This window comes from Ornithodoros turicata, chromosome 8 (genome assembly GCF_037126465.1).
Source record: "Ornithodoros turicata isolate Travis chromosome 8, ASM3712646v1, whole genome shotgun sequence".
NCBI classification, from domain to species: domain Eukaryota; kingdom Metazoa; phylum Arthropoda; class Arachnida; order Ixodida; family Argasidae; genus Ornithodoros; species Ornithodoros turicata.
The window spans coordinates 35,380,121-35,625,661 of NC_088208.1; the positions used below are offsets into that span (position 1 = coordinate 35,380,121).

The 245,541-nt window shown below is 45.3% G+C and overlaps 18 protein-coding genes and 2 long non-coding RNA genes across 27 annotated transcripts; 10 read left to right on the plus strand and 10 right to left on the minus strand.

Moving 5' to 3' along the window:
* Positions 1-29,216: 29,216 nt before the first annotated feature.
* On the minus strand, positions 29,217-111,398 carry LOC135367123 (hemicentin-2-like). Its single transcript, XM_064600238.1, has 12 exons — positions 111,201-111,398; positions 69,069-69,298; positions 67,503-67,677; positions 57,718-57,828; positions 52,489-52,692; positions 51,456-51,752; positions 50,075-50,362; positions 49,294-49,581; positions 47,240-47,368; positions 40,353-40,635; positions 36,211-36,321; positions 29,217-29,476 (listed from the first exon to the last, which is right to left on the minus strand). Exons 1-10 carry the CDS (start codon positions 111,268-111,270, stop codon positions 40,505-40,507), a joined length of 1,923 nt encoding a protein of 640 aa, XP_064456308.1. The 5' UTR covers positions 111,271-111,398; the 3' UTR covers positions 29,217-29,476; positions 36,211-36,321; positions 40,353-40,504.
* A 13,590-nt stretch (positions 111,399-124,988) lies between these two features.
* On the plus strand, positions 124,989-129,335 carry LOC135367125 (uncharacterized). Of its 3 annotated transcripts, XM_064600240.1 has the most exons (6): positions 124,989-125,126; positions 125,692-125,760; positions 126,532-126,553; positions 126,684-126,760; positions 127,142-127,176; positions 127,273-129,335. In XM_064600240.1, exons 2-6 carry the CDS (start codon positions 125,697-125,699, stop codon positions 127,396-127,398), a joined length of 324 nt encoding a protein of 107 aa, XP_064456310.1. In that variant the 5' UTR covers positions 124,989-125,126; positions 125,692-125,696; the 3' UTR covers positions 127,399-129,335. The 3 variants fall into 3 exon arrangements, 1 of the variants encoding a protein (XP_064456310.1); XR_010414371.1 differs by lacking the exon at positions 126,684-126,760 and having other exon boundaries at positions 124,994-125,126; XR_010414372.1 differs by lacking the exons at positions 126,532-126,553; positions 126,684-126,760 and having other exon boundaries at positions 124,991-125,126.
* Positions 129,252-130,711, minus strand: LOC135367124 (uncharacterized). The gene is made up of 5 exons (XM_064600239.1): positions 130,489-130,711; positions 130,248-130,307; positions 130,117-130,135; positions 129,854-129,882; positions 129,252-129,697 (listed from the first exon to the last, which is right to left on the minus strand). The coding sequence occupies exons 1-5, from the start codon at positions 130,694-130,696 to the stop codon at positions 129,324-129,326; spliced, it is 690 nt and encodes a 229-aa protein (XP_064456309.1). The 5' UTR covers positions 130,697-130,711; the 3' UTR covers positions 129,252-129,323.
* A 4,680-nt stretch (positions 130,712-135,391) lies between these two features.
* On the plus strand, positions 135,392-136,714 carry LOC135366199 (uncharacterized). The gene is made up of 5 exons (XM_064598865.1): positions 135,392-135,620; positions 135,770-135,823; positions 135,969-135,981; positions 136,063-136,085; positions 136,341-136,714. The coding sequence occupies exons 2-5, from the start codon at positions 135,775-135,777 to the stop codon at positions 136,643-136,645; spliced, it is 390 nt and encodes a 129-aa protein (XP_064454935.1). The 5' UTR covers positions 135,392-135,620; positions 135,770-135,774; the 3' UTR covers positions 136,646-136,714.
* A 1,120-nt stretch (positions 136,715-137,834) lies between these two features.
* On the minus strand, positions 137,835-147,345 carry LOC135366200 (glutamate receptor U1-like). Its single transcript, XM_064598866.1, has 12 exons — positions 147,274-147,345; positions 146,368-146,496; positions 145,618-145,802; positions 145,274-145,429; positions 143,984-144,142; positions 142,863-142,981; positions 142,648-142,735; positions 142,349-142,507; positions 141,792-141,927; positions 141,383-141,612; positions 139,697-139,956; positions 137,835-138,895 (listed from the first exon to the last, which is right to left on the minus strand). The coding sequence occupies exons 1-12, from the start codon at positions 147,305-147,307 to the stop codon at positions 138,550-138,552; spliced, it is 2,001 nt and encodes a 666-aa protein (XP_064454936.1). The 5' UTR covers positions 147,308-147,345; the 3' UTR covers positions 137,835-138,549.
* Positions 147,346-150,708: 3,363 nt separating this feature from the next.
* Positions 150,709-151,974, plus strand: LOC135367126 (uncharacterized). The gene is made up of 2 exons (XR_010414373.1): positions 150,709-151,059; positions 151,275-151,974. It is a non-coding gene; the product is annotated as an uncharacterized LOC135367126 (long non-coding RNA).
* Positions 151,975-156,850: 4,876 nt separating this feature from the next.
* LOC135367127 (uncharacterized) lies at positions 156,851-158,095 on the plus strand. Of its 2 annotated transcripts, none has more exons than XM_064600242.1 (3): positions 156,851-156,983; positions 157,081-157,109; positions 157,732-158,095. In XM_064600242.1, the coding sequence occupies exons 1-3, from the start codon at positions 156,907-156,909 to the stop codon at positions 158,031-158,033; spliced, it is 408 nt and encodes a 135-aa protein (XP_064456312.1). In that variant the 5' UTR covers positions 156,851-156,906; the 3' UTR covers positions 158,034-158,095. The 2 variants fall into 2 exon arrangements, with proteins under 2 accessions (XP_064456312.1, XP_064456311.1); XM_064600241.1 differs by having other exon boundaries at positions 156,853-156,983; positions 157,729-158,095.
* A 4,966-nt stretch (positions 158,096-163,061) lies between these two features.
* LOC135367129 (uncharacterized) lies at positions 163,062-164,274 on the plus strand. The gene is made up of 3 exons (XM_064600243.1): positions 163,062-163,202; positions 163,297-163,325; positions 163,907-164,274. The coding sequence occupies exons 1-3, from the start codon at positions 163,126-163,128 to the stop codon at positions 164,209-164,211; spliced, it is 411 nt and encodes a 136-aa protein (XP_064456313.1). The 5' UTR covers positions 163,062-163,125; the 3' UTR covers positions 164,212-164,274.
* A 731-nt stretch (positions 164,275-165,005) lies between these two features.
* On the plus strand, positions 165,006-166,244 carry LOC135367130 (uncharacterized). Of its 2 annotated transcripts, none has more exons than XM_064600245.1 (3): positions 165,006-165,191; positions 165,260-165,288; positions 165,917-166,244. In XM_064600245.1, exons 1-3 carry the CDS (start codon positions 165,115-165,117, stop codon positions 166,168-166,170), a joined length of 360 nt encoding a protein of 119 aa, XP_064456315.1. In that variant the 5' UTR covers positions 165,006-165,114; the 3' UTR covers positions 166,171-166,244. The 2 variants fall into 2 exon arrangements, with proteins under 2 accessions (XP_064456315.1, XP_064456314.1); XM_064600244.1 differs by having other exon boundaries at positions 165,012-165,191; positions 165,914-166,244.
* A 4,193-nt stretch (positions 166,245-170,437) lies between these two features.
* LOC135366201 (uncharacterized) lies at positions 170,438-171,694 on the plus strand. 2 transcript variants are annotated; one of them, XM_064598869.1, is made up of 3 exons: positions 170,438-170,586; positions 170,672-170,700; positions 171,332-171,694. In XM_064598869.1, the coding sequence occupies exons 1-3, from the start codon at positions 170,510-170,512 to the stop codon at positions 171,631-171,633; spliced, it is 408 nt and encodes a 135-aa protein (XP_064454939.1). In that variant the 5' UTR covers positions 170,438-170,509; the 3' UTR covers positions 171,634-171,694. The 2 variants fall into 2 exon arrangements, with proteins under 2 accessions (XP_064454939.1, XP_064454938.1); XM_064598868.1 differs by having other exon boundaries at positions 170,441-170,586; positions 171,329-171,694.
* Positions 171,695-172,409: 715 nt separating this feature from the next.
* LOC135366202 (uncharacterized) lies at positions 172,410-175,066 on the minus strand. The gene is made up of 3 exons (XR_010414111.1): positions 174,929-175,066; positions 173,594-173,620; positions 172,410-173,187 (listed from the first exon to the last, which is right to left on the minus strand). It is a non-coding gene; the product is annotated as an uncharacterized LOC135366202 (long non-coding RNA).
* Positions 175,067-176,203: 1,137 nt separating this feature from the next.
* LOC135367131 (sodium-dependent low-affinity dicarboxylate transporter 1-like) lies at positions 176,204-185,173 on the plus strand. The gene is made up of 18 exons (XM_064600246.1): positions 176,204-176,235; positions 176,621-176,835; positions 176,886-177,026; positions 177,086-177,190; positions 177,279-177,396; positions 177,447-177,596; positions 178,564-178,887; positions 179,288-179,642; positions 179,787-179,853; positions 181,086-181,202; positions 181,532-181,666; positions 182,044-182,124; positions 182,618-182,731; positions 183,968-184,154; positions 184,331-184,489; positions 184,565-184,702; positions 184,770-184,877; positions 184,998-185,173. Exons 4-18 carry the CDS (start codon positions 177,141-177,143, stop codon positions 185,079-185,081), a joined length of 2,187 nt encoding a protein of 728 aa, XP_064456316.1. The 5' UTR covers positions 176,204-176,235; positions 176,621-176,835; positions 176,886-177,026; positions 177,086-177,140; the 3' UTR covers positions 185,082-185,173.
* LOC135367132 (mite group 2 allergen-like Ixo r 2) lies at positions 184,953-187,115 on the minus strand. Its single transcript, XM_064600247.1, has 4 exons — positions 186,973-187,115; positions 186,139-186,237; positions 185,845-186,020; positions 184,953-185,318 (listed from the first exon to the last, which is right to left on the minus strand). The coding sequence occupies exons 1-4, from the start codon at positions 187,052-187,054 to the stop codon at positions 185,232-185,234; spliced, it is 444 nt and encodes a 147-aa protein (XP_064456317.1). The 5' UTR covers positions 187,055-187,115; the 3' UTR covers positions 184,953-185,231.
* Positions 187,116-188,192: 1,077 nt separating this feature from the next.
* Positions 188,193-196,363, plus strand: LOC135367133 (solute carrier family 13 member 2-like). Of its 2 annotated transcripts, XM_064600248.1 has the most exons (16): positions 188,193-188,332; positions 188,401-188,513; positions 188,675-188,824; positions 189,518-189,847; positions 190,798-190,986; positions 192,043-192,413; positions 193,015-193,235; positions 193,322-193,373; positions 193,474-193,593; positions 193,659-193,769; positions 193,840-193,929; positions 193,988-194,071; positions 194,159-194,336; positions 194,406-194,573; positions 194,972-195,106; positions 195,827-196,363. In XM_064600248.1, the coding sequence occupies exons 1-16, from the start codon at positions 188,278-188,280 to the stop codon at positions 196,016-196,018; spliced, it is 2,559 nt and encodes an 852-aa protein (XP_064456318.1). In that variant the 5' UTR covers positions 188,193-188,277; the 3' UTR covers positions 196,019-196,363. The 2 variants fall into 2 exon arrangements, with proteins under 2 accessions (XP_064456318.1, XP_064456319.1); XM_064600249.1 differs by lacking the exon at positions 189,518-189,847.
* A 1,323-nt stretch (positions 196,364-197,686) lies between these two features.
* On the minus strand, positions 197,687-201,224 carry LOC135367134 (uncharacterized). Its single transcript, XM_064600250.1, has 4 exons — positions 200,982-201,224; positions 200,718-200,778; positions 199,596-199,765; positions 197,687-198,023 (listed from the first exon to the last, which is right to left on the minus strand). The coding sequence occupies exons 1-4, from the start codon at positions 201,207-201,209 to the stop codon at positions 197,763-197,765; spliced, it is 720 nt and encodes a 239-aa protein (XP_064456320.1). The 5' UTR covers positions 201,210-201,224; the 3' UTR covers positions 197,687-197,762.
* A 2,340-nt stretch (positions 201,225-203,564) lies between these two features.
* On the minus strand, positions 203,565-207,636 carry LOC135367136 (uncharacterized). The gene is made up of 4 exons (XM_064600252.1): positions 207,526-207,636; positions 207,197-207,257; positions 205,742-205,911; positions 203,565-203,955 (listed from the first exon to the last, which is right to left on the minus strand). Exons 1-4 carry the CDS (start codon positions 207,556-207,558, stop codon positions 203,638-203,640), a joined length of 582 nt encoding a protein of 193 aa, XP_064456322.1. The 5' UTR covers positions 207,559-207,636; the 3' UTR covers positions 203,565-203,637.
* A 1,685-nt stretch (positions 207,637-209,321) lies between these two features.
* On the minus strand, positions 209,322-214,063 carry LOC135367135 (uncharacterized). Its single transcript, XM_064600251.1, has 4 exons — positions 213,821-214,063; positions 213,539-213,599; positions 210,876-211,045; positions 209,322-209,676 (listed from the first exon to the last, which is right to left on the minus strand). Exons 1-4 carry the CDS (start codon positions 214,046-214,048, stop codon positions 209,515-209,517), a joined length of 621 nt encoding a protein of 206 aa, XP_064456321.1. The 5' UTR covers positions 214,049-214,063; the 3' UTR covers positions 209,322-209,514.
* Positions 214,064-218,800: 4,737 nt separating this feature from the next.
* On the minus strand, positions 218,801-222,209 carry LOC135366203 (uncharacterized). The gene is made up of 6 exons (XM_064598870.1): positions 222,078-222,209; positions 221,901-222,007; positions 221,182-221,194; positions 220,504-220,526; positions 220,255-220,391; positions 218,801-219,182 (listed from the first exon to the last, which is right to left on the minus strand). The coding sequence occupies exons 2-6, from the start codon at positions 221,959-221,961 to the stop codon at positions 218,997-218,999; spliced, it is 420 nt and encodes a 139-aa protein (XP_064454940.1). The 5' UTR covers positions 221,962-222,007; positions 222,078-222,209; the 3' UTR covers positions 218,801-218,996.
* A 6,799-nt stretch (positions 222,210-229,008) lies between these two features.
* LOC135366204 (uncharacterized) lies at positions 229,009-232,307 on the plus strand. 2 transcript variants are annotated; one of them, XM_064598871.1, is made up of 6 exons: positions 229,009-229,083; positions 229,154-229,261; positions 229,967-229,979; positions 230,646-230,668; positions 230,781-230,917; positions 231,915-232,307. In XM_064598871.1, exons 2-6 carry the CDS (start codon positions 229,198-229,200, stop codon positions 232,098-232,100), a joined length of 423 nt encoding a protein of 140 aa, XP_064454941.1. In that variant the 5' UTR covers positions 229,009-229,083; positions 229,154-229,197; the 3' UTR covers positions 232,101-232,307. The 2 variants fall into 2 exon arrangements, with proteins under 2 accessions (XP_064454941.1, XP_064454942.1); XM_064598872.1 differs by having other exon boundaries at positions 229,040-229,087.
* A 3,843-nt stretch (positions 232,308-236,150) lies between these two features.
* On the minus strand, positions 236,151-240,344 carry LOC135366205 (uncharacterized). Its single transcript, XM_064598873.1, has 4 exons — positions 240,239-240,344; positions 239,564-239,637; positions 238,907-239,055; positions 236,151-236,773 (listed from the first exon to the last, which is right to left on the minus strand). Exons 2-4 carry the CDS (start codon positions 239,622-239,624, stop codon positions 236,441-236,443), a joined length of 543 nt encoding a protein of 180 aa, XP_064454943.1. The 5' UTR covers positions 239,625-239,637; positions 240,239-240,344; the 3' UTR covers positions 236,151-236,440.
* Between the last annotated feature and the right edge of the window lie 5,197 nt (positions 240,345-245,541).

The following is a 245,541-nucleotide window of genomic DNA, read 5'->3' on the forward strand; positions in this document are numbered from 1 at the left end:
TTTCTTTCCTTCTTTTTGTTTCTTTTCACTAGAATATTCCGTCTGGATGTCGCTCGTGTGGCTATGTGTCACAGGGGTCGTAATCGTAATTTCTACTCCCCATGTTCAACGATCCTTCAAGTGTCATGCGGTGCCTGTGTTTACCCCTGGTGATTCCCAACAGATGAACTCCATCTCCCACTGGTCTCTACCTTCTTTCCTTCCACACAGCTTTCGGAACTTTACGGAGCAATGAGTTCCTTCCACTGGTTTCGCGAACTATACCAGTCAGTCTATAAACTTTCCTACGCGGTACACCTTCCCCATACCTATAGTTTCCGAGTGTAAATCTCCTCAAGCATTTTGCACACCTTGTATTTTCTCTGGCACAACTACACGTGCCGCGTACCGCGGCAAGTCATTTGTAAGACTTGTTTGCGGACCGTCCATAGCGTTTGAGACCTGGCTTTCCGTTGAGCATAAAAGCATCGTTAGTGGAAGAAGCACTTTTGTTGTCACATGCACACACACATCACCCTGATTTACGATGAAGAAATACGCGTCTTTTCTCGAGCGTGCCAGCATAAAACTATGCGACAGTAATGATTCTCACTAAAGCCAAACAAGCCTGTAAAAGTAGGCTGGATCGAGAAAATATAAAATAAGAAGAGACGGCGTCTAATGTTGTGGCCATTCATCATTTCCGGCAGAATAAACCCGCCGCTAACTACTCTTTTCCTTGCTGGTCGGAACGCTTCGCTGACGACAGCACGCGGAACAGGGTCAGGGGTTGCTGACCCATTACTTCGCTCGAGTTGACTTTAAAACAAGCAAGAAACGTAGCGCGTTTTGAAAAGGAAACAAAGAGCAAACGCGGAAGGTGTAGCTTTGTTGAAAGATGGGCAAGTCGACGTCGTACGTTTATAAATGACAGGCACGTCAGAAGCTGCGTGAACCTCCGAGAAAAATTGCGTTTGACAAGGACTGTTCTGACGAAGGACGGGACCTGTGCTTTCGGCAGTAGTTTCGAAAATGGCCCAGTGTTCTTTGTCGTGCTGTATCTCTCTTCGCCGTCAACCAGTGAGGCTATCAGGGTGGCTCGAATGGAACAGTTTCCCAGACGGTTCGTTCCTAGTCACGTCTCAGCCTAGCGGCTCTTCGGCGGACCAATATTGTAGCGCGCCATGACAAACTCACCTGTGTAGCACCTAATCGCAAAACTGACCTCTGTGCTGCGTTAAGGCTCGTTCCGTTCCCACTGCAGGGCGGGAGTCCGGAACGGCGCCCGCAACGGCAGAAAGATCACTTGGAGGACGCCGGAGGCCCGTTCTCTTGCGCCGTCGCTCCTCGCGCGACTGACGACGGCGGATGGTGGCAACCAACCAACCAACCAACCAATCAAAGCGAAGAACAAGATGAGGGTCCGTGACGCGTGAAGACAAATGATTGCCTCGTAGGGCGCGTGGAAGTCTCGCTTCCCTCGCCCTCGCCGGTTTATATCGAGTACGGCGAACCTCGCCGTTCTCCATTCGCCGCTCCCCGCTCCGAGAGCGCATGCGCGGCAGTGGGAACGTAGCTTTCGGGGTCTTTCACACGTCCGTTTTTGTCGTCCGTTTCGTTCAAAAATGTAGGCTATCGAGCCCCGTAGGCTCCAATGGGTCCGTTTTGCCTCCGTTAAAAACTTCTGATGAGAAAAACATGCTTTAGCCGGGCTGTCGTTTTTGGAGAGGCGAGGTCCATCTGCAAATCCGATGCATAAAACGCCATCTATCAGAGCAGAGAGAATGTTCCGCAGCACCTTCAAAGCCACAGGCGCCGCACGCATGCGCAGAGGAAATTATGAAAGAGGTCCATTCTTCACATTCTCAGCCTTATTTAATAAAAGTAATCTTGTAATTTAGCAATACGTAATAAACTTAGTTAAATTTAATAGAAATAAACTTTACGGTACTTCGTGAAACAAGCCTGTCATCTCAGCCGAATATTTCGATGAATGTGCGGCAATTTCGATGTAAGTCATAAAAAGGATTGTAGGGTAAGATGAGACAAGATGAGACACGGGGCAAGATGCGACATTTTTTGCCCGACGCCGCCTGTCGCAGAGGCGTGTTGCTCTATGTGCTTGAAACTTTACTCATAGGTGGCTCTGCATGTCCGCCTTATTGCACGTGAGAATTGTGCAGATTCGTGTTTGCATTGAAGAGAGATGGATTTTAAAAAAATTGGTTACTTCTGCCTGGAATGTAAATACCCACAAAAAGGGCGCAATTTTCTGTAGTCCTTTTTCTTGTCAGATATGCAGGCGTATTCTGTCAATGTAAGTCCACATCATATTTCTTTATTCATTCGTCTAGATATATATGCAAAATATGGACACTCTTAGTTATCCGGTGTTTACCTGAAAACTTAATGCATCCGATGATATGCATGAGGCTAGACGCGGCAACTTAATGTACTTTAAATGTAATTTGGAAACTGATATGTCAACTCTTAGGTGGCTTTATGCTTGTTCATCAGTGATTCCTTTATTATTATTTTTGTTGCATATTGCGTAGAATTTTCCAGCCAAATTTTCGTGTTTCCTAAGGTATTTCCAGCAAAGCGAAATGGCACTCAAAAGTGAGCGACCATCTACACATCAGACGGGCGGTGCCTTGTTTGCAAAGGACGGTGGAGCAAAATAGCACCGGGTTCTGTCTGAGTTTAAAGCACATCATGTGGGCCGTGTAGGTGCTTGGATTGCAAAAACTAATTTGTATAGATGAACATAGCAGGAGCAAGCAAGCTCGCTGGTGTGGAATTGATGTTAACATTGCCTTGAGTTTGAGGGAAAACACAGGACGAGACGAACAGATAGACTCTGATTTGCTGGTTCGTGAGTCTATCTGTTCGTCTCGTCCTGTGTTCGTCCTGTATTTTCCCTCAAACTCAGGGCAATGTTAACAGTAATTTGTATAGTTCATTACCAAGGCGTGTCTCATCTTGCCCCACGCGATGGATTCAACATCGCGTGAATTCAAAAATGCAGATTGTCTCATCTTGCCCCCAACCCTCGGGGCAAGACGAGACAATCTGCATTTTTGAATTTCTTGTTCTGTGTTTATTTTAGAACCGGCCACGTGCGAAGCTATAGACCTCTGAGAATGTGTCAATCGCTAGCTTTTTTTTTTGTTTTTGAAAACACGAAAAATATAAATTTCATATTCAATTGCAAATTTCTCTCTCATCTTTCCCCACATTCCCCTAAAAAAAACCCTCTTTAGTGCTATCTCAAAATTATCAAGTTCGACAGCACCCTCCTATCTTAATGGAAAAATGACGACGTTAATCACCAACTTTTATTTTGATAATGATGATTGGGGTGTGTCATTGCCACACCATTAATCGATTAACTTAATGGTGTCCCATTTTAGCATAAGCTAGTCGACATAAACTTTGCAACGGTGTGATTTTTGTATCACTATCGTGTGCCCTTTAGTGGACTGCACCCGCGTCTTGAGACGCATTGTCTAGATATTACTCTTTAACTGGCCCATCAACACGAGCAAACAGAATCCATAAGTCCATCCTATCACAGAATAAAAACAGAGAAATATGCTTAATGAACGTGTTGAAATTCGATGACGCAGTGGCCCGTTTTAATGTTCCGTTGCAGAAACCAATCGAACGTGCTGAAATGCCTGCTCTCCTGGCAGAGACATCCCAGAAGAGTGTTCTGATATGGATATCCATACACAAAAAGAAGTTATGACGGAAGAATTCAATGGCCACTGTCGGACTCTACATCCCCGCACACGCATTTTCCGCAAGCTGGGAATAAGTTCTTAAAACATTACACGAAAGAGATGCAAGAAATGCAATTTTCCTTTTTTTTTTATTTCCCGCTAAATGTCTATGAGATTCGCTCTGTTACAGAAACTGACAGGTCCGTTTGTTTCAAATGCCGCATGCTTTGATTCTTAATATTTATTTCAGTTCTTGCCTCACTGTGCCGGCTCACATATGCATGTTCAAGAACTCACATTATAGCTATGTTCAACTGCTCTCTTGATTCTCTTATTAGCATGGGTACAACACATGTAGCTGTTGTGTTCAGTTTGCCTGACCTTCCTTTCTCTCTTCTTTGTTTCTTTCTTCCTTTTTCTTTTTTTCTTTCACTCTATTAAACATATCCCCCCCTGACCTTTTTCTTTTTAGTTGTACGTTATTGCACGAGAATCACGAATGATCTTTATATTCGTCTCAGTGGTTGCGGGTCAGTCGACGGAGGAGTAAACAGTCGAGCCCTACTCGAAAACCATACAGGTATGTTTCGACCAGCACGCTGAATTTCAAGGCGCAAGGGCTAGCTGCACGAGTTATTTTCTTGTTTCATACTATGGAGTTTTCGTAGGTTGTAAGGGTGCGTCCTCACTATGCCGATCGGCGTAGTGAGCCGTAGACAAAGCACTGTGAGGACGCACTATAAGATGTCTACAAAAACTAATGCGATAAAGGAAGCTGTCACATCAAAGATGAGCCACGTGAAGTCAGCCAGACTTCAAGGGAAGAAGATTGCCAGGGTCGTGCTGGAAGAACTGCGAGGTGGTTTCTTCGAAACCTGCCAACGTCTGTGCTGTCTGAGGTTTTCCATCGGTTTTCCTATATATACGCTTTCCAGGCTTCTTCTCGTTGTGCTCTCTCCACCTGTGCATGTCTGTACTCCGCTCATAGCCGCAGTTGCTCCGCGGCGGTAACACAGAATAAGGAAATAAGGCGATAGGATCCGATCTGGTTTGCATTCGACCCTACACCTTCCGATATACTAAAAGTCGCTTTCCTTTGTGACGCCTTTTTAAATTTTGTTTTATTTCAACGATTCATTTGCAAATGACAGGAAATGGTGGTTAGGAACAAAAGGAATAAACCCCTACATACAACCCTTTTTTCCTCATTTGTTTTCCACGAGCTCCAACATGCCCCCCATTGCTTGAATAACAAAACATAGCTGACTCCTGACGTCTACGCGTTTCCGATAAAACGGATCGTGCCACCGCAAAAGTATGATTGTCAGACACGAATTACTCGAACGCTCTAGTGTTTTCTCTTCTCCATCCCTGAGATGTACTGGTCCGTAACTCACGAGGTTATCGGCCGACCCCGGTAGGCACTGTAGTAAACCACTAGATCAATGGAGTGATAGGATTTTGCTGTCACCGCCAACAAGTAATGGTGCAGCCGGGCCGTAAAATGCAATTTCAGCTTCGTTATTGGTTCTTCGATTGCTGAGCACGCAGGCCTCGTCCGAAAACACCACGAACATAAACAATTCGCGCCCAAGTGTCCAACACGTCTACAATCGAAATTTACTGCGGGGATTGGGTTAGAGGAAGTTGTTGTGGCCAACTTACTCCTCTATCTCTACGCTATTTTATTATTGTGCTTTCTAGTCGGCCACCATAAAATTCGGAATGATGACTAATGCTAGAGATGTTGTTTTCAGTCAAGTGGCTGTAAATCTGACCGTTGTACACAGAGTGTTCATTCCGCAGGGCTCGGGGTTAACGCTGTGTATATGTGTATAGGTGTGTATATGTACCAAGTGATGCTTTGGCTGCCAGTATAAGGGTCTTGATGGATGAAAGCATATGGAAGTGATACCGCAATCTGCATTATCAGTGGTGAGGACAATCTGGATGTCTCCACATTACATCCTGTGTGATGCTAAAAAGATGACGCTGGTGGACAGAACTAACGCCACCTCGATACAGACAGCCTAAACCCTTACCCTTCTTCTCCTTTTCATTCCGTTCACTCTGGCACATAGAATAGCGAATACTTATTTTGTCTCGGCTAATTTCTCGTTGTTTACGTAATTATCATGGCTTGGACTTTTTAAGTGGGTAGCCCCGATGGAATGTATATATCTACTGTGTACTCTGAGTTTACTTCTTCTGAATGGCAGAAACTGCCGACTAGCGCAAGAGCTGCTGAACATGGTGGAGAACGCACTGGGACAAGGACGATACACACGGAAGCGTTCAACTAGTAACTGATTTTATTTGGACAAACAACTCTAGTCAGGAAAGTCCTGGGCGACAAAGGCGACCTCTGGCGGTGACAGGTTGACTGACCTCTGACTCACGTTGTTGGAGCAACGATGTATGAACGTCGATTCTACAATCTGGCGTCCAAGCTTTGAAGGGTGGCTGTGTAGAACAGAGGCAGTGTGGTATAAAGAGGAGTGCATGTAGGGCAGGAACGTAGGTGGTCTTTTAGCCTTAATGGCAATCATCTGACTGAGCTCGAATTTTGCCCCGTGTTGGAGGAGCCAAACATTTATATATTGTGACGTTCGGCCAATATATTGTTCCCCGCAGCGGTTCCCCAAAAGCGTTCTTCTTTCAGTGGGTGGGGCCTTGCCCTCTCCTGAGGAGAGGAAGCGGGTAGTGAGCATTCCCTACTCCCACGGATTTGCTACAGGGTTAAAAAAGTTGCGGCCTCCTTTCCTGTTGAAAAAGTTTTTCGCTCTGCCTTTAAACTGGCTGGAATAATCCCTGCGGTATACAGACCAAGGTCCAATCAAAAATGCAAAGTTCATCACCGAAGCAGGTTTGTTCCATGCAAAAGGGGCGTCATATACTCCCTCCTGTTATCGCCTGTAGGGAGTAATATATTGGCGAAACGTCACAATGTCGAAATGTTCGGCTACTCCAACACGTGGCAAAAATTCGACCTCAGTCAGATGATATGCCTTTAAGGCCAAAGGATCACAACAAAACCGTCCTCTTCTTCTTCTTGGTTCTGCTTGCATCCGGGACCTTATGAAGACGGCTTTTCTTGCAAACGCGTCAGCCGTTATTTCTCCTTATGTTGTGGTTCTGCTGAAGGGGTTTCTTGCGGACACACACACACACCCACACACATAGAGAGAGAGAGAGAGAGAGAGAAAGGGTGGACCCTGCGGCTGTATGGGACACACGGCCTTCGTTCCTGCATTTGATTTCTTTCTGGTTTCGGGAAACAAAGCGTGTGCCGTCATCTTGATTACACTTCGGGATGAAGCAATTGGGAAGTGACAGGAAGGCGTGCCGCCTCCGAAGAGAACCGTAAGAAGAAGAAAAAAAAAAAGAAGCCAGAGCTGCTACCACCGCTTCAAAAGCACCGCTTTCACTGGGGATTACGGCGTGCTCTTTTGAGGACTGATGAAGAGGGGTATAAGGGGTATCTGACAGGTTGTTTCCGACACAGATCTCAAACCCGACGGTTCTTCCAAAATTGCTCTCGTTACATTAAGCACCGCACGTATTTCTTCTTCTTCTTCTTTCTTTCTTTCTTCTTTTATTTTATCTTTTTTTTTTTGTGAACTGCTGGTCGATTGACATTCGTACGTATCACTGTGTCGAAAATATTGTGTTGTCGGCATGGATCTGATCTCACGAAAAAATAGCGTCGGTGTCGGTGTCTGTAAATTGGCGCGTGGACTGTGTAACAGTTGGAACCTTGTCTTGAACGTAACGTGAAGTTGACGCTTTTCTTCTTCTTCTTCTTCCTCTGTTCTTTTTCTTTCCTATCGGTTACTTGGGGTCTGTTCAGAGAGTAGGATGCATTTCATGGACCGTCATTCTGTCATGCGTTATTCTATTGTAAAGCGATAGGGCCCACCGACGTCAACAGCCGTGTAGGTCCGTCAATAACTGCGTTATGGGACCACGTGAGAGTGACCATGTGACGAATCAATTTCAAAAGTGATAAAAACCGGGCTGTTCGGCAGTTCATGTTAAAAGCGATAACATACCCCAGTGCAGAGGACACAAAGAAGAGGCGATCACGAATAGCACTGTTCTCATGTTGTCTTCATTATCGTCTTGTCTTTGTGTCCCCCTGCACTGGGGTATGTTATCGCTTTTAACAGAATAAATTTTCCGCCAGCGATGGCACTACAAAGCTATCCCAAAGACGCAGCCCAAAGTGCCAATGCAAATGCGTGTCATTTGGCGCATTATATGCCTTAGTAGCTGATGCGCCAATAAAACCCGAATCAAATCAAACGAAAGTGCCAATGCTGAAGGACGCCGCCAATTTTTGTTGTTGTTGCAAAAATACCACAAAATAGAACTGCAATAAAAAATAAAGTTTTATCACGTTACAAAAATAACATCATAAAATAGAACCCACCATGGCAAGTGAATAGACGAAATATAGATTGCCGCCAAGGTTGCGCTCACGGAGGAAGCAGTAGAAGTGAAGTCTCACGGTAAGGACACGATCTGACCTTATCCACGAGCTTTTGTGCAGAAACCGCATTTCACCATGTATAATGAACTTCCTTTAACAGAACCAGAATCAGTTTGCGTAAACGTCGTGTTGTAAACACGCACACTGTTGAGCTTTACTCTCAACCACAGATCAACTCAAACCTTTCAACTCTTCAAGCTCCTTTCAAAACGCGTTGTTTGCTAGTGTCTGCTTCCATCGTGCTCTGTGCCGCTGCTACACGTTCTCCTTGTGTCCTAACTAATACAGGAATCGTTTGTGGGGAGCAGCCAGGTAATGCTCCAGTGAATACAACAGGCAGCCAAGGATGGTCCCTGGAGAGACGCTCAGAACAGATCGGAGTCGTTTTGGTTGCTACGATGACAGCATTATGAGGTTGCAGACAGGATGCGTTGTCATGACGACCGACGAGCGAGACACCCGCTTTACTCGACCATTTTGTTACTGCTTCGTAGAGTTACACACCTATTAGAGGGGACAGACGAAATTATGTTCTCCGGTAACGGAAGGAGCCCTTCACGGGTGATGGAAACAGAAGCGGAAATGCCGTTGAGGACAGAAGGTGGGAGTCTTAGGAAACTGCGAGGGGGCGCCCTCTGATTCCTTTTGCGCGTCGCTACCTGCGTAGCAATAGCTGATTGGCTGGTGGCGATACGGAGAAGGAATAGGAGTGTGCTTATGGTTTCCTAAAACTCAAGTCACAAACCATTAAAAGGCTTTCAATAAAATTTAAGAGCATTGCAAAAAAAATAGTTTCGCCAAACATTTTCCAGCAACGATTACCCTATAAGGCTATCACATTTAAGGCGCTGTGCACAATGCTGACATATGAAGCTTTTTTTCTTCCGTCATTATTATCACCGTCATCACTTCAACCATCCCTCCCTCACTATGGACTCTTCCTCCTCTACGCAACGGCAGGAACGTTAAATACCATCCACGTTTAGCAGGGAAAGCCAGCAGCCGTAACCATTACGTGCATACCGGAACCGGAAGCACATTATATTTCCCCCAAAACAACCTTCTCTCAGGCACGGTCCTATCATCACACTCAAACCTCCCCAATCGCAAGTTTCGATATGCAGCTTGACCCGCGGACCTCGGAAAACAGTGCGAACAAGCGGGTAACGCAGTAGAGAGGAGGTACTTGGAGCGAAGCAATCATTGAGGCGTTGCATTCCGTCGAGCCGCGTTCCGTGCCAGTTGCCTCTTCTTGGTCGTCCCCGTGAGAATCCTGGCGGCGGAAACGTACTTTTTTGGAGCGCGTATTTATTTGGAGCGCGCTTCGCTGTCGCGGGTAACTCTCGGGGGAATGTGGGCTCTCTCGGCCTCAAGAATGCCCGCAACGCGGGTCAACGTGTTTACGCCTCGCACGGTAAAGCGTTTTGCGGAATGTCCCCTGAACGGCGATGGCCCACGTGGTTTGCATGTCCGGCAGCCCCCCGTGTCTTATGGACGTTTGTTTTAGTAGAGATGCGCGCAGTTTTGTGCTTTCGTTTGCGGGGCTGTGCGTGGGCCGTGCAGATAAATTAAGCAGGAAGTTCATGCGTATGTATATTGCTAGTACGGGAAAAATACGTCAACATTCGTTCTGATGAATGATGGCAGTTGAATGAAAGGCACCGCCACTGGGATTCGAACTCACGCGCTCTGATTGCCGGTTAGAGGTGCTACCAATTACACCGTGCTAGCTACCTTTTCTTTTTCTTTTTTTACCCAAAGGAAAAGCTTTATTTACAATTTTACAATATTTACACTGGGCACGGACACAAAGCGCAGTAGAGTGACATTTCACAGCTTGGAGTGTTCGAACACCATGTCTCCGTTTATCTTGTCTTCAGGTCAGCTTGGGGACTTTGCAGTACCTCTTTGCAGATAACTATGGGTTCATGCGCGGTCGCCTGGTAGTGGACTCTACTGGTGCACAGTCCATGGCTAATTTGATTTCCCTCCAATGCTTGTCGTCCTCGTGTCTTAGTTCGACGATATACTAAGGGCTACCCTACCTACTCTATGTTACCTACCCTACCCTGCCCTACCCTACCCTTTCCTATGTTACCTACCCCGTCTTCAACGTGCCAAGCCACGTTGAAGTGCATGTCCCCGTGTTTCCTAGTGTGACTTGACACGTTCAAGAGATGATGGCTACCATGGTGTAGTATTGGTAGCATCTCTGACAGGCAATCGGAGGGTGTCGGTTCGAATCCCACCACTGGTGCCTTTTACACAACTGACATCATTCATAATGTAAAAAACCCCGAGACTAGGGAACACGAAGGGACAGACACAAACACGAAGTCTCACGTGTTTGTGTCTGTCCCTTCGTGTTCCCTAGTCTCGGGGTTTTTTACATTATGCATCATCTTCACCAGCTCGCTTGCTTCCTAGCCATTTTTTCATTGACATCATTCGTTTCAAGTGTCGTGTTCGTCCTTCAGTGTTAACTGCCTAAACCACTACTACGTTGCCACGTATAGGCAATGACGCCATACTCTTTCTGCACCAGCTCCCGTAGCTGGGAAGATCGCCTTCCACGCCGATACTGGGAGGAGACACGGGTTCGAGTCCCGGCCCCGGATGTGCTGTTCGAGGTTTTCCGAAGGCTTTCCAGACGAATGTGGGCACAGTTCCCCCTGAGGTCGGCCCAGGACGCATATACTAACCACCCTGTCCCCCACTCGTTCCTGCTGTCCTCTCTCCATCTGTCCACGTCTGTACGCCGCTCATAGCCACAGTTGCTTCGCGGCACTAACACGGAATAAAAAAATTAAAAAAAATAACTCTGTCTGCGACTGTTCTACAGTTGTCCTGGATACCCCGCGTGCCACGGAAACTCCGCATTCAAATATCGCCTCACCCGCACAATTACCTCCCCGCCGAAATAAACCGGCTCCCCAAGCGCGAGCCACCCCTCTCTTTCATACGAAACTCTCGTGTGTCGGTGACAGCTTCAATTTTGTCGGGGAACAAAAAAATAAAAAAGAAAGCGCTGTAGATGAAGCCGACTTGAAAGCTCACACCGTCACATAAAATGCCCGTGAGACCAAAATATGCATCCTTCGTTCTTGACGGGGCATGCGTAAGGTTAGGATATGACAGCAACACTCTGTCGAGAAAGGAGGAAAAAAATTGTGATGTTATCGTCTGAGGAGAACGGAGAAGCAGCAACGGTTCTTCCGTCCCACGCAAGACGACATTGACGCGCCGTCGCCAAGATGACGAGGTGCATCCTATATGTGCCACTACCTATGGGAAGGGTGTTGTGTAGATATATTGAACTTCCTACGTTGACGAATACGTATATCCCTCTCCCTGTGATAAGGTAATACACTGCGTGACAGCGCGGTCTTGTTATCACGACAGCAGTGACTCTCGGATAATATACAGTATCGCGGTGCAACGCTGTAAAAGGTCAGGTTCTCTTTGAGATATTCAGGCTGACGTTACGCGGCAGATCTCGTGACGAATGGCTTAAATTTCGAGAACGCCGCGCACACAAACGACATACGCAAACGCGCGCGTGAAGAAAGAACACCAGTATGGTTCAAGAGAGACTTGCCTTTGGACGTTTGTAACTCTTTCGAAATATCGTGCAATAGAAAAGATAGTATTACTGTACGGAGCACGGGACAATCAATCTTTGATTTGTACGAAGGAAGGCATAACAGACATAGTCTGGGACGAACATCATCGCCGTCACGACAACACTGAACTATCCACAGTGTCCTCGTGAAGAAATCTGTTCCTCCACAATTAAGAACAATCGTGCTCTGCACACGCGCTTAGTTGTTGTTTTCATCATGACGTTTGCTGAAAGTCATGTGTAAATTATGGAAACAAGCAAGCACCGTGTGTGAGAGAGAGTGTAGAAACTGTTTTGCATAATCGGTTTAAGTGGCCAATAAGTCTTATTCGTAACTACGACTACGTTACAATCGTTTAACCCTCCATGACGTCATCAGTACCGTCGCCAGTGTGAACGAACTATCATCGCTGTGTCATCACTATCATCCTTGTAAGAGATAGGTATGCCCAAAGCCAAAGGCACTAAGGGCCCCAAAGCCATAAATTGGGCACTCCAGTCCTGCGCGTCTTGCGTGTCGCCCAATTCCGCTACAGACCGCAATACGGGCTTGAGTTATATAGCAGAAGACGTCTCATTTAATCCCCATTAACATGCATCGCCTTGATTAGCATCGTACCAATTCGCTCTGTGGCATTAGAGTTCGTTATCTACGTTATATAACCACGCTAACGATCTACCGGCGGAATAAATGTCATTCAGTTTTGTCTCCCAGCGATTCCCATCTGAGCAGCACTTGTCCCTGGACTCATTGATATTCTTCGCGTTCCATGCATAACGAACAAGCTGTGGCCTGTCCTGCTGAAGAACGTCCCTATATATGGCCATTCCTTCGTGGTTTTCAGTGTCTTATTTTTGTGAACCACTGCAGTATACCGATGTGTGCGCTAAGATTCACGTGTCGATGTAAATTGCATTCTAATCGATCCAACAAAAGCCGGCTTCGCCAAAAACTCGAGGGAAGAGGGGCGGTGCTCTCCCAGCGCCTGTACGTCTTTAGAAGCGAAAAACAGGCGACTTATCAAGTAGGGGCTAGAATCGATTAGTTCAGTGATTGATGACGCGCTGATAATCTCCTTTCGAGACGTTGGCTGTGGTTGAGTTTGGTCTCTGCCTGAAGTATGTACAGTGCTCGCCATCATAATACACAAGATCGATACGTAGGAAGTGTTTGCGCGTCAACGCGCGGGTTGAGGGGCTGGGGCTTAAAAGGGTTTATTCGGGAAGTTTGCGATGGCTGAGGTTGAGTGATTGCGAAGGAACGAGTATGGAAGATTCTCTCTTGAAAGGCTGCATCTTCTGTCCTATTATTCCTCTTCGCTTTTAGAAGCTCGAGGGGTCGAGTGTTATTTCTCCGGGTGCGCCACCTCTTCTTTTGTTCTTCGAAGACCGCCAGTTTTTCAATCGTCCGTTTGAGCGTTGAAGCTATTGTAAACTTATACGGTTTAGATGGGTTTATCGGAGGAAATATGAGGATCAGGATAGCTGGTATAAGGCATAGTACTTGTATTGAAGACGATTTTATATTATTTTATTATTTTGTTACTTCAAGTGGGCGTGTGGTGCGATAACAACAACAACATAGATGAATGGATGACGATGATGATGTGGGATGTTTCCCTGCGTTGAGTGTGGTGCGAGAAACGTGCTATAGTTATTTATTTTGTGGCAGCAGTTCTACGCACTACAGATAGAAAAAGCGATAAGATAGACAAAGGACTGGATTGGACTGGATTGGATGGGTGAAAGTAAACGACATTTTAACGACATTTACGCTATTTAATCGATGGCCAAGGATGCGGGGCTTCATTTGACTTCCTTTTAGGGATGTCCTCGGGCGATACCGTGTCGTGTCTTCGCGAATTTCATGTAATATGTTGCTATTTGGGATGTTATTTGGGAGGCCAAATGGGGTCGTGATGGCGGTTTTTGGTATATCCTCCTCTGCCATGTCATACTGACTCCACTGACTATCCCTATTTAGCATCGTTCATCACCTCATCATCAGGACACATCACATCCTGCCCCATTGTGCCTTGGGGTAGTGGGCCGCACCTTAAGTGGCGAATTTCCCCATTCATTGTCATTAACTTATTTGTTGTTTGGGATGTTTATGCACTAAACAATTCAGTATATCCGTGCAGAGGTACAGTACTCATGAGAAAGAGCCCGCATGTTCGAACTTCGTGGTCTCGAACTGGCGTACCTACCATTCATGCGTGTTTTCTCAACGCGACATTGAACTCATCATGACAACACTCGCTCCGATTCCCCGATTATTCAACAGTAGGCGCTGCACAAGGTCGTACAAAATACACTAAAAAAGTATCTTCCCTCCTCCTTGCGAAACACGACTTGGAAAGTAAAACCGCCGTCGCAGCGCGACGAACAATGCCGACAATTTGTCAACGTCTGACTTTCGTAGGCGACGCTGGGATTCACATCCATCATCATCATCCTGCACTTGGCGAATATATTCATGGCTTCTTTCAGAAACACCTGGTGTCCTATGCCATTTTGTGGGAAACGCATTCGGAGAAGCGAAGAGAAACTTGCACGGCAGCGCGGGAGTATTGTTGGGGGAAGTTTTTGGGCTCGGCTACAGTGACAAGAGTAGTGACATGGAATGCGAAATAGCTATAGGTTATGAGCCGTGAAATGTGTATCGGAGTTCGCCAAGTGTTCGCACGTTTCTTGTTTTTGTTAATGTATTTTGAACTCGTCTTGAAAACTGTGCTGGAAACTTATTTAAGTTGCATAAAAAATATGGCAGTATAGTAGTAGTCGTGTAATAATAGTAGTAACTGTAGGAGTAATAATAGTAATTTTAAAACAGAAACCAGTCGGATCAAATTTAAAGCCAGTAGTTATGTAACCGAAGCGTACACACATACAGCACATACGCGGACACACAACAAATACACGTAAGATATGTGTGTGGATCGTCGTATATGAAACTGCACTCATTTTGTTTCATGGCCCCTTTTCTGGAGGTTGTTTCGGTATTACAAATGCGGCTCCGGAACCGTTTAAATTTAAAATTCGCGTATATAGAATTCATTCCGTATTCAATTTAGAATTCGAACAAACATGTAATTATCGAAAAAATCCGAATATTCGCCCAGACCTAGCTGATAAGCGATAACAGTAAAAAGTATTCCAAGTTTGGCGTGTAAAGAAAGGTTTAGGAAGTAAATTTGTGTCGCCAGCGACAACAGCGGCTGTGCCCGTGAACAACATCAAGCCGAGCGAAATCTCGCTCACAACACAGCAGACTTGGTGCAGTAAAGGCAACCGAACAGCAGAGGAATGCCGACTCTTTGCTCGCGCCCCAAATGCTGTCTGCGTGCCTCGCGGGGCGCCATGTGTTACGCCAGCGTTGCGTTGAGGCTTTGAAGATACCTTGTCGGGGAAGAAATTAACCGTCAGCGTCTGGAGCTCTCCGCAGCATCTGTTGGGAATGAACGAGCCCCCTTCTTTCTTCATTCTTTTGGCCTCGTGCGCCGATATTTGTCTTTTTCGCTTTTTTAGCGTCGACATATTGATCTTAACTTTGGGCAAGGACTCGGAATTGCAGCCTGGCAGCGACATATATTACACGACGTCCATTATTAGCGTCCATTATTCCGTTATGATGGATATATTCGATGTTAAATATTAATGGCGGTAATGGTAGAAGAAAGATGTAATGGAAGAGAGATGTTGGGTTTCCTCATGTTTGTTCTGTCCCTGGCACTGATGTTACTGGAACTCACCTTACATCACGAACTAACGTGATGGAAAAATAATGGACGGCTAACTTCAAGTTTAATGGATGCTCGATCTTGGTTAAAACTTAATCGGCGTAGGTGAAACCAGGCCCTAATGTTGTCGGAACATGAATATAGAATTAGTTCATACTTAGAACCCTTAGATTGAGGGTAAAGGAGACACGCGCGAACACGATCCTAAACACAGCTGAAATTTCTTACAACACAGACAGTTTTGCTCGTGTATGTCTTTCTACGGACAGAAATGATTGATTACCAATATAAGATCCAATTACAGTCAATTCATACTCCACATGTTATTCCCGAACATGAACGAGCTGCGCAAAAAGTGATGTATTGAGAGCTTGAGATATTCAGTGGTGTATCACTTCCACAGCGTCGGCTATGGAAGTATGAAAACAAAACTGACTTCTCCTCGTTATGGAATATACATATTTCTCCCTGTTCCTCGCAAGGTGACACCAATTGCGCTTAAACTGACTGCCTCATGATCAGCCCGACTGTGTCGTAAGAGCGCCTTCGTGTACTTATTTCTTAGCTCGTACTAAGGAGTGATCATTCTTTTAACGTGTAAATTCAGAGACAATGAGTATTGGTCTTGTGCTCTTTTGTCTAGCGTCGTGATGCAATTGCCAATCCCATTAGCTCAGTGTTACAATCCACCCAAGATAGAGGATGCGAGGATAAAGGATTTGAAACCCTTGAGATCAATTAACATGTCAATGGTCTCCCTTTTATCCTATCTCGAAGCCGCGTCTATTGTTTGGTGACTATTTTAGCTACAGTGATCGCGTCTTGTAGTGAGCTGAAAGGTTTTACGACTGCCTTTAGAAGGCACGTTTGTTGCAATGGTGTACACAGTTGCAGAGACATGGGCAGACTTGTGACCGTTGCTCGAAAAAAGTAATTGATTAGCGTTACCAATTACTCGACTCCAAATGTAATTGAGAAGCAAGAAGAAAAGTAACGCGTTACTCCGGTCGTTACTTTGTATTCACGCAAATTATACCCATCTTTGTGTGCCTTTGTCCTTTGTTTCAGATACGGGTTTCAGCAGCGGAACAGCTGAAATAACACTTAAAAACAAAAACGTGTTGGACAAGTAGATCTGTACCTCTCATGTATTTATCGCCCGGGAAGACGTTGATCCGATTCTGGAAGAGCATGGCGTGGAACTTCCCTATGACTCACTAAACCTCCAAAGCTAGGTACCACCACACTGGTGTAGGAAGAGACTAGGGACCCTGAAGTTCCAGGACGTCCTTACAATGACCTCCGCTTGCAATAGTAGAACGGCCCAACAAAGGCTAACTGCACGAGAGGCTTGACTCGGGGCAGAGCATCTGACAGATAAGTTCATCTCGCCGGGAAAAGTAATCGATTACTCGAAAAAGTAATCCATTACAAGTAACGCAATTACTAGTAACGTGTTACGGACAAGTCTGGATATGGGTGTCGGGTCGGATAGGTTTGTTCCCAAAGAAGGGTATGCAAGTGTATTTTTGTTATGGTAAATACCTGAAAAGAGCCGAGCCAGCGAACATTTCAAGCTTTTCGAAGTAAATCATATGACAACGCGAACTGTAGAAACATATACTGGTGAAGTAATTTCTGTGCCTTTTGTTTTCAAACACGCAGTCGAGTAATTAATGACATGTTTGTAGCTAGCAGAAAGTATCCAGGGTATAGAGTCGACGTCCAAGAGGTAGTAGCACAACGATTTACACAAAGTGAAGCTTTCTTGGTTTATTGCATGAAAGCTAGTGTCATGCAATAAACCAAGAAAGCTTCACTGTGTGTACCTTGTTATGTTTATAGCTATTTAGAAACGACTGGCTCGTTGCGATGATATCGGGCGCGTCCGAATTGTTGCGTAGGCTAGTTTTTAACGGATGTGGCAATATATTATGGAGAATTCGAAAGTCTGTCTGTCGCGCGTGATCGGCGCTTTGTGCAGCTGTCTTCCGCATGGTCAGCTTCTGCATTCGTTAGGACTTGAAAGGAAAGTCACTGTCGAGATGCACCGGATAGCGCTATGAAATTGCTTTCACGTTAGAGCCTGCGTTCCACGATGTAGGAACCAACTTCGTCTTCTGAATACACAATTTAAATATCCGCTGGATATACATACTGACTTTGGTATAAGCGAACTTTGAGAGAATGTGTCGATTGCACTTTCGGACACGGACAACTGTTTCTGATATTGTAAAATATCAAGACAACGCCGCATACGGCTCTCACAGAGAAATACGATTAGATTGGAAGATTTTTCAACCTCTTTACTCAACGTACATGAAGCTTTTTTGTAACGAGATTTCGAGGTGTTAAATTGCAGACGCTAAATCATCTCCAAAAACACGTCTTCTTTCGTAAGCTCAAAACCTAGAACAGCTGGAATGAAAGAAAGTGATTCCGCCCAAAAAGGAACGGATGAGGAACACGAAAGAGGAAAGAAGGGAAAAAATGACATCTTCTTTCCGGAAACCCTTCCTACTTTCTTAATGAACCCGAGAAAGATTAACTTCCGCAAGAGGCCGTTCCTCTCCTAGAGTGCAGCAGAACAAAACGTCGTCGATCCGGCCACTAATTACTTCATCTATCCCTGTCCGTTTCCTCGCGAGTTTTACCCCTTCCTGATTGGTTGATTCCCCCACTTCCCGAGTGAAAGGAAGGGACACATCCCTTCCACCCGCCGAGCAGGTGAGGCAATGAGCTAGCAGGGCTCTGAGAAGAACCGAAACTTCCTCTGCGCAGCGTACACAGCCAGCAGTGGTTGCAATTTCGACTGCGTCGTTGACCGCGAAGTATTGAGACAGAGTGAGGTAGCTCAGACAAGGTTGTAACGATAAAAATGATTAAAAGGACTACCAGGTACACAAAACACAAGAGTAAAACCGGGACTAGTGTACCCAAAAGGGGAAAAAGTGGGAAAACTATACTTGAGGAGCTTGACGTTTCGAACGGACGCTCTTCATCAGAAAAAGGGGAAACAGAAAACTAGTGTCGGAGGATGTTAAACATACTGCCCAGCCCGCTAGGTGGCTGCATGTGAACGTGTTAACTAGGGCAGCATGTGCAACACGCATGTCGACAGTTGATTAGAAGCCTAAAGCCAGTTTCTCGTTTAGGCCCGTTGGATGGGTAGTGTTCAGATAATGTATCGGGCGACTCTCTTCCCGTTTTCGCGCGTTTGTGGAATGGAAACCGGACAGGAGAACAACAACGCGAATGTTATCAATCGTGTGGCCGAGACTCGAGAAATTTTTAGAAACCAAGGTTAGCTGGTGGTTGCTGATACCTTCAGAAATTTGTAAATGGACGACTCAACGACGTTCCCAGAACCTTTCATGAACCTTTCGTTCGGTTTCACCTATATAGAGAATGTTGGGACAGGTGGAACAGAAGACAGCGTAGACTACGTTAGCGGTTTTGCATGTGTAACGACCAGACGTATTAACGTACCTGCCATTGGAATTATGGAGGCGGTGGTGGTTCGGGTCCACATGAGTGCACGTGAGGCAACAGGGTCCCTGGCAAGGGAAAGTTCCATTTTGTGTCTTGACGGTTTTCAGGCGGCTATGGACAAGGATAGACCTCAAGTTGGGGGGCCGTCTATAGGAAATGATAGTATTCGAAGAATTGCGGATTGCGTTACGTCGATACGTGTTGGTCTGAAGAGTTCAGTTCACTGGAGAGCGCGCTTATACACTCAAGAGAGTTTGGAGACTTTATAGGGTCCACCAATGTCGACAGCCGCTTATGTCCGTCCGTCCGTAACAGTTGTGGAGAGGGCGAAGATGAGAAAGGGAAGAGAAGAAGGAAGAAGGTAACGAATGACAACCGAAATGAGTGCGTGTGCCAGGAGGTCAGGATTGGAAGATGTCCTTAAGAGGCTATCGTGTTCTGACCTTCGCCTTCGCCGTAGGACTGTCCTCTTTTAAAGCTTTCTTTTTTTCTCGTAAGAGTGAAACTTGTCGCCTAAGTGTTTGAGCAGGCAGACCTCACTCCTTTTCTCATTGATCGACATCAGATCGACCGTCTCTACCCGCGTTTGGCACAATGTCCAAAGATGTATCGTTTTTTTTATTTATACTATGCAGCTGCCTTGGGCGAGACGGTTATTGAATTGCTCGTAGAGTATGAAAATTTCGAGCGAAGAAGTTAGGGGAAGGCAAGCGTGATTGTGCAATAAACTTGCAGGTAACATTTCCTTCGTGTCTTTTCCTCATATACACGAGGAAATGTTTCGTATCATGAAAATTTTGTTCATCAACTCGATAGGTGGGGACATTTCTTTGTATATTCTTCGACAGAATTAAAATGATCTCAAGAGAGCTCCATCAGAAGGACAGGCTCGTTCTTGCAGCAGAGTTCACGGTGAGAGTTGCTACAGACGTGTGAAGAAAAAAATGTATTTGTGATGAAGCATGTTCCAGTCTTAATGTAATATCACATTATTTGTGAAAATTTACGAAAATAATCAAACCGAGGATATGGACTTGCGTAAGAGAGGTCACGTCTCGGTATTCCGTAGAATCTTCTGGCTTCTGAATCTCCTTACTGGATAACTTTCTGTACTTACACACATTTCGTTTTTCTTTTTCCTTTGAGCTCCTACATGGACTGCCGCTACTCTGAACACTTATTTGATTCGTCTTATCAAGCGGCATGTTAGCTTTTGGATTCCTTATGTATCTGGATCTCACTACAGAATGACTGCATGCTTCCGAATAACTCGCTCGAAAAGGTTACACACTTCCGGTGATGGCCTTCCTTAACTTTCTCTGCAGTGGTACCCACTGCAGTGCGGCAAGTTAATACGTCTAAGCGCGAAGTAAACGCAAAGCAAAATGGCGTTTTCAATCTCGAAAGGCGATGTTCGAATGATTGGGGGACTGCGTTAAGTAGATTGGGAAAGTTTCACGTACGTCTGAGCATCAGCAGAAAGAGTTACATCTGCTGTCACCGTTTGATTGCGAGTACACTGGTTTTGTTCGGAGAAGGTGTTTTTGATGCTGATGACATAGCAAGTTCTGTCACTTGTGCAAAGAGAGAAACAAAGTCAAGGGGACGTTATCCGCGTGATACGTGTCATCTATCTGTTCCGGACGGGAGGAAGAGCTCATTTATTTGCCGTACAGTCGACGATAGAGTAAAGAGCATGACGTTCTTTTCCCAGAAAGAAGGAGAAAGATAGAGAAGGACAGCTTCGCTGATTGCTCCAACGCTTCCCAAACGCTTTCCCATACATGTCACTCCCACACATTGGTGAAAAGGCTGCTTATAATATCCGCTACATGCATGTACATAGACATTAGAATGGCTGGTTAGTTGGTGTTGCTTACATACAGAGCTGAGCTGCGGAACCACACTAGGTATACAAACAACAACAACAATATCTCCATGATGACGCTGACCTGAGATGCTTCATAGACGCATGAAGGGTGTTTTGAGTACGAAAGAAGTGACCGTGTGATAAAACAGATATCCAACTTCAACTGGTACTCATGATACCTTCACAACGTTAAAGGGTCCGTCGGAGGCTTCCACACGAGTGAAGCCTTATTTAGAGCACTTGAGCATTGCCAGCCCGTCGTCAAAGAGACTCTTTGCTGACGGAGGCGTCTTCGGTTTATCGCCGTAAATACAGGATGTTCGACCATTATCGTCTGCTGCTCATGTTTAACTAAATTTAAACCCAGTGGTTATCCATAAGGGCGTGAGAAATGTGTGGCAACATAATGCTGTCGACAACGCCAAACAAACCTATTTCCACCTACACGAAGTGGTAGAGCCTAGACACCGTGCTGTCCTTACTTACAGCTCCCTCCAAGGACGTGCCAAAAATATCCCAAAGTAAAGCATAACCTATTTGTATTACCTATTTGTATTGTCATCATCTGGACGACCTTCACGCGCTCTAACGCAAATTCGATTACTGCTTTTATTGATCAAAATACTAGCATTTACTTTCTTTCATCAAGTTGCTGTGATAATACCATTTGTGGCCACAGTATTCTCAGCCCAATTTCGGTGACAGTACCTAAAGAGACTCCGCACTTGATTGCGAAACGCCCCCTGCATTTGGACCGCCATCTAGGGGTACGAGGACGATACTCTAAGCTGGCCGTAGGCTGTTATCGATTGCTTTATGGGCTGTCACACCAGACAGCGCTCTGAATCAAGTTCTTTCTCAGTTGCTCACACCGTTTTACGGCCGTTGATGGCGGTGGTGGAAGTGCTTGCCGTAGGTTCGAACCTGCTTGCGACCTCATAGAATATAATAGAAGTAGAAAGAAGAAAAAAAAAGGAAGCGTAGGTCGCTCTGGTGCGACCAGCTGTTCCATGACGCTTGATGTGTGAAAGCAGTGAGTGATTTAAAAGATAACTTCAGCACATATGTGCTTGAGGTAGTTCACCAGGACACAAAGCGCAGGTTGTTGGAGCTGCTTAGGGCAGCTCCCCAGTACCTTCTCAACACTAAAAGGTCGGTTGTCAAGTTTAGCAAGGGCGTTCTTCAGCGTTTGCCGCAACACGTTGGATCAAGGCGATCCAACGACACCTATCTTATGAAGGAATGCTGCTGCGAACGGGACGTTGAGTCACAGGCAATCGATGACGGACTATATAACGGCCTTTGCATCTTGGATGGGAGACAGATGTGTGAAGTTATGGTCGACTCGCACGAGGAACGAATGATTCGTGACGTCGCCTGTCCACATGGTCTTAGAGAGGCGATTACGTAGGGAGGCGAGCAAGTACTTTGCGTCAGACTGCGTGATGTAGGTTTTACGAGTAGTTCTGTTATGGTCACCAATTCGAGCAGCAATTCTCATTTCCACTGATACCGTAGTGCCCTGGGATCCATTGGATGATGATGATGTGACTTTGCGTTTCTGCAGAGTTGTATGCTGCGGTAAAAGTGTAGACGACCGGCTCTAGTGAGGATTTTGTCGAACCTCACATTGCTTTGAGACCAGATTTTGAATCAGACAAAAAAATAACCCATGAAGTCGGGTTTTCTCTGACGCTATGTGTTGGAGAGCTTCCGCGACGGCGACCTCATCGAGAACCACGTAAAACAAAGTCATTTAGCGTTTGTTAACGATACAATCGTAGACGCAGTGGAATCATTAGTTCTGAACGATCTAACGAGCACTAGCTATACGAGGCGCGAATCGCTTTACCTATACTCGCTTTTTGGTGAAAGGTCACCGTAGTAGAACTGGTGAAATGGAGTGGCCAGCCTCACACTTGTGAAACAAAATCTCTATTTTATTTTTCTTAAAATCATATCAAACCGACCCATCTCACCGGGAAGAAATTATTTTCATACATGATATTGTCAAACTTGCTGCCGTTAAGGAAACTGCACGCACCCTTGAAGAACCAGAAACATGAAAAAAGTAAAACCGGAAAATCTCAGCTCTAACGAAAGCACAACGTAAGACCTTCTGGCTTTCCTTAGGCATCTCTTATAGCCGAAGCAAGCTCCACCTAGGCAGAAACACACAGTCGCTATACTGATTGGCACCCGGGAACTGATTGGCTTCTTTACGAAGTACTTCAATTTCATCTAACAGAAGCCTTTCTATCTCGGTCAATTATTTACAGTCAAACGGGGATACCATTCTCCACATTGCGACTTATCCGGTGATCGTTACTAAGCCCGTCTCGAACATAGTCCTTGTACGTACGCGTAGTACATAGCGGTCCAAGTAAGATAGCATGATTGAAGTACGTGTGGCTGTGTCTCTCTGGAAACCAGATGGACACACAGATGAGGCAAAACAATAATGTGCATTAATATTTTGTCATGTGCTCAATACGTACTCCTTCCAGACAGGGAAGGGCACGTAATAGAGCCCCAATACATTTTGCAGTTTTGTAACCTCCCCTGTCAGCGATACGATTGAAGCCGTCATTATAAAAACACGACAGAGGGCTCCGTACTTTGTCGTTTTCTGTTCCCTCATTTCCATCATTACTTCTGCATAACCTTCACCTCTCATGTCAATAGAACGACGACGGCAACGGTAGACCTAACAGCGTTCGATAACGTGCAGTTTTGTTGTCTATATTTTCTTCCATTTAGATGTACAGTAATGCGAGACAGCCACGCATTCCGCAGGTACGTTCATACTGCTGTAACGTTGCCAATGTTGTCAGGCAGGAAATACATGATGTGATGTACTAAACGACCCCACGTGTACTCCGGGAATTTGTGTTGTCCCTGGCAACCTGCGGCATGCTTTGAGTTCACAAACGGACTCCTGCACAAAGCAAATGACGTTCGGGAATGCTGTAGGAATGCATTGCCGCCAAGCATTCAGACGCTCCTATTTCCCGGCTTCAAATTGCTTATTGACAGAGGGATTTGTCTGACACGCACTGTTGTGTTTCGGGGAACATCATCGACAGACATTACGTGGATATGCACTTATATAGCGTGGTTATTATGGGCGCAAAGCACGACTCTCGGGGCGTAGTTAGAGATCAGCTGCAATAACAATAAGCAGCGAAACGTTACCGAGAGATAAAATTGCATAAGCAACGCGTTGACGAGCACGATAATGCATTTTAAGCAGCGAGACATGTTGGACCAGTTGGTAACTATCCGTCATAAAGAAAAACACGTGCAGACAGTGCGGAGACGAAGGGACATAAGGTGTAGTTGTAAGTCCGCGCTCGTTCTGTCTGCTTCTCCCTTCCTCATCCTGTCTGCACGTGTTTTTCTTTATGATGAGAATGCATTTGCTTGGGCTTTATACGCTGGCTTGCGATGACTGTGACTCGCTGCTGAAGTGGTGCATCTCATGGAAAGACGCACACAAATGACCAAAAATGCGCAAACGACAGATGGTAGATTTCCTGCACTGAGGTGTACTTTCATCGCGTTTGAAAGACATGCCACGTTATGTGAGAAAAGAGTAAAGCAAAGAGGAACAATTCCAAAGCAGTTGTTCCTAGTACGGAAGTGATGGGGTATTGTAGCCAATGAGTGACGGTAACATCTGGCGAAGATGTTTTAAGAGCCGAAGTTCCTGTTCTGACGTCTCGTTTCTGCTGCAGTTGGTTTCTGAGCTTTATATTACGTAACGTGGCAAAAAACATGAAAGAAAAAGAAAAAAATAGAGAGAGAGAGACATTCTACTGCATTTTTAAGTGCTTCTCGGAGTGTCTTCCAGATACATGAAACACGCATGAAGTAGACGTAGCACACATGTAGACAGGTGAATGTTTATGAGGCAGGATAGACCTGGGGAAAGGGTGAGATCAAGTATACCGTCGGTGACGGACCCGATGCCCCTGCTATCTGCCTAGCTCGATAGGTTCATGAATAAGACAGTTGGAAAACACACAGACATTTTAGTGAACACTACTGAACATGAATGATACATACAATAAAACCAATAAAAGCCTACCTAACAATTTGGGCGTTGTAGTGGCGAATCAGCTTTTTGTATTGATGACTGATTAGTCACACCATTAATGAGCCCACCTTCCTTAACGTTTTACCCTACCATTCCCTATATCCTTAATTTGCTGATTCGCTTTATTTTCCCCAACAAGCGTCAAGAACTGAGGCCAGTTCATAAACTTGAGTGTAACGCTGCATCGTGCGCTTCAGACGAGCGCCAATACTCCTGTGCGCTACAATTACCCCCCCCCCCCCTCCTCCAATTTCCGATAGATCCCTCCCCGTGTTGCGGCGAATCAGCTAACACAAGGGATGCCAGCACCCGGATGCGTTGACGCTTTGATACATGAAGAACCCGCATGAGCGCGTGGCGCACGCTTATACACTGTAGCGGCGCCACTGTCCGCTTATGACAATGGCGATGAGGCTGAATAAACAGCTTGGCGCTCGCATGTTCAATATAATGGTTCCGAAAGGCGGCGTTGAAACTCAGGAAAGATAGCAGAACGCGATTCGTGTTTCCAGTGTCTCAACGACGATTGTCCTTTTTCTTCCGCCGTAACGTTGGAAAATGAATGGTCCGTCTGCTATCTTTCGAAACGACAAACGGGACTTCATATTGCCCCTCATCTCGCATGGCACCGTTACAGATCGGCATGGATGTCCCACCATTTTGTAATCGGCCCATCGTTCAGTCTGCGAAAGAGCAGGAAATGATTATGGCTTCCGGGTTTGCCACCGCTGACCGTTTTTTTTCTCTTCTTTTTCCTATTCAAGAAATGTGTCCTTTTTTTTTTTTTTTTTCACGTCCGACGTTCGAATTTGTAGAATACCCTAAATTGCACCTTAGCCTTCACCAAATGGGCCTCTGGAACTGTTGCGACGAATGTCAGTTCCATGTTTTGCGGCAAACGTAATAGGATATAACGTGGTGAATTAGATGCTGAGGGCTTTTAAGGACCTTGCAGTTCAGCGGGAACGCTGACTGACTGAAAGTTCTTTCTGGTCCATTACGTGGTTTGTTGGACGTTCTACAAGGCGGAATAATCTACCGCAACACCTCTTTTTGTGTCTTACTTTTCACGGAGACGTGGCGTACTGAGAGCTCCTTATCCTACTGCTGGACACGACAGGTCACAAGGCCGCAAATAAACACGTGGTGAACAAACTTCTTGAGATGTCGCCATGTGTGTCGCCCCTGAGTCACATTGCCGCCAAAATAACAGTTGGCCTGGGTGTGCTTGCAGGAACCTTGAGGAAATTCCTCAATGCCGTCCTCATTAGCTTTCTCAGTTCTCTAGGAAAGAACAGCGTTCGGGAGAACAGATGTGTACCGGAAGTACTACTGAGGACACCACTCTGGAATATCCTCAACATTCGTGCAAGAGGACCCAGTTCGCTGCGCAGTGCTCAGTCCGAGACATTCTTATGCCCCTGTAAGAAATTTAGGTGGTTCTGGTGCTGGTGAAAGTCTCGCCCTTGTCGGCCTCACTTAGGTGGGCAGCGTCACGACTAACGCCCTGGTGGGGAATGTGCGTCCTGGGCCGACTTCTAAGGGAACTGTGTGTGTGGTGTGAAGAAATTTACAATTGCGCGGTAACTTCAATCATCCGCTAATTGCAAACAGAGTTTCCTCTACGCATTACTGAGTCAGCTGAATCCATGTCGATGACTTTGAGGGAAATAGAAGACAGGCACGGAGCCAACACCCTGCAGAATGGGCATAACATCTTTTACGCATACCGTAGAACGCGACCAAATATTGCCCGGAGCTACACACAGAGGTCGCCGTCTCCCCCCCCCAAAAAAAGTGTCAGTGTAAGTGTCTGTTGGCGATTGCCGACATGCTGACAGAAATGTGTGCTCTGTGCTTTAACCTGGTACGTATTGAGCATCGCGTGCAGGTAATGGAGCAAGGGCATAAAGTGCGTTCCCCTTCCGGGCAAGGCTCCGGCAAAGATGCTAAAGGAATGAAAGCAAGCGGGAAATATTGCCTGACGCCATCCATCGTGTTCCACAGGGTTTCTAAAATGCGTCCAGATAAGTGACATATGCACCAAAGATTGCATAGGCCAGCGTGAGTGCCACGCGTGAGGGCAGCGTGCATTTTTAGTGAGTTTTAGTCTAACCTACGTTGTCGCTTTGCGTGCGTAGGGATAGCGCGGTGCTTCTGCGCAACGCGCAGAGCTCTGCTTGTGTCTTGCGCATGCGCAGAACGATCAAGCTATACCTTACGTACGCAAAGGAGATAGGGGACGATGCACTAAAACTAACTCACTATTGATTCCATCGATTTTTCATTCCCCTTGAAATAAGCATGTCATCGTAGTGACGTTACTACGTATATAAAGGTATTTGAAATTAATGACCTCACTGCTCTGGTTCACTTCATTCCTTTTTTAGGGTTCATACACTGCAAAATACCAGTTCTGATTTCTTCTACCGCAGTAACATCCTAAGGACTCTGAACTAAACAAGCCATCACTCGCCGAAAGGAAAGGGCTGTGTGGATTAGGCGCAACTTGCGGGTCTCATTTCGATTTAGAACCGTTGCGCGCAGTATGTGTAATGGAAGGTTGGAGTGGTCCCAACCATAGCCACCAGCTGCTCTTCACGCATCGAAGCCTTCAACTGAAGAAATTATTTAGGAAATAACTGCGCCTTGAATTGCTAGCGATATCAACACTTTCGCTTTATCCACTGTGTAGATAAATATTCATGTTATCATGTAGTGTCATAGACGTGAGTAAACTAAGAGGGCAATGTAACGGCATCTGTGCGCGAATTAAGCGGATGAAAATCCGGCTGGTTAATAATCTAGGGGAGCCACCTGGCCGTCGAATGACTAACTTGGGTAGCGCCGACACATATTGATTAGTTCTGCTTTGCAACGCCAGTCGCCGCTGTGGCACTTCATTTTCAGGTTGAGCGTGGGAAGTTTGAACCATGTTCGGCAAAAACGTGGAAGATTGCGGGAGTTCTTAAGTCATTATGAAAAAAAACAAAAACACACACGATATTCTCTTTCAGTCCTTGTATTTCTAGGCGCCCTACCCTGCTTATTATGCTCCGCAGTCCATGCTTACGGGCTCTTATTATGTGTTGACTTGTGCAATCCAGAGGCATAGGTAGCACTATGCCAGATCGTACACTGATGATATCGAGGGACTCGACGCCGGTTTCGTATACATCGTCAACAAGAAAAGTACAAGAGGAGCAATTTGAATGCGTCATTTACTGGAGTAATGATATAGTTTTGTTAGGAGGAATTTGTGACAAGCTGGAAGATGCCCAGTAGCTCCAGCACAGACCTGTGTATCTTATTCGAGACCTACACTGTATCCATTACCGCACGGTGAACCTATAAGTTGGGCTTCATATAAATGCTTGAAGAGAGAAGGGGACTCGATTCGAGCTACAAGATTACCCATGACAAATAGCAAAAAAGAAACCCGCATGCATTGACGGCAGCATGGAGAGGCTATGCCGCCGAAGATGTGTTGCTGCCTTAGACTTGCGGGAACTGCCCCAAGTCCCAATTGGGTGGAAGATCCAGAGACCCATGGCGTTAGGAACGCTGAAGAAGCTGCAACATAGTCCTGGCACGAGTGTCGCCATGTGGGCACCGAGCTAAAGCGACGAGCAAAAGCACATAAACATGCCTTCATACTGTGGTATGTCTCAGTTTCTTGGATTAGGCGGGCTGCGACAGGTGGAGTCTTTGACCCACGTGGGATTAAAGGCAACTCTCACGAACATTTCCTATAGGCAAGTGTCAAATGCAAATCGTTTCCTGTGATTCCATGTCATTCAGGTACACATACAGACGTAAAAAAAATTACCACAACGTGTTCGCTAAAAATACCACTCCCTAATAACTATAAAGTAACACTGACTGAACTAAATATATCACTACCTTTCTCAGTGTAACATTAATGCAAAACGTGCATAACTATGTCGTACTTTGCGACACCAACATGATTAACGTAAATCGTGTTGATGTTTGCTATCACTTAAACTTCATGTCTCGTTTTGTTTTCCTTAGCTTCTTCTCAAGCAGAATGATCAAACGCTTACCTGAACACCGTCCTTGTCTCTTTTCTTGTGCTGACAAAAAGCTTCTCAAAGCTGTTCAAAGCTTGTCTTTTTCCAAACAAAGCTGATGTTTCCGTTTCGCACGGGAAAGAAACATTGAACGTGTTTCATAAGCCTTTCTTTATTTATCGAGAGAAACTCCTTTTGATTTGTCAGTCCGTGAGACACAGATGATGCACAGTAAAGAAGCACACAGATTGGAGAAGATTCCAGAAGATAATTGAAAGCTGTCACGCATAAGCTCACACACTGAAATGTTTCTGCTGCGCAGAAACAGAATACTGAGGGGGCGATCATTCGATCTCAACTTGAGTGTGTCACACAGAGACGCTGCACGTTGAAGCTTCGTTTTCTTCTCGTTAATTGACATCACTGAAATGGAACAAGAGTGGTTATTTGTGTTGTTCTGAATATATTCAATACACTCGTGCATAGTCATACTTTAATATTCGGGATGTACCAATCGAATCCGCGAATCCTAGGCAAGGATTCGTGATTCGGGAATCCGAATCCCAGTGCCCAATACGGCGAGTCGAATCTTTCGAATCCACCAACCGCGTTTGTTTGTTTCTTTTTAAATTTGGCGCCTGTGGAGTCCGCCGAAAGCCTGATTGGCCGGCGGATGTTTTGCTGTATGTTTGTTTACATTGCGGTACGTCGAGACTGGGAGGTACCCGGGTTCGAATCCCGGTGCCGGCTGTGCTGTCTGGGGTTTTTCCTGGGTTTTCCTCAGAAGCTTTCAGACATATGTCGGCACAGTTCCCCTAGAAGTCGGCCCAGGACGCACATTTCCCCAGGGCGTCAGTCGTGACGTTGCCCACATACGTGAGGCCGACAACGGCAAGCCCTTTCAACATCACCACCACCACCACCGTTTACATTGCGTTCCGGCAGGAACTCTTACATTACACGTTTAAAAGTAGCACGGTTTTTGCTTTTGATTGTTTTTTTTTTTTTAGTTTTACGGAAACAATTCAGACTCGAGAATTTATGTCTTTCCTGTAGTCGATGAACAACGTGTGAAATAAATTGCATTTAAGAAGTATCTGGGTATGTTTTCTCCTGAAAGTGAACTATTATTCAGTTTTTTTTTTTTTTTTTCATTAAACAAATATATCATATTCTGCTTCAGAATACTTTTCATTAGAAGTGTTTTTCCCATGGCTTTTTCAACACTTTTTTTTAAAGTAAGAATTCGTAGGAACCGTGGATTCGCAGAACCGTCCTTGGATTCGGATTCGGATTCGGAAAATCCAGGATTCGTCCCATCTCTGTTTAATATACTCGTATAGTGTTGACACGATCTCGTTTTGAAAATTTTATCAATCCCATGATTTGGCTGTGGACTAAAAGTGGATAGGAATTGGCCGCAGCCCAAACCTTGGTTACCATTTCTCAGAATGGCACTACTTGTCGGGACGTATAGAGTGATACGGCATTGCGGTCATCGCAGCCATGCAGCCATCGCAGCCAATAGGAAAAACCCTGGGGAGGGGCTTAAAGTGCTGGTCTTAGGTTGAGTACGCCTGTGAGCTGAGTCACGTTTGACGCTGCTTCAATGACGAAGTATTATTTAGAGATGTTTTCCGGAAGAAGGCGAATTCTTGCCGCTAACCACAGAAAAAATATCATCACGCGTAGACTCACTTCAGAAACCGTAAAAATAAATATTATGACGACTTATGCTTTTATATATTATGCTTATATATATATATGTATATGCTTATATATATATATATATATATATTATGCTTATGATGACTTACGGACACCTGGACTGAGCTGGATTAATAATAACACAGTCGCAATTTGGTAATGCGGTTGCTGCACGTCTTGTGTTCCGGACGAGTGACTCGACCCCCCATGTTGCCGTCAAAACAATGCTCATGTCCTCCAACAACATTGCTGCTCTATTGTGCGATTCTTCTAGAAATCATGTCTTACAGGGGTTGCGTGAGGCCTTAAATTTTATGCGCATAATAATTGAGTTTATAACGCAACCAACTAGTACCTGGGTACTAGTATTTTGCGGTACTAGTAGGAGTAGTACTAGTACTTGGGTACTAGTACCTGGGTACCTCCACTTTTTCATTGCGCGAATGTATGAGAGACCCCTATGCGCGACGTATTTATTTGTATTTTATTCTTTGTTGCGCTGCAACAAAAGCAGCGGCGAAGCCGAGGCAAAAGGCAAACTAGTTGCCTGACGAGGCTTTGAACAGCTCAATTATTGAAGTACTTTTCGGTGTCACCTATTAAGGGCAAATAAATGTTGGAAGGAATTCCTAGGAAAAACATGTGTCACTGCGCCATTATTTTTTGTTCGTCGACTGTAACGAGAAAAACTGTGTCCATGGTCATGAATAAAAATTGCCTCGGACAATGCGCCCTCACGAATAAAAAATGAGCAGCAAGAGAACTGAGATAGAGCACGCCCTTGCTTTGGGCGGGATACTCATCTGCATGTGTCCCGCTGTGTCGACTATTTTGTATGTTCTCGCGCCAGGCAATGCACCCGTTGTAGCGCTAGACATCTACACCACGTGACAGCTTGAACAATATTACTGAGCATTGCACTCATTGAGGAGTCGGTGACATTCACAACAAAAGTGTTTTCAGGTTTCTTGTTCTACTACTATCTATATTTCGCTTTCATCTCAGCAACGTCGGCAGACACAGTAATGTTTCCGCTTAAACGGGCACTAAAATGCAAAAACAACTTGCTCTCAAATGAAAGTCTGTGTTTCAATTAGCATAATTCAAACAAAATTAGTTCACACAACGCTACCGTTTAGAAGAAAAACGCAATGAAAACAGAGCCGTCTTTGGCGTCATCCAAAGAGACACCGTACCTGACGTGGGTTTGTGAATTTGGAACGGGTCCGACAGTAGTGTTCTATGCGCGGCATGATACCCATTGCTGAATTTTTCAATACCGATTCAAGAATTGTCGCCCACAACAGTTCTCGCGAATGTTCCACTGACAACGTTTATCTTAACGTCCTTCGGGTAGCGATGTGAATCCGCTTCGCAACGCGCACTATGTTTTTCATCGGGATTGCTCCATGGCTTGGCACGCGCGTGCACGCGCAGCATGGTCTAAAAATACTGTTGCACGAGCTGAAGTGGGGTTCAATGCTTAGCGCCGAAGAAAGAAAGAGTTCGCTACAATTTTGATTGTAGCTCCGTAACGGAATTATGATAACAAGTACGAAATTAACATAGCGTGGAACGTAATTTGAAGTGAACTTGTTTGTGCATTTTAGTGCCCCTTTAATGTATCTACATTTTATCCACGCGGATTTGACAACATCCGATTTTCCTCCGCAAATCAAGGAGGGGGGGAGGGGCGGTATGTTTATTTAAAAAAAAAGTATGAAGGACCTATATCTTTACCTATGACGTTTTTTAAACAACTATACTTAGACTCAGGTGGTGGTGATGACGTCCTATTTCCGAGCGATCTGCCTGCCGGTATACGTCCGGGGCCGGCTTCAAAGGGAACTGCCGACATTTGTCTCAAAGCTTCTGAGGAAAACCGAGGAAAAACACCCAGACAGCACTGCCGGCGCCCGCGTTCAAACCCAGTACACCTCCAGTCTTAGCGTGGCATACCATCATCGTAGCCACTAAGGCACGGGAGCTGGCACTTAGCCACTATAGGCATGGCGCTTACCTTCAGTGTCTAAACAACAAGTATCCCAAATATCACCGTTGCTGCAGCTGGTACTTAGCGCCAGCTTGCTAGTAACGAGACAGTTGGCCAAACTTTCTGGCAAAACAAGAGCGGGACGTTAGAGTGACGCGTCTTTATTGTGCTCCAAATGATATGCGCCACAGCGTTTGTGTCTTTTCAAAGCCATCAGTGTCTGCAAATGACTAATTCTACGAAAGCTGCGTTTCCTAAGAGCTTTGTTAGAGCACTTGCTTCCTCGACTTTGCCCGAGTTCCGCCTTAATTGCCCCGAGAAGCAATTTAGCCAGCCTTAATGCAGGCGTGGAAATTGTAGTCAACATTGTCGCGCACCGTTTTGAGATGGAAACTGTACGACGAATTTGGAGTGTGGCTGTTATTTGTAAGACTATACGGTGAGGAGGCTACATGTATACTAGTGCAGCGATATGGGCTTCTTGTTGATGGTTCCTGCTTGGTTCTTCTGTGGCTAACTTGCAACCCTGCTGCATAGTTTTCCGGAGCATTCAGCTCCGCACTCCTAGAAAAAAAGGAGTAGAATGGGGAGTAATCGCAGCTTCTAGTCCCCTAGACTGCAATTACTCCCCATTTTAGTCCCCTAAGCCTTACATTTACTCCCCGGGAATGCAAATGGTCTTCCGAATGCAACAGTCTATGTAAATATATGCTCTTGGTCAATTTGATGGCCTAAGCTGTATATCTCAGCCAACTTAGCAATTTTTCCGCCCACACAGAGTAAGACACAGCTAGCGCTTCTTTGTTCGAAAATTGTACCGTATGTATGTCGCAAGATTTTATATATCACTCGATATACCACGGTTGACGGTTTAATTGAAAGTATTTTCATGCATGCACACGAATTGTGTACCTGGGACTCATAGAACAGAGCGTGTGAAATGCAGTGTTCGCTCTGTGACATTCATTTACTCCCGTGCATTTACTCCCGGAAGGGACTATTTTTTGTGGCGATACATTTAGTCCCCAAAAGGAGTAAAATTACTCCTTTTTTTTCTTAGAGTGCGCAGTTCGGGAATGAGTAGTTTTGGCGCATTTAAAAGTGGCAGTTCTTTTCTCTCTCTCTCTCTCATGGAATTCGATTCTTTCCCATTACGTGTTAGCGCCGCGAAACAACCGTGGCTCTAAAAACGTGGACCAAAAGGGACAGCATGAAGGAGTGGAGGACAGTGGTGTTAGTATGCGTCCTGGGCCGACTTCACGGGGAACTCTGCTGATATGTGTCTGGAAAGTGTGCCAGAAAACTCTAGGAAGACGTCAGACGGCACAGCCGGTGCCGGGATTCGAACCCACCACCTGCCAGTGCAGGACCCCGGATGCTTGTGTACACGCGGCTAGGCCGCTGCTTCCAATAAAGAAGAGCTCTGGACAGATTAGTTTAGACATACACGTTAGAATGCTTCAGAGTGGGAGAACTTAATGTTTTGTTCATTGACTCATTGATGAGTTAGACATATTAGAGAGAAATAGATCAGGTCACCCGATCAATTCTGCTTCTCTCGGGAAAAATAAAGGATAAACAAATAAAAAGAACACGGACGAGTCAAGTCGATTTTTTGTCCTGTGTAGTGTAATGTGGTAGAAGACGATGGCACTATATGGCCACGTGTTATCATTCAATTTATCGCTTAATTTAACACTATGCAAACGGGCCTCTTTTGCGTCAGAAATTGCCATTTCATAAAATGTTAACGGTGCATGCGCAAGGCGGTCGCGTATCCTATCGGGAGTTTGGCGAAACAATTTGGTTGTCATTCGTCGTCAGCCATTACGTATCCACGCGGTATCCGGATGCACATTTTTTTTTTTTTTTTGCGGTGAGAGGCAACATTTTGTGAACCTATGGAGTGAAAGACTTTCTGATAAAGATATGGTAGTAGCAGGTTCGTTCAGCAGTTGCGAAGCAAAGTACAGCAAGGGGAAGAAGTTTGGCTTGTTTCGGTTTCCGTGCAAACGATTGAACCCACAGCAAAAGAAGTCCAGTATTTGCTCGCTGCTCGGGCACAGAACACCGGGGATAACCTTGTTCCATCCTGTGATCACAGATGGGTACCCCCCAGGTACGGCGTTACATCCCGGAAGCTCCATGAACTGCATGTTATGTCCAATTAACCCTTTATGACCAACGGAGGCAGCACGCACATGGTTTTAGTGCACTCCATGATTTACAACCATTTTACTTCGCCAGTTAACCGCGCGGTGGCGCTAGCTCTTTCTAAAAAAGCCACAGGGGTGACACAAACCCGCCATTGTTGTAACTACCATCAAGCGGGTGCTTTTGGAAAAACTGCCATCTTGTCTTGGTCGCACGTCATAGAAAACGTCATTTTGAGGTCATGCGACTTTGTTTACATGTCGTTTTGCCGCGTCCCGACATATTTTCGTCGTCATAACCCCGTATTTTGCCAGCGTAAACTATGCGGTGCTTCTTCCGCAACATGGTAGCCCATTTCTCCTCAGCTTAAGTACATCGCATCGGCTCAGTGAGTCGCTTTCGCGCGGTCGTCACCACATCTTTGGAAGTCCTCAACTGTACGAGGCCTTATGCGTAAAACTGCTCGTTTTAGTGCGAGATTATCGGATAAAAATAATAACCGTCATCGAAAGACATCCAAAACGTCGCGCAGAAACAACAACCGCATTGTTTACAAGCGGTTTGGCCGCCGATCACGGGCGCCGCCATCTTTAAGGTCACGTGCGCCTTGACCTTTGCTGTGACGTGCGACCAGGACCTGTCCAGGATGCATTGCGTTCGCCCAGCAGGCTTTCGTACACGGAGCAATACATCGGATGCCACCCCTGTGGAAAAAGCGGATTAGTGCTTTAAAGTGTACTTTGATTGATTTGATTTGATTTGATTTCATTTCATTTTATGTCCGATTTTTATTTTTAAAATTCTTATTCTCTTACACTATAAAAAATTGTCACCATTATCATCGCCGTCAAATTCACCATCACCATTATTATCATGAGGCAAGTTACGACTGCGCACAATGACGCGAGGCTCACCACAGCAGGGAAAGTTACGACCAAGAACACCGGGGCAACCTTTCGGAGAGAGTTGCCGCGAACAAGGAGCTTTACACAATTTCTTTATCCCTCATAATCCCCCATTCGCTTTCGCCGTATGTCATTAATTTGTAGGAAGCAATCTATTCTCCGATTCGAATTCATTAGGAAAGGGGTTGCCGGTTCCCTTTTAGTAGACGGTTTAGGTTTCCACTTCGCGTGCTAGCCGAAATCTACAATGAGAAATGTGCGTGCTACTCGATCCGGGGTAATAACTGTGAGACTCGCAAACTGAATTACAGAGACGTATAAGCGGATTTTGCAAACACCGGCGAACATATTTGCAGCTTGCATGGTGCTGTGTCCTCGCAACTTACGAGAGAACTTACGTAGAGGGTTCCTCCGGCGTCCAATCAGCGATCGTCTCGTAACAATATTAAAAAGGCGCATTCATTTCTGTCGGCATTCTTGAGCTTTAGTTCTTGCAAGGCACTTTGTTCCTGAAACAGAGAGATTCATTGCACAGATCAGTGCTTGAAGAATGGTGCGGAAATACACAGGCATGCTTTTCTCACAGCAATATAATGTTTTCATGCCGCAGTGTTTTATGCTAATGAAATTCTGCTTTAAAGACCAGGAAAAACTATAGGGAACGCATTCCACCACTCAAAAACGTCCTATTTCGTGGGCAACATCATTATTATTATCAATTAACTAATAATGATGACCCGAATAATGTATTTAAAAACCTTTAGAAAAAGAAAATTATTAATGGACAAGAGAAATTAACAGAGTCACAAAGTCATCAAGGTCATCACATTCCAAACAAACTGTAGCAACAATGCGTAGCAAGGTGTAACAACGTTTGAAGTAGCAGTTCTTATCCTGTTCTTGAGTTTAATAAATTTTCCTTTTACAACTGTATTATGCGCGCGAACAATATAGGCAATACAGGCGCGAACAATAGACCATTTTACAAAAGCAAGCGCCACCTGTGGCACGCAGCGCCTTAGAGCGCCTTAGAGCATTACGAGACGATCAGAGGCGGAAGTATAAGAAGAACAATATTCCCGGTGTGCGCAGCAGCGTCAGTCGGGGTAAACCATAACCGAAGCAGACGACAGAGCAGTGTCTCTCAAAGTTCCCATGGTGCCTTGCGCCGCGCACTTGGTGGGGCGCGCGTATTTTTCAAATCGTCTATTGGTGGTGGTGGTGCTGCTGCTGAAAGAACTCGCCTTTGCCGGCCTCACACAGGTGGGCAACGTCACGACTAACGCTACGTGCAACGTCAAAGCTTACAGACAAACCTTACGTGCAAAATCACGGCACTATTATTATTATTATTGTATCGGCGCGACCAATGCTGCTTCAGTGCCGTACACACGTTCCACTTCTTCCTCCTGCTGCGCTTGCATCGTTAAGCGAATACGAACTCCAAGCGGATCCGACAACAGGAAACATTTAACTAGAAACGTTTCCTTAATGTTCAAATTCTCACAGCGTAAAACGATGTCGGAAAAAGCAATTTGAAAACGCTATGCGTTCACGATAGGAAAACAGCAAGAAAGTTAACGAGAAGGCATTAAGAAGAGAGACCCGTTCGACTCCAAAACAGATGCCGAAGTCTATGAACGGGAAAACGAACAGAGCAGCAGGAGATTGTTCTCCCGTTAAAAGAGAAAAAAAAAAAAAAAAGAAAGAAAATGAAAGCTGCAAGGAGAATAGGATAGTTGTGCGTATACGTGGCCAGAAGAGGGAATGCATGCAGCCTGCCTTGCTGGCACTAAACGGCCCGATGAAAAATGGCGGACTATGCCGTTCTACCGAGCAATTTGGGACTCGGAATGGAGCCAATCGCCGGGAGGGGATTCTTGAAAAATGCGCTCGTGCCCCAGCTTGTCACTCGTTTTATTTTCAGAGACGCGATCCTATATCCTAGAAGACGATGTTGAGCTCCCGCGAGAACAGATAGATTTGGTACAAGAAGTGGATACTCTGTCAGGCTGGCATGATGGGGGGGGGGGGGGTCGTTTTCGTTAAGTTAAGGATAGTACGCGAAACGTGGCGGTGCATGCGATTCAAAGGACGTAGTGTGTGCAGTTCCGAGAAACCGTAATAGACCCGGGAGGAACCAGATAAAAAAAAAATGCTTTGGCGAATTGATGGTGCGCGTGGGGTGTTGAAAGAGTTCAGTTTGAGTTACGTTAGGTTGCGTGATGCAGTGCGCCCAGGTACAACGAAAATACATAAAAATAAGAGTGTAATGTAGTTGCACAGCTGCCATAATGACTCCAATTACAATTTATGCAACTTAATTTCGAAGACGTTGAAGACATTCTTCAATTTCTCAAAGGGAGGATGATTTTCTTTTCAGTTCGATTTCCTTTGCTTTCAACTTTCCCGTCGATTACTGTTGCTGGGGGAGCTAATCTCACAAAGTTATTGTCAACAAATAAAACATTTTAGAATAAAAACATTTTGTTAAGGTTGAAGTTAAACATTGAATTAATATCGGACTAACCCTTTTGTTAACCCTATACCACGTATTCTAACGTTTTCTCTCGCTCAATTCTCGCTAATGTTTCGCTGATATTCTAGCCTTGGAATGCAAATTACACGCGAGGCACACATGCGATGGAATCGTGGAGGAAACAAAAATTATGCGAAAAAGTATTCACCGGGAGAAACTGTTCCACGCGTTTTATTTTCTCCGTCTGCGTTGCGTTTGCAGCAACTCTCGCGCCCTTGTACTTTAGGCAGCATAGGAAAGAGGCAAATATACTTAGTCAAAGCAAGACTAATGATGCAATAACGGAGACGTTCGAATTCCGCCGCATTTGTCGTACAAACAGCGCCAGCAAAGCTTGGAAATGTGTGCTCCAAGTGGAGGAGGCAGCATGCACGTTCCGTGCGCTGCTCTACAGACTAATGAGGGGAAACGGGACTTGAGTGTATTGCTCAGGCTTTTTCTTGCACGACGTTGTTGCCAGGTGCTATTGCGCCGTTACCAGCTAAACGCCGTTCTCAGCTGATGCTAGGCAAACACGACATCTGTTCGCTTTGTTTAGCGTAAATTTCCGCTCCACGTGGTCTTAGACTTGGTGCACTTGCAAAAAAAATAAGAAGAAAAAAAAGAACACTCGTAATTTGGCTTTTAGGGGGACAGGATCAGGGGTAGAAAAATGATTGTAGAAAAGGGAGATGGCGATTTAATCAATGACCTAATTAGCGACCACGAACAAGTATAATGAATGGGCATAGAAACACGCAGACCCGTATTAACAATTTAACAACTTTATTTCGAGAGTACTATTGAGGAGTTTCATTGCCAGGGGCTCTATGCCCCATCGGTGGTGTAATAGTGAAATGTGTAATAGTGCAATGTGAAACAGTGTGCATGTTCTATCAGTTCTTCTACGAAATGCGTCAGTTGCTTAGCGATATCAAGGCCGTATCTTGGTCAACGGCGAAAGAAATATCAATTCCCGGTTGGTACCTTATAGTATTCATTGCACGCAAGTCGACACCTGTCTTGCTGACCTTTCTTTTCTGTTTGCTTTTTTTTTTCGTAATAAAGATATCCCCCCCCCCCCCCCATTGCATGCGCAATCTAGTTGTATTGGACTGGGTATAAGAGGTGTTGGATAGCAACTATCGTAAACTGCTCCACCATTAGAATTCTAATATAAATTTACTGTTGCCACGTGAAGAGCTATTCGGCGGTCACCAGGTGGTATTGGTGCAAGCTGCGTACATCTCCGCAAATATGTCGGCACAGTTCCTCTAGAAGTCGGCCCAGGACGCACTTTCCCCCCAGGGGGTGAGTCGTGAGGTTGCTCACCTCTGTGAGGCCGACAACGGCGAGCCCTTTCACCATCACCATCACCACCACCATCCACAAAGCTGCATCATCCAGAAGCAACGTTTGAAAACGTACTGCTTCGAAACGTACCTCCAGCGGAACCTAAGCTAGCAGCCAAGGGCAAAGAGCCTTTGGAAAGCCAAAGGCATATTGAGCTCAGCTATATCCACTAGAGCCGTGTTCAACTTAAGAAGGAAAAAAAATGTAGTTCATCAACTACATACGCCGTTGGAGATAAGTAGACGCAATAGCGCGCCAGTGGTACGGGAGTGGCAAGGAGGACTACGTAGTGTCATGCGACCGGTCTTAACAGCCAATACAGAAGCAGAGTGAGCAATGAAAGATGAAACTACAGCTGGCTAACCTTTTCAGCGACTTTCATCTTTCATCCTTGATTTCTTAGGCAATTTGAGGCTTTGTTTGTATCTGCCCCTTCTATGTTGTTCCAGCCTCAGAACATCAGTTTCTCTCAGAGTGAGCAAAATGAATTAGAAGCGTGCGTGCTGTGTGTCCAGCCATCCTATCTGCAGCGCAGTAATATTTTGGGAGCCGACGGACTAGATTTCTTTTCCTTCTTAAGCTGAACACTACTATAGCTCTATATCTGCCTTTATGCCAAAGCGCGCCCAGGTCCAATTTTATGTTTCGCGTATAAAATGACCAACGTACCGTAGTAAAACCGAAGCAACAAAGCAGAATGTCCCGCGGCGTGTCCTCCCTGGAGCCCGGGATGAGGGCACCCCACCGGGAGTCTTCTGGAGGGGCGTCGCCATCAGGCACTTGAAGTCACCGCGGGAGATGTCTCTCCGCCGAAGGTCATGCTATGTCGTCGTCTCTCGACTGATCCAGTAGTCATCCGCTTTGTTCGTACTCAGTCCTCCATTACTCTGCGAACTCTTCCCACCTTTGGAGCCCGAAGTCTTGCCACTTTTTTGGCGTGCTCCTGCAACGGCTACACACACTGCACGTCTTAGAATAACGTTACGTACTTTCCAGTTACGACGTTTTTCTTTTGTCGATTTGCGCAAACCCTGCTGTGAACATCAATGGTTCTTTACAAATATGTCTAAGGCGCCATTCTTCCTGAATTTCTTCCCATTCGGCGCGTCAAACTGTCAAACGTCGGTGGCAGCCATATTGTGACCCATTGTTTGCATCATAAAAAGATACCACACCCAAATCTCGGACGAAGTAGAACTTGTCCGGATGCGCTCCGTGATAGGCAAGTGAGCGATGGGCAAGACACGTAAAGAGCACAACACGAAGGCTGAAAATATTTCTGTCAATCCAACTTTGTCCGGATACGTTGTGCTCCGAAGTTGGCTTATAGAGCACGGTAGTGTGCTAGAAATGGAATCCAAGTTCAACCTGGGCCACAGCTGCCGCTAGCCATGACTAGCCAGAACGTCTCGCGATTGGTTTTTATACGTTCCACCTAGAGTCACTGAATAGCTTCGCTCAGGGTATTGCGTTCCTTTTTCCCGGCACTATGCCGACAGCCGTCTGGCAACATTGATATCGCCGCTCTCCCATTGGACAAAATCTGCAACTCGGCGGCGTTTTGTTGACACGCCAGTGGAAGCACACACTCTTACAAATGAACGTCACCGCATAGCACGCTCCTAGCCAACTATCACACCTAGTGACATCGTTCTCGCCCCTGATTTGTTGAACACTGAAGTACCCCTTTTTTGTACCAATTATTACCAATTATGTACGGCATAAGCGATGCACAAAAAGGCGTACGCCTCCCGTTTTCAACAAATAGTGGAGAGACCTACGTCATTCGAGTTGAGGGCTGGCTAGGAGTGCGCTATGCGGTGAAGTTAATTTTTTTTCAGACTGCAGTTTGTTTCCAGCAAAACGACCGTGTGCCGCGGCAAACATATTTTAAATCGCGTTGACCGTAACAGACCATAGTAACAGCACGTGCGATTTTTTACAGCGTCTTGATGCATTGTCGTCATGGAAGACGCAAAAGCGCGGTCGAATAAAGAAGAAAGAACGAAGGTCTACAGACCGGATCCGTCATTAACGTAGCAGACGAACTTAACGGAGCCAATATGGCGTTCCCACACGGCGTCCCCTGGCGTAGAACTTGCGGTTGACCATCAGTTGCAGTACTGTAAAGCTATTCAGTGACTCTAGTTCTACCGCAAGAGTAAAAAGCGCGCCAGTCAACTCAACGTTGTCTAAAATCCTTCTACCCATTCAATTTAGGAAGCTTTGTTTCCCATGAAAACTGCGAAAGCGCCGCCCGGCTCCGCCTGGCAACTCTGGGTCACATTTTCACGGATTCAGTCATTTGACCGTTGTTCGCGATAAGTTCATGAGTCGCCTACTTCTTTAGAAGTTATTGCTGTATGGTGTGGTCATTTATCGATTTTGAGTCCCATACTCAAGGCGACACTTACGTTTCAAAATAAGGATGATTACGTCTAATCATCGACAAGTTTGCAGACGCCCGGCGCACCCAAAGAGCGCAGTAGCGGCACGCAACTGGGTCGTTAATCGGACGTTCGATTCCGCAACAGACTTATTTCCATTAATTTTTTCTCCGTCGGTCGTTACACTGAATCCGCTTCCTGTACGCTATGACGCGTGTGAGCGGCTATGTTGCGAAATAATAATTTTCAAACTATATAGGGTGATGCAACATTGTGGGATCTTGTGGGACTGTTCGGCACCTCTGGAAATCGAAACTAAGGAGAATCATAGAAAACCAATTACCTCCTCACTGTACAACCGTAGGAAGGCTTTGGCCAGAAGAGTCCTTATACGTATTTCCCTCATGACTTCATCGAGGGAACTATAAAGTCACAAATCTTCGGGAAATCAACGTCGAGTTAACAGCACACCGGGAATAGTGAGTTTTAGTGCACCGTACGTTATTGCCTTCGCGCACGTAAGGGATTGCGTAGTGGTTCTGCGCAATGCGCAAAGCTCTGTTTATGTATTGCGCGTGCGCAGAACTACCAAAGCTATCTCTTACGCGCGCAAAGGCGATAGCGTAGCCCAACAACGCCGAATATCCTGTGGATGTACGAAAAATGTCCAGACGGATTCGTACGTTCGATGGATATAACTCGGATATCCATGGGACGCGCGAATCTGTTAACGCATTATTCATACATCCAGAGGATATTAGGTGTTTTTCGGGTACGTTAGAATAAAAATCAGTGTGGTGGTCCTGCGCAATGCGCGAGGCTCTACGATGCACAAAAACTCTCTTATATCAATAAAAAAACTTGTAGCGCCAGCCTCCGTCGTTCTCTACAGAATTATACATTCTTAAAAATGAACTTCACCACATAGCACGCTCCTATAGTCAACCATCATCCCAAATGACAACGTTTTCGCCCCTGATTTGTTAAAAACGAAGAGGCGGAGCCTATTCTGTGCCGTGCATAATGGCACAAAATAGGCTCCGCCTCCCGTTTTCAACAAATTAGAGGGCGAGAACGTTGTCATTCGGGATGATGGTTGCTTCGGAGCGTGCTATGTGGTGAAGTTCATTTTTAACAGTGTAGGTTTATCTCTTAAGGTTATATATGCGTCAACGAAGCTCGAGTCGAAGTCTAGCCATAGTCCAGGGGTGGGGATAATAGCAATAATAATTGGTATCATTCGGAATCTGTAACATTTTAGAATCTGAAGTGTTAATGCATTTTATATATCTCCATGGCAAGTGCGTTCAATGAGTTCTCCTGGACTTCTTGGATTGGATTGGAAAAAGAAAGAAAAATGTGGAGAGGTTAGTCCCGACCCAGTCAGAACTGGCTACTCCAAAACGCGTTTGTGGGTGAAAAAAGGCTATAAAAAAAGAGAAGAACAAACAAACAAAAACAGGAATGGGGTAGAATGGGTGTAGCAGGATAAAGCATAAAGGAAAACGGGGGCAAGGAAAGGGGGAGACGTTCGGCACCATTTTTATTTTGTTTAGGCATAATTTTTATTTTGTTATACGATGTATATTGTTTCCCAGATTATGCAAAAATGTACTTCCACGTTAAAAATGCATTTTTACTCTTATTAGAAACTGTTTAGAAAAACTCATATTCTTCACATTACCGTTGCATTTTCGTCTGTTGTACACACATAGTATCACTAGAGGATTTTAGTTGCAGCGTACGCAAGGAAATTGCGTGCTCGCACTGCACGCACGCTAAACGCAAAGCCACATTCGGCAAATGCGGAGTCTCCACCTGCTCTTTCCTCGGGTACGCAAAGCGATTGCATGATGCAGTGCTAGAACGGTCTGCCTCATGTTGCCCTAGTTCTTAGAACATGAGGCATATCCCGATGGTATGGAACGCATTTCGATTTCGTCTAGCAGCCTGTTCACTACTCCCCAACAACATTAAACAACAGCTATTGTCTTTGCGCATTATATTGTTTACGGCATCCGCAACGGTTTTATCGTGTTCCCCGCAACTTTCACTAGACACCTATATGCGGTTGACTCGCATTAGCGTAATTATTATATGCGCGAGCGTTATGCTCAGAGCTCGCATTAAAATTACGTGAATCGACCGCCGACGCAGATGGCGCAATAAGCGTCGGTAAATTGGGCATCCGACTTACGATTTCTAATGGCGTCTAGGGAGGACCGCGAGATATGGCAAAGCAGGAGGCTGTCGTTACTCAGAACGACTTTACGCTTGAAGAAAAAAAAAAGAAAAAAGAAAATAGACAGTCCCGTAATGACAGAAAGGCCTTATCATCATTAGAACGGCTTTCGTTTGTCGTGTGGCTTTTATTTAGTTTTACTTTATTTTTTTTATTTTTTATATAGCGGTGGTAGATATGGAGGGGCTGTCAGTGATCAATGATTTGGCAACTTGCACAGTCGTGCTTCGTTACTATATAGAACTGATGACTCGATGATGACTATGGTGATATGACTTTCTCTGATCGGAAACACGTAATAATGGGATAATATACACAGAAAAGAACCTAACGCGAAAAAAAAAGGAAAGAAAAAAACTATGCTCGTGTTCGTCCTAAGAAGAGCACGAGATGTCGTTCGTTACCCTTACCAGAGTTACTCCGCCGGAGTGACACATTGCTACCCCAAGCGTGCTGGAGTAGCAGGCACAACGTAGAGTTCGGCCAATCACCCCATACTTTTCTTTTTCAAAAAGACCAACCAGCTGGTGAGCATTCGATGAAAGTAACATTTCCTTGAGTTTGAGGAACGAAAAAAAAAAGATACAGAAAACAGACAGTAGTTCGTTTGTGTAGTGTCTGTTTTCTGTATTTTCTTCGTTCCTCAGACTCAAGGAAATCTTACCTTCATCCAACCAACCACTTATCGTGCACTTGTGTGCAGCGAGCTATTACGTCAATAGAATCAAGCGTAGGGCGGGGATTAAAGGTGCCGTTTTTATAGGTCTAACACGACCATATATGCTCTGACGCGCATTAGGTTTCTGATATCGATTCATCTCGTCCCACGCGGCGATGTGTTGAACTAATACCAGTCGAGCTAGGTGAAACGTTTTCGGTTCGATATCTAATCCATCTAACATCTCCATTTTTTCTTTTATCAATCAATCAATCAATCGATCGATCGATCGATCGATATCTCAACTTAAGTAAATGTTCGCGACAAACAGGCTTCCATGTGACATCACAGTACAACCTGCGACCGCTTCCTTAACTCCTTTCAAAACTGCACCCTCGTGAGCCCGCGCGTATCGTATTCTCAAAAGGAAGAAAGATGGCGACTCGTGCGTTTATTACAGCATTCGATTAGGAGGCAATTAACGTAGCTCCCGTGCACTGAGGTATAAAGATCCCTTCGCAAAACAACTACGACGGCATCATTCAACCTGTTTTCTTTCCTTATTTATTTTACATTACATGAAAATCGTAACCTTCGCGCTGCGTCAGCAACTTCTTCCTTGCACGACGTTGCGCGAAGTTTTATGCTAATATACTGGGGCTTTTTCGTACGGTCTCCAAAATAAGTAATTAGCCCTTTGGGAGTGGAAATCAAATTGGGCCGCTGATGAACGATCGGTCTTTGTAAAAGTAAGCGTCGGGGAAAAAAGCGTCCCTAGGGGTCGCACCTAAGAGAGGCCAGTTACAAGAAAGATGATCCAACTGAATTTTTCATTGTTCTCCCGCAGTCAGCAAGTATACGACGATGTTGATTCTTAAGCTGCTCTGCGCCCCGACGGTACTCTCTTGGTTCCCAAGGAATGCTTGCGCAAGCGAGGAATGATGTTTTGGGATCCTGGGTTCACATAATTGTCTTAATTAATTTATGCGGAGCGTGTTGTTGTTGTTTTTTCGTCGTGCTGCGAGCAACGCACTCTGTTTGTTTAGTGGCAGCATGCGTAAACACGGGGAAATTATAATTTTTGTGTTCGGGTAATAATGATGCTAGCGCATGAATAACACATTGTCGGAGCAACAAAATGTATTCCGAGCAGCAGTCTGCGTCTACATTTTCCATTTTCTTTTCTTTCTTTTTTTTAAATATGCGATTAAGGCTAAGCGGATAGCTCAGTCATATTGTTTTGGCCTTTAGCGCGCTTTTTCACTGTTTTTTTTTATGTTGTTGTTGTTGTTAACGTGGTACGAGAAAAACTCGGCGGCCAATAGTTTTTCAACGGTCTCAAAACAGAACTGAAATTCACCGCATAAAAAAATTATTCAGAGAAGCAACTGTCATTCAGAACGATATTGTTCTTTTTCCTGTTGATTTCTGCAAAATAGGAACTGTACACCTTTTTCTATAAATTTTGATCCACGGGTTTTCCTCAGACGCTTTAAAGGGAGACTTCTCAAGGATTCGAAAAACAAAAATTTGGTGAGTGTCATATCGAACACGAACCATCTCCTTGATACTGATTATAACAGTCGCGTTCATTTTGTTTGAGTAATTAATTCGTAAATGATGACAATAGCAAACCGAAACCGAAATGCGAAGAGCAGAAACCAGAGCTTTATACTACGACGGCTCCTCCTGAGGAGGATACCATGACGTCACCCAGCATTGTCGTCTGCTTCGAAACCTGCATTCTCCCTTGCCGGATGCCGGATGATGTGAGCAGTGTGTTGCCTTCAGTGCCCTCTCGCATCACAGAATAAATTCGTTTGAATAAAATCTGCGCCGTTCTGGAATGAGATATTTCGTACACGTGCTCCTGACATCCCAAAGGTTACGGATATACACACACTTTGTGGTGATTTTCTTGCTGACTCCCACTTTAAGACAAAAGTCGGCACCGTTTCCCATGAAATCGGCCCAGGAAGCACGATTCCCCCCCCCCCCCTACCATAGCAGTAACTTTTTCCGCCTGAGCGTGGCCGACTACGACAAGCAGCTCGATCACCACCACCACATTTGATACGTGCTAATTGATACAAAAATGCCTACACTTTCCATTTGGACTAACCTCTCCATATTTTTCTTTCTTTCTTATACAATCCAATCCAATCCAGTCCAATCCAGGAAATCGGAAACGAGAGGGATATCACTCTGAATGAACAGTGTTGTTTCTGAGCGTAGTTCAGACAGTGTTAGTGCCCTAAACATGACGTACCTTCTTCTTCGTGGCGTTTATTCCTCATTCGAATAGCGATGAAGATGCAGAGGGGTAGGAGGAAGAGTACAGTGACTGCCGAGATCAGCATCGTCAGTATGGTCTCGTCGGAAAATTTTAGCCTCGTTCCTGTAAAACATAAGAAACAAATTACTGTACCGTCACGCTGACGGTTTCCATCTTCGAAAATATTTTGAGAGAGGTTGGTATAGTTTTTGCACAGACGCCAGGCGAATTTTTGGTCGCCGCTGTTAACGTTATAAATCGTTTAACGGCGTGTCGGACGCTTACCCCTCACCCCGCATGCTGTGAATACGGTCAAGTAATATCTTGGAGGTACAGACCGCGACAAAAGTTCACGGAACACGCGAGCGGCGTACTTTTTTCATCAGCCCGATACCCTAGCGGCGATCGGAAGCGGGCTCGTTCACTCATTCAGAGGGGTGGGCGAGTGCGCTGGTTCCGACACACAACGGTAGTTTCGATATCGCTTCAAATGTGCTCGCAAACTGGTTTGGATTGTTGTCGCTACGGGCGACACTCCTCCGTCCACCAGAACGTGTGTACAGCTCACTTTCGCCTGCCGCCACCGCCAGGGGGTCGCGCCGAAGAAAAAAATCGTCGCTCGCGTGTTCCGTAAACTTTTGTCGGCACTGGGGCAGCAATGTATTTCTACAATTATGGGTCCTTGAGTTGTTGTGTTCTCCCATCCTTAAATTCATCAACGTCATTTTGTCATTTAAATTTATCAATTTAAATGTCAATTTGTCTCCAGACCACATGCATTTCTCTGGACTGATCTCTCAACTTTGCTACATTACCTTCTATTAGTATACAACTACAAGTGGTATGGAGTATAAACTGCATGCATGTCGATCGACCCTACCTCTCCATATCTTTCTTTTCCCAATTCCCTTTTCCCCGCGGCGTTTAAGGTTAGTGTTATATATATATAGCTCCAGCCATCTCACTGTGATTCCGCTGTTTGATTTGACCACTGTCTTGCTGGGTCATGCGTGACGACACGAAACTTTCCATATCACAAGCTACAAAGCATTCCTTGCGAGTCCTTGCGCATCCAAGTGGATAGCAACCGTGCCTTCCTACTTGACCAAGGTCGAAATCTAAGCCGAGCACGGCAGTAATTTGGTGGCATAGTTGAAATTCCTCACGCTGTCCACCATAACGGCTGCGCGCTCAGATTTCTGAGTTCTGGCTGAAGAGCCCACGTGTGGGCAAAATTATTCGGTAGCCCGATTACTGTGGTTGCCTGCATCTAGAAACTGACAAGATGCCTGTGGGAAAGTTCAGACTTGACAACAGGAGATTCGCATACCCTTTCCCATGACGCCCACTTCGTAATGTTCTAATGCGAAAACGGTGAAACGAATAAATAATCGACAAAGAAACTTCGAAATAACGTATTATAGCAGACTTGTAGACATTGTCTGTGTTGAAGACTTGATGCTCAGCTGTTGCTTGAGAACGCACCAAATAAACAACATTAGAAGGACATAACAAGAAAGACAATGTTGTACAACTTACGCGACCATTGTGTAATGGAATTGTGTAATTGAATTAGGCAAGGAACTGACGGAGAAGAAATAGACATTTTAGCAATAGACAGTAAATGAACTGAAAACTCCGAAATTATACCTTTAAAGTGAATATATTAGTCGCAGATAAAACGTGCATTTCCATACGTTTCTCGGAGCCTCATATCATATATGTACCGGCATTTTCGAAAACGCGTACAATGGCGCGCAGACTTGCCTTAAACAGCGGAGCGCGTGTCATCGAGCGCTGATAGACAGCTGGAAACGAGATGGGAATGATCCACAATCCCCTTGAAGGGAGGGTCGGCACGCACAACGGATGCGTTCGCCGCACCGCACCGTTTATCTGACGCATCCGTTGTGCTTACCGACCCTCCCTTCAGAGGGATAGTGGATCATCCCAATCTCGTTTCCAGCTGTCTATCAGCGCCCAATAACACGCGCTCCGCTGTTTAAGGCAAGCCTGCGAGCCACTGTATCAGTGTCAAAATCTGGTACCTTGTGGGACAATGAGGAACTTGCAGGGCATCTCCTGTCTTCCGACTTCGTTCTTAGCCCAGCACAGGAGCGTTCCATACTCATCGTTGCTCAGGGCAGAGTACCGGGCCGTGCTCAGCGTTCCATTGGAAAACACATTTTCCACTTGGTGACTTTGCCCCGTTGAGTTGAATTGCCATAGAAAGTTCACCAGTGGAGGATACGCATCCACTTCGCAAGTCACGTCCACCTCTTGAGCACGAGCAGCCGTGTAGACCACGCGTTGGTTTGGTCGGCATATTGGAGCATCTGTATTATAAGTCATTGTTTGCCTATTTTGCGTCGTGACCATCGTCGTTAGTCCGCCAACAAAACCTCAGATAGAAAGTGGCATCAAAACGTATATGTAAGTTTACCTTGGCCGGATGTAGAATCGACCCTAAACTCTCGGAAGAAAAGAAAAAAAAATAAGGTACTTTTGGGGAGTAGATGCATTGCCATAACCATTACTCCATTTAGGGAGTAAATGCATGAGACTGTTAGGAATACGGGGACTGATTGCAGGAGTCTATTTGCAGTCCTAGGGACTAAATTTCAGATCATGCGACTAAACCAGAAACTAGAAGCTTACACCCAAGAATTACACTCTAATTTATTCCTGCACTTTCTTATAGTGTAGTCAACCGCGTACTATGCGGTGCGTTCCAAAGCAGGGCTTGACACCTCCAGCGAGTGTGCAGATCCCTTTAGAGGAAAAAACAAAACAAAGACCATATGACGTACACGATCTCCTGACACTTACGTTTCACTTGGATGAATACAACGTCACTATATCCGGTTCCTTCCGTATTTGTGGCGGAGCAAGAGAAATTTCCAGTGTGCATGGTACTGATGTTACGAATGAGTAGCGTGTTCCTATGGTTTGTATGCACCAACTCGGAGGGTCTGAGCTCTGCGTCGTTGAAAGTCCATTTGACATCTTCCACTGGCGGGTTCCCATCAATGATGCACAGCAGCGTGACGTCCATCCGTTCCCGGACGTTTGAGGGCGACTGCGGTTGAGCTAGTTTGAGCTGCACTAGGGGCATATCTGCACGAACAATTTACGTAAATCAAACGTACATCCGAGAGTGCCTACTGGCAAGCCACTGGGAAATCTCCTGTACGAATTGACTCGTTTATACAATACATAACACGGTGCTCTTTTTGTACAACATGTCTTGGCGATCGACGCTACAGTATACAATCCGCGCTTGATTGATCATAGTCAGGAAAATTAAAAGTATTCGAAAGTAGTAGAGCTGCAATGTTAAAACAAACTAAATTATTTATTCGGTAGCCGGAGCCCTTACTACTCTTGCGTCACAATTTTTGTCCCAATTGCGCTCATAGTTTTGTTTAGAAAATTAAAATTGAAAATTGATTACGGGCAACACTGTATCGAAGTGCACTGTACCCGTCAAGTACGGCGGCCAAACTGCATTGCATGCGCATAACACTGTGTCTAAAACAAAAGAAGTCGGCTACGTGTCGTCTTCATAGCTGTCAGGAGCAGCAAGCAAGTCGCGAACATAGATCAATGTTGCTTGACCAATCGGGGATCATTTTCCGCCAGACGTCGTCCCTAGCCTTTTACAGGGATTTTATTGGCGAATTAAAAATATTTAGCGTCCCCTGTCACATCTATAACTCGCAGTGCTGGGTTTACAAGCAACAAGCTGTTAAACTACGCCTCCAACATAACTTGTCTGATTGATTGATTGATTTGTAAAAGAAAAAAAAAGAGTCTGTCTTCTGCTTTACGGTATAGCTTTAACTGTCCTCCTAGAAAATTAGAAAACTCACTGTAAAAATGAACGTGTGAAACTGTGTGACTCGTTAAAAATATATTGTAACAATGTTTTGACCGTGTAAATTAAATAAACACTAAAAAATAAAGACAAGGGAACAATTAAGACAAACACAACATTCACCATCACCAACAACAACGCCCACGCATATGTCACCGAAGCCAAGTTTACACCAGCTGGCTCACATAATCTTTTTATGCACGTCGTCGTTCACGCTGTCCCTATATTTAGTAATGCATGAATTCCGATTACAGCGAGACACGTGACAACCTTTCCAACAAAGTCTACCCCAAATTAACGTTCGCGAACACATAAAAGCAAATTACCACTTACAATGCACACTGAGTTCCCAATGGTCCTCTTTAGCCGAGTTACTGAGCCTCGGGTTCCTCGCATGGCATACCAGGTTTTGTCCATTGTCGACTCGTTGAGGCGCAAACGCCATGACGCTGGTCGTCAGGTTTTCGTCTTGCGATACATGCATGAAGGTCTGGTTCAGCTGCACGCTGTTCTTCCACCAAGTGATCTCGGGTGGAGGTCTAGAACCCCACACTTCACATAGGATCTCAGCAGTGAGTCCAGAAGAGATGGGTGCTTCGCTTTTACGTATCTGGACTATAAGCGGTGATACTGCGAAATATAAGAAGAGCATAGAGAGTTTTAGTATATCATATGGTATCGCTTGGCGTATACCTTATAAGGCAGCATGGCGCACACGCATTGGTACCGTGCACAAGGACGCCTTGCGAGCGTCATCATTAACAGTACCTCGACACGTTCGAGATTATACGGCGCCGTCGCAAAAACAGTTCAGTTCATAGGGTTTATTCACATGACGTCATCCGCATGAGAGCGCCACTGTCGCTAGCAGATTTGCCGCCATAATTTAGGCCACCGGGTTTTCACCGTCCAGGCCTTCATCCACATCGCATTCACCGTACATTTGGTGGTGCTGTTGTTTTTAAGTGCTGAGAGAGGTCAGCCAATTTTTGGCTTGCTACTCCTAAGAAAAAGAGGTCACCCGGAAATTTGGTGTTTCAAAGTTATTGTACTGTGTGAATATTGTTTGTACCATAATCCAAGTAATTTCCACGTTTTCAACGTTAACAGTCCTCTAAACAGCACGTGGCAGAGAACGAAAACGAAACCGGAACCGAACTTCGAGGGACCTACATCATGGCGGCGATTTCGCCTTTCCGAAGCTAGTGCTCTCTGGAGGGGTGACGTCAGTGAACAAACTCTATTGCGTTCAGAATATCTTAATAGGTCAACAAAGTGTACATAATCTTCTATCATTGACTTTACAACTTTCATGGCCCGAGTTTCGCGGGAAATTTCACAGTATACGTATGTGCGCGAAACTCACAGTTTAGTTCTAGAGTGACCGACACTTCCATAGGTGCCGAGATGTTGTTTGAAGAGAAGCAGCTGTACGTGGCCATGAGGTCTGATCTCTGTAGTGAAGGTATCACCAGTTTGGATTGTTTGCCGTCACCTGACACAGAAATGGAAGTCTTGACAGGATAATATTCCCCGTTCCGCTTCCACGTTAGCATCGGTGACGGCTTGCCTGGTTGGAGAGCAAAAAACAAGTTTCAATGGTAAACGCTTGATATGTGCGTAGATAGTCAACAGGTTTCATGAATAGCCGTCGCCAGAGTGTGCAGCCTGTATACGCAACTGATGGCAACTGACGATCTCTTCGGGGCTGTATCAGAATGCGACTGTCTGCGGAACTGTGGGGGTCATTACAAAGGATTTCCCCAGCAGCTCGGCAAATTTCCTTGTCACCCTATAGCCAGCTGAGAGAAGTGTCACCTACCTTTCCCAACTGAACTGTCTCATTTCCGGGTCATAATAAGTCGCGGAGCACAAAGCAAGCGAGAAAAAATAAAAATAAAGATAACGATACAGTGAGACAGAGAAGTGGGAAAGGAAGAGCAACTGCTCATGAGGAGGAGTGGGGGGGGGGGCGCAGTGATTAGGGTTCCTATTATGAGTACAGAAATCAGAGGAATAGTCGCATAATTGGAATTGTGAAATAACGTAGTCGTTGCGGAATACAAACATTGGCGAGACCATGAATAAAATTGTGAAATTGGTCTGAACTCCGAGACAAGGAAAGCATAGACGACCACAAATACATTCCATTGTGATTGTCTGTGTTTTTCTCGTCTAGGGGTTCACTCAAATTTCATCATGTACTACCAGTTAGCCTGCATTTTGACTCTTATTCACATATTACAATTGCTGCTGAACAAGGAGAAACAAGACGGAGAATTTGAAAAAGAGCTCTTTCGTAGCGCTCACCTACTGTAAGTATGGGGGGAAGGGGATATGAATATTTATTAAAGGAAAGGTGGAAACTATGGTGGACTTTCTAGTCCGCCATACTATTCTGTTCTGTTTATTCCACCATTAGACATAAGGATACATGCATCGTGCAGCCAAAATGTGGCTAAAAGCCACTTGAACCGAACTATAACTGACCATGACTGACTTTTTTTTTTACAAACAAACAAACAAACTGACCATGCCGAGCAATCTATGCCGAACTATACTATAACCGAACAATCATACAGGCTAACCTTTCCCTCCTCTTTTATTTTTCTTTGCTAATAAACATATACCCCCCCCTCCAATGCATAAATGAAATGGCAAGTTCATTGGCACTTATTGGCAATGGCACTTATTGCACAGCTGGCCTCGGTGGTTCAGTAGTTAGCGTGTTCGCCTCGTGATCCCAAAGTTGTGGGATGGCACCCCGCCGGCGAAGCACCCATCAGAAAAACTCTCCTTTCTAATATGAGTTATTAAGCAGCAAGAGATCTTACACGTCAGGAACGTCAGTCTTGGAAGGAACTGGGGAACTTGTAGCCGACAGCCTCGAGCAAAAAGCAACTGTCTTACCTAATTAGCACCCAGGGCTCCCAAAATGAAAAGAAAAAAATGTTCTTTTTGTTTAACTTCTAATGCACCAACGCAACGAATGACGACGACAAAACGTTTGCCTTTACAACACGCGCGCAAAGAGAAATAACATTTGTGCGGTTACTACGGCGCATGCTTAGCATCCCAAAAAGCATATTATACAAGGAACTACTAGTATTTCGAATTTTAATATAACAAACTGTACAACCGTAAGGGCTTCATCATGACAAGTTATTAAAACGAACTCTACGTGTCTTATGCTGCATTTCTTTGAAATACCACACAAAATGAACCTGCGAGCATGGAGCCACCTGGGTTCTCAAGCAAACACAATGTCGTTCTAAATAAATAAGAGAAGGGAAAAAGGAACGACCTCATTCGAGTTGGGAACACCGGAGTGAATTCTTTCGTTAATGCATTCGCGCGATGCTCGAAACGTTCCGCCGCGATAATTATAAAAAGGTGCCTTTAATTACTCGCCGGAGGTTCTGCCGAAATTAAGTTCCTAGCTCAATAACCTGTTTCCCAAATATTTCATGCTGTCCCGCTTACGCTGAAATGAAGATAAAAACTGGAGCGTCGCTTTGTTGTTGTCTATAGCTTTGACTTCTCCATGGTGCGAAAAAAGGAGTGAGAAGGAAATGGCAAAGTGGAGGTGATGAAGAGTAATGGTGATGACGTAATAATACTTTTTCACGATTGCGTTGCTCATGCATTTTTTATCCTTGCTTACAATTTTTGTTTTACTTTGTGGTACATTATGACGTCGACCTACGTGCTGAACACTGTAACGCCGGAGGCCTTCACGATTTGAAAGGAAATGAACAACTTAAGTAGTAACGTACGAGTTACAAAGAAAAAGTGGAAGGGAGAAATGTAGTAAAATAAAAAGATGTACTAATTTTACGGATGTTGTAGAAGAGGCTCAGTGTCGTACGACGAATTAACTTATGCTGCTCTTGACCATATTGCACAGTAACAGAACATTGTTCAGAAAATGAACAATAACAGATACGTCGTATTATTTTACTTTTACGAGCAGTTTGAGTTAGGAAGAGTTATAGTTAGAAAAAAAAAATATTGGGATGGTGGCTCCTACAAGACACGGGAGCCCGCTACTCCAAAACACTTGAAAATAAATTGAACAATTAAAATAAAAATGGGTACGTCTAAAAAGTTAGAGGCACAGCAATGTCGACAAGGAATGTCTTTCAAGCAGCTGTCGCACGATGTCTTAGATCCCTCGACCATTCTCCGAGGAGCTTTACTAAGTCTAGAGGACGGAGGTACAGTCTTTCCAAGGCGGCTCTAAGGTCATTACGTTGGACGCTGTATCTGGAGTAGTTAATTAATATGTCTTCATTTATAACCAGTTTATATAGCGGTTCATTTATAACGAGTTTATATAGCTGTTCATTTATAACATCTGCAACACATTTGCAGCACTGCACTAAGGACAACGTAGGCTGCAACATATCAATGGGACAGAGATACTGGATAGCATTTTCCTGTGTCTGCTTTGACACAAACGCTGCCTTGTCTCTATTAGTTCAGAGATGTACAGCTTGCAACATACTTGTCTGGAACCGACAGCTTGCGTTCATCCTATCTGAAATCTACATGTGTTGCGAGAATGTTTCTTCCGACTAACAGACACGTACGGCATGCTACCTGGCACGTGTTTATTAGTCGAAACAAGCAATCTTGCAACGCCTGGAAACTCCAGGTCGGATAAATCGCAAGCTGTCGATTCCAGACAAGTATGTCGCAGGCTGTACATGCCACCACAGCCGTATCATCTGTCGTGATGGGAGATCCCTCTCGTGATCACCATGATCATGATGAAGTGACGTATCCTTCAACGCATCTCCTTTTTTCAGCCTTGCCATCTGGCAGGAACCTAACACTATCAGTCAGTCAATGAGGTAAAAAAGAAAAAAAAAAAGAAGAAGAGAGAAAGAAAAAGAAGCGATGATACACCGGAAAACATTAATCCGCACCCGGAAATCTAGAAAGCGCATTTTACATGTTTCGAATACGACTGCAATCACCATCGTCTGCGTGTGTAATTTCAGAACTGCAGATTTGATGCATATTACCCTCCGCAGGATAGGTTAATTAGCTGTAGGATTCCATAAATCCTTTCTTGCGCACTGTCGCAAACTGGAGGTATCATCTCATTTCTGTTCTTTTCTTTTTTTTTTCCTGCTTCTTCTACTTCTTCCACTCCAGCGTATGTTTCGCTGACTCCCTGTAATTTATAACAAGTCCGATGGTCATTAAAATGGATGAATTCGTAATAAGGTGATAGCCTCGAGGCTGGGACGACGTGAACAGGGTGGGATGGTAATTAAATGGAATATGCTGCCGTAGTATTACGGACGTGGCTGAAGAAGTGCGGTAATGAAATATTTTAACAAGGCACAGTGCGTCGCGCAGGGAAAGCGTGTGCGTGTGTGTGTGTGGGGGGGGGGGGGGCTTACGCAGCAGGTTTATAAGGCGACTTCTTCCTTGCCTTTTTCTTTACTGTGACAACTATGCAGATGTCGGACGATGCCGGTAAATTTGACCTGCTGACTACCAGCAAGAAGTCACGACAGTTAAAGGGCAGTACAATGACTATAGGTAGCTGTTTTTCAATTAGTTACATTCTTTAGGACTGTTATGGCACGTAATTAACTCATGAGTTCAAATAACAGTACAAGGAGTGTGGTTAATATAGCTGAAATTTTTATCGTTTCAGTCCAATTCAATGTCGCTGAATTATAGGCTGTCTTTACGTTGCCTCCGAGTAAGATAACCGCTGTTCTCACTAGTTATTCCTAACTGTGGGACGCTTTGTTTCATTTAATAATTCGCAGGAAAAAATTCCTCTATTCATTTCGAATCCTACTGTTCATTTCCGATTTGACGATACCTGTAATACGAACTGTCTTGTTGTCTCATGTATGTGTCCGTGTCTCTTGTTAGCGTTCTCGTCATGTAAAGAAATATCAAGTTCCTCTTTTAAATGATCTATGCGCTCCGTTTCAACCTCAAAACTGCTTCACACGCGTTGGGTGAAGAGAAGCGGTCTCACTAAAGTGCATCAGTATGATCCTTAGTTTCATATTCGTTGAGCCAGAGTAATTGTAAATTACACGCGTACTAACTTTCTGTATAATATAAGTACATTTGGAATCATGTAATTGTGACGTAACGACATTGCAAATTATCTCGTACAGCCAGAGCTTATTGCCGGAGATTCAGAGCGTCGTCAAGGTATGTCCCGGCCTTACATCTCAAGGGAACGCTTTCTGCGACGCGCGAGGCTAATATTCCACCTGCCAGCCACAAATCTTCCATTTCTCCAAACTGACTCGGTCCCTTCTTGCAAATGTAAAGCGATCTATTATTCGAGTTCCATAGGGAGCACGCCGCTTTCGCCCGCGCTGTTTGAACAAGCGTTCACTTCACCCGGGCTTCCTTACAAAGTCATTAAGAGAACCGTAACTAAGTGAATTCTGTAGAAAGCGAGTCGTCCATAGGATCACCAGGAGCTGCACTCGAGGATCGCGGATCGTCCACATGGGACGTCCTGCTCATTTGGGCGAAGCTTGCGGAAGGAGATGGCTGTACGATTGGGCATGACAGGTGGGTAATTAGAACGACGCGGCTCGCTTACCTCCTTTCACCTGGCAGAGTAGGCTTAGCCGATTGCCTTCGTCGTACGGACCAATGGTTCCCCGGAGGCGGCGTCCGGCTTCGTCCGTGATCACAGGAGGTTCCGGCGGCACTGCGTAGGCGACAAAGCACCGTTGGTTTTTGGAAAAATGTTTGACCCGGTAAATAGTCGGTAGTAGTCGGCGTTCTGTGAGTTGAATACGAAGGGCCACGTGGGACGAAAGGGTCCTAAATGCAGGGTATTTGTTTTTAAAAATCCCGGCAACAGAACTTCTTTAAAAGAAAAAAAAAATCTATGAGAGCAGCATTGGTGCCGTTGCTGCAGGTATGGTATACGGACAGCCAGACATCCTCTCGAAAAGAATATGCAACTACTGGATGACTAATTACCTAAAATTTATTAATCACCTCTTTAATTAGGGCTTACGAGCAAAAGTGAGATGACAGAATGGGAGACAATCCTTGTTGAAAGGTCTTCGATTTTTAGAAAGTCCTGAAATGAGCAGGTACGTAGAAATATCCATCACTTAATTAAATTAATCACTTAAACGAGCCGAAACTGAAACCGAGCGGATCTGGAGCGCAGGGAGGAGCAGCGCTCGTTCCACGTCAGAGGACCACGTTCTTTGGGGCGATGGAGATGATTCATGTAGGCTCTGACCCGTTGGCCATGTCGACCGTTTTGCGACCCAGATAAGCCTCCCATGAAGAAGGTCATATATGCGCGCCTGAAGCAATGGAGATTTCAACGCATATTCCAACTTGACTTTTAAACCGGAAAGCTGAAATGAAAGCCTCGAAGCTAAAATGAATTTGAAGTAATTATTCATCTCGTAGTTACATATTCTCTACGTGAGAATGTCCACCTGGCCGCATAAGTCAACTGCAAAAACGGCATCCATGTTGTTCTCATAGCTCAAAAAAAAAAAAAAAAAAAATCATGGTGCAGATAGAAAGAAACTGCACTGTACATTTGAAAGTTTTGGGAGTGCGGAGGAACGCATTCGTTGCTGCAACTTGGCTCCGTTTAGAGAAGTCTCAACCCTAACTTTGTGGGAGCTCAGATATTCGCACAGCTCACTTTCCGCGCACAGTAGTGGTCCTCCAAGTTGAGAGAGAGAGAGAGAGAAATACATGATGACGATGATATGGGGATGACTTCCGCTCATTGAGCAGAATGCTACCCCATTGCTCCAAGTTGAGCATTCACTATTGATACCAAATTGTAGCGTTCTCGTGTGGACTTGTGTGGACCGTGCACAATAGGGATTATTTCGGAGTCGGAGGCGAATGGCGTGATAAGGACGGCGAGCGTGGCAACATCTAGAATCGGGAAAATTGTTAATGGGAGTTGCTCCCCGACTGGTATGGCCTCTTAAGGGCCCTTCGGGCATTACATGACGGAGGGGTAAAAATTAACTTTTCATACACAATTCATACAACAACACGATAAAAACGAAATGCAAGATAATACACATTGAACAGTACAATAAATGATGGTTCAAAATAATAGATGTATGACAGATGCTCTGAAATCTTTGTCGCGTGTGCGGACGACATTTTCAGGAAGGTTATTCCACTCTGATATTGTACGAGGGAAAAATGATACAGAAAAAGTTGATGAGGGCGTGTAATCTTTAGTAGGTGATCTAAGCGGGGAGAGATGTGAGATGCAGGGTGTAGCAAACGGGGAAGATGTGACGTGCTGTAATACAGTTTGTGCGGGAGACATAGTCTGGATACATTTCGTCTTGCCGACAAATTCTGTAGTCCTAGCCGGTTCTTGAGCCCAGATACACTAGTATGAGGTGAATAATCAGAACAAATGAACCTGGTATAAAAAGAGCACATTCGTTGGAGCACGTTCTAAACAACATTTAGTCCCCGACCGAAATTCCTGACATTGAAATTCTTCATTTTACCATGTTCACCTGTACCAACGGAGCGATTCTTTTGCATTTATCCTTTCGCAACACCTCCACGCTGAAGCCGCGAACACAATTCTGTCAACAAAACCCGTATCCCAAGTCCCAGCTCAGGTCCTCTCGACAAATATACTATCAGTTAGCCTTCGCATAATATGCAAATGCGCCCCCAACATTACCAGCAACACAATATTAGCAGGCTGCACTTAAACCGTGTCTCCCGGCGATTGCGCGGCGAGGGTAGATGCTAATGTATCTCTGGGGCCAGTGTTGCCCAATGCCTGCCAGCCTACCCATGAGACCCCTATCAATTAAGCGGCACACTTTACGAAGCGAAGACTATAGCGGAGCCCTGTTTATAGGGGCCGGCAAGTAATGGATGTGCATGCGGTGTATAAACACATTTTGCGGTGCGAAGAAACAGTCATTAGCAGGGCTGAGCGAGCCTGTGAGTAACACGTTGAAGAAGATGGATCTGGGGTAGACGGCGCTGCGTTCGCTGGAGGATGAGAGGGGAGTTGATAAATATGGGATTACGGGCAGTGTGTGCTAGAGCGGATGGAGCTGTCGTTGCGTAGGGTAAAAGAAAGGTGTGCAGTGAAGGTTATGGAACATACGTGTGTGCAGTATTGAGAGTGTTTGCGAGGCATTCCACCTGTTCGGAGGCGTAGGTTTAGCAGGAGGATCTTTTGCGAAATTTCGTGGTGTGTGTACCTGGTACCTTACAGGTGCGCGGCTGCTCCTGACGGTTTTAGTTGAGCGTAGTATATATTTATTGGTGTGCGACTCGAAATTGTTGCTACTGTGGAAGAGACAACTTGATGAGACGACGCTGTCGTGTTGATAACCAAGAGCAGGTCCGATCATAAGGATAAGGCGTCATCAACTACTCTCTGACGCAGATTCTTTTTGGATTAACTTCAGTGCTAGTGTGGCGACATCTACCACCTGAAGTGAAGTTTCAACCCAATGAGTTGTGTTACAGACCATAGTGTGATTAATATCGATTTAATTTATTTGTCTGATGAAGGGCATTCTCTGGATATGCTTACTTTTTATTTGAATTCGCTCCCTGATTAACACCAGTCCCTTGTAATCTCAAGTAGCCTAAGCACAAGAGCCCTATAGTGATTTGTAAAGCCTTTAAAGGTTTAAAAGTTTTTAAAATTTCTACAGCATTATTACTTACTTTCTATTGACTGACTGTTGGCGACTTTACGCTACGGGACTAGGGACAGTGAACAATGAAGACAGACACATGTAACTGTCAGAAAGTAGTGTAAAGTCGCCAACAGTCAGTCATGTACGAACCGGCCGCATACTTTTCGCTATTACTTTCTATTCTTCCCAAACGCATCATCATCATCCATTCATCTATGTTGTTGTTGTTGTTCCCAAACGCAAGTATGATGCATTAATGCGCAGCACACACCACAACGCACGTGAAGGTGCTCGGCGACAGAATTATAGCGATTTTAACCGATACTCGTCAAAGGTTACAGGTCATCTGTCCAACACTTTACGTGCGGAATTTCCGAGACTCGACGAATAACCCTTGTTCGCTCGCGATCTGTGAGACTATTACTATGGTTGTACATAAAGGACTACAGGAGATGTGCGGCTTCAACCAAGCATTATTCGAACATTCCGACATTCCAACCAGTCGCGGAAGTACAAAGTATTTCCTTCGCGTTCCTTCAGAAGCGTTGTACGTGTGTCTTAAATTTTCCTTTCAGACCATTACTTGCACCTTCGTAGCACAGAACGACATTTTGGCTCTTACGACATAATTAAATTACGCCGGAAACGAAAGGAAAAAGGCATTGGAAGAATTACTTTCTCGAGATTCCTGCTTCAGTATTCATGAAATTGCTTCCTCAAAGGAAACCGGACACGAATTTTTCTTTGTCAGACAAAATGGACAAAGGGACTCAGGGTAGAAATGGAGTTCAAATCGTAGCAAACGAAACATTTTCATGTTTGCCTTACTGCTTGCACTATTCAACCTCGTGAAGCCCGTTGTAGCAGTGCATAGAGATATCAACTGCAGCAACACATCGAATGATATCTGTTATGGCGGACAAATAAATAAATTCTTGACTAACGTGATGAAGAATACCAAGGAATGTACGCTGTTCGGAAGATCATGTGTTTACAATTTCCTCTATCACTGTGAAAGTTTTCCTGTACTACGAAGACAAGAAATATCCTAGCAATAGTAAGTTGTTAACGATTATGTGTGCCGCGCTCGCTACTTAAAAGCTTCGAAATAACATGATAATGTTTTGCTAAATGTTGATTCAATATTTTTACTCAAACGTAAAGAAAATCAGCCATCATTATCCCTCGTGAAGTCATTATTATGACTTATTTTGTTCAATTTTCACTTCGTTATGCGCACTGCAAAGCAAGAAATAATTTCAAACATAATTATCTTCCCACGAGTCTTTCTTTAAAGTACCTTTATAGAATCGGTGTTCGAATTCCTGACTAGTACGCTTCCACCTAGTCATATATTTGTTCTATATTTTCATCATCTCTGTGCATACGTGCGTAACACCACCACCACCAACAAATAAGTTTGTTTGTTTGTTTTTGTTTTTGCTTTGCTTTGCTTTGCTTTGTTTTGTTTTGTTTTGTTTGTTTGTTTGTTTGTTTGTTTGTTTGTTTGTTTGTTTGTTTGTTTGTTTGTTTGTTTGTTTGTTTGTTTGTTTGTTTGTTTGTTTGTTTGTTTGTTTGTTTGTTTGTTTGTTTGTTTGTTTGTTTGTTTGTTTGTTTGTTTGTTTGTTTGTTTGTTTGTTTGTTTGTTTGTTTGTTTGTTTGTTTGTTTGTTTGTTTGTTTGTTTGTTTGTTTGTTTGTTTGTTTGTTTGTTTGTTTGTTTGTTTGTTTGTAAGAAAAAAAGTTAACTACACAAATAAGTGATGACGACGTTGTGGGATGTTTCGCTGCTGAGGTGGCACCCTATCCCATTGCTTGAGGGGGAGACGACGGTGAATGATGATGATGATGATGAATATTCACAGTTCACGCAGGACCCCTGTTGCTTCTAAAGAGGTGATGAGGGCTGCTTGAAGAGCGCGTATGTACTGTACAATGTATATACAATACAATGTATGTACAATACAATGTGTTACGTGAAAGCAGCGTGAACATCATGCGCAGTTCTAATGGCACGACGATGCCATCCTTTCGTCGTTTGAATAAATATTTCATATGCATTTCGAATGCAGAGCAAGTTCTAACCCGACAAAACCTTCACAAAAAAGAAAAAAAGATACAGGACTGCTTGAGTATCCTGCATAGGTAATGAAGCACAAGGAACGCACTCTTAATGAGGTACAGTCTGCGTCTGCGAATCGGCGTCCCAGCGGTGTCTCATGCACGGTACCGGCCGTGGTCAGGACATTAATTCATACCATTTGCGGAACCTGACTTCCCAAAGTTCTACACACACCATCAATTATTGGTACGATGAGGCTCTTCGCGCCAAGATGACGAAGTGTTTTAGGGTTAAAGGATGAGTGAGAAGAATGATTTCGGAAATGAAACTGTGTGCCTGTAACAGCTCCTTGGCATGCGTAAGCCGGAAGAGTAGTATAGACGTACGGCACTGAAAAAAAATCGTGTATGTGCTATAGTTCAATGACCAATGTGTCCAAAAATATTTTAAAGTTTGACATGGTTATTCTTCTTTTTGTAAGTTTCGTGCTAGCGCCGCGAAGCAACTGTGGCTATGAGCGGTGTACAGACCTGGACAGATGGAGAGAGGACACCAGGAAGAAGGTGGGGGGGGGGCAGGGGTGTTACCGTGCGGAACTGTGCCGACAGTTTGTCTCGAAAGTGGTTATTCTGCTGTGCCCGCTTCTACCACAAATAACACTTCGACTTCTTCGACAAAAGCTTCATTTACTTCGACGAGGCAGTGCAGTCCCTTTAAATGCCACAGTTGAACGTGAGACAATGAAGACTAATTTGACTTACGTTGCATTACCAGTGTGAACAAATTACAAAGTTTGCAATGAAAGCCATCTGTTGATTCGCGATCGATTGATTAGATGCCCCAGTCCGCGTACGTAGCTAGATGGGAGGGTTCGTGGCCAGTTTGCGCTTCTTTGACTTGCTAGAAAAGTAGTAGCGTTCCCGCTTCGGGGGTACAGTGTGTTGGGCTTCTAAGACGAATGTAATAAAATACTTCAAGTTTCGTTAATTCGTTCGTTAGCTTGTTAGTTAGCTAGTTACTAATTTGGTTAGTTCATTAATGGCGTTTTTAATTCTTCAAAGTCAAAGAGCTCAAAGAATGGACGGTTGAATAGATATGGAGATGGTGGATTCAGAAATGTGCAGCCGACTACTTTAGAGCACTTAAGTGCTCTAGCTACTTAAGCTAGCTCACTTTAGTAGCTCACTAGCACTTAAGTGCTCTAGCTAGAACACTTAAGTGCTAGCACAAAGCTAGCTCACTTTCACTAACATGCACTCAGAACAAGAAATAAGAAATTTAATATATTTATATACCAAAAACGCCCATGTGCAAATGATTAAGATATATGGTTAAGATGGCTGGGTTGTACGGCATCTGCGTCTGACGTGGAAGACAGCACTGTCGGTACGCTGCATACTGAAATTCCGTTTAGGCTATTTATGCTTTCTCGCCATCGTATGTCTGTTGAACTGATCAATACAACAACAACAATAAATGAATGAACGATGATGACATGGGTTGCTTCCCCGCGGTGGTCGCATGACCCTACTCAATCTCACGTAGTTTATATGAGACGATGAATTGAATGGGAGCACAAAGATCAACCCAACGGTAGCGAAAGCTACATGAAACATGAACAAACGCAGCAAAGACACCAAGGTAGACAGCGTTAGTCAGCGACTGATTTATTGGGACAAACAGAGAACACAAGCGATCTAGCAGATCTCTAGCTACAAAGGTTACATCGGCTGGGAAAATGCGCACTGCTGTTTGATTCATATTAGTGCTTGTCGTCCACACGGTAGTGAAAGCCGTCCGTATCTCTTTTGAGTTTCTTTAACACGTTTCAAGTAAATGGACCTGCTTACACGTCTGAATCAAAATACCTGCACGTGTCCCTTATTAATTCACATTTATTCAGCATGGAAGTGGAGCGTCCGTTCAGCTTGTGGCGTACAACACAGTAGTGCGAGCCATTATTCTTCGTTACCATAAATAATAAACAGTTCGTCGGTGATAAAATACATCCACATGGTGCTCCAAGCTGGTTTAACTGGAGTAAATTATGCAGATATGTTTGCAAACAGCAGTGGAATGACCACCGTGCAAGCAAGTCTTCAGAATAAAGTAATAGGCAATTTATTGTTACGAAAATACGCGGACAGCGTGTTACACGTTGGTTTCACTTGGAGACATTATGTATTACGTTTGGAAAGTTACAGAAATGGCGAAACGCAAAAGGAGAATGGGGCGTGCCATCTGGAACATGCTGACTAGCGTGACGGGGTTTAGTTCTGCTCAGAGCGGCACTAGTTGAGCACAGTCTTTACCATAGGAATCATATCAGCACTCTCCAAAGGCGTTATGCTGACTCTGCGTCCTAACGCCTGGCGAACATTCCGCATTCTTGGTGTCAGTGACTTTTACATATACAGACACGAGTCTTCCATCCTCCACTGTAGGTAATAAAGGAAGAAAAGCAAAATCAATTACACCCAAAGTATACGTAAAAAAAAAAAAAGATTCCTCCAATTCAAAAAGGAAAAATAAAAGTCACGCGTAAAAGCCACCAAAAACAGAAAGAAAGACAATTGAACCCTTCGGCGTTCGCTGTAAGCGCGGAATCCGGGATATTCTAGTTCATTGTGTGCCATAAGAAGAAGAAGAAGAAAAAAAAAACAGAAAATACAAATACGGTAGAAGATCAGCAGACACAAACAGGCCCTCTGAAAGGATCGGGAGGATATCGAAGCACAACTTTATCGGTCCACTCCAACCTCTAGGCTGATCAGTGTTGGGGCTCCTAAGCCAGTTTTCACCCAGATCTGGATTGAGTCTCTAGTGTTTCCTTCGGTATTTTCTTTTTCTTTCTTTTTTGCTGCGTAATAAACATCCCCGCATTGATCTCGCATGCGAGAGCAATAGAGCCACACCGCACGAACGCCATCGAACCGAGAAGCTTTAAGAAAATTCTCGACCTCCTCTATCTTGACGGTGCACAATAGTCGGCAAGTAATGCTGTTTGCGCTCTGGGTGTCGATCTGGGAACGGAAGAAGCAAGTTGGCAATCTATCTGTGTGATCTCGAAGTCAATGGTGCGTCGCAGAAATACGAGGACTGCTTCAGCGTACACTTTATCCCATCGTTTTTCCCGTCGCATGCTCGCATTGGATTCGGAAGGCAGATGTTGGGATCAGTGGGACGGGGTGTAGCATTACGGGAGTTTTCGGCAGCAACTATGGCAACGTTTCCACGCGCGCGCCATGTGGAAGGTGTTAACAGGGTGAGCGCTTCTCCTGTCCGTCCGAAAGGGGTCACTTGGCAAGCAGTCCGCAAGTTGTACCAGCCTGGTTAAATGGTTGACGCACCTTGACGGAGTGTTCGAGTATGTTGGAGTACCACCGTTTTCTAGCTCTTCTTCATGTTATTTTTCTTTTTCTTTTTTTGTTCTCCGACGACTGCCCTTCAAAAGCGATGGCTTTACAGGGCTTGCCACCGCGTACGCCTGCTAGTAACTTTATAGGGCCACGTGACACCACGTCATCGCTGAAATTGTGCAATCACCGCCATAACAATGCAAAAGGTTAGCACAAAACATTGAAAGATTTTCAAAAAATGAATAGTAGTTCAAAAACGTTTCGCAAAAAATTTTCTGTCAACGATGGCACTGTAAAACTCCCGCATGTAAACTCTTTTGACGTAATACAATTTAAATGTGTCATTACACCACTAAATTTCTTCTCAGAACGTCTTACTTCTTTCTTTGCAAGAAAAAGAAGTAAGGAGAAATTGAACTCGTCGCCCGACGTGTTCTACTACTCCTAACATAATCACCCCCCCCCCCCCTCCCGCAAGAAAACCCTACTACCGTGACCACAACTCAAGTGATAAACGTCTGAGAACGTCTCTTTTTCCATAGCATGAAAGGTTCAGTTAGTAATCATCCAGCCATTCCAAAATTGCATCTTGTTTCAAAGATACGTACAGAAACATACGACGGTATATCTAGCTCAGCCCAAAGTACGCTTGCTAGCAGGGGTTTTATGACAACTCTGATGTGTGGAGAGACCATAAGAGACAACATTCAAAAATCTCCAACTGGGGAGTAAAGCAGTCACGGATGTCAGTGAAGCAGTGACTGTACTAAAAAAAAAAAAGGAACCAAGTTAAAGTTAGTCAGCCTGCAGAAATAGTAAGTGAGATACAGTTACTGTTTTTGAAATGTGCTTCGATACAGCTACAGTTACCACGGTAAAGTAAATACATTACTCTATACCGTGTTTGCCATGTTTACCGTGTTTTACAATGTTTTAAAAGTGTCTAATGCAACGCCACAGACAACGCTATAACAGTAGCAGTTTAAGAAAGGAGCATACAATTTCATGGGAAGGAGGTTGCATGGTGAAGGATGAATAAAAACAGACGGATTGCTGTTATCGTTACGGCTCCGAAAATTATGCTTGTGGTTATGAATATGATAGGTGCATCTGCTGTATGTAGCGTGCAATTCATGGTTGGAAAAATGGCAGTGCATTGCAAGTCTCGACAAAACAACAATAGGAATTAACGCGTGGAAAATGTTGCTCTACCTAGTTACAATTGAATTTTACAATTTGTCACCTTCGCGAACTGATGCAAAAAACAAGAAAATACCTTACCTACAACTTGAAGAATCACCGAAGCGTTTCTTATGGCACCATCGCGGAATGTCACTGAGCACAAGTATTCGCCAGTATCCTCGTACCGAAGGCCTGTCACTTTAAGCGAAAATGGGTAGCCCACTAAGTGGAAGTACGCCCTGCCTTGCCACTCCAAACGAGCCCAGCGAACCACCTGCAATTCAATAAAGTTACAACATAAGCTCAAGACTTATACAGGGGGAGCAAAGTAGCCGAAGCTGTTTGGCTGCACGTAGAACATGTGTTTACAAGTCCCAAACGTCGCCTCACCGCGTGTGGCGACGTTTGGGACTTGTAAACATAACAACAAATAAGTTAATGATAATGAATGGGGAAATTGTAAACATAAGCTCAAGACTGTTATCCAAGGTTCCCATGTGATAACATCTCACGTGGTAGCGCAAATAGGAAGAGTAGGGATGAAAATGTATTATTTTACTAATGCCCACGTAAGGCTACAACGGGTTGGTGGACTGAACTGGAATAGGTTATATTGCAAAAAAGAAAAAAAAACACAAGAAATTTAACACGTCACCAACGAGTTCTGCTACTCGTTAGTAACTGATATATATATAATATAAAGTAGTTATAAATAGTAACTTATATCTGATAAAGTCAGTTTCAAACACTTTAGTCAAACACTAATCCCCTCTCCCATCACCACTCGAAACAAAAAAAAAAGCTTTGCAACTGCCTGATACTATATTGTACACTCTAATCTTTGTGATAAGGTGTGACACAATATTATGTTATATTATATATTACAATATTATATATATATATGTTATCGTATATAATATTATACTAAACAAAAATAATATATAGAACTTAACATCACTTACAAACGCAGGCGCACCAAGACACACTAATCCATCTGTTGTGCATCACTGGCGTCTTTCTCTATTCAATCTGTTCTCTCTCTCTCTCTCTCTCCTGTTTTTTTTTTGTTTTTTTGTTTTTTCGCATTGGCTTTATGTCTCAACGAAAACACTGTGCTGAAAGATGGCTACAACGCGCAGCCCTGTGAAAGAGTACGGAGTACGGAGTCTCTCTCTCTAGCCATTTTGCACGGTTATATCAACGTCGCCCTGTACTGTCGAGATACTTGGATGGTATCGCAACACGAGGGACACGGATGAGCTTCATACTATGCTTTTCGCTATCTGAGAAGGCGCAAACACATTGAGAGAAGAACCATCCTTTAAATGGGAAGTGCTTAAGATACCCCAGCAATGGCCCTGCAGACTCGTTTCAGCGACGTAAGGCGGGTGGAAGTCCATAAAAAAATAAAATAAAACAATGCTAGAGGTCTATAAAGCTCGTCTTGCACTGCCACGACACTGCACGGGATAGTTCCCTGCTTTTGTCGCTCCCAGTTTATTCGGCCTTAATATGTGGACAGTTTTTAAAACGCAAATACTTTTTTTGTGTTCTTGGATTTAGAGGTCAAAAGAGCGGACGACGTCCACGATCTCATCCTGCACTTTTAGTAACCATCCGTTCGTTAGCCATTCGTTATCCGTTCGAAGCTAGCATACCACATACCTGCAGAAGGTTAGCCCTCGCGTTGGGGGCTGTTCGATGGCCATCCTTTGTGCCTCCTCCAAAGTCCAATGTGTATATGGGCTCTCGTGAACTATAGCTTCGACGTCGTCCACCCAAGTGGAACCACTCGACGCGGAGAGCGTCCTGCGTGCTGTTGAACACGGGGCTTCGCGTCTCGCACGGCAGCTCCGTCTGGTGGCCCTCGTTCACCACGATCACCCGGCTGTGCACTGCAATAGAGATAACGTCCCCCGATCAGTGGTCCACCTGGCAGCCCACGATAACAGCTCTATGTTAGAGAACCTGAGGTTAGAGCATGTTTCGATGCGCTTGAACTGCCAACCAGAGGGGAGGCACGTCTGAAGGAATCGCGCGCGGAAGTTCGCGCGCGTTAAAAATGGATTGGTATTTAACGGAGCGCCGTGCGGCGGTGTAGTGACACGGGGCTGATCACATTTCTCTACTTGCAATTTGGAATAGTATAAAGTATATTCCCAAGCAGCACAGCATCTTGGCGCAATATTGGTCCAATATTGACAATAAAGGCACAATATTGGTCCAATCTTGGACCAATCGCGGGCCGGTATCGCCAATATCGGGCCGATATCGGGCCAAGATGTCGTGCTGCTTGGGTGTAAACACTCGCTTGCACTGTCACACATTCACACACTTACGCTGTCATTCTCCTTTTCCCTTTCGCACCCCCCCCCCCCCAGCTCACTCACTCACACTCTCTCTTACACACACACAAGGAACGTGGGGAAAAAAATCTCGGTTGAAAATTCCGACGTTTTTTTTAATTCTGTGTTAGTGCCGCGAAGCAACTGTGGTTATGAGAGGCGTACAGACGTGGACAGATGGAGAGAGGACAGCAGAAAGGAGTGGGGGACAGACAGGAGGTTAGTATGAATCCTGGGCCGACTTCAGGGGGAACTGTGCCGACATTCGTCTGTAAAGTCTGCCGGAAAACCCAGGGAAAACCTCAGACAGCACAACCGGTGCGGGGACTGCGGCGACGGTTAAGGAATCAGCTGAAAGTTAAAGGACACAAAGATAGAATTGTTGCTGTCATCTCTCAGCCGTCTCTACTTTTCTCTATGAGGAGAAGAGGCAATATGCGAACGAGGTTATGTAGAAATGTTGATCATAGAAACTTAGACCTGCTACTCTGCGTTAATGGGATTTTTGCGTGGCAGCAAAATGAGCCATGTACTACAAGCGTCTAGACATTGAAACACTCGTTATCGTCTGCGTGAGTCTAGAAGTCCCATTGAAAATCTCGGTTCCGCAGCGGTCTAGGAACACGGAACATAGAAGTAAAATGCAAGCGAGCTACTGTATACTTGACGCTGGCAACATGTACGTGAGCTATGGGGAAGGACGAAACACAAAAACGAACAGCACGAGAGAGAGCCTTGTCATGTGCTGTTCGTTTTTGTGTTTTGTCTTTTGTCCTTCCCCCAAGCTCAGGGACACGTTGCCAACGTCTGGCAACACTGTTTTCCTTTCCGTTAAAAAAAAAGAAAAAAACTATACTGCTTTTACTTCGATACCATCCTCGAGGATACAAGTACACACAGTTGGTCTAGCAACACTTGAAAGGAGTTTCCAGTATGTAATATGATAGCATCAAAAAGCTTCCTTTCAGAGGTTTACGGAGCAACCGCGGCGGGTACAGCTGCAATACGTCCCAAGGCAAGATCTGTTTCAAACTGTAAAACGAGAGAGGAAAATAAAAGGGCGAGAGATCAATATTGAGCTAAACTGTGATAGGATACGTACAAACCCTCTCGGCTACCTAAGTTTCAAGTGAAGAGAATGACAAGAAGGGAGGTTTCGTGCAACACATCACGGTAACTTAAAACACGACACGCGTAGCATCTTGCCTTCACGACCTGGTAGAAAACTATTGGACTAACAGCGACAGTAGCTTTATCCGCCGGACTAACGCAGTGCGTCTTTGAAAGCCGTGTTGATGGAAGGCGTGGTGCTACATTACTTTGTAGTCCAGCACTGGCCAACTCTCTTGCAGCCTGATGGCAGGTGCTGCGTGTCTTTTTCTCTTGCGATATCCGATAGCTTTTACTGTGGCATTCACAGTTCCTTCTCTTTTTTTTTCTTTTTTTGTCTCTAAGCATGGGCGCGGAGAAGTTTGAAATATAAAACCGAGTGACGCTATTTGTCTGCTTCGAAGAACATCTCTTTTCCATCTCATTAGCGTGATGGACCTCCTTATAAGTTTTTCGCGTTTGGAATGATTTAAGGGAAAAAATATAGACAGGCCTCGGAAAATGATCTGGAAGTGACGTGTCGGCACTTTTGAGGAAATGGCGCTAAGGCGAGTTGAGAAACTTGATGCGTTTTATTTACTCGAGGCTTTCAGCAAAGATGTTTTCTTTTTCTTTTCTTTTTTACGTCATCCCTCTTCTTAAAACTTGTTTTTGACTCTGGGGAACGGAGTGTCTGAGACCCATCCGATGGATGCCTTGTAACTCGTCTTCAAAGTTTTAATGTTTTATTAGTTTATTTGGCACAGTCTGCTTTATTCCTCTTTATCTATTTATTTTATTTATCCATTTATACTTATCCTTCTTTATTAGTCTTAGCGCGGAGGAAGATGCATTTTTTTTCGACTTCCTCGCTGAGTAAGTTGGCATCATTAGGGTGGGAAGCATGTCTCTCAGGAGCTTTAGGACAGGCGTCGTAAAACGTGTTGACAAACCGCAAGTTTCGTATCCCGACGTTCCCTTTCCCAGATTACCGTCTCATGTTGAAACCAGGAACCTTTTTTAGCTTGATTGTGCCTCTACCTTGCATTCTCTCACTCACGCACATGCATTTGCCGCCGCTCCACTGCTTCTCTATTTCCCTAGAGGCCTCTTTATTACGGGACGCTCATATTGCCGTATCTTCAAACTTCGGGCAACAACCACAGCCTTATGGATGCTCTTTGATGATGCTTTATATTCTCTTATTTGCCTTCCAATCTGCCTGTGCCACCTGGGGATTCAGCTCTCACGCTGTTATATGTGTCCCTGTATACGAGACTGGACTTATGGTGGACCAGGAAGCCTTTGTAGCCTACTACACTGTGCTAACGCGGCTTTCTCTCGAGGAAACGGCAGAGATGGAAGCAATTATTGATTGGTTGATTGAGATACGAAAAAAAATATGCAGATGTGCTACTCCAGAACTCGTGAATGGAAAGGAGAATAGAAAATTCGTAGAAAATCCAACCTCAACATGACAAAGAGACATTTAAAAAAGAAGAAAGAGAAAGAAGCACCTATTATGTGACTCCGTTTCAGGTGTACTACGGCCGAAGTGATAACAGATATACGACGAAGTTTTGTCCGAGTTATTGAGAACAGTAAACCTGCTGGAACGAAGCCAACGGATCCAGAAGGCAGGGGATGTCCTCGATAAATAAATAAAGTAAGCATTTACTGATTCTGCTTTTTCTTGTGATAATCATAATCATTACCACAAGCATCAGTAGCGTCTGCACTGTAGTTGTGTCTTTGGACGCCAGCGTGAGGCTAACTACGCCAGCTAGCCGTGAGTTCACTAATGCGGGCTAGTTGGATATGATGCACGTGATTCAAGGCGCAAAAGGAGACTATGGCCCGGTTTCGTCAACGCCGATTAACATTTGAACCGAGATCAACGGCCCTTCAACTTGAATGTAACGCTTCACTCTGACGTCTGTAAAAATGATTTGAGTGCAACCCTAAGGTTTTAGCAACCCTTCATCTCGGTTAAAAGTTAACCAGCGTTGATGAAACCGCGCCTAAGACAACCTGGTGACAAAGACACCTTCTGACGGATCGGGTTTTATTTTGTTCTCAATTCAAATCCTTATAAGTTCTCTGAAGCGACCTATAATTGGCCCAGTTCGTTACGTGTTTCACAAGATGAACTTCTTTATTCGCCAAGTGAAAGCTCGGGATGTGACCTGACGCACATCGGCACCCTCTCCTTGATGCGACTGCATGGTTTCCAACTCCGAATTCCTCTCCGTCCTTCTGAAAGGCCACGTACTGCGCCTTTTGCAACCGTGCCCTGCACTTGCATTCTTTAGTATGTGCACTAACGGGACGCAGGAGATTATTTCAGATGTATTATTTCTGACACAGTTTAGGCGTGTTGGTGGAGCCGATCGTTGTCGCACCGTCATCCTCTCTGACTGGAGTTTACCACACTTGGAAGGTGTTTTGTGCACACTTGATGCGTTCAGTTGGCGCCCCTGAGCCCGAGTGTTTCAGACTCCACTCACTTCGCACGACATAAACGCTCCTCGCGCACCTGAGAGTGTGAGATACCGCGTGCCGCTTTCCGAGCTCCCGTGCGTGGAAGCAGAAGACAAGCACCCGGGTGCTGGAGATTTTCCATGACATACTTCCTGTTGAGCGGCGGCAGGACGATCTTCGAAGTCTGGGCTCGGATGCAGAGTACGGACTGCCTATGTTACCCAATGCTTCGATTTCAGTGAACTGTAGTATTTTTCTAACTGTTATCATGCCTTCTTATTAGTGGACAACTTCTACACGGATATCGGCGGTTACTCCCGTGTAATGCAGTGCTCCAATGCAGACACCTTCACGCCGTGCAGTCATTCACAGTAAACAGCTCCTATGGCGTCTGTCACAAATTCATATCTTTTACATTTCGTTCGCTGTTACTAGGAAATGTCTTCACAACCGCAGTCGTTCTCTTCCAACTTTGCTATAATTTAAAACTAAGCCAACGTGGCTTAGGCAACCAAGCGAGCGAACAGTGTAGCGCTCCAAAGTTTCTTTTCGCTGTTTAGACGCCGCTGCGAGTGTATCATACTCCCGATCTGAGTGAGCCAAAACAGGGGCACCTACTTAACGCACCCACTCTCTGCGAGTTCCACGTACGCGAACTATGTCATTTACGTGACGTGAGCATTGCACGTGCTTCTGTGTTGACACGCAGATTTCTATCCTTGCAAGCGTGGTGGTTCCCAACCCATTTCGGCACCGTCAAGAAGCAATTTAGAAAAATAAAGGTAAAGGAGCGAGATGGGGGCGGATTCTTGTAATAGGACGTTGACGGATATCTTCATTACCTGAGGCGTTACGTTCGCAGAGCACATTTTTAATTACTCGTCGACAGCTACCTTATTATTTCACCATCCCGTTCTTTCTTGATGATGATGATGATTGAAAGAAAGAAAAAAATGGGGAACCGTTCTTTCTTGTTATAGACGAAGCCTGCGGTGTTATGTAGCCGTATTTTATTCCTCGTCCTGTATCTAGGAAAGGGTGATGCGTTCACTCCCTAGATAAACACCCCGTAAGATAGATACAATTTGATTGCGCTTCTTCTTTAAAAAAAAATGCTCCTCACTTGTTAACTGCTCTCGCTGTTGTTTCAGTTCTCGAGTTACACCAAGCCCCTTCCGCAACAGTGCCCGCTCCAGTATAATTATATTCCACATCGCATTTTACCCACCTGCTTTTTGGTGCTGTATTTAAACTTAAAATGTTTCTCTCGCCTTGTTTTTAGTCAGGGCATGCAGCGCGAACGGCGGGAGGAAACTTTAATTAAACTCCCTCGTCTTCTGCAATACTATTTCGCACGGAGCGCCCCCTGCGATGTTTCCAGAAAGCTCTCTGTTCCTTTAATTTGTTTTGTGCCAGCTGCTCGCTTCAGAGCTCAGTCAATTTCCCGGCTTGTCAGTTAGCGAAGAAGCAGAGAGAAGAGAGGCACTGATGTGTTCAAGGAGATGTTTTCGTCCCTTCGTTACTTTTGCGTTCACTTCTTTGGAACACTTCTGTCGACTTCTCTCGCATATTCGAACGGTGTAAACGATATGGCAAAGTCATGAACGATCTCGTTAAGTATTTGTACGGCAAATATTACTTTCCATTTTCGAGGCGCGTTTCTAATGGGTACTGAAAATAATGAGGAAAAATGAGGGTAGAACATGCCGCGTATATGATCAGCTACGCAAGTGTCCCCAAGATGTGCCCCTATCATAGCCAAATCGAGGCGTGACCATACTCTTCTTACATTCATCTTATAAGTTTCTACCCCCAGCTGTGCTGTCTGAGGTTTTTCCTGGGTTTCCTGAAGTCGACCGCACGACGCACACTAGCCCTCTTGTCTCCCACTCCATCCTGTTGTCCTACCTGCACATGTTCACGTCTGTACGCCACTCACAGCTACAGTTGCTTCGCGGCGCTGACACGGAATGAAAAAAAATTGGATACGCGTTGTCAGCGTTCCAGCGTGTCTTAGCCGTGGTTCGCACACTCCACAAGAGTTGCGCTTGTGCACAGGAAAGAAATTAAACTAGCACAGTTCAACGATAATTTCAAGAAGTTTACTCGTGTCCTTTATGTCTCTTCCGCGCATTTTCATTTCGTTGTTTCTCCAAGCTTCTTCTCCAACGGTAGATGAAGAGCCGCTTCAGAAGCACGGATCGAGGTTGATTCTTACAAACTGACACCTGTTCCACTTTGATAAAACCGCACATTTACTAGCTTCTTAATTTTTTTTTTTTTCTTCTTATTCCTCCACTTAGAAGGGTAGAACATCCGGTGAAGTGGTAAGAAAATGTCTAGAGGGAAGAGCCTAAAAACGAGACCCGCCGATGTTTCGAATAGAGACTGAACAGATCCCAGACGAAGAACAGTCTGTGTTCGAAATAGCGGTGACGGTGATGGTGATGGTCATGGTGGTGCGCGTCCTGAGGCTCAGTTTTCCTTAACGTTCATACATCCCGTATTTTCTACGTATCAATTGTATATCTACTGCGTGGCTGGTGCAGCTTCTTGACGCCATTCCCGTAACCATCGGCGTCTTTTATCTTTCTCTCTTGGACCTCGAAACCAAAGTACATAGACAGACTCTGCTCTTGGGTGTGATACTCTCAAAGTGAAATTCGAGACGGTCGATGCAATATTTGAAGCCACATCACCCAGAAAAAAAGAAAGAGACGGGAAGGCAAATATATCCTTCCTTCTGTCATCAGTGACTTTCGATCGTTTCTTCTTCTTCTTCTTCTTTTTTGTCACAAAGCGAAAGCAAGGAAGAACAAACTAAAAAGTCAGCCCTACAGAAACGCGCACATATGCGGTGAAATGGGCGGACCACTTTGCCATCGTACATGCTCGCAGGTGATGTTCTTCGGCTCTATTTTTTTGTTGTATTCCCGATAAATATTTTAGTAGCGGTAGGAAAGTGTATACCACACGTCCGTTGCGATTGCTGTGCGGTGAGCTTTGTGAGATGGAAGTATCTTCCTTTTTTGTGTGTGTGTTGTTGCTCTTGCGTGGTTGTTGCCGGCGTATCGTCACCAGAGTTCGCGCAGAAGCTTTTGAGGAGCTTCGTATATTATTTAGATAATGACTAGGGCTCTGATTTTTCTTGAGTCTCTGCGAAACGAATAGTTGAGAGGCACGTTTCGTGGTGACATTTCGCGTCAGGGGTAATGCTTCGTATAAATATCTTCTCTCTCTATATTTTTTTCAATTCTAGCGTTGGTTGGTTGGCTGGTTTTAAGAAAAAAATAAAATGGAGATTTTGGCTGCACTAGTGTGAGGCCCGCAACTCCACATCACCTGCACCAGTTACTTTGGGCGAAAACTCCTGTAAGGATGATGCCAATGAAGAGGAGGAGGATGGCGATGACTATGATGATGATGGATAGTGGTGGTGGCGAATTCGACAGAAAACAATTGCACACGCACTGAAATGTCACTTGAACTTGGTGGCATGGTACAAGTTGCTTAGACACGCCGTCTTCCGCGAGGGACGTTAAATACGGGGTGTCGTGTGGTGAGCTTTCATCGCACGTTAAAGAACCCTCAGGTGGGCAAAAGCAATCCACAGACCGACCGCTGTGGCGTCGCTCATGATCTCAGTTGTCTCGCGACGTAAACCCCCAATTATTATTATTGAAATGTCACAGAACGCGCAAACACGCAACACTCAAACAGTCGAACAGCAACACCCACAAAACGCACATAGGCTCAAATCTTGTCGTCTGCATCAATGTCCCGGAAAAATTTCACTACGGCGGAGAACGCCCGGTGCCTGACGCTGTAATTCCAGGGCCCAAGTATTTTTGAAACACTGAGCGGGTGGGCGTCCCTGCTTTCCTCCTTTTTTTTTCAATAAACATATCCCAGCTCCGGCTCTAGAAGGCGACGAGCTTCAGTGTATGGTACGCAGGACATCAAAATGTGCTCCAATTGTAGCGTTACATGTTATGTAGTGCATTATTTAGTATGTACTATTTAGTGTGTAGTATTTAGTAGCTTTTGGGCATATAGTGTGCTTTATTAGTAGTGTTTCAGACACTACGGTTAACGCGCATGTTTGCACCAGTTGGAATCCATTGTAACACAGAATAATTAATTCGAATATTTGAAGTACGGAGTCACTGCAGGTGACCAAGAAAGCTCTGCCTACCTCTAAGACGATTAAGTGAACATAAACAATGAGAATATAGTTCGAACGCTATCTCCCGTTTTTTTTTTCTTCCTATAATCAAACTCAAACTGAATAGTTCGAACGTTCTTGTCGTACCGACGTGATAGCAGAACAGCCTTTTGCACACGGGAGTCTGATGGCAAACATGACAAATTTTACCTCCAGCATTTGTATTACAAAAGCCCACGTTGGCCCGTAGGGATCTGTAGACACGCCAGGAACGAACTTCGATTCTCTGCAGTTTTCCATTGCTTCCAGGGCGTGTGGCGCAGCTATTCGTCCCCGGCTTTACGTCCGACATCCGAGTTCGGACAACGAACAGCTTATTGTACAATTGGCGGGCAGACTGGGCTTGAAAGTTTTCTGTTGCGCGAACTTGTTGATGTCACAGTTACGTCATTTCAGCAGGCTTTAAAAGCCCTGGCTTCTCCTAGCTCTTAATAACGAGGCCTTGATGTTGCACATAAGGTTTGTCTGCCTATAGTATGGCGACATGTTGCAAATGCCGCAGGGTAGGACTGCGCATAATTTTGACCACCTGGGGTTCTTTTGACGTGCGCCGGAAATCTCCGACACACGGCACTGTAAGTAATGTACCTCCCTCACACTGCTACAGTCCTCGGCCGGGATCGTACCCGCGATCCCACCACCTCCCAGTCTTCGGCACGACTTTGTCTGCCAACACCAAATATCCTATGGATGTACCCATAATGTCCTAACGAATTCGTACGTCCGATGGAAATCCCTCAGATATCCATCGGACGTACCAGTCTGTTAGGACATTATTCGTACGTCCAGAGGATATTCATTTCATTTCATTCGCTGGATGTACAAATAATGTCCTAACAGACTCGTACGTTCGATGGATATCTCAGGGATATCCATCGGACGTACGAATTCGTTAGGACACCATTCGTACATCCAAGGGATATTCGGTGTTGTTGAGGTAGGTGCACCGTGTACATTAGGTATTCTTATCTAACTATCTCTGTTTACTGATTACTCTGTTTACTGATCCTCAAAGCCGGGACTAAAAAACACTAAAAAAAACTGGCACCAACCTCTACACTGTCTCCACGTAACAAACCTCAAACACCGAGAGAGCCCTCAACCAGCACCGCCACATCAAAGCGCGCGTGCCTGAAATACGATATCCCTCTATCTGCTACGTGGCAGGTTCTTTTCCCTGTGCATTAGCGACTAATCCGCCGTCCCAAGCGAGTAACGCCATCCGAGCTCATAACTCCGACTAACCAACAGTGTCCCCTCCGCGTCGTATTTTCGCAGGGCCCAATATGCAAATGGACCCTCTTCGTGGATACACCATCTGGATAGGTGGTGGGCTATAGAGCGTCCCTTGTTTGACCAGGCGACAGAGTGCGATGAATATGCGGGATCTGCACCTCATACACAAAAGGAGGGGGGTTGTCATAATAAATTGAGGTTTACTTGCTTTCGCTGATCACAGCGGGGTGCTGCGCTCGCTGTGTCCACTTTGTGCTCGTGTACTTTGTTTGCCTTAAAAAACGATCGACCTGAGTGTTTTTTTTTCTGTGTTGTATGAGCCCACATGAATAAAAAGGGGAATAATGGAGAAAGCTTTACTGGAGGGTGATACTAGGAAGAGGCGGAAATTTCTTTTGTGTATTTTGTTATCGGTATTTTTTGAGTGTGCTATACGGCAAAATTGTGTTTGGGTCATACTGTTTGGGTTATACTTTCGTTCCTTCTACATTCGTGTTATGATTTGGGTTATACTTCCGTTCCTTCTACTTTCGCGTTGTAGTTTCGTTCTTTCTACTTTCGTGTTATGCTTTCGTTCCTGGTGGTGGGTTCGAATCCACCGGCTGTGCTGTCGCTGTTTTTTTGCCTGGATTTTCCGGCTGACGTTTCAGACGAATGTCGGCACAGTTCCCCTTGAAGTCGGCTCAGGACGCACACTAACTCTCCCCTGTACCCCACTCCTTCCCGCTGTCCTCTCTTCACCTGTTCACGTCTGTACGCCATTCATAGTCACAGTTGCTTCGCGGCGCTGACAAGGAATAACAAGAGGTACAAGAGATGTTGCTGAATTCGATTGTGATTAACGCTGTGCGACAAAGAGTAACTTCCTGAGCAAACAAAGTGTGCTCCGCAACAATCACACTGATAATATAACGACAAATATATATGACAAAGCAGCATATGATGATAGCAGCCCTAGTGAGTCATGCGAATTGTATGATCTCAATCAAATTACATCGTAATATCCGACGCGTGAGTGTTAGCGAGATAAATACGAAAGTAGAAGGAACGAAAGTATATCTAACAGTATAAGACGAAAGTAGAAGGAACGAAACTATAACACGGAAATAGAAGGAACGAAAGTATAACCCAAGGTATAGCACGAAAGTAGGGGGAACGAAAGTATAACCCAAAGTATAACACGAAAGTAGAAGGAACGAAAGTATAACACGATTCAGTGATTTTGCAGAGTAACCATTCTGAACCTGTAACACGCGAAACTGAAAAACACGGCACAAGCTTCAACGTACCGTGGAACACGAAATGTGGCAGCCACGGAAAAAGCTAGACATGGACGGGAATCGCACACGCACCTCTTAATGGCCGGTAATCAAGGGTTCCGGGTTCGACTCTCGTCTGTCTGATTCTCTCGACGACCCTCACATTTGGAGTGTTCCGTTTTCCTTCCAGAGTACGCAACCGTTAGTCAGTCTCTGTACCACTTTCTATCTTGCGTCTGCATAATGATACGTTTGCCTGTATCCACATCGCACTAATTATCCACCCCGTTATTATTAAACATTATTCTTCGCGGTTATTGCAGCGTGCATGCTTTCAAATACGAAGAACACTGCTTCATTTGAATAAAGTATACGACCGTGTTTATTGTTTTCGCCCACAGGATTATTTGAAACAGTGGCTTTCTGTTCGTTCAACTCTGTGTGATGATATTCGAGCCTATCGCGTCTTTCTATATGCATATGAGACGGGTTATAGACTGGCGCGCGGTTCCAAAACGACCTCTTCCCTTTCAGGCGCGTATCGACCCAACATGGCTTCGTTAATGGATTTTACGAGGCGAAATGTAATCTATTATCTCTTACCAGACATAAACGTAATGAAAACATAGTCAGCTTTCTTTGCGGACACCCCACCAACAAACTGTTATACGTATCAACCCTGGTTCCTATTCCCCGGTGTCCTCTAATAGACATCCATAAAGTATGCAAGATGCGTATCTCTTGGCCTCGGTGTCGCCGTATTCCTAATTCACGTCCCATACATGATTTCGTGCCAGACAAAATACGACCGCATCCCAATGTGTATTCTACAGAATCCTCCGATTGCAAAATATGAGGTACGCGTCGACTAAGGCTTCCCGTCGCGCGATCGTGGCGTTTCTTTCTCGAGCATTCGGTCGTCGTCTCGCACTCACTCCGACCCTTTATACGCGTCTTACATGTCATAAAGTCGGCTGACCCGATAATGCGCGACAACGGTGGACGTATCTGCCGGCAGACTTTCGACGCAGCCTTCTTTATGAGTGTAAACGTCGTAACTTTTCTTCCCCATGGAGTGCCAAGTCGGGCAGAGTATATTGTCGAGCACCCCACTTTTTTGCATATACATTGGGGCCGACTTGAGAGCGATAAAATAGGATGGAGGGCGAAAATTCGCTGTGACAGCGACGGCGTGCTTTGTGGAGATGAGGAGTGCAATGAGCTATACCCGCATGGCGGAAGAGAGTGTCGACAGTGCGTGGAAATATCCATGACCAGGAGGGAGACAAAAAAAAAAGTTGTATACGAGAGACAGCATTTGAAGAAGGCAGACACATTCATCCTCTGTGTGTGTGTGCGCGCGCGTCACACAAAACCTAGCGTAAATGGGTCGGCGTAAAGATTTACAGCGTATCGTAAAGAAAAGGCAAAGAAAGAGAAGCTGGTATTTTAGGGTGCTGAGTTGTGTTAGTAGAGGGGCTTTAGGGTAAGATAAAGCGGCAAATTGGTTCAGCGAGCCGTGAGCAAGAATGGTTTAAGTGTGAGTTCAGTCGTTGAGGGATAGTAAAAACAAGAGAGAGAGAAAGAGAAAGAAATGGATTACGATCTGTTTTATTAATGGTCCTTAGAAGTGGGCGCCTGCGAGGCTGGTTTAATGTGAGATGACGATAATGAGGTTTGAGTGTGCGAAGATGGATGGCGCTTTTGTAGGCTCCGTGTTCGCTGGACTGCGCTTAATCGGCGAGCTCTCTCGAGATTATTGAAGTGTTCCATGTTGTGTGTTCATTATTCGGCTCGAAGTCGTAGCTGCACATAAAAATTACGTGCGCGCGCACGAGAGTGGACTCTGCTGATTCTGTCTACGTTGTCGTATCTGACGAAACGCCCCGCTGGGAAGTTCATTTAGCTGCACGCTAGTGCAGCTGAATTACTTACTAATTACTAATACTTACACTAACTTACTACTACTAATACTTACACAGTATTACTACATGCAATGCATACGGTAATTGATAAATTAATTATACCATTAGACTTAAATAGAGTTAGAAGTGTCTACATGCAACAAGTTAGGGGATACATGACTAAAAATTAAAACAAAAAAACAAATACTTCGAAATTTAGACGAGGCAGGCCTTGGACTCTAGAGGTGTGCATTAGCAACTCTGACTTTGAGACCCGCGCGAGAGTTTCATGGGTGGTTATGCTCCGTCGCAAGTCAATACTAGACCGAACATTATCGATGTGCGCCTCAGCAATGAAACGTATGTCTCGAGCTACGCCGCAGGGCATTTGAATGTTGTGACTTTAACGGGCAATCTTTCTATCCCGATCTTCGGGCGCCCGCACCCTTTCGGTGTCATTGTAACCTCCTCCTCCGCTTTTCTCTCACCCAACTGTCCCAGGCGGGCCTACACCAAGTTGGTGGGTGATTTGAAACTATATGTTCAAAATACGAACCAGTGATACTCGTCAGGGCCGACTACGTTTGCAAGAACAAGTTTTACCGTTCCCCATTCACTGATAACAACCACCTCATTACGTATGCATCAAAACAGACGACACACAAATCAGAGTACACGGTCTCGTAATATTTCCCTCGCATCCAGGGATTCATACTCGACAGCATTAAACCGACGGTATCGTTAATCTACGTCGACGTCCCAACTCATATGCACAAAGCTCTGGTATTCATTATTCTCTGCTCGATAATAATCCCTTTGAAACCAATCCGTCATTATTTTTCTTTTTTTTCATTCTGTTCCATATACCGTGCTTCCTAATATCCAAATATTTCAGTCGTCATTTTTACAATATGATTTTGTCCTTGTTCTGCCTTCTTCGTACCGACGTCGCTCTGTGAACGTGTACTTTGTCGCGAGGCCTGGGACCTGCATCATAAATCAAAGGCAGGTGAAATGTTCTTTAACCCCGGACCCGCTTTTTACCTTCTCATACTTTCTTTTTTTCACTCAACCAAAGTGCGCTGCGGCTCTCGGCGTGCTTCGTACCGCTGTATGTGCGCGTGTGTCTGTGCCAGGCGCTGCGCTTTCGTACCTGCCTTGGCCAACGAAATATTACGCTGCAGAAGAAAAAAAAAAAGAGAAGGTTCTTGGGGAAACTCGAAGAATGCCTGTAGCAGACACCGTCCCGGCGTCCTGTTGAATCACAATGCTTCCTAGAGAAAAGAGTAATAAAAATAAACTCCCTGCTCTGTAATAAATCAGGCGAGTGCGGTGTGAGATTCTCTCGACTTTGTAGCTCTTCCGGCAAATATATAGTACTTTAGGAAGTGCGATGTTTCGCAGACAGAACTTCTTGCGGCCGCCTTTTCCGAAAGTATACGAGAGTCAAGCGCCTGTGTTGTGTCTGGGGAATGCACTGTTTGAGTGAAAGCCCGGGGATTGAGGTTGCGGAAGCATGATGGATGGCATGCTACGCGAGGAGCTCCCAGTTGAGAAGTGGCGTACTAAAAGTACCCGCTGCGTTATAATGAGAGCACTTCTTAAAATGCGGTTTTGAACAGACACGATCCTGCTTCTCGAGAGAGAAGGTAATATCAAGAAGTTTGGAAACGCGAATCGCTAAGCTCGCAAGTGCACGAAGTTCTACTCCGTCCATCTCCGGACAGGTGTTCCACGCGTCTCGCGCGAACCATGTACGCCTTGTCAACGCCTTGTGATTGTGTGACCGCGTGTGTGACTTTTCAGTTTTAGTTTTGTGTTCTTCCTTTCCTTTTCTTGTCTTCTTTGTCTTTTCCTTTTCTCTACTCCTTTTATTTTCTTTCTTCTTTTCCTATCATTTTCTTTCCCCTATTCTCCTTTTTCCTTCTCATTTGCTTTTCTTCTGTTTCTTTTTCTTTTTTCTTCTTCCCCCATTTTCCATTTTTATTTTGGAATAGCAAGCCGACCTCCGTCTGGCTGACCGTTCGTTTCTTTTTTCTTAATAAACACAATCCCCCCCTCCCCCCCGTGTACTACGAGCTCCTGTCTAGCTAAAAACGAATAGAACAGGAGGGAATTGGATAAACGCGGACGAAATGTAAGCCGTCGCTCCAGAAATCACAGGCTTCATAAATCCAAGTTGAGTTCTTTTCTTTTTTTTTTTTTTTCATATACCTAGTTGCGACATGGCCTACTCAACGAAAATGTAATTTGGACAGCCAGTGCTAGCCTTAACGAGTTTTCCAAAATTAATTTTCTGAATTCATAAAATATGTCGGGTGGGTTAAAGTAGTTCTGTCGTAGAGCAAAGCCCCGCGGTCTCTAATAAGCGAAAATGGAATCCGAGCAGCGAGCTCGGGTATGGTGCATTATTAAGAGATGGAAAACCGCTAAATCTCCGTGCGTCCAGTGGAGCTCCATTTCCGCTGCGTTCGCTCCTGTGTATTCACGTGCGCGGACGTAGCAATCAGTTGAGAAAGAAAAGCGACAATGACAATGCATAAAAGAGCAACGGATAAAATTCTGCTTGTATTGCCGCTTACTGTAGCATGGTCCCCATGCAATGCGGAAAGAACACTACTTCGCGCGTAATACCGTCGTTCCTGTCGCAACTGCCACATGTTCGAGACTCTTCCGAGACTCCCTTTCTATTCTCAAAGCTCCCATCGCTCACGATACTGCAGGCGGAAGGGAGAGACACAAACAACGCGATGGCATCTCCAGCGCTTCTGCCTTCATGTACACAACATTATGCCTTTCGACACTCGCCGAACTACCCAATTGGGACCTCTCTAACCTAAATATATCCTCGTCAGTATTGCGGTGCCATAACATCGCAAGACAAAAAAAAAAAAAAAAAAGTGCAAGCTCTCAATAGGGGAATCAGTCACGTGTCTGAAATTCTTTGGCAGATATTCCACGAATGTACGTTCTTCTCTTTTCTTGCCGAATCCCGAGGTGGTGCAGTGATTTATCTCCTTGGAGCAACGATTTGCGGTACCACGCCCGAGGTTTGTTAAGGTCTCTGGCTTTTGCCTCTCTTCCGGGCGCGAAAAAGACCTAAGCCGTCCATTAATCTCGAGACGCAATTAAATAGATTAGTTCGCGGGCGGATGCACTTTTCCATGGGAAGTGATTAAGACGAAACGTTCTCTTCGACCTCGGGATAATTATTATTTGGACGGCTCTTTTCGCTGTCATTACAATACAGCCTTACATGTGTTGTATTGTTCGCACAATGTAAACATGGTATGAACAACTTGTCGTGTGTGGCGGTGAGAATGCAGCGACTTCAAGTGTCGGGTATTGTCTCTTTGGTCAACATTGCCTGTGCTCCATTGATAAAATCGGGAAAGACGAACGTCGCACACCTGTATTTCCACCCTCGGTCGTCGGGCGACGTGTTGTAGTGTACACCAAGACATGCTGAACCAATATTGGTACGTCCGAAAAGCGTGTCTTAATCTTTTTCTTCACCCATGTAATGACATATGGGTCTAGGGTTGATGACAACAAATAAATAATAATCTTACAAATTAATACGCAATGGTGAATGTTTTTTTTTTATTCCGTGCTAGCGCCGCGAAACAACTGTGGCTATGAGCGGCGTACAGATGTGCATAGATGTAGAGAGGACAGCAGGAAAGAGTGGGAGACAGGGGGTTAGCGTGCGTCCTGGGCCGACTTCAGGGGGAACTGTGCCGACATTCGTCTGGAATGTCATCGGAAAACCCAGGGAAAACCTGAGACAGCACAGCCGGTGGTTGGATTCGAACCCACCACCTCTCAGTCTTCGGCACGACCTTGGTTATCACCAACGAGCGGATGCTTCAAGCCGCTGGGCTATGCCGTCGTCACTTTTATCTAATCTAACTCTCCTGTTCAGTTCATTTTACTTTAGTAACATATGGTGCAGTTTATAGTTAGTTACATAGTGCGGTTTTAGTAGAAGAATCGTTTAGGCTAGATAGGCTTAGCTAGGAATAGATAGGCTCCATGTCATAACAAGGACTTGGATACCGTTATACATCCATTACTTCATCGTTTCATATTGCATACTAACCACAGTGCCCCGGCACAGTGATCCACAAATTAAGTGACAAATTTCCTTACTTAAAGTCACTACATCTAATTGTTGTTGTTTCAAGTTATGGAATCCACTTTTCTGCCTTCTTTTTTTTTTTAGTTTAGTGGTGTAACCTCCAGACATCCTTTGAAGTTTAACAGACACTACTCTAGAGTAACCTCACTTTTCAATCGTCGCCAACATTTCTGCAATGACCTTATGTCGTGCCGCTCATTTTTTTTTTTTTTTTCAGTTGAATATTCGGTTTCTCCAGAAATTACGTAGCGTAACAACCACCTTCCAACAGCGTGTCTCTATTCCTTTTTCTTTATTCCCTTCGAAAGTCGCCTCCCATGTTATCACGTTCCCATCAAAACCCACTCTACTGATTCCCTTGTTCTCCCACACCATTCGTTTACTTATTTATTTATTTATCTCATTCCATAACCTCTCTGATCCTTCCCGTTCGCACTTCATCGAGCCTTTCTCGTCCCAACTGAATGGCAACCGCAAGACGCTCCACGGACGAGTGCAGGTAATCAGCACGTGAAGTAGTCCCAAGTCACGCAAAGTGCAGTAAAAGCGGTGCCTCCTTCGGCTTTTCCTTCACAACGACGTTTGCTCTTTGGCTGAAACGCACGTACGTCCCAGAGTGTTCCCGTGGGGGGAGAGAAAAACTCCCATGAATATAGCTTCAAGATGCTGTGTGGCCATAAAGTTTGCACTCCATGCTTTGTATTCCGGCCACGGCCTTCGTGCCTCGCGATTGGTTGGCCGGGCCGGACACAGAGGTTGGTCGGTGGGCTTCGTTTGTTTCTTCGCAGATGAACAAACCGATAAACAAAAAAAAAAAAAAAAGAGAGAACGGTTTGTCGGCTCTTTTTCTCTGGGAGGCAGCAGCTTCTAAGGGTGAAAGTAGGATTTGGGACCGTGTGGCGGTCTGGCGGAGAACGTTTCTTGCTCACCGTTTTCCTTCTGTTTTCCTTTCTTTTTGTTCTTTTTTTTTCGCGAAAGACAAAAACAATCTTTTTTTTAAAACTGAGATTGTACGGATACTGTTGTGCAGTGTGGATGGAGTATTTCGTGCATGTAAACTTTCACTGAGCTGCATGGGTCGTGGAATAAATAGTTTACGAGTTTGCGATTCAGACTCTTAGGAATGTACAGCGCGAAATGTAATGCGCAATAAAGGAGCGTGGGTTTTTTAGGAAGACAACAGACCTCGGCCCGCGTCAGCTATTTCAGAATGGCGTGGACGACGGGAATGACGCTTTTAAAATCATAACCTCCACTAAGTAAGTTGCAGTATGCTTAAAGCCGTGCAGAATTGATCATGTTATGATATGAGGGCTGAAACTAGAAAACACACAACCATTTTATGGTGGAAGCACATAATTTGCGCATTTACGCATCACCGACAATGGGAACAGGTGCAAAAGGTTCTTGGTGTTGCTAACGTCTTTGCTGAACTTGCCCAATCTGTGATTGCAGATAGCTAGAGCACCAGACTCTCACGACGTCGCTCAGTGTAAAGTGACAAAAAATGTACAACGCTATTGAATAACAATGTGCGCAGTCAATCCTGTACGTCCTTTGATAAAATAAAACTCTTTAATGCAAGCGAATGATGCCTGCCGTCAATAAAAGTACAGCATGGGAAACATGAATCGGAAATGTTAATCCGGCACCAATTGATTCAGCAAAACGCTTTCCCTTTTGCCATGCTAATATTTGTTCGTCGAGAAACCGTTTGCTTTAATATGTCGTACGAGTCTGCGTTATCATGTTTACCCAGGTAAATAATCGCTTTTTAAAAAAATGATCCCCGCGAGGCCCTGCAAAGCGTGCTTTGCCTGCACAACCTGTGTGTATGAGGTGAAGCGGACTTCAAGGAAAGAAAACCAATAGAGAGACAACCTCTACGTCACAATCGAACACTCAAATGTAAACTTTTTTTTTCCACTAATGTAAACTCCCAGTTCGGTCATCGTGGAACAGCAAACACTCATGCGCATAAATGCATACATGTTACTTTGGGCTTGTTTGGTTGGGTTGCGTTTCGTTTGGAAGAGGGAAAAGTACGGAAAATGGACAAGAAATGTAACGGATTGGACGCGTTGGCGTAGCAAGTTCGTTACTTTGGAGTGTGCCATTAGGGCACGCACGGATGAGTGCTGTGCGTGTCGTTCTTCTTCTTCTTCTTCTTCTGTTTGTTCCTCAAATGTCCACTCAAAAATTATGAAGAATAGATAATGATTTCCAGTAAAAATGTGGAAAGCAAGAACGAAGTGCAAGTAGATAGAAAAGGAAAGCAACCTGCAAGCAACTGTAAAAAAAAAGAAGAAAGAAGAAGAAGAAGAAACAGACAGCGGCGGTAATATTCTACTGGAGCGATGATCGACGTGCGGTACCTGCTTCCCAGTGACATCCCCATTTAGCACAGACGCATTTTTGTGGCGCAAAGACGTATGGCACGAGTAGCCGCGCAGCCGAGCTTCATAAAAATTTCACTCACCTTAAAATCACAGCAGCAGCAGCGTCAACATCAGCAGCTACGCCAACGTCGAAAAATGCCCCACTCAGCTTAAGTTTCGGGAATAAAGGTTTCAAAACGCACATCTTGCGATCACATAGGCGACGCACGGCACCTCGTTGCACCGACCCCGATCCGTGTAGCCATCGATTCGTCTTCATTTAGCATGCCGTAAAATATTCTGCCTTTTATGCCCTCTTCGACGAAGGTGGGCAGGCATTAAAATATGAAGCTCCCGTCAAGAACCGAAACGGCGCGTGCTATAATATGTATTAAATTATTTATTCAGCGCGAGTCTCGAGCCCGTTTTAAAGAAAAAGTACGGACGCGTTTTGCGACGGTTTTTTTGCGGTTCCTCCAGGGATAGAAGTTGTGGGAAGTCTTTGCCAAATGGGATTGTCATCCATCACGAAAGGGAGATCGGCTTTCGTCCCGTTGGGAGACGGGAGACCTCGATAATTCTTGTCTTCGGGACTTTTTTTTTTTTTTTTGTCTCTGGACATTGTTCCTATCTTGACTCCTCAAATAGCTGAGCTTAGGTCATAAATTCCGATTTATTCCGTGTCCTTTTTTTTCGTTTAAAAGAGGCAATATTTGTGATACATTATGTGGGGTGAAAATCGTGTGCTCACTCCACGATGACCTTTGTCTTTTGGAGTGGAATGTTGAATATTTGAACACATTTCGAAGCACTCAAAAGTAATGATGTCGCTGCTGTTCGACGTTAGATTTGTCGCGCCTACTTTTCGTATTGCTGTGTCAGCCAAGAAAATATCTGCAGTTGAGCTTCTTGTTGATCTTAGTAGTGTGAAAGTCAGTATAGGTAGCCGTGCCAGCTATGGAGGTATTTGAAGCTATTGAACTGAAGTCCCTTTAATAATATCGCGCGTGAGAACAATAGAACAGCGAATGCCCTTCCCCTTCATGGCAAAAATATGAAAAACAAAAGCGGCACGAGACGATTTGATTCAGGCAATGTTTCAGCGGTTTGCGCTAAGAACCCCATGGGAAGCGCGACACTTAATTCCTGGTTGAGAGGTTCATCTTGCTTAAGATGTATAACAGAAATTGAATTCCACAAACTGTTTATTTCTTCACATATACATGTATGTGTCACCGGGTCCGCATTTACTGCTTGCTCCTGAAGAACCTTCATTCAGGAGAGGGGGGGGGGGAGGGGGCATGTTTAATGATGATAAAATAAAGGAAGGTAAAGGTTAGTCATTATGGAGGCTTGCTATTTCCAAAAGCAAATACAAACAAACAAAAAAAGGAAGAAGAAGAAACAGAGCCACGGGAAATTCTAAAGAAATACAGAAGAGGATGGCTCGCGCCTTCACTGGTCATGTAGGAATCATGTAGTCATGTTGGGGAAGACAGTCATGTAGGAGGTATCAGACAGCGCCCAAGAGTTTAGCGTCCAGAAGGAGTCGTATCAGCGCAGACGTGACTTCAGCCTGCTGAGTAGGGACTCATTTATATTTAATGCAAGAGTTTCCTAACTTGTTATTCAGTACCACATAGTGCTTATACCAATTTAAACAACACAGTTGTTATGAAGGGCATGCGAACGGTCAGGAAGTGTCGCTGTGTCAACCTGTGTGCCTTTTGCTCGTCAATTATTACAAAATAATTGTATGTGAGACAAGGGCCATTGACTGTTTGCCCCTTTTACGGTCACTACCCAATCAGCACAACACATTGGCCTAATATTGGACCAATATTGGCAATACTGGCCCACTATTGGTTCAATCTTGGTCCAATATTGGACCGATATTGCCAATATTTGTCGAATATTGGGCTAAGATCTAGTGCTGGGGGGGGGGGGGGCTTGGGTACTTACGGGATCCCCTCATTATACTATAGGAAAAGAAAAGAAGTCCGTTAGCATAATCTACTAATGAGCCATGAATAATGACCTTGTCGCTGTCGAGCTTGTTCTACTTCTTTTTCATTACAAATAAATCAATGCAGTTCGCAAGCTCATCTTTTGTGCCCTTTCCTGCTCTGCGCGCACAACTCGCGACTGAGTTGTACCGTACGAAAGTTATTGAACTCGTCTTTCCAATATAATCTACAAATTGACAGAGGTCTGTAGCGTGAGACACAATGCGCGTGTGGTTCTGTTTTTCGACAACGCATAAAAGTCAATTTGATGGAACAAATAAAAGCACAGAACATGAAACGCATACTTTATTTGTATCCGGCTTTCATTAGGTCGATACTGACTCACGCATCTCTCTGGTGCCATTAACGACAACATCACTAAGACTGTTATGACGTCCAATGTCAATATCAGTATATTACCAATATAACAATATAACACGACGCTTAAATTAGACGTCGTTTAACGAAATAATGAACGGAGTTTCTCCGTCTTCCACGTCTGTGCTACAACATCGGGTAACGTTGAATGAAGGTTGCGTAACTTTGCTATTAATACGTCCAAGCTTATATGCTAAGACTTGCTACGATAACAACCAACAGTGTCTGAACAGGTTCTCGCTCTGTTTACAAAAAATACAACCGTCTTGTTCCTGTTCGCGACACCCCGTGAGAGCAGCCGACACTTTATGAGTGGCACCCAAAAGGTATACTATACCTTCGCGCAAGCACGTATATTACCCCGGCACGTTCCTCCTGACGTTGACATAGCAGACACGACGCTTGCATCTGTCAATCCACCTTCCCTTATACAAACTACGGCGCTGTGTAGTAATAAATCTAGCTTTTAAAAGGACCTCTCGCTGCGTGGGCACTAGCCGTCCGTGGGTGCGTGAAGCACGTCGGCCAGACACACACAGCTCTGGGGAGTCTCCGAACGTTTACCCAATGGGAGGGAGCGTCGTACACGTAGCTGGTGGACAAGCAAAGGGACATTGTTTTACGTCGGTCTTTTAGTAGGGATACTTTGGGTTCAGAGAGAGAGGGAAGTGGCATCTCAATCACTGCTATGAATGCGCCTCGTTAAGTAGAGTAGAGAGGGCAGTCTATAGAGTTTAGCCTGTACGGGTTTCTGTGTGTGTGTGAAACAATGGGATGCAAGAAAGCTTCCCCTTTTTTTTTTCTTTTTGCGATGCGCCGGTGAGAATTCTAGAGTGGTGGGAACGGGGGGAAAATGGTTGAGTAGTTTCAGCGATGACAATGGCTCTGTTGTTTGGGGTATAATCAGTAATGTTGGTGGGTGTTCGGTTGTGTTGTGCGTGGGAGAACTCTTCGCATTCAGCTGGCTGGTGTTAGTTCGAGTTCTTCGGGGTAGTATGGAAGAGGCTATAGAAGTAGAACTATTTCAGGGTGCTGCCCGAGGACACTTCGGATAATAATTGCAAAAAGCAGCTACTAAGCCCTGGCTTCTTCGATGTTCCGACGCCGAGTACCAGTGTCGGAATTATGTACGTGACGAGCGCCGTTTTAGCTGTTAACAACGCAGCGGAATATTCTATCGCTGCGTTGTTAACAGATAAAACGGCACGATGTATAAACAGTGTAGCAGTGATGTATAAACATGTAGCAGATAAACCTGCAAAAGGTATGATTTATATTCCCGTTTTTAGGTTCCCTTGGAATTCCAATCACTTCGCAAGTAGTTTAATGAATGACTCAATCAGCATCATTGTGTACCCTGGTGAACCTCCCGAAAGACATATAGGCGCTTGGGCCATCTCTTGACACCCAAGGCTCCCAGTGTCCCTATATCCAAATCCCAATAACTAGGAAGTGACTTTTTCGGGTTAAATGCCTTTCTCAGATTAGGGGGGTAAAAATCGGGCGCTGTTTTAAAATCTATAATTCGGGGAGAAATCGGGCGATAAGTGTGCCTTCGGGTGTTATCGCGTGTTTTTGTTTCTCCTCTTCTCTATTAAGTCCTTTCCTAATCTCTCTCTCTCTTTTTTTTTTGCGGGATCTCTGAAGGCATAGACAGTATTGAAACACATGGGTGTATTGCTGGGAACGTAAGTGACCCACTCTTACATGTGTTACATGTGGTGACCTTTGTTCGTCTTCAATGGAAACGTCACTTGAGGATTTCATAGTGACTGGAATTCGGGGAGAAATCGGGTTTAACCCGAATAGGTCGGTGGTCAGTTCGGGAGGGGAGGGGGAATAACTGGGCGGAATCGGGTTTAACCCGAAAAAGTCACTCCCTACCAATAACTGAGTCTCAATAATCCTACCACCGGCTGTGCTGTTTGAGGTTTTTCCTGGGTTTTCCGAAGACTTTCCGGACGAATGTTGACACAGTTCCCCGTGAAGTCGGCCCAGGACGCATACCAACCCCCCTGTGTCCCCCCACTCATTCCTGCTGTCCTCTCTCCATCTGTCCACGTCTGTACGCTGCTCATAGCCACGGTTGCTTCGCGGCGCTAACACTGAATAAAAAGATATCAATATACGAAGAATATCCCAATCACAATATATATCTGACTGGTTAGCGTCCTCATATAACACCCATCCAGTGTTCTGCAGTAGCTCGCTGCACCACACTCTAGGAAAAGAAGCTGGAATTTTCTACCAATCTCGGTAGAGCTGTATTGCAACCGCATTTCTATTCAAACCAATTTTTACCTTTTCGGTATAACTGCAGAGTAGAAACAGACTAGAGAGTAGAAACTGTTATTCTACCAGCTTGAGTAGGAAACTTTACCCTTTCTTTCTTTTTTTTTTTTAAGGGCAAACGTGAGAGAGAGGAGCAAGGGAAAGGGACGTGGAGGAGAAGACGCGCGTGGATTGGCCCGAAATGGTACAAGTACTGTCGTTCTACCAGCTTGGGTAGGAAAGTCTACTTTTTTTTTCTTGCAGTGCAGAACGGCTAACGTCTCCATTTTCTCTTCTCTACATCCCACTCTCTCCACCTTCCTTCACATTGTCAACTCTCCGTAACTACATCTCGAACAGTGCGAGCGGCGAGACGATTTACTTTATTTACTATTATTACTATTATTTATTTATTACCAGATTTACTTTCCATTAACGGGCTTAAAAGTTTTTTTATTTTATTTAAATAAACCGCATATTACACTATCGTCTTACCTCAACAATGCCCGCCGAAGTAGTTTGTTGCCTAATAGAGATGCATTTCACCTACGAAGTCCTCCAAAAAGGACTTCCTGTTGCAATACCCTTGGCGTCGCCATCGATCCTTTGTACCTTACACAATCATATGCTCCGCTGGCAGCATCGCGTTGTGCCGCCCCATTTGCCATATAACCCCGGTAATAGAGGCCACCAAGTCGACTCCATTGTCTCAGAAGGCCTTAATAGAACGCAATTTGCACTATCGATTGAGGTTCATGGGACCGAGTAACGGTCGGTGAAAGCGATCCGGGTTCTCGTGGATTGCAACACAGTCTTGGAACATGTCCGTCGATCGTTGCCCCATGGTTGGGTATCAATCACGGCTACGATGGCTGCGCACGAAGCTCACCAATATCGCTGCTTGTCGTGTACAGTTAAAAAAAAGTGGACAATTTAAGCTCTTTCCAGTAATCGTGTTGTTATATTTACTTGCTACGTGTATCCATTGGATTTTTATTAAATGGAATTTGATTTGTGTATGTCGTGGTTGCTTCTTCGAGAGTATGTGTAATGATTTTTTTTTTCCTTTGATAGAGTTCATTCCGCATTCCTGTGAATGTTGCATGAACGCTGTGCGTCGGGCTAGTTTGTCTCCACTAAGTCGAAGACTTGGCAGTGTTAGTGAAAGTAAATAGGCAACGTTGGCTCTTGCACAGACGACCTGCTACTCTATAAGTACGATTAGGCTTTGCAAAATAGAAACATACTTGGGACATAAAGTAACAACAACAACTGTATTTTTAAGATGAGGAATGGCGGGTTTCATCTCCGGGGACAGAAAATAAATAAGTAGTGTACAACACTGCAAATCAGGGGAGAAGCAATAACAAATGGAAACTCAGTATTACTAGTCAGTTTCCTCTTATACGATTTTCTTCTATGTTGCAACAACAATAACAAATACGACGACGATGATGATGATGGATGGAGGGGGATATTCGCCACCTGAGTTGTGGCCTATGTTGCCAGAGGCTCAGATAGAAGGCTGTAATAATGCACATTAGTATTTGGAATTATTCTTAGACCTCTAGTTGGGTATGTATGCTATTTTTTTTTAATCTCGCGTTTGTTCTGATATTAAACGTGATATCCCGTAAAATATCTGGTATACTAGATGGAATTCCTAAGGCAGATCTTAAATATATAGCAGCTATGCGTAATCGTCCGGCAAGATATAGAAAAATATATCGTACTATACTGGAACTGAACTCCTTTTTTTCTTTTTTTTCGTCGGACCGCACAAAACCTTCTACGGCAGCGTAACAGAAGAGACGGAGTAATCCATTCCTGCCCTCCATTTCCTGTGTGGTTACTTCCCCGCAATGCGCGAATGCAAGATATATGGTATGCCTGGTATGCAATAAATTGGCAGCCATGTCAGCTCCAGTTTGTTGTTTTTCTCTTCTTTTGTCGTGTTGCAAGTGTCTTCCTATGGTATTTGCTGTTTTCTACTTGTTTTGACCTGTAGCTGCATTATGTAGTCTGTAGCGGTACAGGCTGGTGGTTGCTTGGTGGAAGAACACAACCTAAAATGTACGTAAAATGCATCAGCAGCCGCATGTAGTAAGACCCCCAACGCTTTGTTATTAGTGCAGCATTCATAAGGTTACGAACCATTTGTAAAACTTGGTTAGTTGTAGAATCGGCATGGAAGATGCGTACCTATTTGGTTTTTGCCCCCGACGTTTACGTACATTGTCCTCAAAAGAAGAAAGGAAAATGCGTGTTTAGACTGACAGAGCAAGTTAAACGCGTTCTACAGTGAGTGAGTGAGTGAATGAGTGTGTGAGTGAGTGTGAGTGAGTGTGTGTGTGTGCGAGAGAGAGAGAGAGAGGGATCCTTTTCAGATTGTTTTTTAAAGCTGTGAGCGCAGCACATGCCATTTTCGCGAGCTGGTTACGCGACCGAATATACTGTGATGCGATGAATATACTGTGGGAAAGAGCATATAGCTTCCGAACTATTACCTAAACGAGAATCACCTAAAAATTTGTTAATTAACTTTATCATTATATATTTTCACGAAAATCCGAGACACCAGAATTGGAGGCAAGCATTACTTGAATGCGCCCTCTTTCTCAACCGTCCTGCAACGAGAGGGCTTCCTGAGATAGAAATCGCCAAACCCTGGTATGCAAATGAGGCGAAACCAGAAATACGCGCTTCTCGAGCGCAGAAACGACATCCCGTCGGCTTATCTGGGCCGGAAAGCGGTCTATGTGGCCAACAGATAAGCATTTATTCTAATCAGCTGGATGGCTACAAAACACGTGGCCCTCGCGACACGAACGCCCCTTTCCCTCTTTTTTGCTGAAGAAATCCGTGACTCATTTCCATACCAGAATTTGGCAATTTGTACCTCAATGTAGTGCGCGTGTCAGGGTATATATAAAAAAGGATGCATTTAAATAATGTCTGGCTCAAATTCTGCTATCTGACATTTCTCCGAAAACATCTAACTAAATTAATTAATTAATTTTTGGTAATTAGCTGTCAAGTAGTTACATGCTCTTCCCCGCAGGACATCCTGGCTGGCCGCAAAACCCACTTGTGAAACCCGCGTCTATGTAGCTCTCATAGCTTTATTTTAAAAATTATGTAAAGGATAAAAAGAAAACGCCCTGCATTTTTAGCTAAAGGTGGGAAGTCAGGTCCTACTGCACAAGACCTAAACCGTAAAAAAACAAAAAAAAAACAAAAAAACACCGAGTGCCGGTAGTAAAGTTTCCGCGGTAATTGCTTTGCTGACTGAGTTTCACCAGACCTAAAAATTGTGCGTACGTTTTTACGGTCATCAACTACACGCGGAGGACAAGCAAATGGCGTTTGGTCAGGGATAGCTATCCCGCAAGAAGAACAGCACTCTGCCACAGCAAGACGATTAAGCGCAAGTGCGTTCTTGATGGGTTAGCGTTCGCACACAGTGAGAGCGCATTAAAATGCACGGACTCTTTCACATACGCGCTGTGTCGCGAAAGGGGATCACGGTGGGTATACTTCTTCAAATCCCTTTCTTCATGGGCACGGCAACCGCTCTTCGGCAAAGGTTTTATGGCCCGCCGATTTGTCACGGGTTTTTGCCAAGCTAAAATAGTTAAAACCCCAGTGCAGCGGGTAATGGTGGAGACAAGGGACGGTACAAGGAGACGAGGACGACGATTGTACCTTGTACCGTCCCTTGTCTTCACAATCACCCGCTGCCCCGGGGTTTTAACTGATTTTGGTATGACATACCAACCTACCCGAGTTTTAACTTTATTTCTTGCCAAGCGTTGAGCTTGTCGGTGCTGCGGCATGTTGCCCTGAGAGGGTCGTTTCCTTTGCCGACTTCACAGGTGACTGTGACGACATTTGCTTTAAAGCGCATGAGGAAAACACTCTGACAGTAGAGCCCATGCGGGGACTTGAACACGTGTCACCTCCATCTATTCCTGTCACGGTAAGAGGCAAAAGTCTATGTTAGAGGTGGTATATATTTAGCGTGGAGATGATGACAGTACTTGAATTTGAACGACGACGAACAAGAAGCAACAGGATTTTTATTTTTATGTTCAATATATTTAATAGGCGACTGGTGACCCCTGAAGGGCAACTCGAAGATGATGCTCCTCTAGAGAGCGACGGTGATGCACTCTTCCTGACATCTTCGCCCCTAACGAAGGTCAAGTCATCTAGACAGCAAGAGAGGATGAAACGAAAGATGGGATAAATATGTATATGGCTTCAGGCGAGCTACACCAGCAGCTTCCTCTGTCTCTGACAGTATGCTGCATGAGACAGAGCGGCTGACAGACTGATTCAGCAATATAATGTTTTAATTCAGAGGTAGTCAGTAGACCCGTTCCACTGAACCATATTCTTCTTCCAGGTCAGGTTCCAGGTTCGTAAAGAATATTCTTCGTCCCACGAGGCTGCTTGACCTCGTTCCTCGTGCTGTTCGACATGACCTTGGCGCTCTGGCTGCCACAATTTATATTAGCCTTTTGAAGTCGCAGTTGCAACACACACACAACACGTCCTTCTCATTCATGGCCGAGTGGGCTAAGGCGTCCTGAGGCTGAAGACTGGGAGGTGGTGGGTTCGAATCCTACCACCGGCTGTCCTATCTGAGGTTTTCCCTGGATTTTCCGAAGACTTTCGAGACGAATGTCGGCGGAGTTCCCCCTGACGTTGGCCCAGGACGCATACTAATCCCTCTGTCCCCCACCCCTTCCTGCTGTCCTCTCTCCGTCTGTCCACATCTGTACGCCGCTCATAGCCACAGTTGCGTCGTGGCGCTAACACGCAATAAAAAAAAAATTACCCTGAGCCTGCGGTGAAGACAGACCCGAGAACATAGAGAAGGGGACAGCACGAAGACTCAAACCAGTAGGGTTACTGACAGGGCTAATTTGAAACAGATGACAGACGCGGTACGGTCAAACAATGACTCACATATTTGGACACTTGGAAATGTATTTATACAGTTTCTTTTAAATTTTTTACGGTTTTACAGTTTTTTTACAGTTTGTGTACCTGTATTTTTTGCGTTGTTAGCATGCTGTCTAAGACGGGAATTTGTGCACCTTTTCGTTTGACCAACATGAGAACCACCACACCACAAGGGAATCTGGTGGTCAACGTTACTGCAACATGTGACGTACGCATTGTGGGTGCGTATCAATACAATTATCGAGAGAATTCAAGGAAATAAACGTGTGTGACACCTTAACATGCGCGTGATACTACGCTAGTAATACGCTAATACGTTAAGACAATAAGATTCGTGACACCTTACAAAAGACAAAAGAAGTGACCTTGATGCCATGGGAAGAGTATAATTGATCCAGAGAATGGGGTTTTGAAAGAATTGAAAAAAAAAAAAAAACTGGCCGATTATTCGGTGGCTCGCATCGAGGTGAATTTCTAACACCATGGATTAAGATGAAGCGGTTCCATAGTGAAAAGTGTGGCATATCATGCTCACAACGCAACGCACCTACCCTAACCACACAGCATACATGCACTGTAATCCACGACGCCATTTGCATCAACGGGGGAGAAAGAAAGAGAAAGAGACACGAAAAGAGAAAGTAGCGGACGTCGCAAAACGAACGAAGATTTCTCGTAAGACGTCACTGGGCCGACAGCAAAGCGTGGGTCGGAAGACCTAACTAAGACAAAACCCTGCTCCCCTAATTGCCGCAGCGAGGCCTAAAGGACCCACGAGGCGATGTAGCACTGCAGTGCTCATTAGTTGGCCTTGTTCCTTCCACACATTCTTGCCCGTTTTCCTAACAAGGGTAAGGGATAAGAAAAACAGGTTTGCTCAACAGGAAATCGCAACGGATAGCGCAGGAGACGACAGAGAAGGAGCGAGCAATTCGCAGCGGAAAACTTTCTTGTTTTCCTTTCACGGGGCTGGCCACGATTTCCTTCTGATGGCAAATCGAATTTCACCGTCCCTATCACGTTTCCCCTACCGGTGGACGTCATGGTGGGTCTTCCGTTTCTGTCGTCCGTCACGATCCGTCTCAATTGTTTTCGTGGTTTCTATCAAGGTCCCGGAAAGATTACTTGTGACGTTTCCGAGAAGAGGGCAGAATAGATTCGAAACTGCGCAAGTTTAAGAGTTTTAATGAGATTGTACTTTTGTCGTTGTTCGTGTCTTGAATGGAACGTGAAGAAGAAGAAGGGGCATTTTTGCTTTTTCACCTCTGTCTATCCATGTCTTTCTTCATGAAACTTCTAAGGGACACTGGTATGCGTTGTACGTTTTTAGTAGAGATTGACTCATATTGTGACTTTTATGCCTTTCACCACCGACGTTATCAAGCGACGAGGGCTTCAGCTCATCACACACACACATACACATACACGTAGGTAAAGCATAAGCAACGTGTAATATATATATATATATATATATATAATACATGTTATTATTTGAGGCGCGGTGTATATTACGAATCAATCGCGGCAGCTAGTCGGCGTCAGAACGTTCTATTAATGAAAAAGGAAAGGTTCTCAAAAACTCACATTTTGAAAACTGTCCCAGGTTGTAGTAAGTAAGCACATTGTAGGAAGTACTCGCGCTACCCTGCGGAAGACATTTGACGACAAAACCCCCTGTCGCCATCCTAATAAAGTTTCAAGCAATAAAAGTATGTCTCTCTGTTCGTGCATATTTATACGTCCTTTATCTTTACCTTGATTCCACCTTTCTGGTTCTTGCAGCAATATAGTTTCCAATCGGCTATTTGGAGCATGAAAGAGGAGGCAGAGATATGCGAGTTATGAAATTTGAACTTCTCTTTGATGAACGTGCGAGATGGGCGAATGCAAGACAGTTTCGCGTTCCTTACCGTGAATCATTTATGGCGCTGGAAGGACATTACAATCGCAGCTTCTCTGCAATCGTAAGCGAGCTTGTCGTGGCGTTATAATAAACAGTACGGAACGAGACTGCGATAAGGATGGTGACACCCGAAATATTAGATTCCTGGGGAGAACCGTTATACTGCGGAATGACTTTTTGTGTGGTCATGAAATAGAGTTTTATTTTCTCCGAGAGATTTTTAAGGGGCTATCGGGCGAATGTGGAAACTTCCTGTCAAGTACGGTCAACATAAGTGATAAAAAAAGATAAAAACGCCGAAACTTCTGTTTATTAGCGTGTATCATTTCACCTAGTAGACTATATTTCATCAGGACACCTGGAATTGCAGTCCACTGCATGAAAGCTTGTCCGTTAATAAACGCAACTTTCAGTGGTTTTGACTTTTTTATCAATTGTTTTTAAGGTACGACTGGCATCTATGCCTGTTCAAATGACTCATTTCTTTACGTGGGACTGTGTTGGTCGATAACGAATTAGGATGTCCCAGGTGGATTTTATGAGGAGCATTTATCACGGTAATATGTCGACAAATACATACGCACATAATGATAATGACTGAATTAGGAAGCCAGTTCGACTTCGTCGCAACTCACATCCCCATTTTGTTTTAAATTTAAGACGTCACCATCACCTGAATTAAGAAGGTCTTGCAGCTTCTTTCTGCTGTTTATTTCTGCGTTCCACCTTATAGGCATGTATATATGTCCAGTTAGGAACGGTATTGGTAGGAACGCCTTTAATTTCTGAAGTGTCATAGGATTGATTGATTGAAAAAAAAATTAATCAACTGTACATGCTTACGGTGTTCACCGATTTCTTCTCGGCGCCATTTTCAACGCCAACATTGAACATTCATTAACAATCCCCCCCCCCCCCCCCCCGTAAATGGATCTTAAATACCTATAGTCCAACGCTAAGTACGGGGCTGTGCGACCTACGCCTCGATAACTTTCTATTAGCATCATTATCAGGATCAGCATTCTCGTTTGTGATGGTAATTGAATTTTGTCCATTCAATCTCTGGGTTGCAAGTATGCAAGTTCATCACAACCAGCTCGCCTGATTTGCTTTCCTTCGAGCATTATCGCGTTAGGCCCATATTTATCCCTCGCCGAATACTCGACAAGCCCAAACTTCGTTCTTCTTGTTCGACAACAATTAAACAGCGCAGATACCCTCCGACAACTACACGGAGAAATCTATGCGAAGGGGAGATAACTCTTTTTTGTTTCTTATTTTTTTGTTTATGTGAATCTCTTTATCGGAGCGGAGCAGAATAAAAAAAAAATCTGAAGCCCATCTTTCCTCCCCGTGCACGCTGTGGTTCGCCTCTTTCTCGTGGGTTTTATCGGTGCGTCTAGTCGATATGTTGCGGCTATGAGAGATACAGATAGAGGAGGAATGAAAAGATGAAAACAAACTGAAGAATAAAATTGGCGCAGAAAAAAATAAGTTTCAGAACTTGGTTATACTCTAACCTATAGAAGCTTGCACCACAAAAGAAGTCTACATCCGTTGCACGTTCCGCCTCAATTTTTCCTTCAAACTGACCTACATAGAGCGTTTATTCTCTCCCTGCATCCCTTCATCTGGCTCCCCAAAACCGCTGCCCGTTTTTCATGAATAACGCGCACGAGCTCGGAATACACATTTCCTTTCCACTCTTCTTGCTTTCTTATTCTTTTCCGAAGGTTCTTACGCTATCTATTTCGCCATTTAACTCGAGAAGAAATGAAAATCTGGTTCGGCGTTCTGCTTCGAATATTGCAAAATTGTTTCACGAGGAACAATAAAAAGCTAATGCCTGTGGCCGGAAATATAGAGCTTGGTACGAGAGAGAAGCAAACAGGAAATCAAAAAGGTTTTGGTACGATTGCCAGTATCCTGAGGTCTTTGTGCCGGTTTGCTTTGGCACAGAACGATGTTTTTTTGAGAATGCGATCCTTGAGTTTTCAGCATGTGACGAGCCCATATTTTTATGCGGAAGATGATGAAATGGTGCCATTTTATCTGCGTAAAAAAGACGAATTTATAAAGAGGACTTTCGAAGGGGGAAGAGTTGCGGAAAAACATCGTATTGCGATAGCGTGATGCGCTGATATTGAGCTGCGCGGATTATCCAGTGCGATAGACGGAACGTTTTGACATGACCAATGTTTCCCTTTGAAGAAGACATGCCTAATGACGGGCGAACACGGATGAAAAGTTCGTCACTGGCTAAATTTGTTGTGGACTCGCAACAAATCTTCTAGCCAATGACGAAGACGATCCTCTGGCTTTTTTATGCGTGAAAACCTGTGGGTAACCGTCGTTGAAGAATTTTTCGTCCGCTTTGTTAGTGTATAAGGAGGGATGAACGACTGGTCTAATGCACATGTCTAATGAATTATGCGCGTTTGTTTTTACCTCATCACCATCACCATGCTCCATGCTAAGTTCCAAAAGCAAATTCTAGGTTTAACGAAAAATGAAGTAGAGTATGAATAGGCCGGAAATGATTTGTGGTGTCGGCGCAAAGGATAGCGAATTATTCCAAATTCGTGCGCCTTCGGAGAGAACGCGTCAGGCGTTAGTTACGTACATTTTGTGGTTGTGCACCCGAAGCCTCGAAGTAGAGCAGGTGTGCTGTTCATATGTGATGATGCGACACTGAGGTTGGGCTACACCGAATTTACTCAGCTTTATTGCAGTTTGTTTTGTGGGCTACAACAATTATTTCGGCTGTTTTTATTCCGCTTATTTCTGCTTATTTTTCTTTATCACATTTCCTTTCTCGATTTATTCCACCTAAACATATCTTAACCACGGTTGGTCACGCCGAGAGAATATCTGTTCTTTTCCTTTTTTTTCACGCAGCATTTGTTTCACACTGTACACTCAATGGTAATGAAATGCGATATTGTTACCCGCAATGTAGCAGTATCGTACGTATTTCTCAAAATGTGATAACGATTCGTGAGGTGAACAAATTCCAGATTAGAGCAAGCGCACTTTCGCGCTACGACGTTTTACTAGTGATTGCCTCTTGCAGATATATGTTGACCTTGACGAAAAAAAAAATAATAGGGAGAGATCGAATTCCTCACATGACAAATTCGAACCTTGCAGATGTTGACGTGGATGAAGAAAAATAATAGGAAGATACGAAGGCAGCAAAATAGGCGATGTCAAGTTGCCGGTGGTGAGTAAATCAAAGAGTGATATTAAATAATAGGAGCAACATATTTATAATAAGGATAGATTGAATTCGTCACACGACAAATTCGGCTACTCCCATAAACAGAGCCCCCCTCCCAAGGGGGAAAAAATAGAAAAGAGAAACCCCATGCTTTCACGATGACTATCGGCCAAAGGCCAAATCACCGATTAATGTAACGCACAATGGATCACACGGTCCTAATAGACTGACTCCAACGCACAGCTCCGAATAAATGTCACAAGCGCTGACAAGGCAGCATCACTCTTGTCAGGTGGCCAAGGACCCTTGCAGAGTTATCACGTGCCTCTGTGCTTACTATATCTTCCTAAGTCTTCACCCTCAGCCTTAGAAATTGACACAGAGGCTCACAATTCCTAGTCGCGTAAACAGAATGAGGCGTTGCACTAAAAGACAAGCGTAATTTTCTTCCAGCGTTTCTCAGCTTTCCAGAAATGTTAGCACCTTGCGTATCATTAAGCATGGCTCTATGCTTGGACTGGCTACAGCAACTCTAGACGGCACCGTCTTCTGATTGTTGCAGAACATTAGCCTGGTGACAAAACACGAAACATTAGTTCAGCCCATGCGAGCAATAATGGAACTGACATCTGCAGCCGCCGCACGGAATAAACTGCTACGGTGCGGACGTATGTAGTTTCCAAAGTCGCACGGGCATACGAAGCTGTCCCTTACGCTTCGCTGTTTCAGAAAAGGTTTGCTCCTGCCTTAACGACAGCTCCAAACACCGGCGATAAAGGGAGGCAGAATATGCTCGAAATGAATGGAGCCATTCTTTAAAAGCGCAAAGCGTGTTGTGATCCTGACATATAATGTATTCAATTTCTTTATTAAACACGGTTCAGCTCCTCAGTGGTGCCTGGGTGGGTACGGGGTGGTACTTGGTAGCGAGAAACATGGGTAAGGAAGGTTGCATTAGCGATACGAGGAACAAATGCAATATGCGGCATGTGGTACCTATTAAAATATTGCCTCGCCATTTGGAGGGTTCTCGAAAGTAAGTAAATATTACAGGTTGAGGCGCATGTGTATGGACACATACACACATTCACACAATATGATTAAAAGCTACTGAATCATGTAAGGTCCCTTTTTCGTTAGGTTCTGTGTCATTGCATTTCTCTTCAGCGATTCCATTATACCAGAGCTGAGCATATCTCAGCAAAGCTTAAGATAAGTTCAAGTAGAGCTTTCCTCGTCGGTGTTGTTACGTTGTTCGCACTCAACATCTTTTTCTTTTCGGCTGTTGTTCCTTCTTTCTTGCCACTCTTTTTTTTTTTCATTTTTTTTTTCATCGTTTGTGCTAACACCCGTATCATGTTGCTCAAATAATAGTTGCTGTCGACACTTGCGCTTTTATTCGTTTAATTTGACGTGTTTTCCTTTAAGACATCCGTTGAACCTTGAAGTGACCACCGCCATCATCTCTTCGGTAAAGCCTTCAATATACATAGCACGCTCGATTCGCCAACCAAAAGTGCGGAACCCACACTGGTAAGCAATAAAGCAAACAATTGCTCGAGTTGCCGTGACGAGATGAGTCGAGACAGCTGCACCAATAAATGGGTATGGCTCGCGCTGGGGCTCTGGCTCGTCTGCGAGGACCATAAATTCGTAAACAGGGCTTTTTACGAGCTCGGACGTCAACGGCAGCACACCGGGATTGTACGTGACTGTGAGCGGCATGTGTAGGTCAAAGGAAAAATGGAAGACGCGCGTCGGCGGACGGGGGCAAGACGGAGAGTGCAATTACACGATCCATCGACCAATGCGCCTAAGGCGTCGGCCTGATAGGCGCGATAATTCCTCGGAGTCGGTTGACTGCTCGTTGCCATCCGAAGATGGGAGCGAGAAGATGAAGGAAAGAACGAGGCGAGGGCCTTTTGATCTCGCTACGCCTGCTTTGTTGGGCTTCTTTCTATACTTTTCTTTTTTTTCAGCGATTTTGTTGGAAAAGCTGAAGGTAGAAAGAGAAGAAAAAGGAATAACGTTTGAAATGTGGTTACGAGTGGGTTTTACCTGACATTCTGTAGCAGGATGCTGGATGATGCATGGTGACGCTTCAGTGTTTATCTTTGTTCTTGTGTGGTGGTACGATTTGGTGCCGGCGGCAACGGCAGAGAAATGTCTGGTAACAGCAGGTGGAGATTGTGTGCTGAGGTTTTGACGCGTAACATCGCAGAAAAAAAAAGAGAAGAAGAAGAAGAAAAGTAAAGGGAAGATGAGAAACACCGTGTTCACTGCGTTAGCATTAAGTGAGCAGTTTTATAAAATTGGCAAAATATGCGGAAGCCAAGAGATTATTTTCCAGGTGGAGTGAATTAACGCTCTCAAAATTCAAAGATGATAAAAATTTATTATTATTATTAATATAAGTCTGTGCCCGTGGAAGCGAACATAGAACACAACATGGTGCTTGTACCTTCTTTTCCACACCTGTTTTCTTTCCGCACACATTCTCAAGGTCCACCAACGTACCTCGCCGCACAGCGAGCAAAATAAAATGAAATGATTCGGGTTCAGCTATAGACTTCGGTGAACGTCTTCTCCGAAGGAGTTCCATGGCTTCTCCATCTGCGTTGCAGGTGCACGTATTTATGTTGTCTCAGAGCAGAGGGTTTTCCTCGTGAGGGGGCTTCTTTCTCGGCTAGCTGAGCGTATACCCTCTCGCTAACCAGAATGATGCGTCATTCTATACACGAATATATATATATATATATATATATATATATATAATGAAAAAATAGCCGGAGCTCTTTGGCTGCACGTATAGCATATGTTTGTAACGCCATCCACTCAAACGTTGCCTGCCTGCGTACTATTGATGAGGCCCAACAAGGACGAAACAGCTGTCCAGTACTGCCATGGCGACGTTTGAGTTACAAATATATATATATATATATATAATATATATATATTTCATTCTCGTGGTCAACCGCCCTCCTAAGCTTCTAATATATATATATATATCACTGGCAACGCTGTGCAGCTCCCCTTGCTGCGTCGGTTTCCAGGAGGAGCAGTGTCGTACTTAGGTTATACCCACCAAACCTCATCAACGGTATATATATATATATATATATATATATATATATGTGTGTGTGTGTGTGTGTGTGTGCGTGCGTGCGTGCGTGCGTGCGTGCGTGTGTGTGTGTGTGAGAGAGAGAGGTGATACCTTACTCAAACTCAAATATTATTTTAATGTGCCCATGAACACCTATAGAAGCTTAGGAAGGCAAAATTAATACAGAGATCAGCGATTGTGGTGCCGCAAACTATCGTAGCTGTTTCGAAACGTACAAAAGCCTTCCATTACTGCATTATTTATTGTCTTCTGCTTCTTAGGACAATGTGATGTGTCTGTTAGAGGCAATGCCGCAGAATGGGCCGACGGTACTACGAATCACAATAATACACCTTTCTGAATAGTGTGTCTTGAGCTCGATTGATTGATTGATTGGTAAAAGAAAAAAGTGGAGATGTTAGCCCTAAAGCTGAAGCTCTTTGTCTGGAGCTCAATTATTATTGGACATATTGACATATATTGTTCGTATTAACAACTGAAAATTACTTGAGCACACATTGTCGTCATTATGCGTTAACCAAGTAAAGACAGCATGCCACATTGAGCGATCGCGCAAACAAACATGGCGCCGACTCGCCACTGCCAACTTCAGTAGCTGAACAATGAAATAAAAAAAATTGCAAAAAAAAAAGAGAGAGAGAGAGACGCGAGACGAGCCAAACCATCGTTAGAGCTGTTGTGTCCGAATTTTACGAGCCACATTTCCTGCATGACGAATAACGCAATGGCGTATCTCCCACCATAATTACTCACGCCTTCATTAAACTTGACGAAACACTGCAGTGCCATCACGGTGTCACCGTCCGACACGCATTATGTGCAATCAGCCACCGCAAAGACCGCTGCGTCGACTGCGTGTCACGCATCTCGCCGGGCAGATATCCAGGACAGCGTAAAAATGAACCGCCGGCGCGACCGTCCTGCAAGTTTTACAAGCCACGCGCCTTTCCACTCGCTAAAGGCGGTGTCGTTAAAACAATCACGGCAGTAAATGTTTACTGCATCGCTCCTCTTGCAGACTTTTCTAAATTAAAGGCTTAACGTCGAGGCTTTTATGATTAATGCCGGGTTCCCTCTAATGAAACACCGTCTCCTTGCAAGTTGAAAACGAAAGGGAAAAACCCTGTTGCACCACGGCGTGATGAACATCAAGACAGCCTCCCTCATGCGAGGGATAAGACTCGCGTGCCGTTCTCAGATGTAGTTCTGCTTCCACTAACGTTCAGATTCCGGGATCTCGGAGTCGTTATGCGTGTGATCATGCCGTATGTGCTCGAGATCTGTAGAACTCTGCTGTCAGCCGTAATGAAGAGTATTTTTGCCGTCGTTTCAACATTTTGTTCTTTCTTGCGCAACAGACGGAGGTATAGCCTTAACTATGACCATTATATAGCAAGAAACTTCCGTGCTCGAAATGCGTGATGGTTCTCGTAATGGGTATAAGCCGCAGGCAGTGTCGTCAAATTGCGCATTTCGGGATGGTTTCATCGCCTGCTGCTGTCATCAGTTGTGATAGCAACGGAAGCGTAGAGCACATTGTGCTTCGTTTTATAGTTGATAGTGCGCGAGCTTTCATCTGGCGGTGGTGCTCGTAGTGGTGACGAAAACGAATAAAAAAAGAAGGACGGCAAAGTTATTCTGCGCTACGGCAGCTTGCTATTCCCAGCAAACAAAGAAAAAGGAGAAAGCAAAGCAAGAAGAAGAAGAAAAACAAACAAACAAAAAAGGAAAACAACCACGAAATTGATCACAGTTCACCCAGAAGGCCACATAATCCGCAGGAACTGAACAGGTGCTTTTGTTACCTGACCATGTTGTGTGGGGCCCAGCAGCGTAGCTAGAGCAATTCATGCAGTATCGGCGAATGGGTAGCCGGCAGACAGACGGGGTAAGCAGGACAGGAGTGACAGACCCAGCGGCACGAGCACGCCTGGCCGCTGAATCGACGAGGGCATTCCCCCGAGATACTAACGTGACACGAAATCCACAGGAACCACACACTGTGTCCTAGAGACGACGGCATGGCGTACAGGCAAAGGATCTCCGTGAAGATGTTGTTGATCGCCTTTGGCGATTACAGGGCCTCAAAGATCGACTTACTCTCCGAAAGAGTAGTTCACGCCCTTGATGTCGACCAAGAAATGTAGCGCAGAGCAGATAATATAGCAAATGCTTCTGCTTCAGTTGATGACAGCGCGGGCAGGAGCTTGAAACCGCGCTCGTATGCCTCCTCAGGAATACGAAAAGCAGATGATGATGCATGGGATGCCGCCGGGGCGTCACTGTGAACCTCCCTTCTATTCGAGTGCAGAGAGGGGAAATGTTGCAGTATAAGTTGGCAAGCCACAACAGCTGGAACATGGCTTTTTTTCGGAAGACCAGGAACGGATGTGGGCATGGGGTGGCAGACATAAGGTCCGCAGCGGCTCCGTATAGGAGACCAAGGTGTGCGATGGTGGGATTTGGCTTTGTAGGCGCAGAACAGCTTGGCCGTACGCAGAAGCGGGGCATCACGAATTTGGTGACATGGGTGCCGTACAACATAGCGTGTGTAAGCTTGGAGGATTACCGTGCCGTAGAGGATAAGCACAAAAGGAACCCGCGCTTCGGCGATAGTAGAGAAGGTTTCCGTGGTCTTCAGGACCCCCAAACAAATGCGCATGCTACGAGCTTGAAGATTAAGCAGCTGCCGTTCCTCGAAGGGGGGAAATACCGTGCAACACAGGCAAGCAGGAGTGTAAAGTGCCCATAATAAGAGAGGTGTGTACTTGGAGGAGTTCCGTGCAGGGAGGACCCCAAGAGCACCCACAGTGACGGCCTAATACGTTAATATAAGAGCCTGTGGTGGCACAGAAGGCAGTAATCTGTCGAGACCATGTTAGTCCCCGATCAATGATGACGCCAAGGCACTTGCACCAGGGAACAAACGGCAACCTTGATCCTGTCAAGAAGAGGGAGGTAGCTGCAGAATGAGCGCCGCGTGAATGCCATGGCCACGGTTTTGGTGGCAATACCGATAGCCCTCGATCAGCGAGATATGACACAGTAGCGCCCAAAGCAGATTGCAGGCGGCGTTGTATGGTATCCCGCCGCGCAGCAGAAGTCCATATGCAAATATCATCCGCATATATGATGATGTAAGTATGGTTAGTCATTTGAAGGGGCAGGTGCACCACGATGACATTGAACAAGAGGGGACTGGAACACTGCCCTGCGGGACGCCGCGGCGCACAGGGTAGTTGGCACTATCGCCCTCTCACGTACGGACAAACAAGGATCTGTCCGAAAGAAAATTGTGTAGCCATTAGAGTGTGATGTGATAGTAATTTCGGCCCTGATGGTGACCTCGTTGCTGACTGCTACTGTACGTTCATTCTGGTAGCGCCGAACAAAAGAGGACGCTTCCGGTGAGTAGTACTTGTCGGCAAGGACAGAACTTTAGTATAAGGCTCTTCTGCGTTCGAGTTCATCGAATGCGAAAGGTGCGACATGAACAAATACTGTCTGTTGAAGGATATCGCTGAACTACTGTAACAGCCCAACGACTCTGGCAATATAGGCAATACAGCAATTGTTATACGACTGTATGAAAGAAAACTGACAAAGTGATTTCGTTCTCTGTTAGTGGACTAGTGAATCTTGGTCACCGATAATAAAGCATCTGCGGAATAAAACGTGGGTTTTAAGAAAGTGTGGCTACTGGCTAGGTTCGCTGGGTTCAAAGGTCAAGACCATATGGAAATAACCTGAAGAATCATAGATATGCCGCGACGCTATGAATTTCACCATGAAGTCACAATGCCTTGCACTGCTGGCAAAGGGATATATATCCCACAACCGGCTACAGCAGAGTTATCAATTTTTTTGTTTTTATTTGTTTAGGAGCAGGAAGCGTATTACTTGCTATTATACATACAACTTATTAGTGCTAAGCTTTGCTAAGCCTTGTACAGTACTTAGTAGGTGTACAGAGCCCGCGTGAGTTTTGCAACACCGGCATTTGCTGCCTTTATTTCACGTACGAACCTTCTGTTCCATCAGAAGCTAGCGGAGTTTAGGAAAGGTTATTGGTGTGCTGTCAACACTGTGACATTCGCGCTGCACAACATTTAGGTGGATTGAATAAATCGGGCTCCCACAATAGGAAAAGTCGCTAAGCTGAATGTAAATATATCCCGGTATTCATTGCTATTTTTGCCGTATTGTGCACCTGCTGCAAAGTGGCTCAGCTTTCTGCGCTGGCGAATGCTGACTATGTTTGCACGCGGGCTTATCGTAATCCTCTTAAAGGGGGTCAGCATTCATTGCTCACTTGCTGGAGAAGAGCCACTCTCCACTTACGTTTCTTCTGTAAAGCGTGCTTCACGGCAAGCGTACTCTTGCAGTGGGAAAGCAAACTTTAAGTCAATCATATTTGTATTATTATAATTTTTTTTAATATAGCTATTTTGTTGTTTGTGAACACGATCCTTGGATCAACTTTGTTTTCGTCGTCATTTTTAGATCAACGTGTAAGAATACTTTTTGTGTTCAAAAGTACCGAATGTTAATGTAGTGCTATAACGCGTTGCACGGAATGTAATTTTTTCGTAGGAATCCGTGGTAATGTCCTTTTAGCGATGCAGGATAAAACTGGAGCTGACGCGGGTCAATGCACAAAACGATCAAGCACAAGGTTTGTACAGCTACTACGGCAAATATCTTGGTAATAGTCTACCGTGTATCACGCGATTCCTGATTTTTATAGGCTGCCTTTGCAACGCCCATACCAACATACTATCTTTCCAGCACTTTAACTGCAACACCTGAACATTATAACCTAGCCATGCAGCAACTGGTAGAAAGCGAAGCAAGACAGATACTTACTATTCTCATACGCAACAACCGTCAGCAGTATCTCCACCACCGACACAGCCACCACGCCTTGCATCTTCATACTTGCTCTTCTTTCTCTACTTCTTGCACAAAATAATCGAGCACTTTCTCGCTAGTAAAAACGCGCGCGCGCCACAGGAAGTCAATTGAGTCGATCTGCAGCCAGAGTTCTCTTCGGGCCCCACGCGGTGTCCGCTCATGGACTGAAAATTGCCGGGCTGCTACCTGGCTGCGCAGGCGTCTCTGAGAGGTGTCGCCACCAGGCGGCGGATTTACGAAACTGCGACGCTGCTTCGCGCTCACCCCGTGGGATCATGGTGGGTGGATCTTGAAATGGATTGGAGGATTAACATCCGTATGCGTAGACTCTCAGAGGGGACTTAGCCCGCTCGGCGAAGTGATTTTCTCCAACCTTTTGCGAACGCCGGCGTGTTGAGCGAATTTCAAGTCGAGAGAAGGGAAGGTTGTGGAGGGTATGAAAAGGGAGGAAGGAAAGAGCTGGGTTAAGATTGATACCAGCAGGGTAGCACGTGCGTAGGGTTTGTTGATTGAGCGAGGAGGTTATGCGTCCCGCGGGGCATGGTTCAAGGGGAAGGGTGGAGAGAGCGGCATGAGGGCTGCTTAGTTTTGGTAGCAGCGTTGCGGCAGGGGGGATTGAAGAAGGACAATAAGATGGAGAGGAAGAGATAGCTGGTGGTCTTAATGAATAGCGCGTTCATTACGAAGCACGTAATTTTTTTTGTTTTCGTTGCGTTCATTATCGGCGATGGTGGTTCGCTTGAGTATCATGCATTGCACGCGACTTAGACTATGTGAAAATAGTCCTGCTGTGTTTGTGATCGAGGCAGCGAAAGAAGAGGTGGTAGCTGGGAGGTGATGTTCATGACAGTGTAGGCATGTAACATGATTTGGCGGTTTGTAGAGAACTCCGTATCATTCTCCTCGCGAATGACAACGTCTGTTTATGAGCACATAGTAAGGAAAAATGTATTTTTCAAACATCGCAAGTATTGTTTTCTTTGTATATTTTAGGTAGAAAATGGGGCTTATAACTTAAGGACTTACCTTTTCATTAGATGCAAAGTCCACCACGGACGTCGTGACACCTGCTCACGTCATATTCTCATAATGATGATAGGAACAACAATAAAAGACACTAATCGCTCACAAAGACGCAGTTTACAAGAGTTGCTTTGTAGCGTTGAGGAAGCAATGCTTCCATGAACCGTGCTAGTCCTCGCATCCTATCTCTTTGGGTATAGGCCTTCGAGTACTCTACCACAGTCTGTACTAAAGCCTGTACTACACCCTGTACCAAACTCTCTACTCGACATCGCTCGAAGTTGGCATGCGTGTCACTATACAGCTACCGTAGTACAGCCCACCGAACAGAGCGTAAAACCACAAACTTCTGGCCAACTGTTTGCTACTGTCCGTCTTGCCACGGACGCTAGGAAATTATTAAATATCTTCCGCATACACTGTTGCGATCATTCTTGAGTTCTTTTGTACGTGAGCTGCACTTTCACGGTGCAGTATCCAATGAAACCGGTCGTGACATTTCATTCTCTTTCTTCCCTCCGGCAGCAAGCTTGTGATTTGATCCCCTTACGGTTGAGAACGCATGTAGCATACTTGAAAGGAGGAGCTCCTATTGAAGGAGGCAGACAGTGATATACTTTCGCTTTTTTCCCGCCCGATAGCGCCTGCGTGACAAATGGCACCGGTTTCTTGTTGAAAGAAAATCACTTCCCCGTTTCATTTTGAGCCTCTCACGTCTGTCCTCTCTGGGTCATGAGCAGCGGTATTCTTTCTCTTGTCACTTGGATTCAAAGATTATTGAGAGTTTAAACTAGATGGAATATTACGCTGCGCTACCACATCGATAGTACGACATAACAGCGGCATAAGCCGGCAGGTAAAAGTGTCCGCCCTCTGGTGGCAGCCAAGGTCGTGATGAAGCCTGGAAGGTGGTGGGTTCGAACCACACCACCGGCTGTGCTCTCTGAGGTTTTACCCGGGTTTTCCGGTAACGTTTCCGGACGAATGTCGACACAGTTCCCCTTCAAGTCGGCCTAGGACGCACACTAACCAACCCACACCCTGTGGCCCACTCCTTCCTGCTGTCCTCTCTCCATCTGTTCACGTCTGTACGCCACTCATAGCCTCAGTTGCTTCGCGGCGCAAAAGTGCAGAATTAAGGAAAAATATTAGTACGACAAAAGCCACATAAGCCACCAGTTCAGCTTTTGGTTTCAAATACATGCTTAAGAAGACCTGTGCCTCAACATTTACTCGAAACAGATGGCTCATGGGAAGCCTAATATCGTTTTGCGCATATTATAAGGCTTGATTTTCGAAAGCCTCATTACAGGGCTGAAAGGATTACGGCGATGACCAATGTCTAGACTGCATCCTGCGTCCTGATGATGCCTTTTGCGAATTTCAGTAGTCAGTTACAAAACATCGAGTGATTATATATGTTGCATGCAAATTCCATTGCGTAGCTGTGTTACGCTCAGGAGCAGATGGTGAACACGATTGATATGAGCGCAAACATATTCCGCTGACAGCTAATCGTCGTAAATCTTACTTGGCTCTTGAATACATATGCGATTATGTGTATAAACACGAATATGTGTGGATGTCTCTCCGATATACCGTCCTTGATATGAATTCCACAAAATTCCGGGTGATTTCCTGCGATACGCAAGGAAAACGATCCGCCTCGACCCGATGCCCTTTCTGTGAAACATGTTTCTGACAATCGTAAAACTTACTTTCTCGTGATATTTTTCTGCGATGCGCCAGGGGAGTCTCTATAGGCATTTGTTTCAATTTATTTCCTGGATTATTTGTTTTATGCTAGAGCCTTAAGTGCAGAAAACACGAGATAAAGCACGTTGTGCTCCGTCCCAGGGCAAACACAAGCCGTGCCTAATCCGATTCTATTCAGCTCTGCTCTGTGTCTGCGCGCATGCGCAGCTCTGTTGTGCAATTCAACAGAAGGAAAGAGAAAAAAAGAAAAAAGAAAAACAACAGCAACTATAGATAGCGGCAAGGTTGGTCTGGAGACGCGTAGTGCTTTGTAGTGCATCCGGAGTTGTTATTGGGTTACAACAGGCACGTCATCGAAATCGAGATCCTTGTAAACAAGGGTAGGGGTAGAACACGGTACAGTTCTCGCCATATAGCAAGTTGTGTGATGACTTCAATTTTCCGGAGTTCTTTGTGATTTGTATTCTTATTTTTATTTTTTATTGTTTCTTTCTTCTTTTTTTTTCTTTTTTGCGTTGCACAACCTCTAGTATTACGACCCAAGAATTGCGTTTCAGAATCTTGCTTTCATATCAAAAAGTGTTTTTTTTTCTTGCAGAAATAAAACAGCAACTCTGCGCCTAGCTCTTTTGTCAAGTGTAGTTTCACGCACAATTATGTGGAAAGTGCGTCACCTTACCTTGGCTTTGTAAGACTTGACAACATATTTGAACTTCGCGCTTTCCTCCTCACCCACCGTTATACCCAGAGAGTGTGCCTCACCTCTCTAACCGCGATTCGCCTCTTCGACCTTCCTAGGAATCCCGCCGCGGCTGTTCACGCTCAAGACGAGTGACAACGAGGACGACACACAACATTCCCACGAAAAACATCGCTTTCATTTACCGTCCGACACTCTAACTTAACACAGAAATGTCTCTTTTCACGTTCATTCCTCCACAAAGCTTTCAGTTACTTTTTCCTTTTTCTAACTTACAGTGAGTTAAGTGAAGCGTCTCAATATAACATTTGGAACCACAATCCTTCCTCGTCAAGACACGGGAAGCCGCGAGGTCTGCCGTGAGACACACTCTTGCAACAGTCCACTATCAAATTCCTTCTAGCTCTCGGAGTATCAGGCATTGGGGCTGAAAAGATCCGAGGCGAACGCGATTATCAGCGCTGATCAATAGACAGGTCTTCTGTACAAGAGATCGCCAGCTTGGATGCGAGGCGACCGGTCGCTCTCTCCCGCTTTACAATCACGAAGGCGGACAGCAATTTCACGGCTCGCTTCAGAAAAGGCTTCTGCAAAGAAACGGTTCTTGACAATGCACCGTGGCAAGACTGGAAATAGAGACAAAGAGCGAAGAGACTCTTTTGGAATGGAAGTGTGTTTTTCTTTTCCTTTGAACTTGCATGGCAGCTTGATGATTGTGCCTTTCAAACGGCCATCTTGTGGCCGCTCGTTTTTTTCTTTTTTTTTGTATCTTAGGCGTTCAATTACTGTTCTGGGGGTTGGTGGATAAAAGAAGCTCCTTTGTGGGTCCGTCGGTAGGTGTCTTCGGCAGTGTCTTTTGTTCCAACAGGGTGGGGTGAGCGTTACGTTTCAGTTACGGAGAAATGGAGAAAAGGAAACTCAGTCTATGGAGAAGGTGGATTGTTTTGACAAGGCTATTATGATACGATACGGGCTTTCGTGCCATAGAAATAAATGTGACGAAGTGCTGGCAGGTCGTTGGGTTTGCGCTTCCCATTTTGTAAGTGTGGTACGTCCTATGTTGCGCGTATCGTATATATCAGTAAGGGCTGTACAGTGCTTTAAATTTTAGCGCAACACTACGATAATTGTCTTTTCTGTATATTTTGTCGGACGTCCTTTATAATTTGTGTTAAGCCAGAAGGGGCAGAGGTTCTGAAACTAGGGAGGTACAGCGTTTTCTATCGCAACAGATTGATTTCCGAGAATGCATGTTCTTGTCCACGAGGGAAAGATCACGTGCAGCTGCATACAACAGGTCTGATCGTTCCCTGAGTGTTGTCGAAGTTTTCGAAGAATGTCCTAAGTCTTCGTCATCTGAGGCACTTAGTCTATCGGTTAGTTGCTGTTGGTATTCGGCAGGACTCATAGTCTACGACTACTACTGGTTCAAAAATTGTGAGGCCAACAACAACGACATGTTGTTTGCTGTCGGCTACTTGTTTTGGTAAGTAAACAAAGAAAAACAAAACAAAAGCTACATATTTGACCAAAATTGTTCCAATTCCCAATTTTTAGACTTAGAACGGATGGGGCGAACGTGAACCTTGCTAGCGGATGTTTTATTTTGTGCAAATAATGAAAGAAAAAATGAAAGAAGGAAAAATGTTTTCGAGAACATCAAGTTGCGATGAACTCCAAATTAAGTTTATTCTTGTGAAACTAGAATGTCTACGTGAACAAAAAGAAAAACAAACCCTTCTGCAAGTTTGTGCTCGTGCTGTCAAGAATTGCCACAAGAGCAGCTTGTACAGCTTTTTTATAACAACAAAACTAGAAAACGAAGGCACAATGTATCGGACGTTGAAATCGGACACTCCCCATTCGGCATTTCAGGAACACATGTTCAACCTCTTTATGTATCCCACGGTAACCGCCAGCCATCACAATAGAAGCTGCTCAAATTCCATCCACCCCTTTGCACTTTCCGCTCCACAACACGCAATGGGAGCTTCAAAAGAGAATCCCCGAACAGTAACCTTCCGTCACTCCCATACCAACCACTCCTTTTAAGATCTAAAAATATCAAACGAAATTATCGCCGTACCCGCAATCCAATTTCCCCCACCTCTCCCAACCTTCAAGAGCATTAGGAAAAAACGGTGCCAGTCGGCAAGCTGTTTTTACAGCGCAAGATTGTCGATGTGACTGGGAAATAGCACGCTTCGAATCTCTCCCACCCCATCAACCTATTAAGCTGCCACTCCATCCGGGTAACCCTCCAGGGACGAGGTGGACGTAACGTCAGCGCGTGCACGTTGAAACCATAACACCGTCGGCACACTTTCTCTTTCACTCTGAAACACGCGAAACCAATTCATTCATCAATCAAAACGCTCGAGCTACCTACTGCAGGTCCGTGAAGTGCAGCCTACTCGAACATCCGTGCGTGAGGACCACGCAGACTCACCCCGCGTAACTCCCTCCCGTTTCAAATCTTCCCCCCTAACTGTTCCATTCAAAACCTACGCTTCCCCACGCCCTGTGTAACGCACAAAGCACTCGGTGCCATCATCCCGGCTTACCGACGGTTTCCCCGCTTGTAAAAACGGGAAGCCTTGTACGAAAAGGGAGCTAGGGATTAAATCCCTAGTGGCTTTTATTTTACTTTTTTTGTGTGCTTCCCTCACCCGACTCCCCAAGCCTCCCGTGGGAGGATAATCTAAATCTGCGTCCACCGAGTTGTATTTTCTAAGGCTCTTTCACGCTTTGAAAAGGAAAAAAAGGGAAGGTATGCTACGTTAGTGAGAAAGAGGATAAGATATCCCTTGCGGTGGCAAGAAGACATAAAACGATTGGTATGAAATTCGAAGTGGGATCCTTTTCTGTCCAGCTTATCGTGCAAGCTAGGAAGATGCGCCTAAAAAAAGAGAGAAAGAAAACAATGTATCTTCCATTCCCTTTTTCCCCCAATACAGGTTGAGCTCGTATAGTCACGTTTCTAAGGATTAAGGCTACGCGGGAGAGAAAACCGGAAATAAAACCGGGGAACAAAGATTTCTGCTATCTCACCTATGTCCTGAGGGGCCGGGGGAAATGCCACGAGGCACTTCAATGGGCATTCATCTTAAGCACCGCAGAGGCGCCAAGCCAAAATCCTTTTAATTGAACCCGATTTATTTCTGACTTCCCCGACTTCCCAACCCAAGAATGCGCCCGGGGATGTTTATTGATGGAACTCCATTTAGGAACGCGGGAAGGGAACTTGCCGGGGGGTGAGATCTTTATCCCTTCTTTGGCGTGACGTTTTCCTTTTCTCGTGGCGGTGTCTAGTCAGACACGGCAGAGGTGGAAATATCCCTCGTACCGAAGGGAGTCATCTATTACCCGGCAATTATGGCTTCAGACAGCGAGGATAACGAATAGCATGAGTTACTCTGGCGGGCATTGTGCTCTTCTCCCCCCCCCCTTCTCATACGCAAAAAGGGTTACATTGATTTTGAAGTGTATTGCTGTGTCTCATGGCTGGACCTATGAGTAATGGCTGTGTCATGCGGGAAATGAAGTGGATCTGCTCTTATGCTGGATGCATGTATTCCTTCGGTGTCAATGTCCTTCTGGACAGGATTACATTTCATGTGCTTGCCCTGCACGGCGTGCGAGGTAGACATCGAGCTGTGGCAGAAACATTTAGAACATTATAGAGTGTCCGAAACGTGGTATTGGGTAACTCTACAATCACTGTGTAAATCGAACACCGTATAGCCAAGCTCTGTTGCCACGGCGTAAATAGCTCGTACTGCTCTGCAGTGTTCAGCGGTTAATAACTGATGGAAGAATTCATTATGTATCGAATTGTTAATATGGAATATATTCTGCGCGATTAACGTCGAAATTGATATCGAAATATTGTTCATGCGAAATATAATCATCGAGATGTTATTCGTTTAAAAAAAATCCATTTAAAGGAAAGCCTACTGCTCGTTGCGGTATATCAGCAGGCTAGGCGAAATCGTAACTGCACATTGTTTCTCATAGAAATCAAAGGGAGGAACTTTAGTCGTAAAGTGAGTCATCCTATATCTGTGAGGCGACATGATGCACGCGGGTATAGGACTGCGGATAATTTCGACCACCTGGGTTGTTTCTGTAGTTCGATAGGGGCCTTTAGTTTATCGTAACGTTTCTCTGCAGATGTTTTGGGCGCTGTGTACGTGCATGGTTGGGTGTGGGCATTCTTAGACGCGGCTGCCGTAATGACAGCGGTAATTACCGGAGTAATGGTAGTCGTATAATGCTGGTTAATATTGCCTTCATCTTGCATATTGAGAAGGTTTTCGGAATGTAGAGTCGTACCGGCGGTTTATGTGGACGAGGAAAACAATTGGAAATGAGGAGGACATATAGTAAAAAAGTTATTGTAGTCTTTCTCTTTTTTTTTTCCTGTTTCTGTCCGTTGTTGCGGCTACCTCTCACAGCAATAAACACGACCAGGTTACTGGGACTCCGGACTTTTGTAAGTTGACGAATGATCATGACCAGAAGGAGTTTGGGGACCACGGCTCCAGAGTGAACGTAACAGAACGATGCCGCGACGCCGCGATGAACGACGCCGCCTTACGGTGGCTGCTTATATTACTCGCAAGGAAAGGTTAGTCATTTTCTGTAATAATGTGGTGGTGCTGGTGAAAGGGCTTGCCGTTGTCGACCTTACAGAGGTGGGCAACGTCACGACTGACGCCCTGGGGGCATGTGCGTCCTGGGCCGACTTCTAAGGGAACTGTGCCTGAGGGAAACCCAGGCAAAGACTCAGAGAGCACAGCCGGCACCGGGAGTCGAACCAGGGTACCTCGCAGTCAGTATGTGCTGTAAGAAAACATGTTCAGCACAAGGTCAGCGTTGTTGATGCTGCGGACTGCCTGTACTTTAAGACGAAGTGAAGACGGGGCTCGATGTAGCTGTGCCGTACATAATGAAAGGTCGCGGCTTCTACGGCACGTGCAGCATGTTGCCTACACTAGGCTCCACTACCAAGTACCCTAGTACTAGTTTCCTTGAGATGGAAAATCGTAGAGGTACTTTGGTTACTAAGTTAAACAGCTGACGCCACGCCTTCTGGAGAGTCTTGGGTCTTTTTGATGCTCATTAATTCTGACAACAAAAAGCTGTCTTCGTTTTTAACAAACCGTTGTTACTATAGCGGTTCCGTGCGGTTCCTAAAACCGCACTCGTTTCTGGCAGCGTTTTCTACGGCGCAGTTTTGAACGGATAGCGAATTCATGGTTGAACCGCAGCGAAAGAGCGACGACTCCAGAGCAGAAGCAACTTCGCAGCCCATTTTTTTAAGTAGGCCTTTCCACTGCGACAGTGATATACTGTTGATATTTCGGAGACGAAAGCATTCGCTATATTCCAGGGAGAAAGACCATATATTTTCGTCAGCGGAGTCATTATTCGAGGCTGAAGCAATGCCAGCATGATGACTATCAGTCATCGCGGACCTGTAGACATAACGACGGAATGATGTGTGCCGACAAGTGTGCTACAAAGAGAGGACCCATAGCAGCGCAGAAGGTGCCGCTAGGAGGCCTGACTTCCGGGTTGTGATACGAGGCTGATTGCATAACAAAGGGGATTCTGTTCTATCAACGCGGAGCAAACAGAAGGGAACGGGGTAGGTGGAGAGGAGGGGTGCCGGACGCTGAACAATAGGAACGCCGTCTGCATGAAGCGTTGTCTGGATGGCAGAAGACGACTAGCAGGATAAAAAAATATGTATTGGGATAGGTGAGAGCAGTCAACTCGTCGTCAGTCAATACTGGAAATGGATCGTGTACAATGTGGCTTTGTTTTGTTCAAATTCCTCTGTGTTCTTCGTTTGGATTCTCAAAACAGAGTTAGGTGAAGTAACATGTAAAACATGCGCGAGAATAAGGTTTTCTTTTGCAATTGGCGTGTTTTGCGCTTTGGACGACACAATTACTCCCAAGTATCTCTTTTTCGTATGAAGTTTACACCTGGCTTTCCCTACATAGACTTCTGTGGAGCACGTCTGATAGCTGATGTTCCAACATATGCGCGGACAGGTGCAGTCATAATAATGTAATGGTGCTGTTCGTCACCATTAGACATGATTTATTCGTCATCATTACAAACATTACCACTCTATGAATGTAGATGGGACACAGAAATATGCGCTCTGCAGACACACCACCATCAATATCAACATAATAAGGCAGACATATTGCTTTTTTTGGTGCTCACGAAAGTGCTTCACGTTGCATTTGTCTTCAACCGTACCAGACGACTTAGTTACCTGAGTACTTCGCATACAAATGAAAGCAGCTGCTGACGATCATGGTGCGGGTGCAACAGCAGACGCCATAAAATTATTTTTGATGACGTATTTTTGATGACGTAATTTTGAACACGTATGTGCTAAGTTTATACAAGTTCCACGCATGACGCCCCACGCTGTAAATTGGTAATTCTTTTTTTTTCACAGGTTTTACTACCGTATTTACGCTTCAAAGCTTAGCTAGCTCAACCCTAGGCTCATTCTTTAGCTAGGTCTGTGCGTGGTAATATTGAACAGTATCAGAAATGATCTTCTGAGCGTGTTTAATGGTGCAACCGTTTGAGGCCTTCTAAACGATAGCACTAAGGGTGATAACTCCTTCTTACAACGTTCTCCCGAGCAGACTATTGAAAAGCGGCAATGAAGCTTCCTAAAATTTAATGCAAGATTTCGCGTGGTGGTCCACGCTTCATCGGGTGGGCATGCTTCATCAGGTCGGATGAATGTGTGGTCCACCACGACAAAGCTTGTATTAAATTTTAGGAATCTTCATTGGCGTTTTTCAATTGTCTGCTCTACTATTTTACCTGACTTTTCCCCCCTCTACCGGAGTATACATCATCTGCTGCTAACGTTCTCCACAGTTAAATTCTGAAATCGAAACATGTTATGTAAGTATATGGGCTTCTTAAAATAGTCGCCGAACGATGTTCATGCGTTTCTACCCGGAAAGCACATACTTTCCTCTTATGAGGCTTAAATAACAAGAGAAGAAAAAATAGATTGCGATCCCCGAACAATTTCATGAATTCTCGGTCACGTCCGGAAACGTGTATGGGTGGTGACTTCAGATACTGAGTCATCCATGGGGGCGAGCCGTGACAAATACTCTGGCCAGAAACTGATTGCAGACCACAAACATTGTCTCTCAAGAAGAAAGGAAAGTTGGAGACTTACCCTGATCCCCCAATTTTTCTGACGAAAGTCAATTACAGGAGCCCTGTAGGTGGCACGCCTATGGCACTGTCCTGTAGGGGCCTCTGCGGGGAGGGGGGGGAGAGAGAGGTGCGGCCCCCACCTGATGTTGTGGCGGTCGCTCAATCCAGACAGCCGCAGGCCCCCCCCCCCCCCCCCTTCTGTGGTGCCCGCGCTACATCTGTCATACCCATTGCCGTGGTGAACATTATATCGGTTCTCTTAATTCATTGTTTGGCGGGGACGTAGGGAGAGCTGGCAGCAGCGACAGACAATGCGAGACTCAGTATCCAATTTCACCTATTAAATTGGCAGTATCCAATGAAAGTTTAAACGGATGGGCGGTTTTGAATCGGTCGTTTGTCTTCTATGTGGGCGCGCAGTTCGCGTTCGTGAATGAAGTTGGAGACGAAAATAAATTGTTTCATGTTCCGCGTGAGTTGTTGATAAAAATATGTAGTTATCATTTCAACGATTGCAAGCCGAACTCACGTCCTTGTTTAGGTAGCGCTTAGGAAACTTCGTCAACTAAAGGGCTAGTTAAAACAACGCTGTAAGAAAACAGCAACAAATCGGGGTGCAATTATAGCTATGGTACCGCAAGAGTGCGATTTCCCTTCATTTTAGTTTCTTGACGCTGAAATTTACTCCCCCGCGCTGCAAACAGTCTCTGAACTTCGCATGGCTAACTTCAGTGCATTTTGTACCGAAATGGACTAATGGTATCAACAGTGAATCTAAGCTCCGTTTTCTTCTGAAGGCTGCGAAGAATGCCGCCTAATTGGAATTATTACGTTATCGGTGCGGGTCCCCACACTAGTGGATAACTACGGGACCCTTATATGTATGTTGTAACCTCTTGTATAATATTGTTTTTGTCAAATAAATCTGAAATCTGAAAATAAACCTGAAATCTGATTGTTTCTAACACTTGGAAAAGTATACGTCGTCGCTCATCATCACTGCGGGTATTGGTTGCTACCTGAAACCATTTATACAAAATGCCGAAAACAACAACAACAACAAGCAAAACACACTTTTATAAGATATCTCGCGGTATACCAGTTTACGAAATCATCATTTTGTCTAAGGTTACAATATGCGTTTTTGTTTTCTGTCGCCGTTGGCAACGTAATACGCTCGTACAACGGTAAGATAACATTATGTTGCCTCTTCTATTCCCGAGGGAGGAATCATAAGAATGGGAAAGTAATATATTCCCTCGTGTCTTTGGAGGTACTACACATACGGGTTTCTCCAATGTGCGCATGCGCGTGGCGACCCTACGCGTGATTAATCATTTCTCTCTCTTACTTCTTCCCGATGCATGTTTTGTCCACACAAAGAACATACACAATCTTCTTCCTTTTCCTCAAGCGCCATTGTAAAAACGAAAGTGCATTCATCAGAGAGAATGTTTGCAGTGGATAATTAGGGTGACCCTCTTCTCCAGACTACATTGTTTGCACGCAGGACTTTTCTTTGTCTATTTCTGAAGTGTGCCTCATTCTTTTTCTACTTTGTCGTAATATTCTAACAGTCGACACCGTTAGAGCCATCGGAGTAGTGTTTTTGTAAAAATGTGCGCGGCTTTGATAAAGTATGCAAAGCAGAGCTGTCCTTTGTTTGTGCGGCCCGGTATTTTTGTGCAAGTGGCGGTGAATTCGCTCTTCTTCACCAAGTTCCTTAGAGAACCCTCATGTAGGAAATACGTTAAAAATGGCTGTAAAGAACAATAGCAACCAACGAGACGCGACAAGGTGCCTAAACTTGGACTCATCTGAGTCGCTTTTATAATTCGTACCACTGTTGTCCAGCTGATTCATGCTTTGTCTCGGTAAGCCCGTGGTAAGGGTACTAACACATGGACGTGAAGGGTGCGTGTACCATTATCAGCTGTGGAAGTTGACAATTTGGTGGAACGGTACGAGTTAGGGTGATCTCAAGTTGTTTTTATTGAAGTACCGGCAAGTACAACTGTGGTTTCCTTGTACAACTGTGGTTTCCTTGTACAACTGTGGCTTCCCGGCAACAATCCGATACATTATAGAAGATTGTAGCCAGTACGTATGCGAGGGAAGGGCATTTAAATGTCAACTTGAACTGCTGGGTCAGAGGCCATTCAACATCTGCAAAGTTCTCGGCTTATGCTGTAACCCTGCACATCAGTACCGTGCACTTGGCGCTTTTCTTTCCTTTCTGAGGGCCACAGGCCTCCTTCAAGAACTGTAGAGATTTCCTTCCCTCGTCGTCCTTTCATGTGCACGTTTTTGGAATGGGGTAGGGTCCTGCACTCAACGCAGGGAAACATCCCACATCATCATCATCCATTCATCTATGCTGTTGTTGTATGGTGATTAAATGCTAGCTCTCTCTGTGGAGCAAGTATTGAGGCACCCTAATTCATACCATTCCATCAAATTGTCATCTTCCACAGCTGATCCACTCCCACACGCAACCTTGACATTCATGTGTTAGTGCACTTACCTAGTATGAATTGTATCAGTGCGCCGTCTTCCGTGAGATACATCAAAATGCAGTTCCCAGAATTTCACGCAGACGCAGGTCCCTGGAGAGCTGCACGATACGTTCACCCGTTCATATAAGCCCTTTATGTGAAATATTGTTTTCGACATATCCAGTTCTTGCCGACAAATTGAGTGTTATGCTACACTCCAAATTGCATGGGGTAATGTCAACATACACGCGAAACCGTCATGCTTTTTTTTAGGTTCTAAAGCTCAGTCGAAGCTCATACGCCAAACTTCGGTATTCTTTTGTACACACATTCCCATTGTGTATATTTGGGGGCTCTTTCTGACTGTCAGTTTCTAGTTGCGCCGATTTGTCTCAATATTACATTTTACCAACTAGTCATTTCAGTACGACTCTGCAAACAGTGTCATTAGCTGCGTTTCGGGCTTCTCTATCGAATCAGGGGGAGGAAGTGATGTACTTATTGTACGATATGGGATACACTGCAAGGCTGAAGTATCCGGACGCTGTAATGTGCGTACATGCCGTGCGTGTTCGAGAACCTACATCCTGCTCAGTAACACAATGGTGGTGTCTCATTTATCCCAAGTGCCGACGTGGGCACTTCTTCTGTGCGGTGTTCTCTCGGGAGGTGCTTCTTTGCTCTTGGACACGTTTTGTACTTGCTGTGTATCAGAAGAGAACATCTAAAGTGAGTACATTTGCTATAGAATAATACACAAAATGTATTGCACCCATGTCTGCACATTTGTATTCATTCTCGGCAGTGGATATGACGTTCATTGTGTATTGAGATAAATAGAACCGCTACCGCAAGAGTAGGGTGTGCAGTAATGGAAAAAGCATTGACATACGTCAGGTTGAAGTGCAAGTGCAGCCGAGCCATTGTAAAACGGCGAAAAAGCTGAGGCAAGGAGCAAAAAGGGAGACGGACACGCAAATTATGTTCTCCAGACCCTGTTGTTTGTGTTCCTATTTGCTCCTTGTCCCAGGTCTTTCGTCGTTTTACAATATGTGAGGTTGCTTATTTCTCTTCCTTTGTAAACATGAGTTCAGGCAGTGCGATAATCAAAACGTATCAACAAGAACGTTGGTTATCAATGGATAATCAACTTCTTGTTAGAAATGTAGCTCTCCCGTTCTCGTGAATTCAGATTTAGGCAATTGATCTTAGATATTGTAGTGCTACGTGTGCATCATTAAATACCTACTTCTCCATATTTCTTACTACTTGGCACATTTATTTTTCATGGAAGGCGGAATGGATTGCATCATATGGGGTATCACGATAGTAATTATCGTGTTCCTTGCCGGAGAATTAGCATGTGAGTAAAAAGTACGACTATCGTTGTATTATCGAGAGCTCCCTGATTTCGTGCACAAAATGTCATGGTGGAGAGTTGACATGGGCCACGGTGGACATAGAGACTCTCTCCGCTGTTGTGTTATGTTTGTTGCCTTGTCTCGGGGTCCCCTGTCCGACGAAGGAACGTATAGCTTGATGCCACACTGAAGCTATCGTCAATCTACTCAAATTGTCTTTACTGAAGCTACAGTCATGCTTCTATTTACAGCCGCGACATGTGCATCTTATTCGGTCGCCTGTTTCCTCTTTCCTGTTTATCTTTACAACGAGCATCGTAGACGCGATTACACGAACCCGACAGAAACGGGTCGAGTTGACTTATCGCACCTCCTCACATCAATCCTCCCTAGCAGATCGGTTGGCACGGCCTGATGGGAGAGGATTTGCTGCGATAAACCGACTCGATCCGCTCCGGTCGAGTTCATGTAAACGCGGCTTAGGTGAGCTTAAAGGAAATTAACAGTCGGGAAAATTTGAATCGTAAGGTTTAGTGAATTGCGTTGAATCAATGACGCTGCTCATATTCACGCAAAACATTTTGTCGCGGCGTGTTTTCTCTCTTTGTTTTCAGTTTTAATGAATTATGCCTGTTGAGGATACAGTCCGAGTGAACACCATTCAGGTGCCGATCCCGCGATACTCTCACAGTTCTGTTTCTCGAGGCACAATGCTTGTGTAAAGGTCCACCTGTTTCCCGTAATTGTGACACAATATTATTTTCTTGTTTCAGGTAAATCCTATTTATTTCCTGCGTGAGTACATGTTTTTCTTAAACGTGTGGAAGGCTAAGGGAACAGTTTCGGGACGGGGGCCGCCTATATTTCGAGCACGGACTGTTCTTCTTCCATAAGGTGTTCCTCATAAAGACTGTTCTTCTTCCAGAAGAACAGTCTCTGCTCGAAACATCGGCGACCCTCATCATGATACTCTTCCGGCTCGCTGGATCTTCCACCTTTCAGGTACTTTCTCAGAAGGTTCAAGGTTGTTCTTCAAGGTTGTTCGCCAAGCTCTTGAGTATTTTAAGATTTTTCTCCGGGACACTGGTCTCCACTCTACCCTATGATGTGCCTGGGTACCTGTGTGCTGTGTGTGTGTTTTTGTGTGCTGTGGTTTTGCCTACCGTTCTGATGTCTTACTGACTCCACTGACTACCGACACTTATTTAGCATCGTTCATCACCTCATCGTCAGGACACATCTCATCCTGCCCATTGTGCCGTGGGGTAGTTTGCAGGTCCTTATGTGGCGAATTTCTCCATTCATTATCATTAATTTATTCGTTGTTGTTGTTGTTGTTCTTGAAACTTTTCTCTGATCCTAGCTGTACAATACCTTCTGCAGGTATGCTCAGTCCACTGACCGGGAGACTGAACAAGGTACATATCCTCACAGTGGTCCAAAGACGATACTTCAAACAAAAAATAATAATGCTTAATGTCTACAAGGGCGTGCTCTCTGCTTTATCCATCTAGAGACCGATGAAGAACGAAGAGGAAACTGGCTTCTACCAGACCATTACTTGTGGGTGCCAAGGACGAGTGAATCAACGAGTTCCCGCCGAGGAAGTGACTGACCACATTGACGGCCGTAGCCATTAGACAATATTGAACGCCGACAAAAATAACGCCGTAAATATGAACATTACATTGTGCACTTTCCGGCTCCGTAACCGGGTTCCACATTTGTGTGGCTCTTGTGGTACCACATCGAGGTCCCTCATGCACTCCAATGGCAGAGTGTCATCAGCATTGTCAGGATGGACGGGACCAAGATTGTGAAATGAAATGCGCGAGTTCTTATCGTGATAAAAGTTTATCTGTGCGTTGGATACAAGTCTGACTACAATAAGACTTGTCGTACGAAGAAGGCAACAGAAATGTTACCAATTTGCAATCAGCGTACGCAAACAGTGAAAATGTAACAGCTGTAATGCTGCCGGTGTAACCGGTATAAATATCTCGTTACTGGGTGATTTTAGCAGGCTGCGACGAGAATCCAAGCCGCAATTTTCACGCTTGATTCATTGATTGATTGAAAAATAATCCCTTAACGCCTTGCATACACATGCTTTCTGTAGTCATTTTATGTTTCAAAGACGTAAGTAGTAGACGACGGGTCTCGTGCTCTCATGTTTGCGCCGTGGGTCGCAGCACGCTCGCGTACCGATGCGTCAGGATCTGACCTTCAAGCGTACCAGACTGTCCGTCTCAACTGCCTCTCAGACCGTCCGTCTCCAAGTCCGTCTGTCTGTCTCTTACCAAGAACCCTCCGACTTCACAAGAATAATATAACGCATTTTAGGTAGTGAAATAGTCAGATAGTTTTCCTGTCTGGAAAGAGTGTGAATGAAAACCGCTCCTGATAAATGTGCCGGGAAAGAAAGCCGAAATCGAAACTGCTTCATGCAGCCATCTGTGGACAACAACAGAAGTTATTCGAGCGCGCGGTTTATTTGAAATATATTGTTCTCAACCGAAATATCTTCTCAGTTTCTGCTCACACTGGGTGCTTACAAACACGGGAAAGCCGAACGAAACCGAAGTGGCGAGTTACAAAAGATAGTCATATCTGTGCAGAGAGTAACTTGTATCTCTCAGCTGCGTATCTCTTTTGCTCAGCGGCTCTCAGCTTATAATGTTCGACCCAATGGTGCTGAGAACGACTTTTTCGGTATCTGGAAAGTGTGCTTTAGCTATAAATGATATATTTAAGACATATTCCTATCCCCTTGCAGTGCAGTAGCAGAGATATCTCTACTTACTTTTGTATTTATTTCAAAAATTGTGTTTGCTTTGTATTGCATAGTATCGTACCGTATTCGTCCATTAACAGCTGCTTTATGTATATGACGTTTTGAATGGAACTAGGGTTACCTCCAAGTGCACAATCTTGCACGAAGGTCACTGACTTTTCAGCGCTTGTTATAGAAGCCTTACACGTGCTTCACACTGTTAATTCACTACAAAAAGCTCATTAAATGATACGGTATTATAGTAAAACCAGTGCCCCACTGGTCACTGAAGTCCTTTAGTGAGGACATCGAGAATCGTTTCATAACTATGAAGTGGTTGCAGTGCTTCTTGGCGTTGTCTTTAGAAAATCAGCCGCTATGCTCTGAAGCGTTGTATTCACACAACAAGGTTGCCGACTTCATTATGCGCTATTATTTTATCTTGTAGCAACTTACAACTTTTAACAGACACGACAGACGTGACATAATGTTTGACAATGGGAAGATGGCAAAGAAGCAAGCGGGCTGGTGAAGTCGATGCATAATGTAAAACCCCGAGGCTAGGGAACACGAAGGGACAGGCACAACACGAAGTCGTGTTTTGTCTGTCCCTTCGTGCTCCCTAGTTTGGGGTTTTTACATTGAGCATACTTTTTTGAACTTCTGAAATAAACAGAAATTCCTTCTATTTCTTTTTAGGCATTGACAAGCAGTTAAGGCTCGACAGAGGGGAACATAATTTATTGTGCCGTTATGTACATAGTGAATATGTGTTGAAATACACAGATATATTCAACCAAGAGATCCGATTGCAACCTTGATTGCGATTTTGCCAGCGACCTTGTAGATCTTCTTGGCCTTCTTGCTTGTGAGCTTCTTCTTTAATTTGTTCCACTTCTTGCCGTATTCCGACTCGCCGTCTGAGCTATCGTCGCTGTCTTGAAGGACGTCGCTTACGGCTTCCAAGGTGACACCCAGGTCTTCTTCGTGTCCCTTCACGACAGCTTGCAACTTAGTGTTGATGTCTTCCAGTTCCTTCTCAACCTGTTCCTTCTTCTCTTCTGTGACGTCATCGCTCTTACTTTCGGCGATGACTGTTAACTGACGCCCTACCAAGCTGATGACTTTTGAGACAGTGTCCTCCAGTTCTTGTGTATCCACCTCATCTGCATGGCAAGAACATGTTTTGTATTTATGATAAATATCTCCAGTGGTATATTCGTGTTAATAACCTAGCTTGAGTGAACTTAGTTCTCGAATCTCATTTGATTTTTTTTAAATAGAACACTCAAAATTTAAAAATAAATAAATAAAAAGCTTACCGTGTGTCTCGACGACGGCTTTGGGCGTCCTACCAATGAAAACAAATTGCTAATTAGATAAAACAGTTCTAACTTCGTCGGATGAAACTACGTTCTCGAGAATGGCGAAAAGTTTTGCGGAAAGAGTTTATGTGGTGCATAGGTTGCGGATAATGTTTATAATATCGGCAGCAGTTAGTCCATTGTCTCGCAACTTAAACCCCCAATTATTATTATTATTATTAGTTAGTCCATTGTAGCAACAAGTAGGTGGATATACTTACGTTGGCACTGTGGCGCCATCTGGGATGATACCATGGAAATAAAAATGGCATTGAGTCACATGGTGACATGACAAATACGACAGTGGAAACACATTAGTGTGTGAAAGCGCCTGAGTGGCTGTGAGACTTACATGCTGACACAGCTAGAGTAAGTGCGAGGATGGTTACTTGAAAGTGCATGGTGACTGCAACTATAAAGAACGGCTCATGAGACAACCGCGGGATCACAAACTTCCATGGGGAGGCACTGTTATATTCAGTACGCTGTATCCTTACAATCTTAATGTGTGAGATCAATTGCCTTCCATAAGTCTAACGAAGCGTAATATGAAGCCCATCATCGTTTATAATGGATGCCAGAGCTGTACCTACCTTGTGGTCCACACTCTGAGATGAACTGTCTGAAATCAGTGACAGGCCCATTATTTATACCCCTTTCGGCATTGCGTTTGTAAGGACGTAGATAGTAGATGGATAGTAGGGGAAATTCTGGAACGTCTACTTGAAACTGACGTGCCAATACGATAACATTATGGACTGGATGGAGAGTTTCGAAAACGCGACTAGCCACTTGCGACATTCCTTTCGAGTTGCTGACGTTACAGTGATAAACTCAGATTGGACCCTGTCCTTTATCGTACTGTTTAATATGTCATGTGCGGTCTAAGGAAACGGTACCATAAAAGACGCTTGCTCGTTGCTGCAAAACAGATAAAGCAATTTACTTATCGTGAACAGGCTCCCGTCCACTTGAACTTCATTGTGTCCTCTCAGAATCGGTACAGATAGGTGGGGAAATACTGATTTCTTATCTGACACCGAATAATGATGACGTCACTCAGACCGCTGAGTGGGGAAGACAATAAGTGGATTGCAATCCGTATCCAAATGACTTCTCGGAACGTGAAACATGAATGCTGATCCGCATACCAGAGAACTTTGCATGGGGAAGTACCGCTCCCAGAAAGCAAAGCTTGGCACGCTCACCTCTCTGTGTGTGCTATTTGACTACAGTCGTTCATATCACTGTCTTGTGGTTACTGAACCCACGGTACACGACGTTGTTCGATAGAATATTTATTTCACTTATTGACCAGATGCGCATCACATGACAGAACGAGATACGTGCTATATGTGCACTAGTCGTAGTCAATTTGACGTGCATTAACTTGTAGAAACCTGATTAAGAGACTTGGACTATGTGTAGCTTAGACCCGCTAGGCGTATATGTCCGTTGCGAAGAGCGACGTGATGGCATGACCACTGTCGCAAAAACTCTTGCTCAGCCCCCCCCCCCCCCCCAAAAAAAAAAAGTTTAATAATAATAATTGGGTGTTTACGTCGCGAGACAACAAGTTTGTTTCTAAGTGTGACCAGGTGAGTCACCATGGAGAGCCCGACGATGCGTCAGCCAGTTCCTCCTATTCTGGGCTACTGCTGTGCAGCGAAATTTCCAAAGCGTAAAATATGTCATTATCATGATTAGCTGTTCGAACCTTCTCCTCATCTGTTGCATCAGCCGACACCGGATGGAAAAGCAGCGACACACGAGTGTCCACAGAGTCTTTGCCGTGACACATCCTCGTAGCACATGGTCACTATTCTCCTCGGCGCCGTAGTTGGTTGTGTTACCAGCGTTACAAGATGGCTCAGGTCAAGAACGTCAGGATACGGAACTAGTTATATTAAAGGCGTAGCTGTATAGGGCCCATAAGCATCGACAGCACCGTAGGTCCGTCCGTCACAGTTGTGGAGAGAGAAGACGAGAACACAATAAGGAGCAAGAACTACAACGGTGGCGTGTGGGGTCAGAAGCGAGTGCGGGCCACCGAAGATGAAGAATGGAAGGTAGCTCTATAACGCTATCGCAACTAAACATTTATGGCAGCGTGCCCTAGGATCCAGCCGATTTTTATTTGTGCTGAATTAATCACGTACGAACATACGTCATATACTGCCATACAGTGAATACAAGGAATGAGACAAAACATTTACAAGAAAAATTTAACTTTAATAAAGCCCGTTTGTGTTGTGGCCGCCTTTATTTCAACTCTATATGGTGAAGTGCGGGCTCTACACGCTCATCTGTGTGTATTTTCTGTGTGTAAGCTTCCTGCCCCCCCCCCTGGCCCTGTCCCCCAATTCTTCCTGCTGTCCTCTTTCCATCTGTCCACTTCTGTACGCTGCTCATAGCCGCAGTTGAATTAAAATTACACGGAATAAAAGAAAAGCTTCCTGGGGTAGCCAGTTCGACTTCGTCGCGGCTTCCACCCACATTTTTTTTTAGTGCTGGGAGAAACGGACCTCCAAAGTCGGAGTTCCTTTTGGATTTAGCACTAAATCAGCTGAACGGTTTCGTGGTACCGTCATTTGATTGCAACTGGTTTACTTCGTTGTAAACTTAGATGTAAACAGTGCCGTGGAATGTGTGTGTGTATGTGTGCTGATAATAAATTTCCCGAGAACAGCTATCCGCACCGGGTCACAGGTTGGCGATGAAATATGCACTAATGCGTTAAACGCTATAGCGTAAACGCTCATTTATGATGAATTTTAACCGCACCGGTACGACCGTTTATGACTCACAAGCAAAAGTCACTTAAGTATTCCGTGGCTGTCCTGTATTCAACGTTTCTGTACTTATACATGTGCACGCATTATTTATTTTTTATCTTTTACTTCCATTGAGCAAATTCGAGACAAAGTCATCGATTGCGAAACTATGGTTATACTACCGTAGTAGGTGGTCTTCCCACTGCTGTATTTCATACTTCGAGTGAGTTCAACTCTTCGTTCCTATATTCAATGCAGGCTCGCTCCATAACCTGACATCACTATCAAGGTTCTCCTATTTTGCTCTTTGTTTGGACCCCTTGCTGCAGCTTGTAAGCCTCTCTTGAATACGCATGTCCTTTCTATAAAGCGACAACGAAACTCCAGGTATGAGATCTCAGCTTCGTTCTCTCTTGGTTTTCTAGGTGATACCACACTGTAAGTAGATATCCATGTTTTCTCTCGCTCTCGGTCTCTATTCTAAGGCACCGGCTTTCATGCGGGCAAACTGGAGTTGTTATCCTTTCAAGGAGCACATCAAAGAGGCCGTTGAATATGGTGAGCCTGTACTCCTGACTCAACGATTCTAACAAGAATTGCATGGAACTGGAAAAAGAAAAAAACATGTTTTGTACAGCGTGCGTAACGGGGATGTTACAATAAAAAAAGGCAGTCACTAAAAAGGTCAGCCAGCTGTAGGAATCGAACCGGCAATCCAGAGGATGTGGGTTCGACTCCTACAGCTGACTAACCTGTTCAGTGACTTCCTTCTTTCATATCGGCTTACTGCAGCGATAGACGCGGACAAGGAGTAAAGGCTGGTTCACACTGTCACGTTTACGCTTGCGGCTACGGGTTACGGGCGCTTACGGTGGGGGTTGCCATGACGACGAAGAGACGGCGCCCGCGAGATCGTTTCCGCAAGGAGTTGAGGCAACTTCGACTTTTCTCCCGCAAGCTCCGTAACCGTAAGCGCACTGGCCAATAGGATGGCAGAAATGTTCGGATGCCGCGCATGCGTTTTGTCTCGCGCGTCTCCTTGCAAAGATGGCGGAAACATTAGATGCTTAGAAGCTCTTATTCTCCAAGTTGAGAAGTTTCCCCGGCTATAGAATAGCAAAAGAAGTGACTACAAGGATGCCACGAATAAAGAAAACTCATGGATGACAATTAGCATAGCCGTGTGTCTGTCAGGTGATATCTTCACTCAATGAATCTGCCCGAAGTAGGGAGTTGTACGTTGCACTGTCGACGATGGCGTTAAGTTAAGAACATTAACAGTTCACGGTTAAGAACATCGTCAAGGAATGTCTGATTGTCTTCTAAAGCAGCCGGCACCGGGGTGCTGGACGCTGGACGCCATGCTACTCTGTGGCTCTATTTCACTTTCCTTCGGAAGGATGGCGCTCTAGGAGGCCGCCCCTCATTGGAGGAACGGAGCGCCGAAACGTAGTAATGTGAACGGTGGAGGAACGCAGCCGGCAACGAGATGGGTGCTACGTAAGCGCAACCCGTAGCCCGTAAGCGCGAACGTGGCAGTGTGCACCAGCCTTTAGAACGTAAACGGGACAACCCACCTGCAGACTCTCAACTAAGTGAAGTTTGTTCAAAGAGGAAGTATTTATAGAAAAAAACTTCGTAAGTCATCATAGCGCATATCAGAAACCAGTACACGTCATCAATTTCACAGACTCACCACGTGGTAGCTTAGAAAGTGTTGCAGTCATACCCCTGACCTTGAGGGTTCAACAAATTTCGTACACCGTCAAGAAATTCATTTTCCTTCTTTCATTTTTCTTAGGCACGTGAAACTTGTGTGCTGTCCTTTCTTCCGTGTTCGAGCCTCAGAACATCAATTTCCCTTGTGTTCAATAGATGTTACCTTAAGCCATAGAGCAGAACCTTAGCTACCGCGCTTTGTAAGTAAAATATTTATTTATTTACTAATGAATGCCAATAAGCTATTTCAAGAACAGGTAGATTCACAGCCTTGAACACTTTGCTCCATCTGTGTCATATCCGATGTATTGTATGTCGATTATGTTGCCTGACAGGTGCCTTGTTCTGCTTCTATGAACAGTTGCCGAAGAAGGAATTGTAAGCAAGAAGTCGCTTGGCGTTGCCTTAGAAAATATTGGCCGAAAACTTGGTGGCGCGAAAACAATTCAACTTCAGAAAACGGAAAAAGACATTGAAGAATCACTGAATGTTGCCAGACTGCAAAGCGATTCACGGATACCACGAGGTTTCCAACTTCGGCCAATCAGCAAAACCATAGGAAACTTCCATCTACTGTAATGATCTGTTGAAGAGGATTTAATCATAAATGTGGGGGGATATAGGAATGACAACTAATTTATATAATTTTGATAGTGATATTTGCGTGTACGACAGCTAATGAAATAATAACTTACTGTGAAATACTAATTTGTTTAAAGTAGAGGTCATCACTTCCCACAACCGCTACCTACCTTCCTGCTTTGCCGTTCCTGGATTGCCTTTTTCTCTTATTTTTCGTTGTTGAGCAGGCCGCTCAAAATGAAATATCACGGTGTTAAACCGCTTGATTTTTGCACGTTTTACTTGAGAGAGCACTGCCTTACTTTCTAACTCTGATATCATTAATGTTTTTACGTTGTTGCACCTACGATTATCTGTAATGCCCCAGCTCACTCCTGGCAGCTCACGTATAGATAAAAACAGCGTCACAGATATAGCAAATAGCGGGTCGCGTCCGTGTTCTTGTGCTTGCCGTTCTAATCTTCAACCAAACCAGATTACATATATCATCCACGCACGTAGGATATTTCGTGGGAAAGTGTCCACATTTTCTCGGCACGAATCCTAAACAAACACACGTGCGCCGAGGAGCCGAACGAATAAAAGCCCGGTGGACCTGAGATCTCGTTGCCTTACACCGTAGAGCATCGTCTCAGAAGTTTGGAAGTCCGGTAAGCAGTGTTCTTGACTGGGTTTATCTGTCCCCATTCTGTTTTTACACACAACCAAAGAAAGAACTTTAGATCGATTGGCGTCTAACTGTTCGAGAAGCTCGCAAACCATCTCCTGGAAATGACGATAATGGTATCTTTATGTGCAGTAACTATGAAGACCACGTTTGCTGTCCTCCTCCTTGGTTTAGCTGCCACAGCATGTAAGCAATGTTTTATGAAATATATTTTACTATTTGCAATTGTGCCAATGGTAGACGCTGCCATGAGATCTGCAATGGTATTTGAATGTTATAGAATGTATTCTAATCTTTATTTCTTTGTTTCATGACCGTTTCGGCTGCACAGACAGTCATGCAATGTAAGTCCATTCTAATATTCGACCTAATTCTCTTAAGGTTCTGTTCAATTTGTCTCTAATTATTATCTCTTAACATTTCAGTGGTCTCGCAACAGAGGCACGTGGTAAGTTATACTCGTATTCCTGCACTTCAGCATAATTTCTAGAACTAGATTTTCATATACATTTTACTCATCTTGTACCGTTACCCCTGAAACTTCATTGTGACTGCAAGTCATTTTAGTTTTGTTTACCTCTATCAGAAATGATCTTTCGTTTAAATGTGTGTACGCTCACTATGCTCCCATGATTTGTTGGGTCTAACTCTGTTTTATTCTTCCCTCCTGTTCTGGTTCACACGTTGCGTTTCTTTATTGCAGAAGACCTCCGAAAGTCACTTGGAGCAGCTTTAGAAAACGTTGGTAGGAGGTTTCAGGACAAGCAACCCATAGAGCTTCCGGCGGAAGAAAAAGAGTTCGAGGACGCTTTATTTGATCAGCTTGTGCACGTGCCACAAACACTGGAAGAAGAGGCGCTGGCACAACTCGTGGGCTCTACGGACACCGAATACGGGTGGCTCAAGAAGAAACTGAAGAAGCTGAAGAAAATCGCTGGCAAGATTACTGGTCACATCTCCAAAGGCCCTCACAAGAACAACGACGGTCGAATTGTCGTCCAGCCATGAGTATTAATCTAAGCTAATACGAATATTGTACATTGTACGAATAAAATACATACTGTGCTTGAAACCATGCGGATTGCGTCGTTTCCCACTCTACTGATTATCGAGTACTACCATGTCCTTCTCTAAAGGGAAGGCAAATTTTACCCCTGTCACTTCTTGAGCAAGTGCTTCAGAAATATTGCGGCGTCGTTCAGGAAACTCAACTGCAGGCTCTCCTTGGCTCGTTGACGTGCGTTGTTGGGCCACAAAAGATACTTTTCTGCTTCGATAAGCGAGGGTTCACTATTGGAGACAACTTTTGTTGGATAATGCTCTTTTGGAAAAAGCGCGTTCGAAAGGAAGACTTCGAAATATTGCAGAGATTTTCGGAAGTGGAAGGCGACAACAAAAAGTACGCACAAAGTAACGGTTTATTTCGTACGTCCGCTTTATTTTCCTACTGTTGGTAGCATATCTGGCATATTCTGCGCATTTCCGTTCGTAGTGGATTCACTTTTGATGCTTTGTACAGCTCCTCTGCATTCTGCTCAAAAAGCTGAGATAATTGATAACAAGCTCTGACGTTTGCATCTTCCTTCGAAGATCATTAATGTGAGTGCACGACTCTCCAAAATGACTAAGAACGTGAATCGGAGACTTTTATTGACTTCCTTGTGTCGCTGCCGCTGCTATCTCTGTGGAAGGTTACGATCGAGGAACAAGCAAGACGCCAGGTTGTAGGAAATGCAAGGAAGTTGAAGAAATAAATGTCGAACTGCAGAAGGGGGAGCATCCGTGTCGAACGAAAGAAACGAAAAAGAAAACGACAACCTCTCGTGAAGGACCTGCCCTGTAGGAATACGGCGATATTTTATCGTCTTTTATTATTTATTATTTATGTTATTTATTACATTACTGTCTTATTTTTCTATTACTTATGTTGTTTTATTACTTTTCTATGTATTTATTATTTATTATAGCGTCGTTATTATGTCGTCTTTTATTATATTATTAAAAAGAACGAAAAATTCTCGTGAAGGACCTGCCCTGTAGAGATAAGACGATATTTTCACGGGTCTATCGATTTTTTTTTTCACATCTTTATTCTTGCATACGGTGGGCGCTGATGTGAATTTACAAGAAAACGTGCGTAGATGTATATACCTGCCCTGTAACCGCCTAGAAATATGGATGCGAACCAGATCACGGTATGTATTGGTCGCGTGCGAAATAATCTAGTGCATATTTACTGAAAATGTGATATTGGATATACTGCAAATTTCAATGCGGATTTTCCACCAGACTGGCCTTTGAATCCTAGGATTTGCGCACTTTGTGAAAATTGAAGTATGACTGTCATTCAGTATTCAAACCTTTTTCCACATCTTTAATGCGTTGTCATTTTGTGCGTTTCCTTCAAGATTCTTCTCCAAAGCATGTCCTTTTCAAAATTATTCCCCACGTGAAAAATGCCGGCAATTCCAAATGGTTTATGGAGCAACCTCCTCTGCGAACCATTTACGTACACCGTTTCAAAGTGGTTTCGAGTACAAATTATTTCAAATTATTTCACTTATAACTGTAAACATTTTCTACCTGGGTGAGTATTTGTATTATGATGTGGCGCGAATCCTAGACTTCATCTTCATCACAAGCGCGTCTACCATAGGGTCTACCATGAGGCGCGTCTACAACTCTATCACGAGGACGTATGTGCCAAGACAGATGGCGCGACCACCAACGTACGTTTGCCCACAGGCGACTGTCCCTGCGAATGTGATGCTAACCCCATATGAGGCTGGACGTTAGAAAAGTCCTTATTCTTATATCAGCGACATTGTAGGGTGGTTTCCCTGTTAATAGTCGTATGTAGCACTCGAGCAGGATACATGTTCCCTTCCAGTATGGTACTTCCAGAGAGAGAATCACCTCCTCGTGTTTTTCCTGGAACGCGAGTTGAGCACAGTTAAGCTGGTGCGCTGCTGCAGAGCATAATAAAGGGGTCTTCTGTGAAGGAAGTTTTCTTTGTAAACGTTGGCCTTCTTGCGAAGCCGAAGCTTTTTGACCTGACATCGGTAGTGCAGCACTTCCGCCGTCAGGGCGATGGCGGCGACTCCCAGGCCTCCGAAGAGAATGACCGCTGCGCTCACCAAATCTGACGGTCTTAGAGGGGAGAAGCCTTCACGTTCCTGCTCCGTCCTCGTGAAGTAATTGAAGGCGTCGTTCTGCAACCACTTTTCAAAGTGGCCCGTCTCGATGAACCTCAGCGCTCTGGAAATTTCGTGGAACGGAATAAGTCATGTTGCAACACAATCATGTTGATAACATCATGTTGATAACTGCAGGAGTTGAGGTACCCTACCCCATTTGACGTGAGTTATTAGTCACGTCTCGATATAACGAAACGCTATACAACGAAATTCGGGGTACAGCGAAATAATTTTGTATTCCCTGCCGCAACTTGATAAAGAAATCGTGTTCCCCGTGGGTTTCGTTATACGGACTTTCGACTGAATCAGATGTGAATAAAAAAAGTGCGGGGCAGACATGACAAGGCGACATGAGTGAGGCGCATACTGTAGATAGACACCCCCGAGTGCAGATAAAAGGCGCTGCGTACAAGGTGTATGAGGAAAATGGTGGCCGGAAACTACAGTTCAGGTATGGCGAGATTTTTATTAGCGGTAACCGCTCCCTGAATTCCTATGTGTCTAAAATGTCTATGCAGTAGAAGCAAATAGGCCACCGAAGGGCAAAATAAATCACACGAAAAAGCAAACACAAAAATTATATATAACCGAGATCACAACGTCTGAATTATCTGGAACAAGCAAAGCCAAGGTAAATCACTTCATGAATATTTGGGGCACATAAGGAATCAGCAGTGTACTGATGACTCTACTATAGCTCGTACAGGAAGCATGTGTCCTGGCTTTACGATAGTTTCGGCACGATACGATACGGCACGATTTACGATAATCGTCGGCAGTAGTAAAAACATTATCTACTGACTTCATTATTACATAACGCTTTCTACCTGACGCGAGCCTATGTGACGTCCTATGTACTCACGTTTTTTCGAATTGTGGCCTGTAGAAGCAGTATCTGTGAAAGGCCATGGAAAAATACGTGTTGATCATATGGCCGTTAGACACCTTAACTGTAGTAGTGTTCAAATCCGCTACTGCAGCTACCAAGCCCATTCTGGTGTCTATGTAGCCGTAGTTTTCGGCAATGGCCTTTTGGAGACCTATAGATTTGCTCGGCACCAGCAAGCCACGATCTTTTTCCATCAGACGACGGATCAGAAGCATCACGCCTGACGTTGACATCTGCACACATAAAGCGACGACTTTGGTATATTTGTTGTGAACGACTACAGCAACGAACCCACACAGAGTTACACGCGCTGAAAGGAGCATCTGTATAGAGACATGTCGACTCTTGAAATATTTGTGCGTGACTCTTAACAAAGGAAACCTTCATTGGTAGCAACAGCAGCAAATATATGGTAGCAATGTCACGGGTTGTTTTACCCTGCCATAATGCCATTAGGGAATACATAATTGACCGAAGAGCTCAGCGTTGGTGTACTGGATTCCCCCAAGATCCTACCTATGCATAGTGAACGTTCTAGCAATCGCATCTAGCTGGCTCTCATGGGTGTGTTGTTCCCCCGTGTATCCTTTGCACGTCATAGGGATACGCTCAGTGGTGTAGCTCGGATAGTTGGTTGCCCACAGCATGGTGTTGCTGTGGCCGAACTTGTGTCGAAAATAAGGAGTAAAGACGACGTTCACCGATAAGCTCAACAGGGTGCGCGCATAAGGATGGTTGATTGCATTTGTGTGCACGTGCTTAAGGGCTTTGTTACACAATATTTTGGGTTCTTTTTTGGGGGTTACTTTACCTTTTAAAACAAAAGACAACAAAAAAAGAATTGATCCTAATACGTGAAGAAGGAAAATGAACGCTGCCGGTTTTGCCGCGCATGTTCCTTCGGCTATGGCCCCGCTGGACAGTTTAGTTTTTTTTCCTCCCTTTCCTCTGAGATACGTTGCGTGGGGCGGGGGATGAGTGATGGGTTCTTACTTCTTTCTTCTTTCTCTCTTTCCTATCATTTATTTTATCCTTCAGCCGATAGTTTTTATTGTAAATAAATATTGTAAATATTGGGGTCCTAAAGTATGGTAGTGTAGTGGCATGACTCCATCGCTATGCTCATCGAACGTGTTGATAAAAGAGAGTGGCACGGGCGGTTAGCTCAGTTGCCGTAGTTGCCGTGCACCTGACCACGCGATTGCTTTGTCTGGTTCCGCCAGCAGAATTCGTTTTATTATCCTGCAACCGGTATGTCTCTCGACGACTCGTCCTCCAACGCCACTTGCGACAACTTGGTTACCCCAACGTCTCTTTGGCAAGTCTGCTCGGCCCAGTTCTGCACAACCAGGGGGCGGTTATGATTACCCTCTTGAACTTTCCTCATGCCTCTCGACCAGCCTCTAAGGCCCCTTTTGTGTGTGCGTGCGTGGTTTTCTGTTTTTTCTTCTTCTTCTTTTTCTCTTTTAAAGGAATAGCAAGTCGGCCTACGCCTGACTAACCTTTCCTCTGTTTCTGTTATCAATAAACATATCCCCCCCCCCCGTCTTCATTCCCACAGTAGCCTTGTCTGATGAAAAAATTGGTTGAAGTTACTCCATCACTTCCGTAATGGTATGTATTAGCGTCCATCTCATGCAAGAAAGACAAGGCTAGTACCAAGAGGAATGTAGCCTGCGCTGTCCCATTGGATGTGCCGGCCGTCATTCTCCTCTCCAGTATGGCTTCTTCCAGTTCTTCCATGGTGTCCACAACCTCCTCGTAGTGGGGCACGCTAAGTACGGAAAGCAGCACGCAGTTGTAAGCATTGGCCAGTACCACCGTTAGGATGAGCCACGACCCACGGAATATTTTGTAGCTGGACGTTTCGTACCAGGAGCGCCAACCGTCTGCACAGAAAAAGGAGGACTGAAGTTTAAGCAGCGCAGCGCAGTTTAAGCAACTTGCAACGGCACATCGTAACATGAAGTATGCAAGCGCATGGACCGCAACCAAATGTGCTACTTACAAACAGTGTTGCATCAAAAGACAATTTTTTTTCCCAGATGGGGTAAGAACAAGACCTCACTCTGGTAGACGAGTGTAGCCAGCAACAGCCAGAAGTTTGGTGTTGGACCGACACGGAAGCGACGCTGAGTCCAGCGCGCTTGAAGACGCAAGACGATTGTTCCCACTGCAAGGGACGCCAGTGCGCTGAACCACACCTAGGAGGATTTTTTTGTAAGACGTTTCTGGCACAAAATGAGTTTGCTTTCAAGCCCGCTTCCTAGCGGAGGCGTTACACTTCTTTTTACACACATTGCCGATACTCCAGAGGTCGCCAGAAAAATTATTTGGTAAAATTGATTCACTCTCTGTAGAACCGTTCGTGATTTATCTGGAGGTTAGGCCTTCGAAGGACCTTAAGATATGACGAACGATTTCGGGAGCTCCTGACAGCGTTGCCACTTGTGGAATAAACGCATTTAGGGTTCCTTCCGACATCAGCCCCGTCCACAGAGGTGACAAAACTATCGTCTCATGGTACAGCTTGACGTCCTCACTGGTGCAGTTCAGTCATCACCACCTGGCTCGTATAATCACTGATATAATCATGAGGGCAGCGGCATGCAACCGATAACTGACCTCGATTCGAAAAGGCCGCAGTATGGCGTGGGCGAAGGGCAGTATCCGTGGCGATTTGGTCACGAACGCAAAGGAGTCCACGATATAAGGAAGTGCAAAGTCGACGTACTTGTCGCGTTCGTAGAAGACGCTCAGGCCACCCAAAGCGACGTCCACCTCCTAAAGTACACAATACTAGAGTGCCTCAATACTCTCTCCTTCAATACACAGAGAGAGCTACTGTTCAGACACCGTACACAAAAGTATACTAGAGCGCTGGTTGTGGTGGTTAGGATGATTAGAAGGAATGAGTTATTTACCTTTCGGTGCACCATACCAATCATGCCACTCCATCTGTTCCGTTCAATGCCACCAAACTTGCCTTCGGGGTTTACTACCAAGGTAAAGCTGTAACGACCATGGTTACTAATAACAAAGTACAAATTTAAGTGAGTCGGGTAAGGCGCGCGTCCCATATATAGTGAGGTGATCCTGCATGAAGTTTGGGAAGAGTTCAATCTGAGGCTATACTCACGTGAAGTTGAAGCGTTGAGCGAGGGCCGTCATGAATGACATTTCGAAGCCGTCGAAGCAGCGTTCGGGGCCCGTGCAGGACTCCTTACGCACATTTCGTATCCTTGAATGCGGGGGATTCTATAATGATCATTATTTTATGTCTACAAGAGCAAAGTAAAAGCCTTTCACCACCTGCAGTTTGTCACCTGTTCACCTGCAGTGTGTTTCAGTTAGCATTGAACACATCCTGGTGGTCCGCAAACAGTACACGAAGGAATGACACACTCTCATGTGTCAGCTAGAAGCAATCGGCATCTCACCGGTCAGTACATCAAAGATGATTGGGCTTTGACACTATCCCGCACTCCGGCATTGGTCTCTTCTATCGCTTATGACATTTCTAAGAGCGACATGCCCACGGGGAGAAACTATAGGCATCGTCCCTGCTACATGTCATCTCAAAGGGCTAAAATGGAATCTCCTCTCGACGGACTGGACAACCGCAACTTTGATCTGGTAAAAGTGCTGGGTCCTTTGCCACCTGACAAGAGGGATGTGACATTTGTTCAGAGCTGTGCGTTGGAGTCAGTCTATTAGGACCGTGTGATTCATTGTGCATAACGTTAACCAGTGATTTGGCCTTGGGCCGAGAGTTATCGCAAAACTGGCGCCGGGTCTTTATTTTTCATTTACTTTTTTCTCTTGGGGGGGGGGGGGAGGGTTCTGTTTATCGAAGTAGCTAAATTTGTCGTGTGACGAATTTAATCTCTTCCTATTAATTTTTTTTCGCCAACATCAACATCAATATGCCATGCGAACTCGTCAAATGTGATCGCCGATGCACTGGGTATAGGGTCCAGGAGCCTTAACGAGGATACAACATCATCATTCTATAACATCATCATTCATACTTTATTTATTGTTGATGTTGTTCACCCGATTACCACTGTAAGAAATCTCCCCCCCCCCCCCCCCTGCAACGTCTAGACGTGTTTGCGAGGGAGTGTATCACGGACTATAATGACTGGACGTTTACCGATGCGTGTCCTGGCGTTATGTGAAGCATCCACTGGGCTGTGATGAGGTCGGGATTCAGCAATAGATGCATTTAAACGAACGAAAACGAGGAAGTTCCCTTACGTGAAGTGTTCCAACCAGCATGTGTGCGCCGTCGAGTGATTCGAGAAGCTGCCATACGCCGTCCCGGTGCGCGCGACCGCACGCACTACAAGCGACGTTGCATTGCCTGGCCATCCAAAGACGTACCCACGAGCCACTACCTCCTCTGTGCTGCGCAACCTGCATCAAACCCACCTTGCATTGTCAGGAAAATATGACGGGGCACTCCGTGCTATTGAAACTGAAAGAAGATGGTTTCTTCGCAGTTAGTGGGACGTCGTAGTTGTGGTTCAGTCAAGGGTGTCCAGAGGGGAGAAGCGAAGGAAGGGTTGCCACTGGTGACGGGGGAGGTAAATGAAAAAAAAAAAAACCTTAATCGTAGGGGTACTACTGCTCGCCACACAGTTGTCTGAAATCTCCAGCCTGTGGCTGCGAGATGCCCTACCGGCAGTGTCGCACACGAAGGAACTACACCAATACAGTCTCCTAGGGGAGGCCGCTGTCCCTCTCTCTCTCTCTCTCACTCTCTCACTAGCAGACGACATCCCAGTATCCGACGGTTATCTCGATTATCTCGCCCGACAGGTGGCGGTTGAGTGCGGCCTCCCTTCAGAGCCGCTATGGACCTCTTTCACAACGGCCTATGCGCATGCGCATGACCTTGAGGTGCCGGAGAGGGTTATCTCTGTCTTCACTAGATGTCGCAGTATGGGGACGACAGAAGTGGGGACCAGTGGGGAGACCGCACGAACGGCGCGAGCTCGTCGGTCCCAGTCCGGACCGGTTTTGGTCCTTTGTGCTACTCATGTGGATTTGCTTTGGCGAGCGTGGTTCGCTGGAGGGCCGCTAGGATACGACGCGTATGTGAAAAAGGTCCATTGGTATGGTTCCTTCGAGCGTGACAACGCCGACACGGGACCGGTCCGCCGCAGGCTGGAGATTTCAGACAACCCTGTCGCAAGCAGTATATCTCAGCCGGCACGGTGTTGTCTCTAGTCATGTCTGTTTTGTCCTCATTTCGAACTCTGCTTAATGGCAGCCGACGCTCTCATCAGTTCGTTCTCCTCCCAACCAATGTTTAACAATGTCAGTTGTCTTTTGACAATGCCGACACAATTCATGCTTCCTACATTACTTGTGCAAAATACAGTGAAGTATAATACTTCTACGCTCGCGTACCAAATTTCATGCACACCTCATCCGGCAGTGCAGCAACCTGCGTCCAGGAGCAACGCCCAACAACTGTGGCGCCGTGCAGAATAACAAGACGATTACTCGGGATAGTATGGTTTTACCGTAAACATCACGTACCAGGTATTTCGTTTGTCTTCTTCCCAATTCCTCGTTGATGAGTAAAGCAGTGCAGCAGCTGAGTTCACCAAATGCGTCTACAGGACGACTGAGAACATCCGAATCGTCCCAGAAGCTCACTTGGCACAGCATGCTTACTTGTGAGTTGAGCGTGTTCTGCGTGTCAAATGCAGGCACCAGTATTTCTTCCTGACATGCTCGCTTGTATTAAAACCTTCAACTTGTTAGGATTCAAACCGAATGTACGTGTTTGGACGTTTAAGCCTATTCATTGGATATATTCTGTGATCGGACATTCTTGAGCATTCCAATCTATTATGCAAAAGAAGGAAACGTGTTTGTACCATGGCTGGAGCGAGAAAGTCCCTCACGTCGTCCAGTCTGTGGAAGAGGAAGAGCAGCTTGGACAGGATGGTCGAGTCAGGGAACATCATCCTCGAGTGTTCTTTTATTCCCTTTCGGCTAAGTGCGTGCAAGGTGCCTTCCACCGTCACACACCCTGAGCTTTGCAATGTCTTCAGCGCAAGTGCTACGCAAAAAATAAAGTAAGAAAGAAAGAAAGAAATGACACATCAATCGTGAAGATTGTTCGTTTGTTCTGTACAGTATTTTGTTATTTCTACTATTGGCAGGTCCCAATCTCTAGCGTCCTAATCCACCCATATTCCTTACATATTCATCCATTCACCTCATTACATGACGGCGATGATGTGCATAGGTCGGCAAATTCACTCATCAATGCCATCATTGGCGTCATTCACCATCACATCATGGGGAAAGACATGCTGTTGAATGATGGCCCATGACGTGATGTGACGTTGAAGTCGAAGTCGAATCATGGGTTTTTCAAGTTGATGGACAATGGTCGGTTCATGTGACCTGATGTGCTCTCAATGGGCTGCCAATCACCGTGTAGTGACGTTGAATGAATTTCTAGAAAATCGCCTACCTATGGCGGTGTCAATAAATTTGCCAAGCCGATTAGAAGCTGTGCACCTCGCGTCCAGTGAGAATACGAATATTTGGATTCGATGAATGTCGTGTGTTCCTGCCTACGACGAGCCCCGACCATTGGACTCTGTAGGATTACGTACCCAGGAATCCGTGTGGCGTCTCAGAAGCCCAGGAGACAGCCACTTCTCCTCCGGTGCAGAAGTCTCTGAGGATGTCCGCCAGACCAGTGTACGTCCTCGCTTTTAATGACACCACACCGGCCATGATCACTGCTTGCGATAACAGGAAAAGCACAACGGGTCATGAGTTCTAACAGACATACAGTTTGAATTTTGCGAGACGCTGTTTGTCGTTCCTTATGAAGTTATGTGCCACTTATATGAGGGAGCGTCACTTGTTGGCAAACGACTTTGCGCGGATTGACAGCCGACCCCTTGACCTCAGACTCATTTTGGGACCATAGGACACACGAAAGCAGATGTCCGTCTTGCGACCCTTCATCAAATTCCTGCAAACTACCGGCCTGATCAACTCTCTCTAAAACCCTGTCAGGGTCGTCAGCATCATCCTCATCACCATCCTCTCGTTTTTCCCCAATATCAATGGGGTAGCGTCCTGCTCAATGAGCGGCAGTCATTCCCACATCATCGTCATCATGTATTTCTCTCTCTCTCTCCTTATGAAGTTACGTAGAGTGGTATTTCGGTTAGTCCATGAAACAGGCTATTTGAAAGCGGTTTTTATTTAAATGTTCTCGTAGAAACTACGTAATTAGGAAAATAATTGAGTGAGTTAAGAAGATATAATTGAATGCCGAAAAACGAAAGATTGTTGACAGACCTTTCCGACCACTTCGTGTCCTTACATGTAACTGGATGCGTATTATTACTATTATTATTATCTGTAGTAGTAGCAATACCATTTCCTCACTCATCATCACTACATGTATCTGCTGACAAATTGTTTGCCAGAATACGGTAGCTCTAAAATTAGCAAGAAGCGAGTGCATCACATGAAGCTTGTAACGAGAAAGTCGCATTACTCACACGTCGTGCAGAGCCACGTGGAAAGCCATCTCATTGTAACTAAGACGTCCTGTCAAAGCCACTGGCTTATCGTGAACAGACCGTACGAGGAGCAGTTGTGAGCCCTTGTGTTCCTCGCTATCAAATGTGAACAAGACTTTCATCTTTGGGACTCATACAGCGTAAGGAGTTCAAAATTTATTTTCGCTATTACGGTTTGAAAGCGCCACGTCTTTAATGCAGCGCTTAAATGTAAAGCACGAGAGAACAGCATGCAATTACCTTGCGCACCTGCATTTCAAGTACAATCTGCAACCAAGGGAAGAGTGCTCCATTAGCATTGATTCGACGCCCTTCTATAATGTCTTCAGGATTCCAGGCGCTCCACAGCTGCAATTTTACAAATCAATCGGAGTACCAAAAGTGAACTTTGCAAGGAAATTGGCCGAATCCTTGGTTACGAAAGTGTTGCAAGAGCCTGACCCACTTTTCCTTGCTTTTTTTTTTCTTTTTCTCTTTCTTTTTTTTTTACACATGTTCACTGACGTTCAAATACTATTGGGTAAATAAGCCATCGATTCTTGATCCAGGCGTTTCTACGAAAGTCCCTGCAACGTTCATAATTCTAGAACCGGCAGAGGTGACCTATACGGCTTACTCTTTGATTTCCACCAAGTAGTCGCTTTTTTGTTTTTGTTTTTGTGTTTTTTTTTCACTCTGTAAAGTTTTCCTAATTTTCAACATCGTCAAATATAGTGCGTGCAGAAGTATAAATGCTGCCACAATTTCTTGTCCAATTACTAACGAATTTGCTCTAATTCTAACCTTTCCCTAATCACATTTTGGGCTTTATTTTAAATTATATTATTAAACAGGAATGCTATTGAACACTGATTTCTTCTTAACAACCCCCAACCCCCCTTTTTTTTTCTTTATCAACCACATCACACCACATCCTCCTCGTTATAACTGCACAATTTCACAAACCGCACGTTTCAATAGTAACTACCTCAACCCTTATTTATACGTTGCGTAGTGATGCTCGTTTTCTTTCCCTTTACTTTTTACGTCGAAATGGGAAACAAAAACGAGAAACACTGTCGAGGAGCCCGCGATGAGGGAATCGCACAGGTAACATGAAAACGGTTAGGAGCAAGTGAGGTTTATTTGAACAAGAACTATAACCAATATATATAACCTATATATAACCCAAGATATCTCTTTGGGTAATGTATATTTGTGTTGCAATTAGTCGTGTAACCTGAAGAAGTGCAGCCCCTTAACACGAAAGTTCTTGTTCAAATAGACCTCAGTTGCTCCTAACCGTTTTCATGTTACGTGTGTGATCCCCTTTACTTTTTCTTAATTCCTTTCATGTTGCTTCCTTTCTTTCTTATTTATTTTTTTTTTTTTTGCGTTTGATGACGACGCGAAAGCTCAGCAACGAAAGTTGTGCGTGCCATGACACTTCGAAGCTTTCGTTCCTCCTAGGGGACGGTGCAGCTTCCGAGTGATGCCAGCTCAAAGTTGGCTGAAATGCAAAACACTGGGGGAAGAAACGGGTAAAATTGTGCGCCTCCATTGTTTTCGCGCACCTGGGATTATGCCAGAACATATTTGCCTCTGAGAGGGAATAAAGACCAGACGTTATCGATCCTGCACTGGGCGTACCGCATGGGTTACACGATGTAAGGGACTCGTGGAACCGATTAAAGCACATACTGCTCCTCACAAGAGTTGCTGCCAGTAAACGCTATATCAGCGTAAAATTAACATTACAAAAATTAGAAGCGCCGTAAAGTTGGAGGCGATGTTTTAAAATGGAAGCGCAGATTGGACACAGACGACTTGTGTCATTCCCCTGTGCCCATATTCAGGCTTTTTCACTATATGGGGCTCTTGTATCAGCTCGCTCGCAGTTATCTGATATTATCGGCCTTGGCGAGGATCGCTTTAGGTCATGCATTTTTTTTTTCCGCACGAATCGTACTAAACTCCTCGCGAAGCAATCCAAGATCACCAGACGCAATCTCCAAAGGTACGGCTTGCACTGCCCACCAACGTTTACGTAATATACAGGTGTGACCTCTGGGGTTGCACCCCGGTTTGCCAACCTACTCATTCGCCGTTATTTTTCGCCACTGCGCCCCTCAGTCCCAGTTCAGGACTCATTGCCCTTCCCTAGGGAAGCGTGGAACGACGCAGACCATTTCGGTATCGTCAGCGATGCATTGTTTGCTGTTGTAGCAGTCGAGCACACTTACCATTTATTTTCATGAGAGGGCGAAGATGTCTGCAGTCAGTTTTCGTTTCCCTTCCTTCCTTCTGCAGTGTCGACGTGATTGCGGTTGGGAGTAATCGACGTAAAGCCTGGATGAGTAGCTAATCTCTAACCAGCAGCCTCTTCATATTGTCATAGCCCCATGACACAGTCAGGATTTTGTTTAATTTCGTGTTAGCGCCGCGAAGCAACTGTGGCTATGAGCGTCGTACAGACGTGAACAGATGGAGAGAGGGCAGCAGCAAGGAGTGGGGGACAGGGGGGTTAGTATGCGTCCTGGGCCGACTTCAGGGAGAACTGTGCTGACATTCGTCTGGAAAGTGTTCGGAAAACCCAGGGAAAACCTCAGACAGCACAGCGGGTGACAGAATTCGAGTGTCACCCCCCCCCCCCCCCCCCAGTCTCGGCGTGGAAAGCGACCATGTTAACCACTGTGCCGCGGGAGCTGGTGGATTTATTTGTTCTCGTTGTTATTTTTTGTATAGCCATGAGGGCAAATAACCTGAATGGAGACTTGACGTAGAACCGTTGCCATACTTTGTGCAACGTTTTTGACAAATTGTTTCACACAACGCACAATATCGAAAGCTATGTGGACATAATTAAAAATAGAGCACCTTTGCGTGATCACATATCCGCTCGCCCAGTCTGTATACAAGGCGATACTTCCAGTAGCGATGCGCCGTGTATTTCTGTGTCAACTGTCTTCGTGTTTTTCAACTTTTGCAGCAAACCGTGATAACACCCTTGTTTGTCCCATTAGAACTGTTAACTATTAAAGGCTTAAAAATAGGTCATATACGGAGCAACATTCCAACAGCCCCCTTCGAAGTATTGGTGATTTCCTAACTGATACTTTCGGCGCCACAAGCACATTAGGGAATATCGCACGCGAGCCGTTCAAAAACGGAGCTCAGCGAATGACTGACGTCAAATCTTCCGTCGCGTGTTTCCCTGTTCTACCGACAGATCAACCGACAGTCTCATGTATTTTGCTACGTCGTCGAGGTCGTCGCAAACTTAACCCCTCAAGTGGCTCCAGTATCAGATCTTCCGTCTACGTTAGGCTGTGCATTGTTATACATGGATGTTTTTGAACAGTTGTACCCTCCATATCTGTTATCAGTCAGCGTATGGCTACAAGTTCTTACGCTGTTTGAGTGTCAGGCGTGGAAAATTCCTCGGGGATAGAAGTAGGGACACAAACTGACACTGTGTGTCTGTGTCAGTTCTCAGAGCGCATTTCGTTGCAGTGTACAGCGTGTTCACAACGTTATTTCCGAATGGAGGTCCTCCGCGCTGTCTTACTGCACGGCTTTGCAGCTGTGGCCTGTCTGTTGTTATCTTTTTTCTTTATCTTTTGTGTACTGTCTATTTTCTCCCCGGATACTGCGTAGCTGTCTTTGCTACGCGAATGGAACATCCGTTCTTTTCTTGGAACTCAAATTAACACCAGGGTTTAAACGTATGCCCAATTTTACGGAATTTACTTACAGTGAGTCAACAACGCAGAGTGCGTGCGAACGGTGAGCTTTTTTAATCTTTTGAAAAAGTAATCTTCTCTGCCTGTATGAATGCACACCATAGTTGTGCACTACCTGATATTGGTTTATCTCCGAACACAACTTAATATGTCATGTTATATATATTAGTTCTCGGTATACAAAACGCTACCCTATCGATGTCCATATATGGTATCTACTTGTCATCTTTATTTGTCTGTTCTCATTATTCTTTTCAGAATGTATGAGATACGGCGGTTCCTGAACGCTGCCAGCACAAGAAGCTGTCAGCATACTTTAGAGCTAGCGCAGCATAAAGAATGACGAGAGAGATACCAGTATAGAAAAGACGTATGGATGATGTATGTTTGCGTGAAGGTGTTACCACCACCGTGACTGGCCAAAAGACATCCCCTCCTTTCAGCAACAACATGTATACATGCCCAGCGCTCGACAACCCTGGAAAGTCTTTTCCCTGTACAAGGAGCGTCCGCTTCCCGCGGATCAAGCAGCTTCCGAAGAATCACCCTGTACAAACGAGTGAGCTACACGTGCAGTGAAGACAACAATGTGGTGGTGACCTAGTAGTTGACCTAGCAAGCCAGAAAGACAAGAAGTGTGACGTTGGTGGTGTAACCGCTTGCCATAGCTCGCAAGCAGGGAAGAAAAAGACAGAGGCTGAGCCCCTTCAAGAACAAAAACCATCATGGTCTGCTGATGTCCATGGAAGACGACACTGCAGGGAGCAGGGGGTTCGGGAATCGTGGACTGGAAACATGGTCCCGAGCGTAGCTATTCCTAAAGCCTCTGTAATGAATGCATGAATGATTTCAGGAGCATGAGGCTGCAGTTCCTGATCTGTAAATAAAAGCTTCGATGTTGATGTTGATGTTGACAAAAAAAAAAAAATTAGGAGAAATAAAAGCTTCGAAAAGTGGCCTACAGGTCTGTTTAGTGTGTTGCTGCACTTGACATCCTTGCGGAGGGGAGGGGGGTATTTCTCTGTGCGATATCACGGATATAAATGCAAAAGACATATAGGGAGCCATAACTACGATTTTTCTTGCGCAGTTACCTCGTGGCTGGATTCCCGTCTGCCATATGGAATTGACATACAATGCATTTTGTGTGTGTGTGTGTGTGTGTGTGCACTATCTTTCTACTTGCTTTAGTTTCCCATCCTCCGCGCCCAGGCAAAAAATGTGATTTGTGGAGGTGATAATTTCAACTACTTACATATGCGACTTCAATGCGAGTCCGTCCACGTGTTGGACAGATAAAACAGGGTTTTTCCGCATGCACTGAAGTGCTGTGCATCACGTAGTCGTCGTTGACTGATCGACGCTTCACAACTCTGCCAACAATCATTGTGATACATAAGCGTTTTCTTTGTATCGATTGACACGTGTGTCTGTGGGTCAATCTCATGCAGAGAATTACGTGCAAAGTCCTCGTCCCTACATCAGACGTGTCTCAAGTACCCATGGCTTTTTTATCAGTTAGGCCATTTTTATCGCTTGTTCTACCCTAGATGCGACCAGCATAGTAACCTCCTAGATATGTGTCAGATAACAGTCCACTAACAAATACGTGCTAAATTTATTCGAATAATTTTTACTAAACAACGTTTAGATCAGAAATGTGTAAAGGCCCTGTGAAAATGGCTCCAAATGGAACATAATGAAAGTCAAATCTTAGAAGGTGTTCCGATCCAGGGTCCGAGTCTAAGCTGGGGGCTTAATCGCTTCATCTTCGTTACGGTCGTTACAAGCTAACGAGTGGCGGGAAATTCAAAAAGGCGGACGGGAAATTTAAAAAGGTGGGCACGTGATAAAACACGTGCACAGCGCTCTTCGCGCGATACGTGAAGGCCGTGGTACACGTCATGCGCAATGTGTCACATGCCCACCTTTTTGAATTTCCCGCCACTCGTTAGCTTGTAACGACCGTAACGACAATGAAGCGATTAACCTCGACCACCTCGACCACGCCTCGCGACCACCTCGTCTACCAATGAAAACCGTTAATCGTTTACAGTGAACCCTCGTTATTATGACCATGGCCGTTCCCGAAAATTTTGGTCATAATGCGGAATTGTTATATTAACGGGGGGGGGGGGGGGAGGGAGGCGGGAGAGGTTTGCAGAGGTTTCACTGCATTGTTGCCCAGAAGTATGGTCGTAAAGCGCGTATGTCAGATTATCGAGGGTCATATTAACGAGGGTTCACTGTATTGCATGACCAATGCCTCGGACATCGAGCTCCTGCAGCTTTGCTCTTTTGAACCTCGCATTCCGGGAAGTAATGTCAGTTATACATATTGTCGAACCATCCCACGCTTCAGGTCCCGTCCACTCCTGATGGAAAGTGGGGCCACAGCACCTTTGTTTGCACCGGTCACGTCCGTCTCGCTGGCGTGATTAATCAACGGCTTAGTCTTTGCTGGCCCGCTTTCCCCCAAAATAGGCTCAGGTATATACGTGCGAAGGAGACCTTGTGGCATGGCGAGTCTAGGGGGAGTCGCACCAAAGACAATACAGAATTCAATTCGCTGATAAATAAACTCCTGACTAGTGCTTTGACACATCCTTTATTATCAATAAAACTGTTTTGCAGTACGGCTACGCGGTGTTACGTCATATACGCATGTTGTGGAAGGGCCCGCTTTCATATGCGGTACACATGTGCGGAAACCGCCTGCGAGCTGCCGCTGGGAAGCATGACAGAATGCTTGCCGCCCAGCAGCCGCTATCGCCTGCGGTCTGCGCGGCTCTGAAGATATCGACGTTCACGACGCTGTCAGTGGGCTGCAGACTGCGTGGGTGGCCGGAAGCACACAAGAGCATGACGAAACCCGGAACGTGGAGGCTGCTTCTCCCGCAAGAATTTTCTGCTCCGCATACGCGTTACCGCGCGGTTTTTCCGCATATGGAAACGTGGTGTTGGAGAAAAGGTCCACTGGAAAAAGGTCTCCTCAAAAGCGCATCCCGCAAAGATTGCTTCTTGCTTACGCTTTTATTAGTTTGCGCTTGTTGGCAACACAGCTTTTAATACCGCGTACGCAGTGCATTCACCAAAGAGCCCATAATTGTGAAAAAAAAGTTCCTGAAATATGCATGCAATTATGAACAGTTATCTCTTATGATATTGCATATCTATAAGGATATCTATGATATCTATGAATAAGATGTTATAAAGTAGAAGGCTATGAAAGCACGGCACCCAATACACACAATGTCACGTCCTCGTACTATGGTAATTCTACTCGGGAATCATTCCGTCCTCACATCAATCCTATGAGTGCCATACTCGTTAAAACAACAAGTCGTTTATACCAGAATTACCGAGACAATATAGGAAAAATATGTGCCTTCTGCCCTCGATATATGACCTGCACATGGGTTTCGGACGACGCACGTCAGAGCTCATCCACGAATTTCAGGACGACCCAGGATGTTCTTTGTGGTAATGGCCAATGGACCTGACAGGGGTCCTTGAAGGAGGCCGGTGGCCTCCTTCCTTCGCTCGCCACACTTTCATGTGAATCTTTTTGGAATGGGTAGGGTCCTGCACTCAACGCAGGGAAACATCCCACATCACAATCATCATCCAATCATCTATGTTGTTGTTGACAGGAGTCCTTGGCTATCTGGCTGTTGGCTCAGCGGATAGAGCTCACAGCTAGAACTAGGAAGCGAACATGCGTCCGATCCGATAGATGACGCTGAAATAAAGTTTAAAATCATTGAACTATGAACGAGACGGAGACCAGCATGTTCTTTCATGTTCCAAACTTACTTTGTCTGTGTCTTCTATGCTGCATAGTAGTAAATCGTGAATCTTTACCAATTACTCCGCTTTGAAAATCGAAAGTTTAAAATGTACGTTTAAGTCAGAATCATAAAAATATTAGAGGGACAAAGCGGAGTAGTTGGTAACGGTTCAAGACTGACTAATATGTGGCATAAAAGACACGGACAAAGTAAATTAGGACCATGAATGAACATGCAGGTCTACGTCTCGTTCATGTTCCTAACCTACTTTGTCCGTGTCTTTTATGTTGCAGGTTAGCAAATCATGAAAACATGCATGGTGTTGGGTTCCTGAGTGCCGAGGTAGTCGTCGCAAACACATTCCCCTTTCTTTGCTCGGTAGCTGAAACTTGCATGTTGCTTTTTTTGGTTTCTCTCTCTATTTTCTTTAAACTACTTCCTGATACTTCCTACTACCTACTTCCTACTACATTCCTGCAGGAGCCCTAGTAGCTTTTGCGCCAAAAAAATCCAAATCATAATCACATACATTCCTGCAGAACTCCTCTAATCAGCCCCATAGCTACACGAGCATGTGAACAATAAAAAATGACAGGAAAATTTGTGCACTAACAGTCACTGGTTCGTGTTACGAGCGATAAACTATTTAACTCCATGGGGCGGACATTTGAGTGGGCTTTTCATCTGGGGACGTTTCCTCCGGGTACATTTTCTCCGGGAACCTTTTCTCTGGTTCCCGTGGAAACGCGGCCTTGGCGTGTTCTCACGCCTTTCTTTAGTGTTGTGAGTTTTTGTGTCTCCAATATGTCTCCAAACTTCTTCGAACCTGCTCTTTCTCTCTTGAACTGTAAACAGGACTTCCTTTCTCCGCGTATGATTTAAGCTGCCACGTACATGGACCTTGGTAGCCCAACACAGCAGCAACCACTGACGCTGCACAGAGTCAATAGTGGGTCTCCCCCCCCCCCCACACACTTCTGAAAGTAATGAAACCTACCAGGATATGAAAGAGTGGCCGATAGGACACGCGCGCAGAATTCACAGCACTTAGGTACGTCAACAGACTGACACACACAGCCTTGGGTATAATCCGTCAACGCATCAACACATTCTGAAGGCTTACGGGAAAATCCGTGCAAAAAGCGCAGTGAAAGTCGTGTCTGGAGCACCCCATTCTGCAGGGACTCTATTTCACAGATAAGGGACAAGCGTACAGGACATCAAAAGAAAGCAGAATATTATACCATTTAACTGCAGTATAAAGCCAATAATGTACACGAGGCACTGATCTGGGTGGTGACGTCGTAATCCGATGCTTCCTGTTGATTTTGTGCACTTTCCACGCAACTGTCGGTACAGTGCCGGTACAGTTTCCGTGCCGGTCCTTGTCGTTTTTATTCGTCGTCCTTGTCCTACCCAGCACTGTTTTTTTAAAATTCTTTTTAATTGAAACATGTACCAACCAGCCCAAACACTCGCTCTGTCGGTACTGCTCTCCCTGAAGTGGGTCTAGCGTTCTAAAATAAATGGCACTGACGTCAAATTGGCAATTTTCCTAGCATACAAACTATTGGCATACAAATTAATAGCTCGAAGCCCAGAAATCAGTGAGAATATCCGACAAATCGGAACCTGTTTTGCGCCTTCTCTCACTCGACCCCCATAGTACCAGGCCTTTGCTTAATTTATAGTTTCCCGTAGTCCCCTATAGCTATATTCGAGTCGGCAACACTATAACAGACTTCTATCCCCTCAGGTCTGGAATCTACAGCTCATGTTTCCTTATGTATTTACCCCCAACCCAAGTACTTCTTGCCTCTACTTCCCCACTTGTCACCTCTTTCAGCTGTAACCTCACTGAGAAGGGTATGTTGTAAGTGGTTCCGATATGAGCTTCTCACTCGTCATTATCAGTATGTGTGTGGTAACGCATTTCCCCAAAGCGCGCTCATTCGTTTTCAGGACGGCTTTATCTGTTAAGAGTGGCCGACGCGTAAAAACCCAAACAATTAAGGCAGCGGCTATAAAACGCGAGGTGGCCGAGAAAAATAAGCAGAGTGATTCGGTAGTAGCTCGAAGCACCCTAGCACAACTTCACCATGAAGGTTCTCGTCGCCTTTGCACTGTTGGCCGTGTTTGGCTCTTTCCACACCCCCTGTGCAGCTGCTCCTGCTGTGTAAGTTACATTCTCGTCCGCGTCTTTTTTTTCTTCTTCTTCCTCTTCTTTTTCATCTACCGACTTGCGAATAATACTTCGTTTTTGATATTTACAGTGAATCTACCACACAAACGGAACAGGATGGTGAGTGTATGTTGTAATATATTTCTGGGCAGTGCATGCGGAGCCAAGTGTGCTTCTTTTTTTTTTCTTCACTCTCAGTGAAATTCAATTTGAATAACTGCTTGATTTTGTGTTTGTTCTTATTAGGCGGATTCAAGGAATAATAGATGGTAGTACGCGACACACCCATTGTAAATAAATAGCGGTTCGAGATGATCATGACTACTATTAAATGTTACCATTTACGGGTATTTTTGTTTTAATTGGAAGGGAACGACAACTAATAAAAAGTTTGATTTCTAATCTTGCAATGATCGAAAACAAAAGCTCTAAAATAAAGGGCAGCTAGGAAAGTTTCACAATTTTCACATCATCCCATTTATATGTGTGTGTATTCACAACTTAGAAATATGTATTTCCATTTTATCTTTAAAGCTAACCCCGTCTTTCTCATGTACTTAATATTGTATAAGCGTATTACTGTTATTACAAAAAATTTGAATTTGACTTTGAACAGCCAAACTTCTCACGTTTGCTACCCCGTGAATGCCACCACTTTTAGGAAAGCACTGCTCTCGAAGTTGTTCACAAAGGCATTGTGACTGCCATAGATAGAAAACACATGTTTGCTCTATTTCAGAAGATGTCAAAAATGAAGCAGCCCTGGCTGAAGTATTGGAAAATGTAAGGCGGCGACTTCCGTCTGAGGATGTTATTCTTCCTGCCGAAGTTAAAGCTGTCATCGAAGAGGCTCTCAACAAACAAGTGAAGGACCTGTCCGAGCAGGTCGAAGATGAAGAATTGGAGGCTCTGATGGATTCTCTTGCTGAGTACGGGTGGTTAAAGAAGAAGTGGAAGCAGATCAAGAAGGGAGCTAAAAAAGTCGCAAAACAAGTGGCAACGTCTGTCGTTGTTTCTAAAGTTGCTGGAGCTATTGCTGGTTGAATGATGCTAAGACTATGTAACGACGATGTCAGAGGCTAAATAAACGAATAAAGAGACAAACAAATTTTGGCTGTTGTCAGTTCTGTCACTCCGAGACCTGCCATTTTTACAACATTGTTACAGTGCGAATTCAATTTTTGTATTATTATCTTGTTTTTATGTATTATTATTATTATTTTACTTACTGTAGAAGCGTTCTTTTTTGTTTCTGTTTTTTTGCGCATTCCTCCAAAATCGCGAATTTAAGTTCCCGCGCAATAACTCTGGCCATGTGAGGGCAAAAATCGTGCGGCCTTCGACGCTATACGGTGACTACCTTGACCCTTTCTACTTCATGCAGCGTAGGCAGTTTAAGCAAGCCGCAGAAGATTGTTTTATCCCACCAGGCAAGATGTAAAGAAATGGAAATTGATCACTCTTTTGTTACTCCTACAAACGCATTGCGCTGTACATATATATACCGCTATACCACCAAGCCGCAACATGTCCTTCTCCGCATTCTCAAAAACCAGCTTGTGTGATAGTACGACATCTCAACCGAACTGTTCAGTGCCCTGAGTGATAATGAATGAGAGCAGCTAAAATGAACTGCTAGACCTGCACACTGTCGGTACTAGGGCCTCCTGCAGGGTCCCTAAAGGCCATTGTACAGGGCCTTTCCTCCCATGTCTGTGAGGAGGAGAAAAGGATTGACCTAGAACGCGGCCATCCCCTTGAGCAACGGATGTCTTAGTACGTGCCGAAATACGCCCAAGTATTGACGGCGGCACGACATGCAAGAGCAAAGCACTCCCGGAAACCTGTGTCGCGAATTTAAGTTCTCGCGATTCACTCGTCAAACCAGCTTTGTTCGAAAACGCGAAAATATTTTCCACGCGGAAAAAACGACTTCTACTATTATTATTTTATCATCATTATGTTTTTAAGTTATGTGTATCTTCAAGCTCTACCTTGAATAAAATAAAACAAAATAAAATGGAAAGGAAATCATTAAAGTAAATCGGAGCTATAATAGCGTACATTAGTACAGATATTGTGCAACTACGAGATACGTAAAACATCGCTTCCCGCACTGTGTGTCGAAGATTTCCGGCGAACGTCAAAACAACCCCAGGTGGTCGATATTACCCGCAATCTTACCCTGCGGCACGTGCAACGTGTCGTCACACAAATAGGCTGATTCACCTTACGTGTAAATATACTCCCTATTATTAATATATTATTACACCAGATATGTAGAATAGTGTCGTCACCATGCGGAAACTCCGCGGACTATCGTCGGTGGGGATGCATAGCAAAAGTGCTGCTTTCACTGGGGTTGTCTCGTTCGGAAACGTGCATGCGGAAAGCGATCTTTCCGAGGTTCGAGCTGTCTAAACGATTTCAAAATGAGTGAAAGCCACATTGGCGAAACTCAGAAGAAATAGAGCAGAAGAGCCCTTTTGGGTATAGCCACAAAGTTCCAAGTCCTGCCCAGTTAGCTAGTACCCAGAAAGACAGGAAGTGGTGTTGTTAGTGGTGTAACCGCTGGGTGTAGCTCGCGTCGCAAGCAGGGAAGACAAGAAAGTGGCCGAGCTGCTTCAAGCAAAAAAAAAAAAAAAAAAAACAGCACAGTCCGCTGATCTCCATGGAAGACGACTTTGGAGCGGTGCGTGTGTGTGTCTGTGGGGGGGGGGGGGGGGCTTCAGGAATCGTTGATGGGAAACAAGGTCCCGAGCGTCGGTACCCCTAAACCTCCTGAATAGGCGATTGAATGGTTCCTGGAGAATGAAACGGCAGTGTTTGACCTGCAAATAAAAGCTTCGAAAAGTCGCTAATAATTCTGCCTTACCAACCTTGAAAGGTTTCGGTATGTGATATCATGGATATAAAAACAAAGATATAGAGAGAGCCTCAAATGCGATTTGCCTGTTATCGAGTGAGTGGATCCCCGTCTGACTTACGTAACTATCTATTTGCTTCAATTTCCCATCCCCCATGCCCACGTACAAAATCGGAAAGGTGATAATTTATTCTAGTTACATATGCCAGTCCAATGCGAGAACGTTCACGTGTCGGGCAGATAAAACAGGATTTTTCCGCACGCGGTGTAGTGTTGTGCCATCAACGATAACTGATCAACGCAGAACTTGGCCGATATCTCTTGCGAAATATCAGTGTCGGTGTTTGTCATCTTTGTATCGATTGACACGTGTGTCTGTGGGTCAGTCTCATGCAGAGAAATCTGTGCAAAGTCCTTGTCCCTACATCAGCCGTGTCTCAAGAACTCGTGACTTTTTTGTCAGTTAGGCCATTTTTTTCGCTTGTTCAACCCTGGATGCGACCAGCATAGTAACCTCATAGACCTGTGTCAGATGACAATCCATTAACAAAACAACGCTAAAATCATTCATTTCATTTCTACTAATGAACGTTTAGGTAAGAAACGGGTAAAGGCCCTATGAAGAGGCCCCATGAGAAACGAAGAAATGAAACTGAAATCTTAGTGTCTTAGTATCGTAATTCAGGGTCCGACTCGAAGCTAGATGGACAGGAAGGTGTCTATCTCGGAAAACAATGACAACCGTTTATGGGTTATTTACACGACCAATGCTCGGACAATGAGCTCCTGCATGCTCGCTCTTTTAGACCTTAAGTTCCGGGAACTGATGTCAGTTATGCATATTGGCGAACCAGCCCACGCTTCATGTCTAGTCTACTCCTCATGGGAAGTGAGCCCCAGCACCTTTCTTTGCACCGGCCTCGTCCGTCTCGCTGACAGGATTAATCAACTGCTTGGTCTGTGCTGGCCGCTTTCCAAAAAATAAAAAAATAAAAAAATAGGCACGGGTATATACGTGGGAAGAAGACCTCGTGGCATGGCATGTCTAGGGCAGTCGCACCAAAGACAATGCAGTACTCAATTCGCAGATAAATAAACACCTGACTAGTGCTTTTACACATGTTTTCTTTTTCCTTTTTTTTTTCAATAAAACAGTTGTAGGACAGGTATGCGGTGTTACATCATATACGCATGTTGCATCCATCCTGGTCTTTCTCCCTTGAACTCTAAACGCTCCTTCTCCGGGTATCATTTAAGCTGCCACGCACATGGACCTTGGTAGCCCGACACAGTAGCAACTACTGAGGCTGTACGGAGTCAATAGTTCGTACCCCACACCTTTCTGAAAGTAATGAAGCCTACCGGGATATTAGAGAGTGGCCGACAGGACACGCACGCAGAACTCAAGACACTTAGGTACATCGAGAGGCAGATGCACACAACCTTGGGTACAAACAACAACTTTATTTCAGGATGATGGCTGGGGAGTTTCTTCGCCGGGGGCGATATTCTACGCCATTGCTGAAGGTGAGCGGGGAATGAAGGAATGGGTCCCGTTACAATGAGGATCGAAGTCCTGTGGCGTCCAAAAAGGCGGAGAGAGCCTTGAAGGCAGAGCGTTAGTGAGCTGCTGGATGCGTCCAGGGGCCAAGGAATTTTGTGAGGGAGAAGGGACTGGAGTCTAGCTCGTTGAAGGAGGCGGAGAGTACGGAGCGGGAAGGGTGGTAGTGTGGGCAATAGAGAAGAATGTGCTCGAGATCTTCAACAGCACCGCAGTCACTGCAATGGGAAGAGTTAACTTGTCTCAAGCGGTAGCGTCATTGAGCGGTGAAGGCCACGTCGAGGCGCATTCGATTAACTAATGCGGAGTCTTGACGAGAGATATGTGCTGGCAAGCGGAAAGCGAGCGCTGGGTCAACTCTGCTCAGCTTGGCAGGGGGGTAGTACGTCGGCGGTCCGTTGGCGGGTAGCCAGACGAGTCACAAGACCTCGAAGTATGGACCGCCGATCGCCTCTCAGCAGCGCAATACGCGTCCGTGTCCGAGACGAGAGAGCTGCTTCGGCGGCACTGTCAGCCAGTTCATTGCCTTCGACATCGCAATGGGCGGGAACCCATTATAGAGCGAGCGTATGCCCTGCTTCGTAGACAAGTTTGTAAGCGGTTAACACATCCATAACCAACGGTGCGGAGAAGCCTCGGATGCCAGAATTTTCAATTGCTTGCAGCGCAGATGCTGAATCAGTAAAGACTACCCAATTCCGGGGGGGGGGGGGGGGGGGAATGGAACGATGTGCTGCAAAAAGAAAAGTATGGCGTAGAGTTCCGCAGCTATGGATGATGTGCAATGCCAAATACGACTGTCCTGGAACTACGCCTTCGTCGGAGATGACAAATGCTGATGCGGACGTGCCATTGCGGAGTTGGGTATAATGCGTGCAAACAGCGCAGCGAAAGTCATGTGTGGAGCCCTCCCCCCCCCCCCCGATTCTGCAGGGACTCTGGATAAGGCACAAGCGCAAAAGGCACCAAGAGAAAGCAGTATATTATATACCATTTAATGCGAATCATGCAGACGAAGCACTGATATGGGAGGCGACTCCGGATGCTTTCTCTTCATTTTGCGTGCTTTCGATGCAACTGTCGGTGAAGTTCTTCGTGAAGTGTGTCTAGGACTCTAAACTAAAGGTCACTGACCTCAAATTGGCAATTTCTCTGGCATACAAACGATTTGACATACAAATTAATAGCTCGGAACTCAGAAATAAATAAGGATATCAGACAGATCAGGACCTGTTTTACGTCTTCCCTCACTAGACCCTAGTACCAGGCCTGTGCTTAATTTATAGTTTCCCGTAGTCCCCTAGCTATATTCCAGTCGGCAACACTGTACCGGACTTCTATACCCTGCAGGTTTGGAATCTACAGATCATGCTTCCTCATTGTATTTACCCAACCCGAGTACTTATTGCCTCTGTTTCATCACTTGTCACCTCTTTCAGCTGTAACCTCACTGTAAAGAAGTGAACCTCAGTTCTAAGTGGTTCCGATACGAGCATCCCACGTTTCATTATCAGTATGTGTGCGGAAACGTATTTTCCCCGAGTGCGCCCGTTCCTTTCCAGTAAGGTTTTATCAGTTAAGAGTGACAGACGCGTAAAAACCCAGACTATTAAGGCAGCGGGTATAAAACGCGAGCTGTTCGAAGCCAAAGAGACAAATGCGAAGAGTGATTCAGTAGAACCTCGAAGGCAACCTAGCGCTACTCCACTATGAAGGTCCTCGTCGCTTTTGCACTGCTCGCTGTGTTTGGCTCTCTCCACAATCTATGTGCAGCTGCTCCTGCTGTGTAAGTTACATTCTCGTCCGCCTCATTTTTTTCCTCTTCTTCTTCTTTTGCATCAACTGACTTTCGAATGATATCTTGTTTTCGATATTTACAGGGAATCTACCACACAAACAGAGCAGGATGGTGAGTGTATGTTTTAATTTATGTATTGCTGGGCAGTGCGCGCGGCGCAATGTGTGCTCCTTCTTCTTTTTTTCTCCTTCTCTGAATCAAAGTCAGTGTAAATAACTGCCCGATTTTATGTTTGTTCTCACCAGGCAGATTCAAGTAATAATAAATGGTAGTATGCGAAATAACGGTTCGAGATGATCATGATTACTATGAACTATTATTATTGACGTGTATTTTTTTTTAATTTCAAGAAAATGACAACTAATGAAAAGTTTGATTTGTAATCTTGCAATCGTCTAAAAGAAAGGCTCCAGATCAAAGGGCATCGAGGAAAGTTTCACAACAAGGAGATATGTATATCAATTTAGCTTTAAGGCTATCCCCTCTTCCCTCTGGCTCCTCCTCATGCACTTCATATTGTCTAAGCGTATTAGTGCTATTACACAAAATTTGAATTTGGCTTTGAACGACCAAATTTCTCACGTTTGCTACCCCGCGCATGCACCACTCTTAGGAGAGGCACTGCCCTCGAAGTTGTGCACGAAGGCATTGTGACTGTCATAGATAGAGAACACACGATTGCTTTATTTCAGAACATGCCAAGAATGAAGCAGCCCTGGCTGAAGTATTAGAAAATGTAGTGCGGCGACTTCCTTCTGAGGATGTTGTTCTCCTTCCCGAAATTAAAGCTGTCATCGAAGAGGCTCTCAACAAACAAGTGAAGGACCTGTCCGAGCAGGTCGAAGATGAAGAATTGGAGGCTCTGATGGATTCTCTTGCTGAGTACGGGTGGTTAAAGAAGAAGTGGAAGCAGATCAAGAAGGGAGCTAAAAAAATCGCAAAACAAGTGGGAACGGCTGTCGTTATTTCCAAAGTTGCTGGAGCTGTTTCTGGTTGAATGATGCTAAGACTATGTAACGACGATGTGAGAGCTAAATAAACCAAGAAAAAAGACAATTGACATTTTCGCCGTTGTCAGTTCTGTCACTCTGAGACATGTCATTTTTAGAACATGGTTACAGTGCGAACTCAAAAGTTTCATATGTTCTTAAGTTATGTGTATGTTCAAGCTTTGTTGAATAAAATACAACCAAATGACCATGGAAAGAAAACAATTAAAATAAATCGGAGAGATAATACGACGTAGCATGTATTAGTAGAGAGCTTGTGCAATCACGAGATACGGGATGCAAAGCAAAAGTGCTGCTTTCACAGCGGCTGTCTCGTTCGGAAACGTGCACGGAAGGCTACCTTTCTGAGATTCGAGAAGTCAAAACGGCTTCAAAATGAGTAAAAGGACTTGTTTCTTTGAACTTGTCATATAGTAAACCGTCAGGTTATCCGCGACAAGCTCCTTGGTATGGAAGAAGAGTCTCCATTTTTGAATTTCTTCTGCTGTGACTGCCTCACAACGGCTACGTTCGTTCTGCATTTACGGGTTAGAAACTCGAAACACCTGAGAATGCGCCTGTAGCTGTTTTATTTTCTTCGTTTTCCCCAAAACAGGAAGAATAACATATTCATATTCCATTGCAAATTTGTATATCGCTTACACCGCACCTTACTCTAGGAGTTCCCCGATATGACATTCTTGCGCGTGACTATGTCACTATGCGTGGAAACGCATCGTTCCGGAGTGCGCTCATTTGTTTTTCAGTGAGCCTTTATCAGTTAAGAGTGGCAGGCGCGTAAAGACCCAAAACGCGGTAGCGGCTATAAAACGCGAGGTAGCCGGTAGTCAAAGAGACAAATACGCAGAGTGATTCCGTAGACCACCGAAGCAACATAGCACATCTTCATCATGAAGGTTCTCGTCGCTCTTGCCCTGCTCGCTCTGTTTGGCTCACTCCACAATCCCTGTGCTGCTGCTCCTGCTGTGTAAGTTACAATCTCGTCCGCCTTTGTTTTGTTTTTTGCGAATAATATTTTGTTTTTAATATCTACAGTGAATCTACGACGCAAACGGAACAGGATGGTGAGTGTATGTTTTAATATATTCCTGGGATGTGCATGCGGCGCAATGTGTGCTCCCTTTTCTTTTTATAAGTTCAATTCAATTTTAGTAACTGCTGGATTTGGTGGCTGTTCTCATAAGGCAGATTCAAGGAAAATAATAGACGGTAGTCTGAAATATAGCCATCGTGAATAAATAACTGTTCGCTGACTAATGTCGCTCGGTAATGACAAAATGTAACGTTCGGGATTAATATTATCATTATTAGATGTTGCTATAAGTATTTTATTACTATTGTTTACTTTTTTATTTCAAGTGAATGATAACTAATGAAAATTTTGATTTGTAATCTTGCAATGATCTAACGCAAACGCTCTAAAATAAATGACACCAAGGGAAGTTTCACGACTTGAGTTAACTGAAATGAACTGGAGACTTTTCTTTCTGGCTCCTTCTCATGTACTTAATATTGCCTCAGCGTATCACTGCTGTTAAGTAAAATTTGGAATTGACTTTGAACTTCCGAACTTCTGACGTTTGCTGCCCCGCGAATGCCACCACTCTTAGGAGAGAGACTGCTCTCGAAGTTGTGCACGAAGGCTTTGTGACTATTATAGATAGAGAACACACGATTGCTCTATTTCAGAAGATGTCAAGAATGTAGAGGGGCGACTTCCGTCTGAGGATGTTGTTCCTCTTCCCCAAGTTAAAGCTGTCATCGAAGAGGCTCTCAACCAACAAGTGGAGGACCCGTCAGAAAAGTTCGAAGAAGAACAATTCGACGCACTGATGGAATCTTTTGCTGAGTACCAGACTTTTAAGGACATCTGGGTCATGCACAAGAGGGGAGGCTCAAAGGCCGACAAGTGGCGTCTTGTTTGTAAAATATTGAGGATGTGTTGAAGAGTGTTAATATAGAGCTAAGATTATGTAACGACGACGTCACAGCTGAATAAACGAAGGAGTAGACAAACATATTTTCGCTGCTGTCAGTTCTGTCACCCAGCGACATACATACCGTTTTTTTTAGAACATGGCACAATGCGAATTCAAAAATTTCTTAGGTACTTAAGTTGTTACGTCTATGTGAAAGCTATATCCTCAATAAGTTGAAGATATGAAATAATATAAAATCATAATAATTGAAATAAATCGAAGGGAGATATACATATTAGAACAAAGGAAAGATAAGGGTATAAGGGAGTAAAGTTACTTATTTCTTTGAATTTGTCACAGTAAACCGTGAGATTCTCAGTGGCAAGCTCCTTGATGTGGAACAAGACTGCGGCACCCAGTATTTGTTCAGTACGCACATGCTACTCACTGTCATGTCTTGCACTACAGAACAGCGCTATATGGAACGTTGGCTTACCACCGGGTGAAACATCCCTAACAGGATCACTAAAAACCAGTACCAGTAGAGGTGACGGCACTAGCATTGCTGAACACCGAGCTTGATGCCATACCGTTCTCAAAGGGCGACAGGAAAATCAACCTGAAGAACACAATTCACCAACACACTACAAACCTCTGGAAGACATCTTTACAGTACGTAGATTATCTTTTTACAGTAGATCCAGGTCTGACAATAAATATCCCCGTAAGCCACGAAAGATCTCTTCAAACAGCTATTCACGGGATCCGAATGGGACAAAACTACATACAAAAAGAGCACTTCATAGAATGAAGCTAGCAAGTCCCGACTCTGCAGAACTTGGTACGTCCCTGAAGATGCGCATCACGTCATCATGCACACTGCCCAACCCTTGAAAAACATGGAAGAAAGCTTTTGGAGAAACGTGACAACCGTTCATTTAGCTTCTACAAGATTCTTGAACCTTGGTCCAGCCCTCAACAACAATACTAGACAATGAAAGCCTTCTGTACATCCTTGAAAAACAGCGCATGTCCAGCAGCTATATAAAAAAAAACATCAAGTTGTAAATACAACACAATAGTACCTGTGATGCTCACTACAGAGTGTTACGCATATGATTGATAGTCACTGCCACATTGGCGAAACTCAGACGAAATGGAGCAGCAGGGGCCCTTTTGGGTATAGCCACAAAGTTCCAAGTTTGCTAGTAGCCAGAAAGACAGGCCGTGGTGGTGGTGGCGTAACCGCTTTCTGTAGCTCGCGTCGCAAGCAGGGAAGACAAGAAAGTGGCCGAGCTACTTCATGAATAAACATCAGCACGGTCCTCTGATGTCCATGTAAGACCACTCTGCAGCGGTGTGGTGGAGGCTTCAGGAATCGTGGATGCGAAACATGGCCACGAGCTTTGGTATTCCTAAAGCCTGCATGATAGGTGATTGAATGATGTCTGGAAAATGGAACTGTAGCGTTTGATCTCTCAAGAAAAGCTTCGAAAAGTGGCGAATAGATCTGTGTAGTGTGTTTCTGCAGTTGCCATCCTTGAAGGGTTTGCTTCTGTGTGAGATATCACACAGCCATAACTGCGATTTGCCCAGTTATCGAGTAAGTGGATTCCCGTCTGACTTATATAACTAACATGCATTTACTAATAACGAATGGATTTGTGTGTGTATTCTATCTATTTGCTTTAATTTCCCACCTCCCATGCCCAGGCAAGAGATCTGAATTGAGGAGGTGATAATTTATTCTACTTACATATGCCAGATCAATGCGAGAACGTTCACGTGTCTGGCAGATAAACCGGGACTTTTCCGCACGCGCTGAAGTGCTGTGCCATCATCGATAACTGATCGACACACAACTCGGCCAATGTCCATTGTGACATATCAGTGTTGTTGTTTGTCCTCTTTGTATCGATTGACACGTGTGTCTGTTGGTCAATCTCATGCAAAGAATTATGTGCAAAGTCCTTGCCCCTACATCAGACGTGTCTCAAGTACCCATAACTTTTTTTATCAGTTACGTCATTTTTATAGCTTGTTCTACCCTAGATGCGAGCAGCATATTAACCTCCTAGACCTGTGTCAGATAACAGTCCATTAACGAAACATCGCTAAATTTATTCATTGAATTTTTACGAATGAACGTTTAGGGAAGAAACGGGTAAAGGCCATATGAAGAGTCCGCATATGAGACAAAGAAATGAAACTATAATCTTAGAAGGTGTCCTAAATCAGGGTCCGAGTCGAAGCTAGATGGACAGGAAGATGGCCATCTCGGCAAACAATGACAACCGTTTATGGTTTACTGCATGAACAACGCCTCAGGATACCACGCACAGTGAGCTCCTGCAGCTTCGTTCTTTTAAACCTTACATTCAGGAAACTGATGTCAGTTATACATATTGTCGAACCAGCCCACGCTTCTGGTCCCGTCGACTCCAGATGGGAAGTGGGCCACAGCACCTTTGTTTGCACCAATCACGTACAGGTCCCGACAAAAGCTTACGGAACACGCGAGCGGTGTATTTTCTCCTCGGTACGACACCCTAGCGGCAAGCGGAAGCTGGCGAAATCAGGCCAGTTCACTGCCTCAGAGGGGTGGACGACTGCGCTCTTAGCGACACACAGCGGTAGTTTCGGTATGATTACTGTTGTATGTGCCCGCGAAGTGAGTTGGATTTTACTGTTGGTCGCCAACAACACGTTATTCAACGATTGTTGAGACAGTGAGCACGCCGCTATCATCGTGATAACAAGGATGAATCATGGTGGCAACACTTTATGGTGCATTACTTTTATTGGAAAGCTATGATATGTAGACAAGAGAAAGAAATATATCTTGTAAACAGTTGCTTTATTATGGACGACGCGTGACGAGCTGATAAACACTTGACGCTGACATCGATAATTGATTGATTGATAAACAACTGACGTTAGTCACGAGTTTTTGACGAGCACAACAGTTAAATCCAACTATAGTGCTTTTACACATCTCTTCTTTTTATCAATAAAACTGTGTTGCAGGACGGCTATGCGGCTGCTACGCATGTTGCTTCCATCCTGCTCTTTCTCCCTTCACCTCTAAACAGGGCTCCCTTTCTCCGCGTATGATTTAAGCTGCCGGGTACATGGTAGCGCGACACAGGAGCAACCACTGAGGCTGCAGAGAGTCAGTAGTGGGTCTCCCCCACACCTTTCTGAAAGTAACGAAGCCTACCAGGATATTAGAGGGTGACCGATAGGACGTGTAAGCAGAACTGAGAGCACTTCGGTGCGTCGACAAACTGGCACGCACAGCCTTGGGTATAATTCGTGAACGGAGAGAACACATTCTAAAGGCTTACGAGAAAATACGTCGAAAAAGCGCAGTGAAAGCCGTTCTGGAGAGACCGCATTCCACATATAAGGCAAAAGCGTACAAGGCATCAAAAGAAAGCACTATATTATACCATTTAAAGCGAATAATGTACACGAAGCACTGAGCTGGGAGGTGACTGCGCAATCTGATGTTTCCTCTTGATTTTGCCCACTTTCCACGCAACTGTCTGCACAGTTCTCCCTGAAGTAGGCCCAGGACTCTAAAATAAACTTCGCTGATGTCGGATTGTCATTTTTTCTAGCCTTCAAACGATTTGACATATAAATTAATAGCTCGAAGCCTACAAGTAAGTGAGGGTATCCGACAGATCAGGACCTGTTTTACGTCTTTTCTTACTCGACCTGTATTACCAGGATCTTGCTTAATTTGTACGTCAAAGCCAATCCAGGCATCACTCTCAAGCGGATTTTGCATTTCTGTAGCGTTTAATTCGTTCGCTTGCCATTAGATTGTTTGTTTGAATTCTTAAATTAGTATTTCTGTCTTCTGCTTTATGTATGGTGCACCGCTATCAAAGGCCTAACACCTGTTTGTGCGCACTCAATGTGGAAATAGATAAATAAATAGTTTTCCTGAGTCCCCTAGCCATATATTCGAGTAAGGCAGTACTGTAACGCACTTCTATATGCTGCAGGTTTGGAATCTACAGATCATGTTTCCTCATTGTATTTACCCAACCCGAGTACTTATTGCCTCTACTTCACCACTTCTCTCCTCCTTCAGCTATAATGCCACTGAGATGAATAAGTTGTAAGTGGTTCCGATATCGGCTTCTCACTCGCCACTATCAGTATGTATGGACAAACGCGTTTTCCCAGAGTGCGCTCATTGGTTTCCAGTATGCCTTTATCAGTTAAGACTGGCAGGCGCGTAAAAACCCAAACAATTAAGGTAACGGCTATAAAACGCGAAGTAGTCGAAGCCAAAGAGACAAATGAACCAGTGATTCCACAGAAGCTCGAAGCAGCCTAGCACTACTTCGCTATGAAGGTCCTCGTCGCCTTTGCACTGTTGGCCGTGTTTGGCTCTTTCCACAATCCCTGCGCAGCTGCTCCTGCTGTGTAAGCTACATTCTCGTCCGTGTTTCTTTTTCTTTTTTTTTCATCAACCAACTAGCGATTAATATTTTTTTTTTTATATTTCCAGTGAATCTCCCGCACAGACGGAACAGGATGGTGAGTGTATGCTTTACTATATGTATTGCTGGGCAGTGAGTGCACGGAATGTCTGCTTCTGTTTTTTTTCTTTCCTTTTCTAGCAGTTAGACTCTGCTTAAATAACTGCTCGATTTTGTGTTTGTTCTTATTACGCAGATTCGCGGAAGATGATAGACTATATTATGTAATATAACCATCGTAAATAAATAAGGATTAGCTGATCAAATTCACTTGGTAATCACATGTTCTAATGCTCGAGATGATGCTGATTACTATTAACTATTGTTATTACTATTTTATTACTATTATTTGAGTTTTTTTTTTATTTGAAGGGAATGACAACTCATGAAAAGTTTGATTTGAATCTTGCGATGATCTAAAACAAACGTTCTAAAACAAAGGGCAGCGAGGAAAGGTTCACAACTTGGAGATATTTATTTTCATTTTATTTTTAAAGCTAACCCCTCTTCCCTCTGGCTCCTCTTCATGTACTTAATATTGTCTAAGCGTATTACTGCTATTACATAACTTCTCACGTTTGCTACCCCGCGGATGCACCACTCCGAGGAGCGGCACTATTCTCGAAGTTGTGCACGAAGGCATTGCGACTATTATAGATAGAGAACACACGATTGCTCTATTTCAGAAGATGCCAAGAATGAAGCAGCCCTGGCTGAAGTATTGGAAAATGTAGGGCGGCGACTTCCGTCTGAGGATGTTGTTCTTCCTCCCGAAGTTAAAGCTGTCATCGAAGAGGCTCTCAACAAACAAGTGAAGGACCTGTCCGAGCAGGTCGAAGAGGAAGAATTGGAGGCTCTGATGGATTCTCTTGCTGAGTACGGGTGGTTAAAGAAGAAGTGGAAGCAGATCAGGAAGGGAGCTGAAAAAATCGCAAAAAAAGTGGCAACGGCTGTCGTTGTTTCTAAAGTTGCTGGAGCTATTGCTGGTTGAATGATGCTAAGAATATGTAACGATGATGTCAAAGCTAAATAAACGAAGAAAGAGAAACATATTTTCGCTGTTGTCAGTTCTGTCACCCTTAGACTTGTCATTTTTAGAACATGGTTAGAGTTCGAATTCAAAAATTTCTTAAGCTCTTAAGTTATGTGTAGGTTCAAGCTCTATGTTGAATAAAATAAAATAAAATGAAATGGAAAGAAAATCATTCAAATAAATCGGAGCTATAATACGACGCACCATACATTAGAATAGAACTTGTGCAACCACGAGATACGTAAAACATTGCTTCCAACACTGTGTGTCGGAGATTTCCGGAGTACGTCCAAAGAACCCCAGGTGGTCGATATTACCCGCAATCTTACCTTGCGGCACGTGCAGGATGTCGCCACGCAAATAGGCTGACTCATCTTACGTATAAATCTACTCCCAATTATTAATAAATTATTATACGAGATATATAGAACGGTGTCGTCACCATACCGAAACTCCGCTGACTATGGTCGGTTGCATCGAATGCATAGCAAAAGTCCTGCTTTCGCTGCGGTTTTCTCGTTCGGAAACGTGCGTGGAAGGCTTTCTTTCCGAGAAACAGTTTCAAAATGAGTAAAAGGACTTCTTTCTTTGAACTCGTCACCGTAAACCGTCAGATTCTCTGTGACAGGCTCCTTGCTATTGAAGAAGAGTGTAGCACCCAGTATTTGCTCAATATGGGCATGTCGGTCACTACGGTTCCGTGCAAGCAGAACAGAACAGAGAAATAACTCATATAATCTTGTGATACAACTTTATTATAACCAGTAAAACCATGCTCAGTCATTTATACCATATAGTATCTCGGTCAGTACATGCATCTCGCTTCCGAAAGCCCAAGTATGATCTCTACAAGTTGAGCACAACTAATGTTTGCCAGGGTTGTCAACTGTTCAGCTAGTTGTATGTTGTATGCAGTACTGGCATATCGGCACTTGCAAACATTGCACTTATGTGACTTTTCTGACCAGACAAAATAATAATAACAAAAGAATGGCTGGATCCTCGGGCATTGTGCCAAACGTGTTTAGATACGGTCACGTTGTCTAATGACGTGTCACTGTGACCACGACACGTGGTCATAAGTTGTAACACGGTGGTTGGCCCTATCAAGCTATCGCTTCAACGAAAAATTTGAGCATAAAATTACGAAAGTTGATACCGTACGCCACACAACTGTACGCGCGTCGCGTGTTGGTTGCGAATGTGTAGAAATACATTTATGAAACCATTCCGAAATCCTTTAGGACGCCGACGCCGCCCTTTGCTATGCCGTCTACACCGTTCCTGGTTTTACTCTACGCGCCTTTTTTAGCCAACTGTATTGAGCCGAAGATTTCGTGAGCGCGGCTATGTCTTCTTCTTCCAGAAGTTGAGGTATGTCGTTTAACTCTTCGTACAGTTGTTCTTCAGATTCCATATCGCCCTCTGGGAATGAGGAAGTCTGTATCCCTTGAAGCCTCCTTCCGACATTTTGCAATATAACTCCGAGAGATCTCCTCTTTGCAGTGTCTCCTGAAATAATATTACAGCATCTTAATAATATTACAACATCCTGTTTCTGGAGAGCACCGGTTCTTCAGCACAGCGCAACGGCAGACCACGTTGTTCACGCGAGTGATCATGTATCCTCCCTCTTAAAAACAACCAACAACCAACAAAAATTAAGAGAACAACGTCGTACCGTTGAAAACTCGGTGGGCATAAAGCAAGCTCTTGGAAGAAAAAAAAAAGAAGAAGAAGCGCGTTTGAGTTTGATTATATTTAAGAAGTTTGAAGAAGAAATTGAAGGGCAAAATATCCATAGTGCTTTCGCTGCGGTGCCGCAGATGTGTTTTGATACGGGACAGAGCAGCAACTTATTGTCCCACTTACGGAGCTAGGACATCCTTAAACAGGACTATATCGAGCGTTCACTTACCAGTGGCTGAAGTCCCTAACAGGCTCGCTGAAAACCAGTACAAGAAGCTCACGTTAGGATTAATGACATAAAAGTGAGGAAGGAACGATGTTATGGTTTACTTATTCAAAATACATCCAGACAGAAAGGAATTCCCTCCCTGTAGTGACCTCCTTTCCTGGTCCTTACCTACGCGCGTAAGCGACGTTGTAGTGGATGGGGCAATTAAACGCCCACTTGCGTACTTAAAATTAAATGACAGCAGTTGAAGAAAGGCACTGCCGGTGCCTTTTCTTCAACTCTCATCATTCTATCGCTTATGCAGGCCTATTAGTCTGATCAACGGTGCAGATTGGCGACTGCGTCACACAAATCCCAAACAGAACAAATGAGGAGGAAATTTGAAGAAATCAACCCAGATGTAACTAAAAAATCCTTTTTCTAGAATAGAAGTACGGCGGTCCTAATGCTTTGACCTATTCCCATTGATGAATTATTATTTCTGAAACTTTACAGAGTTAGAGGAGCGAGAGATAATTAATTATAGTTAGTTCGAGAGTTAATCCGAGTTAGTTTTGAGATTTTAGAGTTGTCGTTGTCAACACAGAAGGAACAAAGCACTTTTATATTTTTATTTTTTGAGTTAAAGGTACGACGGTAAGAATGCGTTCACGTTAATTTGGTTATTTTTTTTTATCTATACTGTCAGCCCTATGCAGAGCCGATTGACGTATTCCCATTGATGTGTTAATATTTCTGACACATTTATAGAGTTAGAGTAGAGCAGAGAAAGAAATAGATAGTAAATGTTAGTTTTGAGCTTTTAAAGTTGCTGTTGTTTTATTGTTGTTGTTGCTGATGCAGTTTCACCTCCACCACCACAGTGTGTTGTGTTTAAATGCTCTCCCTGTTACGACAGTAAATTGTAGGGAACAATACTGATAGCTTTTGTGCCACAGTTACGTAGTTTTTGAGGGACTGCAGACAAGGGCGAAATACATGTACTCGATTGTTGTTGTCGATAGAGTACAATGTTTCTATGCTGTCTAAAGCAAATGAACCTCTGATCTCAAATGGGGCCCTAGTCTAAACCTGATTATAATGTGAGCAGAACACTTTCTCGAGCCCAAATCAAGTTGGTTTCTTGCAAAAAAATGATGTCGTCCTTACAAAGAGCTCTCAAAAGTGTGACAATGAAACATACTTACACAGGTGGGGTTGCTGCAATGCGATAGAGGACGGAACAAAGCAAATCACAATAAATGCTAAGCATACTAAAATATTACTAGCGAGAAAAGTCAAAATACGTATATTGTAAGCACACAGAAGGAATTTCTATATACAACGATTACTTACAAAGCCCAACTGCAATAGCAAGCACAACATAAGTCGCAGCTCGCGTCATCACCATCTGGCTAATCACCTGACCCCCACTGCGGTTCACAGTGTCATTGCGGTTTAGGTCATGCCGTGTCTTTTTATGTACCACACAAAATGCGAAGCATTTATATTCATGCGGGGGAGAATACAAAGTAGCGATGACTAAGCTTGAGTTGCGAAGCGTAAGCTGGGAAAACACAGCATTGTGGAGATAGCCAAGCTGCACTTTATCTGTCCAACGAGGGGTGTGGTTGTGTAGACTAGGAAGTCCGACTCAAACTTTGTGTGTCAATGCTATTTTACCTGTGGATTCCTGTAAAACTATCACCGTGGTCTCAGTACATATATTTTCAAGCTGCTATTGGATTGGGTTGAATTTAGATTGGATTGTAAGGCAATTGGTTATTTCTTTTTAGCCAATATCTTCAGTCGATAACAATAGAATATATGTGGAAACATTCGTACCTGTATAGGGCCACACAAAGTGTGCGCGAGCATGTGATTGCATATCTATTGTTAAGGATCGGTATAGATATAGATTAGGTAGAAGAAAAAGAAGAAACGAAAGCTTGACTAGAAGGCATGCACCGGCATGATACAGTGTCTGAATCGAAAAAAAAAAGAACAAAAGAAGAACGCGTACTGAACATTGTAATTGTGTTCTTGATTAGCACACCGATCATGTCACCGGTTAGCACACCTTTTTGTCTTCATTCTTCGTTTAAGACCGTACCCTGTGCCTGTCTGTTAACTAATAAACATCAGTGAACTGATGTCCTGAGGCTGGAACAACATAGAATGGACATTTTCTTTCATCGTTAATAAACATCATTTGGATTCCGATTAACTCGGCAAGGGTAGAACGACAACCACATTCAACCTAGCAGGCGCCGTACCAGTGGTACCAGGAGCTCTTAGAGATAACATTGTATCGCTGATGCACAGCAGGAGTTGCGAAATGTACTTCCCCATGTAATCGCAGCCTTAGATTTGGCATTCAGGTGAGGACACGCGTTCCCCGATAGGCAAATAACTTCCACGGCGCGGTCAAGAGCACACACAGATAACAGAAACAATGTTCTTGCCGCTGAAGCGGGGTCTTCCTGGGCATAGACTACCACTGTATTAACCGCGTGTTGTAATGAAGCAAACATCACGGCATATAAAACGATATGTTCGACATGTTCAGTTACATTAGTCCTTACGACACTCCCAGGAACACTGGTAGATGTCGTGTATGCCTAATACAATGCGTAACAGTTTCTGAAGCATGGCTTTGTGATGTATGTTTTCAAAAATGCCACTTCGTGCAAAATATCCTGTATTCAGAATCATACCAATGTGTATCATTGCTCTCTAGGCATCTCACACTATACTATTCCGTTTTTTATTGATCAATGTGTGGTTAAAGTATCATAAGATTTATTTCTACTTTCGAGAAGTGTGACGTCACAAAGCGCGCAATCTGTCCCGCGTCTGGCAACCTTGCTCCTGCAAAGCCGATGGCTCGTGATGACGTCACCTATCTGTATATACTGCGAAACCATGACGTATTTGGGATTGTTTCGAAAATTCATGCGACTGCGTAATGTTCACTGAGGGCAAAGTAAAGAAAGATTTGCTAGCTGAGAATGGAGATTCATAAAAAAAAAAATGCTATAATTGCAGAAGTCACCGCGGCTTGCCGTTGTCGGCCCCACAGAGGTGGGCAACGTCACAACTGACGGCCTGGGGGAATGTGCGTCCTGGGCCGACTTCTAAGGGAACTTTGCCGACATATGTCTGAAAGCGTCTGAGGAAATCCAGGAAAAACCCAGACAGCACGGGCGACACCGGGATTCGAACCCGGGTACCTCCCAATCTCGACGTGACATGGCCAGCAGGTATGGTATGCAGGCATGGTAGAATCATATTCAGCGATTGGCTCGTGCAGCGAACGGCATGCTGTGGCGAAGAAGTAGGAAGAAGAATTTTATTTATTTTTTTAGTTTGGTGACATTGCCATAGACGACGAAAGAGAACCTTACTCCCCACCACCACCACACAGACATAGTGGCTGAAGAAGAAGAAGAAGGTGACATAGTTTGTCCTTTTTGTTTCCTTCGTGGCTCACGTGCATCATCTCATTGGTAGAAGAAGAAGAAGAAGAAAATCGTCTCGTGCTGCAATTTTCCAGCGATATTCGAATATGGCTCCACCATCTCAGCGCTCGTCTTCCGCAGATCGAACGGGCAAAAAGTACGTACGTACTTGCACAATACGGCGTGTGTTAGTTGCCTGTATCCATACAAGCATGTCAGACGAATAGCGCCAGTGTACATTGCAGAACGCCTCGTCCTCATAAGGATGGAACGTCAGACGTCCATCTCTTCACCTATTTCAAGAAGGCCATGGGCTATTCATCGCCGTTTCTCATGTCCTTCATTCTGAGGCAAGAATCCAAGGTATGTACGAGCAGGGCTTGAAACGCTGCTCAATAACATTTGAGTTTCAGGCCACGTCGTGCGTCTACTGCGTTACTCTGATCGTCATAATGTGGATCACAGAGATAATCCCTGTTCCGGTACTTTCCTTGCTGCCTCTCCTTGTTTTACCACTGCTTGGTGTAATGAGCGCCAATGCCGCCGCCCTGGGCTATTTCAATGTAAGCATGAGCAGAGACGTGCTAACATGGGATGATGACAAGACGTCTATATACATTGTAGACATGCGTAACCGTCATAGGTCTACCTACGTCCTGCCTAACATACCCTATCTGACCGCTTTTATAGAGCAAGAGTGCAAGGATTTGTCTGGAGAAATTACTTTAATAGCCTTAGCGTATGCGTGTGTATATATGCTCAAACTGATCTGATTACTGTTACTTTATGTTGCTCCGTATCCGGTTCAATTTTAGTCCTTTGATTTGAAATTCATTATTGGGCTGGGCTGGAAAGTCAAGAGGGTGGTTAGCGTAACTCTAAAGCAACGGCAAGGGAGGGGAGGGGGGGGGGGGCGATTGCCCCCAAAACGTCAATTTATATGGACTTCCATATCTCCCCTCCCCCTCTAGAAACCGCCGCCTCCCCCAAACCGGGGGTCTGGATCCGCCCGTGCTCTAAATGGTACAAGGGAGGTGCCCAAGTGACTCGTAGGTGAACAGGCGCAAAATAGCCGATTTTAAAAAGATGCGCGCGCCATCCAGCGCTCAGTGCAAAGCAGTATGGGAACTTTGAGGGACATTGTTCTGCCGTCTGCATGGGTTATGGTTTACCCTGGCTGACGCTGCGGCTGCGCACACCGGGAATAATGTTGTTGCTCTTCTACCTCCTCCTCTGGCCGTCTCGTAATGCTCTAAGGCGCTCCCTAAGTTCCCATGATCCCTTGCGTGCCACAGGTGGCGCTTGTTTTTGTAAAAAGGTCCATTGCGGAAGTTGAATGCAGGACACAGGAGGGTGGAACCTTTCGTTTAAGAACCAGTCCAGAAACGTTTCCCTCTGGCTGCACGTACTAACGCTACAGTAGAAGTCATATATACCACTTGTTACAAACATAGGACAAAAGGGCACAGTTACCAAATGTGAACTTGACGCACGACATCCCCTTGAAACATAACAGTGTGTCTTCTGCAGTCGGAGCAGGTGTCGGCTGCGACGTTTATGTGCATTGCGGCTGCTCTGGGACGGACCTCTCTCCTGGTGCGTGCCGGCCTCTTCATCTGCGGTGCGTCCGGCCTCGAACGGCGTCGTGTCATGGCTACATTCTGGTTCTGTTCCTTCGTCACATCCGTGTCTCTGTCCAGCTGCGTCAACACACTCCTCTACGCCTCTGTCATCGAAGTACTTGTGGCAAGCATTCGCGACAGCCTGCTAGCTGGACAGCAGGTTAAGGCTCTGCAACGCGCACGCTTTTACAGAAAGAGGGGGTCTGAACGCAGAGCGGAGGCTATTATGCAAGTGAGTAACTTACGCCTGTTTAGTCTCCCAATTGTCTTTAAGCCTCCCTGGAATTGAGGGGAATGAAGGGCACGTAAAAACATCACCGCGTGTATGTTATATATAGATGGAGGGAAGAGTTGTAGTCCATTAGACGCACAAGGAAAAGGTGGTAGCGCACGTGCTTTCGGTCTCGTGCTTCTGTCCGTGCTTTCTTCGCTTTCTAAGATGTGCTCAACTCACTGGAGACTCTATGCATGTTCCTATTAGGTCACGTAAAGATACTGGCAGCTTACAACAGAAAGTGACAATGGATATTTTCATCTTTTCTGTCAGTATTTTTAGAGACGTGCTTTGAAAACTATATCACATAACTGTCTTTGTTGTGGCCTCCTCATAACGAAACACATTCTCATGACAGGTGTTCGGGAGTTCCTCACCAATTCTACGCCCAATTGTACGCCGTCAGCCCGAGGATGAACAGCCCCCAAGACCGATATCCAGCCGACAAGCCACAGGCGCCCCGGAGAGCTCCAGCGATGAAAGGACCCCGTCACCGTCTCCAGGGCAGTTGACCAACGTTCGTCGGCCACGATTCACCGACCTAGACTACTGCATGGACGAAATTGTCGTCGTGTCCGAAAGCAAGAACCCTCAACCCTCCTTGGAACAAGATATACAGGTATCTTTGTCAAGGAAGTTCCCGATCCTGTCATCAGACTTTGAATATAGGGATGTGGCGTCTACCTATAACTCCGAAATGTTCTCGAGCCTCGGTGAGTATTTCCTATGCAGTAATAAAACTTTGACGCAGAGCTCTTTCCGTAAGAGCTCTGGTGCGAGCCTTTTTCGGTTCCGGAAGTAACGCTGACCTGCGCAGTAGAGCCACTCTGACGTATCCCAATGTGCCCCGCTTCCAGATCCAACAGTTCTGTCAACTTTCGAAATGCTTGATGAGGTCCAACGGCGAGTTGAATCACAATTACAGTAAGTGGGCCACACGCGCCTTTTAACAGATTGCTCAGGACGTCTGGACTAGATCGATCACCCTGTATACACTGTTTTCCCGTGTACGATGTCATGCTAAAAGCGCAGCGTCGTCTAAGCCGAGGAAGCACGTTACAGATAGTTTACAGCAAAAGCAAGAGAGAAGGAAAGTACACGGGCCGTGTACTTCCTTCTCTCTGGCTTGTGCTGGCTGCAAAAGCGCTGTGTGTGAGGCTGGCTGCAAACCTGTGTGCACACAGCGCAGCTCGCGTTAAATGGACTGTCGCATCCCGGAACGTATGTAAGAGACCGATATGGCCGCCGTTGTCAACTTGGCCAGGTTTCTCTTCCTAGAAAACGACTTAGACATTAGACCACCACCATGATGACGTAAGCCAGGCAGACGAATGGAAACGCAGCGCAAGCTATTGTCTCCGAGGTAGTCTGCTTGGCGTTCGTATCGATATACTGAGTGAAAAGTCCTCGGTAAATACGCCGACTTTCTTGACTTGTTAGTCCTGACGTGACCATGTTGCGTGGAACACTGTGTAACGCTCCTGGATGTGCGAACACGTCGGACACTATCCAGAAACAACATTCCGCAAGCCGATCACAGAGCAAACGCCGTCACCCGTGAATCAGGCTCGCTCGCCCGTCCGCCTGTCGGTCGGTCGGGCGGTTGCTTAGGGGCTACCAAGGTCCCTCAGCCGCTACCCGATTGGGCTCGTCTGCGCCAAAGGGCCTTCACTGATTGGCTTTGTCCGGGTGACTTTTGCAGAGAAGGAGTCCCAGAATCCTCTCAGTATGCGTCGTCTGCCCTTGCCATCTGTTACCTCAAACTGCATAGGCACATGGCCAGCAATTCGCGTCGGACTCATTTTCTGGTTACTATAAATGATGAACGCGGAGTAGAACGACACTGTAGTTTCGGAATCGCGGGGAGGGGTGCGATGTTCCCTTTAACTCCCATTTGTAGGTAACGTGGAAGAAATCATGGAACATAAGTAGGCTCGCGGAGCATTTCTTGGAATCGTTTTTATCCCTTTGCCGCAATCCGTTGATCTTATAGGGATCTCTGAACGCCCACGAATGCAGTAAAAGTATTCCCAAGATGTTCGGAGTCTTCATGATAAGACTCCTTTAAAGATTTTGAGAAGTGCACTGTTACGCTTAACTTTGCGTGCGGATAACTCCTGCCATCGAGATAAAATCAATTTTTCCTTTCCTTCTAGGCATGTGAGACGACCGCAGAAGGTCCTTGTGCTCTCAATTGCGTACACTTCGATATTGGGGTCTCTTACATTCAGGGGACTGCCTATGCTGAACAGGATTGTGGACCATATGTCAATGTGAGTTCGCCGATTTTTCACTGAGACGATGCTCCGTGACGTTTCAGATAGTGCTTTCTCAGAGTAAAGCACAGAATCGTCAATACGAGAGAGGGGAGATATTTGCAGGAACTACAGCAATGTCGCATGACGTAGTGCTAGCGGAGTTTCTGGCCCTCATATCGTAATTTTATGCTTGAGTTGATTTATCGGTTTTTAGGCGGTGATCTCAGTGTAAAGCCGTCGGTTAAGATGTGTGCAGACCTACATTAACCGAAATCAGTATATATCGTATGAAGCTTTTCAGGTCGGTATTAATTCGTGCGTATCAACTTTCTTTCCCCCAAAAGGATCGATAGTACGTCAGATCCAGAGCCACACCACGATCTCTCTTCGCTGTATTGGATCGCTATAATGCTGCCTATAGTCTTGTGCTCGTGCGCAGCCTCGTGGGTCCCTCTTCACTATGGCATACTGACACACTAGTACGTATTCCTAAGAAATGTTGTTCACTTTAGTCTACCAACGACGACGTATGGGGGTGTGACTTGGCGCATATCCTCCTGTGTCCTGGGGCATGTCCTCGGGGAGTGACTGAGTCACAGAAGTCATGGACAAGGTGGAGGTGATCTGCTGTTGTCTCCCACCCCCAAAAAATAAAAAAGGAAAGCAAAATACTAAAACCGGTGGCTAATTGCACTGGTTATGACTTAACTAGTGCAGGTATCAACCGGTTTTAGTGTTTTTCTTTACCGGTAGTTCCTGTTTTCAGTAACATAACACTGTTATGGCTTCACATGGTAGAGCGTAAGTTTTGTTTTAAAGTTTTAAAATTGTAACTCGGGCTGCTCTTTGCTTTCAGCAATGTGAGTGAAGATGAGGATGTTGCTAGCAGTCTCTCCGAAAAGCTTGCTCATAGATGGCGCAAACTGGGCCCCATGGCGTAAGTGTCCGTATTTTCCTGAAGCTAGTTCGGATTAGATGGGCACAGGTAATGTTCAAAGGATCGGCGTATAGTGAACAAAGTTTCATACAAAATATAAGTGAGTGTATCGACATAGAAAGTAGAATTTCTTTGAGCCTCAGGAGTTGAACACCGAGGCAGAACTGTAGACAAGACAAGGCTCATATCAACAGCAATCATCATCCGTTAGACTGGTGCTTATGAGGCCCATCCTGTCGACTTCCCTGTCTCCACTCCTTAAGCTCAAGGAAATGTTCTACGCAGTATAGAGTGGCTATTGAAGGATGTTTCCTTAATTTTCCCCGCTTCAGCAGAGCATCATTGCAAAGCATTAAACACGCCGTGTTATGAACATGTGGAAGCATGAAGCTCCAACAGTTGTCGTCTTTGTCACGAGAGAGATTAGAACAACACAGGAGGATATTGCGTTGTGCCGTTTCTACTTGATGTCTTGTTTCATCTGTTGTTCCAGGCGAAAAGACTACGTCCCACTGGTTTACGCCGCAACGGCCATTTTCTTGACGTCGCTTCGGCGACCATTTCATTTCCTCGGACCACTCGGAATTCATGACGCACTTGAAGCAGAGTGAGGATTTTTCATTTTTCCACTAGAGCGATATTTTCACCCAACTTGCTGTCGCTCTGCGACTACAGAGTGACAAGCAACCAGACCAATTAAGTGGTCTTACCTTTATAGCTTTGCCCAAATGGGGTCTTATTTGCAATCTTATGTATTATTTGCAAACATAATGTTACATGCATATAAATTATAAGAAGAGAGGCTAGAAGAAACGCTGGGGGAGAGGGTAATGGGGGGAGAGCAAAGGAGTTTAACGGAGGCGAGACCTTCTCCCAGCGTCCAGCACCGGGGGACGTCGTGATCGGTATTACGGATTCGACCGGATTCGGCCACAGCCTTTCCATGCGTGAAGACCAGGCGCGTATCCAATCCAATGCAAGTCGTGCTTGCTTCCGCTGGGCTCCGTGTGCTGTGGCGTGGGCGAAGTGGGCGTTTTGTCTGCTTTCACGTGTGCGCTTGGATTGTGTTATTTCTTAGGGAACGGGTAGGAGACACCATTCGTAACACGCTAGGCTTAGTGTATCGACCGTGGCGGACACAGGGGTGGCATCCAATGTATTGCTCCGTAAACGAAAGCGTGCTGGACGAACGCAATGCATCCTGGACAGGTCCTGGTCGCACGTCACCGCAAACGTCAAGGCACACGTGACCTTAAAGATGGTGGCGCCCGTGATCGGCAGCCAAACCGTTTGTAAACAATGTGGTTGTAGTTTATGCACGACGTTTTGGATGTCATTCGATCACGGTAATTATTTCTATCCGATAATCTCGCAGTAAAACGCACAGTTTTGCACATAATGCCTCGTATTGTTGACGACTTCCAAAGATGTGATGACGACCGCGAGTTAAAGACTCACTGAGCCGACACGATGTACTTAAACTAAGGAGAAATGGGCTACCATGAGAAGCACCGCATAGCTTACGCTGGCAAAATTCGTCCATCTCTTGGCGTTATGATGACGGAAATATGACTAAGCGGCAAAACGGCATGTCAACAAAGTCACATGACCTCAAAATGACGTTTTCTATGTCGTGCGACCAGGACAAGACTGCAGTTTTGCCAAAAGCGCCCGCTTGAGGGTAGTTACAACAAATGGCAGGTTTGTGTCACCCCCTGTGATGGCGGCTCACATCTTGATATGCCCCCTTCGCTGGTATGGGTTCTAGTTATTATTATGAGAGTTCTATGGTTTCATGAGACAAGCACTGCTTCCAACTTTGCATGTTTTGTTATCCTTACAGCAGTTTGCAACCCTGGCTTGTAATTGGCACTATAGTCATGCTGTTGATGAGTATATCTCCGTACAGAAAGGGCTCCGACACCAGCCCTAGCAGCAGAATCTTAACTGCTGAGGTTATGCGCCTGCGATTTCCTTGGGGTATATTACTCCTTTCCGGAGCAGGATTCTGCATGTCAGCTGCAGTTCAGGTAGGAATGTAGTCACAACAATTTGAATGGCTCGTACTTGTCTTGACGCACAGCAACGGTAGCTAATGTGACGAAAGTGACGGGTTCTGAACACACCAAATGGATGTCAGTTCTGCGCCGGGTCATCGTACAAAGCGCCCGCGTCATGACACAGTAAAACTTCCAATTTCTTCCAGGAGACTGGGATGGCAGATAATGTTGCAGTGTGGCTGAGCACCATAGCAGACGATCGGGTGACATTACAGTGCACATTGGCAGTGGTGTCGGCGTTGATAGCCGAGACATTTAGCTCGAACCGTAGCCTCTACGTTTTCATGCCAGTCGCCGCCAACATGGTATGCGGTCTCCCTATTCCAAACAGTGAATATTCTCCCAAAATGGTGTTTCGCATTACTGATTCGTGTGTGCAGGCGAAGAATACCAACAGTTCCTTGCTGTACTTTGCAATCCCGCTGCTGACAACTGTAGAAACTGCGTTCGTGTTGCCAACCTCTTCTCTGACACGTGCCATAACTGAGGAGTTTCTCGACGTGCATCCCGCTTGGGCAGTAAGTTTACCCTATATGGATAACTCTTGTTCAGGCTAAGGATACTTAGTGACACAGCCTGCCGTAGGACAATCAGGCAGCTGAGATACTCGTAACTACGGGGAGTGGGGCCATAGCTTTAGCAAGCAGCTCGTCCAAATTGACTACTGCTCTGCTGAAGAACTGCTGCGCCAAGGTGAAGTACTCTTGAATGACTGCCTACTGTAGACGTGCGGGTGTGCTGAAATTCAGAATTTTCAAGGACGACCAGTAGAGAAAGCAAGGCAACGTTTGTTTATTCATTTTGCTTTTGCAGCTTGCAACTGGAGTCACCTTCAAGACAGCAGTCATATTTTTCACTATCCTCTGGGTGAACATGGTGGGACGGGCTATTTTCTGATACGTCAAGCTTCCTATTCTGAGCTGCATTGAAGACTAATGACATCGTTCGTGATAATGATCATAAAATCTTAATATATTGTTCGAAATGTGTGTGATTGAGACTGGATGTTTTCTCCAACAAGCGTGCAGTATGCTGTCGAAGCGACCGTTATCCCCTTGTAACAGTGACCTTCGTTGAACCACAGGTGATCAGTCCTTGAGATCCCAATACCTTCCACATTGTTGTTACCGTCATCTGCAAAACAATAGTGCTTACAGTGGATGCTGACAAAGCAGGGTAGTGGTAATGCACTGCTCCCAGACGTGCGGTGCTCAACGTATAAAACTGCTTAAAGTGGTTGCGACAAGACATACCATGTTATACCAGGTAAACTTAAAAGACGTTTCTACCTACCTTACAGCGAAGAGGGAAATAAAAGCGTAGAAAATTTACACACTGAATAACGAGCTCTGACGTCACAGCACGCGTCTCCGCTGGTCACGCACAGAGGTCACGTGGAGAGTGGCTACCAATGGAAGCTCAAGAGACCTCTGACGTCGGCTTTACTCGGACGTGCGTTTGATACTTGGTGGCGTTGTCAAGTGTATAAAGAGGAGGAGAGAAACTTCCTGCATCATGTTGTGTTTTTGGAATGTGCCGCATCAGTACCCATTTTCTGAAGCGTAGTACGATGGGTGCACGGCGTAATCACACTATCCACACTAACCGCATCTGTCTTAACCCCTTTAAGAAGTAAACGTGGCAGTGAAAGTCTGCTTACCGATGGCAAGAAGCTCAAGACCGGAGCACGAATGGTACCTTTGATGACTTCACCCTTCCGTATTGGGCAAGACACGGCTCCGGATTTGCAGGCATCCGTCTCCAAGCCAGGAATAGGGAGTTTCAGGCCAAATACGACAACTCGAGGATCAAACGTCACCGTCTCACTGTCCTGATCTAGGGTTCATGCATAACACCACTTGTTAGTATTATGGACATATCTGTCTGGTGCTACACACATAAGGCTACTTTGAATACGTAAGTTCAAGATTTAAATGAGTGTAAAATAACTCACTCGATAGGACCTGGAAATCCACCCGGAGGTCGGTGCCTACTGGAACAACGCATGGATCGCTGTCGCAGGGCGTCACCACAGCCGACAAAATCTTGCTTCCTGATTGCGTTACAGAAACAGCATGAGGGAACAGTACAGACAAAGCAATAGGAGCGTATAACACTGGTTCCGACGCATCATCTTTGTGAGATTTCAAAGATGGTTGAATAAGGGCAGTTGAAGAAAAGGTCTTAACAGTGGGATTCGAGCGCACACCCTCTCGAATTTCACTGCTGGAGCCTTTTCTTCAACTGCCATTATTCAGTATGCAACAGGGCGTTGTGAAGCTTGTGTTGTGTTTGACCTCCTATACTTAATTGCCTCATCATCTACTACGTTTGAGGAAGACATCGTTATTCAGTCTGTGGTGTGAGTACCGCACATTTGACACACTTAAAAATACAGGCGTAGGACGCTTCCAGTGGTCCAATCACCATGTACCAACACCCGCTAATTTGAATAAGGGAATTTGGGGAATTTGAAGGGGAATTGGAATAAGCTAATTTGAGTTTGAATAAGCTAATAAGTATAGCTGCCGTCTGGTGGAAACTATACGACTATACCACGTAGGTGACGTAGGCAGCATGTTCGCGAAGACAGCGAAGCAGTAATACACTACGAACACGTGTTCAACAATCCAACCGAAACCTGTATCATCTCGTATTCTTCGCAGCCGAGCATGACTACGAAGCACTTTCTTACAGGTCAATCACGAAAGTAGTACACAGCTATGAATCTAAACCGCTGAAAAAAAAAAAAAAAAGTGCTAGTAAAAATGCGTGCTATCATCCTCACCTCCACAATGCTCAAATTGAATTGATTGCTGTGCATTTGAGGCGGCAGCCAGAAAACAGGAGACGAAGAGCAGACCGAGCATATCGACAGCTTAGTTGTATTGTAGTTGCACGAACGGAAGCGACTGTGCACCTTTTGTAGCCATTTATCTTAGTTCTTCCAATCTCTCCCAGCCGTGAATGCGTACGCGTATCGCTCCCAATTTGTTTGTTCTTTGTCCTGGTGTATAGTTGTAGGAGGGAAGAGATAATAGGCGCTAGCAGTGAATGTACGCATGAATTATACGGAAAAAGAACAAAGTCTAACCGGGAGAGCACTGTCCAATGTATACGAGCTATTCGCAGGGAAATCGGCAAACGAATGCACAGTTTCGTGGATCCGTATAAAAGCATACGTACGCACTTATTCCTGAATTCCAATATGTTAAGCGATCCTTTTGGACTCTAAATAGCTGTAGAGACTCAATCAAAATGTGGTATTTTGAAGTCACGCGTTCGGTATTGTAACGATACTCGCGTCCACCTGAAGAGGCGCGTCGCTTTATCAGACGCCACTGGGACTTTTTGTGATGACGTCACAAATGTTGGAGAGGTGTGAAGCACGTCTTGTTGTGCCGATGTTGTTGCCAATGCCGATAAGTTTGCTGCATAGCCACTAGGGTAGACATCTACTGAGTCTGAGATAGACGAAATCAGCGTAGTTCGCCCTTTTCATGTTCTTGTCCATGTGTATCAATAATAATTTAGAGTACAATTCCAATATGTATCAATGTGAAACCACGGCTGTTTGTAACGACACTGCCAACTTTGTCGTCAGTACTAACTGGTGGTGGTGATGATGAAACGGCTCGCCGTTGCGGCCTCACAGAGGTGGGCGACGTCACGACTGACGCCCTGGGGAATGTGCGTCCTGGGCCGACTTCTAAGGGAACTGTGTGTCTGAAAGCGTCTGAGGAAAACCCAGGAAAAACCCCAGACAGCACAGCCGGCACCAGGATTCGAACCCGGGTACCTCCCAGTCTCGACGTGAAATGGCCAGCACGCTAACCACTGAACCACGGGAGCTGGTCAGTACAAACTGAAATGGTAGTCAACAGCCCAATTATTTCGTCCAATTGTCCTGGCCAATCTCCCTTAGTGGCTCACGGCCATCTTTTGATTGGACGAAGAGGAGAAGAATCAACAGGCATGTTCATCTCGCGAACTGCGCCATTCTCCGTGGGACGAAGAAGAAGAAGAAGAAGAACTGCGCACGAGGTGGTGAGCCCGTGTTGTCATTCCGCATCGTTCCTGACGAAGAACAACTATGACTGAAGACACGAAGAAATTTGTGTCTGATCCTGCAACGACTAACTCTGATTGTAAGTGGGCCCCTATCACCTTATCCGGTCTCTTGTAAGTGACCCTACGAAATGGTGTCCATACCCAGGGACCATTCTGATCAAGAAGTTTGGGACTTGCATCTGTCCAGCCCTTTACGGAAATGACTGCTTTGGTTACGCCCTCCCTCTTTACTTGGCGCCATTCTTATTCGGAAATATTGTGAGTACTGTTCTATTTTGCTCTTGATTCCTTATTTAGTAGTGTTCATGTACCAAAGCATTTCACATCGCTTTAAGAGCGCTTAATGCCCCATTTCCGATACTTTCGAGGCACATTGCGAATTTAGATGTTCATTTGATTTAGTATTTTCATCTCAACAGGACAGCAGGTGCATGTACTGCATCCTGGTGACCATCATGTCCATGATGGGCTCTCACCTCCCACGAACCATCAGTGCTTTTTTCCCAGTCGTCCTGTTGCCTCTTTCTGGAGTTATGTCGTCCAACCGCCTTGCACTATACTACATCGACGTAAGAACTATTTTTTATAGTCCCCTACTGAGGACCGCTTTCGGATTAGTCGGCAGTGCTACCATTTTGTTAGTGACCTGCAGAGTGCGAATCTATAAAAAATTCTAGTTGCGGAGGAAACCTGTGGTGCTAAAAAAGCTCGAACGCTGAGATTTGTTTTAGCTAAATAAATTATCGATGTTAACGCATTAGTCCGTGAACGCAGCCTTGGTCCACACCGCGTGTAATTCGGTACTCCAGTACTTCCTCTATGTTATATGAAGCGTATGAAACAAATCACCCAAGGACTACGCAAGTGCTTCTCCCCAGATTGCAAGAGGTTACATTCATATACCTGCTCTAGTACTGCTCACGTCAATCTTATATTATCTGAGCCACCGTCCCGATGAATTTTCCTGCTTTTGGCCAGTGGCCGGCTTGATGTATCGCATGCCCCCTCAATAGGTACTTAGAACCATTTCTTCAGTGATACTTCGGGACGTTTGCTTCTAAAGTGAAAATTGTTGCGCTACTGAAAGCATAACAGAGACTCATATGCTTTGCAACATTCAATGGTTACTGGTACCAGTCTGGTGGCGTACATAGGAGCTAATTAGTGAATGAAGCCATGTCGAACAGAACAAAAGCAGATGGCTAAGCTACTAGCTTTTCACAGGTGCCTCAATAAATCGTAACGGATCTGATTACTTTCAGTCCAGCGTGCTGGCAATGTCATCATTGTTCGTGATCGTCATCATAGGCGACCAATCGCACGTTTTCTCTCGCCTCGCCATGTACGCGCTCTTCAACATCGGCTTCAACGCCGCCATGCTCTTCAGCTACTTAGTGCTGGCCACTTTTCTCATCACCTTCGTTCTACCCAGCGCTGTGGTTGTGGTCTTGGTCACGATGCTAGTTGAACGTACAGTAGCAAACATCGAGCAAGATGTCATCCGTATCGAATACTCGTTGGCCAATTGCAAAAACCGAAGGTCTCTAACAGATGGAGACGAGGGTAGTTTGTCTTCTGCAAAGATACGCAAGGTAAAAGTAACTTCTCTATTATTTCACGTGATGGGCCCGTTTGCATAAAAGTGGCAAAAAGTAAGTTTGCAAGTTAAGTTTAAAGTTAAGTCTAAGTTGCAAGTTTAAAGGTAAAGGTTGCAAAAAAGTACGAGTGCCAGACGCATTCTTAATTACCTTGGCAGCGCCACCTAGACATAGAGAACCTGCCGCGGCGTGGACGTATAAAGGCGGGGTGTCGTACGTCTGCTTCATGCAATCGTCGCAGACGACTGATGGCTGATGTAGTCTCTCGTCTTCGTAGTTCTGACCGCAGAAATGGCAGGCTCTCAACGAGTCACATCGTTCACTCATTCAGTATTCTTTATATAGGTGGCGTTGCTCCTGCACACGCACAATGAGGTGATGTTTTACATGGCTCGAAACCCTGTCTCAGCTGTCAAGTTGTCCACAAGGAATCAAAATATATTCGGTGAGCGTTGTATCGTCACTGCGGAATGAAAAAGTGAGAAAGCAGCCGCGGACGGTCGATACGATCCTCGTGTGACGTCGGAAAGTCCCCGTACCTCTCTCATTCGTCGTTGTATTGGTTACGTCACGACGTTCCCTCATTCTCTTTCCAAGAGCGGGTGATTTTTTTAAAAAAGTGTGCGGGACGAAGATATCGCGCGCATCAGGTCACGTGTGCCAGTTTATTCGTTGCAGAACACACCGCAGTCAAAAACAAAACCATAAAGATTGGGGCTTAGTGCTCTCACCTCAGTGCTCCTTTAATGTTATTTGGGAATGAGTCTGTTGTTCGTGCTTTGTCTTTACGCAAACGAGCACTGGTTTACATTGAGACTTTCGAGATCTGGACACAGCTGCGAACGTTGTACCATAAATCATGCCAATACCAATATCTGCCAATATCTGACGACACTTCCGCATTATCTTGTCTGCTTGGAGTCATATATCTTAAACGGCTGCAGGTGACCAAGTTTAGCCCCAACGTTTCGCTGATCACGGATAGGTCAAGAACTGCACAGGAAGAGTGTAGCGACTGGATGCCGTATCAACCAACGGGGCCGTCCCTTATAAAGCAATTTAAAGTGTACAAGGCTGAAGAGGAAGAACGCGGACCAGCTACAATACCGCCACAATCCGACGTTGAAAACACCGTAAGTCAGGTGATCCAGCGTCATGCCCATCCTTGAGGCGTTCTTATCTTGATAATATGTCAGATACACCGATCAAGTCCTCCCTAAGCCGGTGAAGGTCGTCAGGCAATACGCGTTTGCTCTGCACCTGTCAAAATGGACGCGTATACACGCGTATATACGCATGCGCAGACACCAACTGACGGCTGCGATGTTAATTGGAGGTAGCGAAACAAAATTTCTTTCGTGGTTACATGCACGTTTTAAGCTGATACTTTACGACGCTCTGTACTCGTAATGCCTGAGAGGCACTACGTGTCTCTTCTCGTTACCTTGCCGTACTACTTCCAAGATTGTGGGAGCGTCGCCATAGTTACTGGAAGAACGCATGGCGAGTCGCTGGGAGCTACACATGAACGGTAATGGTCCGTTGACCATTACCGTTGGTGCCGTAATGCCGATCACGGCACACAAAAACGATTCACAATCAAACGATTTCTTCGTTCTGTATTGCGCGGAAACTGATGAAAAGTGATTGCTCAACCCTTTCTCCATCCCCAAGAACACTCGCGATCCCCAGGACATCCTCAAAGCGTCATCGCGTCCTCGTCCGTGATGGGATGTCCGGAGGAGATCCAGAGAGTGTCATCATGGGATCTTCCAGTGATAGTCATTTACGTACGTCCTGCGGCCGTCAGGCGGAGGACATACAGCGTGTCCCAGAAAACGTGTCATTGAATTATAATAAAAAAACTACACCACCTAGAGTCATGCGGTCAACGGCACCAACCATTACGGCATTGGTCAGGTTGAGACCCACCTATAGCTTTGCCACGCTCTCCATATCAAGACACTGGAAATAGCACATAGCTTGATTTGTTTTCATACCAGCCATCCTTTAAGCCATCCTTTCCTCCTCTTCAAAACTGCATTGAAAACATTTGATTTAAAACTCATACGCGTTAAGATCACGCATGTAACGATGTTTTCCACTTACCAGCGTTTAGATGCAGCGCGGACATTCTCGGACAATTGTATGGACAGTCATTTACTCGTTTTCATGTTTTTGTTTCTAAGAAATCTCGCGTATCCGATCAACGTAAGACATGCTTCAATCATCTCCCTGCATCGAGTCGCCCACGGTCGTCGCACGGTCCACACCTCCCTGTACGTCGAATTCCGTCTCTCAGCGAACCGGAGAAACGTCGCATTTCGTCCATACTGAAAGAGTGCAAAATGAAAGACCCTGAATGTGAACTTCTGGAAGCGACGGTACTGAAGGATTCGACGCAGACGACAGACAACACGCGCCCTCGAAAGACCTCGTCCATCAGAATTGCTGGAACACCCGTGCCCAAGAAGGCGTCGGTCACCCGTATTCATGACACGACTGTGACAACGTCGAGGGTGGAAAAAACTACTTCACCCACTCAAGACGAAATCAGAAGGTGCGTGCGCATGAGGCATAGTACAGCGATCTCAAAAATGCACATTGGTTACAAAGCAACGCTTAAGTACAACACTGAAAAAAAAAAAGGACCACCTTGCAGCATGAGGTGGACAGCTCGCGTCAAAGTTACCTTGAACAGCGCTCCATCCTGCGAAGTGGGAAGCGAGCCACCCTGGGCAGAGCCTAGCAGAGAACGCCTTCATAACGAGTCACCCCCTCTGTGTAAGCACAGTAAAACGCCCTCCGCCGTTATTTGTACTAAGCACCACCTGGGTCCTCAGGCTGGAATGGTGCTCAAGTTAACTCTGGTGTGAGCTGTACTTGTGCTGCGACAGACAAAACTGTTCGAACTGTTCAAAACTGAAATAACTGTTCGATTTATTGGTCCCCACCACCAGCAATGTGGTAGGGTATCGCCCCTGGCGATGAAACTCTCCGATCGCTATGGTCGTTGAAGTCGTTAATAAAGTCGTTAATTGTGATGTTTCAACGAGTAGGTGATAAGACTCGAGACATGTCCTTGACGCCACTTCTGATCAACACACATACCAACAATTCAAACAGTCGATAAGACCGTTGCGTTGTTCTTTTTCGCGCAGGCCATCCATCTTGAAGAACAGAAGCTTAAGCATGAGAAGCACGAGCCATGTTGTCAACGCTCCACCGTGGCTTCTTACCACCGATACTCCCACTTACCTGATCCAGGAATCTGGCCGGCGCATGTTTCTTCCGGCCTCCCCTCCTTGCGAGACATCGTCAACGGCGTCACCCACGTTCAAGCAATTTGAAACCTCGAAAGATGGGAGAGACGGAACAGATGGTAAAGAGTTGGTCCATAACGTGATTTGATGGCGCGATTCTGTGTTCACTGCATGGCCATCGTAGAACCATTACCTTGGTTTACAGGTAACAGTGACTGGAAGCCAGGATCAAATCCCGGTGTGCGAAAATTCATCGGGTAAATCTCAGACGTAGGCATCTTGGGGCCCATATTTTCGTGGAACCTAAGAGGTTCCCACAACTATTAAACGCGTTGCCAATGAGACGCATCATTGCAGCTTCTGTTCCGGCATGAGAACTGCGTTCCTGCTTGGTGCAACCATGACATCTGTGATTGGCAGCCTGGCTAGTTTTTGGAACATTCCAGCACGCTCCGCAATCACGCTGCACCTTGGCAAGTAAGAGTAACCACAACGCTTCCTCGTGATAAGAACAGTACAAGACTGCTATAATTTTCATGTAGGTATCGACAGCAAGTAACTGCTTGGACCTGGTTTAGTGTTACGCTTCCCACTGCTGCTATTGTCGCTGTCGTGTGGTGGGCCATAGTCTACGTCTTCTATATTGTCGCAATGTGAGCACGAACACGTGGCTGCCATTTTTCTCTGGAAGGCTTTCCTACACTTCACTTTTACTTCTTATAGAGAAGACGGGAAAGACTATGAATATGAAAAGATAATGCAGGAAGTCACGAAAAGCATAAAGAATCGCCTGCGAGATACCAGGGAAAGAAGGTGAGTTTTGATTCACATTTTTATTTTCCACTTCCAATCCCTTGCATTCACTCCTCAGGTTTCAGGAGACTCTAATTTCTTATTGGTTCCTGGTGATCCCCTTCTACTACGCCACCTACCTTTCTCGCAACGTCGGACAGGCGTGAGTATGATGTCAGTGTAATTTCCTCCAGTACAGGACTGATGGTGAAGGCGCCATGACACGTGCTTTATCTATTCTCTGTAAAAGGTACATTGAGAGTTCAGTGTTCAGCTTGTCCATGATCGTGATGATGATGCTTCCACGCGACAACTGGCGACCCTGGGCTGCACGACGCTTTGCCAGCTGGAACTCGATCAAGGAGAGAGTGCCCTGGAACCTCATCGTCATGTACGGTTCTGTCTCGTCGCTCACCAAGTTAGCTGAAGTCAGTACTGTTTTCACGTACCTGTATCAATGTTAATATTATGCCGATAAAGATATGTTACCGATGCAGGAACACAACCTGGTAAAGGTACTTTTCGATCACGTGGGCGCTAAGTTCTGGGGAAAAACTTCCGCACGCACCAATCAATTTGTCCTGACAGTCGTGGCTGCTGTACTTTCTGAAATAATGGGCAATCATACCCTAAATGACCTCATAGTTCCCATCGTCATCGAGATCGTAAGTGTGTCTCTGTATTACTGGTCTGTCTGCATGTTGCTACACAGTGAGCAGATATCGTGTACACGTATTTTGTTAGAAACAGGCCAGAAAAATAAGCTAAGAATACAAAATACGTGTCTGGATCATTGAAAAACAGAATTGTTTCACGCACTTTGTTCACGCACATATTCAATAGTAGCTCATCAGGTAGGATACGCGGGTCAACCGACGAGAAAAAAAAAAGGTAGCATTTTTCGCCAAACGCTACCATTATAATGCCCAGAATGACACGTACGTATTTCGTGCTATACACTGGCACCATTCCGTATGTAGCTGGTAGAACTTGAACCATAGGAACCGTTTTGGCTGAATGAGCTGAGTATTTTCTACGGTCTACGATGAGTCCTTGTACGCAGGCCGTGGAGTCCAAGACGCCACCGGTCTTCTACGTCATTCCTGTTGGAGTCGCAGCCTCAGCCAATGTGATCATGCCCGTCTCTCTACCGCTTTTGATCCTGCGAGAATCCCTTCAGATATCCTGCTCGCGTATGGTAAGCGAAATTTGTTGTCGCTCCATTTCTTTCTAACTCTACCCCTTCCGGCTGTCCTTTTGTCCTGCCGACGTTTCGATGGTAGTCTAGCAGTGCCTGGCTGTGTCTATCGTTTCATCGAAATGCAACGAGGCATTTCTATTATAAATTGGTCGAGGGATCTTTACCGCGCGTTTTGCGTCACCAGGACAAGTATGATCTAAAACTTGGACACGCTTGTCTAAAATCTCCAACCCGTGGCCCAGCTGTCCCCTACCGTGTCATCCGGCACGTGACCAGTGACGTCCAACGGCACAGCTCAGGCATGTAGAAGCGGCGCGTGAGCCAAGAAGAAAGCCGAGCCGAGCCGCGTGAGCCGAGTGTCTACGTCACGCCGGGCTCGTGTCTTTCGTCCAATTTTATTGCGCAGTGACGGTACTCCGCAGAGCGAATATTTTGCATGGTGATCCCTGGTGGGCAGCTTCACAGATGAGGCAGGGTTTCGAGCCATGTTACTTCCATGCTCCTTTAAGCAACGATTGACGGATGCTGTGTCGTAATCCCTACTTTGGCCATTGTGCAAGTGTTTCTTACTTTTCATTTGCTATCCGAGTGAGATATTGTTATTGATGCGTTTGGGCCTCTGCCACGTTGGGGATTAAGTTCCCTTCGGATTTAGTGAGAACCTTCAGCTACCGAAGTATGGTACTGAAGTCTAATCGCATTGTTTTCTTCATTCAGATCGCTACGGGATTGATCCTGAAAGTTGTGTTAGTGCTGACCATCCTTGTCAGCATGAACACCCTGGGCACCCATGTTTTCCGAGGAGCAGAAATACCGGAGGAAGTGAAGTCAATGTTTGACACCACGATCGCACGACGCCTGCTCAACGTCACTCCTCCCTCAGTGAACATGTCCCGGATGTATAGTTGATGCCAAGTCCATGTTCAGCATGCATACGGATATCTGATATTTGAATATAAGGTTTGAAGTGCCTATTAATGCGTAATAGAACACAGTCATGCTTTGAAGTCATGCATGAGTTGGAGCGCCAGAGTGCATTGGGTAAAAATGGTCGTAGTGTCACCATAGAACACTGATATATCGCTGAGACACACTATTTGTGCCGGCCCAAGATCGTGTCACTTCCCTGTGCCTTGCTGACGAGTCCCAAGTAAGACGAAACAGATGTACTAGGCTGGGGGTGCACGATCAAGTTATCAATGTATATGTATATACATATATGTGTGTATACAAGTAAATGGTTACTGACACCTAGTTTTCTTATGATAGTTGAGCAGTATTGAGTTGTATTTTATGCGCGTGGAAAGCTCGTTGGTGAGCTTTCGCGGGGCAGTACCTCGCAGAAGCATGACATTCCGTGGAAGTACTAGGATGCCATGGTATCAGAGAAAATGTTTGCCCTATATCCTGTTTTCGTCCCTATAATAACCACATCTGGGCTGCTGCGAAAAAACAAGACTCTGCACTTACATTTTCCAATCGGCATAATGCCAACGCGGAGAGTTCGTTCGTGTCGATGCTGCCGTTTTAGAAGGGGAAAATTAAAATTGAATTGTTGGCAAACTTCCTTTTCTCGACAACACGTGTTATTGACATCGACAATGGAGGAGTGCGTCGACTGATACCCCGGTCCTTACACAATATATACTGGTGAGGGAGAGCTCGACTTTCGGAGAAAGTCTTCAAATTCTTTGCAGTTTCTTCGGTGCGTATTCTGCTTTTATGGTTCCCCGTAGGCCTGCAAGTCTTTGTTTTATTGTAATTTTATGCTTCATTGTTTTCTGTCTTCACTTTTGAAGGACGGTGAGTGGTCGCATCCGAACATTGTGCGGTAATTTATGGAACGTTTGTTTCGTTCCCAAGCATGAAGTTTGCAGGTGAACTCTATACCCGTTTCTGCACGGTACTGTGCAGCGCTTGTCGGCTTTCTGTTGGCCTTTTTTTCTCTCTCTCTCGTTCTGTGATTCCGAGGACTTGTCGTCACAAAGTGAACCCAAGCAGCACAATGTACTGAAAGTCGAGTGCAATAGGGGTGGACGGGTGGACGGAGGGGTGTCTTATCAATCATCTTGTTCAGTTTCACGAGTGTGTTCAAGGCCTTTCACCTACCCGTCCACCCCTATTGCACTCTACTTTCAGTGCATTGTACATTGTGCTGCCTGGGAAGCAGTATGTAGCAGCGTAGAGATGCCGGTCATCGTCAGCGCGTCAGCATCGATGCGCGGCTTATCGCGACCGAGATATCATGTGGCGCGCCAGGTGCAGTGGGCGTGTACCGAGTTGTGGTGGAACGCTGTTTTTTTTTACTACGTATCAGAAGGTAGCGTTTTCAGATCATGTCCGGGTCACCCCTTTGTAGGTAGGTAAGTAGAAGTGAGGCTCATTCAGACAGCTCTGTCAAGACGCGAACCTTTACTGACAACCTTAAAAAAACAGCGTTCCACCACAACTCGGTACAACGCCCACTGCATCTGGCGCGCCACATGATATCTCGGTCGCGATAAGCCGCGCATCGATCCTGACGCGCCGACAATGACCGGCATCTCTACGCCGCTACAAGTGCATTCACGGCCGATAAAAGGGGTTTCTGTGAGTTTTTATTTGACATTTTTACATGTACCTGCAGTTTGTCATGTCATTTCCCACTGCAGAACTAATTCTGTTCTTTTGGCAGCTCTCCTCCATAAAGCAGCACGCCGCTCTGGAAGATTGTGTTCCCAGCATCTTCGATGTCGTCGCACAGTCTTGTCAGTACATCCTGGGCAGTTATTGAACGTTCATCCAGGGCGTAGAGTCCTACTTTCTCGAGAATATTCGAGACGACACTTCCTGCTGTGGACATTACTGCGTCAGCAGCACCACCCACGATATTGGCGACGTTGCCGAGGATCTCTCGCAGGAAATATTCTGTATCCTATAGACCGAGACAATGACAAACGAATTAGATGTTGAATTCGCGCCCCAGGTGCATTAACTCTCCAGTGGGTTTGTGGAGAATGAAAAAAAATCCATGTAGATACACAGAATGGGGATAACGTCAAAATTAGAACCAGTGGGCATATATATTCTATTTAATGTTGTCGGTAGCATACAGAGCCAGCTTTAGCGCTGCTCTTGCAACCAAGAGCGATGTTTAAAATAGCAGAGATCAAATTATTTTCCGTCATCGTTACAGAACCGTACTGAACGTGCCTTTCTCGTACACATGCTTTCTCGTACACATTGCCATTGTTCGCGAAATTTTGATGTGCTGTTTGCGACACACTTGTCTGCAATCTCCAGTTCGTGGCGCAACGGATCCCCCTATCGGTGGTCTCGCGCGCTAAGGAGCTGTACCGAACTTGTTTTCGAGGAGAGCCCGTGTAGTGCAATCAGTCCCGTGCGCCACACAACGTCACGGAGAGGTACTTAGGCGTCGTCTGCCAGCAACACCTGCTTAGCATCTGCTCACTGCGGGCCACCCCCTCCCCCTCGGAACCGTTTTTTGTTTTGGTACTTCATGCACCACATGCTAACAGTACCTCAAATGACGAACTTCTCCCCTTGTTTTGAGTTCAAAATGATTACCCGCGCATTCTTCGCTTATTATACCGAACCGAAAGAATGTACCAAACTTTCAATCTCCCGTGACCAACATTTCGCTCTCCTTCCGGTGTCTGCCATAGTTTTTGTTTGCGTTAGGGCCAGTTCTCACTTGGCGACGCCCGACGCGGCGTCCTGAGCGGGCGGCGGAAATAGTCGCGCATTTCCGGAGTCGGGAGAGGAGAGACATTGTGCCAAAAAAACAGCCATGCCAACCTTCTTTCACTACGTCGGCGAGAGCTGCCGAGAACGACAGCTGGCGACCAATTAGGTGACAGAGAAAGGCCACGCCTCCTGATTTTTCGTCTGCTTTGGAAGACGGAATGCCACTGTGGTGGGAACATGAAAATCGTGCGCGCTGACTGGGGGCGGAAACGCGCCTCTACTTCCGCCGCCCGCTCACGACGCCGCGCCGGGCGTCGCAAAGTGAGAACTGGCCCTGAACCCATGCCTTCATGTGTTGTTCTCAGACACCCTGAAGTTATCCAATATGAGTCTTATTTTGAATTGTCCTCTCCTGATCCGGCTATCTCATGCCCCCGACACTCAGGAACGCCAACAAAGACTCTAAACCAGCAGAATGTATTGCAAGTTGCATGGGTGCGTCCGGCTGCTGATTTAAAACTGTAGTGCTTCATGCTCTCGTACTTTCAGTTCGACGTATCGATAGGGACGGGACGGTTATCAGCCGCGGGTATCTCGTTATCTTGTCTTTCGCAATGAGTCCAGTCAACACTTCCACCAGCCAGGAGATCACAACCTGCTTTTTTGGCCACTGTACGTGTGAAGACGTCTATAAACTTAGCATGTACTCGGTGAACACTGTGACCTTGGGAACAGATCAGTGTGTTGTTTGCTGCTTCTCAGTGCTTTTCCAATGACAAAGCTACCGCTGTGTACTTACGTCATGATCGGTGAGCAGCTCCTTGTCCATGGTCTTGACGGCAACGCGTAGGTGCTTAGCAACGTCTTGCAACACGATGCCCACCCTCTGGGCTTTCGCTCCTATGCTTTCAACTGAGTTCACGCCAGCGTTAACATTGCCCTCTTCCGCAGGGGATCCGGTGGCAACGTCTGAAACATGCGGTAAACTTCTATTGCGTAACGTTGTGTGTGGTGACGTTGTATCATTCTATAGTGTATTTGCGAGCGAAACAGGGGAAAGTAATCGCGTATACATGCGTTAACGATCCAGTTAAAACCGCCAAAAGACCTGCTGCGATATGTCTGGACCTCGTACACCAGAGACGGAAAACCATCATGCGCCCTGGGCCAACTTCACAGGGAACTGTGCCGATATTTATTTTAGATCGGCTTAGGATACACCGGGAAAAGCCCATACAGCAGAGTGGCTAGTAGGGAGCAGACGGATATCAACGGTACAATCACGTTGCCTTATCTTGGAGAATACTGCAGTAACGACACCAGGAAATGCCACTGAATTTCTGCTACTGTTGGCAGTTGGGGGAAAAGAAAGTGAACCTGTTGACTGTGTTTATGATTGATGTGATAGCATAAGTAGACACATGCTTGGTGGATGAACTCCATACTGAGCAATGCCTGCGGGAGCAGGAAAAACCTAATTAGTATGCTGTGTAAAATAGGCTACATCCGGCATCTGCCTGAAGGAGGAACAGCTGACTGTCGTCATATTCAGCGACAATACACAACGGCACTGCAGCTGCACCTCATTGCCTTGTGAACTATAGCGGACAACCACTGAAGAGAACTCGTCACATGGCATCTGTCTTCATGTTGCGCATGTGAGTTTCAAGCGATAATTTGTAGCGAAATGTTAGAGGGGAAAAAATGTACACACACACACACACACACACACAGGACGAGGTGTGCAGGTCTTGCGTTGAATGGGAATGGAATTAACAAATCGGAAGACATACAAAGGCTCGCATGTTGAAGGATATCAAATAAAATACCGTCTATTGCTTGCCGTTCATCGCGAAAAACTGACGCTGACACTTGTCTAGTAAATAATAAAAGGAATCAGCCTAAATGAACGTATACTTACACGCTGTCGATGACACAGCAAACAGGCCGAGTAGAAGAATTGCGTGGTTCAGCATTTTCAACTGTAAAAACAAAATAAAAATAAAAATGGGCAGGATTTGGCTGTACTTTAATTTCAGCGTCATATACTCGTTCGTACCGAACAATACTAAAGTAAAATAAAGACGAAAATAACAAAAAAAAGCTATGCGCGAAAGCAAGCAGTCGATTACACACACTGCACTACACTTCTCCTTCAATTATGACAACGTAAACACATACTTACACTTCCTGTCTGGAGGCAGTTATGGAGACCCGTGTACTGAATGTTACGTGCAGGAACGTATTTATATAGGAGTCTCAAGCTATCATGGGGTACAGTATCACCCCACTCATTAGCATCATCATCCGAGTAAAGTGTTGTTGTAAACCCCCGTGGTAACTTCTCTATCAGATAACGTGGGAGGAACCCAATTGTCGTATAACCTTTAGTCACTGCAAAAGTAACTTCCATGCCAAATGGGAGAGCTTCGATAAGCTCCACCAAGACAACAAAGAACTGGAGCGGCTATTGTTCTAAAAAAAACTAATAGATGATAATATTCGTTTTGAAACGGGTGAATAGCACGAGTGAACCTTGTGACAAGGATAAGGGCAGGGGGAAAACCATGGGGCGTTTGCCCGGTTTTATGTTTTCGTTGCATGTACCGTCCCGTGGACACAAGTATCTCAAGCAGCACAATGTACTGAAAGTCGGGTGCAATGAGAGCGGACGGTATGCGTCTTATCAATGTTCTTTAGTTTCACGGATCTGTTCAAGGTCTTCCATACACCCGTCCACCCCTATTGCACTCGACTTTCAGTACATTGTGCTGAACATAAGTGAACATAAGTGAAACATAAGAAAATGAACATAAGTGAAACCCATCCGTAAGAATGCTCTTTGATTTTGGCTTCTTGGCAAAACTGCACGCGCGCGTTCATGACAATGCCAACCACTGAAACCACGGCTCGCGTAGCCTGCTTTGGAAGCCGGCATGCTCTTGGGGTCACCTGTGCAGTAACGTGGTAGTCAGGCATAGACAGACATCCCAGAATGCAATGCGAAGCCTGACACGCTCGTCTTATTGAAAAAATGTTCGAAGGCCCGCTCCTGTGTTTCCTTCCTCCATGGCGGAGCCCCGTGGGACATATCCTCCGACCGCTCCGACCTTAGAGAAAACATAAGGAGGTGAAAGACATCTCTCCCATTTCCCCCTCTTTCGATCAGCGTGACCCTCCCCTGACTCCGGCATCGTTGCAAGGAGACGAGCGCTCTCTTCAGAACATGACATCACTGAAATTTCTGGGCAAGACATGACGTCACCTGTTGGTCGCGTCATCCAAACTCGTGGAGGTCAGCAGATCTTCAAAAATTGATAAAAAAAGCGCAACGCTTGCACGCAGGATTGAAATTTCGCGTATAGAATCCTTGAGGTGTCTTGTTTTCGTTGAGTAAATAAGTTTCATTGGGTGCGGAGCGGCACTTTGGAGCACTCTAAACACACACGTTATGTAAATGGGCGCGGTAAGCAGCGACTCGAGGGCGCAGGTAGCGCGCTCCTTTTTACTACGCTCCTTTTCAGGAGCGTGGCGCTCTTGAAGCACACTCACGCTCCAGCTTGCATGCCGAAGCCCGTAACTGCTGCTCTCGCTCCGTGACGTATGGAGGAAGAGGACGCCGGAAAGCAAATGAGACGCGTCGGAAACTACGCCGGGGCGCGTATCGCGCTCGCGGCTCTGAAAGACCGTTACGAAGACTCACTGGAGTGCGAGCGAAAGAGTACACCGAGCGTGTTCGGTACAGCCTATACTTAACATGCCCAATGTTTCATCTATGCAGGGGTCACCTATAAGTAACGCGATTTCGTATCAGTTATTATTAACCAAGGCGCCTCGTTGATATTTCACATTCACGTAAGGTCACGTAAGATGCTAACACGACCACACACCAGCATCGTAGCAGAATCCCCCTGTCACGCGAAGGGGGGGGGGGGGTCCAGACTCGCTTGTGTGTGTTTGGGGGTGGAGGGGTGTCTAATGTTTAACCTGATGAGATTCTTCATTGACTAGGAACCGCCCCCCCCCCCCCCCCACACACACACACAGCAACTGCACCGGCAGGTCGAACTTAAACGATGGTCGTTTCTATCAAGGCTTGGGAATTCCTATTACGTTTTTCGGAAGATTTCAGTTCACAAGTCGTTTTCTCCCCCAGAAAGGTCATCATGGCACGCACTTTGCGCCACAACGATACGAAACGATAAAGAAGCCTCGGCCAACTTTCAGAGTTCGCGCGCGTCGGTGCTCCCTAAAGTAGCGAAAAATTAAAATCGAGCAGTGGGCAACCTTTCGTATCTCGACAACACGTTGCGTTATGGCTATTGGGAATGGTGGAGTGCGTCGGCCGATACCCCGCTCTGTAGACAATATATACACGGGAGGGAGAGCTCGAGTTTCGGAGAAAGTCGTCAAATTCTTTGCAGTTCCTGCGCTGCGCATGCTGCCTTTATGATTCCCCCTAGGCCTGGAAGTCTTTATTTTATTTTTATTTTTACGCCATTTATATTTTCAGTTTTGAAGGACGGTGAGTGCTCGCATACGACCATTTTCTTTCATTTTCTTTCATTTTTTCTTTATTGAATGTATGTTTCGTTTCCAAGTATGAAGTCTGCAGGTGAACGGTTTCTGCACGGTACTGTGCAGCGCCTGTTAACAATGTGTTAGCTTTTTTTTTTAAATGTGATATCGAGGATTTGTCGCAGCAAAGTAAAGCAGTGTATTCACGGCCGATAAAGGCAGTTTCTACGCATGATATGCATGGAGGGTGTCAAATGTGAGATTTTTTTATTTGTCATTTTTACATGTACCTGTAGTTTGTCACGTCATTTCCCATTGCAGAATTAACTCTCTTCTTCTGGAACCTCTCCTCCATAAAGCAGCACGCCGCTCTGGAAGATTGTGTTCGCAGCATCTTCGATGTCGTCGCACAATCTTGTCAATACATCCTGGACAGTTATTGAACGTTCATCCAGAGCGTAGATTCCTGATACTTTCGCGAGAATATTCGTGACGACATTTGCTGCTGTGGACGCAGCTTCATTAACGACTTTTCTGCCTGTGGACCTCACTGCGCCAACAGCCCCAGTAGCAGCATCAACGACTTTTCCCACTATTTTGGTGACGTTGGCGAGGATGTCTTTCACGAAATATTCTGTATCCTACAGAAGGAGACAATGACAAACGGATTAGTTTCGTGTTTATAATACTATGTGTGTCCTATCAGTTTTTCAAATGTTGAATTCACGCCCCATGTGCATTGAGTCTCCAGTGGCTTTGTCGATAATGGAAGAAATCCATGTGGGTACACAGACTGGGGTAACATCAAAATTTGGACACATGGGCATATATTGTGCTTAATAGTCGATACCATACAGGGCGTGCTTTACTGCTATTCTTGCAGCCAAGAGATCACAGCGATACCGAAAATAGCTGAGATCAAACTATTTGCCGTCGTCGTTACAGGACCGTACTGAACGCCCCTTTCTTGTACACATGCTTGCAAAGTAGGTGTGGAGAAATCCCTTTGTCTGAACCATGCAGCATCAGCAGAGAAGTAACAGGATTTTCATGGTTTGGGAAGGTACAGCACACGTGTCTGCAATCTCCAGTTCGTGGCGCAAAGACCGCGCAACGCATCAGTGGTCTCGCGCGCTATGGAGCTGCGCCAATCTCGTTTCCGAAGAGATCCCGCGTAGCCCAATGACTCACGTGCGCCACATGACGTCACGGAGAGGTACTTCGGCGTAGTCCGCCTGTTCCCCGCCCTTTCACCTCGAAACCGGTGTGGGTACTTCATGTACCACATGCTAGCAGTACCTAGGATGACCGAAGGGGTCACCCAATGAAATCTTTCTGGCTGGATGATCCCAAACATGTCCCGTTGTGAGTTCAATATGAGTACTCGCGCTTTTCTCGCCTATTATATCGATCCAAATACATGTTCTTCCTTTACACTGTTCTTTCTCCGAAAGCTGTACACGGTGATGATGAAAAAATGTAGAAATCATAAAGAAAGAGGTTAGAAGAAAGTCTGGGGGAGAGAGAGTGATGGGGGAGAGCAAAGGCGTTGTACGGAGACAACACTCCCTCCCAATATCCAAGCCCGGGAAACCGCATGATCGGTATTCTGGATTCGGTTGGATTCCGCCACAGCCTTTCCACGTGTGAAGACCGCGTGCGTTCGGCGCAATAGTATCCAATCCAATGCAAGTCGCTTCCACTTCCTCTGGGCTCTGTGTGCTATGTCGAGTGCGAAGTATGTTTGTTTTGCCCGCCATCACCTATGCGCTTGGATTCCCTAGAGAACGAGTATCGTACCGTTTAAACATTGTGGTGCGACATGAAAGAAATGCGTACGGATCCCGTAGGAGACACCGTTCGTAACACAATAGGCCTACCGTACTGATCATGGCAGCTCACATGTTGAAATGCCCTCCTTCGCTGGCTTGGTTTCTAGTTATTATGAGAGTTCTATGCCTTCAGGCGCCTGCCATAGTTTTTCTTTGTGTTAACCCACGCTTTTATGTGTTGTTCTCAGACGCCGTTAAGTTACTCAGTATGAGTCTTAGTTTGAATTATCCTGCCCTGATTCAGCTATCTCACCGCTCTGACACTCAGAGATGCCGACAAGTACTACAAAACCCGCAAGCTGCACAGGAGCGTCCGGCTGATGGTCTAACAGTTCAGTGCTTCATGGTTTCGTACTTTGAGTTTGACGTGTTGATAAGGATGAAGCGTTTATCACCAACGGGTATCTCGTTATCACGGCTTTCGCAATGAATCCAGTCAACACTTCCACCAGCCAGGAGACACGCTTTTTTGATCACCGTGTTTGTTAAGACGTCCATAAACTTATCCTGTAACGGGGCACTTGTGAACAGATCAGTGTGTTGTGTGTTATTTCTCAGTGCTTTTTCACTGACAGTGCAACTGCCACCTACTTACGTCATCATCGGTGATCAGCTCGTTGTCCTTGGTCTTGACGACAATGCGTAGGCGCTTAGCAACGTCTTGCAACACGATGCCCACCCTCTGGGCTTGTTCTCCCATGTTTTCAACTGGGGTCGCTCCAGCGTTGACATCGCCCTCTTCCGCAATGGATCCGGTGACAACGTCTAAAAAATGCGATAAACTTCTATTGTGTACGTTGTGTGTTGTAACGCTGTATCCTTGTATTGTGTGTTAACAAGCGAAACAGAGGAAAATGATCGGGTACACATGCGTTTGCGTTCCAAGTTTTCCCGTTCAATGGCGACTCGTTTAAGCATCTTTGCAAGGGTATGACATATACATAGTTGCGATAACTATTAGAGTGCAGGAACTTCAGCTTTTCTCACACGAAGTACTACCATTATGTAAGCGGTTCGTAAGAAAACCGTCGAAAGACCGTCTACAATATGTCTGGACCCCGTGCATCAAGGACGAGAAACCATCATGCCCCCTGCGCCGACATCACAGGGAACTGTGCGGATATTTGCTTTCGATCGCCTCAGGAATACAATGGCAAAAGCACAGACAGCAGAGCGACTGGTATAGGGAGCAGTTCCAGTTTTCCTGCTTTTGCGTGTGATAACACGCGATGCTTCCGGGACATGCTTCGTGCCCACCAAGGCAATCAATAACGTAACGTGCTGGTAAGGAAGAGGGCCAGACGTACGGATATCAACGGCGCAATCATGTTGCCTTATCTTGGAGAACGCAACAATAAGGACACCAGGAAATGCCATTGCATTTCTGCTGCTGTTAGCAATGGGGGGAAAACTTAAGCTTGTTGATAGTGTTTATGATTGATACGATAGCACACGTTAAGACATGCTGGATGGATCAACTCCATACTGAGCAATGCCTGAGAGCAGGACAGAACCTAATTAGTACGCTGTCTAAAATAAGCTACGTTCAGCATGTCTCTGAAGCAGGAATACGTGACTCTCGTCGCGACTCTTTAAAAAAAGAAAAAAAAGGATGCACTTGAACTCATTTTTCTTGACACATATATCACTCCCGTTTGGAGAGTACGATTACTCTCAATAAGGAGTCTCCTAGCTCCCACAAGGGAGTAACATTACTCCCTTACTCCCTACTGTACTTCATTGCCCTGTGAACTAGAGCGGATAAGCTCTGAAGATAACTCGTCACTGGTTAATGTTGCGCATATGGTTTTCAAGCAAAATTTTTGTAAATACACGTAACAGGAAAAATAAAAAAAATAAAAGAAATGCACGCACACACACTGGATGAACCGTACAGGTCTTACCTCGAATGCGACTGTAATTGACAAATCGTAAAATACACAAAGCCTCCAGTGTAGATGGATATAAATGAAAGTACCCCCTATTACTTACCGTCGAAAAAAAAACTGGTGCTGACATGTTTCTACTAAAAAAAGGAGTAACTACTTACACGCTGTCGATGACACCGCAAATAGGACGAGTAGAAGAATTGCGTGCTTCAACATTTTCAACTGTAAAAATAAAAATAATATGTACAGACAAATAATCATAATCACCGCTTAGATAAATCGCTTTTCGTTTTGGGCAGAACGTGGCTGTACTTTCGTTTCAACATCATATAGTCGTTGCTGTCGAACAGTACGAAAGAAAGCGAAGACGAGAACAAGAACAACAACCACACACACACACACACACACAAAAAAAAAATGTGCGAAAGCAAGCGGTCGATTCCATCACTTCACCTTCAATATATGACCAATGTAATCACATATTACTTACTCTCTCTTTCTGCAGACAGTTATGGAGTCCCATGTAATGAGTGTTCTGTACAGGAAACGTATTTATATAAGAGCCTCATGCTATCATGGGGTAGCGTATGACCACACTAATTATCATCATCATCCGAGTAAAGTGTTGTTGCTAACTGCGTGGTAGCTTCTCTATCAGATAATGTGGAATGAACACAATTGTCGCGTAACCTTCAGTCAAGGGTAACTTCTGTGCAAAATATCGGAGGGCTTCGATAAGCACCACCGAGACGAAAACACAGACTGCGGCGGCTATTGTTTTGAGAGAAAAAAACACTGATAGCCGATAATATTGATATTTCATAACTGTGAGACGAGGACAAGGACAGGGGGCGTTCGCTGTCCTTGCATGCGCGCACCGTGAACTGAAGTGTCGCCTGCCATGGACTAAAACACGTGAACCAGCGCGTTCCGTTGTAGACTGTATTGGGTAAAAATTGTAACAACTCCACAGGTGGCGCTGTCACCGTTGAACACTGAGGGGCAAGGGAAAAGCCACCGTATCCATCCATCCATCCATCCATCCATCCACTGATGTCTCGCTGAGACAGACTATTTGTGCCGACCCAAGATCGTGCCACTTCCCTGTGCTGGGCTGACGAGTCCCAAGTAAGACGAAACAGATGTACTCGGCTGGGAGTGCACGATCAACTTATCAATGTATATGTGTGCAAGTGTGTGTGCGTTTTACAAGTAAATGGTTACTGGCACACAGTTTTCTTATGACAGTTGTGCAGCATTGAGTTGAATTATACAGGGTATTCAAAAGTAAGCTTTCACGAGCGCTACGCAAACACAGCGATGACAGGAAATCGGATGATAACTTTACGCTACTTGTGTAAGAAACAGGTGCTACTAATTATGTAGCACCTGTTTCTTACTCAAGGAACAGAAAAATAGCACCAGTTTTCTTTTTGTTCGCCTATTTATAAAATGCTAGTGAAAGCTGAATTTTGAACACCCTGTATGCGCGTGGAATGTATGGTATTATATTTTCGCCGGTCACGAACCTCGTTCAAAGGTTTCTGCTTACCTACTGCCTTTCAGGACCTCGCGGAAACATGACAATCTGTAGAAATGGTATAAGACAAAATATTTGTCCTATATCCTGTCTTTGTCCCAATGATAACCACGTCCAGGCTGCTGCGAAGAAAAAGCGGGACACTGCACTTACATTTTCCAATCGGCATAATGACCAACGCGGATAGTTCGTTCGTGTCGATGCTGCCGTTTTAGATGGGAAAAATTAAAATTCAATTGATGGCAAACTTCCTTTTCTCGACAACACGTGTTGTTATTGATATCGACAAGGGCGGAGTGCGTCGCCGGATTCCCCGGTCCGTATACAATATATACTTGGGAGGGAGAGCTCGAGTTTCGGAGAAAGTCTTCAAATTATTTGCAGTTTCTTCGGTGCGTATTCTGCTTTTGTGGTTCCCCGTAGGCCTGCAAGTCTTTATTTTTTTTGTAATTTTATGCGCCATTATTTTATGTCTTGACTTCTGAAGGACAGTGAGTGGACGCGTCCGAACATTGTGCGGTGATTTATATGGAACGTTTGTTTCGTTTCCAAGCATGAAGTTTGCAGGTGAACTCTATACCCATTCCTGCACGGTACTATGCAGCGCTGGTTAGCTTTCTGTTAGCTTTTTCTTTTTTGTCTCTCTCTCTCTCTCTTTCTTGTTCTGTGATTCCGAGGACTTGTCGTCACAGAGTAAAGCAGTGCATTCACAGCCGATACATACTACGTATGACATAATTTACATGGAGGGTGCCAAATGGGAGTTTTTTTTATTTGACATTTTTACATGTACCTGCAGTTTGTCATGTCATTTCCCACTGCAGAACTAATTCTGTTCTTTTGGCAGCTCTCCTCCATAAAGCAGCACGCCGCTCTGGAAGATTGTGTTCCCAGCATCTTCGATGTCGTCGCACAGTCTTGTCAGTACATCCTGGGCAGTTATTGAACGTTTATCCAGAGCGTAGAGTGATTTACATTCTCGAGAATATTCGAGACGACTTTTCCTGCTGGGGACGTTACTGCGTGAGCAGCACCACTGGCGACTTTTGCCACCATATTGGCGAGGCTGCTGGGGATCTTTTCCAGAATATATTCTGTATCCTATAGACGGAGACAATGACAAACGAATTAGATTCCTGTTTATAATAGTATGTGTATCCTATTAGTTGTTCAAACGTTGAATTCACGCCCCATGTGCATTAACTCTCCAGTGGCTTTGTGGAGGATGGAAGCAATCCATGTGGATACACAGAATGGGGATAATGTCAAAATTGGAACCAGTGGGCATATACGTTGTTTTCAATGTTGTCGGTAGCATAAAGAGCCCGCTTTACCGCTGCTCTTGCAACCAAGAGGTCTCAGCGATATTAAAAATAGCAGAGATCAAATTATTGTCCGTCGTCATTACAGAACCGTACTGAACGTGCCTTTCTTGTACACATGCTTGTAACGTAGCAGTAGAGAAAGCAGATTCTGTTGTATCATTTCATGTAACATCAGCAGCGAAGTAACAGGATTGTCATGGTTTGCGAAATTTTGATGTGCTGTTTGTGACGCACTTGTGTGCAATCTCCAGTTCGTGGCGCAACGGATCCCCCTATCGGAGTTCTCGCGCGCTAAGGAGGTGTACCGAACTCGTTTCCGAGGAGAGCCCGTGTAGTCCAATGAGTCCCATGCGCCACACAACGTCACGGAGAGGTACTTAGGCGTCGTGTGCCTACAACGCCTGCTTGGCGTCTGCTGCCTGCGGGCCACCCCCTCCCCCTCGGAACCGGTTTTGGTTTTGGTACTTCATGCACCACATGCTAACAGTACCTTAAATGACGCAAGTTGCACGGGTGCGTCCGGCTGCTGATTTAAAACGGTAGTGCTTCATGCTCTCGTACTTTCAGTTCGACGTGTTGATAGGGATAAGGCGGTTATCAGCCGCGAGTACCTCGTTATCTTGTCTTTCGCAATGAGTCCAGTCAACACTCCCAAGCAGCACAATGTACTGAAAGTCGAGTGCAACAGGGGTGGACGAGTAGATGGAAGACCTTGAACAGACTCGTGATACTCAAGAACATTGATAAGACACATACCGTCCACCCCTATTGCACTCGACTTTCAGTACATTTTGCTGCTTGGGAAGCTTCCACCAGTCAGGAGATCACAACCTGCTTTTTTGGCCACCGTGCGTGTGAAAACGCCCATAAACTTATCATGTAACGAGGCAACACTGTGCACTTGTGAACAGATCAGTGTGTTGTGTGTTATTTCTCATTGCTTTTCCACCGACAGTGCAACCGCCACCTACTTACGTCATCATCGGTGATCAGTTCGTTGTCCTTGGTCTTGACGGCAATGCGTAGGCGCTTAGCAACGTCTTGCGACACGATGCCCTCCCTTTGGGCTTGTTCACCCATGTTTTCAACTGGGGTCGCTCCAGCGTTGACATCGCCCTCTTCCGCAATGGATCCGGTGACAACGTCTAAAAAATGCGGTAAACTTCTATTGTGTACGTTGTGTGTTGTAACGCTGTATCCTTGTATTCTGTGCTAACAAGCAAAACAGAGGAAAATGATCGGGTACACATGCGTTTGCGTTCCAAGTTTTCCCTTTCAGTGGAGACTCGTTTAAGCATCTTTGCAAGAGTATGACATGTACATAGTTACGGTAACGATTACAGTGCAGGAAGTTCAGCTTTTCTCGCACGAAGTACTACGATTTGGTAAGCGGTTCGTAAGAAAACCGTCAAAAGACCTGTTACGATATGTATGGACGTCGTACATCTAAGACGGAAAACCATCATGCGCCCCGGGTCGACTTCACAGTGAACTGTGCCGATATTTATTTTAGATCGCCTCAGGAATACACCGGGAAAAGCCCAGACAGCAGAGCGGCTAGTAGGGAGCAGTTCCTGTTTCCTTGCTTTTGCGGGTGATAACACGCGATGCTTCCGGGGCATGCTTCGTGCCCATCAAAGCAATCAATAACGTCACGTGTTGGCAAAGCAGAGAGCCAGACACACGGATATCAACGGTACAATCGCGTTGCCTTATCTTGGAGAATACTGCAGTAACGACACCAGGAAATGCCACTGCCCAAGCAGCAAAATGCACTGAAAGTCGAGTTCAATAGGGGTGGACGGGTAGCTGGAAGGCCTTGAACAAACTCGTGAAACTAAAGAACACTCATAAGACACATACCGTCCACCCCTGTTGCACCCGACTTTCAGTACATTGTGCTGCTTGGGTGAGTTTCTGCTACTGTTGGCAGTTGGGGAAAAGAAAGTGAGCCTGTTGACTGTGTTTATGATTGATGTGATAGCACAAGTAGACACATGCTTGGTGGATGAACTTCATACTGAGCAATGCCTGCGGGAGCAGGAAAAACCTAATTAGTATGCTGTGTAAAATAGGCTACATCCGGCATCTGCCTGAAGGAGGAACACCTCACTGTCATCATATTCAGCGACAATACACAACGGCACTGCAGCTGCACCTCATTGCCTCGTGAACTATAGCGGACAACCGCTGTAGAGAACTCGTCACATGGCATCTGTCTTCATGTTGCGCATGTGGGTTTCAAGCGATAATTTTGTAGCGAAATGTTACAGGGGAGAAAATGTACACACACACACACACACACACACACACACACACACACACACACACACACACACACACACACACACACACACACACACACACACACACACACACACACACACACACACACACACACACACACACACACACACACACACACACACACACACACACACACACACACACACACACACACACACACACACACACACACACACACACACACACACACACACACACACACACACACACACACACACACACACACACACACACACACACACACACACACACACACACACACACACACACACACACACACACACACACACACACACACACACACACACACACACACACACACACACACACACACACACACACACACACACACACACACACACACACACACACACACACACACACACACACACACACACACACACACACACACACACACACACACACACACACACACACACACACACACACACACACACACACACACACACACACACACACACACACACACACACACACACACACACACACACACACACACACACACACACACACACACACACACACACACACACACACACACACACACACACACACACACACACACACACACACACACACACACACACACACACACACACACACACACACACACACACACACACACACACACACACACACACACACACACACACACACACACACACACACACACACACACACACACACACACACACACACACACACACACACACACACACACACACACACACACACACACACACACACACACACACACACACACACACACACACACACACACACACACACACACACACACACACACACACACACACACACACACACACACACACACACACACACACACACACACACACACACACACACACACACACACACACACACACACACACACACACACACACACACACACACACACACACACACACACACACACAGACAGACAGACAGACAGACAGACAGACAGACAGACAGACAGACAGACAGACAGACAGACAGACAGACAGACAGACAGACAGACAGACAGACAGACAGACAGACAGACAGACAGACAGACAGACAGACAGACACAGACAGACACAGACAGACAGACAGACAGACACAGACAGACAGACAGACAGAGGACGAGGTGTGCAGGTCTTACGTTGAATGGGAATGGAATTAACAAATCGGAAGACATACAAAGACTCGCATGTTGAAGGATATCAAATAAAATACCGTCTATTGCTTGCCGTTCATCGCGAAAAACTGACGCTGACACTTGTCTAGTCAATAATAAAAGGAATCAGCCTAAATGAACGTCTACTTACACGCTGTCGATGACACTGCAAACAGGTCGAGTAGAAGAATTGCGTGGTTCAGCATTTTCAACTGTAAAAATAAAAAATAAAATAAAAATGGGCAGGACTTGGCTGTACTTGGCTGTAATTTCAGCGTCATACACTCGTTCGTACTGAACAATACTAAAGGAAAATAAAGACGAAAATAACAAAAAAAGCTATGTGCGAAAGCAAGCGGTCGATTGCACACTTACACACACTACACTGCACTGCTCTACACCTTCAATTATGACAACGTAAACACATACTTACACTTCCTGTCTGGAGGCAGTTATGGAGACCCGTGTGCTGAATGTTGTGTGCAGGGACGTATTTATATAGGAGTCTCAAGCTATCATAGATTACAGTATCACCCCACTCATTAGCATCATCATCCGAGTAAAGTGTTGTGGCAAACTCCCGTAGTAACTTCTCTATCAGATAACGTGGGAGGAACACAATTGTCGTATAACCTTTAGTCACTGCAAAAGTAACTTCCATGCCAAGTATGGGAGAGCTTCGATAAGCACCACCAAGACAACAAAGAACTGGAGCGGCTATTGTTCAGTAAAAAAAAAAAGAACTAATAGCCGATAATATTCGTTTTGAAACGGGTGAATACCACGAGTGAACCTTGTGACAAGGATAAGGGCAGGGGGAAAACCATGGGGCGTTTGCTTGGTTTTATGCTTTCGTTGCATGCGCCGTCCCGTGGACTCAAGTATCCCAAGTAGCACAATGTACTGAAAGTCGGGTGCAATGGAGGCGGACGGTATGCGTCTTATCAATGTTCTTTTGTTTCACGGATCTGTTCAAGGCCTTCCATATACCCGTCCACCCCTATTGCAGTCGAGTTTCAGTACATTGTGCTGCTTGGGATCGTCGACTATGGACTGAAGTACGTGAACCAGCGCGTTCCGGTGCAGACAGCTTTGGGTAAAAATGGAAAACACTCAATGGATGCCTGATTTTGTGCCTTGTACACGAACCTGTGGCACTTGTCAGCTCACAGCATTCTTCTCAGAGTGTCATCTCTCGATATGTTTGCGATCACTACTCTGCCAACACAATTCTGCCTCTAGCATGTTTGAATGCAGCCTCTGAATTCAATCCAGTCCTATCTTTGAGATTGGCAAGACATGCTTGTCAATTATTATCACGTTATTGTCATATTGCTTGTTACCTGAGAATTTACCGAATTTACCGAACGCATTTGTATAAATCATACGAGAATGTGACGAAAAGAAGAATGGAATGAATCTTTCGAAGGCGCCCAAGATTACTGTTCGGTGTCATTTTCCGCTAGCGGTACAGGGACGCGCACCACGGGGTGAACCGGCGCGTGGCATCTGTTCTGTCACGTGATTGTGTGATGACAGAGAGTGTGGATGAGTGAGCGTTCCATGGAAGCGCTTCTTTCTATGGCTTCCTTTCTTTTTCTTTTTGATTCCTTGTTATCGCCGCGAAGCAGCTCTGTCTATATCTCACCGGCGTACAGACGTGAACAGATGACAGCAGAAAGGAGTGGGGGACGCAGGGTTAGCATGCATCCTGAGCCGACTTCGAGAGGAACTGCGCGGACGTCTTCGTATGGAAAGTGTGCCGGAAAACACATGGAAAAGAGCAAACATTTCCTCGAGTCTGAGGAAGGTAACAAATAACGACGGATACGAAACCGAAATTGACACGGAGAGTTCCAAATCAGCAGTGAACAAGATTTATTGGTGAAACACGAGAGCAAAGGTGGAATGGCACCTCAGATAGCAAGCTTGAGACGAAACCTCAGAGAAGATGGTATGACTTTATTTATTTATTTATTGTTAATACGTTAAAAGCCCGAGGGCATTACATAACGCGGTCGAGCAGAGAAGTCGTACGAGTCCTTTGCCTATAGATGGCTCGCACGGCTTGCACCGGCCCACCAGAAAGAGGGAAAAGAAGCGCGCGTGTAGGCGGGTGCGCAGGACCACCAAAAAGAGGGGAAAAGCACTGGTAAAGCTATGGTGTGACGTCACGTGCAAGCCATGTATAGCAACGGTCCCACGATCGCTCGAAACGGAGAGAGCGATCAAGGTGTAGTGGTCCAGCTCAGTTCACGGCGGTTGGGTAAATCTTAGTCGCTTCGGGTATGGTCTGGATCAGAAACGCAGAGGCGTGCAGGGCTTACTTGCAACCGGTACAATACTCCGCCGACGAGTGCTGCATCAAATACGGCTACCATATGTCCTGCACTCCATAATGCATTTCATGTAAATAAATTACTGGGTGCGGCTACAATAGAGGTAGCATTGCTACTTGTTGTGTTTGTGTGATAAGCCTCCTGACGTCTATTTCCCATACTACTCTCCCTGTTCTGGTACAAAATAAACGTTTTGTTAAACAAGCACACAGGACGGAATATGGAAGAACTTCGGCGACAATGCACGTGCTGTTTACGCCACATCACAACCGCATAAAATCACTTCCTGTCGCTAGCTATTCTTTTTCGAATGAGAGTCCATACACGAAATAAAGGAAGTGACTTTCGGAGACCGATCATTTCGTGTAAACTGTATGTGTGCTATTGAATGTGTGCTATTTCACGTGTCACCTGTTGGACACGAGTGCCCAATAACAACCTATAACAAGAACGTAGCTGAAATTGGAGATGCGAACGACAAAAATTGAAATGTTTGTCTGCTGCCCTGCGTCCAGTGTCTTTCTTCTGCGGTTATTCTCCAGCTGTAAAGTGTGAAGGTGCAGGCAGTGAGAAGGTATTATTCGTTCTCAAGATTCGAACGAAAAAAAGAAAGAAAGAAATTGTGATACATCATGAAACAACGGAGCATTTCAATCGTCTGTGGTTCCTTCGCGCGCGCAGAAAGCGTTTCTTTATCAATCAGAAAGAAAAAGAAAGCGGCGACATTCGTCGCAGGCCACAATACGTGATAACGCGGACAAATGAAGCGTTCTTCTAAACACAAATGTGGAATATTTGTGTGTGCCGAATTAAGGTATGGAAGAACACAAGAAGGAAGAACCTCCTGCTTGTTGTCCAGCTGTGAAGTAGTTAGACGAAGATGCCGAAAAGGTATATCCCTGTACACTGCACACTGTTTAGTTTCTACAATCGCCGCTCAAAATATCCTGGCTCTTTCCATGACAGAAGTGGCTTTACATGAGGAAGACTTAATCTAGTCACCACTGTCTGCAGTTCGAGTTAACTCGTGGTTTATGGTAGCCTTTATGTAATGTTACGAGTTGGTATAGGTATTAGATCCTCGACAATTTCAAGCGCTCTGAATGTATTAACATGTATCGCTATGTTTTCGAAATTGGAAAATAGATGGTCTCAGCGGGAACGACATCAGTTGATTTCCAGAGCATATACTATATAAATTCTCAGTGTGCCTCCATGTGTGAAACTTATTCACACCAAATAATTCCAAGGGTACCTTCATGTTTCGCACACAAGCTCCATTCACTCACTGCAGGCTGCGTGGAACGGGGCGTATAACGAAATCCAAGCGTAACCAAGTAACCCAAAATGCTGTAGCGAAGATTTCGCCACCTTCTTGCAATGTGCCAAAAAGGGAAAATCATCGAGTGACATTTTCTTCGTGAACATTAAGGCGCTACCAGAACGAAAACCTTAATGCCAGTTCCAAGGCAGAGCCCTGCAGCGACTTCAAGCACGCCTCGTTGTCAGCAGCTTATCAAGTTCACCGAGTTTATCAGCGTGACGCACCAGCAGGCGCACATCTTTCTTTCCCTCGAACTTGCACTGTAGTGCTTCAATTTCGCCTATCGCAGGTGCTCTGGGTCGGCATTGCTCTTTGCACATAGGGCCACGTGACCACGAGGGCGCGCGCAGCGAGAGCGAGCCGAGCCCTTCGTAGCCACCCGTCGGCAGGCCCGTTGGCACGACCCGTTTGCAACCGCCGTTCAACACACCAGTCCTTCTAGCTCACCATACCGAGATTAGCCGTGCTCTCGCGATGAACGGACGAGGGCTAGGGAAGCGAGACTTCCACGTGCGCCAATCGTGCGTTTTGCCACGGGCCCTCGTCGTCGTCTTCGCTTTCATTGGTTGGTCGTCCGCTGTCGTCAGTCGCGCAAGGAGGTGCTTGGACGGTGCCGGAGAACGGGCCTCCGGCGTCCTCCGTGTGATGTTTCTTCCGTTGCGGGCGCCGTTCCTCGCTCCCGCCCGGCAGTGCGAGTGCGCCTTAATACTCCGTTATGCAAGGTGTTTTTATTTTGTTTTTAATTATTTGCAAAATTTTAATTCTTTCTTTTTTTTCTGTGAAAGCTATGAGACCAGGAAAATGTCGTCTTTGGAGTTGAGTTATACGGTGAGGCGACCATCCTCTTGGAGAAAGTACGTAACTACAACGTGACTAATTAAATACCCAAAATTCATTAACTCTTTAATTAGGGAATTTCGTGCAAACGCGAGATAGGAGAATGGGAGACAAGGCGGGAGGTAGGATAAAAGAACGCCTTGAATACAATGATATCATAAACCCGGGTGTGTCGCACAGTTCAAGCTAAGCTAATGTGTATTTTCTAAACGGGGTTTATTTTTCTCCTCTAACTCAGTTCCCCCCATCACTGTCTTCAAGTTCTTGCTGTTGTTGTGACGGAGGTTTTCTACCGCGTGACCTCCACGACGCACTGCAAGAAGTGTGTCACTTCTGGGCACCCAGAACAAGAAGAACAGAATCTGTTCGAAATGTCGACTGCTCTTTTCCTGAGACGCTTCCCGCAACAATTCCTCGTTTCGTTACAAGCAAACAATGGCTATCGAGGCGCTCATTATCACGTCATTGTCAAAGTGATGTGGTTGTACTGATAAAGTTTCGAACCGTGTGTGTGTGTGTGTGCTTTTGCATATCACTTCTTTTGCTTGCTATTAATCGTTGCAGAAAATTATTTTGTTTTTCCGTTTTGCTGAGTTGTTCACGTTATTCTTCGTGATCATCGGATGCGCAAAACGTGGAACTGTGAACAACAACAATAAATGGAGTAGGAATGATGAAATGGGATGTTTCCCCGTGGTAGCCACGAGACCCTAACCCACTTTTCCCCACTTGGGACACTGAGGCTGCGTGCGTACGTGTCTGCTGTCTGTTATACTCAGCAGTGTCATACCGTCGGTCATGTCGCGGTACATTTCCAGTCGTCCTGTTTTTCACGCCAGTTGTTCAGTTATTGTGGGGCTCGAACTTATGTCCCCTTTTCTATTTTTCAAAAGAGTGCCACATCAAACACCAGTTCTTTCTTTCCTCTTTACTACACGTATATATTACATTTAAAAAAAACTATGCATATATCTACATAATATATGTTTTACTATAATCTGTTACGCCAAAACCACGCGTTATTCTATCCTGAAAACTTCAACAATAGTGCAGTTGAATTCCTGTTCGGTTTCAGTGAGCGTTTCGTCCAGAGCAACACCGTCAAGAATCTATTCGCCATTGCTGGTGGTGTTCTTGTCGCTGGGGTTTTCTTCACTGCGGGACCGTGATTCCAAATGCTCTGCAAGCTTCTTCCCTGTGCCTTTTACAGCCTCCTTTATGATTATCTTTGCCACCGTAGACAATGCCTTCTTGAAAGCGCCTTTTACTTTTTTCGGGATTGCGTATGTGGCTTCCTACAGAAACATGAAAACAAGGATAACCCGAAGATTGCCCGAGCAAGATTGCCCGAGACGGAATGATTGCGTCCGTCCCCAGTAACGCATTGAATGCCGTAGAAGCTCTTGTGGGGACTCAATACGAGTAATGCATGCAGTTTATGTCAATGGCGCAGCTTAACAACCTCTTGAATGTAAAGCCAGCACGACCAGTTGCAAATGCGAGAGAAAACGCTATCTTTAATTGACTATAAAAATGGAGATAAAATGTCTCGGGGCGACATCTGGTTGCAAATAATTCCCAATTCGTCAAGCAACACTGTTCCCGACTGACTTGCTGCTCGTAGTGGCTACGTAGCCGACACGCAACCAACTTTGTTCGTTTTCAACACACTTTTGTCCGCATGCGATTTAGTTGGTGACCACAGTGTAAGCATAGTGTCAGACATCCACGCAAGTTTAACGCAAGGATTTTCTTAACATAAAATCCCCCAGCGCCCCCTGGGTTGCTGTAATCGCGCTCGGAAACGAGACTGAATTTTTCCAGTGTTATTATTAAGGTTGACGGGAGCTGTGCATGCTCGACGCGCAACTTTGTTTAAGGGTTTCTATCTCTCCTCAAGGGCAACGCATAGGTAGAAAAACATTTTCCCCTCAATACACGGGCGTGTAGTACAATGCAGACATGACGTAATGACCCATATCTATCATATACCTCTGCCACGCGTGCACTCTTCAATGATCATTGAAACCAATCGGCATTGAACGCGTGCGTGGCGCCATCTGGGGAGTAACGTGTAAACCTCTCAGGAAGCATTGCATCCAATGCTGCTTGCGAAGTTGACACGTTACTCGCTTGGTGGCGCCACGCGCGTGTTCAATGACCATTCATTTCAATGATCATTGCAAAATGCCCGTGTGGCAGGGGTAATAGTGTAACAACGCCTTTGGGTTACACACCTATTATGATGTCTGGTTAACACGCGGTTTGTCAGTCGCGCGGGTTGATTTTCTTCTTATTGCAGCTGTGGGACGTCTGACATAGCGTAATATTCATGATGTTAAGCAGCGATACACTAACACTTCTCACCTCCTCCTGCGCAAGTTGTTCCAAGTCAGTTCCTTGCCGGCTCAGCACGAATCCCGTTCTTTGTGCCAGCACGCCGATTTCTTTGGTTTTCTCCTCAGAGACGTCCTCCACCACATCTGCCGCGACCGCCTGCTCTTCTGTTGTCGGAGTAAAGTTAAATATAATTTTGAAATGATTGTGCCTTGGCAGTGTGTACGTAACTGCGCGAAAAAGCAGGAAACATTATTGACCGAAAATGTTCTTACTTACCTCTGTCGTCTTGGAGACGTGACCTGGAACGTTTTGCGACAAAGTATAATTAAAATCAGGATTGCGTGTACCCTAGACATACTGTTAAAGTACAGTATTGTGTTTCATTATCTGTGCCGTTGCAAGAATCTATAGCGTCTTCAGAGTTCGGCACCGTCAGCACGACGTCGAATATTCTGGGGCGTGTGCTACAATTCGGCGCACGTTAAACAACCCGCGCGAGTGAACACGAAGGTGAACAACACGCAAGTGAGCACACCTAATTCACGGGCAAGCCACTGGGACGTCGATTAAGTTAATGCATTTATCTGAACGTTAACTTTGAGCCATAAATCAATTATCCAAGTGCCCGACAAAGAGAGAACTAAGAAACACGTGGAGGATCTTTTCTGTCACACCTTTGCTCTGGCACAGGTTCCTGGTGCTCAGCTATAGAAGGCAAAAGCCGCTTAAGCGGCTTTGTACCTTTCTTCAAATTCTCGTGGCTGGCTTCCCTATATATGCTGCGTGACTTTCATGTCTGATGGCTGCGCACCATGGTTGTATCGTTCTCTAGGGAGTTCTCTAGGGAGTCGATAATAGTGGCAATAATGGGTGGAGTAACCAAAGGAGTCATATTGAAGATACTGACGCCTTGCCTCGACTACAAATGTAACATGAGAGTTCCTGGATACTTACGATGAAACTGCACCTGTAAAAATCGAAAAGAAATGGCATATAATTAGTGGTGAGTCAGATGGAGCCCGTCTATCTGACAAAATTCAGCAGATGCAAAGTGAGAAAGTCCGTCGTCTTTGGGAATTAAGAACAGCTTGCATTCGTTCTGTTTTAGACATCGGATATCGAATTTAGAATCGAAATAAAGAAAATGAATCCGAAAGAAAAGTAGGGGGAAAATATACTTTTTGGGTGTTGCCGTGATTTACAGTCCTAGATATTATTCAGCTAGCTTGATTAATGCAAACTGTCAACCTTTGAGTGGGCACTTATAGTTGAAAACTTTATGAACTGAAAAATATCAGGAAGGCAAAAAGCTACTATCCCCGCACTGGTAGCGACACACCCCATGTTGAGTTACTTTCAATAACCCTACGCGCGCCACTGATATCTAAAGATCCATGTCATCCAGCCCTCCTTAGCATTTTAGGGCATTGAGCTCTAAGGCATCCAAACCAAAGCGTATTTTTAATGCGGAGGAATTTGTTCAACGGGGGCAAACCTCACTGGCAGGAATCGCCAGTCTTTTCCCAAGTGAGATAGTCGTCCTCGTGAGTCGGTGACGAGGACTTCTCACTCACAAGCAGATTTTACATGACATGCTCGTTGTCGACTTGATAAGCACATGAACCTTCAAATGATTTCAACCAAAAGCAGAAGAAGAAAAGCTCTCCACTCACATTGTGCAACGGCCGCCAACAGCAGTGCAAGGCACGCGGTAAGTGTTGCCTTCGATGTCATCGAACTGTCGCTTCTGCAGAACCTCAGGAAAACAGCAACGAAAAAGCTATGTGCGAAAGCAATCAGTCTGTTCCAGCACTTCACCTTCAATTATGACAACGTAAACATATACTTACACTTCCTGTCTGGAGGCAGTTATAGAAGTCCGTGTACTGAATGCTACGTGCAGGAACGTATTTATATAGGAGTCTCAAGGTATCATGGGGTACAGTATCACCCCACTCATTAGCATAGACTTCCGAGAAAAATGTTGTTGAGAACCGGCGTAGTAACCTCTCCATCGGATAACGTAGGAGGAACACAATTGTCGTGTGGTCTTTGGTCACTGCAACAACAACTTCAATGCCAGACATGGGAGAGCTTCGATAAGCACCACCACCAGACAAGGAAGAACTGTTGTAGCTATTGTTATGAAAAAGAAAAAGAAAACTATAGCCGATAACATTGGTAATTATTATCACGATGCTATCTTATTGCTTCTTATGTACCTGAGAATACGAGCGCATCAACTTTTAATTTGTATAAATCATACGACGATGTGATGAAAAGAGGAATGGAATGAATCTTTGAAGCTGCCCAAAATTACTCTTCAGAGTCATTTTCCACTAGTGGTGCAGGAGGCGACATCTGCCCCGTCACGTGATTGCGTGATGAGAAAGAGCGTGTGATAAGTGAGCACTCCATGGAAGCGCTTCTTAACATCTTTTCTTTTACTATTTTTTATTCGTTGTTAGCGCCGCGAAGCAGCTCTGTCTATGTCTCACCGGCGTACAGACGTGAGCAGATGACAGCATCAAGGAGTGGGGGACGCAGGGTTAGTGCGCATCCTGAGCCGACTTCGGGAGAAACTGTGCCGACATATTCGTCCGGAAAGTCTGCCGGAAAACACATGGAAAAGAGAAAACATTTCTGCGAGTCTGAGGAAAGTAACAGATAAGGACGGATATGCAAAGGAAATTGACAGAGACACAGAGAGATTTATTGATGAAACACGAAAGGAATGGTCGAACGGCACCTCAGACAGTAAGCTTGAGACGAAACCTGAGACAGGATGACATGCATTGAGGACACACTTGCTACTTTCTGATCGTCCCACGTCTATTCCAGATTGCATTCGTAAAACGTATGGGTACGGTATAAGGAAACAGTAGTTCTTGGAGGGTTCTTGGAGGGTTCTTCAAGGTTCTTGATCCCTTTCTCTGGAGTGTTACACGGAGTTTCGGTTTGATGCAGCTGGGCTTGAAATCTTGAAGCCTTGCTTGTCTTGTAGCAATACGTCGGAAAAACGCATTGATGAGCATGCTCGCTCTATGCTTAATGTAGCGGATGTGCTGAGCTTAGGTAAGGAAATGGAAAACTGAGCGCGAGATGAGTTAAGATAAGGAGAGCAGAAGATGAGTAAGCATAATTGAGCAAACGAGAATATGAGCATGGCCAAAGCTCATTCTTTGAGCAGGAGTGAGCAAACGAGTAGATAAGCATGAGTGAAACCCACTCAAGAAAATTACTCTTTCATGCTTTGTGGCCTATGAGCTGGGCATCAATTCGCTGAAATGATGCCCTAATCGCGTGAACTGAGCATGAGCGAACTTGAGTAACGCTCATGCATCGTAAACTGGGCAGTCGGATTGTCACACCCAGTACTCGTGATGCCATCTCCCGCTTGCGGTGCCAGATAAACTACTACTGAGGATGGATGAAACTCCGTGCACGCAAGCGTGAGCAACCAGAGGGCTCAGTAAGAGACGGGAAGCCGCGCCGAAGATTATTGAGCAAACGGAGTGAGTGAGCACGAGCGAGAAGACGGTTAGAGGAGCGAGTCAGTTGAGTAAACCTCTACTTGTAGGTGTCTCAATGTGAAGCTTGACGATGCAATGCTGTTTCTGTCATTCCCGGAAGAATGGTGTCTTAGTTAGAATATAGAACACATTCAGCGCTGTTTCGCTAAATACTTAAAGATCAAAGGCTGAATCAATAACACACCTGTAAGCTCTTTTTTTGGGTGTGTACAATAAACCAGCTGCAAGTGATGTACCAACTAACATAAGTTACCTGGTTGCACTTTTGGGTTGCCATATAGACACCCAGCCCCTTTACTATCGAAGGTTCCACTGTTCAAGCGATAGAGAGCGGAGTTGAAATAACCCTTTGTGCTGCGTGACTTGCGCAGTGCATGAGGATGTACTCCGTGTTTTCCACCGTTGCACACCCTGAACACTTTGCTGAACTAGCCCTTCCGACTTACGAAGAAAGTCTTGACCATATGAGAGGAACTGCTTTTACGGATCTTTGCTGCATACTACGTGTGAGGACGACTGCGTAGTAGAGGACTAGTCTAGTCTTCTCAGTCTCCTCTCCGTTGCGCACCCGTTCTCACTGGTAGCCTATACAGGGCATTCAGCGGAAACCGGTGCAAAAGTGTTCGAGTAGGTCACGATGTGTTGGATAGAACACAGAACTTCCGGGGCTGTGGTGTAGCTAGGACGAACGACTATCGCCTTGTAGCCATGGCCTTCTGCGTACGTCCTTGGTCAGCGATTTCAAAAGGTCGTTCATGACTGGCTTAGAATGTCAGTAATGCTGTCTAGGTGCTCAGTCATTGTACACAACAGAATTTTTTCTTGAGATCATCCACATCAGAATCACGCGGTTATGCATATCTGGTTTCTTGCGCCGTTTATTTTTCGTCATGTCTCTTCCTCCTATTGTCGTATGTTCTATTGTTCTACCGTGACAATAACGCAAAACACGGACAACGCTCGTTCCTTACCCAGGCGGAAATTTGAACTAGGATCCCAAGTGGATCTTGACTACCAAAGGGGTTCGAAGTGGACTGAACTGGTCCTACTTCAGAGTCAGGTGGTTCCAGTAGGGAACCATTAAGCATGCTTAGTGGTTCCCAAGTGGTTCCTTTCCAGCTCCAAGTGGATACCACGAAGGAATGAAGTGGTTCTATTTTGCCAGCAAGTAGAGTTGACAATGTCCACTTTAGTCCAATATGGTTACATTTTGGTGATAAAGCGAAAATTAAAGTGGGTTAAACGGGCCCACTTAGGGTCTGACATGAGGAACACTGCAACCACTTTAACAACAAAATTTGCGAAAGTGAGAGAATCGCTGTCTGGCGGCATCACCATCGCTAGCGACAGAATCAAAAGGAGGTTATCCAATCCGATCCAGTCCGTATCGTTCAGGGTTGCTAGATTGGGCTATAAACCGCCAAATTGGGCTACATTTTGTGACTGTTGGCGGGCTGTTTTTCATCTTGGCTATTTGGCTATTTTTGGGCTATTCCAGCGTTGCATGCCGCGTGCGCTCGGACGACAGCAAACGACCACACGACGATTGTCACCCTAGTCACCCTTCGTCTCTCTCTACGCTCCATTAAAGCTGTTACGTTTTATAAGGACGTGGCAGACACGCATTTGTGTCCCAGCACATGCACTACCGTCGCCAAGACTGAAAACAATAATGATCCTTTGCGCTTCCCGGTCGGACGTGTTGATGGGCAGCGGAATAGATACGAACAGATACGATGACACATGTCGGAACCCTTTTTCGGAATTCGGTGATCCTGTGGCGGACACAGGTTGTGAAACTGCAACGCATCTTTTGTTCGTGTACAATCACAATTCCCAAGTTCAAAGTAACCAATTCACGGGCGACTTTATTGTTCTTCTGAAATTGCTGAGTTTGAATAAGTTGCTCGAACTGGGGAGAGTTCGTAGTGCCTTGGGCTCGCTGGTGTTCCATTATTAAAAGCCCCAAAAGTAATGCTGTTGGAATATTAAAGGCTAACCATACGTACAGGTCTGTGCACACTTTAGTAACACGGCGGGGGTACGAAGGGTCGCTGTAAGCAAAAAATTGCCGGGTCCGCGGCAACGCGAGTTGCTAACATCAAGGTCAGGTTCTCACCTTCACGACAATCGTCGTGTGGTCGTTTGCTGTCGTCCGAGCGCACGCGGCGTGCAACGCTGGAATAGCCCAAAAATAGCCAAATAGCCAAGATGAAAAACACCCCGCCAACTGTCAAAAAAAGTAGCCCAATTTGGCGGTTTATAGCCCAATCTGGCAACCCTGAACGACACGGATTGGATCGGTTTGGATAACTTCCTTTTGATTTTGTCGCTAGCGATGGCGATGCCACCAGACAGCGATTCTCCCACTTTCTCAAAGATTGTTGTCAAAGTTGTTTCAGTGTTCCTCATGTCAGACCCTAAGTGGGCCCGTCTAACCCACTTTAATTTTCGCTTTATCACCAAAATGTAACCATATTGGACTAGAGTGGACATTGTCAAGTCTAATGCTGGCAAAATAGAACAACTTCATTCCTTCGTGGTATCCACTTGGAGCTGGAAAGGAACCACTTGGGAACCACTAAGCACGCTTAGTGGTTCCCTACTGGAACCACCTGACTCTGAAGTGGGACCAGTTCAATCCACTCCGAACCACTTTTGTAGTCAAGTGGATCCACTTGGGATTCCACTTCAAATTTCTGGGTAAGGAACGAGCGTTGTCCGTGTTTCGCGTTATTGTCACGATAGAACAATAGAAGATACGACAATAGGAGGAAGAGACATGACGAAAAATAAACGGTGCAAGAAACCAGATATGCATAACCGCGTGATTCTGATGTGGATGACCTCTTGAAAAATTTCTGTTGTCGACAATGACTGAGCCCTTGGATAGCATTACTGACATTCTAGGTCAGTTATGAACAACCTTTTGAAATCGCTGACCAAGGACGTATGCAGAAGGCTATGGTTACAAGGCGATAGTCGTTCGTCCTTGCTACACCACAGCCCCGGAAGTTCTGTGTTCTATCCAACACATCGTGACCTACTCGAACACTTTTGCACCGGTTTCGGCTGAATGCCCTGTATAGGCTACCAGTGAGAACGGGTGCGCAACGGAGAGGAGACTTAGAAGACTAAACTAGTCCTCTACTACGCAGTCGTCCTCACACGTAGTATGCAGCAAAGATCCGTAAAAGCAGTTCCTCTCATAGGGTCAAGGCTTTCTTCGTAAGTCGGAAGGGCTAGTTCAGCAAAGTGTTCAGGGTGTGCAACGCTGGAAAACACGGAGTACACTGCGCAAGTTACGCAGCACAAAGGGTTATTTCAACTCCGCTCTCTATCGCTTGAACAATGGAACCTTCGATAGTAAAGGGGCTGGGTGTCTATATGGCAACCCAAAAGTGCAACGAGGTAACTTATGTTAGTTGGTACATCACTTGCAGCTGGTTTATTGTACACAAAAAAAGCCTACAGATGTGTTATTGAACCAGCCTTTGATCTTTAAGTCTTTAGCGAAACAGCGCTGAATGTATTCTATATTATAACTAAGACACCATTCTTCCGGGAATGACAGAAACAGCATTGCATCGTCAAGCTTCACATTGAGACACCTGAAAGTAGAGGCTTACTCAACTGACTCGCTCCTCTAACCGCCTTCTCGCTCGTGCTCACCCACTCCGTTTGCTCAATAATCCTCGGCTCGGCTTCTTGTATCTGGCTGAGCCCTCTGGTTGCTCACGCTCACTTGCACGGAGTTTCATCCATCCTCAGTAGTAGTTTATCTGGCACCGCAAGCGGGGAATGGCATCACGAGTACCGGGTGTGACAATCCGACTGCCCAGTTTACGATGCATGAGGATTACTCAAGTTCGCTCATGCTCAGCTCACGCGATTTGTGCATCATGTCAGCGAATTGATGCCCAGCTCATAGGCCACAAAGCATGAAAGAGTAATTCTCTTGAGTGGGTTTCACTCATGCTTATCTCCTCGTTTGCTCACTCCTGCTCAAATAATGAGCTTTGGTCATGCTCATATTCTCGTTGTGCTGAATTATGCTCACTCATCTTCTGCTCTCCTTATCTTAACTCATCTCGCGCTCAGTTTTTCATTTCTTTACCTAAGCACAGCATATCCGCGTTTTTCCGACGTATTGCTACAAGACAAGCAAGCCTTCAAGATTTCAAGCCCAGCTGCATCAAACCGAAACTCCATGTAACACTCCATTGAATGGGAACAAGAACCTTGAAGAACCCTCCAAGAACTCTCGAAGAAGAAATGTTTCCTTATAGCGTACCCATACGTTTTACGAATGCAATTTGTAACAGACATGGGACGATCAAAAAGTAACAAATGTGCCTTCAATGCATGTCATCCTGTCTCAGGTTTCGTCTCAAGCTTACTGTCTGAGGTGCCGTTCCACCTTTCCTTTCGTGTTTCACCAATAAATCTTGTTCACTGCTGATTTGTTAGTCTCTGTGTCAATTTCCTTTGCATATCCGTCCTTATTTCTTACTTTCCTCAGACTCGCAGAAATGTTTTCTCTTTTCCATGTGTTTTCCGGTAGACTTTCCAGACGAATATGTCGGCACAGTTTCTCCCCGAAGTCGGCTCAGGATGCACACTAACCCTGCGTCCCCCACTCCTTGATGCTGTCATCTGTTCACGTCTGTACGCCGGTGAGATATAGACAGAGCTGCTTCGCGGCGCTAACCAGGAATAAAAAAAATAGTAAAAGAACACATGTGAAGAAGCGCTTCCATGGAGTGCTCACTTATCACACGCTCTTTCTCATCACGCAATCACATGACGGGGCAGATGTCGCCTCCTGCACCGCTAGTGGAAAATGACCCTGAAGAGTAATTTTGGCTGTCTTCAAAGATTCATACCATTCCTCTTTTCATCACATTGTCGTATGAGTTATACAAATTAAAAGTTGATACGCTCGTATTCTGAGGTAAATAGAAGCACTAAAATAACATCGTGATGATCATTACGAATATTATCGGCAATCGTTTTTTTTTTTTTTTTCATAACAGTAGCCGTCGCAGTTCTTCCTTGTTTTGGTGGTGTTTATCGAAGCTCTCCCGTGTTTGCCATTGAAGTTGTTGTTGGAGTGACTAAAGACCATATGACAATTGTGTTCCTCCTACGTTATCCGATGAAGAGGTTATCACGCCAGTTTGCAACAACACTTTTCTCGGAAGTCTATGCTAATAAGTGGGGTGATACTGTACCCCATGATACCTTGAGACTCCTATATAAATACGTTCCTGTACGTAGCATTCAGTACACGGGTCTCCATAACTGCCTCCAGAGAGGAAGTGTAAGTATGTGTTTACGTTGTCATAATTGAAGGTGAAGTGCTGGAATCGACTGCTTGTTTTCGCACATAGCCTTTTTGTAATTGCTGTTGCTGAGGTTCTGCAGAAGCGACAATATGCTGACATCGAAGGCAACACTTACCGCGTGCCTTGCACTGCTGTTGGCGGGCGTTGCACAATGTAAGTGGAGAGCTTTTCTTCTTCTGTTTTTGGTTGGAATCATTTGAAGGTTCATGTGCTTATCAAGGCAACAACGAGCATGTCATGTAAAATTTGCTTGTGAGTGAGAAGTCCTCGTCACCGAATCACGAGAACGACTTTCTCACTTGGGAAACGACTGGCGATTCCTGCCAGTGAGGTTTGCCCCCGCTGAACAAATTCCTCCGCATTAAAAATACGCTTTGGTTTGGATGCCTTAGAGCTCAATGCCCTAAAATGCTAAGGAGGGCTGGATGACGTGGATCTTTAGATATCAGTGGCGCTCGCAGGGTTATTGAAAGTAACTCAACATGGGGTGTGTCGCTACCAGTGCGGGGATAGTAGCTTTTGCCTTCATCATAGTTTTCAGTCCACTATAAGTGCCCACTCAAAGGTTGACAGTTTGCATTAATCAAGCTAGCTGAATATATCTAAGACTGAAAATCACGGAAACACACAAAAAGTATATTTTTTCCCTACTTTTCTTTTGGATTCCTTTTCTATATTTCGATTCTAAATTCGATATTCGATGTCAGACAGAACGAATGCAAGCTGTTCTTAATTCCCGAAGACAACGGACTTTCTCACTTTGCATCTGCTGAATTTTCTCAGATAGACGGGCTGCATCAGCCCTAAAATGTTCTGACTCACCACTAATTATATGCCATTTGTTTTCGATTTTTACAGGTGCAGTTTCATCGTAAGTACCCAGGAACTCTCATGTTATATTTGTAGTCGAGGCAGGGCGTCAGTATCTTCAATATGACTCCTTTGGTTACTCCACCCATTATTGCCACTATTATCGACTCCCTAGAGCGCGATAGAACCATGATACGCAGCCATCAGACATGAAAGTCACGCAGCATATATAGAGAAGCCAGCCACGAGAATTTGAAGAGAGGTACAAATTTGTTGGAAACGAATCTTAATATCCGTGCAAAGCGGCTTTTGCCTTCTATAGCTGAGCAGCAGGAACCTGTGCCAGAGCAAAGGTGCGACAGAAAAGACCTTCCACTCACTTCTTAGTTCTCTCTTTGTCGAGCACTTGGATAATTGATTGATAGCTCAAAGTTTACGCGCAGAGAAATGCATTAACTTAATCGACGTCCCAGTGGTTTGCCCGTGAAGTAGGTGTGCTCACTTGCGCGTTGTTCACTTCGTGTTCACTCGCGCGGGTTGTTTAACGTGCGCCGAATTGTAGCACACGCCCCAGAATATTCGACGTCGTGCTGACACTGCCGAACTCTGCAGACGCTATAGATTCTTGCAACGGCACAGATACTGAAACATAATGCTGTACTTTAACAGTGTGTGTAGGGTACACGCAATCCTGATTTTAATTATACTTTGTCGCAAAACGTTCCAGGTCACGTCTCCAAGACGACAGAGGTAAGTAAGAACATTTTCGGTCAATAATGTTTCCTGCTTTTTCGCGCAGTTACGTACACACTGCAAAGGCACATTCATTTCAAAATTATATTTAATTTTACTCCGAAAACAGAAGAGCAGGCGGTTGTGGCAGATGTGGTGGAGGACGTCTCTGAGGAGAAAACCAAAGAAATCGGCGTGCTGGCACAAAGAACGGGATTCGTGCTGAGCCGGCAAGGAACTGACTTGGAACAACTTGCGCAGGAGGAGGTGAGAAGTGTTAGTGTATCGCTGCTTAACATCATGAATATTACGCTATGTCAGACGTCCCACAGCTGCAATAAGAAGAAAATCAACCCGCGCGACTGACAAACCGCATGTCAACCAGACATCATAATAGATGTGTAACCCAAAGGCGTTGTTACACTATTACCCCTGCCACACGGGCATTTTTCAATGATCATTGAAATGAATGGTCATTGAACACGCTCGTGGCGCCACCAAGCGAGTAACGTGTCAACTTCGCAAAAAGCATTGTATCCAATACTTCCTGAAAGGTTTACACGTTACTCCCTAGATGGCGCCACGCACGCGTTCAATGCCGATTGGTTTCAATGATCGTTGAAGAGTGCACGTATGGCAGAAGTATATGATAGATATCGATCATTACGTCATGTCTGCATTGTACTACACGCCGGTGTATTGAGGGGAAAATATTTTTCTACATATGGTGTTGCCCTTCAGGGGAGACAGAAACCCTTAAACAAAGTTGCGCGTCGAGCATGCACAGCTCCCGTCAACCTGAATAATAACACTGGAAAAAATTCGGTCTCGTTTCCGAGCGCGATTGCAGCAACCCAGGGGGCGCTGGGGGATGTTATGTTAAGAAAATCCTTGCGTTAAACTAACAGAATGATTTTGTTCAATAAAGATTTCCTTATGACCCAAAGGGTTGCTGCAATCGCGCTCGGGGACGAAACCGAATTTTTTTCCAGTGTTATTATTAAGGTTGACGGGAGCTGTACTTTAGAGAAGGGAGAGCCTGAGTCTTTCCCATTGCTTCTTGGAGAGCATGTGATTTCGTCAGCGGTCGCCCAACCGACGGGGACGTCTGACACTCTGCTTACACTGTGGTCACCAACTGCATCGCATGCGGACAAAAGTTCTACGGCATTCAGTGTGTCACTGGGTACGGATGAAATCATTCCGTCTCGGGCAATCCTGCTCGGGCAATCCTCGGGTCATCCTTGTTTTCGTGTTTCTGCAGGAAGCCACATACAAGCCCTCGAAAAAAGCAAAAGGCGCTTCCAAGAAGGTATTGTCTACTGTGGGAAAGATCGTCATAACGGAGGCTGTACAAGGCGCTGGGGCGAAGCTTGTAGAGCATTTGGTATCACGGTCCCGAAGTGAAGAAAACCCCAGCGGCAAGAACACCACCGGCAAGGGCGAATAGATTCTCGACGGTGTTGCTCTGGACGAAAAGCTCCCTGAAACCGAACAGGAATTAGTCTGCGCTATTGTTGAAGCTTTCAAGAAAGAATGAACCGTCGTTAAGCGCAACAGATTATAGTAAAAACATATACTAGATAGATATGTGTGTCGTTTTTTTTTAATGTAATATATACGTGTAGTAAAGAGGAAATAAAGAACTGATGTTTGATGTGGCACTTTTTTGAAAAATAGAAAAGGGGACATAAGTTCGAGCCCCACAACAACTGAACAACGGATGTGAAAAACAGGACGACTGGAAATGTACCGCGACATGACTGACGGTATGACACGGCTGAGAATAGTGGGTTTTAGTGGATCGTACGCTATCGCCTTTGCGTACGTAAGGAATAACGTTGGTGGTTATGCGCACGCGCAAAACATAAAGAGAGCTTCGCGCACTGCGCAGAACCACTACGCTATCCCCTACGTACGCAAAGGTGATAGCGTACGATACACTAAAACTCTCTAATAACAGACAGCGGACACGTACGCACGCAGTCTCAGTGTCCGGCACCGTCTCCTGTCGGGAAGACGAAAGCAAAGGTAGGAAGACACCTGAGACAGAGACAGCAGTGCCGGTGGTAGGATTCGAACCCTGCACCTCTCAGTCTTCAGTACGCGCCGCTGGTGACCTTAGCCACGCTAATATAAAAAAAAAGTGTCATAAATGCAGTCGGGTAGTTTCATTTTAAATCGAACAACGTGTGAAAGTCGTATTTTTTAATTCGACCAGAAAAAATATATGTTAGAGGACAGTTCAAACGACGCTAATCGCGCCACGTGCGACGCTCGTGCGTGGAGTAGTTTCCGCGTAGGAGAGGGGGGAAGTCGGAGGCTGCTTGGGCGCGCTTTCTTCTGGACCGACTTTGACGGGATCTAGCACCGCTGACTTTATGTCTAGGAACTGGAGGATTTTTGGCATTATAGGCTGCACCATAGACACTGTCCACAGCCACCCACAGAACTCTGAGAGCCACAGATTTTCTGTTAAAAAATGCCAAACTTGGCGTAAACGTTCAAAAAGGCCAAACTTTGCTACCAATTTTCGTCATGACGGAACGTCTGAAAACATCGAGCTTAGTGCCATTCGATAGGACGTTGAAAGAGCTGTCGTGCTGTATAGAATTCATTTTTCTCATCCCAGTTGTTTCTGTGTTATTAACTTGAGAATCACACATGGTAGGCGAAAATTGCCAATGTTGCATCTCAATTTTCTCAAAAATGCCATCTTCGATTTCTTTGATTATTTTTCAAAAGGTGGCGTCATGTCTGTACTTTAGACGTCAAGTGAGACAATCTTTTATTTTTGCCTGAGAGACGCGGAGCGATTTTTTTTGTCAGGCAGGGTGCACGAGGCTGCGGCCTTGCGCGCCCCACCCACGAGCACGCGACCTTCAACCTCTTCTTTGCTATATGTGTCTCGCTGACGGAGAAATCAATGACCACACTGCGTGAGCTTGTTGTAGTGTCCCCGGAGCATCACTTTACGTTTACCCAATGGTCTCTCAGTTCCGTCAGGCTCATTCAAACCGTGGGAGAGTACATGAGTTGCCTGTTCGCCCTTGACGAGAAGCCCCAGTTCGACGAACATACCGACAAAGCAGTGAGAAGAAACGAAGCACTTCGTAGAGATCTTTATCCACTGGTAACATCTTAGCTTTTGTTTCAGGTTGCGGCCACTCCCTCAGGCAGTGTGAAAGGCACATCCTTTTCATTGGTAAAAGAACGAAAACCGAAAGTTTCGAAAAACGTAAAATGTGCGCATTGCGAGACCCCTGCAGGTAACGGCTGCCACCATTGGATTAGCATCATCCGACAGCTTTAGACATGACCTTTCACATGATATAAAGTGACTGGGTTCAAGCGCATTCTTTGTCCGCCTAGTATCGCAAAACCACGAGTGGTACGCGAAAATTTTGCATGTTCGATCTTAATTATTTCTAAAAAGCCGGAATATTTTTCACGATTTATTCCACAGGGGCAGAATTATGCCGGTACTTTGCGCCGCTGGTAAAGTACCTTTTCTCCTTTTGATTGAGACGTAGGGCTTTCCGCGGAGCGATTTTTCCACACAATGGCGCTCTTCGAATGTTTACGAGCGCGTTTTGCTTCGTAGTCTGCTTTGTAATTTAATGCCCAGGTGTTGCATTATGGACTTATTTTGCACTTATGGTACGTATGTTTATTTTTTCCTTTGGAGACGCAGGGCAATACTTTCGTGGGCGACTTGAACTTGCTATTACGCACTTTCATGGGAGTCGCACGCACGACGTGTGCGTATACGCACGTGCGCATATTCACTATTCTCCCGCACATGTGCTTGAGGCAATGCACATACGCACGCTATGAGGCTGTCATGCGAGTTCATATTAAGAAGGCAGAACTACGGCCACAGGGGACAGAAAGTTACAACACCTGAGAATACAAATTTGTGGTCGCGCGGTTGCAGTCGCCTCTTAACTTGGGCGCAATAAGTGATAGTTCCGAAGGTGTGCATGCTCGCTTTAATTAGTTTTATGCTCCGTAGCGTTATTTCGGAACCACGACGGGTGGTACAAAACCCGTAAGACCGCTGTGATGACAGTTGCTGCTCTCAAGTATAACACGTTCGCGCTCACCGAGATGTGTCAGTGTCACCGTGGGAATCAAAATTTCCGACAGAACAACGCACAACTAAAATCCCTCGTTTCCGGTAGCCGTAGGTACCTTAAACCCTCGGTGTGGTCTTCAGTAGTCCTTCTGGCATCCATGCGCTTGAACCCATTCACCTTATATCATGTGAAAGGACATGTGTACAGCTATCGGATGATGCTAATCCAATGGTGGCAGCCACCACCTGCAGGGATCTCGCAATGGGCACATTTTACGTTGTTCGAAACTTCAGTTCTTCGTTCTTTTACCAACGAAAAGGGTGTGACTTTCACACTTCCTGGGGGACTGGTGGCAACCTGAAACAAAAGCTAAGATGTTACCAGTGGATAAAGATCTCTACGAAGCGCTTCGTTTCTTCTCACTGCTTTGTCGGTATGTTCGTCGAACTGGGGCTTCTCGTCAAGGGCGCACAGGCAACTCATGTACTCTCCCACGGCTTGAATGAGCCTGACGGAACTGAGAGACCATTGGATAAACGTAAAGTGATGCTCCGGGGACACTACAACAAGCTCACGCAGTGTGGTCATTGATTTCTCCGTCAACGGGACACATATAGCAAAGAAGAGGTTGAAGGTCGCGTGCTCGTGGGTGGGGCGCGCAAGGCCGCAGCCTCGTGCACCCTGCCTGACAAAAAAAATCGCTGCGCGTCTCTCAGGCAAAAATAAAAGATTGTCTCACTTGACGTCTAAAGTACAGACGTGACGCCACCTTTCGAAAAATAATCAAAGAAATCGAAGATGGCATTTTTGAGAAAATTGTGATGCAACATTGGCAATTTTCGCCTACCATGTGTGATTCTCAAGTTAATAACACAGAAACAACTGGGCTGAGAAAAATGAATTCTATACAGCACGAAAGCTCTTTCAACGTCCTATCGAACGGCACTAAGCTCGATGTTCTCAAACGTCCCGTCATGAAGAAAATTGGTAACAAAGTTTGGCCTTTTTGAACGTTTACGCCAAGTTTGGCATTTTTTAACAGAAAAATTGTGGCTCTCAGAGTTCTGTCGGTAACTGTCGACAGTGTCTATGGTGCAGCCTATAATCATAAAAAACCTCCAGTTCCTAGACATAAAATTAGCGGTGCTAGATCCCGTCAAAGTCGGTCCAGAAGAAAGCGTGCTCAAGCAGCCTCAGACTTTCCCCCTCTCCTACGCGGAAACTACTACACGCACGAGCGTCGCACGTGGCGCGATTTGCGTCGTTTGAACTGTCCTCTAACATATATTTTTTCTGGGCGAATTAAAAAATACGACTTTCACACGTTGTTCGATTTAAAATGAAACTACCCAGTCATAATTTAGCGCTGGTGTCGCCACTGGTAGGGCTTGTATGCTAGGCAGCAGTCACGCCAGTAAAGGTACAGTTGCATTGTATTTTTAATCTGGAATCATAGTTGCATCCGTGTCAGTAATCTTGATGTAACAGTATAACAGCCGCGTTACACGTTGGTTTTATTTTCTCGCTTGTCCCTGTTTACGATGATCCCGTAACATGTGCGCGGTAATGTCCCGTTTCCGCAATATAATGTCGCCTTCGTCCTTTGCCTGTCCGCAAGCACTACCAACACTTGCCCGCATATGTGTGCCACTTTAGTAGAGGTTGATATCTCGGAACGTGCTAGTTAACAAGGTACGGCGGGTGTATGCCTTTAGGTTAGGTTATGAAAGGCAAGAACGATTTCTTGGACAAAATCTTCTTCTTCTGGAGCCAGAGGATCGATGCTGGACGTGCCGCCACTGAAACGCAATAAATCACTCTGGAGTATCTCAGCCCCAGTATTTTCGATGTCTGCGAATATTTCGGCGAGTATATTCCTCGGACCACCTTCACTTTGAGAGTACCTTCCAACCACCGCTCTCTTTATCGCGTTCTGAATCACTGTTGCTGCCTTCGACGCTACTCGAGTCACCGAGCCCTTAGCAGTATCTGTCACACACTTGTAGGCTTTCCAGAGGTGCTTCAAGATGCTGTATTCACTGACCTGCAAGTAAATAAATGATACATAATAATGCACAGTTGTATGTATTTTATTTCCTAAAGTTACAGGTTAAATTCATTATGTTAAAGTCCCAGGACAGATTTCGTCTGCCCATACTACAGCCAATCAAATCGTTTCATACCTCTTCTTCTTGTTCTATGTGCTCCAGACAATTCAGGCATAAGGCTTTCTACTGGGGTAAAAAAAAATAAAAAGGACAGAGGGACATCACTGTCTGCTGAAATTCGTGTCGCAGACCGCAATGCTTACTATCGCCATGAACGTGAGACCGAATTTTTGCGGCCTTCTGATTGCAATCATGGATGGGCCTGTCGCCGAGGATTTTCTTCGGAAAGAGCAGATCTCTGTTAATCTTTAAAAGCGTTTCTTATGAACTTCGAATTGGTTCAGAATACAAGCAAAGCAAAGGGGTATGATATCGTCATTCGGTACCTAGCGCACAGGGGATCTTTTGCTACCCTGATTTTGAACTTTTAGGCATTGGTAAAGAGACCCCTACGCGGAGTCTACGAATGACAGCCGCCTGCTTTTCTTTTTCTACTTCTTCTTTTTTTTCTTTTGATGAAGTTTTATCTCGTGTCTTTCCTGTCACTTCCTCCTTGCCCCGTATCTTCTGGATACGGAGTCTTATCTGGTGTTTCAGGTTCATTTCTGATAGAAATTTTAAATAATTGGGGGTGTTACGTCGCGAGACAACTAAGATTATGGTGGGCTAGAAATACGGGTGTGCCAATCGGCCTATCCAATGCATGGGGGGGGGGGGGGGTCCTTCAAATGAAGGATAGATGGAGTCGTCGCTCGCAGCGAACCATGCGGATTCGCCACGAACTACAAAGGAAAACTAAGTCACCGCCTGTGTCTCCGTGTAAGCAATATAACATTTTTGATGTCGAAGCTTTCTTCAGCGGCAACTGTTCCTTCTGCTTGCATTTGTGGTTGTCAATTAGGGGACAGTACGTCGAAGTCGTCGTGTGACAACGGCAGACAGGTGTGCCTAATGGCACACACCTGAACGTGTCGATGTGATAACACATGCCATGCTGTGGATGTTCGTTCGTCACCTTATCAGTAAAGCGCGTGGGCGTGTACATGCTTTGATTCCCAAGTTCGGTGAACAAGAAAATAAATAAGGGAAAAAAAAACGCTATCTCATCTACTTCTTGCTTCGACAGACGTAAAATGAAGGGGTTCTCGTGGAATAATATTCCACTGGTGAAAATATTTCAAACATTTCTAACGTAGAGTGAGATCAGTAGATAGCAGAATGGTTCCTGTTGTGGTTTCGCAGTGTACTAAGGGCCACAACAGATTTTGTTCGTCAGTTTGTGATACTAGACGAGTGACTTGAAAGTATCGTCGATTCGCCTATCTTCACCTGCTGAGAATATTTGTCACAGTTTTACGGCGTTTCGTATGAAACCTGTCCGTCGTGCCGTAAGTCATAAGTCGCAAGACATGCCACTGTCGTCATATGGTACTGTGTTAATGCTTGATAGAATAGATTGCTGTATAGAGTTTCTTGTTTCGTCGGGCTGCCTCAGTTCAAAAGCAAAGAAATAAAAAAAGCAGTGAAGGCCAGCCGGCGGTGATACCTGCAACAAAACAACTGATAACGAGTGACTCGTGTCCGTGTTTGTCCGTATCGCATCCCAAGCACTGACATTCGCACACGAGCGCTCTGGGGCAAACTGTAGTGGAACATCACGTGACTTAGGAAAATCCTCCAGAGCGCGGCCCTATCGCGGACTTCAGCGTCCCTGGATCATCCTTCATTTTTGGGTACCTGAAAAACTTGCCGATTGGCACACCCGTATTTCTAGCCCACCATGCTAAGATTATGTGCGGCGCCGCCGCACCTGTCGGTCTGTGGATTGCTTTTGCCCACCAGAGGGTTCTTTGACGTACGATGCAAGCTCACTCATTTCTCATAGACCACGATAGTGAGGAAGGTGATAACAATCGGTTACGTCGCAGTTTATCTTTAGGTGAGCCGTTCACAATAAATAGTCTTCAAGGGAAACGCATAATCCCACATCCTACACACCTAATTTATTTCTCCTAAGGGGTCGTGATGGACCGATGCTTAACCTATGATGAGAATGCCTGTTAACGTACATCGTCTCCCGTAACATGTTCTTTTCCTTGGTCGACAATGCTCTTGAGGCGGTGGCCGACGTTCAGCAAAACAAGGCCGACCCTCCTTGCCTGCAATGCCTGCAATCCATTTGATTCGCCAGCATCTTCTTGCAGGAATTTAATCGGTTCTAAAAGAAATGATATCGGTGACGACATCTGAAGGGCTACGTTCCCAGTGCCTACAATGTGACTAATTGATTACCCAAAATTCATGAGCTCTTTAATTAGGGAATTTCGTGCAAACACGAGATAGGAGAATGGGAGGCAAGATGGGAGAAAGGATAATAGAACGTCTTGCATAATGTAATATTATAAACCCGGGTCTGTAGCACATTTAAAGCTAAGCTAATATGCCTTTTATAAACGGGGTTAATTTTCTCCTATCCATCAGTTCATCACCGTCTCCAAGTCCTTGCTGTTGTCATGATGGAGATTTTGTACCGCGTGACCTCCACGACGCTACTGCAAGAAATGTAACACTAGAGACAGTTCGTCTTCTGGGCATCCAGAAGAAGAACAGCCTCTGTTCGAGATGTCGGCGGCTCTCGTCCTGAGGCACTTCCCGTAATAATTTCTTACTGATTCGCTGGATTCTCGACCTTTCGAAGCAAGAACTATGGCTTTTAATATACTTACGTGCTCCTGTCACTGCAAGCATCGCCAGCATGCCTATCAAGAAAGCTGTTTGCACCACCATTTCGCAGCGAAATCTGAAATTGAGGCAAAGAAGCCTGAAAGGCGAGTGGTCCCAAGAGAGTGGGGCACAAACTACCTCAAAACTGTACTAAAAGTACGAAGTACTTGGCATCATTGATAGTTTAAGTACATAAATTAAAATACAGGTCACCCAGCCGGGTATTGACATCCAGGTATTATCTTGGGTTTTCCAGATTTTCCAGTGTTTGTCCAATGTCGGCACAGTTCCCCCCTGAAGTCGGCCCAGGACGCGAGCTAACCCCCTTGTCCCCCACGCCTTCCTGATGTCCTATCTCCATCTGTCGACGTATGTAGGCCGCAGATAGCCACAGTTGCTTCGCGACGCTAACACGTAATAAAAAATAAAAAGATATTGACGTCGACATTGCAGATAGAGAACATGATACGAATAGTGTGTTCCTTAACAGCAAACGACCATACTGCTGTCCAGTCCTTACCAGTGGTGGTTCCTGCCCTGGCTGATACTTCGAAACGGTCCCTATTGTACACTCAAAATCAATGGAGAAGCTGCTCAACTAAAACTTGGTAGATAACGGTACATAACACAGAACACTCAAAACGATAATAAATTCCAAATCCAGAACCTAAACTTACGTTTTGCGCTATGATATCGGTGTCCAATTGCTATAAGACGAGCTCACGCAAGACGTGCGACTGCGAAATATCTCGTTGCACGTCCCTCACTATCAGTCGCTAAATACAACGCAGATATCTCTAGCCAGGTACCTGAAGTGCAAGCGAGATATATCAAGTGCGCAGGTAGTTATGTTGACAGCAGTGCCGATTATTTCCATGGTTTTGTCGTACTCTGTTTGCCACGCCATGTATCACTGTTGTACGATTTCCAAAACTAAAGTGGGTTATGTGGAGAAGGTAAACATTGCTTCTAGCAACATTGTGTCGGAGATTTGTGATGTACGTCAAGAGAACCCCAGGTTGGCCAAATTATCCGCAGTCCCACTCCGCTACACGTACAAGCGCGACAAGCCGAGTACTGTATTTTCGATCTTCTATCAAGTCGGAAGCCGCGAATTATTTCTGTAGATGAGACGCGGACAAGGATGGCATGCATTGATGGCACACTTGTTATCTTTTTCCTTCCTTTTTTTTTTACTCGTCCCGCGTCCGTTGTAGCTTGGAACTCTAGATCAAGCGGGGCAGAACAAGGGTCCGTGCTGAGCACTTACCAGGAATCAACTTGGGCCGCACTTGTTTATTCTTCGCCCCTTTTGCATCCTTGCCACCGAGAGCGCTACTGAATCGAAAAACGCATAGGTACGCTATAAGGAAACAATTCTTTTTCGAGAGCTCTTGGAGGATGGTTCAATGATTCTAGTTGCCTTTCCCTAGAGTGCTGCATGGAGTTTCGGCTTTAAGCCCTGGAGCTAGGCTTGAAGTCTTGACGCCTTGCTTTTTTGGCAGTCATACCTCGCAAATACTAATTGATGAGCATGCCCGCTCAACGCTTAATGTAGCGGATGAGCTTGGCATTTGCATGCAAATGGAAAGCTGAGCGCGAAATAAGTGAGCGTAAGTAGAGCAGGGGATGAGTGTGCATGATTAAGCAATCGAGAATACGAGCATAAGCAAAACTCACTCATGAACAGAAATGAGGAAACGTGAAGACGAGAATGAGTGAAGCCCACTCATGAGAATGCTCTTTCATGCTCTGTGGCGAACGTGTGCTCAGCATGAGTTAGCTGAGCTCAAATTGCGAGTGCTCAAAGTGAGTGCTGCAAATTGAGGTGCTCAAATTGCGTGAAGTGCGCATGAGCGAACTTGAGTAGCGCCCATACGCTCATGCGCCTTGAACTGAGCAGCCTGATTGCCGCCCCCAGTACTTCTGATGCCATCCCCCTTGTACTTGCGATTCCAGTGGTTTCGTTTTTCCTTCGCCTGAGCATGCGTGAGCGGCAGTCGCGAGTGGCGACCTCTGCTTGCAGGTAGTATTGTCAACGTGAAGCTCAGCAATCAAATGGTTGTTTCTGTCTTTCCAACCATGTGGAAGAAATGAGTTTTAGTTAGAGTTTGGAACGCATTCAGCACTGTTTCGCTATAGTCTTAAAGCTAAAGGTTCGATGACACTACTCATTATAAACTTTACAAGTGCTGGTAACGCTGCATCCCTCTTGTGGGCTCGCAGACACCCAGAACATTGACCACATCGAAAGTTCCATTACGCAAGCGATCGAGAGCAGATTCCAAAGTAGCTGACGCCAGTTCAGATTTGGCGTAGTTGGTGGGGGACTGAGGCTGAGTATACTAGCAGCGCACAAGACACAAGGACACAGAAGAACCAGACGTCTTGTGTCTTCTGCGCTGCTAGTATCAATCACCCTCAATTCAAGGTATCTATTTCGGACGCATATGTTGTGCACTGCCCGAGATGTGCACGGCGTTTTCGACCGTTGCACACCGAGGAACATTTTGCTGAACTACCCTTCCGACTTCCGAAGAAACAGTCGACCATACGGGACGAATTGCTTTTTCTCCTCATTGGTGCGTACGTGTGAGAACGAGCGTGTAACAGAGACTAGTTTAGGCTATTCTTGTTAAGTCACGTTAATATTGCGCACAAGTTCTCACACGTAGCATGCGGGACGTTCAGCCGAAACCGGTGCAAAAGTGTCTGAATAGATCGTGGTGTATTGGAACATGGAATTTCAGCTTCGGGTCTATGGTATGAGGACGAACGACTGTCGGCTTGTAACCATTGCCTTCTTCGTATGTCCATAGAATATGTCAATAATGCTATCTACATGCTTAGCCATTGTCCACAGGAAAAAGTTTCGTTAGGATCATCAACGTTGGAATCACGCGGTTATGCATATCTGGATTGTTGCTCCGTTTGTTTGTGGTCATGTTTATTCCTCTTATTGTTCTATGTTCTATTGTTCTACCGTGAAAAGAACGCAAAACGAGGACAACACTCCTAATGTATACGGCCGTATATCACACCTCGAGCCACAAATAATTACCATCTAAGTCGGTTCGTTTTACGCTTTCACGAGTCTTTTCTCCTAGCGGGGTGTCTTTCTATCTACTTACCGACAGGTGTGAAGACGGTCTAAAGTGGATGAATCAATGTGGCCTATGCACCAACAAGAGCAAGTTCACTGACTTTGGTGTGGCTGTGTTTTATTCTTACGTTGAACGGAAGTATCTGGAAGTATATGTTGTCGCGAACAAGCCTCTCCATGATCGCTAATACATACGTCTAATAATAATTATTCGTGGCTTTTTAGTTCGCGAGACAACTGTGTCAACATACGTCTGCGAGCAGGCCTTAGCAAACGAACACCTCAGCGGCGCCTAGCGGCAGACAAAGCTTACGTGTAATGCCATTTCCTTTACCATCAACGCGGGAGACTCCGGGACAATCCGAAAGTATTATAATGGCTGTGTAATTAAGTTAGGTACATTCTTCCGAAATGGAGAAATAAAGTTGGTCTGGCAGTCGGGGACCCGTTCGTTGTTAAAAGCCCTGGAAAGCTCAAAACGAAACCGAAACATCTAACGGTTCTGCCCTACCTCCTGTACCATGCGTGACGTCACCGGTAGTCTCGTATGGGCCACTGTCTCTTTTCCGGGCACGCGCTTTGACACTTTGACTTTTCTTCGTACCACACGGATGACCAGTCTCCTGCTTTCTCGATTTGGTTCTAAAATATTCGCCAGCAGCAAAAACCAAAATGTACAGAAAGCCGTAGACGAGGAATATCGGTGAGGTGAAGCCCAGTGTTGCTGGACTGCTTTTCCGCGGAGGATCGCCTATTCACTCAAAGGAAAATATTCCTTTTATCATAATCTGTGCCACTTGGGGTTGAGAAATTTTATTCACTGAAATATCATACGGTACGGCTTGATGTCGCACTTTTACCTCAACACCGTTTTTAGTGCGGAATCTCTTTCACTTTCACACGATCACTTTACACCATCACACTTTCACAACACGCTTCCATCACTTTCGTCACACTTTCACATCACACGATTACTTTCACACGATACTGACGCAACAGTTAAAAACAATGCGGTTGTTGTTTCTGCGCAACGTTATGGATGTCTTTCGATCACGGTAATTATTTTTATCCGATAATCTCGCAGTAAAACGCGCAGTTTTGCACATAAGGCCTCGTACTGTTGACGACTTCCAAAGATGCGATAACGACCGCGCGTTGAGACTCACTGAGCCGATGCGAAGTACTTAAAATAAGGAGAAATGGGCTACCATGTTGCGGAAGAAGCACCGCATACTTTACGTTGACAAAATACGTCCATCTCTTGGCGTTATGACGACGTAAATATGTCGGTAAGCGGCAAAACGACATGTAAACAAAGTCACATGACCTCAAAATGACGTTTTCTGTGACGTGCGACCAGGACAAGATGGCAGTTTTGCCAAAAGCACCCGCTTGAGGGTAGCTACAACAATGGCGGGTTTGTGTCACCCCTGTGGTTTGGAGCGCCCCCAAACGTCGTGCAACAGGCCTATATAAGTAAAATAATAAGACGTGGTCAACTGATTACAGAGAAGTTAACAAAAACTAGCTTATTTAGCGGAGAATTTTGCAAGAAAACTACAACATGGTATTTTAACAAAACGGTAGACGTCTCGACAGTGGCACTGTCTTCGTCAGGACTAAAGTGTTAGAAATGTAGCACATGGCTTAAGTAGGTTCTTTGAGTGATGTTAGAGTTGGTAGAGCTGCGTCACGTGGCGGTCGAATAGTTTTCTCCAAGGGGGATGGCATCATCCGTTGGTCGTTATCCGACTTATCGGGAAATTGCAGAGCAGGGTGGGTGTGCTTAGAAAGCGAACTGAAACATAAGAAAGGCAAAGTGGGGTACCGATGTCTTGGGGACAAGGCTTCGACCTAGGGCTAGACATCCATAAGAGTAAAAACCGGGATTAATGTACTTAAAAAGGGGAGAAAAGGGTGGAAAACTATACGTGACGTTTTGAGCGGACGCTCTTCATCAGAAAAAAGGTTGAACAGGAAGCTAGTGCCAGAGAATGTTAAACATACTGCCCAGCCCGCTAGGGGGCTGCACGTGAACGTGTTAACTAGGGCAGCATATGTAACACCACGTTTGATGAAGAGCGTCCGCTCGAAACGTCAAGTATAGTTTTTTCCCCTTTTTAAGTACACCCGTCCCGGTTTTTACTCCTGGGTCTTGTGTACCTGGCAGTCCTATCGTTCTAGACATCGATACCCCACATCGCCTTTCTTCCCATCTGCTGGGCAGCATTCGACCACGGTCCGAGGATCTTCGCGAGGTTGAACGGCCGTTTGTCAATACGTAGCATAGAAACTTCCATCAGCGCACGCTATTGCCCACAAGCCAGGATCACGTGGAAGAGGGCTCCGTGCACTCCACAAGTGGGACAGAGGGAAGATGAGGTAGAGCCGAGACGGTGTTTAAAGGCAGGTGTAAATGTAACGTCGCGCCTCATGCGGTGGAAGAGTGCAGTAAAGGGTCGCGGTAGTCGCGGAGGAAATTCGAGAGAAAGCGTAGGGCCTACATGTGAGAGAATGGGAGTGGGCTATGTCGTGTTGCCATTGAGCCTACATCTTGGGGCCGGTGAGTGTCGAAAGGAGGTGTCTTCGGTCGCCCGGAGACATCATTATCGGAGAAAAAGCTGCGTGCTGATGGGCGCTGAAGGCGGCTTTGTCTGGTTCTTCATTGCCGCAGATGCCAAAATGTCCGGAGATCCACTGCAATGCGACAGTGTGCCCTGCAACGGCCGCCTTCTTATAAACTTGCAGGATGTCATGGACAACAGGACTGAGGGGCCTACGTGTTCCCATGTTGGCCACACACTGAAGCCCGGGTCTTGAGTCGGCAAAGTTGACCCAGGACTGAGCTGGGCTGGCTAATATTTTTTGCATTGCAAA

Coding starts and splice junctions, on each gene's coding strand:
- LOC135367123 (XM_064600238.1), bottom strand. CDS start 111,270: ATGAAGATGCAAGGCGTGGTGGCTGTGTCGGTGGTGGAGATACTGCTG. Junction 67,678..69,068: donor CGAGGGCTAACCTTCTGCAG/GTATGTGGTATG, acceptor ATTGAATTGCAG/GTGGTTCGCTGGGCTCGTTT. Junction 50,363..51,455: donor TTGGGAACTCAGTGTGCATT/GTAAGTGGTAAT, acceptor TTGTTCGTGCAG/ATATGCCCCTAGTGCAGCTC.
- LOC135367125 (XM_064600240.1), top strand. CDS start 125,697: ATGGATTGCATCATATGGGGTATCACGATAGTAATTATCGTGTTCCTT. Junction 125,761..126,531: donor CCTTGCCGGAGAATTAGCAT/GTGAGTAAAAAG, acceptor TTCTTGTTTCAG/GTAAATCCTATTTATTTCCT. Junction 126,554..126,683: donor AAATCCTATTTATTTCCTGC/GTGAGTACATGT, acceptor TTCTTCTTCCAG/AAGAACAGTCTCTGCTCGAA.
- LOC135367124 (XM_064600239.1), bottom strand. CDS start 130,696: ATGTCGCAAGTGGCTAGTCGCGTTTTCGAAACTCTCCATCCAGTCCAT. Junction 130,308..130,488: donor CTCAGAGTGTGGACCACAAG/GTAGGTACAGCT, acceptor CGTTCTTTATAG/TTGCAGTCACCATGCACTTT. Junction 129,698..129,853: donor AGCCGTCGTCGAGACACACG/GTAAGCTTTTTA, acceptor CTTGCCATGCAG/ATGAGGTGGATACACAAGAA.
- LOC135366199 (XM_064598865.1), top strand. CDS start 135,775: ATGAAGACCACGTTTGCTGTCCTCCTCCTTGGTTTAGCTGCCACAGCA. Junction 136,086..136,340: donor TCTCGCAACAGAGGCACGTG/GTAAGTTATACT, acceptor TCTTTATTGCAG/AAGACCTCCGAAAGTCACTT.
- LOC135366200 (XM_064598866.1), bottom strand. CDS start 147,307: ATGAGATGGCTTTCCACGTGGCTCTGCACGACGT. Junction 142,736..142,862: donor GCTCAACGCTTCAACTTCAC/GTGAGTATAGCC, acceptor TGGTCGTTACAG/CTTTACCTTGGTAGTAAACC. Junction 139,957..141,382: donor CGCAGGCTACATTCCTCTTG/GTACTAGCCTTG, acceptor TTATGTGTGCAG/ATGTCAACGTCAGGCGTGAT.
- LOC135367127 (XM_064600241.1), top strand. CDS start 156,907: ATGAAGGTTCTCGTCGCCTTTGCACTGTTGGCCGTGTTTGGCTCTTTC. Junction 156,984..157,080: donor TGTGCAGCTGCTCCTGCTGT/GTAAGTTACATT, acceptor TGATATTTACAG/TGAATCTACCACACAAACGG. Junction 157,110..157,728: donor CACACAAACGGAACAGGATG/GTGAGTGTATGT, acceptor GCTCTATTTCAG/AAGATGTCAAAAATGAAGCA.
- LOC135367129 (XM_064600243.1), top strand. CDS start 163,126: ATGAAGGTCCTCGTCGCTTTTGCACTGCTCGCTGTGTTTGGCTCTCTC. Junction 163,203..163,296: donor TGTGCAGCTGCTCCTGCTGT/GTAAGTTACATT, acceptor CGATATTTACAG/GGAATCTACCACACAAACAG. Junction 163,326..163,906: donor CACACAAACAGAGCAGGATG/GTGAGTGTATGT, acceptor GCTTTATTTCAG/AACATGCCAAGAATGAAGCA.
- LOC135367130 (XM_064600244.1), top strand. CDS start 165,115: ATGAAGGTTCTCGTCGCTCTTGCCCTGCTCGCTCTGTTTGGCTCACTC. Junction 165,192..165,259: donor TGTGCTGCTGCTCCTGCTGT/GTAAGTTACAAT, acceptor TAATATCTACAG/TGAATCTACGACGCAAACGG. Junction 165,289..165,913: donor GACGCAAACGGAACAGGATG/GTGAGTGTATGT, acceptor GCTCTATTTCAG/AAGATGTCAAGAATGTAGAG.
- LOC135366201 (XM_064598868.1), top strand. CDS start 170,510: ATGAAGGTCCTCGTCGCCTTTGCACTGTTGGCCGTGTTTGGCTCTTTC. Junction 170,587..170,671: donor TGCGCAGCTGCTCCTGCTGT/GTAAGCTACATT, acceptor TTATATTTCCAG/TGAATCTCCCGCACAGACGG. Junction 170,701..171,328: donor CGCACAGACGGAACAGGATG/GTGAGTGTATGC, acceptor GCTCTATTTCAG/AAGATGCCAAGAATGAAGCA.
- LOC135367131 (XM_064600246.1), top strand. CDS start 177,141: ATGGCTCCACCATCTCAGCGCTCGTCTTCCGCAGATCGAACGGGCAAA. Junction 177,191..177,278: donor GCAGATCGAACGGGCAAAAA/GTACGTACGTAC, acceptor TGTACATTGCAG/AACGCCTCGTCCTCATAAGG. Junction 179,854..181,085: donor CGAGTTGAATCACAATTACA/GTAAGTGGGCCA, acceptor CTTTCCTTCTAG/GCATGTGAGACGACCGCAGA.
- LOC135367132 (XM_064600247.1), bottom strand. CDS start 187,054: ATGCTCGGTCTGCTCTTCGTCTCCTGTTTTCTGGCTGCCGCCTCAAAT. Junction 186,021..186,138: donor GGATTTCCAGGTCCTATCGA/GTGAGTTATTTT, acceptor CATGAACCCTAG/ATCAGGACAGTGAGACGGTG. Junction 185,319..185,844: donor TCTTGAGCTTCTTGCCATCG/GTAAGCAGACTT, acceptor ATTGTTTTGCAG/ATGACGGTAACAACAATGTG.
- LOC135367133 (XM_064600248.1), top strand. CDS start 188,278: ATGACTGAAGACACGAAGAAATTTGTGTCTGATCCTGCAACGACTAAC. Junction 188,514..188,674: donor CATTCTTATTCGGAAATATT/GTGAGTACTGTT, acceptor TCATCTCAACAG/GACAGCAGGTGCATGTACTG. Junction 194,574..194,971: donor TTCCCATCGTCATCGAGATC/GTAAGTGTGTCT, acceptor CCTTGTACGCAG/GCCGTGGAGTCCAAGACGCC.
- LOC135367134 (XM_064600250.1), bottom strand. CDS start 201,209: ATGGAAGTTACTTTTGCAGTGACTAAAGGTTATACGACAATTGGGTTC. Junction 199,766..200,717: donor TGCTGTGTCATCGACAGCGT/GTAAGTATACGT, acceptor CGCATGTTTCAG/ACGTTGCCACCGGATCCCCT. Junction 198,024..199,595: donor AGCTGCTCACCGATCATGAC/GTAAGTACACAG, acceptor CTCGGTCTATAG/GATACAGAATATTTCCTGCG.
- LOC135367136 (XM_064600252.1), bottom strand. CDS start 207,558: ATGGGACTCCATAACTGTCTGCAGAAAGAGAGA. Junction 207,258..207,525: donor ACTGTCTGCAGAAAGAGAGA/GTAAGTAATATG, acceptor TTATTTTTACAG/TTGAAAATGTTGAAGCACGC. Junction 203,956..205,741: donor AGCTGATCACCGATGATGAC/GTAAGTAGGTGG, acceptor CTCCTTCTGTAG/GATACAGAATATTTCGTGAA.
- LOC135367135 (XM_064600251.1), bottom strand. CDS start 214,048: ATGGAAGTTACTTTTGCAGTGACTAAAGGTTATACGACAATTGTGTTC. Junction 213,600..213,820: donor ACTGCCTCCAGACAGGAAGT/GTAAGTATGTGT, acceptor TTATTTTTACAG/TTGAAAATGCTGAACCACGC. Junction 211,046..213,538: donor TGCAGTGTCATCGACAGCGT/GTAAGTAGACGT, acceptor CGCATTTTTTAG/ACGTTGTCACCGGATCCATT.
- LOC135366203 (XM_064598870.1), bottom strand. CDS start 221,961: ATGACATCGAAGGCAACACTTACCGCGTGCCTTGCACTGCTGTTGGCG. Junction 220,392..220,503: donor ACGTCTCCAAGACGACAGAG/GTAAGTAAGAAC, acceptor CTCCGACAACAG/AAGAGCAGGCGGTCGCGGCA. Junction 219,183..220,254: donor AACAACTTGCGCAGGAGGAG/GTGAGAAGTGTT, acceptor ATGTTTCTGTAG/GAAGCCACATACGCAATCCC.
- LOC135366204 (XM_064598871.1), top strand. CDS start 229,198: ATGCTGACATCGAAGGCAACACTTACCGCGTGCCTTGCACTGCTGTTG. Junction 230,669..230,780: donor ACGTCTCCAAGACGACAGAG/GTAAGTAAGAAC, acceptor CTCCGAAAACAG/AAGAGCAGGCGGTTGTGGCA. Junction 230,918..231,914: donor AACAACTTGCGCAGGAGGAG/GTGAGAAGTGTT, acceptor GTGTTTCTGCAG/GAAGCCACATACAAGCCCTC.
- LOC135366205 (XM_064598873.1), bottom strand. CDS start 239,624: ATGGTGGTGCAAACAGCTTTCTTGATAGGCATGCTGGCGATGCTTGCA. Junction 239,056..239,563: donor GCTTGCAGTGACAGGAGCAC/GTAAGTATATTA, acceptor CATTTCTTTTAG/AACCGATTAAATTCCTGCAA. Junction 236,774..238,906: donor AACATGTTACGGGAGACGAT/GTACGTTAACAG, acceptor ATTTACTTGCAG/GTCAGTGAATACAGCATCTT.